Consider the following 232222-nt stretch of genomic DNA (forward strand, 5'->3'; position numbering starts at 1 on the left):
CAGCGGCACGAACACCAGCATTGCTCCGCAGCTAAAGCTCCAGCAGCCCTTTAGGGCCGCAAGCATCGGGCTGGCAACAGGAGAAGTGACATAAATTAAGAGAGAAATCGTACCTTGACCACCTACTCTACAAGCGCTTTAACAAAGCTGGCCTCCAGCTCACGCTATCAGGTTAAAACAAAAAAACCCAGCCACCCCAGCCCCAAATTACTTCAGCACCCGAGGAAAAGCAACCGTATCTGTCAGGGATTTAACCCGCTTCCAAAGAAAATAAATCTGTGGCATATTTTCAGGCGCTTAACGTCCTGCTAAAGTTGGGTAAGTGCTGAATGGATAAAGCAGTATCACATTTTATGTTGCTGCTGAGCAGCGCTGTAGGAGGGAAAGTAATTTATAACGACGTCTGAACGCCTTCTAGCACCATGCGGCCACGGGGCAAGCGCCGGGCCAAATCCTGCCCTCATTCCTTGGGCAAAATGCTCTGAGGAGGCTCGGGGAGAGTGGTGGGGGAGGAATACAGTCCCGAAAAGGGTTTGCAAAAAAATGCATCAGTGATTTAGAAACTTTGATTCCTGTTTAAAGAGGGATGGAGGCACTGGGCTGCAGACCTCGGGCTGCACCGGGTGCTGCTGCGGGCACACTCACCAGCCCAGCAGAAGCTGGATGGAAATGCCCCTCCGTGGGTCCTTTGCTGCTCACATCTGCAATCCCCGTGCTGCCAGGGGCGTGCAGGGCAGGCGCAGGACCTGGCTCTGGGGGGGCTGGACTCAGCCCTGTGGCCTCTCAGGGCTGGGTGCTGCCCCCATCAGAGAGGATCAGCACCTTGTCAGCCCAAGGTGAAAGGTGGCAGGTAGGGCTCTGGCAGGGAAGGCTCCCCCAGCTTGCTTGTCGATTAATTAAACGGTCACCTACCCCGGGGGGGACAAGCAAGGGTTGCACAGAGCCCATTTTCACAGTTTCTGTCCAGCCAGACGTGGCATCGCAGTCACTGCTCCATCCAGAGCAAGACTCTGCATTTCACTTTTTTTCCTCCCATAACATACTTGTCTGATTAAAGCTGCGTACCTGGAAGCATTAAACTCTCCAGCGTGCAAAGGGGGAGGAAAGCAGAGCATGCAGAGGCCCATAAGCAGAACAATTCCTGTCTAGACCTCCTTTTTACATTTGTTCCTAATTTCACGCTCCACAGGCTCCCAGATTCATATATTTAGTAATAAATATCTTGGTAAAAGGAAGTGCTTTGCAGCTCCGCTGTGGTCTTGGAGAAAGTATGCAGGAGCCCTGGTATTAGGAACGCAGGCACTGAGAGACGTGGTGCCAGCAGACAGAGCAGCTTGGCTCCTTCCTTGCCCCTCGGTAACGTTAGGAGCCCTCCAGCTCCTGAGGATGCCTGAACCCCCACAGCCCCTGGCACATCCTCCATCACTGCCAGACAGCAGGGAAGGGGCTGAGGGGGGGAAGTTAACCCCACAGAGGCTGTTTGCCCCTGGCCCAAGAGCCCTTTGCTGTAGGAAAGCGGCTCCCAGCAGCGAAGGGTGACAGCAGATGGTGCTTCTTGGGGTTACTGGGAGCTGCCATGGTGGTGCGGGCACATGGGAGCTTGGGTGCAACGTGTCCCCCCTTTGCTTTCCCGGTGTGCAAAGGACGGGTCTTGCTGCAACAAACCAAAGCCACTTCATTGCACGGTTGCTACAGGCTGCTCCTGTATGAGCTGCTTGGTTTTAGACACCACCCTGTGCCACCTGCCTGCTTTTGCCAGGACATCTATTGCTGCAGCTATAGCAGCACCTTCCCTGCAGCCCTGCAGTGGCTGGGAAGTCCCAGGGTGCAAGAAAATGGCCTTTTCCATTTCTCTGCAGCCTGGAGAAGACACAAGCAGAGCTCCCATCGCCTCCAGTCCCAGACCGGTGACTTCTTGCCTCGCTGACACCCCCCCTGCATGTCCCTGCCGTGGCTGAGGATGTGGGCTTGGAGGTCGCACTGTTCACTAGGAGCCAGGTCTGCGCCAGCCTCTGCTCCCCGCTTCGCTTGGGCACTGCCACGAGGGACTGACGGACCTTCCCGACGTGCTGCAGCCCAACCCAGGGGCTGGAGGAAGCTTCTCACCAGCCACAGAGAACAGGACGGCACAGAATTGCACTTGACAATGCAGAGAGGAGAAGCAGGGGGGGATAAGAAATCATCCCAAGTCACCCCCCACCCCCCAGCCCCAGCGTCTTGAACACGGCCCCCGGACCGCCGAGGGTGCCCGGTGTGGGGAGAGGCTGCTCACAGCTGCGCCTCGCTCCTGGGCTGGCTCTGCCAGGACCGGCTGCGCAGCCAGAGCCTCTCGGGACGCCTGCGTGGGAGGAACGCTGCAGAGCAGCTGCGGGGGGAGCTGAGCTCAGCCCATTCAAAGGCTCCAGCTAACACCCGGCTAACCACGGCTCCAAAATGCTGAGCTCCAGGTCGAGGTGCTGGAGTGCTCCAGCTCATGTGGACTGGCCTGACCCTGCCTGCTGAAGCTGTCGGAGAAGGAGACCTAGGGACTGCTAAGGAGAACGCTCCAAAGATCCTCAAGTGCCCAGTTAAGCCAGCTTCTGAGATTTGCAGGTGTTAAGAACAATCATCTTCAGGCCAGACCTTTAAATGAATGGGGCTTCCACCCATCCTATCCCATCCCATCCCATCCCATCCCATCCCATCCCATCCCATCCCATCCCATCCCATCCCATCCCATCCCATCCCCAGGCCAACACAGTCACCCCAAAGACTTTTGCACTAGCTTAAAGTGCTGTCATGGCAAGGACCAAAAAATGGGAGTGCTGGTCCCACTGAAACTGTGCCTGCCCAAGGAGACTGTGTCTTACCTGCGAAGAGCTGCAGCCCACAGCTTGTCCTACTGTAGTGCTACCTGCATCCCCCAGCAGCCCTGGGACCGGCTTCCTCTGCAGCCAGAAGCAGCACAGCCCTCTATTTAACATGGATGTTGGGAATCGCTCTTATTCACCTGACTCCAGAAGCTGGAGATTTAAGCAAAGTATCCAAAAGAGGTAAGAAACAACAACTGGCAGCACAGACACGAGTGCTGGCAGGATTGCTCATGCCTGGTAATCCATCAGGCAGGAGCTTAGACCCCACCAGAATAAACACACAGCCAGAAACACCCCATGCTCGAGGGACACTTGGCTCAAACCCTCTCCATGAGACCTCTGGCCCTCCTCCTAGTCGTCCTGCTGATCACAACGGTGGTCTCATTTGCGGAGCGGAGCAGGGATCAGCTCTGCCCTGCACTTCCAAATGGTCAAGATGGAAAAAGGAGACAAAAAAAGAGAAAAAAAAAAAACCACCCCACCCTTCCCAGGGAGCGGGGGAGGCCAGCACCGTGTCCTGAAGTAACACCATCTTGCCTCGTCTTGGCTCTGCTCTGCACTAGCACATCCCTGGCCGTGCTGCGTGCTTGGCCGAGTCCTGCTGCCGTGCGTGGGTGTCCTCCCGCACCCGGGAAGGGCCTCTGAGGGGGGAGCGATCCTGCACGCCAGCACAGGCCCCCCCCCCAGGCTGACCCTGACAATGATGGCTGGTGGTGGGTCAGCTTGTTGGGTCGCTCTGGGGAGAAAACTCAAGGGAGAGACCTCAAGGCGGGGGACATCTGGGTTGGGAATATTGTCCTACGTAGAAACTGGGCGTTGAGCAGCTGTGTACATGGGTATGCATGAGTCTGACCCTCCATGGTGGAGGGTCATAAGCTCTGTGGGTCTTCTCCTGGGTGGGCAATGCGGCCGTTTCCCGGCTTGTCTGTGCACAACGAACCCTGATGCTGATGCTTCTGACCAAGCTCCACTTCAAAAGAAAGGAAAAGAGGTCAGCAAGAGGCTGGGGAATGGAGAGAGCGCCTGAGTGATGCTGGCTGTTTGAGATGCTGCTTCCCCAAGCCAGGGTCTCGCTGCTGCTGCTGCTTTCTGCTCTGGAGCTGGGTGTAGGCAGCATTCGGGACGCAGGAACTTGGCCCAGAGTCACAAGAAATCAAACTATAACAAACTGGCCAGGGCAGAGTAGACCAGACCCGAGCCCTTGATGCTGCAAAGTTTCAGGGTGAGCCTGTTTTACACTGCCCTGTTGCCCCCCTGGTGCCATAGAAGTGCCACGGCTCTGCTCGAGGGTAAACCCCGGAGAGCATCGGTGTGAAGGGAAGGCACTGCCCGACCAGCCGCCACCATCCTGGGCGGTGGGAAAGCAGCAAATAACTTAGAAGACCAAACCAGTTTGGTGGCAAATACAGCCTTATTTCTGCATTTCCCCCAGTTCCTGTAATCCTACCCAGTCAATGAACAAGAGCTGGGCTGCTAGGAAGAGCCGGGCAGCATGCCAGCAGAAGACTTTGCAGTTACGGAGCCAGCGGACAGGGCAGCTGCCAGAAACGCAGGCGGAGAACGTGGCTTTCCATACGAAAAACACTTTCAGCAGAAGGCCTGCATCACTTTTGTTTGCTTTCTCTCTCTGCCTCCTGACGGCAGCACTCCTGGCCTTGGGGGCTGGTGCTCTGTGTAAAGAGCAGGGATTTAAATAGCCAGGCTCGACCGCGGGCGGGCTGGCACGTGGGGGCTCGGTGCCTGCGGACCCATCGCTTCGACGAGACCATCTGAGCTCCCCCCTACAACACAAGGACAAGATGGGACACGTCCCAGCAGTCAATGCTTCCCCATCTCAGCACAAGCGCTTCCCGTGTGGGACTCCCTGTATCTCCAGGCACCCTGTACTCCAAGTTGCTTTCGAACACGTCACGAGCAAGGGACACTTCACTGTTTGGATAACGCTACTCACCGTTTCTCAGGCTCATCCATAGCAGATGGGTCCTCCTGGGTGCTGGGGAGATGGCTCAGAGGTCCCAGCAGCCCCATCCTCCCACCTGCACCCGCTGGGACTGCACCAGCCCCGGTCTCTGCTCGGATACTGGCCCTTCGCAGAGTGGCTCCTGCACTCGGGAGGTGCCTTCCCTACCCTGAAAATGGGGGTTTGCACCCCTATTGGTAGTCCCTGGAATAAGAAGGATTTCTGGAAGTCAGTCTATGGCACAGCAGAGACTACCTGGGAGATGCAGCCAGGTCTGGGCTGGCACTTGCAGGCTGTAACGCTGCTGTGGGCTTTTACACAACAAATCAGAACTGGGAGCAAAATATTTCACACCCACCTGAAACCACGTTGCCCTTTCTGGTGGCCTTAGAGCCGTTACCTGGTTTGAAGCCAATTACAGAGGTCACCAATACTCTTACAGAGGTAGCTCACAGCTAATCCTGCAGTGACCCCTGCGGCTTCCCCCTGCCCGTTAACGCACCCCCAACCTCCAGGACAGACCCCGATACTTCAGCTCCCACTGATGTCCAGACCAGAAACAACATATTTCAAAGGCAATCTATACACAGTGCCTGGTAAATTATTCAGCAGATGATAGGACATTGCTGGAATAGTGCTGAGCTCTGCAGAACAGGATCCCAGCCACCTCCAGGCTCCCGCGCTGCACAGCACGGCTTGGGCAGGGCTGGGACGGCTGCTCGGGGCAGGCTGTGCTGGGGACCAGGGCTCACAGGGCACCTGGGAACGGTCAAGGGCAGGAGGACAACACCGTGGCCAGAGGAAGGTGACGCAAACTGGGGTGCGAGAGAGCCCTCTCCACCCACAGGTACCAGCTCCGTGTTCTCTTGTGCTGGTTTTAGCATCCTGGCAGTGAGAGTTAAGCCTGGAGGTACATCAGGCTAAAGCAAGGTGAGCATCGGGCTGATACGGGGATGTATCCCCTGTATTTGCATCAATCATAACCCACAATAAACTCCTCCAGGGGACTCGAGAGGCTGGGGACTGTTCCTCTCCTCTCCGTCCACTCTCAGCTCAGCACTTTACAGCCAGAAAGGCTCCCCCAGTGCTCCCAGATCAGGGCCAATGGTCAGGCTGAGATGGGGAACAGGGATGGTCAAATGTCTCAGTGACCGGCTCCTTCTGTCTGCTCTTATCATTGTCTGATATAACAATATATAATAATGATATTATATATCATTAAAACCGAGAATTTTATAACCCAAAGTGTTTTGCTAAACATTGTACGGCAGCTCAAAAACTCCTAGAAAAGCCACTGCTTTTCTGATCAGTTGTACAAGCTTTTTCCAAATGCTGAGGACACACCGTATAGGTACCCCTGCGGGTGCCCCTGCTCACGGCGGCACCGCCGGAGCAGCCAGGCTGCACTCCTGTGCGAGAGCAGCTCATCGGCAATGAAACCCAGCAAAGGAGGCCCGGGCTATGGGGGAGATACACCACACAGCAACAACCACTCTGAATTTGGGGTTTTCCTGAAGCTTAAAAAAAGCAGAAGTTCATGGGACAATTAGGGACCCCCTCCCACCAATTACCACTCTTATTTTTTTTAAAGAGAGACGAGCTCTTAGTGAGCCACCTGAATTTTCAGCACACTTGAGCAGGCTGCCTTGAAAGCACATCGATCTCGGGGACGCCTGCCCCAGCAGCACGCGAGAGGGAATATGTGCTCTGCAATAATGAGGCAATAATGTCATTTAATACAACCAAATCACGCCTAATGAAAAATAATATTTGCACAGCTCATCAAAGCGGCATTGAGGCTTACTAAGCACAACTCCAGGCATGAATTTAAATGACTGCAGATGCTAAACGGAGTGGGGAAGGACGGGGGGGAAAACGCTGAATCACCTGGACGGTGCATGTGCTGCCCTCGGGAACGTCCCCTTCCAGTCCCAGCCCGAAGGTGCTGCCATCTCCGTCCCAAAGTGACAAGGGAAGGAGTCTGCAGCCACTTCAGCATCACCCGGAATAAAGCAGGGCATATTCACCCTGCTCTGCCCTTCTGACCCTCTGTAAAACTGTGCAGCCACATCCTAAAAAGCATCGACAGGGATGCTAGTGACATCGACAGGGATGCTAGCAAACATTGACAGGGATGGTAGCAATATTGACAGGGATGCTATCAGTATTGACAGGGATGCTAGCGGCATCGATAGGGATGCTATCAGTATTGACAGGGATGCTAGTGACACAGCGCTGCCCAGCAGTGCATGCCTCCACACCAGCCCTACACTGGCAACAGTTCAGGAGAGGTAAACCCAAAAACCAGGCCCAAGGAAGGAACTGGTACAGACATGAGGGACTTGCCTTTGGGTCCGACCTGGTGACCACGTCCAGCCGGTCTCTGTCAGGATTTGAAAGCTGCTGTCACAACACACCAGAGGGTTTTAGCCTCCCCAATCCCACCTTTCACTGCCCAAACAATCACACTCTGCTTAAGTACCAGGAATTATTTCCATACATCAGCTGGAAAGCAGGCTGTAATCCCAAACACACATAAGCAGCCTAAACTCCTTAAAAAAAAAAAAAAAAAAGAAAAGAAAAAAGAAAGAAAGACAGCCTGTCTTTCCACCCTGCATCATTTAATCGCCTCTTGAATTATGGTTTAGTCAGCCTGAGATATTAGCATCAGAGAGAGCAGGTTTTGGTATTAGCAGCTGGAGATAAGCTACCGCAATCACTGCTGAGTGGGAAATAAGTCAGAGGGTGGGGAGCACCCCCCCACCCCCGAGACTTCTCCTAGCAGGGCAGTTTTGCAGGCTGGCAACGTCCCCTGGGCAACCTGACAAGCTTCGGTTAGCTTACTGAGAACTAACAATAAATCTTGCTTCTGATCAGTAGTTTTTTCTGCCCCATTCACTGAGCAGGCATTGCTCCCTCTCCATCAGCAGCCCACGGGAGAGCTCACCGCAGCCCCCCCAGCCTGCTTGAGTGCTGGTAGAAAGATGAAAAAGCCCTAATGGTCAGAAAACGACGCTGAAATGAAACACCAAAGGTGGAAAAAAAAGCATTCTGTCCTTCTGAAAGAGCGACTCTTTCCAGAATTGCTTCATTCACCCGAATTTTGAAAGCTCCTCAGGCTGAAAACCAGCTGCTGCTGCCCCGAGAGCCCAACGCAGCCAGGGGAGCCCCACGGGACCTGGTGCCTCAGACCAAGAGCTCACATCAGCTCTCCCACTGTCCCATCTCCCGGCGAACGCCTCGAGAGCAGGGTTTCGTGGCTCAGACAGGGCTGCTGGGGCATGCAGATGGGAAGAGACTCGTACAGAGTCTCCAGCTGAGCTCACAGCAGATTACAACCCTGGCTGGGAGCTGGAGCTGCCTCCTGGCCCCAGGGGCACCGGCATCGCAGCTGGGGTGGGTCTGGCACTCCCATCCACCATGGTCCTGGGGGCGAGGCTCTTACGGGCCAGGGACACCACGCAGGGGGACCCTCTGATGGCCACACAAAGCCACAGAAGCAGCAGCTCTCATGGTGGCCCTCCCAGCAGCGGCAGCTTTAGCTCCGGGCGTTCGCTGGCTCTGGCCGTGCAGCGGCGTCTGCACGGAGTCTCGTTCTTATGGGAAGACATTGCAGCAACCGGCCTGGGGGAGATGGACTGAGTCAGCCCTGCTGGGATTCAGCCCTGTGCTGTGAGAAACACTACGTGCTTCAAAGCTTGTGTTTGCACCTTCTGGTTTTTGCCGCAGGCAGCCCCGCAGCCCCGCAGCCCCCTGCGTGGCACCGAGAAGGGCAGCAGCCCACGCAGCCAGCGGCCAGCCCCAGCTGCACATTCAGCCTTTGTGCAACATCTGAGCTCGAGCCCTCGTTCAGCCCAGGGCTTCTGGCCCTGGCTCCTCTCTGGCTCTGGCAAACGAAGCAGTACAGCGCCAATGCCCATTTTACAGGCAGGGAAACTGAGTCCTGGGCGGGTGAAGGCTTTGCTTTTGAAGTTAGGTTGTTTGAAATCTAACAAATATCAGCCCATTTCCAGACTAAAGTGGCTTCCCCCAGGTGAGGCGCTGGGTAAGCAGGGAGCTGGCATCAGCTCCACTCTCCTTCCACCCCCTAGGCCGGTGGTGGGGATGGATGAGTCCCCACAGCTGACCCGGTGGCTCCTGCAGATGTCCTGAGAGGCAGATGAGCCATCGATCCGGGGCTGGGGAAGGGAGGACACGTACAGTGCATGTTTACAGTGAGCAGTAAATCCAACAGCTTTGCATTTCCAAGAGGTACGAACACAGCTCCATGGGATGGGAAGATCCTTGGAGATTAAAGTCTTTGTGAGCTGCACAACTCACTCTCATTTGCTCAGGATTCCTGGACTCGGACTGGGGTGGAGGCAGCAGGGAGAACCATTTCCTTCGTGCTCATTAAATGCAGCAACCTGAGAGCTCCATAGACCACCCCCCAACCAGCCACAGCAATGGGCAGGAGGGGGACCAGCACCCCTCTGTCCTCGTACCCCCGGCTGTGAGTGGGTAGCTGACGGCTGGTGACACCTCCAGCAGCCCCACACTGTCCCTCCAGCACCCTGCTGTCACACGCCATTCCCTGAGCTGCCCTGGGCTCTGCTCCTCCAAGCAACACGCTCATTCCTCATCAGTCCCTGCTCCTCGGCCCTTGCAACACAGACTCTCTGCAGTAGGACCTGGGTCTGTGCTTCCAGCTCCTGTGTGACACCGGGTGACTCCTGGGGTGCTGGCTGTGACCGACCACCCAGCGTCTCTCAAAAGAAGCCCTTGAGGCTTCCTCAAACAGCCCCACCTGGAATCTCTGAAGAGATATACGTTGCTGCCTTAAAAAAAAAAAAAAAAATCATAAAAAAGGGAGTTTCCATAGCTACAGCTTTACATTGCTCTGGCAAAGGCTCAGGTTCAGCGCGTGTAATGAGACGCAAGCAGAGTGTTTTTCCCACTCCAGCCCAGCACGGTAGCGTGGTGCATGAATCAAGAAGCGAAGAGGAGAGAGCGAGCTCAGTGATTTTGAAAATAACACAGAAATGTTAAGGACTGGCTCGGGGGGCTGCCTCTAGCACTGTGCTGCCTGCCCTGCCTGACCCATGGCTCGTATGGGGCACGAGTCGCATTTGCAAGTGGGGAGGGAAGGAGCCCTCACAGCCCCCCTCTTCCCAGCACAGCGAGCGAGACACACATCTTCGTGCCACTTGATGGGCTCAGAGGCCAAAAACTGCTTCATTTGAATGACTGCGTGGTGCTCCCGGGGATGGGCTTCCAGAGAGATGGGGATGGGCTTCCAGAGAGATGGGGAGCCGGTGCAAGCAGCGGATCTGCAGAGATTCAGTGCTGCTGCCAATGCAGTCACTGTCCACTGGACCTGGGGACGTGGGGCTGGCCTCGCCTCCTGTTCATGCCTTGTACAACCCAACGCCACACACGTAGGGCTGGTTGTCAGCGCTGCGGCTCGTGGGGAAGGACACACGCCTTTGCAAACTGTTGTGGTCATGAGCAAGAGGGTGATGGGCTTCCTCATTGCTTGTGACCAGGAGTTTTCCTACAGGCAGTAAAATCTCCTTATGTTATCCTTTTTAATAAGGATTTATCATTGCTGCATCAGGGGAATTAATACAGACCGTCTGAGAGGGTAATTTTCAGATTCTTGGCAACTTACACTGAATCGGTTCCAGTAAATTTTCCTTTTTTCCTAACCTTAATTCTGTCACAGCTTTTCCTGGGAGATGAGAGAGGGAAAGATCTAACTCAGAGGAAAAAGAAACCCTACGACAACAAAATCGTAAGTAAAAAAGCGGAAAGGATAAAGTAATTCATACAGCTCAGCTGAAAACCACCATCAGGCAAATAAAGAAACAGAGAAAAACCTTCACACAAGTTGCTCTACTCAAAACCATGTGGGCTTAACAGAGCTGCTGGGATCAAATGTTTGAAATATCGACTGTTCCCAGGGACAGCATCTCTCAGAAATCAAAACACATGTGATGGATCTTTTTGCCTAGCGTCAGCACTAGGACGACACCACCCCTGTCTTTGAAATGACTCCTTGGTGCTAGAGCGGCCCTCCAGAGCGACGCGCTGGCTCGTGCTCCCGCACGCTCCCTCTGCCACCTTCTTGCCACCCCCAGAAGCCAAAGCAACGCTACCGCCGGCATGGGAAACTGAGGCAGGCGAGGCTGCTGGGGCAGCTGCTGCGGGCAGTTGATGCCTGCACGCGACAGGCTCTGCTCTCCCCAGCGCCTCGTGTTTGCAGCAGATCGGTGCCGGCATCTTCCCGAGCAGGCTGCAGCTTCCACTTTCCTTGCTTAAATGACGCCTGACTTGCAGCACCTCAAAGGACTAGAAAACGCCAGTGTTTTCTCTTTGAAAGCCAAGCCTTGGATCAGCACCCTGAATCACCCCTGAGCGTGCCAGCCCTCCCTTGGCCTTGCTGAAGGGTGGATGGGTCAGGGTACCAAAAGCAGCTACACGTGCTGTGGGATGGGTTGTAGTTCCCGCAGCCCTGGGAAGGGGACAGATCACATCCCCCGCTAGGGACGTGCAGGCAGAAAGGCCTCCATCCACCCTGCAAAGCAGGAGGGGACTCACACACCAGCACTGCCCCACTCCACCCTCTGAATCCCAGCTGAATTTCACCTTTCTTCACTTGCATGGGGAGCCCACGTCGCTTGAACGCGTTTGCTTGAACTCCTCGGGAAGTAGGTCTGTTACACTGCTAAATAACACTTTCTGCCCCAGAGTCAACCTCGCAGTTGTGACGAACTGGGAACCCGTAACCAAGGTGGCAAAACCTTTCACTGAACCTGCACTGATTTTTCTGAGCTCTCTAGACATCACCCTGGCCACGAGCACTTCATTAACAGCCCGCCTCAGCGGTAAACCATACAGAAACCCGCTTAACAGATAGGTTTAAGCCTTACAAAACCCAAACCTGCAAATGTGAGCATCCTCACTGCGCCTGGTTAGCAGACCAGAGCCCATCGCAACGCAGGCGCCTGACTTGCGATGGAGCTCTGCCTGCAGGAGATACCTCTCACAAGGTAAACCAGACCACAGGTTTCCTCTGGGAACTGGGAACACATTCACTTCTGCCTCAAGCCACGGGGCTGTTTAATAAAATACCCTGCAACCTGGCTGTCACTGCTCCTGGGCTTGACAGCAGAGAGACCGGGAAGCACGTGGGAGCCCAGGAATTTCTGCTGTGATCACAGGATGCTTCAGTTCTGCTTCTGGTTGGTTGAACTGGGATGATCGTGAAATTGCACAAGACTGTGATATTCAGGTTACATGGTAATGTTCGCATTTGTATCAAACAAAGCACTTTTTCTTTTCAGGTTTCTGCAAATGTTTTCATCTGTATTCATTTTTGGAAATCTTCTCTTTTCGAGCACAACCCAACAGCCCGTGTTACGCATGTCTGAGGCTGGGCAACTCTAATCCTCTGCAGTCAACAGTACTGCCATAGCCCAGCAATATTCACGCTCTATATTTACTACCAATCAAGCCAGACAGTATTTTAAAGACCAATCCTTTGTCTGCCAGTCCTAACATTCAACAGTATAACAAAATATTTACAAAGGTATCCAGAAAGCAAGTAAGATCGGTGCTTGGTTTCTCAGAAACTGGTATCACAGTCTTGTGTTATCTATAACCTATGTTGGTTTATTTTAAAATACAACAAAAACAAAGCTGTGATGCCAGAAACACAAGGGAAAATATGTGCAACCAAGAAAACCCCACTTTCTGTGGGCTGAATCTGCTCCCACGAGCTACTGTTAGAACCACGAATAACTCTTGAGAAGACAGTAACGCTAAACTGTTGCGAATCAGAAAAAAAAGCAAGCTGGAACTGTCTAATATTAATTGCATACAGATTATGCTCGTCTTTATCTCAGGGGGCTACGCCAGCCCACGGGATGTCACACCCGGCGCTGGCCGGAGCAGATACCAGCAGACCTCCCCTGCGAAGAGCGGCCGGCGCCGTCCCGCTCACAAACCCCGGCTGAGGCAGCCGTGAAGACGTGGCACCCCCGGGGTGAAATCCCGGCTGCAGCTCAGCCTGCCCCGCTCCTCTGCTCTGGGATGCCCTGCAGGGTGGGCACCTCTGGCACGTCTTACATTAGGCACAGGGGTTTCACGCCGCCGAGGTGCAGAATGCGCTGGGAGCCTCTGCCCGAGGTGGAGCGAGCTCAGCGGTGCCAGCACCCGCTGCTGCAGAGCTGCCCTTCTCCCGGTACATCTTCAGCTCAATCAGTAAGAAAATGGCTTTGGTGGGTCAGAGAGGTCACTTGGAGGGGTTTGAGAAACACTTGAATGCATTTGGGTGGGGAAGAGGGGGGGCTGGCCCCGCTCTCTGCCAGCGACACGCTCTCGAGAAAGCTGCAGCAACGGGCAGCAGCAGAACCACGCAGCTTTTTGCCCGTCCCTGTTTGCACAGGTGAAGGCACCTCAGAGGAAACCCACGGGACAGACACAAGTTTGAATTATTCCCCCAGCCCTTCCTTTGTGTCATAGAGTATAAAACCACAAAATTCGCCGAACAGCAAACCCAAACCAACGTTTATTATCCTTCCCCTCCCAACTCCACTCCCACTCTCGCAGCACGGCTATTTTTCCCCAGATCCCACCACTAATCTTTCCAGGGCTTAGCTACCCAGCAGGCGACACCAATCAAACCAAGACAACTCCTTTTCCTTCCACTGGCGAGTCTTATAAATTGCATCCCTGTAAATCCCCGCTTGCAGAGGAGACGGGGAGAGATCCCCAACAGCGAGGCCGTGCATTTCCTAGGCCGCCCTCCCGCAGCCGGGGCATCGCGGCACGTGCTCAAAACGGAGCCCCTGGCAGCCACCATACTGTATTTTCTCCCCAGGGGGGAGTTTAGGTTGGATTACCTCAAAAGGCATCATGTCTTGCTATGTAACTCACATATATTGTGTTAACTAAAGAGTGACAAGGTCCACGCCGTTGTTCTGCGGCTGCAAGGGTGGGAAACCAGGAGGAAGAAGGAGCATCACTGCCGGCAGGGGCAATGCAGGCAGACACCGGTTCAGGAGAGCCTCCCTGCGCTGCGCAAGCTGTAATCGAGCTATAAAGGCAGGTAACAGATAAAGAGAGATAATGGTTTGCCAAAGCTCAGGCAAGAAGACCCACGACAGGTCTTAGATCCACACTGAGATCAAAGGGAAGCCAGATGCAATCTGCATGGCAAAGCCCAAGCAACACCCTCGGCTTACAACAGGGAAGTAAACGCGGGCTTCAGAACAGGAGCTCTCTACTGGGATTGCACTGTCCCTGCCGGCCACCTCTGAAAATACTGCCTTAATTCCTAGGGAAAAAAACAAACAACCCAGAGGAGCGAAGGTGGAATGTTGGGGATAAAAATGAGCAAAGCTACTTGTAGGTAAGTCATTTTTCTCATGGGCAACGGCGCCTGTAAGTGGATGCTTTAGCAGCGCTGCGATTTGTAACGCAGCCGCTCTGGGGACTCGTCTGGCATTGCCGGTGAAGTCCCTCTGTCTCCCGGCACGCTCCCGCATCATCACAGCAAATACCCGCTTCAAGGGAGCCCGGGTATCACCTTTTACAACAAAGTCCCAGACACCTCTCTGCTGTGATCAGTGCCAGTTTGTAAGTCTTTGAATCTCGAGACACTTTGACCCTCTTCAGTCGGAGCGACCCGAGCTGGGGAGAGGTCGAGGGAGACGACGACTTCTGAATCCGTCACAAGGCTGCGGTGGTCCCCAGGGGGTTTCAAAGCAGCCGCATCACCCAGCAGTCTGTGTAGTTCTCTTCCCCCAGGCAGCCACGTTCCTTTCATTAATGCTGATGTGTTTTCCCCTTTAACCTCAAAGAGGCCGAAACCCTGAGAGAGTGAGGGGACAACCTGGCTTTGACTGGCGCTAGCTCTGCAGGTCCGAGCGGAACAAGCGGTGCTACAAGAGGCCACTTTTGCCCATTATGGTCCAACCTAGATTGTCAGGCAGCTGAGGAACAGGGGACCGCTCTGCACATGAAAAAAATGAAACCCCAAAGGACTTTTCCTCCCGGTTTGCTAAAAGCCCCCTCCAGCAGAAGGGAAGGAAATCCCAGATGTGTGGTACGCCCACCACTTGCAATTCCCCCAACATAATGAGCTTATCAGCTTCTGCGGCTCAAACCCTGTGATGAACTTGTACCTTGAGAAAAGCTATAGCATGGCCTCAAAGCCGTACCTAAAGCTGGCAGTGCAGGGGGCTCCGTCCCCAGCCCAGCAAGAAGATCATCTCCTTTATCCCCTGACCAAGAGGCCACGCAGTGCAGCCCTGGAAGAGCCTAAGCTGGAGTTTAGTGTCAATTTAAAGGAAAAAAAAACCAAACAATAAGCTTTTTCACCAAAGCCTATCAGGCTGGCAGCTTCTGATGGTTATCTCACCACCAAAGTTTTTGTAACTGATATCTCAGTGACTGACCTGCCGGAGGGCAGGGCTGGAGCACCCGCAGATGAACAGAAGGGAGAAGGCAGGGAGGGAGCGCCAGGCTGGGGTGTGTGGGCTCTGAACGGCTCGGAATGGCTCTCGCCGGCACCCACTGCCAGGGCTCCTCTGCAGCGCTGACACAGCCTCAGGGCCGCACCAGACGAGGCAGAGGAGGGCTGGAGCTGGCACTCCATGATCCTGCTGCGGGCAGAGCACCCTCCAGTCTTGCTCCTCTGCCACCTCCCTCTCCGAGAAAATCGGTGGCAAAACCGACAGAAAGATGTGGGAGACCCCAACGTGATTTCCTCCCCATCATGGCTCTCCGAGGGGCATGAAACTAACGGTAGAGAATTAATTCTGTTTGCCCTGGGGCCAAGGTAAGAAGCCAAGACTGATTTCTGCCAGGAGTGGGTGCAGATGCAAGGCTGGTGTGAGGGTAAAGCCACAGCTCTTCCCTTCTGCCACATGTGAGCAGCATCCCTGCCACCTGGGCGAGGGAAGGGGATGATGGCTGGCCCTTTGCTTCTGCCAAAAATTCGCTCGTCCTTCTTTTTCTTTTTTTTTTTCTATAAGGAGGCTATTAACTGAACAGGGATGTGATGAATAAAGATGTGGGCTGCCGAGTGTCTCCTACCGTGGCCTCACTGAGTCCTCCGAGCGCTGGCAGCCCTTGCCAGCCCTCCTCTCCCCTGCAGAGCCTCCCACCCTCGTCTCAGGTGCTCAGAGGCAGTTGCTTTATCCACTGCTAATGACATTTATTTTCTTTTCAGAGCCTTGGGGAGGACTCTTTCTCTTGCCCTCCCTGCTGATGTGAATCCTGCTGCCCTATTATGCTGATCTAAGACTTTTTTTTTACTGTTGAACTGCTGGTGGTCTCCTCTACATCCCCCATCTGTGCCCTCCAGCCTGCTCTTCCCACAGCCAGGTGCACATTTCCCAGGCTTGATCCAACCAGCATTGAAGTAAAGAGAAAAACTCCTCACGTTTTCAGGTTGGATCAGGTCCCTGGCCTGGTGAGAACGGGCTGTGACTTGCTTTCGGGTTTCTGGTAACTTGCCTCTAAAATGTCCTTCAGAAAAAGGCAATTATCACAATTCCATTAAGGCTTTCCCCATTGCACGGCCAGATAACTCGCTAGAAGTCTTTTGAAACAACCTTTAAACAATAGATCCTGTCTTGTTTACTGAGTGTTTCTGAACTCAACAGTAATGCATCCAGATGTCACCCGTGTCTACTGTAGGCCTAACTATTTCTGGAAACACACCAAGGGCAAATTGCCTGGATAATGTCAGATATTGTTGCAGAGAGAACGTGACACGTTTCCATCTCTTCGATAAAAGCTGTGGAGCAGAGAGATGTTTCCCAGGGCGGCAGAGCTGCGTGCACCTTCAGCTCAGCCCCGCGCAGGAGCTGCATCCCTCCCTGCGGCTCACGGGCAGGCACAAGCGGCAGGCGCTTCCCAGCTGGGGAGAAAGTTAGGCTTGCTGTCAAGCAAAGCTCGGCATGCTCATGACCTGCCATGCTGGGTGCTGTGTCCGCTGCGGGTGGCTTTTGTCCTGGAGATAAGAGATGGGGAGATAAAGATTGGAGGCAGCGAGGAGGGGCTGAGCTGCCCTCGTGGCCAGGCGAACTCGGGGCAGATGTCTCGTCTTGTGCTGTTATTCTGAACGAAGCTGAACACCAGCTCTGACCCCTCACAGCTGCTTGTTTCAATGAGCAAGACAAAACTGTGTCTGAAGCGAGAGGGTGAAAAAACCACCCTCAGCCCCTGACTCATCTCTTGTCTCCACTCCACGGCCTGCCAAGGGGAGCACCAGCACACACCAGGGGAGGTGCCAGCACCCAACAGTGTCCCAGGCTTCAGCTTACACCGCTGCTCCCCCAGCTCCAGTGAAAAATCTGTGCTCCCGGCCATGTAGGATGGGGCAAAATCATTGGTATTTAGATTTTGGCCTAAATCAGCTCCCTGCACTGCCTCTGGCACCAGCACCTTTGGAACCGCACAGTCCACGGGAGCCAGGTCCTCCCTCTGATGCCCTGAACTGCTATTAACAGGCCACGGATGTTATTAAGCTTTCCAGGGAGAAACGGGTCCAAGGATGTTTCAAAATGTTATTATGACTTTTAATTTTGTTCCCCAGCCTTTCCAGCTGACCTCTCCCACAGGGATCGCAGGGCTCACAGGTTCCTGAGGTCCCAGCCTTGTCTGGCTTGGCCTCAGCTGTGATCTGAATGTGGCTGAAAGGTCTGAGGAGGGTCAGAGTCTGTCACCCAGCCTATTTGTCATCCCTCTGCCAATCTGCGGTGCTGGGATATACGCTTTTTTCTCAGGCACAGGGTGAACCAGCCCTGCCTACTGTAATAAATTAGATCATGAGGACAGAAGGAGATAACAGACAACATGGGAAGAAGTGTAAATTAGAATGGGAACGAGTTGCAAGTTCAACCCCAACACCTGCCACCTCTCCTCCATCCCTTCCCTGCTCTTCTTCAATGTTAGAAGTTGCATCACAAGCCGTGGCCGCAGGAGCCCTGCCAGCGACAAGCACCTCTTCACTGGCCATGTCCTTATCCATATCCATGACAACACGGCAGCCAGGTACCGGAGCACACCGAGCGAGAAGGCACGGAGTTGTCCCCATTTCTTACACCGGCACTAACACAGCTAGGCACTGCACAGCCAAATTAAAAGCTCCCAGTCATGTAAATACAGCTTGGTCTGCTGCAAAGCCCCTCACTGACCCACGTGCTGGCCACCGAGGACACCTCCTGACATGCCCAAAGATCAGTGGCACAGACTTCTTCAGCCAGCGAGGATGCAGCTCAGGTCTGTGAGCTGCACATAAATGCCCGAGGGAATTAAGCACCTTCAACTCCTTGAATCTGACGCCCAGCAAAACTTTTAAAGGATCCTAAGGGGGTTGCTCAGGTACAGCTGCAGGGTCAGCAGGTGTTCTTCAGCCTTAGCCATGGGAATATCTTTAGAAAGACTTGGGTCAATAGGCCACCGGCAGCGAGAGGGTCCTCTGTCACTTAGCCACTTCTGAACATGTTCTCCTTAGATTGCAAAGCCTGCGAGACCAAACCTTCACGCTTGACTCTCGTGTCACCTCCATGAGGATTTGGGGACTGCTGCAGTTGCAATGGAAAAGGCTCAGGAGGAGACATGACAGCTAGCCCGATCTACCAGGCTTTGCTGGAAAACAAAGGAACACAGCGGAGACACAGCCGGTAACCACAGCGCTGGTAACGTTCTGCAACTCTTTTGTGCTCAGGTAGGCACAGGCATTTAACAACTGCCTCTACTTGTAACCTGTGTTCACTGACGAGAAAGCAGAAAGGAGCGAATGCTGTTGCCTTCCTTTCCCCGCACATGCCCACATCTTTCCTAAGTGAGAACCAACGTGCTGAGGGGTGAAAAATCAACATCAGTCACTTTCTGGGGGGATTGTGTTGAAGTTCTTTGTATCTACTGAGTACCAGCACCGTTCCCTAAGAGGTCCTGTCACATCGTTCTGCACAGAAATCCTGACACACAGGGGAAGGAGGTTACACTTCTAATTACAGCTGCATGGTCTTTAAGGTGTTTGAAATCTCTTTTCACCCACTGACAGCCGTAATGCATCTTTCTGCTCATTTCAGACTGGATGAAAACCAACCATAAAAGGCTGCAAACAACCCTCCCGTTATTCACACGCCATTGCAACGGGGCAAGTGCCTAAATACAGGTGCGCAGTTAGTTCAGGCGCTTAGTTCATGCACAATTTATGTAAACTATTTTCCCTGAACAGCATTATAATTTAGATGCTTACTCAGTGAAGACAAGATAGAATGACTAAAAAACCCCATCATTCTGGGTACTCTGCTCGAATGAGGTCACCCAGGAGCACTGTCTGCACTCTAAACATCGGGATATCTGCCAGGTTTCCCAAAATGACAGCCATCCATCATGAAAGACTGAAGCACATGATTTTACCCTCTAGGTTTTATGCTGATTTCACTGCTCATTTTAGGCTAGAAGACAATCTGTTGAACCTCAAAGTGCAGTCTGCTCTTACCTTTAATTTATTCTGTCAGAAAACTGTCTACCTTAATGAGTATGAGCACACCCCCACTACCTTCCAAGTTTGGTGATCTGTTATGTCAAATATAAATAATCCTGTCTGAAACGAGTCGATATGGGGAAATGAAAAGCCATCTTCCCTTGAGGGGTTTCTCTCTCCCTCCCACAGCCCCCTCGAGCCTGCAGACTACCTTTAACCAACAACATCCATGCACTTCTGAGAGCGCAGACCTAGACGGCTGCTCTCTTAACCAAACAGTGACAAAAGCAACCCAGGGATAACTGTGCTATCGCCTTCCTTGCGTTCCCCTCTGGATTCCTCTCCATCACCATTGCTTCGTTGCGTGAGAGCTAGCAGGCTGGTTTGCTGCCTAACCTGGGGTTGGGGTGGTCTCTACAAACTCATCCGGATGGAGTGGGGGGGTTCCTAAGTCCTTTGGGGCCAGAAGATGAGATTTGAACAAACCTTTGTCCTAGATGCATGGCTCCAGGTGAGATGCCCAGACAGGCCACGGAGAGAGGCCAGTTTCAGCCCTGTGCTGAGTGGGCAAAGGAGGACGAGCTGTCCCTGGGGCAGAGAAGGACACGACCCGCACACCCAGGCAGGGCACAGGATGGGGGGGGCAGCATTCCCACCCCATCCCTGAGAGATGCTTTCATGACCTCCTTCATCGGCATGGCTTTGAAACTAAAGATGCTGTAGGACCAAGAAAAACCAAGCCTGGAGCATCCCGGTATTTTTCATCCTGGTCTAAGGCGATGAGTCTTGACCAGTCCCCCTGAGACAGGCTATGGGGGAGCAGATGCTGTGCAGTTCTCCACATCCCTATTCGCTCTGCCTCTCCCCCCCCTCCAAATCCCTTCCCAGCCCCAACTCTCGCAGCCGGGGCTATCCTCTGCCTCCTTGCCTCCTCGCAGGCATCCCCCCCCCCCCCCCCCCGGGACGCGGGGGTTAGCTGCCCGTTCCCCCGGAGCAGCAACCCCACCGCTGCCGAAAGGCAGTTTAGGATGCACCGGGAGGACGGCGGGGAGGGGGAGGGAAAGAAGTAAACAGGGGGAAAACGTGGCAAAAAGACCCCAGCGTTGCGCAGGACGGGGAGAAGGAGCCCAGGCAAAGCCGGGGGGGGGGGGGAAGGGGGGGGGTGTCTACGAGCGGCGATGCCCTCTCCCCGCTCCGCCGCCCTGCCCTCCCCGCTTACCTTCAAACGGGGGAATTGTGCTGGATCTCTCAGGTGAAGACCGCGTCTCCCGAAGTCTCCAGCTCGGAGAGCATCAATGCAAAAAAGAAATTAAAAATAATATTTTTTTTTTTTTTTTTTTTTTTTTTTTAAAAAAAGAAAAGAAAACCCGCAAAGAATAAAAAGAGGGACGCCAGCTCAGGGTGCCGAGCAGGCGAACCGGCGGCAGCAGACACCCTCTCGGCACATGGCTGGGCCCGGCAGCAGCGGCTCTGCGGGGGAGCGCTCCCTCCCCGCCCCGCGCCCCAGCGCCGCCGGTGCCGCCAATGACGGCGGCGCGGAGCGGAGCGGCGCCCCCCCGAGCCCCGCACCGGGGCCGCACGGGCAGCGGCGCGTGCTGCCGGTCCCCCGCCCGCACACCCCCCCACCCCACCCCACACCCCCCCACCCCGGCCCGGAGGCAGCCGCCGGGTGTCCCGTGTCCCCCCCCCGCCCCGTGTCGTCCGTCCCCCCGCTCCGCGGTGCGGACCTGTCTTGGCGATCGGGGCCGGGCCTCGGCGGCCGCGTCGCGGGGGGGAAAGGTGGGGGCAGAGCGGGGCCAACCCCACCGAACCGGGTGACCCCCCTCGCAGAGCCGGGGGACACCGCATTTCGGCCGAGGAAGCTTTCATCCCCGGTGCTGGGGAAGGGAAAGCATCCCCCCCCCCCCCCCTCCATCCCACCCCCCGCAGGGGGAAAGGGGAGAAAACCAAAGGCGAACCTCGAAGCGTCCCCCCCTTTAGCCCCCACAAGGGTTTCATTTTGTACATGAAGCGCGTAGATATGGCACTTCGGGACGTGGTTTAGTGGGTATGGTGGTATCAGGTCAACGGTTGGACTCGATGATCTCAGACGTCTATTCCAACCTTGTGATTCTGTGATTCTGTGATGCGACTTTGTCCCATGCTGCGCTGAGGTGTTTTTTTTTGCTGTCTGGTTTTGGTGACAGACACCCCTGGGGAGGGGAGTGTGTCTCCGCTTCCCAAATCCATGCCCGTTTCAGCACAACCTCACCTACTTTAGAAGTCCTCGCCCACAGCTTTCTCCGAAGACGCTGACGCTGTACGGGGCACATTTGGCACTAGCAGCGGCGATCCACAAGAATTCCTTAGTGTCGGGGTGCTATCACATCCCAGAGCTGAAAAAAGCAGCATTTGGTAATAGCAGAACTTGGGACAAAACCTGGTGATTCGAGTCGTTGTTACCCCCTCCAGCAGGTGGGCAACCTGCAAAAGCACCGGCACGGGAAGGACTGTCACAGCCACGCATGGACATTGTGTCCCCTCTCCCCAAGCTGATGAGACAGGGAAGCAAAAGCTGCCCCAGCTCTCTCACTGCATCCCCTGGGCTCTGCAGCCACTCGTCCCTGGGCTCTCTGCAGGGTGGAGCAGCACCTTTGCTCCCCCCCTCCGGGCACCGAGGATGCTCTCAGCCTGTCTCAGGAGCTCCCTGCCAGCCCTGCCTCATTGCACCCCCTGCCATCAGCCGCTGTCACCCCGCAAGCTGCCAAACTCCTCAGGTAGCAGGGACCCTTCTGCCTCTTCCAGCCTCCCCACAATGACGCTGGGAAGACGAGCGTGTTCAGCCTGGAGTGCCTTCATCAGTCGGGACGCGCTACTTCTGTCCCACAGCGTTCATCTCCCTCGCCTGCCCTGTGTTTGCAGTCCCAAAGTTGTTCCTAAGAGCTAACTTAATTTTTCTCTTTGGCAGTTTTAGCCCATCGATACTCGTTTGGTCCTTGTTGACTGATGAGAATAATTAGTCTTTGGTCCTTTGGTAGCACATCTGCTCTTTTTAAGATGGTATCGCTTATAGCACTCTTTTAATCTATAGAGAGGGAAACAGTTGCATTTAATTAATTGCTCCCTGAATAAACTAATTACTGCCAGTGATTTCGGCACACTTTGCACGCAGTTCAAACGCCCGTGCAGAGATCTGAAAGGCAAGCCACCCAGCCTAATGACAAGAAATGAAAGCAAGGGGAGAAAATGTAGTTTATCTTTAGAGAGTCTACTTAAGACTATTATTGTTTAATTATTATAGACTGTATCAGTTAGTACTGAACTGTCTATACCACAGCTCCTGTTCAGTTTTGCTTCAAGGTTGCTTGGACTATGCGCAAAAGATAGTGAATATCTATGCCAGGAAATAAAAAAACAATTTTAGCTTTTTTATTACTTTTAGGGGTCAAATGCCATTGTCTAGCAATTTATCACTGTGCCTTTGCTCAGAAATATGAACGATGGAGGTTCTTTGCTTGAGCCATTCATTTCGGTTTCTATGCCTGGACTCCTGTACTGCGACAAACAGCCTCTTTGCTTCCCAGCGAATATGTCAAAGCAATTCTCCACTAACCTGAGCCCAGGATAGAAGCAAGGAAAAAACAATGTTATAACAAGGACTTAGCAAACACTTGGGCTGCCTGGAGCAAGTTTAGAGCTTGTTTTCTGGCCTCTGACACCAGGTTCACTTACTCCAAGAGCAATTCCGTGAAGACTGGCTGCCCTATGAAAGAGACAAAGGTTTTTATAATGTATTTTCTATATTGCAGTGATTAGCAAGACCTCCATTGTGAGCATGGTCTTACCGTGCTAGGGGCTGTACAAACACAGAGTGCAAAGAGACCCCCTAGACATACATTTTTTACAGAAGGAAAGTGCTAATTATTATTCACAGTTCAGGAGCCAGTGGATAGCCTGGAGAACTGGCAAGTGGCCAGCCACAACTTTTATCAACCCTTCTTGCCATTTGGGAAGCGTCCTGTACCTGCCAAGTTTGTGGGATAAACAGACCTGCAAGAGCCAGGAGCCAAAACATTTGTAGGTTTTACGTACAGTGTATTCAGGTTGTAATCACCTACTTTCCTCCACCACCACCACTGGGTTATTGATGGTGTAAATCCTTCAGTGAGTTCACGCATTCACACTCCTGCACCTACAAATTCTTGCTTTCCTCACACTTGGGATCAAGCTGCCTGGAGATAATCGTATGATGTTCCCTTCACTCAGCATCCAAGGCCACTCTCTAGGCTTTTTTCCCCCACCTCCAGCTTGCTCTATCCCCAGGGAGCAACTTGTAATGCTCTGTCATCTGGGAAGGGCAGGTTCCCATCTGGTTGTCATGACCCTGGAGACATTTTCCATCTGAGACTCCCCTTCACTGAGGGGCTACACGACCACAAACCACAATCAAACCTGGGTATTGCTGGGAGCAAAGGGCTGCTGAAACACTGCCCAGCTTTCTGTATGTATTCCCAGTGCTCCACCAGCCCGGGGGATAGTGGTGCCACTTCCAGACTTGAAGACTCTTTCGGCATCTGCAGTTTGGTGGACATGACACACACCAAGCGCGTGGCCTCTCAGGGGTGCAATAAAATACACATAGACCTGGAATAGGGTAGCAGAGAGCGCTCAATATTGCTAAAGCATCCTGCTGCTTCTGCCAGTGTTTTGCTCCAACGTGGAAACACAGCGTTAGGGCTCTAATAAACCACCCCCATGCGTTTCACAGGGACACGCCACACAACTTCTGCCTGTCGCAGTAGAAACCACAGCTGCAGGCTGGATTTAAATGCAACCTTTCTGTTTAGGTGAGAGCAGCAGCCTGATCCCCAGGTTTGTGCTCTTCCATCGCAGCCTTCCTCCTCCCTGCTTTGATCACCCACGATGTAGGAACCACCTGGCTTATAAACACAGCCCTAACAACTGCCCATAAGCAGGACCTTGCTTGGTGTCCCTCTCGCACTCCTGCTCCCCGCTGCCATGGCTTACAGCGCTGATTCAGGCAGGTATGGGGCTGAAGATGCCCTGGGGCCAGGCCTGCCACGTGTTACTCTGAGAGGTTTCTGCCCTTGAAGGCAACACAAAGGATGCATCTGCTTAAAAGAGTTAACAAAGCAACGACAGAGAGAAACTGCTTCTTAAATAAGTGTTTTTAACCCGAACAGATGAATTACCCGGTGCCACAAGCCAGTGTGCTCCACGCTCGCCGTGTGAAACCTCCCCAGCCCGTGCCCGACACCGTACGCCAAGGCTCATCAGCCTTGCATCACCGTACATCAGCCTCAGCCAGAGCAACGTGGGGTCAGAGGTGCTCTGAGGCAGCGTGTGCTCGGAGGCTGCTCCGAGGTAGGGCTTGCCTGGCCCGTCACGTCTCATCGCACTCGTCAGCTGGTGCCTCCGCGCCCGACGTGACGTGCCAGACTTGCTGGAACATGATCCTGTGCAGCCGCTGCTTCGGGTGGAGGTGCCAACCAAGGGAAGGTCTCAGAGAGGCGGGGGGGTGGGTGAGTTTAAGGATGCTCGTCGCAGATCCCCTTATGCCTCTCTACACAGGGCAGTCCTCACCCCAGAGGCATGAATATTGGGGGGGCTGCTGGCCTGAAGGGGCATGGGAGGAGCTGGGGGAATAATCCTTCCATGGGCATCTGGGCCGTGGTGAGAATAGCGCAGAGCCTTCTGTTACAGCCTTGGAAAGCCAAAGAGACTGCATCTCCTGCAAACACCTTCTCCTTCAAGCTTATTGACCCTTTTAAGGTTGTCAAGAGTTTTGTAGGGCAAGCGCTCCCTGTACAGAAGCCATGTCGAGTTTTCTGAAGTAAATCACGTTTATCCACTATGTCTACCCTTTATCTACCCTTCGACCCCTCTGCTAACTTGTCTGTTACAAACCTCAAGCGGGCACGGCCTGCAACCTTTGTCATTCAATGCACCAACCCTTTTGCTAAGCTGATAAAGCTCCATCTCCAAACTCCTCAGGCTCTTTTGGCCCCATGTCCTCTCCTGGATCAGCTCCTCTTGATGCTGATCCTGGCTTGCTGTGTAATCTTCAGGAAGCGGCTTAGTGCCAGAAAGCAATGGCTAGAGGAAAAGCAACAAGAAAGGCTGGCATCAAAGAGAAGAGCCCCATGCAGAAGGTCTCAGCACCAACCCGCCCCCCTTGAAAACTCACATGGCAGACAGCCCTTCCTCTGGACTCATGCCCACAGCAGATTCCAGCTCCTTTTGCTGTCGTTTCCTACCAAATCAGAGAAGAATTCTTCCCCGTTGCTCCAGAGACACAAGAGGTCACTTCACGAAAATTAAGATGGGTCCTGCAAAATCAGGGATGGCAGGTCATGCTGGAGGGCAATGCGGGGTGTCCTACGTCTGCAGAGCAAAACCTGGACTTGGCGTGTTTTTAAACGATAAAGAGGATCTTTCCTTCCTGAGTTTGGTATTCTCCACCACTGCCAGACAGTGAAGCGTGGAAAGATGTCTGCTTGGGCTCGCAGGGAGAGCGATAGGAGAGAAAATAAGCGGTGGGTGGTCGTCCCATGGTGAAGGGCATCTGGAAGGGCAGGAGAGAGCTGAAACAGCTGTGGGCTGGGAACGTCACCCACAGGTGAGCGTGGAGGGTGGGAGGAGGAAGCCACTGATGGAGACTGGGAGCTTGGGGGTAGCAACCACGGGGAAGAGAAGAGCCATCGCCATGATAGGACTGGAGCAAGCTTGTCATGCCCCTCTTGCAGACCAAGGCTAAAGCAGAGTTTATCCTGCTTGGAGCATCTTTTGCAGGGACACGTGAATCTGTGTTACAATGCGTGGAGATGGTTATTGCAAAGCCACTTTATTTATGGTGTTTTTATTGGCAGGGGAGTGGGAGTGCAATACAATTTTAGCCACTGTGATGTCTCCATCTCCCTTACATCCCACCTCCATTTCTAGAGCAGCTTTTTTCTTCAAATTACATGATTCCTCAAACTGTACAAGGGACTTTCTGTACCTGAGATGGTGCAAGATTAGCTGGACGGTCTTGCTGAGCAGAGTTAGGTGTGGGCAGTTCTGGGAGAGCTGATGACTGTATGTCTCTACCACCATCACCTGTCCTGGCTCCCACCAGCTGCAGGCAGCAGGATCTCTCTGCATATGGCAGGAGTAGGGTACGGCCGAGATCCGCGTGAAGCTCAGCTAGGACAAACTTGAGCATGAAGAACGATGCGCTTCACACCACGATCTGCAGGGAGCCCAGCTCTCAGGCACCAGCAGGGTCAGTAAGCAGCCCAGCCAGCAGCACTTCTGTGATCATTTTAGAAAGATCCTGTTGAAGATTGGAGGGACCCTCCAGAGCGACTGGCTCCGAGACCACCACCCGGTTATGCTCCACTTCTCAAAACTAACACGAATCTCTCCCACCTCCCACTGGCACTATCCACTGGGTAACACAACCCTTTATAAACAAACCCAGAGAACGCTTTTGTCTCTTCCTGTCCTTTTCAGATATTTTGGGTATTTGTGGCAATCTCTCCTGTTTATATAACAAAGCCACAGCCCAGTGTTTGTGGCACCATATCCATGGTAACCCTAATATAGCTTGCACAGGCGACTAGATCTCATTAGGTGGCTCCGCTGCGGCAGCACCGGGGAGGGAATTTCTTTGGGATGCTGAGCTGCACAAGCAGCCTGGTGGGAAGGGGCCTGGTTGCCCACCCAGCCTCGAGCGCCTGGTGAGGCAGCAGCTCCCAAAGAGCAAACGATGCTCTCCTTTCGCTAACTTTGGCCCTTCTCCCGCTCTCCCATCACCAGCTCACCATGGCATGGTGCTAGGCACAGCCCATCCACCTGCCTTTCACTCTGCAAAAGAGCCACAGTGCATGGCTGGACCAGAAGAAGAGGCAGAAGAGACGGGAGCTGCTCAGCCTCCTCCATGCATGGCAGTCCTTGCCTCTGCTGCTGGAGCAGGAGCAGTGGGATGAAGCTGTAAAAAGCAGCTGAAGTCGAGTTCTGTCTCTGATTTGGGGAGACTCTGCCAGTGGCAGCGGGGAGGTCTGATCGTGCAGTTGGGGCTGGGTCCCCTTTGGATGCCGTCCTCGGGGGGACAATACTCATTGTAAGAGAAAGAAAATTTGGTCCTGAGGAAGGCAAAATGGAGAAAGAGGTTAGGAGAAAGCAAGGAGGCGGAACAAGCAGAGACTTAGCAAGGCGGACGTTGCAGCCTTTGCTGCTCTCGTGCTGTAAGGCGCAAACTCACGTGCAAGGAGGAGGGAACGGCTCTTCCCACCCACGGCTGCTGGGTCACAGGCTCCTCCAAGCATCGTGCCTCCGTTGGCACCCAGAACATTTGGGTTAAATAGCAACTGCTGCAGTCCCGTGTGGAGCTTCCCATGCAGCCCTGTGCAAAACAATGCAGCTCAGAGACAACCACCCCGAATCATTCACGGTGTGACCCAGCAAGGCCCAGGAGACATAAAGACGTTAAATACTCACATGTGCCTCTGTCGGGCAAATGCAAACTCGGATTTGCAGCCCCAGCACCCTCTTGGTGCATGACGAAGCCAACAAGCAGCCTGCAGATCCCTTCTGATTTGTTATGGGAACAGGACTGAGCACGGTGATGCTTTTAAAAGGATAAACAATTCTCCTGACCCCAGGACGTATATTGAATAGTTCCTGCAAGACACAGGGCTGGTCCAGACTCTATGGCTCTGGTATGAAGGGCGAGAGGTGGACCTGGCCAAAGAAATTGCTCACAGAGTCAACCAGGGCAGGGGTCCCTGGGACCCTGCACAACTGCTCATCCACGTGAGCATCTTGCCTACGTGCCAGCCCTCTCTTCTCCCTTCTCATACCTCGTCGGGTCCAGCCGGAGTCAGACACTGCCTAACCTCATCAGCACCGAGGCAAATTCGATCCTGGCGCTGGCTGGCTGCGGATGGGGGCTGCGAATGGCAGAGCCCCTGGGGCATGGAGAGCTGCACCGGCCACGCCGGAGCAAACAGCGAGCTTTCCTTCCCTCCCCGCCCTCACCCAAATTGAATTTCCATTTATGTTAGCAAGGCAATGGATTATAGCTCGGAGGGGTTGCTGCCTGCTTCAATCCCTAATTTGGTGCATCAATTGTGTTTAAACCTACTTACCTGTAAGTCAGGCTTTGTTCCGGGCATGCAGACCTCAACCTCCTGCTGACGGAGGCAGCTGCTTCCCCAAGATCCCCGCCACAAATGTCAGGCACTGCTGCTTTCAGGGCTCTGGAACCCATAGCTTACCTGCCTTTAGGACTGGTTTTGCATCTGGGGTCGCCAATGGCGCTGAAAGGCCACGGAAGGTTTAGCACGTCACCAGGAGGGTTTGGACATGCGGCTCTGCAGAGGACGGGGCCAGCAATGCCCAGTGGGGGCTTAATGTTGCTGCCGGGGTTTGTACGGCATCAGCACAGCTGAGCTGGGGCCTGGGGGACACATCTGAGCACTGTCCATTAAAAATAGCCCTTCTCTGGGGCTCACAGCGTGCTCCAGGTACTCCCTGTGCCTTACTGCACCCTTAGCTCTTTTCTGCCAGGGCTATTTGGCAAGCTCTGCCTGGAGCAGGGCAGGGGGGGGGTGCGGGGACACCTGAGTCTCCTCTCCAGCACAGGATGCTCCCGTGCTAGTGCCAGCACAATCGTGCCGGCATGAGCTCCAGCAAGAACTCACAGGTCAGCAGCAAGCCACTGCTCTGCCTTCGAGGAAAGGGGCTGAACCCACGACTCCCGTCCCACAGCCCTCCCGGTGCTCCTCCCGGCAGCCGGCCTGTGGGAAACCACTCTGTGTCAGCCCCAAGTGCTCAGAGTTTCAGAGTCAGGAAACTGGCGTTTTTACATCTCACTGAAGTCTTAAAATAAACACCTGGAGCAACGAGTGGAAAGCTGGATCCTTGCTCCTCGCCTGGCTTTATGAGCAACGACTACAGAGAAACAGAAGGGGGGAGAGAGAGAGATATATACATAATATTTTTTCTCTTTAAATAAAGTCTCACTGCTTATCTGCAAAGTTCAGCTGTTTTCAAGCTGACCTGCCCGTGTTATGCTGTTCCACTGCAAATTCCTTCTGTACAGGGAAGCTCAGGAGCTCCACTTGCACACGCCAGCAACCTGGGGTTTCATCTCTAATAGACGGAGGCAGAACTCGTTAGCTAAGGACCCCCTCTCACCCCCCGGTGAGGATCATTTGCCTTCCTGCCGTGCTGGCAGCTCAGCTTCGTTCCCTTTACAATGAGGAAACGAAGCCAAGAGAGAAGCGGGTGAATCTATGCTTGGAGGAGGTCAGAAATGGGGCAAGGCAAAAAAAATCTGTTCTCAGGGGCTTTTGTAACGCAGCCAGGCGTCTGTCCGAGCAGCCAGGGCTGGAGGACGAGGGACATCCATCTGACGCTTTCAGACAAGGATCTGTTTGTCCAGGGATGAGCCCAGGAGCCTCAGCAAAGCAGGGGATGTTGCCTCCTCCTCCACGAAGATGAGCGGAGCCACGGATCACTTGAGGTGCTGACCCAGCTCCTCAGGCAGGGAGCCCAGGGCACCACAGGGGTTCAGCCCACATCTCCAGCGAGTACGGCCCCAAGAGCTGTCGTGGTGGAAGCCTTCCAGGCAGCTCTAATGACCTCCTGCCTGTTACGCTGTCCTGCCATGTGCTTTTAAAGCTGACACCGGCAGCAGCAGGAGGGCTGGTGTGGGATCGGGCTGTGCGCTGGAGTCACTGCACCCGCAGGGTGTGGGATGGGGCCAAGGGCAGTGCTCATCTGGGAGAGCTCAGCTCTCTGGCTTTCTCTCTGCTTTGGCCTTTTGCCTGATAAAGCTGAATGAGAGACCAAAACCTCTAACCAGCAGGTCACCCGACAAGGAGAGACGCGCCGGATCAATTGCCACGTTCCTGAGTAATGGTTGTGTCTCAGGACAGTAAAACCTCATTGAATTTAGCGTGGAGATGCACACATTGATGATTCATTAAAACACCCGGGCACTGAGCGGAATCTATTTCCTCTCATTACACAGGGCTGGGAAACGTGGATCTGCCCTCGTGACATTGCTGCAAGGACCATGACTGAAACTCAAGACCCAGAGGGGACCGGAGGGGACTCCGCACAGAAGGCATCGGAGAGCATCACTTGTCACGTGAGCTGGCATTAATAAACCAAGACCACAAACTCCAAGACTAAAGCAAGGCAATGTGTGTGTATCAAAGAGCTTGAGGCAGTTCATTATAATTCCAATTAACGTAGAAAAGTTAATAACCAAAAGAGAATACATCAGACTTTAAACAAACGAGAAGGGGGAGGGGGAGAGACAAAAGGTATTTTTAAACTGGAGCCAAAGTCCCAGCTGCTACAAAAGCAAAGAAATAACAAATATTTAACATCTCCAAAGGTCCAGACAGGTAGGGCCTTTGACGGGAGCCAAACCAGGGTGGGAGAGGAGCTAGGCTTCGCATGGGGATCCTTATTTTTATGTAAATACATTGCTGGGTTTGGAAGGGCCAGAAATAATTCACACAAAGGAGAGAGGAGAGGAGAGGAGAGGAGAGGAGAGGAGAGGAGAGGAGAGGAGAGGAGAGGAGAGGAGAGGAGAGGAGAGGAGAGGAGAGGAGAGGAGAGGAGAGGAGAGGAGAGGAGAGGAGAGGAGAGGAGAGGAGAGGAGAGGAGAGGAGAGGAGAGGAGAGGAGAGGAGAGGAGAGGAGAGGAGAGGAGAGGAGAGGAGAGGAGAGGAGAGGAGAGGAGAGGAGAGGAGAGGAGAGGAGAGGAGAGGAGAGGAGAGGAGAGGAGAGGAGAGGAGAGAAGAGAAGAGAAGAGAAGAGAAGAGAAGAGAAGAGAAGAGAAGAGAAGAGAAGAGAAGAGAAGAGAAGAGAAGAGAAGAGAAGAGAAGAGAAGAGAAGAGAAGAGAAGAGAAGAGAAGAGAAGAGAAGAGAAGAGAAGAGAAGAGAAGAGAAGAGAAGAGAAGAGAAGAGAAGAGAAGAGAAGAGAAGAGAAGAGAAGAGAAGAGAAGAGAAGAGAATTGAGTTAAGTTTCATTTCTGGCTGTTTGGGAGAAATCACTGTTTTCTCTGGCATTTAGCTTTGCAGGCAAAATACTCCAAATGCTGTCAATATTACTTAATGCCTGGGAGCTCAGACAAGACCCTGCCTGCGATCAGGGCTCCTTCGTACTAGCTGCATTGTTACAAAGCAGAAGAGCAGATCTCAAAGCCTGCAGCATCTCCCGTTTGCCTTCCTTTTCCTGAGATACTCAACATCATGGGATAATTACCTAAATAATCAGTGCAGGGCAGACATTCTCTCCTTGTCCCATCCCAGAGTAATCCCATCTGAAAGGAGAAGAACATTCCAGGTGCTGGCCACCTAGTGCTAAACTCTGTACCGCACCGATGAGAAACTCCCAGGAGGAAAACGCGAGCAGACAGGGACGTTCACCCGCACTTGGGTCACCACACCCTCAGCAGCCACAGGACCGGAGACCCGGGGCACCTCTGCTGGACTCTCGTTTCTCCCAGGTGCTCTCAGGGGTGAAATCCAGGCAATGCCAGCACTGCAAAGCCCCCAGGGCCGCTGGGGTGAGGGGGGCACTCCCTGGCACTGCTGGACGGGGGAGAAGAGCAGCTTGGAACTGCTGGGGCAGGAGGCTGAGAAGGGCTGAATTCAGTTCCCACGACAGTTATTAATCAAAAACGTCATTTTCCACCTGGAAAAGTAAATTGAGTCCCCAAGGCACCTTCCACAGGCAATACAACGCCACGGGGTACTTGGGAGGAGGGTAAGAGAAGGGGTTCACACTCCCCAGCCCCAAGCACGCTGCCTCGCTGCAGTCCCCGTCGGCTGCCTCCTCCAGCCATTGCGGCTGAGTCCATTCACGCTCCCCACGTCCTCTGAGGTTCTCCAATGACTGATACAGCACGCTGCTCATAATGTGCTGCTCATTCTAATTTTCTTTCCTGATTTCTCTGAGCATTAACAAGCTGGGGTGACTCTGCTCTGGTTTGTACCCTTTCCATCCCCGGCTGCTGGGAGCCTGTGGGGCTGTTTCCAATACTGGGGTGTGCAGGAAAGACCCCGTGATATGCCAGGACAGCAGCTCAGCACTGCCAGGCCAGCTCTACCCTGCTAAAATAAACTCTTGCAGCATTTTCCTGGAGGTGTGATCACGATTACATGTGAAACTATTATTAACAGGTTAAAAAAATGGATGGAGACCGAGATGGGAGGAGAACAGCCATCTCCCACACTGTCTCCAGCTGAGCTATCAGGCTGGCTCACTGGAGCAGAAAGCACCATCGCCACCACCCAAAACACAGGAAGGACATACTGTCTCCTGGGGCCCTCCCTCTGGAGCTGCTCTGACACCTACAAGAGCTCCAGCAAACAATACCGCAGTCAGCTCGGGGAGGTTCATTCTAACCCCGCAGCGACTAAAGGACCACGGGGCTCCAGGTCGCTTGACTCGGCTCAGCTTTTGGCAGCACCTCATGCACACGTGTCCGCAGGGAGGCCAGCCTCCAAAAATAAATAAACACAGAAACTGCTCTGCAGGCTTCGTTCCATTAGCGGGGTCCCTGGGAGGGAACGTGCAGCCGGACAGGTCCCGGTGGTGCAGCCTGGACCTCGGCACAGCACACCGCAACAGGGTTGAGGGGAGCCAAGGGGTCTCCTGGGTGTGCTTGGGCCCGCTTATCTGCAAGCCATCAACTTGTGTGGCTACTCAGAGGAGCAAAAAAGAAAATGGAGATGCACACAGCAATGCCCTGACCTGCACCCAACGGAGGGTGGGCAGGGAGCGGGACTGGGACTCTGGGTCTATCTGGCAGCTGACCCTGGGCTTTGATCCCCCACTGGACTGGCCACCTTTTGGGTGACAAGTGACCCCAGGCTGGGGGACACGGGGATCTGTGGCTGGGATTGCTCTTGGCGCTATCCTGGAGCTTTTGCCCCGCAGAGCGCAGGCAGCACCGGCTGCAGAGCTGGGCAAGAGGCACCGCAAGCAGGGCAGAGCGCGTCCACGCTGGGCTCAGCAAGAGCAGCTTGCGAGTAAACAGCCCTTTCCAGCCACTAAGGAAGATTTAAGACCGAATAACATCAGCCCAGTCGAATCCAATTGCTATTGATAATGTCCATGTGCAATTAGAGCCAATTAAGGGGAGGCAGCGAATGACGAGTGTTTGGCCAGGAGGTGGGGGGGGGGGTGGGGGTGTCAATACAACAAACCAATTTCCCAACAACTAAATGCAATTAAAGAGTATCGCTTACCCGGCTTGCCCAGGAGGGCCAGCGCATAAATGGGCAAAGCCAGGCGCGCGGGGTGCTGCCCTGCCCAGCATGCAGACCTCCGGGAGCAAACCCTGCCCCTGCCCCAGCTTCAAGCTGCGGGAAGTGGCATCCATGTACTTCACCATGATCGCGGTGTTCCTGGTCATCTTGGTGGTGGCCCTGCAGGGCTCGGCACCTCGCGGGAGCGATTTTCCCTACAAGGTGCCCCTCGATCCCCAGGGGCTGCTGGAGCTCTCCTGGAACGTCAGCTATCCCGAACAAGCCGTGCATTTCCAGATCCTCATCAGGGACCTGCAGTTCGGGCTCCTCTTCGGGATGTCGGACAGGGGCGAGTTTGAGAACGCGGACCTGGCCGTGCTGTGGAGCGACGGGCACAATTCCTACTTTGGGGTGAGTCGCTCGTGCGTTTGCATGGCTGCTTTTGGGGTTGAATCTGGCTCGTGGTTTGAAAGAGGGGGGCTGGTCCAGGGCACGGCGCACGCTGGACCGCTCCTACTGCTCAGGTGGAAGTGGGGGTCCAAAAGGGATTGGGGGTTTCTGTCCCAGAGGGAGCCAGAGGTCAGGTCTACCCTACGGGTTTGGCATCGGATCTTAAACCCAAAGAGGAAAAAAATAAATGCAGCAGCACATCAGCAAGGCTGAGTGGAACCAGAACTTGGATGTCCCTGCTGTGCTGAGCTGCAAAGAGCGGTTGCACAGACCAGCTCACACTCGCACGCACACACACACACACAGAGGATGCATCAACACCTCGGTTCACCCGTGCGCCGCTGCCAGTCACGTCAAAACCGAACCACAGCTCCCGCTAACGACTTTGAGACGGCGCAAAAGTCATCAGCCAGGAAGGCTGCTCCTGCCGGCACCAACAACCCAGCGCTACACCGCGCTCGACGCTGTCGCAGGGATCAACGGGACACAGGACAACACCACCTGACGGCTGCCCGCCAGCGACGCGGTGTTACCAGAAATTAAACAGGCAAATGCCTTTGGGTGGCGTGTAAACGCCTGGCGGTGGCAGATCGGCAGGGGGGACTCATTTCTCATTTTGCTGTTTGATATTGGTGCTGCAAATCGCTGTCCTTTCTGACACAGCCCGTTTGTCCAGCTTCTTGTTTGGTTTGTCTTTCTGGGGCTGCAGTTACAGTCACCACCCCTGTGCTCTCCAGCAGCCACCTATCCCCAGACCACTGAGTTGGGCTTGTTGCAATTGCACTTGGCTGCAGAAAGCAATTCACATTTTTTTTCCTGTGTGAGGCTTTCCAGTAAGTTAAATTTTACCTCTCTGCTTACTTCAAATTAGCCATAAAACACATTCTTTCACAACTAACCGCAATGTGATCTGCAGTGTAATGAAAGGATGAAAAGAAGGGCTTATTATCTGTACCGTTTTCCTGCTAATTACCAGCCATTCAGGATGTGTTGTGGCCCGAATGCTACAGTATCATGCATTTCACAGCATCACGTTAAAAAAGCATAAAGGATCATTTCTAATCTGCCTTCGTGTGCTCACTGAAAGACAAACAGCGCTGTATTGAACACCGGGCAGCATTTGGGCTTTCTCTTTCACTTGGTACTGAACAGCATCCTGCAAGGAAATTTCTATAAATCTCTCCAGTCCTGGTTTTCTCTCTCCCAGCAGCCTTTCTTCTGGATAAGTATGTCAGCGGTTAAAAAGATCCAAATTTGCTTAACCCCCGTGTACTACAAGATTAATTTGCACACCACATTCCTGTGAAAACAAATGTCATGCTAGCTTCATGTATCTGATTTTACTCTCCCCCTCTAAGGACAATATGTTCTTGAAATATCACTCTATACTTCTGGCTGAAATGATGCCAAGATGCTTTATTCTTTTTCTACTGTTTCTTCCCCCAAGATAAGAGAACCGATGCTACTTGTGTATGTACAGCGAGGCACTTCTTAGGCGCCTTTTCTCAGTAAACAAAAGATATCAACAGGAGATGCAAACGATCAAGACAACAACAATGTACAAATCCAAATTATTGCAGGATTTTATACTCCAAACCTTCAAATCCTTAAGCACAGGAGCAACCTACTGCTTTGCTCCTTGGTGTGGCTTTGTCACCGCCGTCAACCACGAGCAGTTTTTGGGAGGTCTTGCAGGGCTGCTAAAACAATCTGGTCACCACGAATTAAGGATTTTGAAGAGTGGCAGCAATTTCTAGGGCTGTCACTACAGCCCAGCAAGGGTCTGGTCTTAAATTGAGAGCAGCTGGTTTGTGGCAAGGGCCTTGGAGAGAGAGCATCACTCCCTCGTCCCCATGAAGGTGTGTCCCCCCCGCCAAATACACCCAAAACAAAGCACAGGCTGATGCAACACCTTCATGTGTCCCTCCGGGCTTTCCTCCCCCCACGTCCGTTCCCCCAGTCGCATCTCAACTCGTAAAGGTGTTTCTGTGGGCTGTTAATGCTGGGTCACGTATTTCACAGGTCTGCCTGTGCCGAGCACCAAGGGTCTCGTGGCAGGGGCCGTGCCGGTACGGCTCTGCCCCTTGGGCTGCTGGAGTAGGGGCATGGGGCAACCAAAACACATGCTCCCGGCACCACCTCTGGGTTGTGGAGGGTGATCCAACTGGAGGGGGGATCTCACAACCCATGGTACCACTGGAGGTCACCGCCGTGGGCTCCTCAGGCTGAGCGGGGCCAGCGGAGCCTCCCGGTTTAGCAGGGTGCTCTTCCTCCCACAGGATGCCTGGAGTGATACCAAGGGGCAGCTCCACATGGACTCGCAGCAGGACTACCAGCTCCTTGGGGCTCAGAGGGCTCCTGAGGGGCTCTATCTCCTCTTCAGAAGAGCCTTCAGCACCTGTGACCCCAAGGACTACCTTATAGAGGTACGGCATCACCCTCACCCCTCTATAACACCCCCAAGCCCCGTCCCAGCCTTGGAGCAGAGCTCCAAACCCCAACCTGCGTGGTTCTACCCGACCAGCGTTTTGTTTCGGGGACAGCAGCAGGTGTTTGTGCTGTCTAAGGCAGAAAGGAAGCATGCTACAGATGTCAGTCCTGCAACATGAGTAATGTTTGGCACCATCTATTTACAACCCCTTATAAACCTCTATAAAGTGTAGATTTTAGCTCTTTTACATCATCCACTCCTGTTAAGCATGTGTTAGGTCTATATAAATACCCTCCTGCATCACTCCGGTTTGCAGTCTGGAGCCAACTGCTTGGAGTGTTACAAAGAGGTGTCGGTGTTTTCAATGGGAGGCAAAGAGGAGGGTTGTGGCAGGAGCCGGAGCAAAGGGAAGGCAAACAGAGCTGCTACCGTGTGCTTGTGTGTGGTTCGGTGAAGTCTCTCTGGGTCTGCATTCACTGCTCCCCCATGAGATGGGATTTGGGGAGAACCTTCCCAGTGCAGGATGTCAAAGAGCTTCGGAGTCTCAGCCATGGACGCCGGGTGTGGGCAGGAATCGGTACAAGGCTCATTTCAGATGAAAGCCTTTGTTGGGCAGGATATTTTAAAGCCAACGTGGGCACCGAGCATCCTTGAGGTTTTGTTGCTGGTTTTCAAAAGCTTCTCTTGTGGTGAGAAACATCTACTGTCTGCCAAAACACAGAGAGCCCTGGAGGAAAAAAAATCTGTGTGTGAACTGGGAAAAGACTTGCAGGCCTTTATTCTCCGATCCCTTAAGAAAAAAAAAAAAAAATCTCTTTTTCCTTCCTTCCTTATCTCCTGTCCAGAGCTCATTGGGTTCAGCAGCACCTTCCTTGCTTGCAGCAGACTTTCAGCAGAGCTTCTCGCAGTACAACCCCAGCTGAAGCTGGGAGAAAGGGATAATTTCAGGGACATGTTTTGCTTCTGCTGTTCCTCCCCAGGCTGCTGCCCGTGGCCATTGCTAGGGCCAGGCTGCAGGGTGGGATGAGCCCTGAACCAACACAGTTGTCCCAGCCTGGAGCCCAGGAGCGACAAGGGGCTCTGAAAGAGCAGAGAGGAGCATGTTACCCTTACGGAACTGATGCCATCTAGGGAAAACTTTTCCGACTCTCCCAACTGGTAGGGAACCCTCTGTGATCACAACAGCCAAAGAAATGCCCCAAAATCTACAATCTTCCTGGGACAGCACAGCAAAGGGAACTACTGGTGAAGTCAGGGTGGCTTCCCATCTGCGGATGGGTCGAAAGGCCCATTCCTGAATTCATGCCACCAATATTTGTGCTAATAGTCCATGCAGTTCACGTTCCTGCATGAAAAACAACTGATACACTTTGCTTTCGCTTCAGGATGGCACCGTGCACCTTATCTATGGGATCCTGGAGAAACCGGTCCATTCCCTCCGAGCCATCAACATCTCTGCCATCCACAGGGGACTGCAGAGGGTGCAGCTGCTAAAGCCCAACATCACCATCCCCAAACTGCCCAGCAACAGGAAGACCATGGAGATAACAGCCCCTGACATTGTCATTCCCAGCAACGAGACAACCTACTGGTGTTACATGGCAGAGCTCCCAGATGGCTTCCCCAAACATCACATTATCATGGTAAGAGGCAGAAGAGGAAGGTTGCTTTCCCTGGTGCAGGTTCACATTCAGCCATTTTGCAAAGTCCACCTCTTCCCTGTGAAAACAGAGAGGTTTTCAGACCCTCACATCTTCCCCAACGGGGCACCAAAACACCTCCCAGAGCCATCCCACCAACCAGTAGCATCCTCATGCCTCCTAGAGAACCCCAAACCAGAAGTTTCTCAGCAGAAGGTGGCAGGTTGGTGACTTTCCACTCAGCACACTGAGCAGGTACCAGGGCAGGCTCAGAGCAGCTCCCTTGCAGAGCTGACCCCTTGCAGAAGGCAGAGCTGTAGCCATCAAGGACAGACAGGATTAGGGACCACAGTGAGCCACGAGGAATATATAAACATTGGAAACAAAGGAACAGGGCTGGCAAGAGCAGGGCAGAGCGACCTAGGATATGAACAGGCTTCTAAAAGATGAGGTATACTCCGAAAAAAAGGGTTACAGACATAAAGGCAACTTGTGTGCCTTGCCCAGACGTGTTGCACACGCCTGGGTCACCTCCCTCGAAGGAGAAGCAGAAACCTGCAGGCAGCCTAGTGCCAGGGAAAGGCAGGCGTAACACCAGTCTGACCGCCCGTCACGAGCTGCTGGGAGAGCATCGCCCCGGCAGGCGCGGAGGTGGCTCGGCAGATGACCTGGCACACCCAGAGTCAAAACCGCACGACGGGGAGGGGGGAAAACCTGACACATGAGCTGAAGCGAGTGCTTAGTGATTTATAGGAGAGAGACGACGTTGCAAAGGAAAACTCAGAAGGAGGATTTTCTCTCCAACAGATGGTGTGAAATGAATCATCTGTGTGTAAGTAAAAAGTGCGTAACTCCTGATACCTTCCCGCTGCTGCAGATCTTTTCTACAGCTGGCGCTTTTTGCCAGAGCTGTTCCTCAGGCTTATTTGGAGTCACTCTTCCTACCCCAAATCCCACTCCCCATGCCCCAAGCAGCGGATGACTAGAAACAAAACCCAACAGCGCCAGGCAGAGCTACCATAACATGGCCAGGACCCTCTTTAGGAAAAAACAATGTCACCAGGGTCACCTCAGCCCTGCAAAGCTGGCAAAGGACTCAGTCATAACAAAGCAGCCCAAGATCTTCCTCTGTTCAGGTGCATCTGTTGCTGGAGAAGGGATGAGGTGTTTCTTTGTGGGTTCTGTTGGACTCTGTGTTGGCCCCAAAGCCATCCAAGAGCTCTTGGCCCTTGGTGCCTCATGCCCAGAGCCACCTTCCCTCCCCATCATGCGGCAGAAACTGTCTCCCATTCAGTAACGGATAGCAGACATACCTGCCTTGGGCTCCTTGTGGAGCCTGCAGACAGCAGCCCCCCCCGGGGATGGGCTCTCAGCAGAGGTTCTTAACATATCCTCCTTCTTGGATGCTGCTTTGCAGTACGAGCCAGTGATCACGACAGGCAATGAGGCCCTGGTCCACCACATGGAAGTGTTCCAGTGCGCTGATGCGTTCAACAGCTTCCCCCATTACAACGGGCCCTGCAACTCCAAGATGAAGCCAGAGAGGCTCAACTACTGCAGGCACGTGCTTGCGGCCTGGGCCATGGGAGCACAGGTGGGTGCGAGACGGGACCTGCTGCCCCTGGGTGAAAACTTTGCTCCCGGGCACTTTCCTGCTCCCTCCAAATCCTTCCTGATCCCACCTTGGGATCGCCCCATGCAGGCTGCCCCAACCCTGTTCTCTGCTGGGATTCGGGTTCAGCCCTGTCTGACCTCCCCATCCTCCCCTTGGATGTGTCTGAGCTCCCACCTCACCCCAGCCCACCTCCCCATTGCCATAAATCGGTGGTGGTTATGCCATTGCATGTGCATGCCAACATGCGAGAAGCCTTTGGAAGCAAGACCAGCTCACCAAGCACAACCAAGAGCACACGGTTGGGGTCAGGATTACGCCCAGGTTTTTCAGCCTTGTCCCCAGGAAAGCCACCCCACCACTCCCCTAACACCCTCCCTCTGCTTCCAGGCTTTCTACTACCCTGAAGAAGCAGGTCTTGCCTTCGGTGGCCAGGGCTCCTCCAGATATTTGCGCCTCGAGATTCATTACCACAATCCCCTGCTGTTCAATGGTGAGTGGGTGCACGGCGATGGCCAGTGCCTTCCCAGCGAGGCAGTGGCACGAGAGCTGGGTAAACATCAGGGACTGCCACCCTGATAGAGGGTTCCATGTTTCATACAGAAAAAAACTTGGCCAAAATCACAGCCCTATTTGCAACCTATTTGCAAGGTTCCTGTAGAGCCATGATCCAAGGCACCACTGGTATTTAGTTGGGCTGTCACAGGGCATCCCTCCAATTTCTGTGCAAGGTGGTGGTGGGTCTGAGCTCAGAGCCAAGAGCAACAGTGGTGCCAAAGTCACCAGAGAGACAGCACCAGCCTGGCTGGGGATGGGGAAATTTAGGTGTTGTTTTACTGGTACTCCTGCTTCGATAACATTGTCAGGAGACACATTTAAAAAAAAAAAAAGGACCCAGTTTCTTCATTAACATAAAAACAAGTAGCTTCTTGACTAACCAAGTATATTTTTAGGAGACCAGAGCATATGTACTGTAGATCAATCATAGCACATACGGCAACTTGAGAAGAAACACATCTATAAATATGGAGTTCACGTCTTTCATAATTTATCTGTTTTTGCATGTTAACCAATAGTGTCTCCCCTGTTATTCTTATCCCTGGGTGGGCTCCAGCCCAGAAACAGGGAGTTCAAAGCCAGCCTGAACCCCTCCTGACCTACTGAACCTGCCCTTTCCCTTTGCTCACAAAGCTGGGTGGCAAACGAAAGCCAGAGTCTGGCTTTGCACCTCAGCATGGATCGCTGCTGCCTCTGCCTCCCCCACAGCCAGCATCTGCCAGGGCACGTCACGGGCACAGGGTCTTCTCCAGCTCCCACCAGCTCCTGAAGGGAGGTTCAATGGACTAATCTCCAATGAGAGAGAGACCAGAAACTTCCCAAACGCAAGGAGTACTTGCTCCACAGGCATGTTGTCTCCTGCCAGGCGCCCAGTAGCCGCATGGCCTTAGCTCTTTAGACGTATCAGTTAAAGAAGATGCGATGAGCCATACTTCTGAGGGACTTGTCCAAAGCACCCCATCATCTGTCCTTCTGCTTTGGGCTCTCCAAAGGCACTTGCTGTCTTGGGAGCAATTCAACTTCAGGTCAGTGACTTCTCTAGGGGACCAGGCATGTGTTTGGGGCCACTCGCACGAGAATATCTAGGATTTAAAACCAGTAAGAATCACACGCATGAAGAAAGCTGGGAGTGAGAGGCTGGTGCTCCTCTCCTACACTGCAGCACAGCGTCATTTTTCATGCCTGACCTTGTCCTGGCAGCCATCACTTCTCCCGTGGTGACTTGCAGCCTCGTCCTCTAGGTCGCCGTGACTCCTCGGGGATCCGCCTCTACTACACGGACACCCTGCGACGCTACGATGCCGGCATCATGGAGCTGGGCTTGGTCTACACGCCAGTGATGGCCATTCCCCCGGGAGAAGATACCTTCGTCCTCACGGGCTATTGCACCGATAAATGCACCCAGCTGGTGAGTGCCCGTCCTCTCTGCCCTGACTTCACCTTGGAGAAGAGAGGTGGCTTTTCCCACGTCCCGGGCAGCAGCGATACGGCACCAAGTTCCCAATTCCCAGTTTCAAACTCCCCGAACCCCTTACCATGAGATTGTGCTGGAAAGAAAAATCTGCCGTGTGCAACAAACAGCGAGCAGCTGGTTGGGATGCGCTGAATCCCCCTCGAAGCAGCTCTCCTGGGGAGCCATCTGCTCCAGCTCCCCAAGCTGCCGTTCCCATAAAACTTACTGGCAGTGCCGCAGCGGTGCTTTCCCCCATGGAGATGGGAAAATTGGCCTCTCCTTCCAAGGAGCTCAACAAGAGCTCTCTCAAAGATGCTTTCAAAATGCCCACCTTGCTCTCAGGGAGGTTTTAGCGGATGCTTTTGTAGGGCTTACCCCAAAGGAGTCATTTATGCCACCACTAACAAACGCAAAGAAGCAAGCAGTGTCTGGCTCAGCTGCTCCTGCTGACTTAGGGCACAGCAGTGCACACGCTGGATTTAGCAGTGGACTGAGCATCTGTCCCTCTGCAGGGAGGTCACTTCTACACTGCTCCAAGAGTACAGCAATCCCTTAAACCCCTGTGTGAGAGCCAGCGCAGGGACAGCCATTCCTGAGCCTGCAGCAAGGGGATGTGCGGGAGGGGAGAGGGACAGGGCCCTGCTCGGGGGCTTAAGCCATCCTTCCCCCAGGCTCTGCCCGCTGCCGGCATCCGCATCTTCGCCTCCCAGCTCCACACTCACCTGGCGGGAAGAAAAGTGGTGACAGTGCTGTCCCGGGACGGGAGAGAGCAGCAGGTTGTGAACGCTGATGGTCACTACAGCCCTCACTTCCAGGTACAGGGGTCTGCAGGGGCAGTGGGGGGTCCTGGCTGGATGTCGCCCCACGGCGTTGCTCTGATGCAGCCCCTTTCCTTCCCTCCCAGGAGATCCGCATGCTGAAGGAGATGGTTGCAGTTTTTCCAGTGAGTGGCTCCGAAAACCGTGGCGGCTTCCAAACAGCACAAGAGCTTCCCCTGACCCCGCAGCCCTGAGACCCCTGCCTCCTGTACATCACCTCATCCCCTCCGCTCTTGCCGGCAGCCCCTGCCCGTGCACAGGCACCCACCGCCACCTGGGACCTCCCGGGGGGCTGCAGGAGGATGCGCTCCCTCTGGTCTCCAAGTCTTATCTCCCCCCCTCCACAGATGCCTTGGGCATGCTGGGGCCCATCTCCTATGGCACAAAACTGGTCTGTGGGCAACCAAACCTTGCCAGGAGCTCAATTAAGCACCTAATTTAGCTGGGCTTCCTCTAGCAGGAGGCTCCTCAGGGGGGCGAGGGCAAACCATACATACGCTGGAGGTGCCCCCTCCCTCCTCACTTGGTGGAAGGAGAGGAAGTGATTTGGCAGCAAACATGGTGGGAGTGGGTGGTAAAACAGAAGCTGAGTGTGCCCTGGGGCTGTACAGGTGAGGAAGGACCCGGCTGCAAAGCAGGGGGCACCTACAGGAGCCCTCCGTGCCCCAGGAGGCTGCTCAAAAACCTCAGCCCCCACTGAAACCATACCCAGGGCTGTGCTCTGGGGTGTCCCTGGGACCAACGGTGGCGGGGGGCCAGTTGTGACATCAAGTTGGGTACAGGTTTGTTGTACAGACAAGAAAATGTTGCCCAAGTGCATTTTTTTTTAGGTGCTTCAGCCCTGCAGAAAGTCTTAGAAAGTGAGGAAAGCAAGAACCATCCCTGGGATACAGCCCTGGGGAATCTCCCCAGGGGATGCACATTTAGCAAGTGCTCCTGTGGCACCAAAGCGGGTGCTGGTGGCGAAACAGGGTGCCAATGGGCCGGCACTGATACAGGGAGCAGAGTTCTGCTACGCTACAAACTCCCCGAACCCCAAATTTGCTGATCAGAGAGGGGAAACTCTGCGCTCTCACACCTACGTGTATCTGTGTTTGAATCCCCCAGGGCGACGAACTCATCACCACCTGCACATACAACACAGAGGACCGGAGCAGAGCCACGGTGGTGAGTGCAGGGGCTGGTTTGTGTTTGCACCCCAGGTTTGGGGGCACCCACAAAGTGGGCACCTGCGTGAACCTGGGCTGAATCACAGCCAGAAACCAGAGGGAGGGTGGTAAAGAAGCAGACCCACAAGGCTCTGCTGCCTGCAGCGGGGATGTTAAGGTGCTAATTGAGAAGTAGTATGTGTCACTCCAATTCCCATCACAAACTGTTCCACCGGGGATTAATTGTAATTAAAGAGAAGTGGCATTTTTTGACAGTGCATGTTATTTTCTTACATTGGCAGCAACAAAAGAGCCTGTCAGAGGTACTATCAACAGGGACAAAGCTAAATATAGCAGAGGGATTATAGGAAATCTGCATTTTAACGTAAACCACACGATCTAGCCTGAAAGTCTGCCCTCGCACAAAGGGTGGATGGGCAGATGAGCAGAGCGCGGCCAAACCCGTGCACCTGAAGGGGTGCACCCATTTACCTATAGGTGTGCACACACAGACGGGAGCTTTGTGCCTTCGCAGCCCCTCTGCCCTCCCCGCGGCCCGCGCAGCCCCGGGAGGGCAGAGCTGGACCCCGCTGCCAGCGCGTTTGTGTCTGTGCCGCAGGGCGGGTTTGGCATCCGGGAAGAGATGTGCGTGAACTACGTGCACTACTACCCCCAGACGCAGCTGGAGCTGTGCAAGAGCGCTGTGGACCCGGGCTACCTGCACCGGTACTTCAACCTCGTGAACAGGTACAGAGCCCCCCGCACGGCGGTGCTGAGGGGAGAGGGACCATCGCAGAGCCCTTTGCTGGTAACACTAGGGAAAAAGGGTTTAAAAAGTGGGGATGGAGGCGCTGACCGTGCAGTAGGTGTGTGGGGGCACTTGGGCAGCGAGGGTTTCAGCAGCACGATCCTGCCTTCCCCTGCCCCCAGAGCGGGCAGCCAAACCCAGGGTTTTGGGCATGGCTCTGCAGCAAGAACCGCTGGGAAGAGAGAGCATTCCCGGGGAGGGACCTCCCAGCAAGAGTCAGTGCACGGCCAAGCGCTTATGGGCAAAACACTTCTCATAGCCCAAGGCAGATGATGCCAAGCGTCCCTGCCAGAGAAGCAGGCTGCAGCTCATTCACCCATGATGAGAGGGGCGAGATGCTGACCTTGCACAGCGTGTCCTACTCGTGGGCAGTCCGGCTGGCCCCAAATCTGCCGCCGCAGGTGCCGGCTGTGCTAGGCTTTCCCTGCTCCCAGCGCTGCCTTTGGAGCCGTTCCAGGCAGAGCTTTAGGCGGGGAGGAATTAGCACTGGAAGGGGACAGCACTGCTGCGTTTCAGTGTGGTGTTTCTCCTGCCGCAGGTTTAACGACGAGGAGGTCTGCATGTGTCCGCAGGTCTCCGTCCCGCAGCAGTTTTCCTCCATCCCCTGGAACACGTTCAACAGAGACGTGCTGAAATCCCTCTACGGCTTTGCTCCGATCTCGATGCACTGCAATAGATCCTCAGCCGTCCGGTTCCCGGTACGTATAGCTTCACAACCAAAGCTTCACAGGAAAACTCACAGCCATAGGTAAAAAAAAAGCAGCTTGGCAGAGCTGTGCCACAGGGTGACCCTGATGAGATGGGTCAGGGTGTGCTCGGGATGTGGCTGAACCCAGCAGGCTCAGGGCAGGGAGCTGGAGCTGCCTGGGGAACATCAGCAGGACGCTGAGCCCAGCCCAGACCTGGTGCTTAAAACAACATGGCACGAGCCCGCTGTGGATGTCCTCGGCCAGATTCAATTAGGAGACATATTTGCATAAAGTGATTTTTGAGGCTGCTTTCGCTGAGCATTAAAACAGGGCTAGCTCCAGAACCGAGGAGAAACGTGAGGTGATTTTTAGGGTTTTGACAAATCACATCAGGTCCCAGCAGAGTGAGCTCATTACGCGCAGCATCTGTGCAGTCGTGGTGAGCCAGCAAGACGTGAAGGATAAAGGGCCATGAGATCTTTAAAGGAAAAACAGGCCCAGCCATGATGGTCATGACGATGATGCTGATGAAGATTTAAAACCACTGACAGTCCTTATCGCCATCAGTTCCTGACACCGTTTATCAGTGTAATAAACTTACACAATATGTTATCCACCGCAGCACTGGAGAATGTCAAGCTGACTGCAGTGAAGACCGTTGGCTTTCTCTCCTGGTAAATCCCCTTTAGCAAAGTCTGCTCTGGAGGGGCAGAAACCTTTCCAGTTCCCTGGGACTGGAGACCCGGCACGTCTAGGCCACGCTGAGCCCCACTGCAGGGATGGAAGTGGCGCAGAAGATTTGTGCAGCAGCAGAATTACGAATTAAGCTTCTTAATTATGGCCCGGGCAACTCTCTTGATTTCAGAGAGGTCTGGGAGTGGCCAAGAAGAAACTCGAGCGGAGCAGATCCGACACGGGCACAAAGTGGGTAACAAGCATCGCATCGAGGCCAAAGGAGCCGAGCTGCCTGTCCTGCTCTGCTGGTGTTTTCAGAGCAAGCTCGACTTTAAGACATCTCATTTATTCCACAATGTTTCTGCCAAGAGAAAAGCACCAGCTTCTAATTAAGCTCATGTTTTTGCAGTTCAGCGATCCTAAACCTGACAAGATTTCTGGAAGGACTGAGTGCTGTTAATTATTGAGCAAAATCTCAAGGTAACGCTTGTGAGCGGCCGCGGGGACATTGCTGTCCCTAAGTCCCCTGCACCTGCAAGGTCTTGCAGTGAACTCTCTACACTCTATATTCAGTTTTCCACTTGAAAGCACTGAAGACAACACTCCAAACGCCTCCGATCCACCGCAAAAGCAGGGTGCTGGCAAGGTGCAAGCACAGGGTTTGGGATGTATCGGCAGGGCAGAATGCCACAGCAGATGGGCTTGGGGCTGGGGCTGAGCCCTGGAGCAGGCGCACCCTAAACATGCTTAACTGCTCTCTCAAGCCATAAGGGTACAGGAAAGCAGTCGTTTCTCCAGCTGGTGCTCACCTGCAATGCTCTCCCCTCTCCGGTCTCTCCCTGTGTGCTTTGGGAGGGTCTCTCCACCCCCCTCCAACTTTCCCCAGGGTTTTCCTGGTGCTGGTGCAGGCTCTGGCCCATTTCACTTGACATTCTACAAGGAATTTAATGTGAAAACATAAATTCAACATCTTGCCGATGACTCACGGCTCTCCTTCTCCTCTCCAGACCTCCCTCCTCCTGCTCACGCTGCGGCTCAGCCTCTTGCTGACGTTTCCGCATGAGCGCGCAGCCGGCAGCCAAACGACAGCATCACCGCACCAGAGCTCAGCCCGGGCTGAGCCTCGCTTTGCCCCCACAGCCCCTGCCTGCGTCTCACCCGGCCACCAGCCGTGACCAACACGTCACATCTGATCTAAATCCTGCCCGGCGGGCTCAGCCCTTGGCACTGTTTGACTCCGGCAGATCGCTCCTTGCAGGGATCATCCCCAAGACGAGGTGCTCCCGTGCACGCATGGGAGCTGGGTGTTTTGTCCCTGCTGTGGTCACCTTGAGCCCTGATGGCTGTGACAACCCTTCCCCAGCTCTGCCCCGCGGCACTTCATCCAGGCTGCTGCGTCCCTCCTGTTTCACAGCAGCTGCACATGAACATCCGTGCTGGCAAATGTCGCCTCCAACCAACCTTCCTGCCAGCACCTGGTAAAGAGCATCTTTCAGGGCAGGGCTGAGAGCGTGGTGGGTTGGTGGGACTCCCTGGTTTGAGCTGTCTCCATCTGATTTGGCGGGTAACGCTTTTTGGGGTGGAAACTCCCTAATTGTGGTGGGTTTGTGCAACATGGTGCACCTCAGATGTCCGCGCTGCTGAGGGGATGCGTAGGTGCTTCTGCAATACAAATAATTAGTAACGTCTCATAAGAAAACATCCTGGTTGGGGCTAAAAACACTTCAAGTATTAAAGAGCATTTCATTTTTACAAGCAAGGAGAAATACAGCATCTCCGAAACCCTGACTTGGTCTCATGGTGCCAATCTCTCTTGCAGGGCGAGTGGGAGAAGCAGCCGCTTCCCACCATCACCAAGAGGCTGTGGGAGCCCGTCCCTCGCTGCCCGCCTGGCCCAGGCCCTCAGCCTGCTGCCCCCATTCCCCTCAACCTGGGCAAGCTCATGAGGGACTGACCCGGTGCCAGCTCCTTCCATCACGAGAGAAAGCACCTCCAGGCAGGAACATCCATGGGGAACGTCGCCTCGCTGCTCTCCCGGCATCCCTGCCCGCACAGCGATGCCGCCCAGCGCCTTGGCCCCTGTCTCCGGAGGGGGTTATGGCTCATGAGAGTTCAGAAAGTACTCTGGAGATGGAAAGCACTATATTTAGTGCATTATTAGCAATCCTGGCTCTGAGTAATGCTGCTTTCCGCCCCCAGAATAATAATGTGGAGGTTTGCTATTGTGTCAAACCCAGCACGGCACCAGGGAAGCGGGGGGGGAGAAGCCTGTTTTCCCACAGGGAAACTGAGGCACAGAGCAAAGACCTGCGTGGGAGCAGCATACAAGCCTCCCCAGAGCCCCATGGTCCCATTTAGCTCAGGGCGGCTCCGTGGGCGCTCTCCCACGCTGGCACTTGCAGTGGGGATGGGGTGGGGGGATGCCACGATGCTCACCCGGCACTTCCCTCCCCGCTGCAGGGACTGCAGCTCCCCGCCGCGCTCCTCCTCCCACGCCCCTGCGCTGGGGATCATTTATCTGGAGGCCACTGGATGCCAATGGCCGGGGATAAATGATGCCTCTGTGATGGGGTGGGATGGGGGGGGGTGACAGGAGGGGAAAGACAAACCTTTTGGCAGGAAAAATGACTCCATTAAACACCTAAATGTTAAAAAAAAAAAAAAAAAAAAGGGAGAAAAATCGCTTCTTGCTGTTGGGCTCTGAGGGAAAATACTTGGGAGGAGCAGAGGAAAGGCCGGTGGTGCTGCAGGAGAGCCCGTCCATCCCAGCCGGCCGCCTGCCCCTCGCTGCCCTGGGATGGGTGGGATCCAGGGCAGGGTGGCAGCCGAAACCTGCCCTCCCGGCCACCTTGGGTTTAAGGGAAAATCTCAGGTCACAGCATTGCGGATCAGAAAAGCCTTTTTGACGCAAAACACAATCTTCGCAGGCACGCAGTGGATCCCTGGCTCGGTGGGGAGGCAGCGTGCTCGGTCCCTCGTTTACCCCCAGGACAAACAGGACCGCAGCAGCCACCCCATCCCCTGCCCTCCGCCTGGGCAGAATCAGGGAGTGCAATCACCACCCATTCAGAGAAAAAAATTCATCCTAATCTTGTTTTTTAACGTTTCCAGTAAAACCAAAGCATTTGAGAGTTCAAACTCGCCCATGGCGCTTGTTGCAAAAGGCTAAGGGATTGAAAACAGCTCTAAAGAGGGTAGGAACCAAGCAAACCTAGTCAAGGGAAATAAAGCGAAAAGCATGCAGTGTGATTATTTCTTCAGGCGGGTGAAAGCTTCAGCAGAGATCAGGCCCTTGCTGTGCTGCAGAAGATGGAGCCCGGTAAAGGGACCAGAGCAAGGGATGGTTACAGGGACGGGCTGGGAGCAGCTGCCCCTTGCCCTTAGCAGCGGGGAGGTCACGGGCTACGTGCAGGTGATGAAAAACCTTCCCCGATGCCTCTGAGAGAGGCTCTGGGGCTGGCAGCATGGAGCTCAGCCTCTGTGTGCGCCCCCCTCTCCGTCGGGAGCTGTAAGGAGCCACCTCCAAGGTGACCTTCGGGAAGATGCCAGCAAAGCCGACGGGACCGTGGAGCTGCCGGCGGCCAAGGGCAGCCCTGGTGTCAGTGCCCCAGTCAGTGAGCTCACCCCACAGCGCTGAGCTGGTCCTGCCCGTACCGGGAGCAGCCCAGAGGACACACAACCAGTACCAGCAAAGTAGCCATGGGCCAAAACACGTTGGTCAAACTCTTTTTTCCTTCTCCTACAAATTCGGAGGCCGCACATACACGCGCGCAGCAAGGACCCACATGCCAACGGCACTTGCCTTTGGAAGTTCCTTTTATTCTCCGGGGCGCAACACAAGAATCTCCCCCCAGTTAAGCATCAAGGGGCTGTGTGGCACCACCGTGTTCTCCTCATTTCAAACCCAGGGGCTGGCGCGGGCTGGCAGCGCTCCCTGGGCACCAACGTGCTCCCGTCGCCACGGCCAAAAACTGGGACTTGCCTTTACTCTCGCCCTCCCACAAACGGACAAGGTCATCGTTCGGGTCTGGGGAGGATCGGCCCTCCCCACCTTCCACACAGCCCTCGCACACCGAGACAGCACCACAAACGAAATCGAAGCAGGCACTGACCTTTCTGCGCCCCAGGGTGGATTATTTTAAAGGGCCTCAGGTGGCAATTACCACTGAAGGCAACAGAAGTTGGTGCTTAAACTCCTGCTGAACTTTGGAGGCCACAGTGAAGCATTTTGCTAAAGCAGGACCTGAAGCTCCAGCTGTGACCGGGGCAAGATGGGATGGAGGGATGAATCTGTGCTTGCAGGAATGGGAAGAACATGCCTGGAAACTCCCTGGGTAAAGCCAATGACTTCACGGTGCAGAAGAACCCTGCAGTGGGCAGAGCACCCATGGTGTGAGGCCAGGCAATGGCCCTGGCCCCCCTGTTCCTTCCCTCCGTGGCTCCCATGAGTGCTCCCGCCCCAGCACCAGGTCCCCAGGGCACAGACAGGATGAGGTGACACCCATCAGAGCAGGGACAGATGCAGCGAGGGACTGGAAAGACGGCAGCTTTGGAGGCTACAGCTGTATTAACAGCAGAGTTAGTTTAAAAAATTCATTTCCAGGCAGCGTGAAACTACATTTTGGGGGAAAGAGTTTCCAGCAAAGTCAAAAATTGAAACTACTTCATTTGCAGTCAAGCAAAACACTGTTTTCAGGCCAATTAACCCATGGAAAAGAATTATTGCTGTAGTGGTACTGCTTCATTTAGAAAACAGAGCAACAAAATCTTTGGACTTTTTGGAATCTCTCCCTCCTCTTCCCCTCTAATTTGACCCAAATTTTCTTGATGAATTTCCTACAGACATTGGCCTGGCTCTCCCAGCAGACCCCGGAGCCAGCTGGGGCACCCGGGGGCCAGGAATTCAGCCGGCAGCTCCTAATGGCATCTTCCCTCTCCCCCTCCCCGCATCAGCAGCACCCGCTCGCCGGCCCCGCGCTGCCGCACTCTCAGTAAAAGCCCTTCACTCGCTTGTTGTCCGGGTCGAACGGGGACTTGGTGTGTGCTCGGGCAGGGTAGGTCACTCCCATCCGCTCCAGCTGGTAGCTGCCGCTCTTCACGAAATCCAGCGAGACCTGTAAGGCAGAGCCATGGTGAAACCCCCCTGCATTGGGTGCTGCGAGGGACCGGTGGGGCACCAGCGCCCCGCCAGCATCCCGGCTCCATCCCTGGGCACGCTCCCACACCACCCCGCAGATCTGCTTTCCACAGAAAACCCGGCTCTGCCCTCCCAGGAGGATGCACGGAGAGGAGGAAAAAAAAGATTTTCAAAAGCGCTCAGCTAAAAAAAAAATAAAAAGAATGCAGTATTTCATCTTTTTGGAGGTTGTTTGGGGTTTTATTGCTCTGGATTTTTTTTCAATGGCACCCAGTGCAAAGTGCACTTACAGCCAGACTGTGGGAGCTCATTGCCAGAGGGGCCAGAACAACCAGGCGGGGGGGGGGATGGCACACCCAAAATGGGGTCAGCCCTGGCTGCAGGAGGGCACCACGGTGGCAGCCAGGATGTCACCGCTTGGCGCGCGCTGTCCCCTCTGCCCACGGGGCTCACCCAGTGCCAGGCACTGCTGGCAGCTGAGAGACCCCGGCACAAGGAGGGGCTGGGGGGGTCTCGATGCTTGTGTGTTATTATCACCTGGGAATTGTCAGTGATTCAGCAACAATCAGAATTTTTGTTTCTCTGCCTCACCCCCTGTACCTCTTCTCCTCTGACTCTCTAGCCCTGATGTGGTAGAGACATCCCCATCCTGGACGCCCCTTCCTAGAGCTGGGGGGCATCACACCTGGCTGCTGACAGACCATACCCATGGGAACGAAGCTAAAGGGCCACATGCAACACAACAAGGCCCTGAGCAGCCATGCTGGGCATCCCACTGCCAAGAGGGGGGGCTCTGTGTGCCCTCCTCCAAGGGCTCGGGGTTGGTGTGGGGTCTGGCTCCAGCACCAAGCCCCTAATGGGGATGGCACGGGGCAGGGTCCCGGTGCAAGTCCCCCAAGCCACCTCCCTGCCCTGCACAGAAAAGCTTCCCCTTCCTTCTGCGACGGATATAATAATTCCAAGTGGGAATTATCCCAGGGAGCGAAGAGATGAGGGCGACACGTTAACATCTGCTCAACGAGCGCTGCTTCCCAGCTGCAGCCAGCCAGAGCGGCCCCGCAAGGGAGCTTGGCAGGGCTGGGGTCCCCACGGCACGAACCCCCCCTTGCCATTTCGGCCCTCCCCGAAGCCCAGCAGGCAGCTGCCTGCTGCCAGCCCCACAGCACGCTGCCGGCCCCACAGCACGCTGCCTGCAGCAGAGCTTTTCCCTGCAGCGGGTGTGCGAGCGGGGAGAGCGGCGCGACGGATGCACCCGGCCGGGATGCGCTCAGCGCCGCTCTGCCGCATCGGTGCCTCGCTGGAGGCAGGAGGGGACTGTGTCCCCCCCCACCCGCCACCTCCATCCTGCTGCCTCCATTGCGCTGCCTGGGGCAGGTGGGAGAGCGCCACATAACAGGGAGGAGAGACAGGATGGGACAGGGGGGAAGAAAGGAAAGCCTAGGGGAGAACGTGCACTGTGGGGAGAAAAGGTGGTCCCCAAGGCTGAGGGAGCAACTGGAACACAAAACCACTCGACTCGTGAGTCTTGCACTGGTGCAGGATTCAAAGTCAAGGCAAGCAAGAGGGTGAAAGCACGAGCATATGCACTGCTCTTGGTTTGCAACAGGGAGGGTCCCGGGGGACGTCATCCCCAGCCCTCTGTCCCCACATGGGTTCCCTGGCCTCTGCCTCCAGCACGCTGCTTAATGAGGGCATCTGATTTACTATCCAGGAGTCTCCCAGGGTTAATTAAGAGCCTGCTGTGCTCCTATTGGCCGTTGCTCCCTATAACATAAGTTAATTCACTGCTGCAATTAAATACTCGGTTGCAATTAACATCCGAGGCAGCGCTTGAGCCAGAGACCATCGCCGGGGCCCCGCAGAGCAACAGCCGGTGAGACCCAACCTTGCCACCGAGCCGTGGCAACCCTCACCCTCCAGCCTCCACCGGGGGGGGGGGGGGTCTGCCCCATCGTGCTCCCCAGATGACAGCGGGTTTGCAGTGAGCTTCGCCTTGGAAAGCAAACAAGCGCTATGCTCCCCCCCAAGAAGCCCCCGGTGCGGGGAAGGAGGTGCAGCCATCCCCGGGGGCTGGCAGTGACAGGGGCTCTGTACTCACCGGGCCCCCCGCGGGGTCACGGATGTAGCCGTAGGCGATGGTTTTATCGATGGCAAATCCGAAGTCTGCCCGACGGATGTGGCCCACCACCTCGCCGTCCCGCCAGACCGCCTCCAGGCCAAACATCGGCACCTTCCTGCAGGGCGAAGGCAGAGCTGCCATCAGCAAAGCCCCACGTTGGGATCCCATGGGGCAGAGAGGTTTGGGGGGACCAGACCCTGTCTCTGCCCTGGGCCGTCCCACTGCCCACAGGTTCATTAACCTCCCTGTGCTGGTCCCAGGCACCGGCAAAGCCCCTCCAGCCCGATTTGCAAAACCTCCCACTGTTCTGGTTGAAGCAAGATGAACCCACTCCCTGTCACACCATTTCCAGCTCCCATTAAACACCCAGCAGGGAATTTGCAGTGGGATTTAAATTAGAGATGGAATTAGAGCATGGAAAACAGCTGAGCCAGCTTGCAACGGAGCTCCACGTGCATGCCTGGGCACAGGGGTGGATGGGGATGGCTGAAGGTGCCGATCCCAGGGTGTTGGGTGCTGCGTGGTGCTGAGCAGAGGCTGGCAGTGGTACTCACTCCTCGGTGGTGAAGCAGACGAGGCGGCGGAAGATGCCCTTGGCTTTCTGAGCTTCCACAGCCTCCCGGCCCAGGAAGGGGATGCCGGACTTGAGCTTGCAGGTGAAGGCCAAGCCTGCTTCTAGTGGGGTATCGTCGGGGCGCAGGTCTGCGTGCCAGTGCCTGTACCCTGCAGAGAGCAAGCATGGGTCGCCCAGCGCCTCCCTGCCATGGCAGAAAGCCCTGGATGAGCAGCAGCAGGAGACTAAGACATCACCCCTGCCTCTTGGACACCCGTGCCACCCTCGAATCACTTAACCCTGGGCAAAGCACCCTCGAGAGGAGCCTGTATTGGGGAAGTCTCAGCAAGGAGTACTGGGGCTGGCAGCATCTCTGCCGGTAGCTTCCAGACCTCCAGTTCTACAACCCGCCCTTGAAGCTGGGAAAAACTCATTCGTCCTGGTGCCCTGGCTGGAGGCAATGTGCTGCTGTAAGGAAAGCAAGAAACCTTTCTCGATGCTGAGGCTGTCGATGGCTCTGTAGCCGGCGTTGGTAATGCCGTGCCGGGCACCCGCCTGCATCACCGCCTGGTAAACCTTCACGCAGTCTGCCTTGGGCACGTGCAGCTCCCAGCCCATCTCGCCGACGAACGACAACCTCATGGCACGGACCTGGGAAATGCAAGAGACCAAACACCCCTGCGGGCAGAGCCGAGCCGTGCAGCATGGGAGAGGCACGTGCACGGCTGCGCACCATGGTGGGGAGAAAGCCACCTTGCCCGGGAACCTTGTGCAACCCCTGCTTTGGTGGAAGGCATTTCTTTGCTCTCCATACTGCACGAAGCCAGGGTCAGACTGAATTTCTCATCTCTGGACAGCCTAAGCTGGGCACCTTAAACCCAGCTGTCACCAGCGCCCAGGAGCGAAGGACAGTGGGCAGAGGTGGCTGCGTCCAGCATCCTCCAGCCATCGATCCCAGGGCTGTCACACCAGCCAGGCTGGGGTTAGCCGTGATGCTCTGGCTCCAGCTGGGATTTTGTCTCCCTCTGCTGATCCATAGACACCAGAAGAAAGCCCACGGGCATCCTCAGCCCTGCGTCTTCCCAAATCAGCCTGTCAGATGGAGAAGCTGGTCCCCAGCGGGACCGTCCTGCTTTGGGGCACTTTGGGGCTGCTGTCCCCTAGGGATGTCCCTCACTTGGGGTGGTGCTCCCATAGCAGAGGCACCCAGAGGCCCTACACTCCCAGGCAGGGGCTGAGCCCAGCATCCCATCCCACACCCCACTCACCCCAGGGGGATGCTCAGGTTTCCCCCAGCGCAGGTTGTGCCCCGAAGCTTTACTCTCTGCTGCCAAATTAGCTCCAAACCGAATGTATAAAGCTCCAAAGAGGAACGAGCAGATCTGCACAGAGGACTCAGTGCTTCTCAGGGGAAGCCTCATCCTTGGAGTTCTCCCTCTCTGCCTGCCTGCACTCCCAGGGGCACAGATCTCCCAGCCGTGCTGGGACTGCCCTGCCTGTGGTCCCCACGCTTCTCACCCAGGCAGGCTTGCCTGCATCCTCCTGTTATCCCTACTGAAACAGCCTGCATTCCCAAAGCTTTCCAGGCCGGCTGGGGCCACCCCAGCTTGATCACCTTCCCTGGAGATGCCTCTTGAGTCTGAGCTGCATTTCCCTCTGCTCCATCCCTTTGGATTTCTCTGCTTCCTCCCGCACAAAACCCCCTCTGGTTCATCCCTTCGGATGCACATCAACTGCAAATGCATACCTCGCTTTGGGAGAGGGATTAACTCAAGAGTTTCACACCAGAATGTGATCTGCAGTCTTAATAAAGTAGTTTTCAGCTAGGAAGGGACTTCCAGGCTGGTTCTGTTGGTCAGGCACACGCCGCAGCTTTGGGGCTGTCTTGCCCACGCTGGCTCTGGATATCACTGAGGCAGAAGCTGCCTCTTGCCATTTGCTGAGCTCTTACTACAACCAGGAGCTGGTCTCAGCTATGCTCTCTAATGAACAACAACAGACAACAGCAGCCGCTGCCCAAAACCGGCACCAACAGGCACAAGAAGTACCGAAGGGGTGCCCGGGCTCTCCGCTGCGAGGACAAACAGTGGGCAACGGCTGAGAACCCAAATCCATCCTTGCTTCCCCCAGCACCCACCGACACTGCAAAAATAACACACTCAAGCAGAACTTAAGGCAGATTTTAAGACGCCTTAACCTTTACAATACGAGTGAAGAGGAGGGAGGAAGGCCATAGGTATGGGAATTTATTTTGAGCCTCCTCACAAGAAGCCGTGCCGGGGAGCCATCCTTCCTTCGGTCCCTGCCACAGCCCTGCAGCGAAGCCCAAAGGCTGGCAACCGCTTTTCGGGGTGCACAGACGTAAGGGGTGCGGAGAAGCTTATTGCTCCACCCAAAGGTGTCATCTAATGTGTCATCTAATTAGGGAACAGCCAGAGATTGAGCCGCTGCAGGCAGCTACCACCTTCATCGCAGCAGATGCTCTGGGGATTGACAGGCAACTTCCCAGCTCAGTAACCCTGCCTGCGGCTCAGAAGTCAGCGCCGCAGCTAAAGCACACTTTACTTTCAGGAGCAAATTACTCCTGGGAGAAACTTCTCCTCAAACCACCCCTGCTCCGGGGCAGCGAGCATCCCGGCAGGAGCGGTGAGGCAGAGCAGTGCACCATAGAAAACGGGTATCTTCAAGAAATTTGGGGTGCCAGTCGTCAGCTTTGCACAGGCGGGGGTTCAGGCTGCAAGCACGCGTGCATACGCCAGGCAGGGGTGCGCATCCCACCATGGAGGCCAAGGGGGATGTCAAGGGCTGGGCTCAGCTGCTCCCGCAGGCTTTCTGCTAAATTCCCCTAGGAACGGGTTTTTCTGTTAGATTTCTACCAAAGCTATGAAATAGCACCAATTCCTGGGTCTTTGAGCAGCAATTCAAAAGCATTCTAGAAAATGAAGACCTGAACTTTACCCTGTATCCAGCAGTGCAATTCTAAGGTGCACCTTTCTCTGCTTTTCAATACAATGAGAGACGCTATATATAAACTCACAAACCAATCGGTAATTTCCAGAGTAGTTAACTCTGCTGGAACTCTCCTTTCACTCCATCTGATTTTGTTCAACTACTGAGTTAATGCATGAAAATCTCAGCGACAACTTTTTAAAGATGTTGGGTTCAGTTTAATCCCCCTGGAAGGCGATAATATCAGTGAAGCCTTCATCCTGCTGTCCTGAAAACCCTTCCTACTCTAGTTTTGCTGTGGGATGGAGTCCCCCATGCTCATCGTGCAGCGGGGGCCTGGAGGAGACCTCCCAAAAGGTGGCCCCAGCAGCAGGCAAGGAGTTCCCCCCCCACCCCAACCCAGAGCCCTCGCACACCCCTTGGGCAGGAAAGCTTTTTTCTGACAGTCAGGGCATTTATACCCAAAAGAAGACACACGATTTCTACCAGCTATTTCTTCCACACAGGACAGGATTATTTTTTGTAAACTTGAAGCGAAATGCAAATAAACTAATCACGCTCTTGAAGACAGGAACATTTATACACCTTTCCCAGGGGATAAGTAGATTATTACGAGATGTTATCAGCTTGCCACAAGCATGACAAGGGAGGATGTGGGGATGGTTATAACTCATCAGTGGAGACTAAAATGCAACATGTTAGGCAATGTGCACAGCAGATTAGCCTTCGGGTCCCTCGTGCCACTGTCCCCCTCCAAGGGACACTGGACACGCTGTGGCTTTTTGGCACCCGGAGCAGAGGGCGCACTGCTGCTGATGGTTTGGAGGATTAACCCAAGTTGGGCAAAATCTGTGGCTTAGTTAAACTTCCCTAAACCCTGGCTAGGTTCTTGCTCACAAATCAAGTAGCCTTAATTTGATTTAGCAGCGATCCCTTCAGCAGTCAGCTGCCTTCGAATCAAAGCCACTTTAATTCTGAATGAAAAGTGGCCACGCGTGGCTTAACCCAATTTCACTCATATCCAGCCTGCCTCCAGCTCCCTGTTTTCTGGCTGCCTTTTACAAGACTCCCCGCTGCACCTTCACGCCCTTTGTCTCCCATCAGACACCGTCCCAAGAGCCACAGGGAACGCTTGGCACGGTCCCTCCTGTCAGCCGACGACTCCGAGTGGGAGAGGGACGCCCCGGGACCGCTGCCTGCCCAGATTTCCCACGGAAGGATGGGGTACAAACTCCACTCTCTCTTCCAGAGGGGCGTCTTTGCAACAGAAGAAATATTTCGTATGGGGTAAACATCAATGAGAAACCAAGGCAGAGCTGCTCGGGCCAACCTTGCAAAAGCTCTTCCCTGATAGCAAAACTTGCCAGCAGCAGGTTTTCCCAGAACGTTTCCTTTTTGACGAGGCGACACTTCATGGTCACCAACCCTTCTATTTAGGGTGTTTCAAGCAGGCTAAATCAACAGCTTCACACATGACAAAACTCCCCAAAGAACTGCCATCACCCCCTTTCCCCACGGATATCTTCAGACCACGTTGATCTCCGCTGGGCGAGGCGGGGGAGAGATTTAAGGCACTTTTCTCACGGCCCTGCACCAGGCGAGACGGAGGAGCCCAACCAAGCAGACAGAGCCGTGAAACCTCACAGCAAACCCCAGGGACCGATCCAAATCTCTGCCACACACCAAACCGCTTTAGGCCGAGCCTTCCTCCCTCGACACCTCCGAGCGATGCCACACCACGCGTTAAACCCATTGCAGCGGGCCCTGGCAGAGGCGCTGGGCTGCCAGCCTGGGCGAGGTGCACGTCCAACAGCTCGCCGAGGGCTGTCGCGCTCAGGGTGGCACAGGCAGGCAGCGCAGGCAAAGCGAGCTCACCTCTGTCTGCAAAACACTGCACCGGCACTGCCTCCTCGGGCGATGCACCGGGGCGCAGGAGCCAGCCAGCACCCCCCAGAAATGACTCCCCACCAGGCATCCAAGCTGGGTGCTGGTTTCTACCGTGACCCCAAAGGGCTCCTCATCCCCTCGCTCCGACGCCGAGGGGCTTAGTTCGAGGCGTTAGCATGGAGTATTACCATTTCTGAGCTTTTCTTGCATAACCGCTGATGCGAGCCCTGAAGTCGGGGCAAATGCAGGATGATCTGTGCTCGTACAGAAAGCTTAAAGTTGTCAGACTTCTGCTGTGATCAAATACAGCGGCTCCGCAGGCTGCCCAGCCCTCGCCGCCACTACTTGACATGTTTTACATTAAATTGCCCCTATGAGTAGGTGAGAAAAGAGGGGATCTAGAGTGTCAGATAAATCTCTTTATCACCAGTGCTTTCCTCTAATCTGTGGGAGGTGCCTCCTGCTCCTCCGACAGCGCTGCAAAGCCATAAGTAACCACGTCCCTTCCCCAAGCTCGGTCCAGGCTACGACGCTGCCAAGCTGGCTGGGAGAGCAAGTTGCCACCTGGCAAGCAAACGGGGAGGAAAAAAACCCAGGTTTTGGCCTTTCCCCATAAAAAAAAACCCAACGAAACCTCCCAGCAATGTGTAGTCAGACGGGTTCCCTAGCAGAGGATGCTCGGCTGCGCAGGCTGGTGGCTGGCCGCATCCTACCGTGCATCCTGCGGCTGTGGCGAGCTGGTGGGTGGAGAAGGGGAAGGCCTCGTTGCTGAGGTCGGTGTCGAGCACTTCTTGGAGGACGACGCGGCTGTGGGGAAACGGCAGAACGGCCACGGTGAAAGGACACAGCTTGCCAGCATCCTCTGAAGGTTATCGCTAAAACTTGCTTTCTCATCTTGTTGGCAAGACAGATCTCTCCCTCTGAAGGGGAGCTGATGGGGGTGATAAACCCGGCTGTAAGAGCCGTGAAAGAAATGCCAATTCCCCAGCAAACGGAGCATCGCTCCAGCCAGACCATCAGTGGGTGCCGTGGGGCTCACACCTACCCCTGACCGACACGGGGACCTGGCCTGTGCCTGAGGCATCCCCCCATCCCTCCCTCCACGGCTGGGGTGCAAAGAGGGGGCCACGACACTCTCCCCACACTCACCTCAGGGGGCCCTGGATGCTCATCATGCCCAGCTCTTCTGAGCAGTCGAGGAGTTTGCACCGCAGCTTCATGTCCTGCAGCACGGCGGTGATGTGCGACCAGTTGTGCTGAGCCACGGCCCCGCCGATAGCCAGGTAGTAGCCGTCCCCTGGAAGACACACACCCCCCCCGCCGCAGCAGCCTTTCAGGCTCGAGACCATCAGGCTGGGGGCAATGCCCATCTTAGCTAAGTCCAGCTCAGCCCAGGGCTGGTTTTGCTCTCCAGAGGCTGGGCTGCAGTCCTGAGCCTCTCCAGCTTGCACAGCCCAGGGGAGACCACCAAGAAAGGGGGGTGGAGGGGTGGGTTAAAACAGTGCTGGGGCAAGGGAGGGCTTTGGGGCTCTGCTAACATCCACGCTGCCTTTCGTGGGGCTCGCCACAGTGAAAAGGAAATGACCATTAAAATGTGGAAGAAGAAAAGGTGGAAAAAGCTCTTCAAACTCTGGAGGTACCTGCGTGTGTGTGAGCATCAGGGGAAGAGAAAAAACCTCTTTGTCCCTTGAGACCAACAGCAAAAGCATCTGTGCTTTTGTCCCAGTACCGAGCAGGTGCCAAAGTGCAGAGGGAGCTGGAAACTACAGGTGGGAGCAGGGAAGGCTGCAGCGACTGGGCCATCACCAGTGCAGGGGCTGCAATGTGTAAGAGGAGGAATTTCATCTCGTCAGTAATCCTGGGTGGAAAAACCTCCAGGGATGGGGTTTGAGAGCTGATTAATATGTAATCAATCTTCCCTCTGTCTTTCCTGCCACTACAAAATTGCTCTCTGATAATCTGTCATAACGATAATAAGTGCAGCCACCTACTGTAATTGGAAAAATAGACTTGGCTGCGATTAAAAACTCCTCCATCACCCGGCAAACCCTGCAGCTCCGCCATCCGCTTCCCATCACCCTTCTGCCCCCCGGACGAGAGGGATGCAGGATTCTCCCGCGGGGAGGGAAGAGCTCACCAGCACCCGACCACACCAGGACAAAGGCGAGATTGCACCTGCAACGCCCACCACCCCCACGCACCCACCGCAGGGCTGGTCCCTTCCAGGCACAGCAGCTCTGAGGGTGACGCTGCATGGGGACGGGGCTCTGCGGGCACTGGGCAGCCCAGTGCAAACCTCCTTTCTGGTGGCAGCCCTGGTGGGACCGGGCATGGTGCTTGGCAGCGCTGCTGGAGACCAGCTCAGTGTCCTCCTCCTCCTCCTCTGCTGCTGCCTAATGCCATTTCTGCCCTGCGGGCTGACTGCTCTGCTCCCTTTCAATTCCTCTTTATTGCAGCTGATAAGGACTTGGGGAGAGGCCAGAGCCGCCAGCCGGGGCTGGACAAACCCAATAACACCGATGAGCAGTGCAGGCCCCTGGGGACAAGGGGGATAATCGAATTATAGGGACGGAGGGGTGGAGGTGGAAAAAGCCAGGTGGCTGCCATTAGGGAAATGCAATCCCCCCCCACACACACACTCCTGCGTCCCCTTCGAGCATGGCAGGGATGGAGGAAATTGCTGGCGAGCCTCTGAGCAAACTGGCCACCATGGCTTCCCAGGACTGGAAAGGTCTTTGCGTGCATTGGTACGGATGAAAAAGGCAGCAGGAGAGGCTGGGAGCTGAACTGCGTGAGGGTGAACCCCGTCAGCCATCCCCCCTAGCCCCCACGGCAGCTGCAGAAACGTGCCCGACCCCAGCATCGGGGTTTTTACCGTCGAAGTCGGGGGCCAGAGGGGAGGCCGGGTCGCCGGGGCTGATCCGGCTGACGGTCAGGTCGCTCTCCACGCCGCCCCGCTTGTTCAGCATGCAGGTGTACACGGTCGAGCCTGGGGGAAGGAGACGGGCACCGCTGCCCATCAGCCGGCCCCGGCACAGAGCCACAGCCCTGGCAGAGGGAGGGGGGTAGCAGGAAAATCTGTCCTCATCAGCTGCCACTGCCTGGACATGCCCTGACCAACCCTGGATGTCCCAGCACCAGGACGGGGAGAGGAGCGATGCTTTTTCCCCTTGAGATCTGTGTGAGGAGCTGAAGCTGCATCCTTGGGAATGCCGTAAGCTGTCTACCAGCCTTGGAGAAGGGGGCAGCTTCTCCCCGTGCAAACCTCAGCATCGTCCCCTTAATAGTATCTTTAATAAGAAAAGATGGTAAAAAATTGAAACTAATTCCCTAGCTTCGGAAAAGTCTCTTCTGACTTTACACATGGAGGGAGCTGCTTCTTCACCTCTGCTTCGTGACAGGGCTAAACTGTCAGTTGTTCACTGAAAAAATCATATCTGGGGGCAAATCAAATTTTCAGGAAGGTTTGACTCCATCTCCCAGAACAGGGAATTTCATGCTTCCAGGTGACGATGGAAAACTCTGGCTGTGCTTGCTCTCCGTATCAGGATAGGTATTTTTTCTTTTGTTTATCTATGGCTTTGTCCAAATTCAGATGAAAGCCTTAAGCCTAACATAAAGCTGAATCCTTTGAGATCCCCAGGGCAGCTTCTCCCCATGCAAACCTCAGCATCATCCTCACCCATCACATCTCCAGCTGTGAGCCACGGCTGGAGCCAGAGGGCCAGACCCCTCCTCCCTCACCCCAAAACCCAGGGCACGTTTGTCCCAGCACAAACGAGAGCAGAATCCAGCCTCTGGCGAGGACAGGGGAAGCCGTCGCTCTCACACGCTTCTCATACCCTCTGCAAAAGCAGCAGTTAAAAGAAAAGCCAGTCTGGGTGTCCCCCCACCCCCGTTTGTTCTGGTGTAAGATGGGATTTCCCAGGGCAGTGCCCAGCAGAGGCAGTAGGCAGTGAAATCAGGGGGCTGAGCCAGTACCTGGTGCTTTGTTCACATCGGCCGTAAACAGCCAGTTCGCTGCTTTTGTTGCTTCAGGCCCAACCAGGTAGAATTTCCCAAAATAAGACATGTCGAAGAGAGCCAGGGCATTTCTGCACGTTAAGCATTCATTCTTGATCTACAATTAAAGCAAACACACCGCTGAAGTTGAGCCATATTCTCACTCCACAAAGAGAAGCACATGTTAGAGTCATTTATGTAATGAGAAACAATACCAGGACCCTTGCCTGGTGCCTTTAAAGGCTGCAAGGCTTCAAAACACTCCTGAAAAAGCAGGTATTAAACAGAGCAAGCCTGACAGGCCATCCTGTACGCTCAGTCCCATCCTTTACCTCACTAACAGAGTGATGTTTATCAATAATAATAGTTAAATTTTATCAGATTGGGTATTTCCCCCAAGCTGGTCTCAACTCTTTCATTTGGGAAGGCAGCAGTAAAACCCCTGTGGCCCCTCTGACGAGGTTTCCGAGCACGGGCCCTGCATTTCTCCTGATCTTTCTGGAACATCTTCCCAGTTTTGGGCAAAGCTGCTTTCCCTCCCTCTGACCCTCACCAACTCCACCCAAGGTGGTGGTGTGGCGCAGGCTCTGCTGCCTCTAACCCCCCCCTGAGCTCCAGATGTGCCCAGCGGTTTCAGCTGGGGAGGGGGGCTGCCCCCCTGCACTCACAATGTCATGGTGGGGGGGGAAGTCGAAGGTGTACTCGTCCCCCAGCAGCCGGTTGTAGGTGTAGTCCCTGTTACGCTCCCGGCCGTACGCACCGTAGTAGTCGTAATCCAGGACCTGGGTGGGGAAGCAGGAGGATGGGGGCAGTGAGGAAGATGATGCGAGGCTGAAGCCAAGGGGCTGCTCCCAGGTGCATTCACCCCATGCCAGGAAGGAGTGGGTCTGTGCAGAACCTGCCTGCAGGGATGGGTCCCCACCCTGGCATCCCTGCCCACAGGGATGTCTCCCCACCCTGGCATCCCTGCCCACAGGGATGTCTCCCCACCCTGGCATCCCTGCCCACGGTGATGCACCCCACCCTGGCATCCCTGCCCACAGTGATGCTCCCCACCCTGGCATCCCTGCCCACGGTGATGCTCCCCACCCTGGCATCCCTGCCCCGCTGCTCTCTTCAATACACAGAAGCAAGATCAGTGCCTGTGTCACCTGAGGGCGTTGCAGGCAGATGCCACCTATTGCGGAGGGACAGGCAGACAGATACACGGATCTCCCTCTTACCGCTGTTACAGTGAACTACAGCCCAAGAGCTTTTATGGACCCGTTTTGGGGACACGCACCTGCTTGCAGCACACCCTGCACACATGGGACACATCCTACACATGCTGGACGTGGCCCCTCTGGGCTGAACGCCCCCCAAAACGCCTGCCATGCTTACCGGGGCTGCTCCCCCAGGGCTGAACCAGCCAGGCCTCTCCCAGCCATGCCGCTCCTGGAAAACGCAGCCCTGTTGCAGCAGCTCCTATGCAAGTGAAGCCAGAGAAATGGGAACAAATGGTTTAAAAAAAAGCTTTTCACTGCTTTTTGAGCAGCACCCAGGCTGTCCTCCTCGAGTGCATACTCAAGACCTGACTTGTGACCCCTTGGCTTTGGCTATCAGCAGCCAACGTCAGCTCTGCAGTTTGTCTTTCAAAACAGTGGCAAGCCCCAGCTGCCTGCAAACTGCCTGATTATTTTTGTTCCCCCCCGAAAGGTATTTGCCTCAACGGCGGCTGACAGGCAGGAGTTTGGCAGCCCAGCTGTGCACCCCACCAAAGCTTGCGCTACAGTGCATGAATTACTGACCGAGAGATGCTAAATCCAGTGAGCAAGATTCCCCCCGACGTTTACAAGAGTAATTATATAATCACATTTAAGATTTATATGGCAATCTCCTCATTCCTCCTCTGTGCTCTCAGGAAAATCTCTCTGCACTCAATTAATTAGGGATCCATTAAGATATTTTTGTTTGGTGCCTCTGTTCGGAAAAGAATAGATTTTGTTGAACATTTCAGAAATGATTCAGTGCCTATTTATAAAACACAGCACATGTTCTGGAGCCGCATGTATAAATACCAGGCTGTCAGTCAAATGGGCATCGCTTATTAGACATGCTATTAAAAAATAAATTGCATCCTCGGTGACAGAAAACAACTGAGCCGTCAACTAAACACCGGGGGACGGCGAGGAGGGATGTCTATTTTACTGCTCGAGCCTCTGCTCCCCATCAGAACAGGAACGGTGAGATATGAATTAGCGACAGGCAGAAATGGGCTCAAGGAATGTGGCTGCTCCTTGCTGGGGCTGAGACTGGGGCTGGCAGCGATGGGATGGGATGAGGCACTGGCCCCAGGTCACCCCGAGCATCTCGGGAGCACTGGGTGAATTTGGGGGCTCTGAGCAGCAGTTGCTGCAATGCTGCTGGTGCAGCAAACCACTGGAAACTGGGTGGGATTTTTTTTTTTCTTTTCAAGTGCTGCATCTTGAAAGCATTCACCTACGGACACGTGTGCAAGGGCGCAGGAGATCCCCGTGAGCGTCCAGCATCCCACAGCCCTCACCACTGCCACCGAGCTGGACTGGCAGTGAGCGAAAGAAGCCCCTGAGCCCTTCTCTCCACTTTTCCCTTGCCCAGCGACCATCGCCAGGCTCTTACGCCGTATCTGCGAGGTTAAATATTATGGGAACGCTTGGCATCTCTACCATTAAACTGCCCCTGGCCCCAGCACCCTCAGAGCATGCACCTGGCGAGCTCTGGAATTCGGCAGGGATCTTCGGTGGGTGGATGGCAGCACGGATGCACCACGCTGCTTCGGGGAGCGATGGGGCCGCGGCCAACCCTTGCCACCGCTGTGTTGCTGCAAGGACGCCGCGAGGGTCTCCCCTCGCCCCTCGCCCAGCAGCCCAGGTCGGGGCGTGCACTCTCACCTCGTGCAGGGGGTCCTTCCTCACGTTGCGCCCCGCCAGTGGCTCGTCGTGGGGGAAGACGACCGAGTAGTTCTTGGCGTAGGACTCGTGGCTCCGCTCCCGGATCCAGCGGTTGTTGTCGGTGAGGGAGTGGTGGAACCTCCTGGAAGGCAGGGAGAGGGCAGCGTCCAGATGAGCCCACCAGCTCACGGGGTGCCGCCTCGCCCTGGGCATGGCCCTCTTGGCCAGACCCAGGTGTGGATGCAGCTGCTGGGGTGTAAAATTGCTATTCCTGCACCCGTTTTACGGGTAGGAGAGCAGAGGAACCAAGCGGGGCTCGGTGCTGGCCACGCCACAGCCCTGCCCATTGGAGCCGGGTGCTCGTGGCAGCACCCACCGAGCTCCCCAGCTCTGCTCCAAGCACATCTGTCCCAGAGCAAGGGGGAGCAAAATGCAGCCCTGCTGGGGGCAGGGGGGAAATAGAAAAAGAGGAAACTTGAGGTTAATTCTGCTCCACTTTGGCTTGGGGCCAGCCTCAGAGCACGCCTCGTGCACAGCCGGGGTTTAAACACAGCCCTGACGAAGGAAAGAGCCTTGGACATTCCTTACATTTTTCATCCAATTCTCTCTAGGCTGAAATATAAATAAAACCCAAAGCATTTTAAATGTGTTTGACATATTTTCATCTTTCAAACAGAAAAGCTCCTTGAAGGAATGTGCCAGTTCAGCACACGCTCAGGTTATTATTACCAGAGACCTATAACTCATGGAGAGAAGCCCCGGGTGCCGGTGGCACCTTTCCCATCCTCCAGCTTCAGCGGGCAGGGGAGCGTGGCTCTCCGAATCGCCACTGGCTCCTCTCCAGCCCAAAGCTCCCAGGTCTGAAGAAAGGGAGGCAGGCAGCAGGCAAAAGGCAAGACAAAATGTCATTTACAGGGCCTTTTAAAACGGTATTTTCTCTCCCCGCTGCCTGGGTGCAAAGGAGAGGCAGGACACCGGGGCCGAGCCCTGCAGCAGTGCAAGCAACGCTCCCCAAAGCAGCCCTGGGCTCGCTGTGAGGGCAGCTGCCTCTTCTGATGGCACGGGACAGGCAGCAGGTGACACACGGCGTGGCACCGGCACAGCACCGGCACCCCGGCTGCCCCGTCAGCCGCAGCCCCTTCACCGACGCGCTGGATTTTTGACAGCGGCAAGAGGAGCAACAGCTGCCAGATGAAATATTTACAAGCGAGTGGTTTGAGAGGATAAATATTTAAACGTACAGAAAAGGGAGTTATTTAAAGGGGAGCTTAGTAATCACCACCAAAAGAAAAAAAAAGAACCCCAGGACTGACAGCAGCTTGATGACGGGGCAGATGGGATACGGGGGATGCTCGGGTTATCCAGCTGCAAGGGCTGGAAAGCCCACGGCCGCTCTCTGAGCAGGGCTGGGGTCCCACGGCGCAGGTCAGCCCCACGATAGCCGCGGTTGTGCCAACCTGCCCGTCTCATGGTGCAGTGGTACCCGCCCAGCCTGGGGATTTCTCCTTCCTGGGTTTGGCCCATCTCTGGCCGGGCTGGCGGAGGAAGGCTGCTGGATGCCTCTCCCATTCACCTTTGCAGACACCAGCACCAACTCCCTCCTCCTCCCAGCCCGAGTCGATGGGGTGTTTACCAGCTTCGCCGCTGAAGCAACATGATTTTAAAAGCTTTGTCCCTGACAAGGTGGCTGCTGTCGCTAGCAGGCCTATAAGAAAGCCCAAACCCAATCAAATATAATCAAGCAAGTCAAAAGCAATTACGGAACCAACATCTGCACAGTCAAAACTCCCAGCCCACGTCGTGCTGCAGAGGGGGGGAGAGCTAATCTTTCTCCTGTTGAAATCATCACCCTCGATTATTAACTTAGAGGATTAGGCACGGCGCTAATTGAACAACAACAAAACCCAAACGTAATTACCCTGTCCTTTCCCATTGCTGCAATCTCCTCGTGTCTGATGGAAGCTATTTGCGTAGAAGCGGGATGAGGCAAATGGGATAAACCCCACGTGTAAATTCATTAAAGCCATTGAGTGTAATTGATTCCAGCTCCTCGGAGGGACACAGGCTGCGGCACAGACGCTGCCCGACCCCTGCTCCCAATGCCAGCATCCAGCCCTGCCTCCAACCCATCCCCAAGGACCACCCAAGGGTGAGGGGTATCAGCGAAGGCACCCGCAGCCCGTGGGGAGCTGGGGCAGCCGGGGTGACTTGCCTGATGTCGTAGCCGTACATGTCCTTCTCCGGCCGCCCGTGGATGATCCAGTGAGCCAACTCCCTCCCACAGCCGCCTCCCAGCATCATCCCTGGGGGAAGAGGCGAGGGCCCAGATGAGGCCAGGAGGCCAAGTGTGGCCGTGGGTACCGGGCTCTGCTGGGGAAACGATGCCCGCTTTGGGATGCCCGAGGCATGATCCCTTCAGGACTCTTACCAGCGCTGTTGAAACCACAGCCGAGGAAGAAGCCTCGGACTTCTGGGGCTTCCCCCATGAGCGGCTTGTGGTCGGCTGTGAACGACTCTGCAAGACAGAGAGGGGAATGTGTCAGCAAGGCCAGGACAGGCATTTTGGGGACACATCACACGCTTTAGGAGCAGTGTTTCTACCGCTTCCCATGCTGACCTCAGCCTGCTCCTGCTCCCAGAGAGGTTGATGGGGCCACAACTGGACCAACACCGAGCACTTCCCAGCATCTCAGCCTGGGCAGCCCCCACCTGCACCTCTCCAACAGCACAGAGGCAGCAGAGACCAAAGGGAAAGGATGTCCTCGTACTGGGATGCCCAGCATCACTCAGGTGTCCTGTGCAGGCTCCCAAAGCAAATATACATGTATATATATACATATATCTGCTTCAGAAGCTTGCATGAGTATATGTATATATGCACATCGTGCTGGCAGCGGCAGAGGCAGGCGCTGGTGGCACAAGGCAGCTCCTTTGCGGCCCTGCGTGTTACACAGTCTGTCCCTGCACTGTCAAGACCCCCTGGGCTCGGGGTAACTGTGCCCCCTGCACCCCTGGGGAGCGCAGCAGCACTCGCTGCACACCAGCACTGTGCGGGGGAGGACCTCGGCGTTAGGGTTTAGAGTGAAAATTTGTGAAGCAGAATAAATCCCCACCCAGAAGGTGCATGAGGTGCTGCAGTGGCTCTTTCATTTCCCGCTCCCCCATTCAAGGGAGCTGCACAGACCCATCCATTGCCTTTTCAACATCTGCACCCTATTTCATTTTTATGACTATTTTTCACCTTCATCGATTTCTGCTGGGAAATTTCATTAATTTAAGCTACTTTATCCAGCTGAGGGATTGCTGCTGATGTCGCCCAAGGCTCCTGTGCTAATGACGTCTCGTGCTGCCAGCTCCTGTCCCCCGTAGGGCTATCAACCACGGCCCCTGTGCAAAGCACCCTGACAGAGATGCGCAGTCCTCCTCCCTCTTTTACGGTGGTTCATCCGTCCGCGTGAAAGGAGAGAGGGAAGACAGAGTTCCACCTGGTCCTTCCCCAACCCAACAATGCCCAGCTTGTTTCCCAAGATCTCTGCACTCGGGACAAAGCAAGAGGAGAGTCAGAAGACCATTTCATGCCAATATCCCCGTACTGATACATCTGGCTACCAATTTGCTGAGTTAACAGAGCAACACCCAAAGCACCTCCCCTTCACCCGTGGTGCACACCAGCCCTGCTGACTTTGCACAGGGATGGGTGCTGAGTGCTCACACGGGACCTTGGCCCGCTCGGCTGCAGGGCTGGATCAGCAGCCAAGCAGAAACAGCTTAAACCACCCCAATTCGGTCTGCTTTTGTCCCCTGTGCCTGGGGCATGGCACGGTAGCTGTGCTGGTGGTGAAATATTTACCAGACAGCAGAAAGGAGAAGTGTTTGCTATCTGCTTCAGCCCAGCGTGACTCAGCTGTCGCAAGCAAAGCAGCTGCTGGTTTAAATCAAGGAGGAGAAAAGGAGGAGCACTGACCCTTCAGAAATTACATTACTGTACTACAAACACTAGACACATATCTATAAGAAGTCAGGTCCTCACCGGAGGCCACCAGCTCTGCTTACACTGCAGTTTAATCAAACCCTCCGTACCCAGGGCCAAGGCCTCCACCTTGTACATGTCATGTTTTATCTGCTTTGGGGCAGGAGATGTGCCCTACTTTCCCCTTGTACAGCAGCACCGCTACCTCCCCGAGGGCCTTGAGGGTTTCCCTTGAAGTGCTTCAGCAAAAAAAAAAAGGGATTTTTTAAAATTTTTTTTTTAGCACATAATGGATTTCAAAGTCAACCCGAGTGTGCAGGGCTCGGGTTCGACGGCTGGCATCACCTCCAGCTGCTGCTGCAGCGATGCTACGGCCTTTAACGCCACACCAGACAGCCTAGAATGTAAATCTGGGTAAATCTAACGTCATCAGCCCAGAAGCAAGTAGTAAAAATAATAATACAACACTTGGTAAAACAATGGCCACTGCTTGAAAAAAATCTGCCCCTTAATTCCCCAGTCCAGTGGCTGTAAATCTGCGCTAGCCACCAGCTTGGACCAAGGCAACAAACTCCCTGGGTAATTCTGCACCTAGGCTAAGCCTGGGATGCCACCCCTTGGAAGATGCCACCATTGCAGCCAGACCACAGCCACTTTCTTTTTCTTCTCCCCAGGTTATGAACTTTTTCCCCTTGCCTCCAGCAAGATCCTTGGAGGAGCGTGGCCATCACGGTGCCACCGCAGCCACGTTACCTGGCCCGCAGACGGTGGATTTAATGCCCGTTTTTTCCAGCACTGGTACTCTGTTGATGGCACCTTCAATGTGTTGCATGAAAACATCCCAGTCCAGATCAAAGAGGCCAAAAGCAAATTTTTCAGAGACCTGAAAGCGGGAAACAGGAATCGGGACACAAAATAGAGTACAGCTGATGGCGTAAGAACCTCTCAGCTCTGGCAGCCTTGGAGACCGCAGAAAATAGAGGCTGCTTTACAGACCCTGGTTTCTTGGGGTTTCCATGAACAGCTTAGCCAAGCCAAAGGCCTGGGGCACAGCCTGAATTAAGACAACTGCACCTGGACAAAGGGGTGATGCAGCAGGGCAGGGACCACACGGTGGCCTCTAAATCCCCCCAGCCCAGCCTCCTCATCTCACTCCTGTCGCGTCTGCATCTCTTATCTATGCCACAGCCAGCCCCAAAGGGAAGATACTGTCCTGTGCTTCCCCCACCAGCCGTGTGGAGGTTGGAACCCGCAGGAGCTGGGTTCCCTGGAAACCTGCCTCTTTCTCCCGGAAAACCTCCCAGCGCTGCTCACCTCCTCCCAGAAGATGGGGTTTGACTCATATCCACCCACGGAAAGGGCATCGCCTTGGAGACGGAGATACACCGAGGCATCATGATCTCGAACGTTCGGCATATTCTGGAAAAGCGGGAGGGGTGAGAGGGGGCCAAGAGCCGCAGGGAGACCCCGACATCACCCCGACTGCTCCGTTGCAAGGCTGAGCAGGATGAGCTGGGGGCCTGGGGCACAGGGTCGGCACCTGCAGCAGTGACCAACCAAGGATGGGAGCAGCGGTGGCTCCGTGGATGTTCCCACAGCCCTGAAATCTGGGTGCCTGCACTGCCCGAAGAGGAAGGCACCCGGGTCAGCTCCAGCAAACCTGGCCAGAGCCCAGGCACACAAGCTGGAAGCCAAGTCTCGCACAAATCCTGCCTAAGGAGCTGCTGGCACACTCCAGCTGGGCAAATGCACGGAGAACCTCGGCTCAGGCAGCACCGGGGATGCTCGGGGGAGCAGGAGCAGCCGCTGTGGTTGATCCCAGCTTGGAAAGCATCACTCCTCTGCCACCCACCCCCGCAGGAGGATGCAACAGCGCAAGACGCGGGCAGCAGTGCGCAAAGAATGAAGGATTTGTTCTCGTGAATAATGGATAGAGAAACATTTAGACAGCACGGAAATATTGGTGTCGGGCCTGCTGCGCTTCACGTTGACAAGTGGGATTAAGCGGATTGAACAGGAGGCACTGGGGTCTGCAAGCTGCAGCGTCTTCTCTGAAAAGTCTCTTTCTCACCGTGTTTGTGCAGCACAGCGCAGCTACTGGGACATAAAAGTAATCATGGACACCAGCATTTTTTAAAATGAGGTACCTCGGACTGAAAAGTCAGACACAGACTGTGCCAGTGGGATGGAAACTAAACGTGTCACCCTCAAAGCCCTGGCGCCTGAGCGAATGAAGGTTTCTTCAACTCCTGAACAATTCTCCACAGCCCGATGGCAGGAATAGATTTCTTGGGAGAGTTTAGAAATGCTCGGAGAGCGACACCTCTGCGTGCCAGGGATTTGGGTTTGTTCAGAAAGTGTTTGGCGTCTTTATTAACGCTGCTATCAGGCACCAAACACATCAGAGACCTTATAGTAATTCTACTGAGATGAAAAAAAAAGAAAAAAAGAAGAAAATTATCCTGCTAGTCATAACATTGTTAAATATTAAATACGACTCTATTAAAGGCAGTCTGATAGTCCTGCTAGGGGAAGAAGCTGCTGGGTGTGCACTTCCCCGGGTGCAGAGCCTGACCTGGCAGCACAGGCTTTTGCACTGAAGGCAGGAAGGTGGGGGCTGGGGTCCCACTGGCCCAGGGGTGCCGAGTGGGGAGGGGGTCCTGTCCCATCTCACCCTGCCACATGCAGGGGGGCAGGAGCCAGCGCTGCCCTCCAGAGCAGAGGAGCCGATCCACAGCCGTGCGGGACTGACCTGGATGCCTTCGATGCGCTCGGTCACCACGTAGGCGTGATGCATCCCCACCAGCGGCACGTGCACGCCGGCCAGCCGGCCCAGGGCTCGGGCCCACACGCCTGCGGAGAGAGCAGCCCTGCGCTGAGCACCCCCCCGGGCCTCCGGAGACCCGTGGGGGTCCGGGGGGGGACGGACAGTCAGATGGAGGCAGGGGGGACAAGGACTGATGCAGACCCTCCGGTGCACGGGATGCCCTGCGGCCGCAGCCCCGGTCCCCCCACCTTCCCCGCCGTGCTCTGCACCCCGTACCCGCACAGTTCACCACGCAGGGAGTCTGGATGGTGCCGTGGGCCGTCTCTACCGCGTACACTCTCTTCATCCCGAAATCGTCAGCTCTGACCTGGATGCCGGTGACCGGGCAGTTCTCTATGATCTGGTGGCAGGGGGAAGGGCAGCAGAGTCACGGCAGGGTCACAAGGGCGGTGGGAAGACCTGGCTCGCCCGATGGCTACCCCCCAAATCTGGGGAAGGTGAATCTAAGCAGCTCTCTGGCACTGGCCAGCTCCCTTTCCCAACAGGTATTGCTGCTGCTGCTGGTAACAACACACCCCTCTCCTCGGCTGCAGACTTCAACTGCTGCTCTGTGCGCCCGCAGCTGCAGAGGGTGTTTATTATTTACACACACGTGAGCAAAACAACACACCGAGGATGGGCTGGTAGTCCCTGCCTCGAGAAAGGGGTTGTGTTACCTTCCTCTAACACCTCCCCTCTCCTGAGGAACCTGCCTTGGGTGCTGCCTTGTCTTGCGCCTAAAGGTCTTATTTTCATCCTATATTTTCCCTGGATCTCATGGTTCCTGCCAGTTTTGTTGCTGTGACTCAAACAGCCGTCAAAGCCAAACAGGACAACAACCTTCTTGGGCAAAGACCTGACGCTGCAGGAGCAGCTCTGCTCCAGTGGGAAAGGAGGAGGTGGGGAAGGCAAAGGATGAAATCTCCTTCCAGGGTCAACAGGCATTAATTAGTGATTACTAATTAGGAACTACCGTAGCGCCTCTGGTAGTTGCTGCTCTGGCAAGAGTTGAGCAGGTACCAGCTGGATCCATGGTGCCGTCCTTGGGGACGTACAGCGTGCCGTACAGGTCGTCGATGTTCATCAGCGGGTACAGCTCCTTGGTCTGCGACGGGGTCAGGACGTAGGACTCCACGCCGTACACCTTCCCCAGCTGCCAACCCAACAAGAAAACCGGGAGCTCAAGCAGGCAACAAAAGCTTTGTTCATCACTTGCTCCTGAAGGAGGAGGAGACCCTCAGGACCTGTTTATATCCCAGATGAGGCAACCGCTGCCCCAAGGCAAGCCTGAAACCCGGCGCAGGGTGGGATAGTCTGCACAGATTTCAGGGAATATGGCCCTGTATTCCCATACAAGCTGCCTGTGCAGATGGAAAAATGGTGCTACTGCTCCTGTGCAACTCAAAAAAATGATGCTATCAGTATCTGAAAGGGTAAAAATCCACAGTCAGATTTAATTTTGCCTACTTTGCCAGCATTTTGCCTGATTTCAGCAGCCTTACAGAAGCCAGAAGCCCGCCCTGGAAGCCTACCCAAGGTGACTTGCAGCTCTCGGGGTAAGAAGGTGGGGAGGGACAGGCCATTCGCCCACCCAGAGGGCTCCACAGCCCTGGGGGACCCCCAGCCCTGCTCCGGTGGGCAGGAGGTAAACGCCACCTCCTGCAGCCCACCCGGCCGGGTGGGACGATGACACCGAGGGGCTTCTCCCTACCGACATGAGCCTCTTGTACTCGTCGAGGCGCTGCTTGTTGGAGGCGATGAAGAGCCCCCCGTTCTCCACCCAGCCCGTGTGCAGCCCCGTCTCCGCCGGCAGCTCCCGGCTGACCACGTCCCGCGTGTGCGCCAGCAGCTCCACTTCCACGTCGCTGGGACGCAGCTGCCACAGCAAACCTGGGGACACACACACATACACCGCACCGCCCACCGGTGGGGGGGGACAGGGGGGTCCGCCACCGACACCCCCCTACACACATTGCGGGGTGTAGAGGGGGTCCTGCTGTCCCACGCGTGGCGTGGGTCACCCTCCGCGGCTCTTGCTCCATCTCGTGGCGACGTGGGGGCGCTACAAATCAGCGATTTCTGGTTTCTCAAGGCATTAAATGAATGGGAGAAAAGGGGTTTGTGGAGTGAAAGACCCCGAAAGAGACAAAAGCCAAGGAAGTTTACTGAATTAACCTTTTCCAGCTCCCCGCTCCCTGCCAAAGAAAATTGGCTTAAAGAAAAAAAAAAAAAAAAAGCGTGGAAATAAACTGTTTCCTTTTCCTGGGGCCGCACAAAACTTCTAAAACCAACAAAATTCGAGGGATGTTTTCTTAACGAAAAAGTTACGCCAAAAGGCAAAACGGAAACCCCCAAACTTTCCACATTTAAAGCCAAAACTCTCCACATTTAAAGCCAAAACTCTCCAACACATCCAGAGTCAGCCTGCGCGATGGATCCCCTCCATGGACAGCCGCACCGCCCAAACCGTGGGCATCCCCGCGCCCCCACCCCTGGGAGCACCCGCGCTGTGCCCACCGCCTCACCGGCCGTGTGCCAGGTAGTGCCCGAGGTCAGGCGGTCCCTCTCCAGCAGCACGACGCTGGTGACACCCTGCTTGGCCAGGTGGTAGGTGGTCTGGCAGCCCAGGCTGCCCCCTCCAACCACCACCACCTCGGCCGAGGGTGGCAGGGGCTGGCTGGGCTCCCTGCTCCCGGAGCCTTCCTCCTTCAGCGTCTTCTGGTACGGGACGCTCTTCTTCGCCGTGGGGCCCGTCGCGCTGCTGAAGGGCCGGGGGCTTCTCCAGGGGGCTGGCAGGTGGCGGGGGGCGGCCGCCCGCAAGGCGCAGCTCACGTAAGACATCTCGACCTGTGAACCCCCCAAAACACCTCGCTGGCACGCGTAGGGGACCCCCTAGGCTAGCCTGGCTGCTCGGCACCGCGTTGGTGGTAGCAGCATCTTTGGGTGCTGTGCAAGGCGCTGAGCAGCTCACGGTGGCTGGAGCGAGCCCTGAGGCATGTCCCTGGGTGGGCTGCTGGGACCCCCTTCCAGCAGGGAAGTGGGATCCCAGTTGCACACGTGTGCAGCTTCCAAACACCCTTCAGAGGGGCCCTGCTTAAAAAAGGGGCTTGGAAATGCACAACGCCTGCACTCGCTTATGCCTGCAGAAACCACTTTTTTTTCTTTCTTTTTTTTTTTTTTCCTGCATTCAGGAGCTGTTTGGCCACAACAAAGGCACAAGGTTTGCTCCCGACCAAGAGGGCGGTGCAATGGCTGCTGGTGGGGGACGGGCACAGATCCTGCCTGCAGACACCCCAGCCCCTGCCCGCAACTGCTCCTGGCTGGGGACACGGCTGGGCGTTTGCCCTGAGCACACGGTTTTGGGCGCCCAAGCTGGGGTGCAGCAGGGTCTCGCTGGACAGCACGAGCCCCCCCCCCACAAGCCATGAGCAGCGTCCGGGGGCTGCCCCACCGGGACTCCCCCCGCTCGCTGCCACGCGGCCTCCAAAACACCCTCTGTCCCCCCGCAGCCCAGCCAAGCCGCAAAATCCCGCTCGGGAAATCCCACGACACCCTCAGGAGTTTCTCCGACAGCCCATGGTGGGTTCCCACCACCCGCAGCTGCCACTCGCCGGGCTCCACTCACCGGCGAGGCTCGCTCCGGGCTGGCTTTCCTTGCCGCGATGGCTGTGGGGCCGCTGCCTTCCTCCGATGCTCTCCTCCTCCTCCTCCTCTTCCGTGCACAACCGTCCCTTCGGCCCCTGCTGCAAAAAACATTAACCAGCACCGGAGGCACGTGGAGCCAGCCCAGGCGGCTGGGAAACAGGGGCTTACCTCCCCCTTACCCCTTCTTGTGGCTCTGCTGCTTCCCAACGAAGAAGAAAAGTCAGGCAGAGCGGAGAAATTCAAAACGGGGAGGAAAATGCTGCTTTTCTCTCCGGCTCGGTGCCCAGTGGAGAACAAACAGCCCAGCTGGGGCCAGTGGGGGACTCGCAGCCTCCTGGGCTCGCTCGGCGCTGGCTGGAGCTGTCAGCTGGATGCCAGAAAGCAAACACGGCGAGGAAGGGCACCATCTGACCCTCCTGCCGGAGTTCCCAGCAGTTGCATTTTAAGAGCAGAATTAAAATAAATTGACACGTTTCCTAAGCCAGACCCGAGAGCTCAAAGCAAAGGTGGGAACACCAAAAAAATTTAATTTAGAGAAGGCAGGAGAATAAACATTTGATTTAGATCTCCCAACCCAAAGGTTTATTGCTCCTCCTGCCCAGAACTCACCCCTGAAATTAGGGCCTGTTTGGGCAGGGTTTGCAGGCGACGCAAGTTCTTTAAAGGCAGCTCTGAAGGGCCCGATTCGGATATCTTGGAGAAGCAGAGGTCGGGGTGGAGCCAGGGCTTGGCCAGCGGTTGGTGGGGTTGGGGTTCAAGCAGCATCGTGGTCCCTGCAGTGTCCCCTGGGCAGTATTGCCCACCCATGGCCTGCCCCAATCAGCCCACGGGTGGTGTTTTCGGGGGGCTTTTAGCATTTGACAGCACTGTGACCCTGGGAAGTGCCCCCTGCTGCTCCCCACGCCTCTGCTCTCGCACGCTGAACACACCACGGTACCCAGTCTGCGTCCAAATTCCCCCCCAGTCTGGGATAGGTTTGGATAGAAGCGGAGGGGTTCACTTGTTCCTGTCTCAGGCAGCATTTCTCCCAAAGATAAAATCAGTTTCTAGGTTTCCAAGAGAACGCCCCAATCCCTCCAGCCTTCTCTGTGGACTAATTGCTCAAAATAACCACAGAGATGCAAACAAGTCTAAACTCCTGTTTGCAGTGGGATGTTTCTGTTTGACAGGCCAGAACCATTTCATCAGCATGTCCTAACTATAAATACGACCTTTGGGTTAGACCTGACCTAAAACAATACAAGCCCAAGTAAGCTTTCAGCAGCCTGAGCCATTCACCAAGCTCAGGATAGACACTGGAGAAAGCAGAGGTGACTTCAGTCCTTCTCCAAGCCCCAGGCTCCAGAGCAAGAATGAGGGTGGTTATTTTTTTTGGTGGTCAGTGCAATGTAGAGGGAGCCTAAGCCAGTTCACTCTTTTCCCTAGAACTCTTAGATTTATTATAAAATAAAGGAGCAAAGCAGTTTGCATGCGCCAGCTGGAGTTTTCTAGGTCACAGGAGACATTATGGCTAATGCAGGACTGAGCTAGCCAGGCGTGCTGCAAAACTGCAGCTGATCACTGCGTGCACCGGGCTGCAAGCGTGTGCCGTCACCGTCCCCATCGCTGCAGCCCGCCCAAGCACCCGTGCAGAGCTGGCTTCGCTCTCCCCTGCACCGCAGTCCGAATTCGACCTTCGGAAAGCACTACCAGTGCATGACCCCAAATCAAAAAGCAGGCTCGATCCATCACAGCCCTGCCGGGCAGAGCTTTTCTGAGCTCTGCTCTCGGCAACCCCCTGCCTCAGTTTCCCCATCCCGATTGCACAGCGGTTTAGACCTTCGGTTTGGGGTCCATGGAGCTGGACAGCTCGCACCGCCTGCTTGCAGTGAGGGGCAGCCAAGGTGGCAGAAGGAGGTGGCCAAGGGAGGTGGCCACAGGCCACCGAGGCCGCAGGGCATGCTCAAGGCCCAGCCACACGGGACGTTTGCAGGGTGGCTGTCACACTCTGCGGCACAGAGCGGGACCTGCTGTTCGCAGAGGGCAGCCAGCAAATGCAACCACCCCCCGCGCAGCGTTTGCTCAGAGCAGAGGCAGCGCCCTGGAGAGCTCAGTTAATGTGAGAGATTATGTCAGCAGCTGCTATTGCTGGGGGGAAAAAAAAAAATCATAATAAATAAATAAAAAGAAAACAGTGTCTGGTGCATCCCCCCCTCCTGGGGCAGGCTGGGGTCCACGCAGGGCTGGAGCCAGCTGTGTTGGCCATGGCTGGAGATTTATTCTCCTGTTAGTGCCCCTGGGAATGCTGCTCCTGGTCTGGTTACGGCACCTGGCTGCGGTGAATAAATGCCCCCTTTATCCCCGAGGCAGCAGCCCTCATCAGTGCAAACCCCAGTGGGGGGTTTGGATGTGGAGCTGAGCAAAGCCGGCTGTCGAGGCACCCACCCAGCCAAGGCTGCGACGCTGCTGGCTCCAGCCACCCCCCGAGGGTCAGATGTCACTGGCTGTCATGGAGAAGCCAGCCCCTGGCGTGGCAGGGATGTCACCAGAGGCAGAACCTTGCATGGAAGCAGATTTTTGCATTTACCTGCTCTTGCAGCCATCAGCCACCTCCAGGCTCCAGCACAGCACCTCCCCAGCCGCACCGCGGGCACCCAAGGGTGATGCCTGACCCGCTCGGTGCCCTGCTCATGGCTGGCCGGAGAGCATCCAGGCACCAAAACCGGGTATCTCATACTTGGTGCACGTCAGAGAGCTTGTCCTGGACTGAACTGCCATGATAGGGAAAAGGTTGATCCCAGGCAGGCGTCGTCACCTCGGCCAAGGCTAAATACCTGGCTGGGCAGCATCTTTCCAAACCAGCATCCAAAAGGTAGAGCCCAGCTCACATCCTGCTTCTCCGAGTAAAACGCCTCTGCTCATTGCTACAGCCCCTTTCAGCTGACCCTGTGAAAGCTGAAGTGAGAAGGAGAAAGCACCGGGGACTCCACGAGCAGCGAAAAATTAGTATTATTAATTAAACGACAGGGCAGCTCACAGTGACACCTCTGCTCTGGGGTGAAACCTCCAGCAATGCCTCAGGTTATTTTACAAGCAACTGTGCGGATTCTTTTATCGCTCTGGAAAACGCTGCTTGCATGCAGGGCCGAGTGGGATTCTGGAATATGGTACTCAGGAGTGACTAAAAGCTGTGGAAAATCCTCCTCCTCCTCTCATCTCCCAGCGGTTCGGCTGCGACAGGGAGAGGAGCCCCAGGAAAGCTGCCCAGCAGGAGCGTGGGACAACTGGACCAGAGGCAACCGCTCCAGAAACAAGGAGGAGGAACTCGAGAGGCGAGTGCTCAGCTTCAGCAGCGCCTCACCGCAAAGAGCCGTGTCTGGCACCGCGGGAAGGATCTGCCCTGGGTTTTGGAAGGGTACGAACACAGTTCACGGCAGAACTGGAAAGGGTCCGTCCCCGTGAGCACGTGTCTCCCCTGGACTGGCCAAGCCACCCTCTGGCACCAGCACAGCCAAGGGGGCTTTAGTGACAAGAAGCCCGACACAAGCCTGATGCCAAGTAAAAACTATGGCTGGGAAAAAAAAACCTATCAGCAAAATTACACTTTATTTTTTCGTTGTGGAATTTACTTTGACGTATTGTAACTTAAAAAGGTCTGGAAAAACCACATGCAAAAGGGTTTCTAAGTAGCAGCTAAAGTTTCTATTCCAGCATTACAAGCTATCCCAAATGATTTCCAAATTCCCAGCTATAAACTATTCCATAAACAAACAGTTTCATCTTTAAACCCCCTCCACCCTTCCCCAGTTAGTGCAGTGCAAAGGAAAAACCCAAGGAATTTACATATTATTTTCCAACGTATCCCATTGCAATTTTGAATGATCTGCGATGAACTAAAATATATATACAATTTTCTCATCATCATAAAAAAACATTTCCCTTTCTTATTCACAGATATATATTGTGGCAAATGGCTGAATAATTACTTACAAACAAAACAATCCTTTTAACAAGTTTCTTACAACAGTAAACACAAGGGGGAGAGCTCTCCGGAGGGACAGGGGGGATTTGGCAGGGCTGGGAGGGGAGCGCAGGCAGCGGCGGAGATTGGGGACCCCTTTGGGGCGTAAGGGAGAGACGGTGCCACGGTCCCCGTGACCGAGGACGTGCTGTCCGGAGGGGACACCCTTGCCACCTTACAACCGGTTGTGTTACACAGGAGGGTCGCGTAAGGCTTTAGGATCGGAGGCAGAACACGAGCCATCGTGAGTTTGTCTCGGGGGTGTGCGTGCACGCGTGTGTCTCACCCCCCCTAAATATACCCTCAGCTCCAGCACAGCGCCGGGAATCGGAGCGGGTCCCTTTGCCTTGTCCAGGAGGAGCAGGGCATTGCCAGCTCCCCACGGGCTGCTCCCCCTTGAGCGCACCGAGGGGCTGGCTGGGAGAGGTTAGCACCAAACAGTACCTTGGGAAAGCCCCGAGCCCCCTCCGTGTCCCCGTCACCTCGCAGGGCAAGACCCCCCCGGTGGGCATCTGCCCCAGCCAGACACCGGCTGCACCCACCCTGCTCCCCCGGGGGCACCGGGAGCGGGGGCACCCACGGGGCTCCAGCAGGAACGGGCAGCGAAGTCGGGCGGCTCTGGGCTTGTCACTGAGCATCGGCATTTAATTTCCAAGTTAATATCGATCCCTTTTCCGTGAGAGCCTCAAACTCTTCCATTTATTATCCCAAGCAGCACACTTGCTCTGTTTGCAGCCAAGCTGCTGCGGTACCCCCGTGCCAGGGACCGAGGGCATCAGCACCACTCACCCCTCCCCAACGCCGGCATCTCCTAGACCTGTGCCAGCACCATGCCAAGAGCCCGCAGCAGGAACACAGTGCCCCCCGGCAGGACCACCGCAAATCCCAGGGAACAACGTCGGAGCATGGAAGCACCAGTTCAAAATGCCACTTATTCAGAAGGGCTGGAGGGCATCTCCTGGGGCTCAGATAACGGATAGGGGGAAGTTGTTCCCTGCCACACACGTATTCATTCATATTTGCACTTTGGAAGGAAATTCTGGCGCTGGAGAGCAAAGCCAGCGCCCAGCAGAAGCCAATGGCTGGGATTTCCAGCCGGCAGCTCTGCCTGCCAACCACGGGGACTGCACTTGGGAAAGAACAGACTCAGACGGACGGTGCTCAGAACACAGCGGCAACGCCAAGACAGACGGACCTTTACTTGACAACAGCAGCAGTAACAGACTGTGGGAGGAAGAGGGGGCAATGCTCACAGCCCCCAAAAGTGCACACAGCTGGGGAAGAAGAGATGCTTTCACAACTCGGCGAGATAAATCAGGAGTTGATATCATAGCCCTTACTCAGGTGGGTTTGCCCCCCCCGAGCTCAGCGAGGTGGGACGTGTCATGGCTGCAAGAAAAGTCAGCCTGGCTTGGGGGGGGGGGGTGTCCTGCCTGCGGCAGGACCAAGCTGGGAGCAAGGGCAGCACAGACCCACGCTCCCGTCCACTCCTCTGCGTGTACCTGGTGCCTCGGTGGCCTCCGAAACCCTTGCGTGGCAAAGCGCACCTCCAGTCCTGCAACGCGCCGAGACCTCCTGCTCACCAGTGGCACCAGTGTGCGCCCTGGGCTGCCCCCTCCGCCTGCAGCAAGGCTGGTAGGGCTGAAGGTGGTTGTAAAGAAAACGGGCTTGGGATGCCAAAACGGCTCTTTCCCCTCTGACCTAGAGGTCCACTTCCAGCCTCTGTCTGATGGTCCAAACGCGCTCCCGGGTCCGCAGCTGGCATCCTTCGGAGATGAGCAACAGCCCCTTCCTCCTCCCGGGGTCGGGTCTCCCCGCTCTGCCCCCTCGCCCCGGCCACAGCACGGTGCTGCTGGGCGCTGCCGCACGGCTGCCAGGGCGGCTGCCCAAATCCCGACCCGGAGAGCCCACCCGAGGGGATCCACATCGTCTCCTCGGGGCTGAGTCGCTCCCTCCCTTGAGAAACCCCCAAATTCTCCCCTTGCCACACCCGGCCACCAGCCCAGGCGCAAACCTTCAGCCTCACCCTCCCACCACCATCACCACGGTGGCTTTTAAAACACCTCGAGTCAAAGAGGTTCGGAGGACCCCATCCTCCGGCGGGCACCGCGCAGAGTCTCTCAGCTCTGTCCATGCAGGGGAGCGCAGCTTTCCCGGGACTCTTCTGCAGCTGCTACACGAACGTTATCCGACAGACCATCAATCTTCTATACACGTAACGGGAGCGAGGCCGGCGGCGGCCCCGACGCACGCGCGCACACACACACTGTACAGAGGAACGGATTGCGGAGGAGTCCGCCAAGGAGCAGTCCTGGGAGGCGCCCGGCCGCGTCTCGCGGGGAGCCGCGGGCGTCGGGACAAGTGTGCACGGTCTGCAGCGGCTCGCTCTGGGCGCTCGGCGACTTTCCATCGGGTATCCCCGCAGTCACTGCACCCCTTCCTCTTCCACGTACGTCGAGGGAAACCAGCCGACCTGCCGGGGAAGCGGAGAGGTGAGCTGGAGACTGGGGAGCTCAAGGGACCTCCTGGCCCGTCACTGGGACTATTCCCCGCCCCCACCACGCACTGTTCCCGGCAAGTCACATCATGCTGGATGTGCCCACATCCCAACGCACCGTGGTGAGGGCAGTGCAGCCGTCACACCCTGATTTGGGATGGAGCTAGCAACTATACATTGCCTGGGACACACGGGCTGCCTCCCAGGTACACAAGGGATCAGGGCAAGGAGAATCTATCCCCAGTGCTACAGACTCTGCAGGACACCAGGTCAAGCCATCAGCCTGCTGCTTGTCACCAGGATGCTGAGCCTTTCACCTGCAGAGCCACTCCTGCATAAATCCACCCAGGGGCAGGTTTAAGGAAGGGCAGAGCCGAACACGGCCCGAGCTGGCGTGCCCGCCTGCCCGCTCCCATCTGCCTGCACGCGCTGGGCATCGCCTGCCACGCTCACAAAGCACCGACTGGCGACACAACGCTGGCTCTCGTGAGACGACAGCCCACCCTCAAGCCAGAAAAGAGCAAGAGGGAGCGGGACATGTGTCCCTGCCCTGGGCTGTCCTGACAGCACGTTGTGCTCTGGCCGGGAAGGCTGAGAGTAGGGAGGACTGTGCGCTGCAGAAACGGGGCAGGACATTATCCGGATGCACTCACTCTTCCGTTGGTTTCCCCCTTCCACCATCCCTGGTCCCCGCCAATCCTGCTGTAGATCTTCACCACGTCGCCCTCTCGCAGCGAGAGCTCCCGCATGTCCCGCGCTGCGAAGTTGTATCGTGCCACCGCCGTCCCTATGACCCGTGGGGTGAACACTGCGAGGGGACAAAGCAGAGGGAGTCGGGAGCTGCTCCGCCGCACGGGACCGGCCGAAGCCTGGGGAAAGCTTGGTGAGGTTCAACCTGGGTTTTCCACCGCGGTGCTGGCTCCCATTGCAATGGCACGACCCGGACCAGCTCGGATGGTGGGGCTGGCCTCGTTTGAACTGCTCAGCCCCACACGGTCTGGGGCAGCCGGGGTTAAACTGGATTCCTGCTGGGCTTTAAACAGCTCCATGGGCTTGGGAAGCCCCTCTTCTCCTGACCAGGAGAGGCTGTGACCCCTTGGTGGGGATCGCTGAGGTGAGGGGGAAGGAGGTGGCGAAAGAAAAGATTTCACAGGAATACGTGATCATTAACAATGAAATCATGGAAAAATCCTGTTCCACCCATTATGTCAGGTCTGGCTGGCACGCAGCTCCCAGCACCTGATGGGACCACCTTGTGAAAAGGAGATTTAGCAAACTGCTTGTATTTTAACTACTTCAAAAAACTGAGGTATTTGGATTGGCTTCCCCGAGAGACGCTGGGCAAAACCCGTGTGCTTTGCCACGAGGAGGAACAAGCTGCTAACCCGGTATCCTCCCTCCTCCTGTCCCTGCCAGCCAGGGGCCTTGGAAATTTGGTCCTGTAACAGACCAAACGGTGCAAAAGCCCCCTGCAAACCCTAACGCTGACCAACAAGCTCGAGATAAGAAGCATGGCCCTGTGGGGCATCCCAGGATCTGGCCTCCGCCACCACTGGCATGGCCCCAGCATCACGGATCTCCATCACTTCAGGCAGGGGATGCTTGTGGAGGCACAAGAAGGAGCAGCAGTGAGGGGGGGAAAGGCAGGGACGGTGCTCAGCATCCCTGCCCCAACGTCTAAGTAGGGGGAAGGAGGGCTGGAGAGCAACAGAGGGAGGGATGGGATGGTCAGAGGAAGAGAAAAACACACCTCTCCTCTGAAGATTGAAAAAAACCCCTACCCTGAAGGGACACCATGTTTCGGTGAAGCTGCCCTTTTTTGTCCCAGGATTTTCGAGGTTTAATTTCAATTTTAAAAGTTTGCAAACCGAGGTTGAACTAAGTTTAAGGAAAAGCTTTGCCCAGGTTTTCAGCTTTCGGGGTGGAAGGAGATGAGGATGGCGATGGAGACGGTCCAGACATACAATGTGCAATCACTGGAGGGCTCGTCCGTCCTCGCCAGGCAGCCAGGCTGGAGAACGGAGCGAGAATCTTGGCCGCTTTGAACTCTTTCATCAGGAGCTTGCTCGGAGCCCACTGCTGCACAAATTACTTTCTGCAATACTTCCTATGCAGTTAAAGGATCCCAAATGCCCAGAATTATGTTCTAATACCTCGAAAAGTTACGTGTTCTTCCCAAACACAGCACCAAGGAAAGCACGTGTGGCTTTGCCAATGATTTTCCCTGTCCAGCCTAAAGAAAATACTGAAAGGCACAAGCTTAAATGGGAAAAAAACGAACTGGCACGATGTCGCTCTGATCCCCGCCAAACAGGGCAGAAGACACCGGTCTGTAACGCATCTAATCAATGGGGTTCAAAGCCTGGAGCACCACTGCACTCTCTGCAGGGAGTCTGAGCCCCAAAGCACATTTGACAGCGCGGGTTCCCCCCCCGCCTCCTCAGCAAGGGGCTCCTGAGCAGCCTCAGACACCAGAGCTCAAAAGCTGCCGGACATTGAGATGTTCTCCTTGGACAGCAAGGAGAAACAGTCTGGAAGACGGTGTGATGCCAATGCTCGTTCAGTGAAACACACGGGATAAACAGGTCAAGCTTGAAGTACATCATGAGATCCCAATGCGCTGGATTCATTTTTTCATTTATTTTAGCCCCCCTTTCTCAAATAGTGACAACTCCACCTCCTCTCTGGCCTTGATTTTGGGGAGATGGCATTTTGCTTCCAGCCAAGCCTTGGTTAATTAACTTATTGCCAGGCTGTGCCCCAGGGCAGCACTGGGGACCCCCTGAACTGCCTGCGGGGGGATGGAGGGACAGCGGGGACCCCACAGGTCCCGCTGGCGATGGCTTTCAAGCTGGGGATGCTGCAGCCTGGGGAAGGCGGCAGGTCTCTCCGGCGGGGAGAGGCACTGGTACCTGACCAGAAGGGACTGGAGGAGCTCTGAGAAGAAAAGTTGAGGCCCTGAGGACTGAGAAAAGAAAAGTTGTAGGAAGCGCAGGAGGCTGCAAAGAGGTTAGAGAGAAACAGAAAGAGGCAGAACACGCATTAAAAAGGAAATTGGAAAAAAAAAATATAAAAATTATAATGCAAAATGCTTTAAAAGCCGACGGAGAAATACAGGGCAAAGCATGCAGAAGGCCTTGTGCACAGGCTTGGAGCTGGGACAGCCGGCAGCAGGTCCAGCCGCAGCCCCACAGCGAGTGTGGGGGCTCAGAAGTCATCCTAGGGTTGTATTTTATGTCGAAGGATATTTAACCAACTATTAAAAACTATCTTCCTTTGGTATTCTTTTCAAAACATACCATGGAAAAAGTTTTTTAAAAATGCACTTTTCCCCACAAAGAGTTATTTCTGCACCCAGGCTTTTAGACAAAATGGAACATTTTGCACTAATGCACATTTTGCTTTCCATTTGGTTTTCTTTTTTTCTTTTTTTTTTTTTTTTTTAAATTTTACACACGGACTTACCATTTCTCCCATCATCTCCATTAAAGGAGTCCCACTGGGATTCAAACCATCCCAAGTCACACTGGAACTGGATCCATTAAAACACACGCACAAAAACTCACGTGGGCAGGTAAGACACGGTACACCCCGCTACCAGAGCATCACATCTCTGCATCACACCATCACAGGCAGACGGGCTGCCCCTGCAGCCGCAGCCCCTCTCCCGGCAGGACTAGGGGGTGGGAAACCTCAGGAAAGAAACCAGCCTCCCCCAGCAAGAGCTCTCCCTGGGAGGCTGCACCCGCCCCGCAGAGCTGCATGAGCTTGGAGGGGCAGTGCCGGGCAGCCCTGGGGACCCCCTCGACCCCCGCCACCTCCTGTGAGACCCGTCCTCAAAATGCCACCAGCTGAGCAGGAGACTTGTTTGCAAACTGGGGGGCTCCAGCCCTACAGCAAAGCCATAAATCCCTTCATCCAGACGGCGCTCCTACACCTTGCCGAAAGGCTGAGATTTCCCATCGGGGGTTTAACGGCGCCTGCTCGCGCGTCTGAGCTGGGTTTTACCTGGAGAGCGGGTGAAGGTCCTGGAGGTAGAGCGCTCCCGAGATTTGTAGGGGTATTTCAGCGTTGTGTCCAGCTGCTTGAAGCTCTCCTTCAGTGAATGGCTCTGGTAGTACTCAACCAGCTCCTGGGAAGGAGGGAGAGGCACCCAGCTCTCTCCACCGTCCTCTGCGCAACTTGCAGGGACGGTGTGCGCGCTCGAAGGGGCTACAAAAACCTACCAGCAAGCTTTCAAACTTCTTGGCTTCCGTGATGTGAATCCAGTTGTCCTTCTCCACCACCTTGATGTGCTTCACCTCCTCATTGAACCTGCGAACGGTAGCGAAGGCACTCAAGAAAACGCAGCCGTGTGCTCCAGCCCCGTCTTGCCCTTGTGAGCCAGTATTGCTAAATTACTCAGTGTTACCCACTTAATACTGATGGCAAAGCGCTCGGCCTCGGCCGGCCGCTCCCGGATCAGGTAGGTGCCGCTGACGTGAGACTTGAGCAGGTTGTCCGTCTGCTGCCGCTCCATGTTCCCGGCGAACCTGAGCCCAGAGGTTAATTAATTAATTAACTAACTAAAAATTAATGCCTATCTTCAAAACAGGCATGTTTTAGACAAAAAGATACATCTCTTTTTTTAAAGGCATGAAGGTTTGACAAGGCAAGTAGAGAAACAGGTCTCACCCAAAACTTCATGAGCAGAAAGCAAAGCGCCTCAAGATACACAAGAAGCTGCTCAGATGCAGAGTGCAACCTCTTCACTTTGAAGTATCTTACATCTAGAAAACCCCACTAACTGGGAATCAGCCCTCAGGTAAACGAGGCCTCAGCAAGACCTTGTGAGTGGGGATAATTTAGACTCATCCATTTGCAAACCTGGCTGGAGCTGGAGGGAAGGAGCAGGAGGCAAGCCAAGCACAGCCTCTACCGCCAAGGCAGGAATTGCTTTTTGTTCTTCCCGAAACAGTTTTCTGGGTACAGAAAACACAGCAAATGGGAAAAGAAACCAGCATCTCTCCTTTTGCCTCTGACCCTCTCCATCCCCACTGATGCTGCGAGGGTTGCACCAGGTTTCCACACCCAAACGCCACCGCAGCGGCAGCCCCGTGGACACAGGGCAGGCGGGATGCAAAGCATTGCTAGCCTGCATTTGGAATGCATTATTAGAGCGGATTCCTGACAAAGCAGCAATTAAAAGGCAAGGTTAATATATCTTTAGGGCCAGAGGAAGGCTGTGTCCAGCACACTGCCCGGCGGTAGGCAGGGCGACTCACCACGGGTACGCCGTGTAGTCTATCTCCCGTGAGGGCGGCCGGCTGTTGGGAGGCTGCAAAGAGAGCATTGCTTATTACCGATGAGCCAGCGTCTCATCAGGCCAGACATCACGAGTGAGATGCTTTTCTCCACGGGAAGGTTTCCGTCTGCCAAGCCGTTTCTGAATTACGGGCTTCAGCGGCGGAGGGCAGCGCTGTAGCTGAGCAGTTCTGTCTCAGCCTCCCAGCTGTGATGAGCACGCTGCAGGTTTTCATCTACCCGAGCCGTTTTTTAATTGGGAAGCAGCTGACAACATCACAAAAGACCATTAAAAAAAAAAAAAAAAAGTGCAGTTTTCCCATACTGCGACCGATCTCGAGTACTCTGCTCCCGAGTCAGCCCTGCAGAGGAGTCCGGACCTGATCACACCAACCCCAACCTCGAAAACAGGGCTGAGACCAATCCGACCGGACATTTGCAACCATGGGATGATGGATCCACTTCCTCACTCTTTCAGCCACAGTAAACGGCCTCATTCAAGGTCCAGGGGTTTCCTGGAGGGACCAAGGTCTCAAGCAAAAGGCTGAGAAGAGCGACAGGCACTGCCAAAGCAGCACCTCCCGTGACAGCCCCCAGTGCCCACCCTGGTGCTCCCGGCTCCATCTCCTCTTCAGCACTTACCCTCGCGTCAACGGGGCAGGGCTTTACCGACGAGCTGGGAAAATAACCCGACTTCTTCGTCTGCAGCAGCCGCCCCTGCAAAGCCAAGCCAGGCATCAGACTGGGACGTGCACGAGGAGCAATGTTTTTGCCGTGCAGGGATAGGCACAGGCTCCAAACTGCCTCGCAGCCCCCCCACCCCCGACTCTGAACCCCCAGCGCACCCCTGTGCTCTGGGAAAGCCCACAAATAAAAGGGATGATGCAGAAGTCACGGGTTTAAAACTTCCCGGGAATTTCCCAAGGAGAATCGCTCTCACCTCCCACCACGGCGAGTCAGGGTCCCCCCTCAGCAGCTCGATCACATCCCCGATTTGAAACGTCAGCACTGGCTTCCCGGGGGGGGCTGGGTTTCCGTGGTAATTCTGAACCGCTACCATTTTAGGACCTGGGAGAGAAGCAAAACAGTCTCATCACCTAGTCCCTGCTAAGAGAAAACAAAACAAAAATACCCCTCCTGACGCCTGTTGTTCCTCATCCTGTGAACCACGAATCTAACGGCACCAGCAGGCAGGATTTGGGGGCAGAAAGCATGAAAGCAGAACAGAACAGCGCCCACAGTGAACGGTCTTGGCTCCCGCAGTTACATGGATGATTGAGTTCCCCATGCAAAAATAAAACCATGAAGGACCGAGCCGAGCCGAGCCGAGCCAAAGCTCCGACTCCCAGCCCTGCACCTGGGCTTGAACCTCGCCGTGGCAGACCGGCTCTCGTTAGGCGACGCCGCCTAACCCCGCCGGGTTCAGCGGTGGCACCGGCGGTTGCAAAAGGGACCAGCGAACCCTTGGCTTCCACTGAACTTCAGCCAGACCTGGGACCCGAACGCCCCTGAAGGTCACAGTCAAAGTCCAGTTGTCTTGCCAACAACTGCGCATTAAATAAGCTTCCCCAGCTGCACTAAAACCACAGCGTTTCTCTCCAAAATCCTTCCCCACCTCTGCCTCTCCCTGCCCAGTGAGAGCACTCTGTGCTTTGCTCTTTTTTTTTTTTTTTTTTTAACCGCCAATTTGATTCAGGTTTCTTTTTGCCAGGCTTGGCTTTCCTTCCACCAGAAAAAGCACAAAAACAAATTGTTCCTTCTCCTTCAAGCCAGAGCATGGGGGCAGGGCAGGCCCAGCACTCTGTCTAGGCTAGTTTTAAGCAAAGGAAAAGAAAAAATACTGCAGCAACCATCACAGCTAATGGCCCCATGAGAGGGCAGTGCCTGGAGCTGCACATCCCCGGACACACGCCGGCAGGAATGCTCCCATCGGCAACAAGCAGGATGCGTTTGGTCTGCTTTGAAGGACGACCTGGCACAAAGAAATTCGCCAGGCTCTCCTCGGTGACTGGTGTGACGTGCAGAAGCTTTACTCGCACGGCAGAGCAGGCCAGGGGCATGAATGCACCCAAAGAAAGGACGTGGTGCTGGGCGGCTGCGGTGGGCGAGGGCTGAGCCTCGGCGGGGAGCTGGGTCTTTCCGCAAGAGACCCGAGCTGCTGCTTTGGGGAGCAGGGACAGGAGAGACCTCAGTGCCCCATTGCTGGCCACGAGGGTGGCACGGGACCCTTCTGCAGCTACTAATGCTCCTTTCTGGTTTTGGAAGGAGCTTCCCCCTCCCACATGCTCAGTGGTAGGGACATCTGCAGCCACAATCAAGATGCTGTCTCTACTTGCCCTCCTGAAATACAGTAATGCCCTTACCAGGTCCAGCACTCAGTGAATCCTGCAAAGAGAGAGAAAAAAGTCTCCATGAGGACATGTTGGTCTCAGCTCTCTCCATGAGTCCCCGCCTGAAGCGACCGGGATGAGAAACCCTCTCCTGGTACCTCCCAGCCCATGGTGCTCACCCCAGTTGGGTGCTGGCACCTCCTGAGGGCTGTGGAGCTGCACAAACTGGGCCAGTTTTAGGCTGGAGAAGAAGCCATCAGTCTCCAGTCCTGCCCCCCTGGGTTGCTGGGAACCCCCCGAGGCCAGTGCTGGCTCTTCCCATGAGCTGTCCACACCTGGACCAGGCAAGGACACAGGCTCTGCCCGAGGCAGAGGGGGATGCAGGAAAACGGCCATCACCCAACATACCTGGTCTGCTGAAGAACCTGCAAGACAAATGGTGAAGTAAGTGGTTAATTCAACAGGCAACAAACCCCATTTTCTTTCTTTTGATGCTGTGACTATCCATAAACCAGCATCAGCTGCTGAACTCGATGGAGGAAGCCCTAAGCAGAGGCTGGGGTCACTCAAGTCATCGCTTTGCACCAGATAGGCAAGACCTGGGGAGGGGCTGGAGCTGGACAAGGACATTTTCTCACTGGCACAAAGTTCTGCGATTTTGTTTCTCCCTCCACTCCCCACCCAAAACCTCTCCCAAGCCACCTCGCGACAGTCCCCCACACCAAGCAGCGGCAGGGCTCCGACCTGGGCGAGCAGAAGGGAGTCACAGGTTTGCCCAATTTAGACCAAGGACACAAATGTTTGCCGTACTATGGGGTATTTGGGATCCAGAGACAAGGTATCTCCTCATTGGAAATGCGATCCCTGGTGCAGTCCCTTCCGCTTTCTCTACCCAACATCTTCTGATGAAGAAATCACCATCTCTCTTAAATGCCCTCCCAGCACGAGGGCTGGATGCAGCCCTCTGACATACATGGAGTTCGGGTCTTTGTTTTGGGGGGGTTTTGGTTGGTTTGTCTGTTTTTTAAACCACCAACCGATGTGAATTACAGCCCTGGGGGGTGGGTGCAAGTGTACTTAGATTTTGTTACGCATCAACAACCATTAGTGCTTTATAGAGCAAATCTTTCAGATCATTCACCTCCTTGGCACAAGCTGCTCACGATGCGAAATAACTCACCAATCTTGCAGGGAGGAATGATCTCCAAGCACTCCTTATGGGCACCTGCTCCACATTTGGGGCAAAGATAGCCCTGGTAGAAGGTTCCTCTGTGCAAAACAAGAAGTCAGAAAGTCCTAATTCAGCCTCAGCTTTGAGATTTTCTTTCCGTGTTTTAATGCAGATGCAGAGAAGCTGGAAGGATGTTGCTCACCTCAGGAACATCCTGCAGGCTTTGCAGTTGGTAGTCTTTTCAAATGTGTACATCTGAAAGTTATGGTGGTTTGCATTGGCTTTCTCTGGCTTTATGTTGGACCTAAGGGAAAGGACCAGGGGGTTACCAACCTGTCCCTACAAGCCATGCCACCCTGCTTGCACTTCAGTCGAAGTTTGGAAACCACACGGACCGATATGAAAGCAAGTGTGAAAGCAGACTCAGGGCTTGAGCGTGCAGAGAGAGGATTTTGCCCATCAACCTTCCCCTGGGACAATATTCATTGATTTGGCCCTTGCCCGAGTCACTCAACAGCCCAGACCTGCCAGTGCGGGGCCAACCCCTGCTCTGCTCAGGACCAGCTCCCCACAGCAGCAGCTGCCCTCCTCTTGCAACGCCTTCCTCCAGCCCCAGCTCGGTGCTTCACGCATGGCCTGACACCACGGCAAGGCGTCCTTTCAGAGGTGCGCCACCCACGCTTTGGGGCAGATGCTCGGGGTAGACGATTGCATGCTGGACCCAAGCTCCCTTTGCACAGGGACCCATCCAGCAAGCCCACGCGAGCTTCCCCATCACAGGCTTTGCTATTGGAGCTGGTCTCCAGTGACCTGCTGGTCCAAGACACTGTTCCCCCGGGCTTGGCAACGGCATGCCGTGGCTACAGCAGCCGCCGATGCTCACATTGCCATTTCAAACTGCTCCATCCATTTCCTCTTCATTTCCTCCGTCTTGCAGAAGAACTGGAAGCCCTGCTTCCCCTGAAGGTGAATTAGGTAAAAGCCGTATGACCACTGCAAGAGAAAATGAGAGAGCTGGTCGCACCGCATCGCGCTCCCAACACCTGAGCGGCGAAACGCACCGCGCTTTTATTCAGGCACTTTAATAACTGCTCTCAGCGCCTGCCCCTGTCCCTTCTTCTGAAGGACTGCCGAACCTTTGCAAAGGTAACAGCAGGGAAGGAGGAAGAAGAGCTCCGTGTTTCTCTAACGCATCCCAACTAACGATGGCTGAATCGGCTTGGCGCTGCGCACTAGGGCCAAATGGGATTTTATGGTGGCAGATGAGAGAACCCAGATTCTTCTGCTCCAGTGGGTCCTCCTCAGCCATTATATCTTTCCCTGACAGCAAGTGACAGCCCAGGAGGAACATCTGACCTGCCCACTGCACATATGCTCTGCCTGTCTCATTACAACACTGCACGAAAAGAAAAAAAAAAAAAAAAAAAAAAGAGAAAATTGTGTGCTTTGCTTACCATTTTTCCATGAGACTAGAAAGCATAGGAGAGCAAAGTGGAAATATATTTCATTAAAACACAAAGCTAGCAGCATTTCTTTCAGCATCCAAGTGGCCAAATTGGCTATTCTGACCCAAATGTCACTGTACAATACCTCTGCCCACCGCTCGTAAGTGGATTAAGCTAATGGGTCTCTGCTAAACAATAGCTGGGAGGTTTTCATGGCTGTAGACTTTAGCAAAACGACGTTCCTTCAGTGGCAACCGCAATCCGAGTGCCGATGTTGGCAGGCTGGTCGGCAACGCTCACGCTGCCTTTCCAGGCTCCTCCACCCCACGACTCATGGGAGCGAGAGCATCCGGACGGACCTTCCCTCCCTGCCCTCCTCCCCGCCTGACGTTTGCTCCCTGCCGCTCCCTTGCTGCTGGCGGGCCAGAAAGCAGGGAGCTGCTTCCTCTCTCCTAACTCCAATCATCCCAGCCTCGTCAGGGCTGTTTTGCAAGGATGGAGGTCAAGGATCAAGCCCAGCCCCACGTGAATAAACATTTCCCAACTCCCTGTAAGGCCGCCCTGGAAGCTGAGCGTTTTGCAAGCTCTGTTTCTGTTTTAAAAGGCTAACGGGAATGTACTACCCAAGGACTGGCCCAAAAAGCTCCAAAATGCTCTCCAGCAGAGCTAATCCCCAGTCCACCTACCTTCTTAATGTCCTTGTTGTTCATAGGGTCATCAGTCATCTTGTGGAAGAGCAGCTCAATAATTTCTTTCAGCTCATAATTGTATCCTTTCCTTTTGCAGACGATCACCACTTTATCAAATAGGAATAAATACCTGCCCAAAGCAAGCAGATAAACAAGCAACCCAGTCAAACACCTCGTTAAAGTCCCCATTCAAGGGGGAGTATTTGGAAAGCTCCTCAGAGCCTCCCAGCCAGCGCAGCTCGATGCTCTAACCGTGCTGCAATTTCACACTGATGGTGGCTTCTGTCAGCGCAACTCTAGGCAATAAGTGAATAAATGAGCAGAAGGGGAATCGCCAAATGAAGGCACGTCAAGTTTGGGAAAACTTCTGAGCACCGCTGGTCACTCACCTGTCCTGCTTGGTGTGGTTGACTATGGAGCGGACCTTCAGCTCGCCATCGATCTTCGGCCTCCCGAACTCCTCCAGCTTCACTTGCTGCAGAAAGCAAAGCGGGGCTGAGATCCGCAGCCAGGGCCAGGACGATGCCGGCACGTTGTGCCGGAGGCATCACCCCCAGCCCTGCCTCGAGCTGCTGAAGCTCCTGGGAACAGCATCGCCCTCCCCAAGGGCAGCCGGCGCACAGGAACAGGACCACAGGAGATCCCTGGAGCTCCAGCACCAGCACCCCAGGACAAGGCTCAGGAGTCAAAGCATTTTCGCTAGGTTTGGGATCCGGAAAGCAAAACCTGCATAAAATAACCTATTTTCCAGGAGTTCCTACAAAACCAGAAGCAGGGCTCTTGTAGTTTCGATTCCCATCCCAAACCGTGACTGGAGATTTTGGGGAGGCTGGAACCCAACCCAAGGGTTTGATCAGTTTGTCTTTCAGCTCAGAAGCCCCCACAAACGTTGCTCAGTGCAGCACAGCCGCCGAGCTATAAGAATCAGTCCCCTTGCACAGTTCTTACAGGAAAAAAAATATTGTGCAGCATCACTGCTGGTCAGGAGAATAAATACTTCACCCAGCTGTGGGTATAGTCCGTAACTATTTCGCTGCCACGTGGGCTCTGTACACCTAACACCAATCTCTCCACAACGTCCCGCCCGGTGCAGTGGAAGGAAACCCCCAGCAGAACGTGCCTGGGATTGATGGGCAGACAGGAGTGACTGCTTTGCTAACATCCCATCTCCCGCACGTCAAACCTGCTCTCTGGCTGCTGCAAGAGGGAGAAGTGGCTGCTTCATGCCCCCATTTACATTCCCAATTTTACGGAGCATGATGCCTGATTGTTCGCACAGATGAGGATTATCATGACTGCTTCAATCAAAACACGTGAACCGCAATGGCCCTCATCCCACCAGAGAATTTTTGGTAGGTTTCTCTTGAAATTTAAGGATATTGTCTCCGTCTGTTAAATAGCCATCAATTAAAAGTTCATTGTTTTCAAATGAAGTCAAGGCTTAAAGCCCCCCAAACCCAGGACCCCTCCTGGAAGCCCTCGGGGTGGGCAGTCCCCAGCATCTCCCTCCATCAGCCTTTTTTGAAGCATCTCAGGTGTCAGTCCCCAAATTGCATTACCCCAGCGTAAAGCGTGACGGCGGAGCAGCTGCACCCGCAGCTGACCAGCCCCCCCACCTCCCACCCCCCGGCAAATGTGGGGAAAAAGCTCGTCAGCTTGAAGCTCTGCCACTGAATATTAAATTAACGGACTTGTTCAGGGCTAAAGTGAGCGATGGGTTGCACAGGGTCAGCTGATGTGCAGTAATGGGACCAAGTGTTTGATACCTCTGCAGTTTGGAGGGTGACATACTCCTTAAAATACCTGGCCGAGATTTTGGGGATTAGGTGCATATTACGTGTGCCCTTCTCCAAACGGGCCCTGGTACACTTTCGGTTAATCTCTGTCCTCATAACAGCTGAAGAAAACCCACTTTAAATAGCAGACAGATAGCTGATTTGGGGAATTCTTGCATCCCCCCTCCACAAATAACGCAAGAAAAAGTTGGAGAAACATCTTCAGTGTAACACCACCGAGAGAAGTCACCCTCTGTCATGGCCAAATGAGTTTTGTAGCGTAGCAACCACTTCTGGACCGTCAGCAAAAACACTGTCAATGATGAGCAAGTGTCTGAACACACAGGGATCCTTCTCAGGTAGCAGATCAGATTCAGCAGTCATTGCACAGAACAAGCAAACATGTTAATAATAATCAAATTAGACTTGGGAGCGAGAGGATTTTCCAACTTACCAGATTTTCTATAGAGCTCTGAAATTCGCTTATTTTCTTTAAAGTCTCTTTGTCCCGCTTCACTTCATTTATGTACATGGCCAAGTCCTTAAAAGACAAGTGAACATGTTTATTTTCCAGATGAAACTAGTACCTTACCAAAGGAGAAAACACGACGCCTGCTCCCCAAAGCCACACTCAGGAGTCGGAGCAGGATTCAAGCTGCAGCCCAGGACACACTGAGCTGGGGCTCTTTGTGCCGAACCAGGCAGCTGCTGCAATTTTTATCATTTCCCAGAAGAGGGCAATGCATGAATCCAGTGCAGCACAGCACACCCGACCCACGGCTTCCACCTGGCAAAAGCCCGGGTGAGCAGCCAGGTATTCCTTGCCTTTACACCCCTGCCCCAGCAGCATCCTTCCCTCCCAGCTTTCACCCGCATAATTCCCTTCACCCTCCCCCAGATACAAAAGCTGCGAGTCAGTCTCTGCTGTCAAAACATCCCCGGTCTTTAAAATAGCTGCTTTGGACACCCGGCTGCACATTAGCCATCGACAGCACTTGATACTGGCTCTGCCCCAGTTGCTTCCAGCTGACCTCCCTGCGTGCTCCAGATTGCACCCGAGCTGGTGAGAGCGCTGGGATGCTCATGCTCTGTCCCTCCTAGGGACACCCCACGAGAGTATCCCCAGCTCCGACACCTCTGGGCCTCCAACATCTCCCACCACTCAAAGGGTATGTTGTAAAATAAAGAAGACAGTTGATGGCGCTTGTTCTGCCCTGAAAAATTCCCTGCTTACACAAATTTTGATCCACCAAAGAGAAGGAACACTATCCTTTGTACTGAAACAACTTCTTACACCCTTCGGAGCGTATTTTCTGTGCCTGTTTGCTTCTTATCTGCTCCCTGCCTCACTGTCCTCAAAAATAACTCTTGTCAACTTGGATTAAATCTGAATACGGGATTTTTTTAAGACATCCCCTCCGGGTCAGACCTTCCTCAGCTTCCCAACATAAGAAGGGTTAATCACAGATGATAATCACAAATCTACGTGACAATACTTATAACATCACAAAATACCCCACCGGGCCAGCGGCAGGGATGATTATGAAGAATGACAAAACCAAAAGCCTTATGAAGCGGCATCCTCCATCATGCTTGAGATTTTGCTCCCTCCTGGTGCACAGGCCATCTCCTAGGCAAACGGGAAACGCAACCCCAGGATCGACCGTGACTTGAAACAGCAACAGCAATGTGCAAACTGGGGCTGCGGGATTTAACTGGGAACTCGTTTCGCCCTCACCATCATCCGGGGGCTCAGTTCTGCGCACTCAGGTGGAGGGTTGGTACCTGCACCAAATATCCCCCAAAGTGCAATTTTTTCGGTGCAAATCCTGCCCCTGCTTGGTGCGAAAAGCTGTGGGGGACAGTGGTTCAGGCTGGCTCACTTAGCAAAGCTTTAGGCCTCAGGCTAAGCCTGAACCACTGTCCCCGCAAAAAACCACCTACACAAAACAAAAGGGAGGTGAATCCTTTTGGGAAACGTCACTCTGGCTGTAGATATTCACCCCACTGCACAGCTCAGAGGGCAGCAACGCCCACTGCCCACCAGCACAGCAGGCAGAAAGCCTGGATCCATGATGGAAAACATTACTTGTAAGTTAAGCCTTGGTTTACAGATCCTTAAAACCAAACTGCGTGGCTTCCTCTGCCGAGACCGGCGCGGTCTGAACGATGCGCTCTCCTGGCGATGGGGCGATGGAACAGCGAAGCCTCGCCGACGGCTGTGGGCAGCCTCCTGCAAAACCTGCTGAGTCTGCAGTGCAGCCAGAGCGTCTATAGGTTTATTTATTAGCAGTGGTATCAGTGGTTGCCGTATTATGGAGGCCTAAGCGGGGTTTAACAACTTCACCAGGTTTGGTGTTCGTTTGAGGCCACGGTCATGGGCTGAGCAGCAGCAAACTGCGAATGCAACGTCCTTCAAACAACCTTAACTTTAGAGTGACCTACATATCGGCTCTGGATCCCTGGGCTTGCAGGGATAATGGCTGAAAAGGTCACCCAACTTATGTAAGTGCTGGGAAATGCAGCGTTGTTACAAAAGCTGCGGCTCAGAGGTAGAAAACAAAGTGACCTGAGAACACGGGAGCAGGCCCAGGGGTGAACCCCGCAATGCTCTCCAGAGAGAAACCCTGGAGTTAATGATCATCCTCAGGTCAGATTCTGCTGACGACGGTCCCGCCGTGCGAGTGTGTATGTGGGGACGTATCCAAATCAGAAAGCATTCAGATGATCTTATTTTTTGTTGTGGATGGTTTTCCTGAGACCTTGGGGGTTTTGGCTGAAAGCTCAAAAAAACTTTAAACAAAGCAAAATTTTGACACCAGAAGTCTTCATTTGTGGAAAGAGCATTTTCTCCTTAATCACAAAAAAAAAAATACTTAGATAAAAGGATTCCCAACCAGTGCCTGGGTAACAGCACGTGGGCAGCATTCCGCACAGACATGGGCACGGGCTCCCATTTCTGCAATCCTCCCTGACTTGCTGATACGCCTGGAGTTCCTCCAGATCCCTCCTAGCAAAAACAAGAGCTGAATCTGGCACGGCCTCTCTACACACAATAGCAATTAGTGAAAAGTCGTAACTTGTCAACAAATACCAGCTTCCCCAGCTGCTTAAGGAGGAAGATAACAGCGATGACTACAGATCTGCTGCGAAGCAATCGCATCAAATGGCAATCAATATACACACGCATGTCCAAAAGGAGGAGCTGCTGCCTTCCCTCGGGTTGTTGGATGTTTTTTCCACCCCAGTTTTTGCTGTACAGAAGCAGAGGGGTCCCACACTCTGTCGCACCCCGAGCCCAGCACAGCCCTGCCACCGCTCTCATCCTCCCGTACCTGCATCGCCTCCAGAGCCTCCTTCAGCTGTTGCTTCTCTGGTCGGTCTGATGAATGGCTGAGCAGCTCCTGAAATAAAAAAGGGAAGAGTTTGGGTGTGTTAGGAAAGCTGCCCACACCCTGCCTGCAGCGGGCAGGCTATGACCCGTAGGCAACGGCTGCCTGCTGCCAGGGCGGTGGCAGGGATGCCAGGGCGGGCTGCGGCTGTAGCCGTAGGACAGGGAACAAGCCAAGCGGCTGGTGCTTGAGAGATCTGTTACGTGGAGTTGACAGGAGGAATTTCACACATAATCAGATTATATGCAAGCTTATTTTATATTCATTAGCTGCCTCTCGTGGCTAACAAGTGCAGAATTACCCTAGGTCACCGTACTTTAAAAGACAGCACAAATATTATGTCGTGTTAAGTAGCTCTAGTAATTATTTCATTTGAAGGGGGAAAAAAAAAAAACCCTCACTCTGCATTTGGCAATGATTCACTCTCCACAGTAAAAGCCAAAAGATGCTACAGCAAGGATGGCAGCTGGAGAGAAGTGCCAATGCTGAAACACTCACTTTTAACAGGAGATGATATTTCAAAACTCTTTGCATTGGGACCACCAGCAGATCTTGCAATTTGAACTTCCCGTCCTGAACCTTTAGTGTGCATTCCTATTAAAGAAATCAACACGTCAGCGGTGAAGCAGCTGGGGGAAAACAACAGCTCCCCCCCCCAGGAAAAGCCTCCAACGTCCCGTGGCTGTTGCGTTTCGCTTCCGTAAACTCAGTTCTGATGACAAACGGCTCATGGTCCCTGCAGGCACCCAGCCAGGGCGCCCACGGCAGAGGTTATCGAGGAATAAAGCACAGGGTCTGGACCTAAAATACAGACATTCTCATGCAACTGAGCTACTCCAGCTTAATGAGATGCTGTTCATTAGGGGAGCACAGGAATGCTCTCCGACCTCGGGAAATGTCAAATGAAACGCATTAGCTTAACTCACCTCCCCGACGCTTTGAACTAATGCATTTTATTTGCGAGGGGCTGGGAGCGAGCACGCAGGCAGCCGCTGCGGCTTTGCTGATAAGCATTAAGTCATTAAGATGAGCTAATGCGATCGCAGGAAGTTTTGTTCCCTTCACCCAGACCCATTACGTGACTCCTGCGCCGGCTGAGACACCCCCCCCCCCCCCCCCCCCCAGGAGATAAGCGGAGGGAGGGAGAGGAAGGAAAAGCACGGGAGCGACTGGATGCTACAGCCACTGGCTTGATGCAAGATCCAGAGAATGCGTTTTAAAAAATGATTAAGTGCCGCTTTATCCCTGAATTGGGTTGCTACTTTTGCAAGGGAAATCAAAGAGCGTTTGCGGAAAACGAGGTAACGTGTACAGACAGCCCAGCAAATTCAGATTAGCATCAAGACCAAAGCAGGAATTAAAGCTGGGTAAAAACAGGAGCTCAAACAATGCATCCCTTCTGGGGCTCCTTTGATTTACTGAATATCTGGATCAGCCCCTATTTACACTAAGCCTTTACGCTGGGGAAGGAGGACAGGGGAGTAATCCAGGCGTTTGCCAGGGGAACTTGGGTTTGCCTCCGACTGGCCCCGATGCTGCGTGTGACCTTGGAAAGCCACGCGGCTCCTGGCTCGGGGATGCTCGGTGCCTTTGGGTCTCCCTGCACGACTCAGAGAGGAATTTGTCCACAGCCAGTCCCACTCAGATAAAGTCACCCGGCTTGTTCTAACTCAGGTAAACTCAGGGGAGGACAGAGAGTGTGTTTGGGGGGCACATGAAGGGGCAAGCAGGGGAACAGGACAAGATAACCCCCAACTCTGCTCCCTCTCTGGGCAGCACAGACTCACCCCTACATCCCTCCCCTCTCTTGCTAACTCAAACATTCCCAACACGCCATTCTCAGCTCCAGCAAGTCCTTCCAAAACCCGTGACAAGGGGTCACGGCCCCCATGTCCCCGGCCCGCTCACCTCCACCTTCTGCCTGACGTCCTCCCTGTTGGCGAGGAGGTGGTTGAGCGTGTTCTGGGCGTACTCCATGTGGCTGCAGTACTTGCCGTAAATCAGCAGCCTGTAGAGGGGGAAATCACAGATTTAATCAGAAACACTTGCTGGCAGTTATAACCTGTTATAAAAGATATATATACTTATATACAGCGAAAGGACAAGGCAAACAGCTATTCCCCTGTATAACTGCTTAGTAAAGTATTAACACTCTTTTATAGCATGGCTTTTTAACATTTAAATCTCTTGAAGCTTCCAGAGCTGGAGCCTGTGAGGATGATTCAGCTCACGACGAGCAGAAGGGGGTGAGTGGCCAGAGAAGCCCGTTTTCAGATGGCTCATCCCTCCACTCCCAAGTGTGATGTATTTAACCACCGCTCCCCAAGAGGCGCTCACAGCCCAAATAACAATTGCCACCAGCATGGCTGATGTGTGCCCCGCTCTCTGTGGGTTTTGGGATATTTCACCAAGTAAGGAAGAAGGCAAGAAACAATTTGATTGTTGATAAGTGCCCAGAATGGACATGAGTGATGATAATTGCACCTCATCAGAGAATGAGAGGCTTCAAGTGTTGTTAAAACCCAAGGACACATTTCAGAAAGCTCATGGGTTCTTGCAGGATGGGCCACAGGGACCTAGAGATCAAGAGACCAGGTAATTTGGGAAAAAAAGGTTGTCACAGCCTTTGGAAGCACAGTGAAGCACTGTACATACACGTCAGGCTATAAATTTAAACACCTGACACAAACGGAGCAGTTTTGCCGTGGATTTGCCTTTTTTCCTCCGCTTCACTCATTAATCCTGCACGACAGGTTGGGGTTTCACCCCCTTCCTTGCCGTTAACTGTATTGCTGCTGATAAGACACATATTCAATCATACACTGCAACTCATCCATTATTTTGGGGCCTCGTCTTTCAGCAGAGCCGATCTGGGAGCACCTGACCCGGTGTCGCTCCGTAAACATGGGACACTCAGACCCCGGCAGGGAACCAAAGAGAGAGATTTATGGGAGCCACAGTCCTTGGCGCAGCAGCAGCCAATGCAGATTATTCTTCTGCCTTTTCCCCTTGACAACTTCCGAACACACACAATAATATCTACCTTGCCAGCACTTGGAGAGTTTCAAAGAGGCTTCAGGAGCATAAATTCAAACCTCCGGCTTTCAGAGAAAGAGATTTACAAACTATTCCCTTCCAAAAAAAAAAACTCAAACCCAACAAACCTACAAAGCGGAGGGGCAATGCATCATTTTGCCAGGATGTCTCTGAGGATGTGTAGGGAAGCGAGAGCTATTTGCCACGGATGTATTTGATGGAGGAAGGTCTTATATACAGGAACCAAGCGGGGACTCCGGACGTCCATGTTCCCTTCTTGGTGGGGCAACGCTGTCTCCCCAGGTGAGCTCGCTTTCTCCCCCTGCACCCCCACTTCCTTGCTGTAAAATGTGGTACCATCATCTTTCCTGACGTAGGAAAGGACCCTGCCTATTCAGATCAGGTGGCTCCAGGCTCTTCATCCCCAAAAGCCCAGTTTTGGGGTCCTTTCCCAAGCCAAAGCTCCTCACAAGCAACAGTTTCCCACGGTGCTGAGGTCCCTGAGACCCCCACGAGCTGAATGCAGCTTCAGAGTCACCATCACCACCTCGTAGCCGCCCGTCTGGCTCCTTCATTTGCCGCTCAGGAAGGCTTCTAGGTCCCTTAAAAAGTTGCTTGCAAACTCCATTAGGAACTGGGCCTCTTTGTTCACCCACCTGCACAAAATCCATCAGCCACAAGGGCTCCGCTGAGCTCCCGCCAGCAAATTAACAGAAGCAAACATTTATTTAAAGGCTGGCAGCCCCAAAATGAGCCTCGTGCTCCCGCACAGCCACACAGATCTCCCCCGGGGAGCAGTGCCACCCCCACGACTCCTCCCGTGTCCCTTCCCTGCTCCTCACGTACATAGCTCTGTCCCGAGCACAGGCAGCCCCGGCTCAGGGACGGATAGCTGCCTAGGGACAGCACTGGCGTGCACGGAGCCAAGCCAGGAATTAGGAGATCAAAATCACCTAAGTGAGTTTTATGAGTATTTTTATATTATTTGCATTCTTCTTTGGAAACTTTTATTTTAATTTAATCCAGAAAACATTACCTTTCTAAAAAGAGGGTCTGTGAATGACGGAATATCTGACCTTACGGTGTCTTATTAATGCGGATGGTATTTCTAGAGTTATTGACTTCTGAATGGCATTTCTGTGTCTAGACACTGGTTTAATCACAGTGAAATAACACCCTGGCACGATTCCACAATGAATCAGGCCTTTGATTAGTATTAAGGATATTAAAGGCTTTTATTAACCTTATCTTTGTGTTCTGGGGTACTCCTGCTTGCAGCTGCCAAAACACAGAATCTATTATGTTTGCAAAAGCAACTTTCACATTTATTCATCATGCAATAGGTGTGGGACAAGAGCAGTGCCAAATAGGCATTTTTCTTACAGTGAGCAATCACTTTGATCTAACCAGAGCAAAGTCTTCCCTGTAAAGAAGTCATCCTACCACATCACAGGCCCTCAAAGCCCCCGCTGCTGCTTGCAGGAGAAGATTACACTAAACCCTTCAAGGCGAGAGAGTTTTTACTCCATTCCGGCTCACCATAACCGTAGCGTTCCCATCTTTATCCCCTCCGATACATCCCTGCAAACGTACGGTACGTCCAGCCTGCAAAACCGCCGGCCCCATACGGGATGCTGTGAGCCCAGCAAAATTCAGGGGCAGACACAGGCTTGCAGGAACCAGCATCCACAGGAGCCACAGCGATTTAGCCAGGCCGGTCAGAGAGGAGATGTCCCAGCCTCTGCCCCTGGGTGACCTGAGGTGGCTGTGGCTGGATTTGGCTGCTGGCACTGAGTGATGTTTCGGCTGTCTGAGAGCATTTAGCTGTGGAGGATGCAAAGCTGGACTGCTGTGATCGGCATTTCTGTTCCAAATTTTAAGATGGACCCTGCAAATATTAACTCGGAGCTGCCCAAAGACTGGGTTTCCTTTACCTCTCTTTGAATTCCAGAAACACTTTTGCCAGGCTGCTTCCTCCAGACATCATAGAGACATCGATGGCTCTCAGGAAATTGAAGTGCACTTTAATTAGGTCCTAAAATGAAGAAACAATCGATACTTTAAACACATCCAAAGCGAGTGGGCAAACAGAGCCTAAAGAATTGCACATTCACTACTTAATCAGGCAGTCATTTTCTCTCCTTTTTTTTTTCTCCTCTTTTTAGCTGTTTTTAAAATAAGTCATTCTAGTGAGATGCAGCCCTAAAGGGCCAGGAGTGCAAGGGTGTAATCCTGTCTATACAGTGATAAATACCCAAGGATTTTCCTGTGTATTGAAGTCCCTTTTGCAGGGCTGGAGGGAGCGGAGGAGACGGGCAGGCTCCGACCCACACCTCGTGCGAGCCAGCGTAGAAATAAACCCTTTCATCACGGTGAGCCCAAACCATCTCTCAGTACAGCTAAAATACGCAGCCCCAGCCCTGGAACATCGTCTGTACAAAATTGTTTTCTTACCTAGAGTTCCTATAATCCCCAGCTCTAAAATGGAGCGTTAAGGACTATCTCCTAAACCCGTTCAAGCTCCACAGCACATGAAGGACTGAACCGCTACAGGTGAATGCACAAATCTAACGTGAAATCTGAAAGCCTTCTCTTAAGCAGGAAGAGGGCTGAGCTGCCGTGAAAAGAACAAAGATTTAAGCCACAACGTCTACGCCGTTACCTCCAAATTGATAAAAATAGCTTCCATGTCCTGGGGAGTCAGCACCAGCCTCAGTGGGTTCATATAGTTCTGCAAGAGATAAACGGAAAACGGATTAAAATACCCGAGAGGAGCGAGCAAGTCCTCTTCTGCGCCAGGGAGGCATTTCCCCTTGCTTCCCCAGTTGCATTTACCTGGGCAGGGAGAAGCCAAATTTTAATGAATTTAAGCACTTACAAAGGCAGATGAACGACAAAGCGTTGGCCAGACCAGGCTGCCCCGGGGACCCAAGCAGGACCCAGGAACCCCCATGGGTGCATCTTCCCCCCAGCTCCCCTGGGCCCCTGCGGCCCTTCCAGGCGTGGGAAGGTGCAAGACCCCCTCTCCTGCTAAATCTGCGGGGAGAGGGATTTAAATGCACGCAGCTCCTTCACCTCGCTGCAGCGGGGAAGAGCTCTGAAGCATCTTTTCAGCTCTTTGATTATCTCACTAGAATTTTGCCCTTGAAAGAGCGCCGATGATGTGATTACACTGGAAATGCCTTTCTGAACAAATACATATTAATAGAAATGTCTACATGACTTGTAACTACAAAAACCCCCCCCCGATGCAATGCACCTAAGACAGGACCCTCTACCCATAACACACCGTCAGAACCTACTAAGCCTTCGCAAGCCTTTTTAATAGGTATCAAAGCAATAATTTCCCTCTTCCTTCAGAGACTGAACCAGAAGGGCTGTGGCTGTTTCCAAGGGACAAAGGCTATTTAGATAAACGACATGTATGTTAGGACATTTCCATGGAAAACAGGAAATGTTATCCCATCCTGCCAGTTTTGCTCACAGCTTTTCTTTGTGGGAACTTTCAGCAGACAGAGGCGAATAATTGCGAAAGGGGAGGAAACAAAAGCGTTAGGGTGATCAGAAATGGCAGCTTGATTTTCACTATTGTTCTCCATTCCTGCTGCTTTCCTCAGAGCAGAAACCACCTCCAGGCTCCAGCCGTATCCACGACTCCGCTGTCTTGCTGAGGTGTTCTTTTTTTTTATTTATTTAAAAGAAAGGCATGATCATTTATCAAACTCGATTAAAACCCATGAATTTAAGCAGCAAAATGTTACTTTTAATCCAATTAGTTTCAATGACAAGTCAGCACAGCTTCAGCGCTTTTGAAAAACACCCAGAATAAAGAAATTATTCCGTAGCAATCAAAGCGATAAGACATCTGCAAACACAGCTCTTATCGGCGAGAGCGGCCCGGCTGAGCGAGGAGCGGGAGTCTCTTACCCCAGGGTAGGGGGGACACAGCAGGATGGTTTTCAGCCTATTTCCAATAGGCAGCGATCAGAAAAAAATATGCTGTTTGGCTCCTACAGTTACAGGCTGCACATTTGTGCTTGTCAGGATGGGTTTTCTGGATCCCCCTTCTCTCCAATTTTACATGTGAACGCATCGATCCTGCCTCATCACATCTGCCAGCTCTCGCAGCGAGAACTAATACAACGAGATTAATGCAAGATCAAGTGACGATGTGGAAGGCGATGGTATAGAAAAGACGGCTCAGTTCTTACCTTTTCTATATCTTCAAGTGTTTTGTAGTATTTGGCCTCAGTTTCTTGGATTTCTAGCAAACAGCAATTCCTTTTGTCATCTTCTGTCATTCCCATTTTCTAGAGAAAAGAAAAATAACGCATGGTCAGATACTTTTAAGAGTGGTCCAGTGACCTGCTCATGTGGAGCAGAGCTCCAGTTCAGCCTTCGGTGACAACAAACCCAGAACAAGCACAAGTTTGGAAAGCCAGGGGACTACTGCTACCAGTTTATGAAACTACTTTTTTCCAAAAAAATTAGGAAGGAACCCTGGCTATACTATTCAACATGGCAAGCATTACATTTTTTGCATTTATTATAGCCACATCACCAAATACTATCAGCTAAAGACGAATGAATAAGAGACAAATGCTGCTTTTCCCCATTATTTTTTTTGCTTAAGATGAAACTCACAACAGAGTCTAAGCGAGTCATAAATAATACGTTAGACTTACACAAATCCCCTGCCAGGGTTGCCAATTCTCATTATTTTAGGTCATATCTGATAGTACATGCTTTTCTCAAAGCCCCAACTCCTGAAGTCACTTCTCTTGCTCTTGCACCCATAAAGCGGAGCTGAAAACACGTGTCGGGAGGTGCTGAGCTTGTCAGTGCAGTCTCTGAACTTGGGAGGTGATTCAGTGATGGGGTTTTAATGATCATGCACAGGAACGGACACCCTCTATACCCCCTTATAACCTACCAGCTGGATGGAAACCAATATTTTAACCAATGTGTCTTACCTGCATATATCTAATCTGAAGCATGCAGAAATACAAGAAACCAATTAGCATTACACACTTGCTATTGCAACAGATCTCAAAAAAAAAACCAGTATTTAGACAGATATGTGGGTGCTTGTATTAAAAATAGACTCTTTTGCTCAAGGAAGGGGAGGAAAGGGAGTCAGAGCCATCGACTCCAACACTGCCCAGAGGTGTCCAAAAAACCATAAAACACTATGGAGGGGACAGTGAAAAATTGCCAATTCCACTGACTCTAATCCTGCACTACCCGGCTGCAGGGCACCCAGAGGGTGGGAGCTTTCCCCCATTTTTGCCATTTATGCAAGAAATTCCTACCAAAACCTTCCCAAGGGGCAGTTCTTGGGCCAAATGGCTTCTGCGGCTGATGGCAAGACAGTAAAACCACTGGTGGCCAACGAGCTGTGCTGACTTTGGCACTGCCACCGGCGTCCGTGAACAGCTCCAAGTGCTTTGGCAGGACCAGTGGGAATATTTTGTGCCCAACTCCTTGATCCAGATGGGTTTTCGGCATGTAGGGAGCTCCTCAGGCTGCAGACAAGGTGTGAAGGGATGAAATGCCTCAACCACCATCGTCATGGTCTTCTTGACCACTTGCAGCCAAGCCCAGGAGAGGTGAGAAATCAGAGCCCAAGCATCGCTGCTGCACAGCCTGGCTCATTTTCTGGGCTCCGTGGGGTGAAGCCCTATCTTTCCAGCACCTCATCCAGCACAGCCACGCACCCTACTCCTGGGATTTAATTGATCAGCGAACCTGTCCATTGATCCTGATTTATTATGGGGAGGTATGTGCCATTGTCAGTGCTGTTTGCAGCCAGGAGACAGCAATTAGAGTCTGCACAAAGCCTAGGGGTGGCAAGTATCAGAGGGTGGGAGAAAATTTGGAAGGTCATGCTCTGGTGGAAAGGTCCAGCTCTGCACCAGCAGAAAGCAGGGCAGGCTGTCTCCTCGGTGCTGGGGACAGAGGTAGCGAGGGTGGCTGTGAGCACCTCTGGGGAGATGCAAACCACCAGCGCCTTCCTGGCTCATCCACGGGGCACGATATTTGCACCAGAGCCCTTAGAGTTGACGTAAGTCCTTCCATGAGGCTGTGCACGCTGCACACCCGGGCTTCCCCATCATCAAAAGGCTTTTAGAGACAATGAAGGGGGTCGGCTGCTTGTCCCTAAAGCCACACAGGTCCCTGCTGCCCCAGAAAGCTCCGCTGTAATCATCGACCTGCTCCGAGACACCCAGGCAGGAGCGGCAGGAGGCACAAACGAGCGCTGGATCCCCCACGCACAGATCTGTCAGCGATCTGAAAAACCCCGTGGCAGACACGGCACATCTGGCTGACGGGGCAGGCAGAGCTGCCGCGCTCCCCTCTCCCCAGAAAGGGCTGAAGTGACACACGCCGCCTCGGCTCAGCAGCAAATTGCTATTTTTAGCTTGTCTTTTAGGGCTTATTAGCTCTCCCTTTCCCTTCCTCCTCCCCAAACTCCTTCAGATGACACAATGGGCTGGGAAACTTCTTGGAGAAAGCCCTCCAGGCCAGCGCCATCCCAGATCGGCTTATTTTCACCTCTCACGAGGCAGCCCGGTTTCAAGGAGCGATGCAAAGCAATTTGCTTCCCTGCAGCACCACCTGCCATTGGTGGATACTTATTTATTTAATTGAATCCTCCCCCATCAAGGTGTAGCTTTAAAAATACATATGAATCGTTACCATGGGCTGCTGAACTTCCACTCTGATGATATCTTCATAGATATCATCGCCTTCATCTTCACAGGGGACGCAGTCATAAATATCCTCCCCCAGATCATGTTCGCTGCAATGAGAAGGAGAGCGATTTAGCAATAATAGAGAGAGTTCTCTGTCACTTGATCAGGGAAACCAACAACGGCTCTCGCACCAAGGAGGAAGGACAACCACGACAGTAAGAAAACCCTCCTGGCCCACACCAATGACATGTTCAGTCCACGTTCTCTGTTTGCGTGAGGAGTCTCATTTTTTCCCAGCTCGGTACCCGCTGCACATCTCTTTCTGCTCTCCGGAGGCTGGAAAAGGCAAAACGCTGCTTGACACGAGCGGGGAACGCAGCCAAGAAGTGGCTCCGAGCCCTGTGCCAAGCGCGCCTGTGATGCCCAGTCCACCACGGTCGGCCAGCTCTGCCCCTGCAGAGTTTTTGCTCGGTGTTAATCGTCCCGGCCGAGACAGACCCACTGGCCAAGCGCCCCAGCAGGACCATCTGAGCCACCACGTGAGACCAGGTCCAGCTCCACCTGCCTCCGCAGATGCCCACAGCCGCCTGCTCATCTCCTGACTCTCCTCTTTAGGACAGGGACCAGCCACGGGCAGAGCTCAGCCCAGCCCAGGCAGCCACCTCCAGCCATGGCCCCGCTCTCCCTCTGGCCACAGGCATCACATCCAAGTTTAAAAGTTCTGGATCCAGTTTCTCCAGGTGATGCACCAGCCCCCGTTAAAGCACAATTCCTGCCTTGATGGGCAACCGGGTGATGTTTAACCCAACATTTCCCAGCGGAGGGGCAGACTCTCCTGATCACCAGAAGGCAACCTCGCCAGACACTCGGCTCGGTGATGCTCAGCCCCAACACTGAGCAGAGCCCAGTAACAGTATTTACATCAGAGATAAATTAGGCAGCAAAAAAGTCACATTTTCAAAACAGGCCACATCGCTTCGCAGATGCCCCTGCGAGCACAGGCTTCAAAGGCATCACCGAGACACAGGGCCCAGCTTGTGTTTAAAGGTGATGGTGTTCGGTACTTAATTGCCATCTGAGTCTTTACAAACACACCCCCCCCCCCCCCCCCCCCAGTGGCTCCTAAGTCTTAGAACTCTTCTGAAAATTCAACCCATAATAATTAGCAATTAACAACAACAATTTTAGCTCTTAGATCTACAGGTGCTGATTGCTAACGGCTCCCACTGAAGTCAACCCCACGAGATCAGGACAGTGTGAAACGCTGGAATATCAAACAGCGTTCATGTATTTTACGAGCTCTCTTTCAACAGGGGTATTAATTACATACCAATATATTTAGGTGTAAAACTGTGCTCAAACTGTAACGCTCGATGTCTCTATGTTATACAGCATGAAGCACCAGAGCACATCTGTTTGCAAAACTGGGCTTTATTTCTTTTTCTAAATACAGTTCTTTCTATTTTTAAAAACAGATTTATTTAATAAAAGTTTGGGGATTTTAAATAAATATACTGGCATGATGTATCCGTCCCATTCTTCTAGAGTGATGCATTACAGCTGCTGTAATAATGCCCACTAATAGCTGGTGATCCATCTTCCCCTTCCCAAGCGTCGCCGTCACCGTTATTATCTGTACTAATATTTATATTCTCAGCTCTGCTTCTTATCCAGAGCAAGTAACTCCCGGTTCCTGATTAATCTTCCCTTCCCGCCCGTACCTTGGATTGCCGGCTGTCTCTCCATACATCATCTCCCTGGCTCAAGGGTCGTTAGGAAACGTATGGTTGGGTTAATGTCCCAAGCACAAGCCCGGCTGGGCATGACAGGACCACGGCAAGTGCTGCGGTGATGCTGAGCGGAGCAGCGGCCGCTTCGCCCAACAGCTGCTCATGGCCAGCCGTGAGAGCGCTCAGCAACCGTTTTGGGCTACATGCAGAAGGAGGAGACAGCATCTCGAGGCGTCCTGTGGAAGCCCTGCACCCTGAGCATCATCCAGACCCGCTCTCCTTCACACAAGCACAACCAGGCGCCACATCCAAGCCTCAGACCCCGGCCTGCTGCTGCTTGGAGGTTCCAGCCTGGACAAGACCCCTCCTCTTCTCTCCCACCAAGAAGCCACAAGCTCTGGACCGTGGCTGGCCATGCACCAGGACACCACTGTGCGAAATCCAGGTGGCACCGTGGGATGCTGAAGGGGTTTTGCCAAATCACAGGCTGCCTGGCCCGAGCCTGGAGAAGGATGGGTGCCCCAACAGACCTGGCCCAGTCTGGCCCTACCTGGAGCTCCTCTGGGCCACCAGAAAAGGGGCAGCAACACCCACCAAGGGATAATACAGCAAATTTGCCCACAGAGCTGCCAAGAGCCGTCTGACACGAACACTGCACCCATCACGGCGGGGCCAGACCCTGCCCCTTGACGCTCTCATTGCTCTAACCAAGGGGCCGAGCCCCTGCTGCTCCGCTCGTTCCTGCTCATCATCACCAGCACGAGCCCTTCCCATCTCTGATTTCTGGCCTGAGACAAAAAACAGGGACAACTCCCTTGTCCTGAGGCCATCCACAAAGACACCTTCATTTCAGAGGAGAGGCACTAGAGATGTTCAAACCCGACAGCCGTGGTGGTATTAAAACAACAATACCTTTGTCCCACGGACTCTTATTTATTAAAACACATCCCCAGTACATCTCAGAGAAAGACCAGAGGCTGCCAGTTTTATGGAGAGCAGTAAAACGAGCAGATTAGCCTCTCCCAGAGCAGCCAAGCTTTGCCGGTGCACGCACACGGCTGTCGACGCCGCTGCTTTGCACATATTGATTTTGATCGGTCTCTGCATTTTGTCTGTCAGAGTTGAAAATATCACCCTCCCCGACATTAAAAAAAGAGAACAGGCATCAGGATGATTTCAGCCAGTGGCAACCTAAGAACACAGTAAATTTTAAACACCATAAGGGGAGGGAAAGCGGGGCAGGTATTTTCCATGTTTAGCACAGGCCCCTGCTGTGGGAGGCGATAAATTCAGCATCCCAAGCATGTCATGCGTAGACTGAACAACTCAAGCAAGGAAGGCCAGATCCTCACCTCGTTCATCACTAAGAAAAGCAATTTACTCCTTCAATAAAAGCAGCAGAGCCTGTGAGTTACCCGTGGGTATCAGAGCCTACGATCTACTGCCTGGATTAGGAGATTCATTGACAGCTCTCGGTTTAGGAAAGGGATTTTATCCACCCTTCGGAGCTAATGCCAGCATTTGCAATTACTGTTATTAGGATGGATGTAACCAGCTTTGGGCTGGCAGTATCTTGCCTAGCCAGGAAAGCTCATTCAAAGCAAAAAGAATAAAGCTTTCAATATCTAAGACAATTTCAGGCAAAAATTATGCTTTTGGCTGAGCTCTTCCTCCCTGGCAATGCCCGCTCGGTGCAAATGCCCTCCCAAGCAGGCAGCAGCCAGTCCAAGGAGAAGTTCCCTTAACAGAGGGACCGACGCCAGGCTGCTGCCCTGGAGTAAGGGACAAACAGGGACATGGAAGGAGCAAGACAGGGAAGGGCACGGTCCCTCTGTGACCCCTGGCACCTCCAGGTGCCATCTCCCCAGATAGGATGCCAAAGTTGAGTTAGTTTGAGGAAGACCCTCACTGCCCTGGGTAAAGGCACTGGTTCCACTGGTCCCACTGCTGGGAACCAGCCCTCCAAAGCTCAGCACTGGGCCAAAACAGAAGGCACAATCTGCACTTGGGCTTTGGGAGAAGATGGGCTCCAGACTGGGCTGCCCACACCAGGGCATGGGTGCAGACAGCCCGTGATGCCCCCATAAATAACCTGCAGCAGGTCCACTATGCTAAAGGAATGCTGCACATCACATTTGCCAGTAACACCGTGGATGAGGAGAGTAAGGGGGGAGGCTTTGAGGGTCTCGAGGGCCACTGAAAGACCTCTTCATCCATAAAAGCTGCTCTGGGAAGTTGATGAGTTTGTACCAGCCCCAAGAATTCAAGAATGAGACCAAGCACGGCCCTCGGGGCAAACCCACCACACCAAAACCTCGTCCAAACCACGGTGCTGCTTTTGCTACGCCGATGGAAGAGCAAAAGAAAGAGGAGGAGGAGAGAGGAGGAGCTAAAATAAGACAACTAAAGGCAAACCCAGATTTCCAGCCCTGTGGCCGAGGTTAAGAGCCAGAAGACCTCAGAGCTACTGCCGGGTCCAGGCTGGAAGTGCATTTGCAGGGTCCCTGAGGCAGCTGCCCAGCAGCTGTGAGGCTCCAGTTCACCCCAGTAATCCTCCACTTTCTCATTCTTACTCTGCACTTACAGCTATAAATAGATGGTTCATCCGACCAACCCCCTCATTCACGGCCTCCGTCAGACGAGGACAAGTACAGTCCTATATTTGCCGCACATCTGGCAGGCTTAGGTTTCAGGGTGAAGGCGTGCAAGATGTGCAGTTGTTGAACTCGAGATCTCGCAGGGTTTTAATTAGCCAGATTGTACTTGGACAGAGACACGCGTCTGGAAATAGCAAGAGGAGCCTTTTGCCATCTATTCTGCCCAGGTCTTAGGTTCCCCAAGCAAAGCGGAACATTATAATCTCAAGAATGAGCCTCACACAGTTACAGCAACTAACATGATCCTAGAAATGGCACAAGCAGGACGTATAAAAATCTGGTGACAAAGAAGAAAAGACGCATTTACAAGTGCTGGGGCCCGAGTGCCTTGTACCACAGAGCCATTTGTTTAACTGGCTGGCAGGCGTGGTTTTTCCAACACAGCAAAAATAATGAGAAAAGTGGCAGCTAACTTATCATCTCACCTTGGCTCCTCTATTCATTACTTTTTTTAACGCACTTGAGAAATTCTGCTGAGCACATCACTAATTTGGAAGACACAAGGAGACAACGCTGGTGACAGCAGCGAAAGAAGTAGGAGAAACTTCAGCAAGAAGCTCTTGGCAGGAGACAGGCTGTTGGCAGAGTTTGGGCCCAAACAAGTTGCATCGCTTGAGAAATTGAGACCAGGCAGATCTTCTGCAACTCCCCTTCTCTACAATGAAAGTTTTGGAAACACACCACTATCCCTCATGCTTTTGCTGGGGATAAAACCCCAGTGAGCTGCAGCTTGAAACAAGAGTGGGGGACACTGACCTTTGAGAAGAAGCCCCCCCCCGGGGGGCAGACACTGGCTCCAGCCGAGGGCTTGGCGAGGAGCCACTTTGCTTAAAATTTTCTTTGCCCTTTTTGCAACACTGCAACTTCTCCCCCCCTCAAAGCAATTCACTTTTAAACCAAAAAAAAAAAAGGAGGTAAAAGATATGCAAATTAAATGTTTCATGTCAAACTATTCACAGCACTTCTGCCTGACTCCAAATTCTTCAAATAGCTACCAAACAACCCAAAACGCCCTAAATATAATCCACCCCAGCCTGCTGGGCTTCGTGCCAGCGCAGGGGGACAGTGCCATGAAGTGGAGAAGATTCACGATAAAGAACCGGTGCTGTAAAGAAGACCAGGATTAATTGCTCTCATAAAGTTAATGAGAGAAAATAACTGGAGAGAGCTTAAGTGGCAGCAGAGAAAATTTAGGTTAAATGTTAAATAGAACTTCAGAAGTACCAGAATGGTTTGAGGCAACTGAAACAGCCATCAAGAGAGGTGGAAAAGCAGTTGGTGGGGATGATGCTCAGCAGTAAGGTGGGTAACTGCCTGCTGCCATCAGTGCCCAGCAGCCCTAGCCAGGCGGGAGGCGGCAGCTCACACCCCCGCAGACCCGCGGGAGCTTCTTCAGGACGAGGGTCGCTTTGATTTTTGGGGGCAGGCTCCAGCGAACGCGCCCGCATGTTGCCACTGCAAAACCCTGCTCATTTCCTGGGCAAACTCCCCCAAAATCCAGCTGCTGCTCGAGGGTCTGGCGTTAGGGCGCGCAGGAATAAATCAGGCAGCAGAGGACAAGCGTCCCTTTACTGCTCCTCCCAGTATCGATCAGGCAAACTGGCCAGCCCTCGCCATCTGCCCGGGCTCTCTGCAAGCTGCCATCTGGTTGATGGCAAAGCAAATTGAGGGGCCAGCGGGCTGAGAACAGGGAATTTGAGAACTTTCTAGCTCCCCTGATACCCTTTTAGTTCCCCCTCCCCTTTCCATCACCAATTGTTCTTTTGTTTTTCAGGTTTCGCCTGGTTTGGGGGTTTTTTGGGGGGTTTTTTTGGGTTTTCTTTTTAATAAATAACTGTTTCCAGACAATTACCTGCCTTGATCTGCTGGATGGCGGGCGCAGCGCTGGGGAGCTGCCTGCAGCCCGGCGTAATCTCCGCAAAAACCCCAAAGGTGGAAGCACAACGGGTTCATCAAGGCATGAACATCCGTTACACACACCAGCACCCCGCGGCCATCCCGCGCTGCCACGCAGGCAGCTTGTTTCTGCAGCGCACGTCAACGGCCCTCGTGGCACTGCCATCGATCCGCTCCCAGCCCCGGCGCCGGCTGTTGTCCCCGGCTGCCACAGCTCCTCCCTACTGGGAAGGACCTCGCCGCCTGCCGGGATGAAGGTCCTCACTCTTTAGAGCCTCGTGGGGACAGCGGGGACAAAGCCTGGCTCCTTCTGCTTCCCAAATCTGCACTGCCGTCACAAATATGTTTGTATTTCGAATGCTTTGCAGGAATTCACCCAAAATCTCAAAGAGGGGACACCAAACCACTCTGTTTAAGTACGTAAGGTCGAAACGAAGCATTTTGACATTCTCCAAAAAACCCCACTTTTACCAGCCCCCAAAATGTCTTGTTAGAACCAGCTCAATATTTACCCTGAGCTTTTTATCCCAGCAGCACAATGCCCTAAGAGAGCTCCCTTTGGGAGACTCCTCTCTCCTGGGGGGTGACTTGGCAGCGTCCAGCCCATGGGGGGTGTCCCTCCTCACCTGCACCCCGGCCCTTCGAGGCCAGCGGGGGCAGCAGGCTGGGCCCTTGCAGCGGTACGTTTCCTAGTGGTTTTACAGAGAGGACCCTGCATCCCTCCAAAATGATCCAAAAGGCAAAAATAACCACTCAGCTGCACAGAAGTAGCAAGTTAACATGGAAAAAACACCCAGAGATGGAGGGGTGTCTCTTGCAAAAGGGAAGGTTGCTGTGCCCGGTTGTGCTGTTTGGTAGTGGTTCCTTCCACGCGTTGGGTCACTTCACTGCTTGCTGTGAAAGTCACTTCCTCGCCTCCAACGAAGCGTTTCGGATGCACTCAGATCTTCCCAAAGCTGCTGGATCATCAGCAATATTAAATGCAAAGATGCTGGATGGACTGAATCATTCCCAGCTCGTGAATGACGCCCTTGTTCAGCTGTTCAGAGATCAGCAGCGGCTAAGAAAGAGCTTTCTCATGCGGTCCCGCCACTTGCCAGCGCCCAGCATCAGTGCCCAGTATGCACCATTGTGACCGGCAAATTTCCAATGAAAGTTTCCTTGTCAAGCACGGAGAGACACTCCTTGTCAAAGGGAGAAAGGGGGCCTATTGCTGATGTGTCCTCAGGCAGCAAGAGCAGCAACACTTGTGGCTAAGGGGCTCCCCGGGGCATTTCTGGGGGTTTTACAGTTACAGGTGAATTCTGTCTGAGTTTCGTAGGTTGTGTTTCCACGCACAGCCTGCCTGCACTGCGAGCACAGATCTGGATGAAGGAATTTGTGCAACACCCCCATGCTGATTTACACGTGCCTTTCCCCAGTGGTCCTAACTAAAGAAGTAAAGAAGAGGATTTTGCAAAGAACGGGAAAAAAGGGAAAGTTAAAAGTTGGAGACAATCTGAGACAGAAGAGGACTATCGATAAGAAATTAACCTCTAAGTCATCTGAGCACAGGACTTGGGCACCTTGAGCCGGTCTCACAGAGGGACCAACTCGCAGCCACGAGCAAAGGTCCGAGGAACGGTTTGGGAAGTTCCCACCCGGACACCCTGCGGGAGCTGCACCGCCGGCAGCAGAGCAGTTAAAGCTGGGAACCCATCTCCACACCGAATAACCCGCTCCGAGTGCACCACGCCAAAACCCCGGGTTCTAGGAGGGGGTTGCCATGCCCACCAGCACTCGCGTACGATTCACACACAAACCCTTCTCCAATTAAAAGCACGCCTATGTGTGAGAATCAGGAATTTTAAAACCCAATAGTAAAGGGATTTTGAGAACTTTGGAGGGGGGAATTTTATTCTTGAAAGGATCCCTTTATAAGTTAAAATTTTATTAAACTGTAGCTGCTGGGAGCAAACCACGAGTGGGGGATTCCAGGATACTCTGTTCCCTCGACTAGTAATTTATGATTTACTTTTGTAATAACTGAAGCCATAAGGAACTCATTGGATTAAGGAGCCTTATTATTTATGTTGTGGAACAATAATATTTAACTGTATAAAGCCACATATCCACCCTTACAGACTTTCCCTCCATATGAAATGGGCTGCACTTCATAAGTAAAACCCTGGCTGACGGGAATGCTGCCATCGAATTCCGATAGCACCCACGTTTCACCGTGTACGTTGTAGTTCAAGGTTGCTTTTAAAAGCCCGTTACATCATCACCACGGGCACCAAAACACAGACACCAGAGATCCAAATAAATACAGACACAGAAACCCCAGCAGCATCACCATGCACCCCACCGCATCACCTGCGACAGGCAGGATGCCTCCCCTGCGAGGGACTGCCCCGGGGCTGGGTGTCATGGTCCAAAAATCACTCACGGGGGACGCAGACCCACGTGCCAGCACCCATGCGGCCACCAAAGCGCCATTGAGGGGTGGTCCAGTGCAGAGTGAGCAATGGGTATCCCAGTCCCAGTGAGTGGCTCGGCTTCGGCTCGGAGGAGGAATTCCATCCTGGGTTTTCACAGCTAACGGTGGGATTTAGCGGGCGGAGGGGCTCCCCAGGGGCTTGGCCCCCCTCGCCCCCACTGAGCCACTCAGAGGCTCAACCCGATTAAAAGCGATGTCTCCCAGGGCTCTACGTGGGAAAACACAGACTATTGTAAGAGCAGAATAATCTCCTGGCAAGACAAAGCAGCCAGCCTGGCTCTCTGAGCCCCGCTGTCAAATTTTATCTGACTACGCTGGAACTACACAGCCACGTCTCCCTTTTCGTGTCCCCTCCCCACGGGACGGCAAGGCCACTTACTCCGCCAGCTCCTCCAAGCTCCGATATACGTCGTCGTCATTTTCCGTGGTCTCCTCCGACGGGAAGGGCCTGGGGAAGGAGAGGAACGACAGCGTTACTGGTGTCTCACCCCTCGCAGCGGATCCCCTGCAGCCCCAGCCGAACTCAGCCCAGCCCCACGCATCCCCTTGAGCAGGGGGTGCTTCAGAACAAAACATTCATTGCAAATACATTTTTTTTTCTTTCCTATTGAGGCATTAGCTCCCAGGCCGACATCATCTCCGCTGCTTCCCGCGGGCGACACTGGCAGGGCAGGACGAGAAACCAGGTGGCGAGGCTGGTTCACCGCGGGGCACCATCTGAGCACTGAAGTGAGGAGCCGCATCGTCTAAACAGCATCTCCGAGACCCTGGGTCTGAGCCGCCGCTCCCCGCTGTGCTGGTGCTTGCACAACCGACTCAGTAGAAAACGAATTCAAGTCTGGTGTTGGACTTGTTGAGACAGAGAGAAACACCCTCTCCTCCACCCGTGACGGAGCCTTTCTACCTGCGAGCTCCTGCCCTGCTCGGCTGGGGCACACCGAGCTGCTTCCCACCAGCGTCTCCCACCGCTGCAAGCAGCCTGTCCCACCAGAATGAATGAGTCCCTACGAACTCTGGGCTTCCTCATCTTAACAACTTTGTGACGGCTGAAAAAAGTTAAACCCCTGGGGATGAGGGAAAGGACACCAAAAGGGCAAAAGGAAGGGGGGGGAGAAAGCAGATTAAAAGAGAAAGGGAAGGAGTGGGGGGAATACAAGAATTCCTTGGCTCGTTCTGAAGTAATAACGAAATAATGTATGAAGGAGACAAAAAATACTGCTTTAATTAAACCAAATGTATTATTGCTGGCACAGGGCCACGGCAGGCTATGGCTTTGCCGGGGCTGGATGCACCTTGCGACTACAGTGCGTGGGGTTGCAGCAGAGCCCGGTTCCAGCGGGGAACACAGGCTGCAGTGGGGCAGCTCGGTCCGTCCCCCGTGGGCACCGCAGCGAAGGCAGCCGGGGGTCCCCCGGCACGGGAGGGATGCTGATGCTGGGGAGCAAAACTGGATACACGTGAACTTTTAACTGCTCCCAAGAGCAATTTCCTCCTCTTCCCTCCCACCCTCCTTGTTTCACGATAGATTGCCTCTCCTGAAAGATTTCATGCATGGCCTGGCTAGCCCCCAAATTTGCTATTTTTGGATTCCCGTCTCTAGCATTAATTTGCCTCCCCTCCTCTGCTATACTTCACCGTTCCTTTGGTGAGCAGCTTCAGATCAAGCGTTCTGAAACAGTGCTCAAACCTGCAGTGAGTTCCATTAAACCCACGACCAGGTGGTGAGCCCAGGAGGGAAAAGAGCCGCGGTGACCCCAGCCACAGAGCAGGGCAATTTCACACTCCACCAGCCATCGTGGCTGCCGTGCCTCTGCATGAGATGCAAACCCACGGGAACCAAGGAGCACCCAGGGCTGGCAGGTCCACCCATGCCCATGTGCAAAGGGGCAACACGGGAGGGAGGAGAGCGAGGGGTGGGAAGAGCAGACGGGGGCTGTGCCTGCTCTCGTAGTCTCACTGCAAGGCAGGTGCCATTGGGTGATCGTCCCAACGCCCCAACATCTGGCACAAACAGCTGCCCGTGCGTTTGCGAGGTGCTGGGGGATGCCCATTTTGGAGAGAAGCTTCAGAGCATAAAGGTGCAGCGAGAGAGACCAGGAGGGAACCCAGGATCTTTACAAAATGTGCATGGCTGGGTGTGCTTCCTCTCCCCTGCTGTCCCCTGGGGATTAGTGATGAATACAAAAGCCATGTGAAGCGCAGACAAAAAAGCCGCCAGCTCCTCCTGCACGTGGCTGAGCCGATCACGGGAACCAGCCTCAGACTTCAGCCCTGATGGGTGAGGGGGTACGGCTGCCACAGGGCTGCTCCACCCCGCACAGCTCCGGCAAGAAAGGAGAAATCGGAGGTGACCTCTGTTTAAACACCACTTGTTAAAATACTGACAAAAAAAAAAATCACCACAAGGCACGACCTCCTATCTTTTATAGGCATCTTCTGCTCTTAATCTCTGACTATTCCCTTCTCTGGTGCTCACCGTGCCCGAAAGAAAGAAGTAAAAGAGCCATAAAGAATATTAAAATCACAAGCACACATTTCCAACCATAAATCTGGGCTTGAGGTGTAATCAGTTCCTGTGATAAACCCCCCCATAGAAGACAAGGAGAGAGCAAAGAGAGAAAAATATTTTCTAATGAGAGTTTCACGGAGATGGCCACCCCGTCAGCCCTCTCAGCTTCACCTTGACCGTCAGTAAAGCACCAGAGTGAGTCAGGGCAGGGGAGGAATTAATAACCTGTATCTCCTCAACAGCAGCTAATGGCTAAATAAGGATGCACAGAATGCAATTAGAAGGAAAGTCACACCGAGGAGAGGATTATTAAATGAACCATCTGAAATCTGGAGCTGAATGATGGCTTTTCGGAGAAAGCCTTGGGTTTGCCCTTTGTTCGTGCCTCTCTCCCCAGCTGCCCCTGCCACCAGCAGCTCCAGAGAGGCTCCCCGTGCCCCCCACATCACCGCTGCGGGAGCAGAGCTGCCACCTCCCTGCAGCTCCTCTCCTCCAAAGCAGGGTGCCAGCCCCCAGCCTGCAGGACAAGTCACCCAGGGCTGGGACCGTGCCATGGGCTTTGGGCAGCTCTGGCCAAACAGTCCTTGCCCTTCACCAACAGCCCTATGTGCAACAACATAATCTAATTTGGCCCTACTAATTACAGTCGTTATTTAAAATCTCCCTACTTTTGGCTTAAGTTCCCTTATATATCCATTTATATTATTTTTCTTTGCTGAACACAGGAAAAATTAATCCTCCAGCAATGAGGATGAGCCTCCAGCAGCCAGCTATAGAAAAACTTACATTAAACATCTTTCTACCTAGACTGGCACCAGCACTGGGGGTCAGGACGGTGCTGGCAGGAGGCATGGGGTGAACTGCCCACCCCAGCCCTGTCCCATCAATTATTCCCCCTGTGGCTGGTTTTGCTGGTTCCCATCAGATCACCTTCGTGGCTCCACACCGAGGGCTGGGCTCGTCTCGTGGTGACGTTTTCCACTTGAGCTGGCTGCAGAAACAGATTTGATGTGGTGGGGAAGGGCCGGGGGAGAAGAGCCCTGCTCTCGCTCCTGCCCCACCAGATCCACATCAACGCTAAGAAAACCCAACTGGGTGAACTTTTAACCCGGTGTTTCTCACTGGGGTTTCCCTTGTGCACACCCAGGTCCAGCACAGCACTTGCATTTAGACATCTCCATGCAGACTATCAATTTGGCCACGCAGGGAGAAGCATCTCCATCTGCTTTGGTGATGGTGCTGCACGTTCTCCAGCCGTGAGCTCCCCAAGAGCACCCGTGTTGTTTGGGACCAGTTTGTATGTCATTATTTTTTTAAAAAAGAGCAGCAACAGTCAAAGTCAAGGGGTCTGAAAGCTACTGATTCCCTGGGAAATTCTTACAGCTCTCCAGGCACATTGCAGCTTCATACAGAGTATTAAATGCTATAGCTGGGAATGCCTGACAGTAACGAGTAAAGTATTTCGAGTCCACTGAAACCCAACAGGTTTGCAGAGATCCCAGTTCATTTAAATTCATTTGAAAATGTCTCCTGTTTAATATCACTAGTTAAGCACCAGACTTTGTTTTTCACTCCACCATCATGAAAAAGCACCTGCTGAGCCATTTATCCTCCCAGCCTGCGCCTGGGCTGCAGCAAGCCCAATCTCACTCAGATGAAGAGCAAAAGCCCCAGCAACATCAAACACCGCTGGAACAGGCTCTTAAGAGATAATAAACCTCCCAGAGTAGACTTCTTCACAGACAAACCCCACAGCATTCAACAGCATCACTTCCAGAGATCAAAGAAAAGAAGGAAAGTAGGATTGATCTGATGTGTTTGTTTCAGAGCCTAAAAGAGAAGGAAAGACCAAGTAATTTGTTACAGAGTTTAGAGCGAGCTTCTCCTCTTGAGGACAAGACTTACAGCAGATGATTGTTCTCAACACACGACGCAAAGCACCCCCTTGATCTTACAAAACATCCAGGCTACTTTCTGGGTTGGAGAGCTTGCACACGCACAGCCCACAGCGCCTCGCGAGGAAAGGCAGGAGCAGCCCACAGCCAGAGTCCATCACTCAGGGGGATAATCAATTAATATTTCACAAGGCACCTAATGCAAACCCCCTCCCTTGCTCTCAAGAGGTCACTCGGGTTGCCCCATGATCCATCCCACGCCGTATCCTCACCAGCGCTCCCCTGCAGTAACCCTCTCCGCGGGGAGAAGGCGCAGCTCGATGCGCTGCCTGCCTGCTCTCTCCTCTGAATTATTTAACGGGAAGAGCCAGGTAGGCTGCAACTCTAACAGCAATAAGCAGAAAGATTTATTTATTTATGAACATAGCTCAGCATCTGGGTGCCTTGTCCTAGCAACTGAAGCCAGCTGTTCAGCTCTGCAGACCCACCACAGAGAATGCAGAGGGTGAGGGATGGGTCAGTTTTAGTCCGATAATTATGTGCAGGAGCACCTGAGCCTCAAATCCACGTGTGACAGAGCACGGAGGATCCAGTATCATTTATTTTCTATTTTCCCTGTCTCCACTCTGATTTCTTGCCGTCAAACACCAGCCCTGGGAACAGAGAGCCTGGTGAGAAGCAGGCAGGCTGGAAATGTCCCACTCGCTGCCCTCTGTCCCAAGGAGCTGTTCCCATCTGAGGCTGCTCTCAGTGCAGATCGTCTGTCGGGCAGATCTGCAAGGAGGTTTTTATGACTTGCACAGACACCCACAGGAGACTAAAGGAGGCAGCTCACCCCCTACCGGGAGCGGGAGTCCAGCTTCCCAACACCAGCATGACAATCTCCCCTCGTTTTCCTAAGTCCAGCGATCACACTTCAGTGTTTTAAAAAGCAGGTGGAGTATGTGACACCCACGAAACCTGAGCTGCTCCCATCTGCTGCCCCTTCTGTGCGGGATTCCTTCATCAATGGAAAGGATCAGAGCCTCAAGCTGGTGCAAAGGAGCTTCTACAGCTCTGCTGGGATGGACGGGGCTGTGCCGAGTCTTCCTGGCTCTGAATCTGGCAGAAAAACATTTCCATAGCGTGGAAACCATCATTACACCTTGCAGTAACTCACAAAACCCCCGGGTGGGTGTACAGATCCTCCAACAGCCCCGCTTTGAAGAAAGCATTGTGGCAATACAAAGAAAACCCACGGGAGTCTGCGATTTCACCAAGATTTTGGACTTCACGCTGTGCTTTCCACGTGAGTTTGGGTGGGGGGTTTGCAGCCAGCTCCAGCTCCCGTGCCTCCAGACGAGTCCGTCTGTCCCACCGCTGAGGTTTAACGCTGCTTCAATCCCAAACTGTATTTCTCCAGGGGAAGCGCTCAGCCCTCGGCTGTTCGTCGCACGTCGTTTTGATAGCTCCAACTTTCCCTCTTCCTTTTTTCCTCCTCTTTTTCGCCAGGATGGCAAGTCACTCTCTGAGCATGGGTTCGTCCCATCCCCGTGACCACGGGTCCCCCGTCAGCCATCGGTTCTGGCACCCCGGAGCTGTAGAGGTCCCCTGGGCGCGCTGTCACGCCTTCACGTGCACAGACCTCCTGGCGCCGTCCAAAGAAAACCACGTGGTTTTGCAAGACGTTTACACGCGACTGAAAACGCATTCGTCATCGGCTTCCGTGGGATCAGGCAGGCTAAAGCAGCCGCTCATTTACTGAGGTACCAAGAGGTGGTTGTGATCTGGCCAGGGACGAGCAAAGAGGTGACCTGGAGCTGCTTCTCCAGCTCCGCTCTCGACCTGGGCAGCACCTCCAAGTTTTGGTTCCCATCTGTGAAATGGGAACAGCGTCAGGGAATGGTTTTGGTAAAGTGCTGCGAGATGGATGAAAATCACCCTGTGAATGCCCAAGAGCCATTTTTATAAAGCAGAATGGAGTCAGCTCTCTCCCTGCAGAACAAGACACATCGGAGCATACCAAAAGCTGCTGAACTTAATTAAAATCATACTATTGAGTTACATTACTCATCTCTGGAAAGATGCACCTCACGCTGTGCCAAATTTTAGACACGTCCTCTGAAAAATTATGATTTGCTTTTATTTGTGGTCTGGAACTTGCAAAAATTCTCACAAGATTAATTCTGATAGAAAGTCAGTGGGGAAACAGCAAACTACATCATCAGATAACACAAAGATGATGATTTTGCAGGAGAGTACTTACAGCGTTTAGCACAGTGCACTGCACAGTGCCCAAGGGTTAGCTGCATGCCCTGCTTTATCTTTAGCTCAAATCTGAACCGAGTATTTCTAGAGACTATGAGACAAGAAAATAACAGCTCGTATAATTTTATGTTTCAACACATTATCGCATTTTTAAAAAATTCTCATGCACCAATGCTTCGCTCAAGCAAGCGGTACGATTTCCTCCTCACTTCAGCTCCACGTTGAGAGTAACAGATGGATAAAATCAAAAGGGGAATCCAGAGATGTCTTTCTCAAAAAGAAAGGGAAAAAAAAAATCCCAAACCCTCTGGGGTAACAACACAACCAACCATTAGGAAACGATTTGGCCCAGGTCTTTGACTCATAAAAAAACTAGATTTGAAAACGCCGAGGCCGAAAATCAACAGCAAGTGTAGTGAGCAGGGACACTGGCAGCCCTCCCTCCCGGTGGGACATCCCCACAGCCCTGGTTCCACCAGGAACGCACGAACAGCAGTTTGGGGAGGAGGGAGGATGCTCTGGCAGCTCACGTGCTGGCTTGAAACTGCAGCAGTGCCCTGCCGAGCCCAGCACCGGGGCAGGGGGTTTGCACCCCTCATAGAGGGAGACGGCCAAAACTCCTGCCCTGGCACGCCAGAGCAACCAACCCAAGCCCAGGGCACCTTCGCTCTGGGCAGATGGCACTGCTCACCCGGGGAGCACAAAGATAAATCACGGCCAGGACGTGAAGACCTGGGACGCGCCGACGGTATTTAACAGCATCCCCACAAGGCTCTGCAATTACCTCACTTTAGGAAACACTCTGTTAAAACAAAACCCTTGAAATGCCCGTTTTTAACTTGTAGCAAAGCAGCACAAGGAAATCTTTTAGGAGTCTGAGCAGCAGCTTCTCTGCTGTACCTGAGCAGCTGCAATCCTACGAAACACACGCCAATCAAAACAAATAACTACTTAAAAATGTATTTCTGCCTGCTTCCAGACCAGCACCAGCACTGCTGGCTGGCTGCACCACAGCACCACCAGCATGCCCCAGCCAAGCGGGGTCCTACTGCGCAACGTCAACCAGATCTGAACAGACCACCTGGGCTGAGCAGCGCTTTCTGTGGTCCAGAAGGAAGGAAAAGGTGTCCTTCCCCCTCCCCGGTGGGGTGCAGAGATGCGGTTTGTCCCAGAGCACCTGAATACACCTCTCTCCAGGCACAGCCCGTGGTGATGCCTCCAGCCCTGAGCTCCCCTGTCCCCCACCACTGGGAGCCCCCCGGTTTGGACCAGCTGAGCCTGAAGCCTTTCTCCATCCCTGGGGCAAATACTGCATTTCAGAGAGACCTTTCCAGCACCTTTATCGTCAACCTACGCACTGACCCTGCACAGGAGAAAGCTGTTTACGCCTTGCTGTTGCACCCAAAGGTGAGATGGTGCGAGGGTGGCCAGTGAGGGAGCCCCGAGGGAAGCACTACACAGGCAAAGTCCATGAGCAACAACAAGGCAGGTGCACCCCCAAAACCAGCAAGCCCCACACGTGACTATGAAGCAGAGCTACGCACACCAGAACTGTATCTTCATTATGCAAAGCTGCTGGTGGGGAGGGGGCGAGAGAAACTGCTTTTGCTTTTATTAGCAGATGCTTACAGGGTGACCTCAGCATCTCCCAAGCCTACAAAGCAGCCGCACAGGAAAACATGTCAATGATATTTTTCAGACTCTCTTAGGAGCCAGTCTGTGAGGATACGTACTTGCCAAAATAAACGTGTTAAATACGTTTTTAGCTGGAAAGGAACTGCTTTTAGCCAAGGATCCTGCTTATTAACAAAAGAAGAAGCTTTATGGTCACTCCTAAAGAAGGTCTGTCCATATCACAGGAAACCATCTCCACTCGCCCCCCCCCCCCCGCTTGCAAGGTCTGCGGCTGAACCTCTGTGGCTTTGTGCTGGTCAGTCCCAGGAGTGGTCCCAGTTCCAGACTCCCTGGAGCACAGGAGAGCACTGCACAGCAACTGTATGTATTGCCAGACACAGATTCCTTCCACGGCCACCCGTATCCATTTTACAGCAACGCTTATCGAGAGTGTACAATGGATACACAACGGCAGTAAAATAAATAATGGGCAGAGTGCAATTACGGAGAGCAGATTGGCAATGAATAAAATAGTCCTTGTAAAACCAACCTTACAGGAGAAGAGGTCCCGTAACTACCTCCTCACCAGAAGACACTCTGTGACTTGATCGTTAGCGACTTTAATTGCTTGCCATTTTCACACATGGCTGGATCCACCTCCTGTGTTGAGCTACCATCCCCAGGGGCAGGGGGACCAGAGACCAACTATGATCAGCTTGAAGCCTCCATCATGCTGGAGAATCTTTGCAAGTCCCCTAAAAGATTTTCCCTTATCTTCCGTCTCTCCTCCAGGACAGCACGGGGAACGCCTCCTTGGTCAGCTAAGCTAGGGCTTGTGCCAACCCATCTTTTGCAAGAAGTGGTTTTGCTGGCAGGATGACGAAGTCTCCTCCACAAGGTCACCTCCGCTGCAAACGCAAGTGGGGTGCCGCACATCGTAGCGGGGCTCAGTCAGATGGGGAAACGGATTAAAGTCATGAAACCCGGACAAAACTCTTACGTTGAATTCTGAACTGGGGGATGAAACGCTGAGGAGCTTCCAGACCAAACGCAGCTGACCAGGGAATGACACACGCTGGGAGCGGAGACATGCACGCTTTGCAGGGCAGGGGCTCGAGGCTGCCCAGGCAGGGCCAGCTTCGTTTGCCCCCCCTGCCCCTCTCCTGCAGGCAGGGCACTGAGGAATGCTGCTTGCTCAGCACCATAACATTACAACCCCGTGAATAGTGCAGGCAGGACGCTTGCGACTCTCCCTTCCCATCCCTCCTCCCTTTCACCCACACACACATCCTGATATTATTGGCAAGCCGCTAAGTACAGAAACCCCAGGGTTGATAACGCTGCAAACCTCATTTTGAGCACGTCAGCCTGTTTTAATAGTTTACCTGGGTAAAGCTGAGCAACACTGAACCTTGTCAGCCAGGCACAGGGTTTGCAGGCAAGGCAGAGTGGTAGGAAAATCTCCTCTGGGTTAAATCCCCACTGACGGGAGGATGCTGGTACAGCTCATTTAGCTGCCTTAGGCTTGATCAGAGGCAGCTCCAGCCGGGGCTAATCTCAGTGTTGAGCTTCTCTTCTCTGAACTCATCATCTGCGTTGTAGAGATGGGCAGAATGGAGGCACAACGACCTGGATGGTGGTCTGCACTCAGCGGGGTGCCCGTGGGCACCCCAGCCCCGACACCCACTTGGCACTGGATCTGCAGGGGGGTGGAGGGCACCCAGGGGCTTGGGCAAGCACCAGGACCAGCACCAGACCCTCCCTTGGAGAGCCAGGAGGGTTCCTCTCCTCTACTGACGTGTCCAGCCTCCTGTAAGCAAAACAGTAAACCCTGGCTCCTCACGTACGGGACTTCCAGGGGACTCGCAGGATCCGAACTCCCACCACCCCTCGCTGAGCTCAAACCTGCCCTGCAGCCACAGGCAGGCAACAGGCAGCTCCCAGCCAAGGGCTCGCCCTCCACTGCCAGCAAATCTGCCCTGTCACCTCAGGGCATCGATGTGCAGAGGTATTATTAAGTGCCAAGAGAATCAGCAATTTTGTCTTGTATTTATTTGTTTGTTTAAATGCAAGGTAAACCTCAGCCCAGGGTGATGGGCTGGCCTCACTGTGTTTGCCTGGAGGTAAAGCCAATGTTACTTAATCTCCCAACAAGCTGCCCCAGGTAGCTGTGGCTGCCACTGACTCGAGGGGGTCCTGCCTTGGCCCCCAGGATGGGGAAAACACAACCATCCCCTTCTCCTTCCCTCCACTGCCCGGCCAAAGCACCTCCTCTGCTCCCGCAGGAGAAAACCTCCTCTTGACAAACAGGATTCACCCCTCCTCCCCATTTGCAAATGTTTTTAAATCTGTTTTATTAACTGCAGTGCCTTCTGAAGAAAGTCACTTCGAGGTTCAGTTCATATATAAAGGATTTACTTAGATTAAGGGCCTCAGTAAAAGGCCTTTGAACATGCTAACTCCTTCCCATTTTCAGCTGGTTTCACTGTGCACACATTAAAAATGCATGCAGGCAGCGTGAGCCAATATTCCTTAACCTCCTGCTTTGCCTGCAAAACTCTGCTTCCAGGAAAAATACGTATCTCGGGGAGATGAAAAAACACTTGCCCACTCCGCTCACAGCTCACGCTCAGCCGGCGGAGCTCGCTCACACGAGGTGGACGACAGCCGGAGCCCAGAGGACACGGGGCTGTACCATGGGCAACGGAGAACAGCCAGGGCTGCAGCAGGAAAGTCTTAAGGAAAAAAAAAATTAAATCCTGGTTTATTTGGACCTGCAACAAAAAGTCCTGTTGTCCTCCAGAGAGCTGAGTTTGCTCGAGAAAACTCAGAAAGGGAATGAAAACTCATGCTCCAGAGAACAGCAGCAGAACATTTGCACAGCACCCCTGTACGACCACGCTGCTTCTGTCTCCTTCAAGATCCTCCCACCTAACCTGGAAGGCTCTAGTGCCAGCCACCGTGAGAAACGGGATAATGGACCTAACGGGCTGCGAGCGAGGTCTGCAGTGGAAAATCCTGCCGTCCTGGCTGTAAAATAACGGCTCCTTGTTCAGAAACAGCCACGGATGGGCGAGGAGCACAGTGGTAACTTCTCACCGGGCCTGCTGACAGTCCTCCAGACAGATGGAGGAAAAGATGAGAAACAATAACCATTTTTTTAAAAATCCCCTCTCCTTCGCTGTTGGGCAATACCACACAAGGAGGATCTTGTCTTTGTCCCAACCTCCAGCCCTACAAAGGGACACATGGATGAAAACCCCAGGAAAAGGGTATTATCACATGACTGCAGAGCCCGTGCTCCCCAATGGGATCGAAAGGCAGCGCTGCCAAAGGCTGCCTGCGCCCACCGAGCAGCCAGGTCTTGTCTCCAACGAGCCAGGTGAACAAAGGCGTTTCTTCCCTCCCCGTTGTTTCCAAGAGGGGAAAACCAGACGTACAAAACCAAGGGATTTGCCCAGGGCCATGTACAGCACCTGGGGCACAGCCAAGATTCGAACGTAGTTTCGTGCATCCGCTGTCCCTTCAATACATTCTTTATCCACAAAAGCGTCTTTCCTCCTTAAATTAAAGAGAGAAAACGTGCTTTTTTCTAGAAGGTACCAATAAGCCTCTTATCATCGAGGGGCTTTTTATGCACAGGGAACCACCCAAAAAATAACCCAGTGCGGTGGTGGTGGTCCCTGCAGCTACACACTTCTTTAACCAGTGGGGAAACATCGTCTGGGCTGTTGGCAAAAGAGAAATCTATTTTTGCAATCCGAGACCATCACCTGCTAGGAGGTCAGTCAGCGATGCACTGCGCTGGAGGGTGACCCCGTTTTCTGCAGGACTTCGGAAACCTGCCACTGGGACTAGAGCGAGCAGGAGGAGGAAAGATGCCACCACCGGCTGCAGCTACAGCTGCCATAGAGTAAGCCCGGCCTTAGCTGTGTGCTGCAAACAGAACATTGCATCCAAGATCGTTTTTTGCCATGTTTTGCTGCTTGTATCTTGTTTCTTGGAAGAAACACTCTGTCATCTCCACATAGCTATCCCGATAGCTATCTGATTTACTCTGTGAAACAGGGTTTCTCTGACAACGTTCATGTATCCAGAAATTATTAGACAGAAAGACTATTTTTATTTTTACTGAATAGCATACAAGATTGATTTTTATTTTTCTACCCTACATGCCATGAAACTTATTTAAGAACAAATAACAGGCTTAGGGATTAATTTAATTCTTAATTTGCATGAACCCGATTCTTAGACCCCAAAATAGGGGATGCAGCAGATCCACATTCATGCTATGGGGCTGAGGACCACACAATCCACACACCATCCCAATTGCACTGCATTTACCACGTTTTTGAGCGCCGTGCCTAAGCCAACAAGTCTTTTCCCATTTATTTCAGTGGCAGCATCGTCACTGGGGTAGGAAAGGGCAGGTAGGGACCCCAGCCATCGATGGGGACCCCAGTGAACTGAGGCAGCAGTGGCCGACGTGAGCAGTCCCTTCGGGGAGCCAGAGCTGCTGCTGGTTCCCACAGATTAAATTAATTCATCTGAGATTAGTTTCTGTCATTGAGGCTTTTGTGATGGTGTAGCAAGAAATTACCTAATTAAAGGGAAAAAACAGTGCAGCAATGGACAAAGTGAGGGCTCTCTGACTGCAGGGGACAGCGGTGATGGGAAGGGACACCCCCAGAGGGGTATTTTCCACCTAACTAAAGGACAGCACTTTCTGTTCTTGCAGAGCTGGCAACGGGGAGGAGAAGCAGGGTTAATAGGAGGAAAAGAGAGTTAGAAGTAAAGACCCACTAAGCTCTGTGCTATTCTTGTGTGATAATGGTGCCAAAAGCTTCCAAGATAAGGGTTTTTAGTGGGAACCCTAAATGCTGGTTGTAAAATGAATGAGGAAAAGCCACATATCCACAAGAATAGCAAAGCCTCCCTGCTCCGTGGCTCCCAGCTATCGCCCAACCCATCCCTGGCAATAGAAGACCTCAACAGAAACACCAGCGATTCAGCCAAAGCCTTCCCAGAGGACGGCCAGCTCATCCATCCTCTGAACTGACACCAGGACCTCCCTACCCAGGGAAGGGCTTTGCCAGGGGTGACACACTGCAACCTCCTCCAGCGATGCCCCAAGACTTAAAGCCAGCCCTTACAAAGGCACTGCAGCCTGTGCACGTGGGTTCCCCCACCAGTCCCTGCCTCCGAACGCTTTGGATGCTCTATTCCCTCAAAATAATAATCACTGCAGGCTTCTCCAGGACTCAGGGCTGTCCTTAATAATAAATAGTCCTTAACTTGCAGCACATCTTTATTCCTCCGACCTTCACCCCCTGAATCTCCCCCCAGTCCTGGTGGGATCTGTCAATTTGTGTTTAACGGATGGGAAGGCTCCAGGTTTGTTTTACACGTGAAAAGCTGTTCCCCTCCAGCAGTATCAGCGCAGTTAAGGCAGGGGAAATAAGTTCAAACAGTGGAAATTGTGGCATGGGGTGGTGGGCATGGGTGGCAGGGTTAGAAGTAAAGCAGGAGCCCCATCCAGCCCCTATCCCCACAGCCAGGCTCTGGCTGGTCCCGGGATGCAGCTGCAGACCAATGCCCTGCTACACCCTGACCAGAACAGCAGCGAGGCACGTTCTGAGGAGAAAAGCGACTGTGTTTTATAGCTGGGAGAAAAAAAAACAACAAACCACAACTCAAAAAATCCCTCAAGAAATGGAGGAAAGGTACCTTAGGCTGAGAACTCTTCCCAGTTATATCTGCGGTCCTAATGAGATGCTGCTGCCAGATTAATAAAAAAAATGCACACTAACAAGAAAACCAATTGCAAACCAATTTTGCAGGGAATTGAACAAAGACCAGGATAACAGCTCTGCTTAATAGGGTTGTCTGCTGGTTTTAATTCCTTTTCCATTGCTCCTCCAATTAGTAGAGGAGGAGCAGCCCCAGAGCAGGGCAGCCCACCCTGGGTGCCAGGGCCAGGTTACTTACCAACCCCCATTACCCACTCAGCAGCGATGTGCCTTTGTCAAAGCCAGGAAGAAATTTCCCAGGCCTCAGTGGCTGAAAGGCCACCTGGGCACTTCGGCATCGACTGGGGAGTGCAGTGCTGGGTGGGGACAGTGGGGTGACACCACAGGTCTGCAGGCATGGATATACTAGGAATATGGGTAGAAAAACATTATTTAAAGCATCATATTGAAAGAATCTTACCTAATTCCTTTGGTTTGAGCAATGCTGTGGAAGGAGAGTCTGGATACTGCAGAGATCACCTGGAAATGAAAGAAAAAGATGCTGGTGTGCTTACTGAAGACAGAGGAAGGTTTGGTGGGAACTCGAGGACCCACAGCTTGGTATTGGGACCTGAACATGCACTGAGATGGATGTGTTCCTGTCCCCCCCCATCAGTGTCACAGCAGGTCACCATCGGGGCTTGGAGGACACTATTGGTGCAAACACTGAGCATAAAAGACATTTAACCCTCAGCTACACAGACACCCGGTTCAACAGCGTCATCCGAGGAAACTCCATCCCACCGCTCGTATCATACATCCAGACCTGCTCCGATAGGTTTTATGCAACGCTGAGAGCCACTGAAAAAACGCTCCTACTTTGTATTTTATTACAAAAGGTTTATAACTCCTTTCGTCTCTCCCCACGCAAAATGATCTTATCGAGGCAAACTTGCCAAGACCGAATGGTTTTGACTTCTTGCATTTCAATAAAGATGCATCATCAGTTTGTCAGAGGTGAGTGCAGACCATCGCCCCTTTCTGGCGGAAAACAGCCAGAAGTGATTCAACAACAAAATATTTTCATCAGCATCACAACTGGGAGCAGTAAAGCCACCAGCTTTTTCTGAAAACTCCCATTTTTGATATGTTTTAATTGCTATGCAGAATTGTCAATGAAGACAAACAAAGAACGGGTTTAGTCCCGTATAGATATAAAACATGTCTTACTCTTGCCCATATTCAGCATTTCAAAGCTAGATTGAAAAAACAAACCTATTATTTTTGGACTGGTTTCCCATCCACTGGAATGAATAGAGATGCCTGTGCCCAGGACACAGATAAAGGACTTTTTGAGCAGTCCCTGCTGTCCAGGGCCCCCCAGCCCCCGGCTCTCCTCCAGGTACACAACCCAAACACCACAGGGGGGGCTGTGACTGCCTGGAGCTGCCCAGCACCCAAACGCAGCCGTGAGGCACCCGTTAGCGATGCTTTCTGCAGGGACGGCGTGCCCCCCGCTGGGGGATGCTCCCCTAGCCCGCTAAGACCCCTTCTGATGCATCACCCAGCGCCCCCAGTGAGTGCCTGACTTCTCTCCTGGGACTGCTGTGGTACTGGAAGCCTCTCTCCCTCCCATGTTATTATCCCAAAACATCAGAGTCACATCACGGATCCTCACGCAAATCCTTCCCGCTGCAAGAGGCACACGCAAGCACCAGGCTTGTTTTGGGGCGATGCACACACATGGCTCCTCAGCACTGCCCTGGAGCCTGAGCTGCTCCTGCTGCAGCAGATCCTGCTCCAAACCCTGTCTTCTCCTCCACGCTTTTGCAACCTTCATCCCTCTCTTTTTTTATTTTTTTTTCTTTCACCGTTGCCATGAATTCCAGCCATGGGTGCCCCGCACAGGGACAGTAACAAAGGAGCTGCCGCAGTTTGGCATTTAGCAGTTGACTCTCACATGCAGAACAGAGATGCTGAATTATTCAACGAGGCCATCGAGACTCTATGAATGTCAAAACTTGGCCAAGTTGCTCCCTGGTATAAAATGTCACTAGCAGGAGTTCAAAGCAGAAAGGAGCTCCAGAGCAAGAGGGAATTTTCCTCACACCGCGGATGCCCTACTGCCCCTGTGCAATGCTTCTAGCAAAAGAGGGCTTTACCAAAGCATCCTTCCACACCTTTTGTTTTGTTTTGTTTTTAAGATGTTGCCCCTGACAGTTCCCTCTAAGCAGATGAGGTGCATAAGGGATTTTTTTTAATTAGACAAAGCATTACTTTTGCTACTGCTGTCATGAGCATATATTGGCCTATTTCTCGCTCTCAAGAGCCCATCTGGATAGCTACCAGACCACCACCCTTGGCACGCCTGGTTTTACAGGGATGCCCTGGAGCCACTGATCACAGACCATAATTACTGTGCAACTAGAAGAGAAACTGTAAACCTTCTCAAGCAGCAATTCAGTGCCACGAATGTAAATGGAGTAAAGTTCCTTATTTTACTGTAATCTAACAAAAAAGCAGCACAGAGGAAGGTTGGTCGCTTCTGGAAAAGGCGCTTCAGCCACATGCTCTCCTGCCAGCAAGCTCCCAGGGCCAGCCGGCGAGATTCCCACCTCCTTTTCGGGGAGGTGTTAAGCAAGCCTGGCTCTCGGAGTCCCTCTCACACCCCTACCTCTGGCCAGTCTCTCGTTTGCTCTGGCTTTGAAGAGCATCAAGTGAAGACGTGGCTTCTGGTAATGTCAGGCTTCAACGAGCAGACCTGCTCCGGAGAAAGCGACAGGGGCTGAGGCCCCGTGGAAGGAGAAGGCAGCCCTGACTGTGAGCTCCATGAGAGCCACGTCCCTCCCAGCGCTCTGAGGTGCACACTGCCATTTCAATCCGCACTTTTAAATAAGGTTGGCTTTGCCTTTCGAAATGACACGAGCACCAACAGAAAAAAAAGCAGGTTAAAACATAACTGGGAGTCAAAGAAAGCAGGTCTTACTCCCCAAATTGTCAGCAACTTAAATCTCTCCGTGCTGCAGTCTCCCACCTCTCAAATTCTCCCCAGTTTGGGAAAGGAGGTGGGGCTGGGTTCATTAGCACCCATGAAAGGCTCCAGGGCTCGTCAAGGCATAGCCACGGCACACAGCATCGCTGCCGGCGAGTGGTACCTGCAGATGCCGAGCCCAAACACGGCGCGGAGGCTGGGGAGGCAGCTGGCACCCTGGGTCCCGCTCCACGGGGCTTAAAATAGTCCAAGGGAAGTCCTAGACTGACTGAATGAGTCTCTTCTGTGGTCTATTATTAGACTTCTGAAGTACAAAAATCAGTTTATGAATCAGACGGTTATACCACAGGGTTTGACTTCCAGGGAAATTTAAGAGAAAAGCAGACTGTTCTCTACGCCAACAATTTTTGCTTTGTTCTTTTATGAAAAGCCCCAAGCACTGAACATCCTGGCACATCAAAGCCCAGGACCTGGTTCCAGCGACAAGCCAGCGTGCACAGACATGCTTGCCTACACTTCGGCTCCCAAACTGATGCTCAGGTACGTAAGCAAAGCGACCCACTTTGAGGGATCAGGTACAAAGGGCCTCCATGAAGCTTGGCATCTCTGAAAACGAGCCTAACCGTAACTGTCCCAATATCAGGGAGTATTTTTTTCCAACAACAACTCCCACTAAGGCCGTAGCCAGGAGCAAGAAAAGCCAAGAGCAACCCCAGCTCCTCTTACAGCTCCTGTGCTCCAGCCTGCCAGCCCCCAGCCAGGGAAGTGCTTAAGCGTGCATTTAAGGATAAGTAATCCTCTCAATTTCAACAGGATTAAAAACCATTCTTAAAAGTAAGTCAGTCCTTAAGTGTTTGCTAAACTGTGTCTCATTTTACCTGCAAAGCATGCTTCTTATTTGCAGAGAAACCCAGCAAGATTTCCTGCCACTCCCAGCTATCATTTTCTGTTAGCCCAGGCAGGACCCGCCTTGCTGTGCACCCACACAGGAGTTGGCACAAGGGGTCCCTGATCTCATCTGAGGCTTTTCATTGCTTCTGCAATACAAGGACATATTAATATGACTAATACAGACAGGACACTAAGTGTAATTATAGTTCACTCGTTATTTATACCTTCCCTTTCTTTTATGGCCGCCTGGAAACGCAGACACTTTGTTTCCCAAGGCAGATGGTATAACCGAAAAAAGATTTCTTGCCGTGGGGTATCAGTTCCCTTCAGGCTTACACTGATTATTTCATAAGCTCAGATCTTTGGGTTTCCCCTCTTAAAACTAACCCGCTGCTCAAAACTGGGAAGCTGGTAGAACCGGGGCTGCTGCGTCCTGGAAGGGCTCCTGGGAATCAGGAGCAAGAGCTTCCCAATGTGCCGGTCCCTTCAACCACACTTGAAAAGGCTACAACGACCAAAACACCATCACACCGGAGTGCCGCTGCCCCAGGTCAGTCAGTGAGGTAACGCTGGGGGATCTCCCAGCCCCATCCTGGGACAACAAGGTCCCAGGGGAAAGCTCTGCTCAGCACTGGCAAACGAGAGGGTCGGCAAAGTCATTTGAACATGTTGCTTGGGAAAACTGCACTTTTATCTGTGTGTTTGTCTTCCAGAAGGAGGAGGGCTGTGGGCTTAAACAACAGGGGCTTACGCAGATTATTATTATTATTATTATTACTTCTTCACCCATTTCTCAATGTAATTTCCTCCAAGAAAACAGCATTCAGCACGCAAATGTTACCATAAAAGCTATATATAACATCCCACCGACAATAAGGTGCCAGAAATGGAGCTACAAAGGTAGGCAGTGCAGGTGATGCACGGATACGCTCTCTCTACAGTTGACTTGCAAAGGGTTAGTGCGAAATTTCTGGAGGTTTCACCGTCAAAGGTGAGGGATGCCATTCACATTCCTGACGTTCCAGTTTGCCTTGTAATTATAGACATGAGCTAAATCCAACCCCCCAGCTGATCATTCACCGACCAGCACGGGATGAGATCATTGCTGTAAATCAACAGAACCAGAAATGGAGCATGAGGGCCACGCACGTGCTTCCAGACGCTGAGCGTCAGAGGTCTTGTGGAGACCCTGATTTAAAAAGGCACCAAGTTCTGCACCTCATGGGAAAAAGAAAGGGCTGGCGGGGGGAATAATCAGGTCTCAGACTGGGTTCCTCACACGCACTGGTCACTTTGCAAGAAACCTGGCTGAGTAAAGCAATGGGATTTTCTGAAAGAAGAAAAAAACAAAACAAAACAAAACAAAAAAATCCACAAAACCCCCACAGCACCACCGCAAGAAATCCACCGGCTTTTCTTCTTCCTTACTACCAACATTTCCTTTTAGGAATTACGGATTTAAAAATAAACTAAAGCATAACAAAAAATGTATTATTAGTTTACTGCTCTTCTATTTCCTCCAGCACTGTTTATTGCTGATGGTATCTCCATGCATCTAGAAAGCTCCCAAATAAACTCTTCTCCTTAATTGAAAAAACAAACTGGCCCAGCTGGGCTGGAGAACACTTTGCATACCAGGAACATCCCATCCCTCTGGCTCCATGAACGTGCCTGCAGAGCCCCAGCGAGCTGCGGGGGTTAGAGCCAGACTCGCAGCCTGTGCCGAGCCCCAGCAAGATCCTGCGTTCCCAGAACCAACGAATATTTGCTTCTAAGCAAATCAGCTCTGCACAGCAGAGGTAAGTCTGGGCAAAGACCTCGATGTTGCCACCTTTGCACGTACCCTTCCGAGGGGGGAGCCGGTTTCAGAGCCTGAAATTACATGGAGTAGTTTTCTGCTTTGCCCCTAAACTCATGAAGGGCAAAAGAAATCCTCAGGCCAAATATCCCCAGCCTCTGTGTGGCCAGAAACCTGACCCCAAATTCAGAGACACGCCAGCTAAATTATTTCTGATTCGGATAATGGCATCCAATAGTAAAAACACTGATGTGAAGGGTCCCAGGGACACGGCTGCTGAACTCCAAGCAGCCATGAAAGCGAGCAGGATCTGACCCAGTTGCCTCCAGTTTGCGGCGCTGGAGAACGCTGTATTTTCGCCCACTGGTGCACGTGGCAGCCGGTGGTGAGGTGGCTGGTCAGCTCGTGTTTGCTCTTCTCCACCTGCTGGAAGCATCCCTGCCCACCTGGGGCATTTCCCAGTGCTTTCCACCCAGCTGCACACACACCCCCCCCCAGGGCTCTGCACAACCAGGATCTGATATTTGCAAACCAAAGTGTCAGCAGAAGTTTCCAGCCTCCCATTTCCTCCGTTTGCATATGCCTCTCCCGTGGTTCGCACCTCAGCTAGACCAGCCGGTGAAAAGTCAGCACAGCCAAGCCCTCGGTGGGAGAGCCAACACAGAACACAACCTGCTTGCTCTGGATCGATTATTTGTGCTCCGTGGGTGCTACTGCCCAGTGTGTAAACCCGCAGGACCTTACAGCATGTGTGCAGCGAGCACAGCAAACATTAAACCCACAGCTGCCTTCCAGCCCTCTCCCTGGGCACTGCGCAGCCAGGGCTGCTGCCACCGGCATCCAGCAGACGTTGCTGGGAATTCCTTAAATCAACATCTGTCCATGGCCAGGGCGGCAGCCCCCGGCGGGGCAGGAGGAAATCAGGCTGCGGTGATTGATTGCCTTAGGATGCCAAGGGCAGGCAGAGCCCTGTTACAGCATCAAATTGGTCTGACTTTCCTATAGCCAGGGCTCTCCTCTCAGCTGGGCCTCATCCACCCAGCTGGCTGCCGAGAACGAGGGCTATTAAATAATAATAATCTGTTTGGACAACTGGTTTGAGCCTTTCCAGTGCCTGCCTGGACGGTTTCCCCCGCAGCTCCTCTCCACCCGCCCAGGGATGCCACGGCTTCGCCTCCCATTCCCACTCACGCCAGGAGGAAAGGCAATGTGTCGGGAAAACGTGGCGTTTGCTGGTACGCAGCGTTTGGAGAGGCACCAGCTGAGCGGATTTCGACTGATACATATTTGATAAGGATTCTATATCAAAGCTAGGGAAGTTTTCCCTTGACGGTGTGTCCAGGCATCTCTCCCCGTATTTCACCACAAGGACCACGCAACAGATGGGGAATTCCTGATGGAGGCATGGTAAAGCCTCTTCCTTCCTCCAACAAATACCCATTCCAGGGATCTTTGACCGCCACTTGCCTTTGATTTATTGAAATACTGGCAGCTTGTGACATTGCTATGGAGCTGCAGAAGAGCTTTAGAGCACCCACCAAATCACAGGAGAGGGAAGAACCACAGATGTAAACCAAAACCCATTTGCCAGAGCAGGTGGGGAACAACAGAACTGCTCAGCTTCCAGCACCCCTCTGGGTTTGCTGCTCCCTTGGCCTCAAAGATGTGCGTGCAGCACTAAGGGCTGTTCTCAGGGAAGCAGCAAGTATCACCCTAAAGCCCAAATAGTGGTTTGGTGGAGAGCTGGCCAGGGATGCTAGGACTGCATGCCTCACCAGGGCTGGACCCCTGGGCTGGACTGCAAACTGGACGCAGGAAAACTAGGTACAAGCTGGATTTTGCTTCTGAAATTCAGCAAGGAAGGCTGGACATACAGACTCCTTCCTTTTCTAAAGGGAATGGAAGGAGCAAAGGGTTAAAATAACCTCAAGTGAACATCTGACACAGATTGTCCCCGAGACCTCTTAGCCATAGTTCAGAGCGCGGGTGTCAGGCTGCGTTACGGTCACTGCTGCGTTATGGGGACGAGCATTACACCTCTCAAGATAATGAGGTTAAGCCCTCTAACGAGGGCCCACCGTCAGAGAGACACTTTCCAGGCGAAAGCATCTTTACCAAAACCAAAAACACCTCTGAGTAAGCATGAGGAACGCGGACCGCCGTTTCATGCTATTTCCCTACAAGGCAGCTGGGGAGGGAGTGCCTCCCCAGCAAGGCTGCCTTCACAGAAGCATGTACCAGAGAAAAGCTGGAGTATGTACAGTATTTTTTACAGACCTGACTGGAAAGGTCTAAAATATGTTCCCAGCCAGCCCAGCGGTCCAAGCGGTGTTTAGGCACCAGAAGAGTTTCCCGTGCCCGGGGCTTTGCCCTCCAGGGGCTCAGCACCGAGCCCCACCGGGGGCACAGAGCAGGGGTGAGCCTCACCACGCTGGGGACACAGCACGGAGGCAGCCTGGAGTATCCATGTCCCAAACCAGAAATCCTTTGCAGTCACAATCCGTGGCTGCCATGTCCTCAGGGGACCCTCACAAATCCATATTTGATAGGCACTGGATTACACTTCTGTATCATGAGGGTGCAAGTGAGCTCGATGCCTTTAACCCCCTCACCGTCTCCGAGGCTTCAAGAGGGGGAAAGGGGCTGGGGGAGCACCCGTGCTGCCCGCAAGTGCCACCCCGCTAGCGCTGGGAAGCATCACCGGCCGTAACTGCCAACGCAACGAGAGCCCCAAGCTCCCTGGGGAGCTGGGCAAAAACTGGGCTGATGCAGAACGGTCACCCCCAAACAAGAGGGAGAAAATCCCCAAGGAAGCAGAGAGGGAGCAAAGCAGATTTTCCTCCTGGCTCCTGTGCTCCCCATGGTGCCGCCGGCACTGCCAGCAGCTCTCCAGGGAGCAAGCTCCATCTACAGATCAATCCTGGATGATAAATTGTATTAGGAAACAGGAGAGGAACAGGACCCTGGGAAGAGAAAGGAAAGGGAGATTCTGGACCTGATCTGCTGTAAAATCATCCCCCCATGCTCCCACCCGCTGCTCCGATGTACAGCCCGGGCTCTGCCTGCATCAGGGCTCTGATCACTCGGGCTGGTCCCGGGGCTCCGGGCAGCTCCTCCACTTCCAGAGCATCGCTGTGCCGTGAAGCCCATTAGCTATAATGTGCTGCTCTGAGCACTGCTGCCATTACACTGCACCCGTTTGGCTGGTCTTTTAAAAACAGAGTTATTAAACCCAGCATTATTTAGCATTAAACCCATGATTTGGCCACGTTACATGTTGGGGATGCAAATATTAAGTCACCGCCAAAGCCTCTGCTGATTTCCAGTGGGAACAGGACTTGTATCATTTTAACACATTTATTTTGAGCTCTTTGGGGCCGGCAAAACGTCTGCCATCATGTAGCCTTACAACAGCGGGCAGTCATTGCAAAACCAGCAACGTCCCCTGACAAGGAGAAAAGAGTAACTCAGATGGATTTATAGCTACTGGTAGAAAAGCTCTGCGCTGTATCACACCACCATAAGCTTCCCAGATGCACACAACCCCTCTCCCATATTTAAGACACCGATCTGTCTTTTCCTATTACAGAGCAGATGAATATCGGAGGGAACACTGTCACACACCTCTTAAGGGACCCTAAGCCCCGATGTCTGCTCATAAGGAGGTATCTGTGCTCCTCCATCCCCTTTGTGACACGGATGTCCCCATCCCACAGCAAACACGTCGAGCCAGGACCAAGGCAGAGCAGGGTCCCTCGCCTCCCCGGGACATGGAGACGATGCAAAGGCAAGGGAAGGTAGAAGCCAAGCAAGCCCCCAGCACGCAGAAGCACCGAGAGCAGCAAACAAACCCGACCGTGGTCTCGCTGTGCTGCTCCCTACACCACCCATGGCTCCCAAGCACCGAAATTAATGCCCTGAAACTATAGTGCTTTCTTTATGCCTCCAAGTTCCTTTAACACAACAGCAATAAATACTTATTCTGCTACTTAATAGCCTCTCTCCTCCGACACGGATGCTGAGCTGCTGTCTCATTCGGTTACTTTTCCTACCACCATCTGATAGCCTGGCAATGACTCGAGTGAGGAGCTGGCTTTGATGGGACTATAAAAGCCTTGGCAGGGGGAACCCAAGCAGTTTCTCAAGTGGGCTAACACCAAAGCCAACAGACAGGAACCGAGAAAGTGCCTGCTGCTGTGTCTCCAGCTGAACATGGGAACAGGTATTTCCTTTGATGGCCCTGAAACACCGCGGGGTTGGAGAGATGCTGCCTCTGCAAACATCTCTGCCAGACAGGAGAAGAAAACAGAAGAGACAGTGAAATCGCATCGTTACGCATCCAGCACTGGGACTGAGCAAGCGAGACCCGCTGCTGTTGCAAAAGGCCCTGGCTAAGGACAGGTCGAACGACAAGCTTGCCCATGGCAGCAGACTACAAGAGGGTTCCCAGGACCTCTGGAAAGTGCCGTGCACATCTAGACCTCCAACACCCAGCACTGCCTCTAAATAGAAAAAAATCAAGGGCTCAGCAGAAGGTGCAGGGCTGAGTGCCCATGCAATTGCACATCCTCCTCCCACTACATGCCCCCCTGCATCTCCACTGCTTTCCCTGGCTCAGCTTGGCCCCATCAGTCTGCACACAACTTGCAAATAACGGGAAGTAAGACAACTGTTAAACACTAGCATAAGAAAGGAAGGAAAATGAAAAGCCTTGATATCCGAAAACTATTTATGGGAAAAGCCTGTTAGCACCTCTGAACGCTGATTTGGAAATGAGTCATTAGCCTGTGCCACAACTGTGGGGTTTAAGGTAACACCAGACAATCTCACATTTCTGCATGATATGGAACTGCATTAATTAAATATTAAGCTAAACTATTTTAGCACCGGCGTGCAGCAGTGCGTGAAACCAAAACCAAGGATCAGAGGGACGTGAGATTAAACACCGGGCTGGCTGGATGCTCTGTCCCTCCGTGGCACTCCTTGTATGAAAGGCAGAAAGCACGTTCTTTGGTTGTCAAAGATGGCAAACACACACCCCTGTGGGACAGATCACAGGAGATCCAGCCCAGACTGATTTTAACAGAGGAACTGTCCTGTCTTAGGTTTCAGAAGGTGGAGGAGAAGGATGCAATGTTTTCCACATGTTGATCTTGAGATTTCAGTTTTACTCCCATACTTACGCATCTCTGTGTCTCACAGGGCCTCCTGGAAAGCCGCCCTTGTATTTCCCTCGGGAAGTATCTCCCCATGTCCTCCTGGGGCTCCAAGGTGCCACCACTGCCCGGGGGTGCTGCGTCACCTCCCCAGCTTTGCCCAGCATCTTGACCCCTCGTTATCCACGCAATGCCAGTGCGTCCCAGCATACACTGGTTTTGCTGACCTGTGAAGCACGAGCCAGTCAAATTTTGCCTTTGCTCAGAGCAATAATGGAATATATTTGGGCAGTGGAGAAAAGAAACTAAGAGCTTCATTTTTATGGCAGCTGGGATTTCAGCATCCTCCTGACGGACGCCCAGAGACAAGGAGGATTCCCAGAAATGCCTGAGCACAGGGAGTCCGAGCTGAGGGCTGGCTGCTTTCCTCCAGATCAAGGATATTACAAAATTGTCTCTTCAGAAAAAATACAGCGTGTAACTGGAGAGGGTTCATTTTCATAGCTTTGTAATAGTTACAAAAGCTGCCTATAAAAATGTGTCCTTTGAGAAACAAAGGTAATGAAGCCAGGGAACTGTGCTTTCCTGGAATTGGGGGGTGGGGGGGGAACCACAAACAAACTGGCTAAAGCAGGAGTTTGGTTCAGACACTCAGGTAAGTGCACAGCCACCGAGCAAACCTCCCCAGCCAGCTCCGACGGCTCCACCGGCACAGCACTGGCACAGCACCGGCACGGCACTGGAGTTCCTCGCCTCCATGCCCCAACGCAGCTCTCCACTCTGTCCAGCCAAGCTGGCTCCTTCCCTCTGGCCCTAATTAACATCGTCCCAGATCCCTAACGAGCCTGGACAGACGCGGAGAGCTGAACAGCAAACGACGGAGCCGAGAGCGGCGCCGTGGGGCGGCAGGGTGCTGGGCACGGCTGTACCTCTCCGTGTCTCCAGCTGGGCACGACAGCGAAGACACATCGAGTGGGGAGCTCTGCCGCTAGCCTACCCCAAACATACACAAGAAGAATCAATCCGCCTTTAAAAAAGAAAGGAAAAAAGACTTGCTGGCTGGGTGTACCGGGGGCACATAAGGGCAGGACATCCCTCTTCTCCCTAAATCCCGAATGGTGGAGAGCAGGTTTGCCCCCCACGTGCCTCCGTGCTGCACAGCCCTCGGCCAGGTTCGGGTGAGCCACACGCATCTTCACTACGGGGGTTGCTGTCACACAGAGAAACATCTGCCCTCCGGGTTTTGTAAGCGAGCAGGCGTGCAACATCACTGATATTCCCAACACACACACACAACTTCCCGCTGATGCATCTCAGGCTCTGGGACAGCCCTGTGGGTATCAGCAGGGCGGGCTGAGCTCGGGACACCAGATTATGCTCCTGTGGCATCCCTCGCACACCACGGCCATACTGTTAGCGCTGCGCAACAACGAGGTGCCCAAACAAAACGCAGCAGCTCTGCCCCGTTTTGGTACACGGAAAACGACAGTCAGAAAGCCCGGCTGTACCATCCTGCATCGTATTTGAAGCCCCCCCCAAAAGCAGCAGGGAGAAACGCAAAATACTTCCAAATAAAATTGTGCCTAAAAGCAAGACCAGGGAACAAAACCAAGTCCCAAGTCAGGCCTCAAGTGCCAGTTTGAGCAGACACTGTTTTGAAAGTAGTTTCCCAGTTTACTCACTCCTCCCTTCTGAAATCTTCCTGCTTTCTCCAGAAAAGGGATAAACCTCGCTGCTGAGAGGCCACGAAACGCCCTTCTGCTCTGCAAAGCAGCCAGCCACCGTCCAGCTCGTACCGCAGGCTTACAGCACTTCGCAAGGAATCTGCTGCCAAATGGACGCCTCTCCTCCCCGCTGCCCCGCCGCCTTCTTTGGGGAGACGTGACAATCAGGTAGGAAAATTATGAAGGAATTAGCTCAAGCGTGGGAAGACGTGAAACACGTAGGAGGACGTGGGTGCTAACGGCTCCGACCTCAGCTTGGGCAAACTGGTAGAGTCTCTGCTGAAAGCCACCAAGCTGTGCTGCCTTACACCTGCTGGGCACTTGGCCCTTCGTGCTTAAAGAGGAGCAGGAACAGAGGAAGAAGGCAAAAAAAAACCCTTAAACGCTAATTAGCTTAAAACGCCAGTAAATAGATTTACACAGGCGGTCTGCAAAGCCCTGACTGCAGCTAATTGGGGCACGCAGGGTTGCCAGCAGAGTTCAGCATGCATCGCCTCGTGCCGTCACGTGGGACTGAGCCGCCACAAAGAGACATTGTGCCAAGGTATTTGAGCACGGGGTTGAAAACACCAGCAGAACCGTTTCCATGCGAGGGAAGGAGAAATGTCACCGGCTCATAGCAGCTCTCATCATGCACTCGGGTTTCCACGTGGTCCAAACCCTGGCCCTGCTGCTCTGCATCTCTACAGGCTTTGGAGATCCTAGAAAAGCATCTCTGTCTCGTCCCCAGGGTTTGGAGCCTAGCTTGAGCTAAGCAGGGTCGTTATAATTATCATATCTGTGCTATGCATGGATATAATTATTGGGAAAATTGAGAGGAAAGGGTCCCGCAGCCAACTCCTGACTCCAGAGCACTGATGCAAGTATCAGAAACGACGGGATGGCCAAGCCATCATGCTACAAAAAGTAGCTCCAGGCAGAGAGGTGTTTGTCTTACAGCGTAGGGAAAATCCAAGACAAGCTGAACTTTGGCCAGAAATTAGCCACTCCTTTAAATATTAGAATTCAAGCAAGTTCTAGTTAAGTTTCCTCCCCAACTTGCAGGGCACCTGCTCCACAACCTCATCCCCTCCTCGCGTTTAAGGACCTTCTCTGACCCCAGTCCATAACTCACGATGCCCAAAGTCATGCATCCAAGCAAAATCCCTCATCTTGTGACTCAAAAAGAGCCACCCAAGCCTTCCCAGGGGGGTAAAGCCCCCCTCAGAGGTGGCAAAGCCCCCCTCAGAGGTGGCAGTTGCTACAGGGACTATTTGCACCCTGACTGCAAGTACTGCTCAGCGCAGGCAGAGCGTGGAAAACGAGCAGCACACAGTAATTCACAGTGGCAGGAGATGAGACAGGCACGTGGCTCTGCTCACACCATGCCAACCGAAGTGTCTTCACGAGGTGTTCCCAGACCTGAAGTTTTGCTTTGGACTGGGTTTAAATTCAAAAGTTACAAGCTAGGCAAACCCACAGGCGTGTAGCAGAGCACCGTTACCTCAGACCCTTAATCAGCTCTGCCTTGACGTGCCCGAGTGACTTCCAGCCAAGGGGATGGCGAAGGGCTCCTGCAGCCCCAGGGAGGGAGGGCGGCTCTGCACAGCACCAAGGAGAGGCTCCCCCCGCAAAAGCGTCCCCCCACCCCCCCGTATTGATTGGATTTGTCAAAACAGATGGAAAAAACAGCTAGTCAGATGCAAAACACGGATAGCCAAACCTGCTTCCGAGAAACTGGCTTAAGTCTGTATTAAGTTTAATCCCTTTTGATCAAGGCCTTGGATGTAAGCAGAAAATATTACAGATTTTCACATACTTTTAAGTCCCCCTTTCCGCTCTGCTCTGAAATGGAGTTGGGCGGTCAGAGAAAAACATATGGAGCAGAAAAAGAGAGGAATAGGAACATTTTTTTGCATGTGCAGGAGAAATTGGAAGCATCCATACGAAACCAATCCACTCGCAAAATGGTAATTTACCTACTGAACAGAGAGGGCTTGAAATTCTCCTTGGCTTATTTCCTTCATCTTTATTCCAGCCGCTAAATAAAAAAAATGCAGCAGTATAAAACAACACTACAGAAAGTGTTAAAAAGCCAGTTCTTCGCATTTTGCAGAGCCCCCTGACTTCTGGCACGGCCACGGCATCGACATGTGTTTCTCCAATGAAGTTTAAATCCCTTCCAGCCCCAGAGCAGTAGCGCAGACAGGAGATGCCCACGCCAGGAGCTGGATAGGTAGGAGCAGTTACAAAGCCCGTCTGCAGACCAGCAGACCACAGGCAGGTTTGTCCCTCCCTGCCACATCGAGGGATTTTGGCTCGGAGGGCCAGAGCACAGCCTTGCCGTCCCACTGAATAAAAATCCAAGCTCGAGGCACCTGCAGGTTTACACTTCACTTGGTGTGGTCCAAGCCCACGAAGGCAGACGAAGCTTTTCCACTGATTTCTCAGGTCCTTGGGCCCTGGCTGCATCTTGCAGCTGCACTGTAATCGCAACCGGGGGGGGCTGCGCTCGGGCAGGGTCCCTGTGCTACCTGCAAAGCGTCAGTCTCTGCCCCAGGGAGCTTCGTGGAAGCAAAGCCCCTCGTAAAGCCCCTCCTCACCAGCATGAGCAGCAGCTTAACCACCACAGGCTGAGACTAGCTGCGTTTTACAAATGGGTAGAAAACCCTAAGCTCAAAGAAATTCCTGTAATACCAAAGTACACAAAAGAGGTAGGAAGCAATAGGAGTTTTTCAAGTGTACTGTAAAAGGCAGCTTTCTGTATTTGCTTGGGAATTGCTGCTTTGATTTGTTCCAGGTTGCACGTTTGCAGGGATGGGACACCTTTCCCACCAAAGCTGCTTTCCCTGCAGCTACACAGAGTCAGGGCTTGTGGCAGGAATCAATCCCATTTGGGCTGACACCTGTGGGCTGCTCCGAGCTTTCCATGCAGGCACACATCCACCCGGATGAAACATTTTCACTTGCCCACCTTTAAGGTTAAAAAAAGCCCAGAAGAGAAAGAAGTTGTAGAACAACTTGACATGCTGGAAAGAAACAGCCAACGTCCTCCAGAGGCACGGGAACACACAACCTGCCGGGTTCAGCCCTGGGTGCTGATGTGGGAGAGGGCTGGGGCTCTGCGCTGCCCACAGCCCTGCCTGAGCACCTCGAAACACCAACTAACATCAAGCAGAAACACTCGGGAGAAAGGGAGAATGGTAGGAAGCAAAACACAGGAAAGCCAGCATAAACTTTATTTCGTTAACCCTCATCTCCTCCCAGACTCCAAAGACGAGACAAGCGCCTTGTAAACTTTGGGGCTTTATTATTATTACAAGCTGGCTTGCCAAGCTAAATTCCCCAAAGCCACCCAGGTCTCAGCCGCCTCCTCGCCTGGGATCGGCACTAACGCGCCTGTTAAACATCTCCAATTCTCCAGCCACTGGTGACATTTGGACTCACGACCAAAGCCCATCACGTTACCAGGGGTCGCTCCGTGACCCTGAAAACTGCTCTTCAAGCTGAGATACCTCTCAGCGCTACTGAGCTCCTGGCTTCACCTTGGATCACGTGTAAATACAAAGCCCTGGTTTCACATGTAACTAACGGCCTTTGGAAAGATCACCTCAAGCACGCTACAGCAGTTCAAGTGCGGGACACAAGGAAGCAAACTTCTTGCTTTCTAGACTCACGAAACATTAACTCAGGTTATGGCTTGTTTTAAAGCAAAAGCACTCACCCCTTCCCCCCAAAAGCGTTGCCTTCACTGAGCTTGGAGAGGCTGACAAAGCCAGGTTTAGGCACATAAGCACAGGGAATCGTTTGCCCAGCGCCTACACTGCTCTGTGAATCTCTGCAAGCACCCAGCACGTCTGGAAAATAACACACATGAACTTCAGCCCTCCAGTATTGCAAATTTGACCGCTATTATCCCCCCTTTCTGAAGTTTCTCTATGGAAAGGAAGGAGCAAGGCTGGATGCCACTCACGGAGGCAGGCAGGGGAACATGCCCATTGCTCCCTCCTCCTGTCCAGAGGGCACGGAAAATTTCACATCAGAAACAAATGCCTCATTTTTCCAGGCTATTGAGAATCAATTAAAGGCACCGTAAGCACCCGCGTTTCCAATAGAGAGCTGTCCAGTTCCATGCTAAAGCCATCACAAGGAATTTATTACTCTGGAAATAGAAGAAAAAAAACCTGCAAAGCTGCAGGATGCTGTGCTCCGGTTGAACCTTTAGATGCCCCACACCCAGTGATAAGAAGAAATCCCTCGCACACGTGTGCCTGCCTGTTTCTATCCACTCATTACCCCCGTCTTGCACACCGAAACTGGAGAGATGTGCCAACAGCACGCTGCTGGCCTGACCCTTCAGTCGGCATTAGCTGGTCGGACATCTCAGTCACTTCTTATACGTCTCAAAAGTGTCACCTCTGGGTTTCCCTGCAGAACACGGAAAACAACTCTGCTAAATTCCCAATTCCTAGAAGAACAGGCAGCTACCAGCAACTAAACCGAGCTGTTCAGAGGAGCGGGGAGGATGCGAGGGGGCTGCTCTGTGCACCACGTCCCTGCTGCCCTGCGACACGGGGGGAGAGCAGAAGTAGTATCTCACCGAAAAAAGCAACGTGGCTGACGTTTCCAGCACCAGCAGCCGGGCAAGCAGAAATGCACCGCGCTCTTCCACCTTCTTGACACAAAACATGATTTATTTTTTTTTTTCCCCTTAAATCATTTTGCATTCATGGTGCTGAAACCAAACCAGGATGACTCCAAGCAACTCAGAGCAGCGAGCAGAAATTCCTAGCTCCCGATGAAGGTCAGTGATGACATCTTCTTCTGTGGGTTTGCATCATTCCAGGGGAAAAACTACAAATGTTTAAATTCTTATTCTGTAAGCCTGAGAGCTACAAGCAGAGGCCAGTGTCGAGTATCAGAGCGAGGGACGCGCTCATGATTTTGATGGTTTTCTCTTCCTCATTGCACAATTCCTGCCCAACTTCCCGGGAACTGCAAGAACTGTTCCAAAAGAAAGTGGCTAACCTGGGAAAGGACGGCTCTACCAGGCTTAAAAATACTACCAAGAGCTTCTCTCTTTGCAATTATTAGATGGTTCACACAAATGAAGACCCTTAAGATTGTGCCATGCAGCAGAAGAGCCAAGACAGCCATGCACAGTAAGGATGCTCCTCCTCCTCTCCCCTGCCCTCCCCAGAATGAGATAAAAGGATTGGTTTTTTATTTTTGTATATATTCTGCTCCGCTCCTGAAAAGCTGCTGGTGAAACGCCTTCCAGAAATAAATGCTATTTTAGAAATAAAAAAGGGTTTTCCATAAATGATATTCTGACTGCAGAAATAATCAGCAGCCCCCTCTGATTTGTTACCCAAAGGACGGTTCTCAAAAGAGCAAACGCTGACTTCCCCAAACCCATGATTAACCACAAGCATCAGCAGAGGTTTTCAAACACGAGGGTGCTATTCAGAGCACCCTCCCAGCCCCTGTTGGGAGATCAGTTCCTGTGCCGGGTTCTCCAGAAGAGCCCAGCGCAGCCCTGGAGGGGATGGCACTGCTCACTCCGGCTGTGCCATCGGATAAAGACCTCTGACACATTTTTTCCATGGCTTTAATTCCATTATGTCAATTAATCCATTTACACCTGCAGAAAGGCAGGAGCCTAGGGCTGATGGGGAAGCAGTCCACAAGGTAGCTTTCCAGAGACACCGACACACAGAAACTACCTCCTTTCGTCACATATTATAATGGGGGATAAATATACCCGTAAAGTGCTTTGATTTGACTGAGCACGTTAAATTTAGTCTTTGCTCTGCCTCTGCAGACAGCACATTTACTGCTATGTGGGTGACTGAAACATGCATCACTCACAGCATACTGCAAACTGGCGTATAAAAGAACTGCAGTAAAAGATATCCAAAATATTGGCTCCCTTAGCGGGGTGTGCACACTCAGAGCTCACAAATTACAGGGCGGAAAGGAAGCTGGATGGATTTCCACGGTCACTACTGTACAGAGGGCGAGACAAGATGATCTAAGGGTCCCTTCAGACCTAAGAGATCCATACAGCTGTTAAAAAAAATAATAAAAAAATTCATAGATTAGATCTTGGCTGCTGCCAAGGAAAAAAGGAAAGAATGATGTTTTCAGTCAATGATTTCAGGAATGTAAATAGCTTCGTCAAAGATGCTCAGGGAGATTCTCCTGCTGGATCCTCCACCATGAGCTCAGCTTCACTCTTAAGACCTGCAGCATATCAGGATGGTTTGGAACAGCAGGAAAAGCAAACTGGTGGCTGGCGAGCCCCGGCTCCACCAGAGATGGGTGGGAAGCATCGCCCAGAGAGTATCTGCACCCAAAGGGAACGAGATCCCGATGGCCCCAGCGCAGCCCCCACTCTCCCTGGCTCAGCGTGCTGGGAGAGTTCTATCAGCTCCTCTGATAATATAGTGCAACTCCAAAAGTGTCACCAGCTGTTTATCTACTGCTAAAATGTGAGTGTTTAAAAATTAATAGGAACAGATTGAGCAAGCGTGGAACACGCAGAAACCAGAAGCTTCGAGGAATTTCAACATGCAACGTTAGAATCGTACGGGCTGTAAAGAGTGAGCTCCAGCCCCGGTACAGGAAAGAAATGCCAAAAATACACACCTATAATCACACACTCATCCAGAGGAAGGGAAAGGGACCTCTAACCACCACATGCTCTTTCTTCCAGCCCTTTAATCAGACATTAGAGACAAAGAGCAGCCGGACGGCACTGTGGTCAGCCTTGGGTTGGAGGAGGAGTCAAAAAAAAAAGGGCTCTACTTCTGGGTTAATGCAGGCTTGCTTCAACACAGACCACAGCGGGTATTAAGGGCTCAGGTTTTGAATGCATGTCGTTGACAAAGGTCATCAATTTTGCAGCAAGATGGACGCGTGTCCTCGACGACGCCCTGCGCAAGAGGGAACGGCGGGTCCCGAGCAGCCGTGTCGGGTGTTTACTGACAGGCTGAGATGGGGGGAAAAACAGCAAAAAAAAAAAAAAAAAAAGAGGAGTTACTGGTCCCAGAAGGGCAGGTCTGCAGAGCTCTGGACAGTGTTCTAAATAAAAGCCAACACCTAAAACTGCATCCCAAAGGGCACTCATGTGAATCTGAAGATGAGATCAGAGCAGCCACCAGAGAAGTTACTTCTGTCACGTTAGGCCGGTAAAGGAGGTTCACAGAAAACTTCTCCCTAGAGCTCCTGTCCAGAATAGACGTATTTTGCAATAAAACAGGTGAAGCTGGTTTCTGCCCAGTGCAGTTCCTGGAAATGTCTGACAAGTATTTACTCGTAGTAAGGGACGGGAACAGGAAACTAATTATTTGGTTTTAGTTGGCTCTTTTGACATCTTCTTACTGGCAGTAAGGCCAGCGAGAGCACATGTAACCCAAAGGTTGAAGTCCGGCTGACTTCACCGCAGCAAAGTGACCGAGGTTACGTTGCACAGGGCGTTTGACATAGCAAGAAACCCATAAACAACCCCAGGTCAGGGCGAGACCCTGCTCAGGTGCCTCATCACGTGGGGCTGAGGCAGTGGTCAGAAGCCATGCACTCTGAAAACCCGTGCTGCAAACCACCGTACGTGCTTAACGGCAGCAACCACTGAAATTCTTAGAGGAAAAGCTCAGCCTGGCATAAATCTAAAAATTCAGGAGTGGGACAGCAAACAGAAGAAATGGCTTTCTGCTGGGATAGATACTGATAAGCATTTCAGCTTTGTCCAACAAAAAAAAAAAAAAAAAGAAAAAAAGATGTTTCCTTTGAATCCACAAACTGCCAAACAAAGTATTTTCCATTTTTGGACAAAAATGCCAAAAAACGTCTCTGAAAATTGAGTTTTAATGACTTTTCCCCCATCTGCTATAAAGGATGGGTTTTGTTCAAAACCTCTTTTTTCCCTGACATATTTTGGCCAGATGTAGATGATGTGCCTGGACTGCAGAAAAGAACATTTGATAGCACTACCAAAAGATAACCAGCTCAGACTAACCCTTGCAAAAGAAAACCTTTCATTTAATGTCAGGTCCTCTGCATTGAGCTGCACCGGTATCATTTCATCAGCCTGCGGAGCAAACCGGTCCACAGGGATGGATCTGAAAGGTTTGAATAATTCCACATCAAAATGAACTGTACTTGGATGAGACTTCCACCAAAGCATCAAGACAGTACAAGACAGGCTGTGAGAGGAAAGAGGGGAAATATATTCTTGTCAAAATGACATTCCCCTCAGGAGTACAATCTCCACAAAAGCGTTTATCCGCGCGCATTGTGTTGGATTTCAGATTCTGCGCTTCTGAAACACATTATGCTGGGTACTTGAATAATTATGTTCGACTTATTTAACAATTTAACATTCGCACGCTTGGCTTTACAGCTGGAGGAATAAAATCACATGTTTGAGTGACTAAAAGGAAAGAAAACCGGTTTGACAATATATGTATATTTATGCAAGCATTCCCTGCTCTGACATTACATTCGCAAAGAAAACGTTCAACTGAGCAAACTCTCTCTCTCACTGGCTGTAAACGAGATTTTAAGTGGCACGACTGGTCAGCAAACAGCTGCAGTCGCGGATGCGGGAAAGCCAGGGCAGCAGCTGGTCACAGGCAGGACCACGGTGCAGGTTGGCTGAGCAGCAACCCGCTCATCCAACCCCACCTTGAAGGAAAAACCACCCCACAGGGTGATGTGTGTCAGCCTACAAACTGAACGGGGACCTGGGCTCTCCTCGCGGTGTTCACGGGCACCTTGAAGGTCAAACAACAGCCCAGTTCCTTCTCCTATCAACAGGGTCCAGACTCGGTGGTGCCTCTCGAACACCATGGAGGGACCTCACGTGTGGCACCTTGTGTCCCTCAGTCAACGAGATACTTGTTTTCCAGCCAGTGTGTACCATGAAACACAGCTCTTCTGAGCAAGCAAGGCGTGCCAGGAGCTATAAACAGGGTTCTCCATCATTTAACTGACACAGGATCGAGGCTTTCTTCTCTACACCACTCACTGGACCTCAAGAGGGACAACTGGTTTAATATTCACCCCGAGGAAGCTCCCGGCAATAGCCTGGGCTGTCCCTCTCTGCCTATCAAGACACCCACACCGACACACAGCCCCGCGCCAGCTCCTCTGCAATATTTATCACAGGATCTTCGTTACGTGCCTGGTACCTGACACCAAGTGGGACGATGAATAAGTATCTCCATGGAGAAGAGGGCAGAGAAAAGGGAACAAATGGGCTCAAATGGAAAAAAAAAAAGGCCTTCCAAAATGTCAAATCAGGACAACGACAGTAAACTTGCCACCCAAGCCACATACCCCACAGCTTGCTAGGATCTCCTACGAGTGTTTTCCTCCTCGCCCACAAACTAGAGCCCTTCCCTGGCCAATATTGTCCAGTCCCGTCCCCCCAGACCCCACGTGGCTCCACGCCTGACTGCAAGAGCAGCCCTGCCAGGGAAACACAAGCTACGAGAGGAGAGGGCTGACAGGCCAACGGGTTAAGAGAAGGAAAGAAATACAGAATTGTGATCACTGCACTGCCGAGGGAAAACCCAGTGAAATGCCCCCGCTGGTTATCGCAGCGGGGAATACAGAGGCAACGCTCTGCTAACAAAGGCCCCGCTAATGTATATTTCATAAAGTGCTTTATTCTGCTAAAGACATGGAGCGCTACCAGTAATAAATGTTCCCAAGCACGATAGTAGGTGGTGGCGGTGATATCTGCAAAGCCATGGATGAAAGCTGATGGGCCGTATACCAAAACAATCCAGCATTTATTAAGACTTCTATTAACCATCTATCCAAACTATTTATATTGGAACTTCTCCATTGAAAAGCGTGATCCCAGTTTGCTGCATCTCACCCTCTTTCCTCACATCTAAAGGCACATTGTGAGTGGGTTTGTGCCAGGATTATCCCAGTTTACCCCCAGTGAAGCCCCAGCATGGGCAGCATGTCATCCTGGCCTAGCACCAGCACGTGCCGTGCATTGCACATCTCCTGCCCATATAAAACACAGGATCTCCGAATCTCTTCATCCCAGCCCCGGACAGGGGTCACAGCACACCAGCCCCAACCAGCAAATGCTTCCATGGTGCACGAGCAAAGGATGGGACACGTCTAAAGCAATTAGACTCACAGACCTGGAGATGTTTCAATGACTCTGTTGAGCACAGTCATTGATGTCTTCACTCCCTTATAGCTCCGCAGCTGCTTTCCCACAGATCCCTGGGGATATCCTGATGGGAATTTCCCACAGGGACCACGTACCACCCCGCATGGGTGATGGAGTCAGGACCGCCAGGCTGCCACCCTACCAGCCTCCCCCCAGTGACCCCAGCAGAGCTACCAGGGCCAACCTCCCCACCCCTACCTACGCCAAGCCGACAACTTCACGATACAAATGATCTCAATTAATTAAACATCCATCTGGCAGAGGGAATATCCCCTCCCATTTCCTTACCTACTCCCGGAGGGGGGCGTTGGGAGCGATGCTGGCAGAGGAGACTGCTGCAGCTATCGGACATGGCCGGGATTTCCAGGAAAAGTCTGGAAAGCCACCTTGGGGTTGAGGAAGAGGAGACATCTAGCAGCCGTGGGTGCCGCCGCCGCCAGACGCTCTCAGTGTGCTGCAGGAGTCACTTGATGCAACACGAGAAGAGCCACAGGGAAGGGGAATGTACGGGGGAAACGAGGCACAGAGAAACGAACTAACCCGGCTACGTGTGTTAGGGCCAGCTCCAGCTTAACCAGTGGAGTCGCTCTGGTTTCCAGCAGCACAACCCAACCCAACCAGTGTCAGGGGAAGTAGCAAACCCAGCATCGTTTCCATGCGTGGCTGCGTGGCTGCGTCCGTCTGTACCAGCACTGCTGGCTACGGAGAGGACAGTGCTCAGATCCATCCCTCTCTTGCCCCTGCCAGCCCTCCCAGCAGATTTTGCACAACCGCTGCCAAACGCTCCCAGGGGAGCTCCAGGGGATGAGCGGGTCCCAACTCTCCTCCAGACCCTCCTTGGACCACCCTTGCAAAAAGAGCCATCGGGTGCCTTTACCCCCTTCCCTGACCAGACCTGCTCGCAGAGCCACCAGCAGCACACTGGTTTGCTCCAGCCCACACAAGGACCCTTCCTAAGAAACCACAACACCTTTTCTGTACGAGAAATGAAGCTGCTGAAACGTGAACCCACCGGCTCTCGCATCACCCCACAGCCACCCCCCGCCACGGCAAGGGGTCTCGGCTGGCGTCACCTGGAGCAGCACGGACTCGGCTGGGTTTCATCCTGAATGCAAATGCACATCCCAGAGCTTACAAGAGAATTTTAAACGAAATACTAGAAGAGGAAGCTTGGCCAGGCCCATTCGTGAATCTCATAAAGCAAGCAGACATCCTATTGTGTCCTTCCAAAAGCATCTCCCAGACCATCCCGGAGAGCCCCGTGCTGTTCACCAGCCACCTCCGTCTCCAGCATCGGCTCTCGACCAGGATCCAGGAGACCCGTGAAAACACACATGTCTCCGTACCTCCTCCTCTGGCTGCTGTCTCTAACAGCACATCTGTGTTTCTGCCTCTGTCTGCGCTGCTGCTTGCTGAGGGACACATCTGTCTGACAGCAGCGGTGTGAGCTTCTCCCGGACAGCCCTGTGCTGTGCAATTAGCCTGCAACTGGTACCTCACTCCAGGACAAAGTTAAAATAAATCAAACTACAAACTTAACTTGCTGTTAAGCAAGCAGCTGTGGTGTTACAAGCCTGTTTGTCACCAGAATTTTAACTTCAGAGCCTCTGGGCACCCGGACGGAGTTGAGTCACTCGTGAATTTGCATTTGGGATATAAATAGGGAGCTCTCGGCTGCTCCATGTGCCATTCTCCTTCCCCTCCCCAAGCCCACTGTAAAGCTGCGTGATGGTAAGACAAGAGAGTGGAAACGATAAGCTTTGATGGGGAAAAACTATGCAGAAAAAGGACCAGAACTATATTAAACTATATTAAAAAGCCGGCACGGAAACAAGTTCAAACAGCTCCCTGTAAAGCAGCTCAGCTCTCTGGGGCTCCATTTAACAGACATCCTTTTATTAGAAAGTCACTGAAGATGACTGTTTAGCAGTTCCAATAAAGAATAGGTGGATGGGGAGGGAGGATTTTTTTTTTCATTAAGATTACAGAAGGGCCCAGGGGCAGAAAGAAGGGAAAACCTCCAAATCCAGGATGTGGTTTCTGCCCCGTTCATTAATCCACCCAGTGAGCACCAAGATCTGAACTGGTCACAGGCGCGGGGGCTCTTTCACTTGGAGGGTCGCTGGAGTGGGTATACCAGCTGGTTTTAGCTGAGACGAGGAATGGGCGCATGGGTGACGCAAACGAAAAAGCCAAATGCCAAAAACCAAAGGGGATGAAAAGCGAGACTCCACGGCCAGCATGGCATCTTCTCTGCTCCACGTGCACCTCCAACAGAGCCGGCTGGCCCATCGGATGCAGGGCACGATGCCTTTTATCGCAGAAACCCCCAAACAGGAATGCAAGAGCCTGCAAAAAGTTGCCGGCTACACCATTTCGCAGAAGAATCTTTTACATCTTTTTACCAACTCCCCTCCCAGCTGAGGGCAGGAATTGTCCCTGCCTCACCAAGCAGCAAGGAAGCAGCATCTTCCCTGCGAGAGCCGGGGGCAGAGCAGGGTGGGGGTTCCTGTGCTGTCAGCAAGCAGCAGCTGATGCTCTTCATCACCAAAGACCTGCCAGTAATGATTCTTCCCGGGGCCACAGTCCTTCCCGCTAAACCTTGGGTCTGCTCCAAACTTATCATTGTGGCATATTATTAGTCCCCATTATCATCAAGATCTCGGTGTGCAAGCGCAGCTCAAGGTGCCGTAGGTCGACACAGTGCTTATCTACCCACCGGGCTCGCTCTGCACTGCCACAGCCCCTTGCCGCAGCAGATATCTCTGATTTCTCAAACGCGGTGTGGGCAGAGGAGAAGCTGGCTTAAGTCTGCTCCAATCATCACACCAATCCTGGCACAGTGAAGAAGAGAGAGGACAAATGCCTGGAAAGCAGCAAAAATTATCATCTAAAGGATTACAGAAACAATCCAATGGGTTTCAAAAGCCCATAACCATCGCCAGCGCCATGGGACATCCAGCCACCGAGCAAGCTAACATCAGCCTCCACTCCAGTTTTTCATGATGCAACATGGCCTTTGATATCAGAGAAAGATGACCAGAGATACTCCTGTTTTCAACCATCTGATAGTTTCTACCCACATCCCCGTCTCCAGGGCAGACCCTTAGACGTGCTGCACTATCTAATCCCAAATATGGCAAAAATAGGCTGGAGATTTTAATAGCAATGATCATAGTGCTTGGCTTCTTCCACTTTGAATACAAAAAGAACTGGAGCTGTGACATGTAAAAAATGGCACTGTTAAAAGTAACATTAAAAATGCATCTATTTTGGCCCTAAGACCCACAGAGAAAGATGTTTCATTATCCAGGTCTAAGAACATGATTATGCTTTACTATTTTTTTCAATACAAAAGGGAAGTCTTTTTCGCTCGCTTTGCTCTTCCAAAGCTGTACTCAAATGGGAACCCCGAGACAAGCACCTCTCCAGCCTCTTCATCTCCTCCAGGATCCAACCCGGTGCTCGTTGCAGCATCACGGAGCATCCCCTGGTGCTGTGGGGGCCCTCGGCGCAGCCTCCCCCAGCTCCTCACCCCTCCGTGTCCCACGAACATCTCTGAACGCAGCAGCAGGATTCCCTGCGTGCAGACGACAGCCCAAAGCATCTCCTCTTCCCCTCCAGGAAGAGGGAAGATCCTCGTTTCAGCAAAAAAATAACCCAATTATCAGCCTTTAGGAGATCTGACAGATTCAGCGTCACGCCAACAAGCTGTACCCCCATTAGTCTGGCTTCTCCAGGCAGCAGGGCGAGCCTGCTGCGAGCCCCCCGACCTCAGGGTGGGTTTTACTGCTGCTCTTGCTCAGGCCGGTGTGAGGCCAGAGCCGAGCGGTGCCGAATCCAAGCAGCTCACTTGGCACTAAAATGTGGTTTCCATAGAAACAGGTAGGTAGCGCACAGGAGCTAAATCTTATTTACTCCGTTAAAGAAAAGGGCTTTCCAAGCTGTAATTTAGACCTAGGGGTAAGTGCAACATTACTGGGAATACGAAGATTTCATGATGGCAAAGAACGTGGCTTTTAAATAAACAATGCCTGCTGTTTTCTTCAATATCAATTATAAGACTGACATAAATTGGCACATGCTCCCTTTAAAAAGTCCCACAGCCCACCGGCTTTCCTAACAGATACTTAAATTTAAAATTTTTTTATTAAATGCTGGTGGGTTTTGCAAGATTCCTTTCTCTCTTCTTCCTCTGCTCCTCCAATAAGAAATAATCCCACTAGCAAATGAGGAAATCTGCAGCTTTAGTAACTGGTTAGTTATTCCTTTAAAGCCATCATTTAAAGCAAGTATCTCAACCCCACGTCCAACCAGATACCCTCAAACTGTAAGCTCTCAGCGGTTTTCAGCAGATATATTTAGACCAGACCAGAACTGGTGTAACATGCGCAAATCACTTATTTCTCCTGGTAAAAGTAGAGAGAGATACTGAACACCTGAGCAGCTTCGTTGCAGCGAAATGCTGCACCGCTTGTTTGCAAAACATTTAATTTTGGATGCATCCCTTGCTCTCTGCTAAGAGGAACAGTTACTTGTGTATCCCCAAAGACACACGCACGCAAAATCTGTTAATGCTTTGAACGTTATGATTTGTAGGTTGGAGATATCCTTAAAATTACTCTGCCTTGCCCTGCACAATCGCAGAGTCAGAATATGTATTATTTCGGATGAATAAAACATGATGGTACTGTAAATCTAGTCCCAGCTGAGAACGTGCTCTCCAGCAAGGAGTCGGGAAGGTTTCTGGGACTGCACTATGCTGTCTGGAGGTAGCGTTTATCTCTTTGCTAATGAAAAGAGTTGCTGCTCCAGCATGGAAAAGGGGCTGCAAAACTCTAATTAATTAATGGTATTCAAAACCCATGCACATCACTCTCCATGACAGCCCAAATCTCTTCCCACCAGAGACCCTGGGGCTAACTCCAGCCCTTGCTACTGGGAACTGGGATCAATTTAAAATAAATGAAGCACTTCCAAACATTTCCTTACTGGGGGGAACGGAGGAGGGAGCGCATCACTTAAGAAAAGGTCACTGAATAAAGATGACCTGCAAAACTTGAGGAAGGATTACCTTTAATCCCGTTTAACGGGGCTCAGCCATCTTCCTGCAAAAGGCACAGATTTTGCTGAGTCCAGAGGACAGTGGGGGCTGCCCCCACTCCAGCTCCGTCCCCAGGCCAAGGGGGACCGTCCCCAGAATGTGCTACCCCGTTTCCCGCGCCACATCAGCCATCTCACTTGCACAACCAAGCCACGAAACCGGCTCCTTCTCGGGCCAGCGTTCCTCTGTGCCGGACCGGCTGCCCCTGGAAAGCTTCACAGCTCCGGACAGACATTTCAAATAGTTATTTTTAAAATGACCATGGAAGTGAATTTTCTAGCCAGGCTGACAGCATCTGATGCTCGCTCATTAGCCGAGCCTGGGATGACATTGCTCATGGCTCTGCCAGGGTAATAACGGAACCAGCTAGCAAACAAAGCAAAAATCAATATGGATGAGTGCAATATTTTTCATAATGTCTTTATTGTGTACAGCCTTCCTCACGCAGCTATTCTTAGACACACTTTCTCTTCCTTTTGCAGGGAATGAAGAGATGGGAAGTGTTCTTATTCACAACTGCCACAGCAGAAAATCCTACACTGATTTCATCATCTCCGCAGAGTTTATAAATTAAACCCAAATAACAGACTAAATCAAATATCCATCCTAACTGGTGGAGCTGGTTTCCCAGACACATCCTGAAGTCCCAGGTCCCCCCTGCTGATGCTGGCAGCGACTGGGCAGCTAGGGACATCCACATGGCGCCGGGTCCCCCCCGAGCCGGGAGCAGGAAACGGGCTGAGCCCCCTGGATGCTCATGGTACAAGGAGAGGAAGAAAAACTACATTCAACAGGAAACTTCCCTAGCAAACGCAGCAGAATCACATCCTTTCCAAAGGCATCCTCTTCGTGAAAGCAGTGACCCCAATCGACCGATGCTGAAGGGAGGTGGGGCTTTGCTGAGCGCCGGGCGTGAAGCCTCGAGGGCAGAAGCGAACACGTGCTGTGCCGCAGGGAACCACGCTAGGAACTGGGCAAACAGTGAGGATTGGTGACTTGCAATAAGACCCATTCTGCCCCAAAAAGAGCCGACGTACAGGGAGGAGCACGGCCGGTTTGGGGAAACACTTCCAGGCTTCCACTGCTGGCTGCCAACCTCAACCGGAGGCTGATGCATCAGACACCACCTCCCTGCAGCCTGGCTTCCCGCAGCGAGGAGCTGGAGCCCTGGTTTTGGGGGGCTGTGCACCCCAGGGTCTGCTGTGCACCAGCCTTCTCTGTAGATTTGTATTGATTTGGGCGCAGAGGTCTGCTCTGCCCTGGCTCGCCCCGGTCTGGCCCTACCAGTGGGGCCACCCCAGTTTGCCTTTATTTATTGCAAAGCGGGTGCTGCAGCAGGAGCGTGGAAATGTCGTCATTCCCATGCAGGAGCACTGGACAGCGGAGCCGTGCGGCAGCCACGTCCCCATCCCTGAGCTGGATCAATGTTTCCCAATATTGATTACGTACAGCAAAAATTACCTTAATTACCCACACTGAGCCAATGCCCTGCCAAGGTGAGAGTCAGCTGTGCTTTCAGGCTTGGTGCTTGGAAAAGCTCTTGGACACAAAGGTGAAACTGCTGACGGCAAAAGCTTGGATGCAAAGCAACAGTAGCTACTTGTCAGACCCCAAAAGTCACTGCCACCCTCTTTTGTCCCCTGTGCCATCCCCTGACAACCCCACTCCAGTTGCTTCGGCTATTTTCTGTCACGTTGCATTAAATAAGAGCAAAGCTTTCGCGAGGTCCTTCAAGCTATGAGCCTAACCCCACCATCAAAAGAAATCTGGACACTTAGTGGCACCCAGCCAGATGCAGAAAGGGCTCTTGTATCTTAAGATAATCTTGCCCTTTTGCTGCTGGGACAGCACTGGGCTGAGGCCTCCTGCAAAGCGAAACAGAGGAGAAAGGTGTGGCTGCAACATCCCAGCCCTGCTTGCAGCTGGGTGTCAGCCAGCACCAGAAACCTCCCCAGAAACACACTTTGCTGCTGCCATTTGATTCTACTTTGTCCAGATAATGGTGCAGCTGGTCGCCTCCAAAGGCAGCCAGGCACGGAAATTGTTGCTTTTTCTGTGCAATTGGTTGGTTTTCAGTACCTGCACCAGGGCTGCTGAATTTAATAAGGGACAAAAGGAAAAGAAATTATTCCTCCGTGACTTTGCTCTTGGTGAGTAAGCAGATTAAAAATGAGGAATGAGAAGAGGAAGTGCCTCTCTGTTTCACAAACAGCTCGGGACACAATGGTTTATACTGTACATAAATTTAAACAGAGGAATAAATAGCCTCTTCTTGGATACTGGCCTAAGCAAAATCATGGCAGGATGGAAGCAGCAGGAACAGACCATCTGCACTAAACAGGGACGATAAGATCTAAATGAGAAGAACATATGAGGAGATTTTACCTATCTCAGAATCAGGCTCAGCTCGAGGTCCCCAGCCAGGCTACCAGAGCAGCTGCCTTTGCCGAGCCCTCTGCTCGGGCACCAGCCGTGGCAGCCGCAGCCAGCCAGGCTGGCATCTGTCGGACGTTGGCAGCCTGGAAGACGAGGAGCAAACATCACACACCAACCAGAGCATTGCAATGGGAAATCTGCAAAAAATCCATCAACCAGGGCTGCTATGCCAGCAAGCTGAGGGTCTTCCAGCCCTGCTTTCAGACACGCTGACGGGCTTTCACCTGCAGAAAAGCCCCAGCACAGAAGTTAGGGGGAAGGGGCATGTTCCTCCATAAAAGCCAACCCGCTTTTGTAAAGATCCCTCAAAGCTGGTGCACAGAAGTAAAAAGCAACCTGCTTCCAGCCAGGACAGCAGCGAGCTGCTCTGCTTTCAGCATAGAAAGAAACTGAAACGCTTTGGGAGCATTCTGCACAGTAAGAGGTCCCACACGTACCCTGCTCAGCCCTGCGCACCGTTAGCACTGCTGTTCCTAGCAATTCGCAGCACCAAACATTTGACAGCCGTTAATTAACCCCTGCCAAAACCCCTGCAAACCATCAATGCCATTTTTCAAATGGAAAACCCAAGGTCCAGAGATGCTCAAGCCATTTGGCCAGGAGAAAAACAGGAGGATCACGCCCGGGCTGTGTTTTCGCACGCGCCATGCTGGAAGCCCCAAGGCAGGGAGGAAGCCAAGCCATTCCTGGAGCGGCCAAGAAAAACCGAGCTGTATTTATATGCATGAGCATTGAACAGCAGGTATAAAAGCATGAAGCTACGATCCAATAGAGCTCTGTGCAAAGGGGAAATAGGGGTTATATATGGCTGTGTTTTTAAGTAATATTTATTATACTCGGCGCTCGCGGGATGCTGTGAAGCACTGTGGGCTTTGCAGCGAGCCATCCCCTGGCCCTGCTAAATTGGAGTGGGCAGTTCAGAGCACCCACGCCAGGCACAGGGGAAATAAAAGCTCAAGGATGAGACACAGCCTGCCAAAGATATTTTCCCCTGCACCCTCGTCCAGATTCCCACTGGGAAAACACGAGTGTGTTAATTCATGGCACCATCAGGTCCGTGGGGGAAGCGAGTCGCAGAGGTTGGAGAGCACTTGCTTTTGGCAATTCAACCTTCACTGTTGTGCCAACCACTTGAGCCGAGCACCACGGCTGGGATCCTGGCGGTATTGTTGTTGGAGAAGGCAGAATAAATCTCCAAGGGCATTGCTAGAGAAAGGGGGGGAATAAAACAGTTTTAACTCTTTGGGGAGGAAAAGAAAAAAGGCTTAAAAAGAAACTTGAGGATCCGGAGCATAACTCAGCTCCCTCCCTCCTCTGCGCCCGCCCCTCCCGTCGCTTTCCCCAGCAAAATGTGCACAAACACATCCTGTGGCCAGGGCTTTTCATCTGCTGCCAGGGAGATAAAGCGAATTCCTGCCGGCTCGGCCGGGAGCAGCGCCCGGTGCGAGGCAGCGCCGGCCCCGGCCAGGACCAAAGCGGGCTGGAAAACGGCGGTGGCCGCATGCCCCATGCTGCGAGGGGACAAGGGGTCCTGCCACCAGCCCCCAGCAGCACTGGGCTGCAAGGGGGGGACAGTGGCTGGCCCAGAGGTTTGGGCACAATCTCAGACCATTGCTCCTTGAGATGGGCCACGGGAAAAAGCCACGCACACCTGAACCCTGCCTGGCACGCTTGTGTGAGTGAGTGATGGGAGGAAAATATAGTGGCAAGCCAGGGCTAAAGGCAAGGGATCAGCCAAGGGACAAAGCAGGGACCGACAAGGACAGCACGTCGCCCTGGGACCAAGCTGGAGTTGTAGGCTCTTTGGTGTGGATGCTCCAACTTGTGGCACGAATCCACGAACTAGCCCCCGTTGCAAGAGCCACCCAGGGATGCTGGGGGAGAGGTAGGAGCACTGTGGGGATGGAAAAGCCCAGGCAAAGTGTGCTGCAGGGTCTGGTACACAGGGGGAGAGCAGCAGCTGCCAGAAGGTACCAACAGAAAACACAAAACTCAACGTGGATTTGAGGCATGGGGTCAGGGCCAAGCAGCGCTCAGCTCCGGAGCTGCTGGCTCTGGTCCTGCACCAGCACCAAACCCTGAAGGCTGTTTCCAAGGGGACCGTCATGCCACACACCTCCCTGCAAGCCCGAGATGGTCCAGCTGCTCACCTCCAGCACAAGAAACAGCTGTAAGCTTTATGGGATCTTGTCTGGAAGCAGCACGTGATGGAGGCCAACACCGCGCCTGGGGGGAGTGAAGGAGGTGTAATGAGAGGACAAAGCAGACGAACAGGAAAGAGAAGGGATGGGAAAAGGCTGGAAACCCGGGTGTTTAAGCCTAAAAGGTCCTCTTCAGGATTCACCCCAAAGTAGCTAATCTGCACTAACAGGAGTAAAACAAAGGGTGATGTCACCAACTCCATCTGCTTCAAATTTGCTCTAAGTTTGCATCTCCCTAATTAAGAAAAAAAAACCCAAAACATCACCAACATTTGGCAAATGAACCCAAAGCAAAGCAAACACTCCCCATGCATCCATAAAATGCCTTTCTTCCTAATCAGCTAAAAATATTGGCACTAATAACCCCTCACAGACCTCCTGGCTGGTTATAAATACTAGCAGAGTGGGAGATGTGGCAGGATGGCAGAGGCAGGGGCAACCTGCTGTCGCGGGAGATAACCGCCCCTCCGGGATGCTGCACCAGGGATCACCGTACAGGAAAGAAAATGGGCTCCATTAATGGTTGGGGCTGATGCTCTCCACTGCTGTTGGCCTTTTAACGACTGTGCAAATGGAAAAACCAATGAAGTTGAAATCACTTTGTCACCTTCTATGAGGTATTGCATCGAGTCAAAAATATTTTTTCCAGTGAACTCTGAGAGCAGAAACGAGACTGGCTCACATTAAGGTCATTAGCTATCACAGCACTGCAGCCCACAGCCATTAGCCCATCCAGTCCCAGCTTTGGGGGCCATGAAGTCCCCCAGGAACACGGATGGAAGGAGAATCACCGCAGCAGGGCCCGGCAGAGGGGCAGATTTGCTGAGGTTTTGCTCCATGACAATCCCAGCCTTCACCAGCCATGCTCAAGCCCAGCTTTGCTGGCCCACAGGCAAGACCAAAGCTAACACGGTAAGAGCAATAAAAGCTGGCTCTGGCCATCGAGAAGGCAGCAAGGATGGGCCAGGCAGCACTAATGAGCCATAATGGGCAGGAATCCCTGGTTCTCGTCAGCCCTAACCCGCAGCAGCTCTGGATGCTGAGCTGCCCGCAATGCGCCCAGCATCCCCACAGCACCCAGCAGCAGCACCCGTGCTTTGCTGGGGGAGCACTTACTCTTCACCACATCTAAAAGATTTCCCACAGGCTCCCCACAACATCGTGGAAGCTTTAATGAAGGCCCAAACGACCGACTTCAAAGCCCAGGGAAGGATACGAGCACCAGGGTACACTTGGGCTGCCAGACTCGCCAGCGATCTGGCTCGAGGGTACAATTTCTGCCCATTACAAGTAAAGCTGAAAAACTTCCCCAGCACAACAAGCATCGCTTCAAGTTAACAACCAGCTCGAACCCGCTGAACTAAACTGAAAATTCAACATAAATAGAAGCAGCGTTGAAAAAGCCCAGCGGGCTGCGCTGGGGCGCTCCCGCAGCGCAGGGGCGTTTGGTGAGGTGGGAGCAGGTTCCCTGGGGGTGTCAGGGTTTGTCCCCAGCACCAAGCATGGCGGCTGCTGCCCCCCCAGCCCCGTAAGGAGATGAGAATTGGGGCTAAGTGCTCCCTCTATCACTGCCCCCACGGAACTCATTTGGCTTTTCACGTACACGCCATTTGTTCTCCCTTCTCTGCTCCAGGGCGCTGCAGGTCAGTAAGGACCAAACCCAGAGCCACGGCTGAACACCACGGCAGCGTGTGCCAGGCTTGGCAGGGTTCACCCTCAGCAAAGCCTGGGAGGTGTCGGCAGCCCCACACGCTCCCAGAGCGGTGCTGGAGCCTGGGCAGGCAACCAGGCCAGGTCTTGCAAACAAACATTCATCCTGAGTCTGACTACAGGGAAAAAACCACTTGTTTCTGCCTCGGTCTAAGGATTTCTATTGTGTTGCAGTTCCTGAGAGCTCTTTTCCTGAGTTTTTCTTACTTTAAAACCAAGCACTTGCCTCCAAACTTGTCTGGGCAGAGAAGCATCCATGTGCGTCCGCGCTGTGAAAGGCAGCAGGTAGAAATGGGAAGCTGGTGCAGCTGGAAACCTTGAAATTGTGGCAGATGCACAGCCCAGCATGTGGATCCTTCCCCAAACTATGTCCCTGGCTCCCCAAGAAAACCTGAGCTCTGTATTGCATCCCTGCTCTGCGTCGCTTATTAAAGAGAAAGGAAAATTGTTTTTTCCCCCCTCTTTGCAAGGTGTTCTGGCATGTACAGATTCATTACAGTAAACCAGCACAGCGTGAATGCCAGGGATTTCCACCGTAACTCCATAAACACAACGCTAATGTCTCTCATCTTGAATGAGGTTTTCTCAGCCAAGCAGAAGGAAACACTGAGTCCAGAAGATGAAGGAGACTGAGGACATCGGAGGTTTCTATGAAAGGATTCTGGGGTCCAGAGAAAGCTCCAGGGTGATACAGCAGTTCCTTTGTACATTAGCTCCTTTAATGTTTCAGTCAAGGCACAAAAATGGAAGAAAAAGCAGAAAGCCACACAAGCGTGCGACAAATCACTGGTGTGTGCGAGGGAAGCTGTCAAGGCACCTCAGCTGGGGGAGACAGACGGCGGAGCAGCAAAAGTTAAAGACAGGAACGGCAATTCAAAACGACGAGATGTAAAAACAGTATTAAAGTTGACGGAGCTTGAACTAAGTTTATTCCAGTAGCAATCTGGCCCAGCATGCAAAACAGCCAGCCCGGTAGGTAAGGGCTCCTGGGTGCCCACAGAAAATGCATCCGTTTGTCTACGTTGCCTTAAGCTGAAACCCAACATCTGGGCAGGGGACCGGGGTGCTGCTGTGTCCCCAGCCCAAAGGACCGCACCACAATCCCAGGATCGCTCCTGCTTGTGCCCCCAGCCTCACCAACCCGCTGCTGGGCACCTCAGGGGTCACCAAAACTGTACAACTTGGCTGCTTAGCACAGCAGAGGGTGACGAGGGGCAAGTTTTTCTTACAATTGACAGTGTTTCTGCACACGCTGTCAGCCACCTCTCCATTTACGATCAACAGCACCCAGCAAGCACGTGGCGAGGAGCCACTACAACGTCTGCCCACAGAAGTTTCTGCATCCGACTCCACATCACGTCAAATCAAACTATTTGAAACACCAGCCGAAAGGTGGATTTCCTCACTTCAATCCTCCCTCCAGCACTTCTGCCCATCAGCCGTCCCACAGAGTGCCCGGGGAGAGCTCGCATGCATTAGCTGCTCCCAGTGCTGAGACTGCAAGTCCAACCAACCCAAAATTTCCAAAACCATCAGTGGTTTCACAGCCTGAGGCAAGTCCTCGTAGAGCTCTGCTAGCTTGGAAGTGCTGAGACATCAATATTCTCCAAAAAACTCAGCGCGGGCCTTGTTTCCTTAAATCACAAGCCATTTCAGACTTTTATCATCCTAAAAGCTTAGATCTATTTAACTTTTTAATAGATGTACTAAGGATACGACTGTATTTTAGCAGCTGGTTCTTCTCCCCAGCCGAAAGCCCCTTCCCCAAGCGCATCCCAGACAAACCGCCTGGCAGCAGCATTTGCCCAGCCCTGCATCCATACGTGGGAGAGCAGCACCATAATAAAGCTGCATCAGCAACGCCACGATCCAGGGCTGCTGCTCGACTACTTTAACTTCCCACACTCGCACAGCTCCTCGGGAACTGATTTATAAGTATAGTATAAAACCTCATTGGGATCAAAACTAATTTATAGACTCGAGAGGAAAAAAACTGACATTTTCTAGATCACACACCGTCGCTGTAAATCAATTTCCATTTTGCGCCCCTGCTGCAAGCTGCTTCCAGCCCTGGTAAATAAATGCCAAGGGTAATGAGTTTCGAAACAACGGGCCTGAAAGTAACAAAGAAAATAACAGTCACTGAAAAAAATCCTTATGCTGCCAGAAAACCCCAACTGCAGATTAAAATGATTACCAAAACCCAAAAGACGAGGCAGAGGAGACCAAGAATTTGAGCAAGGAGCTGATTTTCTGTCTTTTGTTTATTTTATCTTCCTCCTTCAAACAAAGTCATGGAAGATGCCCAGTCCTCTCCTCGTTAGCAACTGCTCCGCAGGAGGAAATCACTTGTTGGAGGAGGACGAGCTGCGCAGCCTGCACAGCGATCTCTAATGTGGGTAATGAACCTCCAAGTGATTTCAGGAAGCGAGGCTCTTGGAAAGCAGGAGGAGGAGGTGAGGGCCAGCCCTGCGCTCAGAAGGGCTTTTACATGGCAGCTGCAAAGAGCCACACGAACCCAGAACGCAGCCGTCACTCACAAGCACATCATGGGCTCAATTATCCAATTGCAATCTGTAATTTCCTGGAGGATAACTGTTTCCTCCAGTTTTGCTTCTGCCCTGAAAGGCCTGTATTGCTCCAGTTGCGCGAGCCCGAGTTTGAAGATCCCCTTCATCAAGGCTGCAAGACCCTACCTCGAGATTTGGGATTTGCGGGTGGCAAATGCCATCTCGCAACCAAATTGTACCCACCCACCCAGCTGGAGAAAACCCAAACTCGGTGGTACCACAGCGGGACGTGAAATGCACAACACTAACCTCCTTGCACGCAAGCAGCACTGGAAATGTCACAAGGGATATCCTTTTTCAACACATTAACCCCCCCAAAAAAGCACTGGGTCAAGTGCAGCAGAATGGATGGGCTGAGGAGCCGTTTCGTTGCGCTGCACCCTCCGTATCAACGGGAACACAATCACACACAATCACAAGAAATACAATTTGCAAACCTCCCTTCCCTGGGAGCGTTAAGCTGCTTTTCCACGGGGTCCCTGCCCACCGGTTGACTCCGGGAGCCCTAAGCAGGAAGGTGAGAAGCTGTCGGCAGGAGATGCGTGGGAGGAACAGCGACATTTCACTAAACGCTTGAGAAACAGCTCAAAGCAGAGCTGATGCCCTCTGCCAGCTCGCATTAAACAAGAAAGAAGAGAGAAACGCCGCCATAGGGAACAAAAACCTCCAAGAGATACCACGCAAAGCCCACAGCACCCTGGCTGGATTCGCCCCACACGAACACCGAGACCACATCACCTCCAGCATGGGACACGGCAGGAGGTGGGTGCAACCAAGGTCCCAGTTTTGGCACGGAGAAAGAAAGGAGGTCTTTGAAAAACCTGAAAATCATCAGGACGACCACGCACCCATCAAGTGTGACCTCCTGTGTTTTATCAGCTCTGCAGCAAACTTGGCTGTCAACAAGGGAGATGCTTTAAATGCCATCTGCTCCTCTTGTTTTGAAGCCTCAGCTCCACGGGGAGAGGCAAGACTCTTTGTTCATCAAACCTGAGGGAGGTTCACGTGTTTCTCAAAGCATCTCCTGGTGCTCGGGAGCATCGGTGGCACAGAGCAGGAGCAGCCTCTGCCTCTTGGGTCATAGGCAGCGTGCTCCCGTCACGGAGATCAACTGCTCCTAAGAAGCTTTAGGATACTTGAGGATGAAAGGTGGGGGATGTAAAGTCATTCATTTTTATTATTACAAAAGAGTAAGAGCCAACAGCAAAGGCTCACACTGACAGTAATCAATCACTCAGTAACCACCAGACCTTGTTACGCTCAAAGAAAACAGTGAAATAACATTTGAATAAACTAACAAGAAGGTGCAATTACCGATGAAAGCGATGCCCAGGTGAGACTTCGCATGCAGCCTCTCAACCGGCAGCTTCGGCGGCACACGGCGCGGGGATCAAACACTTCCCGCTGCAGACCAGGTGCCTCTGGGGGCTGAGGATGCAGCCGCTTCCAGAGGCGCACAAGACACTGAGAATTTGGGGGGTTTCCCTTTTGTTTGCAAAGGGGCCGGCAGCTGCAGCCCAGCCAGGGTCAGCGCATCTCCCCAGGCCCTGCTGCCGAGCATCCAAACACCCCCCGATTAGGAAGCGAACCCCTGACCAGTGAAAGCACTTGATGTAGGAAAGTAATTTGAATTTATGTAGCAGAAATGCAAATTCAGCCCTGAGGCCATTCTCCGGTATGCAGCCCGGGAGCCTCCCAGCACACACACGCTTCGGAGGTGAGTTACTCGGAAAATAAAGAGTGAAGCTAATTACCAGTCCCAGGGCACTAAAGCTTTTGTTACAGTTCAGAAGGAAAAGAAACAAAAAGAACGATACAGGAGAAAAAGAAAACAAATAAAGCGACTCATATTTGTCTTCTATTAACAGAAGCCTGGATAAGACAGATCTTCTGCATTCAGAGAGACGAAAGGAAAAGCCAGGTCCCATCTGTCCTTGTCTGGCAGCAGACACGCCGGTGGAGGGGACGATGCTGGGTGGCACGAGGTGGGTGCCGGAGCAGAATCCAGAGGGACTCCCTAAACTACCCACTGGGTCCTCACACCGCAGTTCTCCCCACCCTAACTCACCTTCCTGGGGATGGTGACGAGTGCCCAGGGGTTTATAAAATACCAACGTGTAAAGAATTAGGAGAATTTCTGGAAATGAGCCAGGCTTCTTAACACAGAGCTGTGCAGCAAAGGTGGTGGGTTATCACCAGCGCTGGTCCCTGCTCTCTGCTCCAGAGACACTGCACATCCAGGAGCCAGCCCAGACCACCCCGTGCTCTGAAAATAATTTTTTGTAGCAACAGAAGAAGGGTAAAACACACAGAGCTGATGTAAAACCCTAGAGAGCCAAGGCTCCCGGTGGAGCGGCCATCGGGCAGAGAAAGTAAACGGAGCAGAGCGAGAGCATCATCTCAGGATGCAGCACAACACCGGTTCGCTGCGCCTTCCCAGAGGGCAAACTGCACCCCTGGGCTGTGCGACCCAGGAGCCCCATCATCTCCTACCGCAGGTGACGGGGCCGGAGCACCCTGTGCTCACCCTCCCCACTGTGTGCTCCTGGAAATGCACCGACAGCGACTGCAGCATCCAAGGTCGGAAACCCAGCTGGGCTGCAGAAGAAGAAAAAAAGTTTGCAACTAAAAGCTGAAGAGGGATGACTCACGCCTCCCTGCTACAAAGAGATGTCCCTGTTTGCCAACTATTTCACCTTGGCTTGGCAAAGGACCACTGGCCAAAGGCACCTAAGTCATGTAACATCACCGTAAAAGCCCTGGCACAGAGCGAGCGCAGTATTTGGGTGTCTTGCTCAAAGAGGGGCCAAGAGTGAAATGGAAACTCCATCTGGCTGTTTTATATATCCAGCAGCTTTATATATTTAGCTGGCTGCAAAGGGAAACGTGTGGCTCTGGAGAACAATGATACCAGTTCCTGACACCGCGCCGTGCCCCAGGAGAGAGCTGTTTACAGGAAAAAGCCTTTGCCCAGCGAGCCTGGCCAGCCTGCGAGGAAGCGAGCAGATGGCCAACAGCCCACGGCAGGCACCAACACGCACCCCGGCCACGCGGCAGCTGGAAAACAACACCCCCAGCTTCGGCGAGACCGCCGGAGCACGGCCTCATTCAGCAAGTTGAAAGCAGCCAGCCCCGAGGACTGCAGAGCTGCTCTTGGCACGAGCAGAGAGGACCTTCGCTGCAACCCCAGGGCCAGGCGGGGTGGGGAATCGGGGACCCCGCATCACTCCAGAGCTGCTGGAATAGCACCGAGGGGTCGGTAGCTCCAGCAGCGTCGCTGACATGAGATGACCCAAACTACTGGGGCTTAACTGGACCTCCAGCCCGAGCAGGAGAACAAGTTCCCCTGGCAGGAGGAATGCCAGCAGCGTGCCAGCGTTTCCACAAAGCCCAAACGTGTGCACGAGAGGCGGCTGGTGCCCGGCTCACGCACGCAGACACGCGCTGACCGATGGACGGACAGACTTGTGGCAGTACGCTTGCTCACACAGGGACCCGTCCCAAAGCCCATCTGCGGAGCAGCACAGGGAGGAAAACCGCAGCGCGAAAGGGAAAGGAAGCGGAAAAGGGAAAGGAAAGTGTCTTTCACTCTCGTGAACAAAACAAAAGCCACAAGTGATTCAAAACGCACCACAACATCCAGCCTACAAAGAGGGTTACGGCAGATCTTGCTCAAGACCCTGCTGTGAAGCGACAAAAGCCGCTTCATCCGGGCGCTGCAAACACCCCAGCGCGAGCAGCGTTATTGTGGTTTCCTCCCGGGATAAAACCACAGCCTCTTCCCTCCTTCCCGAGCCCACCACGGGCTGGAGAAGCAGCCCCGAGGCCCACCCGTGCCAGCGCTGCTGGCGAGGAGCCTCGCAGCATCCTCCCATCGCCGGGGCGGAGGAGCAGCGAGGGCAGGGGAGCAGAGCCCTCCAAGGAATGGCCCGAGGGTCACCTCGCAGCACGAACGGCTCCCGTCAGGCTCATTGTCCGTGGGCTGCAGAAATAGAGCCGTGCCCGGGACCCGCAATGAATTAATTCATTAACGAGGAGCGGGCGCTCCAGGCTCTGGAAGTATCTAAGAAGGACGGAGCAACCTGCAAGCGGCGGGACTCGAGGCTCACTGCTCTCACTGCCTCTTCCAAGATTTGGCAAAGGGATCGACAGGTGCAGTCCCTGCACCCCGGCCTCACCGGGGTTTTACGGGCGCAGAGCTGCGCTGGGGACCCGCCGGCGGGGGCGGGGGGAGCTCGGACATCACTGGAGACTTTGCGTCTCCTCCCTCTGCAGCCGCCGCCAACGAAGCCGGGTCACTTCACGTGCACGAACCTCATCACGTCTAATCTAGCCGAGCACAACACACCTAAACACACAGTGACCTTCTATGGGACGTACACAACGAGCTAGCCCAAGGACAAGGAATTCTATATAACACACCCCCGTGTGGGCAGAGAGGAGGAGAAAGTGAGGACACTTCTCTCTGAGGCACTCTGATAGTTTGATATGCTGCCTAGGTTCAGCTGTGGGACAGAAGGACACACACTAACTTGCATTACTACTTTCTTTCCAGTCTAAATACTGATAAAACAACAGAATTTATTTTTTAAATTATTTTTTATAATATTTTCTATCAAAAAGCTACTGCCCCCAACCTTTGTTTGTTTGAATGAAGGAGAAACCAGGTCTATGCAAAGCCTGGCAGAAGTGAAAAGGAGACATTTTCCTTGTGATTGACAAGATAAAGCCTCCAAATGATTGACAGGACAAAAGACTTTTGTTTTCAGTTGATAGGCAATGCAGTAATTTTCTTTAAACGGCATCTTTTCTCCCCAAGTCCTTCTGGAAAAAGCACAAACCACAAGACAAACCCCCATATTGAGCTGTATTGATCCCCTGCCCGGGTGAGGTGGCTGAAAGCCGATTACTGCTGTGTTTTCTATGGGCCAGAGCCTGAAGAACCCAAGTAAATCAAATACACGCTTGAGAGCTAACCCTGCTCCCATAACAGCCACAACCACTGTGCAAACGGGTGGCAGCAGCGTTGCACAGCACCAGGGAACATCATTACACCCTGGGTAATTCTATTCTAGTCTAGGGCGTGCCTTCCCTGAACACAAATCCCATCACATCCCTGCCCGTTTTCCTCTTTTCCCAAGCTCAGACCCTCACTAGCTCCCCTTCCCCAGCGAAAACAAAACCAATGCACAAGATGTGTATTACGGCGACAAATTTATGTTGGACGTGCGATACTAATAGGCATCTTGCAGGGAATCAGGTTTAGCCCTTCCAGAGGAGCCGGGATGCTCCACGAGACAGGCAGAATAGCTCAGCGAATCCCCACAGACATCACAGCACAACTGCCCCCGGTCACCTCTGCCACCAGCATCGCTCCTTCAGCATCCCTCGTGGTGACCAAGCCACGGGCTCGCCTTCAGCCCCCAGAAACACCTGAGTAGCAGGGGTTACTTCCAGCACCAGGGGTTGTTACATCCAGTGCATTCCCAATGTGCATCCAGACCACCAGAAGACCTAATCCTGCCAACACGTGCACGGAGACAGCCCTGCGGAGCAAGAAACTCATCCCCCCGCGGCAGAACTCTTCCCTTCATGAGTAATCTTTGCTGGCGCAGGGCGCGACGGCAAACTGTGAAATCAAAGGGCTGTTGAAAAGCGGGTGTCACCCCGTTTATGCGACCTTCCCGGCAGATACTGGAGCGGTACGTGCTGGCTGCGCTGGGAGCGCCGCCTGAATAATTCATTTTTGGGGGGTTTGATGGCTGCACAGCGGGAGGGAAGGAGAGGGTGACCCGAGCGCGGTTGGCTCTTGCTATTCCTCTCTGTACAGTTCCCAGCGTGGATCAGCTCTCAGAAAAAAACTAACCGTAGATTGAATATAATTTTGGTTTTTACATGAAGAATAAGCACACTGTGTGAAAGTAATGAAATCAGTCTTCTCAAAATCTTCTTGGGGGTTTGGAACTAGATGATCTTTGAGGTCCCTTCCAACCCAAACCATTCTGTGATTCTATGAAAAACTCACTTTTCAGACAAAATGATTAGCCGCATTTCAGCCAAAACTATTTGTGGAAATAAATAAATGAATGAATGAATGAATGAATAAATAAAGATGAGGAAGCCCAAGCTGCCAGCGTGGGTTCGCCCTGCTGTAACCCACTGGCTGCCAGCACTGTCATGACAGCGAGAAAGATGCTTTGCTCTCTTGTGAGTGCATGAGGTGGTCCATGCAGGGGACAGATCCTGGCACAGCTAATCCACGCATTGGCTGTTTATGCCAGGATTTGGGAGTAACACCAAGTCATTTCCCAGCGAAGTGACGTACAGATGGAAGCAACTCGGAGCATCTGCCCTGCGCCTCGGCAAAAGCCCCACCGCATTCAGCTGCAGGGACAAAGGTGACGGAGGAGACGGGAGAGACTTGCTCGACTCTCAGAAGCCGAACCTGACCATCACATCAATATGTATGGGCAGAAAACACACATGTGCAGGTTTGTCACAAAAATCACCGTGTCCCACAGAGCCCATTTGACTGAGTCACCATCCAGATGGATGCCGACAAGAGGCAGAAAACGTCTTTGCTTGCCGGCAGCAAAAACCCAGCAAGCCAGAGGTAGGAACTGCACGATCAGCTTTCTGTGATGGAATCACAGCTGCGTCCCAGATACAGTCTTCTTTTTAAAAATAATAATAAAATAATAATAATCTTTACATGAAAAGAACAGAAACACTATGCCTTGCCTATGAATAATGACTTAAGACACCAGGAATAAAAAAAAAAAAAGAAAAAAAAAGAACAACCCACGCATGTCAAATAACATGGCTGTGAGACCATCTCACATCTGTTATCTGTCTTCGTCGCTCCTCATTTCTCTGGCTTTCCCCGAGAAGTTCATACATATTTAAAAAGGCCAATAGCTCCATTACTCCTCACTTCTTCGAATATCGGAAGACAAGAGTCCGTAAGGGAGAGAAAAGAAAAGAAAGCATCACGGGGAAAAATGTCACCATAGTCCCAGAACACTTTTTACCCCTGCGTCTAAAGTAGTTTTTATCTGGAGAAGGGCTGCCAGCGCGGGAGGCACAGCTCTGGTGGATAAATGAAGGTGACTCGGAGCAGACACGAGGCTCAGACTTCCCCAGCAGCAGCAGCCGGCACGGACCCGCTCTCAATGTCCTCGTTGTTCTCCCAGCAGAATCAGGCTGGAAAACTATTAATTATGAACCAGAGCTGGCACGCTCCCTTCACAGCGTCGGCGATGCAGGGAAAGATATCCCAGCCCGCCCCGCTGCTTTGGGTTTGCTCTGGCAGTACAGACGCAACCAGAGCGGTGGGCAGCACTGGTGACTTTGCAAGCACGTTGGGGTTTTGGGTGGGGTTTGCCTTTTTTTGGTTGTTTTTGCTGACAACTGATTTCTTTGAGAAGTTGTTTGGGTTTTTTTTTTTCTTCTTCTTTTTTTGAATGAGGAAAGAAAAAGGTAATTGAGGCTTTAGTTTGCTTGTTTATGACTCAGAAAAGAGCAGGCACTGAGTTTCGGCAACTTCCCCCGTGAAGTCAGAGCAGGGGGAAAAATGAAATTACTGAAACCCCTCACACATCACCATTCAACATAAAATCCCCAGCAACGACTCCAGCCAAGGTGAGCATCGCTTTCATGGTGTAAGGAAGCCCAAAGCCTGCCCGATGACCTGCACCTAACGAGAAGTTTGTAAGGGAAGAGCCAGCAGACGGTAAGCGCAGCTCTAACCCCGCAGCCAGCCCCTGACCCGCAAGGGCAGCCAGCACAGCCCCAGCGCTTCCCCGGCTCCAACCTCCGCACGACAAAGCGCCCGGCTCCTTGCCGAGCTTTCAGCCCCTCATCCTTCCCCAGCTGTCAGCCCAGAGCTCCATATCCTTGATTACCAACTCCTCCACCTCATATTTCTACGCAGGAATCGCAAAACTTCACAGCACAGCAACTAAACCCGTAAAGCAATAAATACTTGTGTATTTATATAAATCATCACATAAATATTTTGGTCACAACCTGCACTGATTTTTTTTTTCCCCCCTCTCTTCTTCCTTCACTTAGACAATATTGATGTGGTGATATTTTCATGCATTACAAGAACATTTTTTCCCCTCAGAAGGAAATGGATGACGAAAGTCAGCCCCAGCCGCGAGCGTGCCGGCGGCCACACCGTGAGCACAGATTTCTTCCAAAGACAGAAGAAGGACAATACCATGTGACCTCATCTTCATGTTAATCTTATTTCCTTGATTTTGGGATTGATTTGGAGCAACCAGTCAAGCTCACTGGAAGGTAAAGATGCTCCCCATGAGGTTACCTATGTGTATACGGCAGTGTCTGATGGGGATTTATCTGAACATTTCCACAACGCCATTACTAAAAAGCTTTATTCTTCACCCTGACTGGGGCTGACGACTACGACAAACCACAGCTCCTCTCGCAGCCCCTCGAAGCACACTAGCTAGCACCCGGCTGTTGCAAAGGAGGACCTGCAGATGACAGGCACCCAAGTCATTAACCCCAGTTTGGGTTGGAAATCTCACCTACAAAACCTTGCTTTTGGGGCTTCTGCTAGACGGGTGCAGGTTGTACACTGCAGGCTTGAGGACACCCACAAGGCTTGTGATGCTGAAAATCATGGAAAAAAAGAAAATGGCACTACCCACCCGCTCACCACCACCGTCCTGCTGAGCTTCGTCCTCACGTGCAGGCACGAGGTGACCAAGGCGTGCATCATCGTGGCAAAGGCAGCTTTGCAGAGGAGCTCTCATCAGATCCCTCTTCAGACCAAAAAGTAGGAATGGAAGCAAAGCACGACCACTGCTACAAGGGGGCGAACCCAGCCACAGCGTTTCTAGCACCTAATGAGGCACACAAACTTAATTTATCAGGGTCCAGCCTGTTTTGACCAGGGAAAAGCCAGCTGGAGCAGGAGGGGACAAACCCACCGATTTTGCCTTAATTTTAAAGCTGTTCAAAAAAAGTTACTACACTCTTGCGCATCCATAGGCGGCACGTGCAGCTCTCTGCTGGCTGCTACGCTTCAGTGGCTCTTCTGTCTTTAGCGGCTGGGGTCCTAACACTGCTAACCGGGATTTAATTTGCTCTTGCTAATATTTTATCCATGGTATTAGGTCATGTTTCCCTTTCCACTTGAAAGGCATCTTTAGCTCACTGGCAGCAGTGAAATTAATAGAGAAATCATTAGAAAGCATAAGGCTAGGGCCGTGCAAATCGCACACCGCAGAAGATTATTTCCAAACAATAAAATTAATTGGTGTCATCAGCCACGAGCAGAAACGCAGAGAGAGTTCGCATTAAAAAACATACAGGATTATTGACAGCCCGTGCCTCCTCATACATAAAACATTTGATGGCATAATTTTATTTTACTATTTTCTACGCATGAAGGCTTTCCCGTGCATGGAGCTGAGGAGGAGAGTTGACTCAGACAGCCAGATGCATCTGGGACAGCGATACCCCAGCTCTCGCCTGCTAGAAAACATCCAAAAACCTGGTGGAATCGGGTGCACGGCTTGAGGTATTATTAGCCACGTTGCTTTTCAGAGGACAAGCACTCCACACCTCTTCCAAGTCAAGCCCTATGAGGATGGGCTGTCTGGACCTAAATTTACTGGTTTCTTTTGGACACCTGGGACGCAAGGACTTGCCTGTTGCAGGTCCTTCCAGGGAGGAAACCCCACAGCAAACTACTCGGTCCTGGCAAAATCCACGTTCGGCTCCCGGACCCCGAAGCAAACACCCTCCTGATCCTCCAAGGTTCAGGTTTGGGTTTCGCAGCATCTTCCTGGGCTCTCCCATCACACCAGGGTCTGGCCCCTTGATAACCCACGGAAGCCACGTAAGCAAGAGCAGAGGATTTTGGCCCCGGCTACAGCATTTTCTCCCCAATATTCAAAAATGACTGCAAAACAGTAAACCCCATACACCTGAGGGAGGCAGATAAGGCCATCATCTGAGCAAAGCAGAGTAAATACTACAGTGCTGCCATTGCCATGGTGGGAAAAAAAAATTTAAAAAAAAAGAGAGAGAAAAGAAAACGATTAATTCCAAGTCTCGAGAAGGCTTGTATGAATTTGTTTTGTTTCGGAAGAAAAAGAATAAATAGTAGCCTCAAGTCAGGATAATATTTATTCACATGCTTCACTTTGAAGTTCAGCCCCTGTCGACTTCACGTGGTGTGTGCACACGCTAAATCTCCTCGAGAAGAGAGTTTTCCAAAACCACAGCCCTGAGCAAGGAAAGGAAGAAAGGAAGAAAGGAAACTGTTCAAACACAGGTATTAATGAAGCAAAATAAGCCTCGGCACCAGGGGAATTATCACTGCCCCTCCAACACACAAAGGAGAATTTAAATGGTTTTATTATTGCACCTCCCCCAGATGGTGCAGACCTGTAGAGCAACCTCTTAGGTTCAGGGAACTGAATTTCGCGGCAGGAAAAGCAAAACAAGAAGAGCCCAGTTAATCTCCAAAATAAATCCCCATTCACTCGGTTCCTGCCATAAAGACAGATTTCTCTATGCTGCCATTTCTTCCCGACATCATCTGGATGCATTTCCACACTTGCGTGAATACCTGGAGAGCTTTAGGCAGGGGAAACGTGCAGGAGCAAAGACACTGACAGGCAGAAACAAGCTGGGGCTGGTGGCAACGCAACTGCAGGCGCAACGAAGCCTTGAAAAGCACCATTACATCCAACATCCCCACGGGAAACGCCTTCCCAACCCCACGGAGCCTTACTGAGACATGAGCTTGTCTCCAAGACATTCCTGTTTTCTTAAGTAACTCTGGATATTTTCCTTCCTCACGCGTGTCCCTCGAGCAGAAACCACCAGCCCTGGGCTGGGCGATGGGGTGGCAGCTGCCTGCACCCAGCCTCAGCACCCGAACTCCCAGTGTCAGGTCAGGCTCCACATTGCACGGGGTGAAAAACCTTTATGCCCTTTGCCAACATTTCGGTGCAGGTTTGCTCAACGCAGGCTAAAGAGCAGAAAAGCAAACAGCCCTGCCTTCTCCAAACAGAAGCACCACGAGGGTCATGCTGCAAACAGCTGTCGTTCAGCTCCTTCCTTTCCCCTCCAAAACACAGAACTTTTTTTTTTTTTCCTCTCTAAAATTCCAAGCACACCACAGATAATCATCGTTACAAAAATCCCTCTTCCACTTCACCTGCTGTATTGCCCAGAACGCAAACACACGGGAAAGGAAAGTTCCCCTCTACATATCTTGCATCTCATCTCTCTCCGTGGGTCCTCTGACCCCAGCTTTACTGAACACATGGGTAAACCAGGACGCTAAATTACACCCTGATACCTTTAATGAACACTACTGGGTAATGTGTCTTATCTGACCTTTCTTTTAGTTAGGTCACTCATTTATAGTCACGCTTCATTTTTCCTTAAGTGTGCTCTTGTTATGCCATTTACTCATTTATGTTTCAGAAGAGAATAAGGTAAAAAATGGATTTAATGGAGCTAGAAATAGAATGGAGCAAAACCACAAAAATCTAAAGATCTGCTTGTCCTTCAGACAGCTTACACGAACAGGAACTTGCTGTGACTAATTTTAATCGATTGCTACCTCTTTACAAGCCTTTCTGTGGCCAGACAGAGCTGGAGAAGCATCTGGGAAGAGCAAAGTGCCTGAAGTTAAATGGTTTTTGGCTGTTTCACACTCCCACAACACAAGGTGCAAACAGAAGTGCCTGTCGCAGCTCGTGGCGCGACTTCACAGAACCCAACAGCTCCCCGGACCCGCACAGCAAAACTCTGCTTTCAAAAAAAATCAAAATCTTTCTCCAGCAACACTACCTGCCAGCCCAAATGGCTGCATCTCTCTTTATCTGCTCCCAGGGCTTTCAGCACTGCTCCTTCCCTGCATTTTGAAGGTCCCTGCCACCGTGAAAACAAGAAGCCCAAAGCTGAGCATCCCTGGCCACAGACCATCCACCCCCAGTATGTCCCCAGCCAGTTTCTCCTTAGCCTACTCCAGGGCAGGTTTTCTTACCCTTCCCTTGCTTTTCCAATTCTCTCCCTATCAAGATTAAAAGTGATTAGTTTCTAAAATAGCGTGGTAAGGCGGTGAAGGTTCAGGCTGTATTGCTCCTCTGAAGGATAACTGCTCTTCTGTGAGCCATTGACCAAGAAGAGGCACATTAGAAGAAGCCAGCAGGTGCGCCAAGCGCTCCTGCAAGGGGCCATTAAACCCCTTTATGTGCCAGAAAAGGGCTGTGCAGGTGGGAGAGGCTGCCCACAGCCCCGGGGAGCATCTGCAGAGGGGAGCTGAGCAGCACAGAGCGAGGCTCGGGCACCCTTCTGCCAGGTCCCCCAGTGAGGAACAGAGAGGACTGGGCTGTCCTCACACCACAGCTCTGTCCTCTCCCCTGGCCACCAGTCCCAGTCCCACAGAGGGGCTGCCAGCAGTTCAGAGTCATCGGGATGAATTTTGGTTCCCCGCTGGTTCAGTTCCTCTGACAAAGTCAACTGGGATCCAGCCAAATGTCTCTGCAGCCCGTAGTCTATCCTGCAGGGATAGATATCCTGCAAGGATTCCTGCGAGGTTTTACGATAAAGGAGGAGACTTCACAGGAGCCAAAACCACTCATGCTTCAGGCCAGCCCACTCCCCAGGTCCTTTGCTGCAGGGAGCACAACCCACATGCAGCCCTGGGGAAAACCACCTCTCCAACCCATCCCTGCTCCCCTCTCCAGGACCTGCTGGTCCAGCTCCCAGGCTCAAACAGAGGGGCGAGGGAAACCCAGACAGAAGCAACCTGTAATCTCACAGCACAAGTCTGCTGTGATTCCAAGCGCTCTGGAATCAGGAGATGGTCCAAAGCTGCCCAGTCTCTAATGTTATGAAGAAAACCTCCTCTCTGGCATTTTTCTTCAAGCCTCAGTCCTGGGAACCTTGCAATTAGTTGCTAACTGAGCTTTCAGTTTTATTTTTCATTTTTAGCTCCCTCACAACTGCAGAAAAAGCCCGAAGCATTATCCAAGTGCTCCCTACTCACTTAAAAAAAAAGGCCTCTAGAAACAACCCCATACTGTTGTTGTTTTTCAAAGAAATAACCCACTGAGAGCACACAAGCCATACACCCTGAACTCCCTGCAACATCAACAGATGACTGCACAGGCACGACAGCCTGCTGCAAGCCCGTGCACCAGCCAGGGAGCAGAAGGTCCAAGGCAGAGCCAGCGAGCCCCTTCCTCAAGGGACAGCTGTGTGAGACAGCGAAGGACACCACCCCATGCAGGCAAAGCAGTACCACAAACACCCCTGTGCCAAGAGGCGTTCAGAGCTCGACCTTCCCAAAATCCTCAGCCCCACCACCCTCCTGCAAGCCCTTCCCTGAGCTGGCTGCTGAGCTTCTGCTCCCAGAGCCTCGCACCCGCAGCCATCCCTGGCTGTCCCAGTTTACCCCCAAAAAAATCACACCTGGCAGCTCACCAGGAGAAACAGCACTGTGAAAACACAGATCAGCAGGACCCCAGCAGACAAGTGTTAACCCTTCATCCTCCCGCAAATCCCTCCTTTTCTTCCCTTTTTTCTCTCCCATTGGCATTTGCGATCTCCAACCAACGTGATAACCAGTGTGTCCCAGTTTGCCCAGGAAGAGTGGAGAAGTTTTGATCCAAGGACGGGCTGAACGCAGCCGGCACTAATGGCGAGACTGCAGCGAGGGGAAATTTCATCAATGCACAAATGGAATTTGCCAAGAGGCATTTTAAGAGTCAATTCTTCACACTCCAGTAATTAGAACAATATTATGAAAAAAGGCGAGGGGGAGGGCGGGGGGGAGGGCGGGGGGCAGAGCACGCACTGGGACTTGGCTGATGGAGGAAACGGGCTGAGCAAACAGAGTCAAGTGAGGCCTCAAGGCAAGAGTCCTTCACGTGGTTCCCTGCAGGTTGGATTTAAACCAAAAGTTTAGCCACTTCAACTGTAGATTTTTCTATGCATGCATGTTTTTAAATAAAATTTCATATTTAATCAAATATGGGCTAATGACCCTGACTCGACTTCCTTCTTTACCTCAAAAACACCATCAAGGTCAACAGGGTTTTTTCCCTTCCAGGCCAACAGATTCAATTCAAGGTCCTGCTGCAGATAATGACTAATAAATCTCTGTGCATGATCCAAGACATCATAAAAGTCTAATCCCCTTGAGCACTTGCTCCCAAAAATTAGATTCCCATAGAGGAGCTGTGATCTAGGTCTACAAAAATCAGAACACCCCAAATTGCTGCATTAGCTGAAAATGCTTAAAATGAACTTCCCATCCAGCATCTACTATAACGGGATGAAACAGCCCAGCTGAAAAACAAAACCAAACCAAACCAACCTACATGATGGTGGATCCATCTCTAGCATCTCCCTGGCCGCTGGAGCAGCCTCTCCAGGGAACTGGTGGACTCTGTTTGCTGCTGCTCTCCAGTGTCCCACACTGCTGTGCCCATACGCAGAGCCCTCACAGCCAGCTTCGCCATGTTCTTTCCAGGAGTCGGAAAATTCATTTTTAAAGAAAAATCCATTTGCTGTGCAAATCTAGCTTCTGCAAAGACAGCCTGGAAGCAGAACTGACGTGTGAGGTTCAAGACAGACCGAGGCCGTACAATGGTTATTCATATCTGCTGAAAGTGGGACTCAGCCAGTTCAATTCACATCTGCAACGAACTGTGATCTCAGCTCCGCTTCTGGAGCACAGAGGTCCCTTTGATAAATCTCTACGTACAGGGACTAAAGCACTATTTCCGCATGAAAGAAATATATTCCATTTTTTTCAATAATCTTTACAGCCCACTGGCTTGGAAGACCGAGTTTCTCTTTCCCACCGGAGAGCCGTTGCACCCCATCAGGCTCAGGTACATTGCTGGGGCAGCTGAGAGCAACGCTCCAGAGCCTGCTGTCTCGCACCCCGGCTCTCCAAACACTTCTTTTAAATCAGTCCTCCAGCACAACCTCCAGTTGCTTTGTCTTTTGCACGTGCCCAGAGGAGACTAGGATGCCACAGCAACACCCTCGATATCACACCCAGTGCTTGCACCCAAAATCCTCCCAGGAGCCTCAGCTCTGATTTAATTTTCAGTGCACACTCATAGCACAGACACTTAAAGATCCTTCCGCATTTTTTTCCCTTGAGAAAACTCTCCAAAGCTTTTCTTTGTCAAAGCTCCACTTGAGCATCAGTTCCCTCCAGATATATGTAGATTTTAAACTAGATGCATAAAACCAAGAGTGAGGAGGGGACGCCTGCATGAGAGCCGTTACTCTGTGTGTAAGCAACACCCATCGCATCTCCAAGGACTACACAATGCAAATAGCTGTAGAACCGTCTCTGTACTCGTATGAGTAATTAACTGCCTGCAACGAGATGACTCTTGAAGGCTGCGGGATAGCACCAGGTCAGGGCACTGCCACTGCTTCACTGCCACCATTCTGCACAACCTGGACAAACTGCTGCTTCTTGGGCCACAAGCGACTCTTCAGACAACACAGAATCCACACCTTGTGCAAGTTATCCTCGCTGCTCCATCGTTCTCAGGCTTCAGCCTGTGGCAGAGCAACTGAGCATCACGCTGCAGCTTTGAGACCCTTCATGCGCTTCCAGTCAGATAGATGCTCCAGAGCAGCCCAAAGTCTGGGTGACCTTGGCGGTGGCAAATGGAAGAGGTAGAGGGCTGGAAATAAGCTCTCCCACATGGTAGGGGTGGTGGAGAAGGTGCTTTTCATCAGTAGCTGGTATCAACATTAAGGCAAAAAGATGAAGCTTTGCCCTAGGATTAGGACGGGAACCACCACCACCACCCCATATCCCAGAAAAACAACCAAACTGCTGGCTCCGATTTATGTGTTACTTCCAACCCATTTGCACATCGCTCCTTCCCCTGAAGTATCAACCACCTTTTTCAAAACTTAAGTAACAGGCTGTGAAATCCCCACCATCTGTTAGCCAGGGAGAAATCTCCACCACAGCTAAGTCAGTCTCTCCCACACAAGCCTTACTCATTAGTAGGAATGAGTGCAAACATTTACCACATCCACGCGGGCTCAAAAATTCCTAAAATTACTCACAACAGGCCTGGAATAGGAAACCTTGACAAATGCAAGTAAGTGCAGTGTGTCCACATCATTAGCTTTGCCCAGGGTGCATTAAGGCTGTTTTCTTGCTACCATGATCATGCTTTAATACATAATTAGTAAGAAGAGAACGATGTCGAAGAGGAGAATGTCTCACTTACATGCACACCATTAAGACTGAGAGCGTAAATGAACCAGCAGCAGCATCACCATCTGAGGCTCATTAACTGGAGCAACAAAGCACCAAGGGCGAGCGAGCACGGCTGCCCCACCGCAGGTACGGCCACGGGCATCTCCCCATCTCCCCTCCTCTGCCAGGTTTGGAGCCAGGCAAGGAATAGTCTGCAAGAGCTGGAAAATACAAAGGTATCTTTCCCCATGAGAAACACTCACACTTTTCCAGAGGGAAGTCAATACTTAAGATAATTACACAACCCTTGCAGATGGTTTTCAGATGGCTTTGTCATCCCGGCCTCACCTGTGATGTTTAGAGAGAAGCTTTTTCCAAACTTACTCCGAGTAAATTGCTCCCTACCAGCACTGCAGCTGCAGTCTGGCCCTTTGATCCCATGTTACTGCCTGGCTCCTCGTCTGCTGCACCCAGCACAGCCCCTGCACAGGGACAGACAGTTTTCCAGCCCTCTCTGTCCCTCACATGTGTGCACGCCAATGCCTGCAGCAGGCAGGTGGGAGGAATCCCAAATGTACAGGGAGTTTTTGAAGAAATATTTCTGAAGGAAAAGGGAAAGAAAAAAATACCCTGTCTGGAAGCCCTCCAGGAACAAACAAGAAGCCCATTCTGACAGCCAGCGGAACAAAATAGTCTGAGACGCTTTTTTTATTATTATTATTTTTTAACTCCCCTTTAACTTTGCCCCATGAAGAAGTGTGGGAGGGAGATGAGAAGCCTCCCCATCGTCCCCAGACAAGGGTAGCCCTGGTTTCTAAAGCTGTACCTGCAGGTGGACAGGACCCACTGGTGACAGTCTCAGCGACCTGAAGTCCCTCCAAACACAGGAGGATTCAGAGACCAAAACTGGGCGAGAGACGAGGGTGGGAACAGCAAACCTCGCCGAAACCACGCTCTGCTGAGACGTGGAGGTTTCAACACTTATTTTTTGGCATCAGGATGTTCGAGTTCAGGTGCGGTATTTCAACGTGCTAACTTGTACCAAGTCTCCTCTGCCCCAAGAGGAATCACAATTTCCTACAGAAGTGCCCCCCCCCCCCCCCACTTTTCTTGACCGTTTCACAGAGAAGACACTGTGCAGAATTACCCCGAGTACTGGGGTTTGTGGAGTTTGGCTGCGCCAGTATTTTCAGGCTGATAGTTTCACTCTTTGCCCATTCTGCTAAAACACGGTCACATGTTAATCTATTTCAAGAAATGTTAATTATTATTTGTAACCAAAGTGTCTGGCCTTGGGACAGTCTCATTACCAGACGCTGCTGTTCCAAGAGGCTGAGAGATCTGCAGATGATTTTAATGAAGAAATAGAAGAGCTCATTAGAAAATAAAATATTCCTTTTACTCCAAGACTCCCTTAAGTGATATTACCTGGGATGTATTTCCTTCCTTTCCCAACTGAACAGTAAAGCTGAAGTGATGGCAGCCGCACTGAGTGCCAAGACGTACAAAGGCTGACTTTGCCTGTTGACATCTTTCAGTCAGGATGATGCCCACTGTATCATGAAGTCTCAAATGCCCAATGACATAACAAAGGAAAAAACATCTCAAGGGGTTCCAATGAAACCAGGCATTTTTCAAACAATACGTAAAAACCATTGGGTCACCTAAAAAAGCCTGGCTTCCTTCCCCTCCCCTTTTTGGAGACATGGACTGGAAAACGTTTTACCACTCACAGGTTTTTCAAGAAAAAAAATAAATCAACCATCCTTTTCCCCCCAGTCTTGTCTAAAATCACGGCAGGGAGAGCTCAGACAAATCAAGGAGGTAAAGGAAAATCAATTTCATACACATTAAGGATATGCGTTTATCCATGTCCTGATCAATACTTCAGGTTCCTCGCACATTAAAACACTTTCATCACTATTTAAGGCCCAACAGCAGAATTCTCCCATCCAGACTATGGGAGTTACGAAAGATCCTGCCCAAACTTGTTTGATCTGAAACATAACACCCCTTAATGTGACCCCTTGGAAAAATACTGGGGAAAGCAGCCAAGAAGGGGGGTGAAGAAAAAGCAAAGCTTCCCAGAATGAACATTTCTGGCTCTTGCAGTTCCACCGAGAAGCTGCACATCTATAAACAGTCCAGATTTATAAGTAGGGGAGAGAGGAAGGGGAAAAAGCAGAGAGAATTTGCTACAGCACAGCCAAAAGCTTGTGCTGCAGCCAAAGGGCCACCAGCACTGGGGTAGCCCAGGAGCGGGACACTGGGACATCGTGTTTTCATCTGCTCTGTTCAGACAGGGGGCTACCGAGTCCACGGACAGTGCAAGCCTCACAGTCCCATATGCAAGTGCCAAAGACCTCACCATACCTCTCCTCCATGCTCCCAAAAAATCAGAGCAGCTTTGGAAATGGTGGCAGCTCCCACCACAGCGTTTACTTGTGCTGGTCCTCACCTGCTCGGTGATGCACAATGTCCTCGGCAAGGACCTGAGCTTCTCCCCGGCAAAGGCTCCCTGCCACGACAACTTGGCAAAAGCCCCAAGGGCTGCCCAGCCAACACAGAGCTGAACATCGCTGGGCTGGGGAGCCACAGGAGCGGGTCTGATGCCGCAATGCATTTCTTGGCAGAGAACCCAGCCCCGATAACCAGAGACCTTGGGAAATGGGGATGTCTGCTTTCGGCCGTGCAAAGTCTCACCAGCCCTAAAGCCAAGCAGAAAAAGCTGGCTGTAAACAGAGACTCTCCTCCCGCACTGCTGGGGGGAGCCCAGCGTGCCCCCCCTCTCATTTCGGCCAGTGGGACAGGAGGTGACAGCAGGGTTGGTGGTTCAGCTTCCAGCCACCCTGCCTGGGCTGGTAAAGCTCAGGTGTACCAGAGAGAGGCGTGCTTTAGGGTGCAGTGAAAGACTAACTGCATTTTCACAGAATCACAGAATGGTAGGGGTCGGAAGGGACCTCTGGAGATCATCTGGTCCAACTCCCACACCGCAGCAGGTTAGCCTAGAGCACGTCACACAGGAACGTGTCCAGACGGGTTCTGAATATCCCCAGAGAAGGAGACTCCACAACCTCCCTGGGCAGCCTGTTCCAGTGCTCTGTCACCCTCAGAGCAGAGAAATTCCTCACGTTCAAGCAGAACTTCTGTGCTTCAGCTTGTGCCCTTTGCCCCTTGTCCTGTCGCTGGGCACCACTGAAAAGCAACTTGATTTAAGGCTGTGGTGCTGTTACCGGCCCCCTGAAGACCACAAAATACACCAGTGTGGCCCTTTCGACATTAACTGCAACAGGCAGCTGGGAAGATTCACAGTCTACCAGGTATCTCAGGGCAATATTCGTAGTCCTGAGCACGGCTCGGCGCTACGCAGCAGAAAGCACTGTCTGGTACACGCCTGACTAGCTGCAGAAATCGAATTCATTTGCCCTGCGTTTTAGGGAAGTTCAGCGTCAGGGTTTCCTGTACATACGCTGAGCGTTCCGGCTGGAAACACCTGCTGGACACACCACACCTGCTAACGCAGCCCCTCACCAACCGCAGCCGATGTCCTCACGGTGCCCGGGAGCAGGAGGATGGGAGGAGGGTCCCTGCATCACCCCACATCCGACAGCATCACCGGAGACCAACCTGCACCACCGGAGGGTCACGGGCAGCGCAGAGCTCCAGTACACACTGAGCGTGAGACGAGCAGCCCCCAAGCCCAAATGAACCCTCAAGCTAGCAAAGGGCGGAGGGGGGGGTAGAAATAAACCCAACCCATGATATCCAGCCTGCTTTTGCCATTGGTAGCATTCATCCCAATATCCAAGCCTCCAGTACAATTCCAGCAAGGCCATTTAAAACACGGGTGGCCGAACACCAGCCGACCTAACACCAGCTGAGCAACATGTCAGCCAGCACGGAAGGGACCAAACATCACCCACAGCTCCTGCAAGCAACGAGGGAGTTAATCATCAACTGGCAGGCGGTGATGTCCCTGCACAGGCACGCCACGAGCTGCACCTCCCGGTGCTCTCCTACACTTCCCAGAGCTGGGGCTTCTCCCTTGAGCGAGGGCTGCAGCACCCAAGGGCTCTGGGCAAAACCCTGCGGGCAGCAAAGCTGCACGTGAATTTTCAGCTTGTTGGTAAAGAGCTTTGGTTGCTCCTGAGAAGAGCAGTCGTGGTCCATAAAGCCCAATACTGCCCGGGAGGAGCTGGGCTCCTCTGCAGAGGTACATGGAGAGCAGCACAAGGGACAGCGTGGGCTGAGGGTGCACCCGTGGGGACAAGGTCACGACAAGCACCGGGCAGGCAAGGGGTTAAGTGGGTTCCTGGGCTCTTGCATGCAATCACACACACAATGCTCTTTGCAGGCCAGTTACCCTACTGCTCTCTCGGGAATAAAAATTAAAAAATAATAATAATAATTAAAAAAAAAAAGATACACCCGCCCTTCTTTTGGGGAAGTCTTCTCACTTCCCGCCCCACCCCCTGCACACGCACCGTGCAAGTTACACAGCAATTAGGAAGGTTTTCATCTGCGCCAGGATCCCTTTCTTGACACCCATCCAACCCCCGCGGAAGCAGCCCTCCGAGGAACTGCCATGGAGGAACACAGCCCGGGAAGGGCTGTCTGGCTGCGGGCTCCTCTGGGGGGATCCGTAACGAACGAGGAGGCAAGGCACAGCCGCCGGGCCCCGGCGCTGCAGAGCTGGGGATGGGGTTGCCTGGAGCACCGCCAGACGCTCCTCTCCACTCCCGGCCGCGATCGCTCGGTGCACGCAGAAAAACGCAGCGCTTTTCATTTGGTCTTGGTTCCAAGAGGTCAGAAAGCGGGAGAAGGAGAGCTGCTCCCACCACCAGCGGGACAGCTGCGGGAGGGCAGGCGTTGGGCTGGCTTGGTCACAGCACCCAAAATGCAGCCGTTTATCTGAAAGCCTTGCAACTCTCAACTCCCCATATTATTTCCTATCAATCTCCCCCCTTTTATATGCCTAAATTATGTTAAAAAGGCTCCCTTTAAAATACTGCTGCAGGAATATTGACTTGTACGTGAAGTCAGAGATGATGGAGGGAGGGGAATTCTCAGCAGAGAAACACAAACCACCGACTCTCAGTTATTAATCCCTTAAAGTAATTCTGACAATGCTCCCCACCCTTCTATCTGAAACCAAGCAGAAAACTCAAGTTTTCTGACTCTCTGGCAAGAGCATGGGGTGTGTATGTCAGAAAGGGACGGGGTGGACGATGGCAGTTGAGCCCCTCCACAGCTCCCCCAACCACCCCGTCCCGATGGCCAGCAAGGTGGGACCTCTCGTTTTGCAGATTCTCCAACCACAGGGTGTTGGTGATGAAGCTGGGGACAAACCTGCAACAGCATCCACTGAGGAGAGATCCCTCCCGGGCTTTCCAAGGGTGCTCCACGCTGGCTCATCAGCAGGAGGAAGGGGACACTTTCACACCAAAAGCTATTCTGAAGACATATGTGCTTTATAGAGGGCACCCATCACTTTAACTCAGACAGGACCAGCACATCCCCTCTTTGGCAGCTCCCCCGTCCTCTCCCACCACCACGGCGGCTCTTGCTGTGGCCGCTGGAGCGTGCCAGGCTCAGGGTCTGAGGCTCACCCTCCCCAGCACGCACGTCTCCTCCCCGGCACTTCAGACACGCAAGACAAGCCATGTACAAGTCCTCCGTCAGCCACCCACGGGTCACACGTGCCAGCGAACCTCGGTGGATTGAATTAATTGAGAGGGAGGATTGACCTAGACCCCCTCTCCTCTGAGCCCTGCTCGAGCTGCGAGGTTGGTGCAGTTCTCGCCAGCCTCTGGACCAGAACCAACAGAGTGAAAAACACTACTTGAATCTCAGTATCAGCGTCTCCTCATTTTTCAGCTGACCTGTGAGCCGCTTCCCTTTTTCGTTTTTAGAACAACATCGTTTTCTATGCGTGGGTCAGGGCAGGAAAGACCTCTGTCTCACAAAAAGGCTTTTTTTTTTTTTTTTGAGCAGCGCAGGAACTTCAAAAGAAAGTCAGGACGATTAAGTACACGTTAGGAGAGCAAATAGGAGTAGGAGGCTAATAAATGGCACGCTCCACAGGTTTATGAATATTTGAACTATATTTCTAAAAATAAAATAAAATAGTACATTACTGCAAGTTATTGAAAATGAGTAACTCCCTTTAATGAACCTTGCTACCATCATGCTGACTAATAGAGTGATAAAGAGTTTAATCCATATTTATGTACATTTTATCTCATTATAGTTGGTGCCAATAAATTAGCAAGTCCAATAAGAGTTGCATTTTATACCATCAGTGCTATTAAATGTGCATGAAGTACTGTACGACAGCACACTGTACATGAGCACTCGCTTTTTATTCTATTTCTTTTTTTAGGAGCCAGGCTGTACCAGCAAAGACCACACAGCACCCCTGCGGAGGACCCCAGTGCTCACCCCTACAAGATCAGACCCTAATTAGGGACAAGGCAATATTAACAGGGGTTTCCTTCCTTGGGGCGCTGCTTCTGCACCCTGCAGGGGAGACATCACCACAGAAACACTTCTGCAAAATGCACTGGTGATTACAGACAGCTTTTGAACCGTTTTAAAGGGGTAAGGTTTAAACCAAAAGGAAATAAAATTGAGAGCCAGCTTGCAGAAAACAATATATTCTTTTAAGGTGTCTTAAAAGGGCACAGCCAGAAATACAGGTCACCATCTCAGGTCACTTTTGGTAACCTCTGCCATGAAACGCAGCAGGTCCCTCGGCACTGCTGGATGGCTTAACAACTGGACATTGGGAAAAAACTGGCTGTGAGCAATTTAAACTGGCCTTTTGACTCCCTTGGGTAACTGGGAAACACTGCAACGGAGATTACAAGAAACATGACGCATCCCTTTGACAAAAGCCTGCACTTGCCAATTACCCAACATCCCACGAAGGCAGAGATGGAGCTTTTCAAGTCCACAGGGATTTCGGCCGGAGAAGCCCACATGGTTCATGATCCCATTTCACCAGCTGTTATTCTGGTGACAGTAAGGAAGAAGTAACTTCCCAAGCTTAAAACTCAAGGAAGCAACAAAACCAGAGCTAAATACTCATGTTCCTGGACTCGAGCAGCCCCCAATCACACCTGATCCTTTGAAGGAGGCTCCATTGATCCTACAGCAGCTCCTCCTTGCTGAAGCCCTGGCTCAGAAACCAAAGGGAGCTATGGACACCTCTCTCAGAGTAACAACAGCTGGTCAAGACGAGACTGAGGGATCTGATTTTTCTTCCTCTTCTAAAGCACTAGTGTTTTTCTTACACTAAGAAACCCTAAAGAACCCTGCAGATTCCAAAGGACAAGCCCTTTACGTATAGGTTGGCACCACAAACCCAAGCCCCTGCCTTTCTACTCGGTAATTACACTGCAGCAAACCCAAATGCTACTACTAATCACTGTCTCACTGGTCTGGAGAAGAGAAATAACTACTGCAGTGGCATCCAGAAAGGAAACACCCAACACCACTCCACCAAGGTTTCTACGTAATTAAATGGTCAACTCTTACTGTGCTCTGGAAAAGTCTCCTACATGGCCTAAGTGTCTTGTAACCGAAAAAAACTGATTGGTCTAAGGAATGAATAGCTCCAGGAAGAATTTTTTGTGTGTGAAGTCTGTGTTTGGCCAGTGGGAACGTGGATTAGAGGCTCCTTTTGCTCTCGCTGAGACTCAAAACGGAAAGGCACTTTGGTCAACAGCAGATTTTTCCCTGTTTATTTGCTTTGCCACTGTTGAATGCAGATCTGAGGATAATGTGGGAATGAAAGGTGGCAAAGACAATGGGGATGTTTTGACAGGCTTCCAGAGGGATTTAGGGTGGTGCAGACCTGAACAGCTGATACCTCCACCAAAGTGATAAAAAAACTGCGTTGGGAAAAGATCAGCGAGGTTTTTGTATGCAGAATCTGTGCCTGCCACGTCTTAGAAGGTCATTTGAGCATGATGATACCCATGAAAATAAGTGAGATACAGCCAATGGAGTACATTTGGATTTCTTGGAAGTTTATGACAAGGTTTTTTTCCAAAGTCCCCTAAAAAAACTCAGTTGTCATAAAGAGGGAATGGCAAATCATCTCCCTTCCCGAGACACAAACATGAATGTCCCCCCTCCAAAAAAGTGAACGGGAGGAGGAGGGAATAGCTGTTCCCTAACGGGACCAAAAAGGAAACCAAAATCTGTTCAGCTGACATGTTCCAGCAGTGTTTAACGCCAGGCTCTATTAACAGGCATCTTAGGCAATTTGAAACAGCACAAAGCAAGAGACAATGTGACGATAAAGCAGCGTTTTAATTAGCAGCGGCTCTTTCCCCAGCCCAAAAGGTTCCTTCTGTGCATTCATATTCCCAGAACAACAAAAGCCTTCTTGTATTTCATAAATCAAAAAAATTCATAAAACAAGCCCCTGCAATTGCACATTCCAGATAATGGTCCAGAAATAAATTAGGCAATAAATATCAAATAATATTTCCCCATCAGCAGTGAAAATCTACTCTTTGGATAATCAGAAGAGAAGATGCCTTCCAGCAGCTTATGCCTGGTAGCTCAAAATAGGTAAAACAATAGAGAGCTTTAATAAATCTTTTAACACCTTTTCCACTGAAGAATATAGCAATTGTCCTGCATAATAGCTTCCCTGAGTCCGGTATCCATCACAGTAACAGCACAGCCCTGATGCTGTGCACGTCAAAAGCCAGGGTATCAGAACAACAGCCACTTGTCAAAATCACGTAGGATTTTCCTCCCTCGCAGCTGGGTCTCGTTCAGCATTTGGTGCCACCCATCAATTCCAGCAAAACACGAAAACCACACACTCTCCTCTCCCATCTAGGTGACACACAGCACAAACAACAGCCAGCACCTAGGAGGAAAAAAAAACCTCCAGACACATTTTTGAGAAACTCAGGGGACTCATTGCACCCTGGCATGAAGCTTCCTGAGCCCCATGGATGCTCACTGGCCATATTACAAAACTGATGGCCACTGCAGTAAAGCTATTTATCCTGCGGCCGTGCACAGAGGTGGCAGTGGCTGGGGAGGGACTGCGCAAGGTCCGCACCCACATCGGGGCACAACCAGAAGTGGTTGTGGATGAAAGGTCCTCGCCACGTGGTTGGTACCAACCTGGGTCCAGGCTTGTAAGGATCTGTTACACTGCTACAGGGACACGTGCTGCTGGGGTCGCACCGTTCAACCCCTCAGGCTGGTCTGTGCAGGGCAGTGATGATGCTTAAGACCAGTTTGAACATGGTGGCCCTACGGGGAGCTCACAGGCGAGGAGACGGTGTGGCTTCAACCCAGCCACCCAGCGAGGCAGCCGGAGCTGGGAAGAGGACCCAGTCCCCAGGGCTACAGCCCCTTCCAACAGCTCTTATGAACACATAAATACATAGATATTTTGAATCTCCCCCCCAAAAAGACATTTTTCAGCTACTTGAGCGACCGATCGCGGAGGCTTGGCAATCTAAAGCCCAAAGCTTGAACGCCTGATCTCCCTTCGCTAAGGACACAGCAGAACCAGCCCCTAGATAGGCAGGCACAGGGGAACAGGTGCCCAATGCATGGGTTAAGGATGCAGAAGCTGCTCAGAAAACCACAAAACCTTCATATTTTCACCCAAAACCTGCAGCGCAAGTCCGGAGAACCACCCCGGCGCCAGAACTGTCGCTTCCCAGGAGCTCAGGGGTCACTCTTACCTTTCCAAAATCCCGCACATCGAAGAGGTCAAAGGGATCAAAGAGATCGCTGTTTCTTAACCCAAATTTGTCGTGACACACTTTTAGGAAGGTTCGTATGTTCTTCAAACAGAGAAACTAGGGGAAACAAAAAAAGAAAGGGAGGGAATAAGTGAGCGAGACAGGCACAAATTTTAACTGAGATTTACTGAGTTAAATTCACACGTGAGACAAGTTACCAGGGACTTAGAAACTTGCACTGAAAAGCCAGGCATGAGTTTATTTGTTGTTACTGAAGATGTCAGGCTCCTGGTGCCCTGTGAGGACTCCTGTGTTCTCAGCTGTGCACCAGAAACAAACGCCCTTTTGAAAAACAAGGTAACACTGCAGAAGGGCTGGAAAACTCAAGCCAGGCCGTTTCCCTTTCAAGGCTGAAGCCAAATATAAATTACAGCTGATGTTCTACAGAAGCCCAGTGTTGAACTTTTAACCATTTCCAGCATGATCCCATCTGGTTCCCTACAGAAGGGGCACGTTACACCACTTGCTGTACGTGTTGCTGTACACATGCACGCGTACACACATCCCAAACAAGAGATTGGGACAGTGAAAATTAGGGGTTTTTTTTGCTTTGGGGTCTGAAACAATTGACAACTTGTTCAGATAACATTTGGTCTCTTACTGTCGCATCCCCAGATGCTGCAGGCACCACGAACGCTAACAGACCCGTGAAGCATCTCACCCAGCCGTGTACAGCCCGTTCCCAGCAGGCAGCGGTCAGTCCAGAGGCTCAGCCACTGGAGCTGCTCCTGACCCAGCTCAGATCCCATTCCCAAGACCAGCACAATCCCTGGGACTGGTTCCACAAAGCTTTACTTATCTTTAATCTCAGCCCATTTGACGAGGCAGAAATCTCACCCCTCTAGGGACCACTCTCAGTTATTCAGATAGCTCAACCTGCAGAGCAACATTATGTTTCTCGTTCAAGAAAATCCTGCCTTTCACTACAGCAATAATTGGTCGCTTGTTTGCGAGTGTCAGGGATTTAAGTCTGGGGATGGTCTCGCTCCAATGGTGACGCCTGGCAGCACGGGGGCTACGATGAGAAGAATAAAAACCTGCTCCATTTTTGCAGCTGCATCACCTCCATCCTTCATTGGGAGGGACTGAGCAAGCCAATTGATTTCATTTCTTTCTGCACCCTCATGCTAGTCCACAAAATACCATAAATTTATTGCTGTATTTTTAAACAACTCTTCTTTTTTTCAGAAAATTCCTCACAAATACGTAACAGACACGTTAAAATTCTAAGTAAATTTAAAGGGGTGAATCATCCCCATGTGACAAACAGGCGCAAAGACACAAGCTGCCTTTGGGTGGGCTTGGTCAGCGCAGCTTTGTCACATAGCCCTGTCTCTGCTCCCCAAGTTCTCATCAAACCAACACCACGCAAAAACACTGCTGGCAAACTTCACCGAGAGTTCAAAGCAAAATAAAATAGCTTAATTTTCTTTCAGTGACAAGAATCAGAGCAGAATCTTTGGGGCCATCGTATCTCCACAGACATGGCTGCGATGCCGTTTGTTGTTATCATTGCATTTGGGATTACACGCGAGGTTCGGGGCGACGGATCAGCAAGACTACCTCATTAACAACGGGCTGATTGACCTACACAAAGAACGAAATAACCTTTTACCCTTCTCCCCCATTCCAGCCACCGAGCAACAGCAGAGCTCCCCCAGCACAGGACATTCCCATCACATCAGAGCCTTCTCATTAGACAGGCAAGTGCCGGAGGCAGAAATTGAAAACAATTCTGTTTTTCTAGGGCATTCCTCTATCTCACATGAACACTGCAGTAAATATAATCCGTCTAGACTGGGAGGTTTTTTCGGAACTGCTTTACAGCCTCTCTCACCGGTACGGGTTATTTCATAACTTTATCTTCTGGGTCTCTGCAAGAATTTACACCCTCGGCAAAGCGGCTGCTTGCAGCAGGGGTGTATTTGCTGTTGTACTGCAGTCTCATTGATTTCAAATTTCTAGCACGTGTTTATTTTAAATCCTTTTAAGCCTCCAGTTTGGAGAGTTAATGACACAAGTTATAGCCATAATTACACACAGCAAGATACAAGCTTCCTCCGCAGAACTGCCCTGCCTTTCTGCGGCATTCGCTCCCCACCTCCCGCTCGTCCCAAGGCTGGGGCAGCAACAAAGGCTGAGGCAGCAACAAAGGCTGAAGTGCCCAGGAAAGACGGACTTTCACAGCGCCGCTGCTCAGCCAAGTGAAAGACACCCGACGGGTGTGAAAACCTGAACCCTCTGCGCGATGCCTCTGTGGCTCAGATTCCTGAAAAGCTCGAAGTTCACACTACCTCGTTTCTGAGACTGCAGAGAGATCACACATCCAAGCAAACAAACGCCTCGGCCTGACAGCCCTTCTAACAGGGAGCGACCCCCAGCTCCACCGTGGGTCTAGATCGGGCTGAGCTACCCCCATCTCAGCTCGGCCCCGGTGAGAAAGGACAGGACCAACCACGCTGTTCAACACCAGCTGCATCCAACTGCCTTTGCTCACCCAATTCCATTCTGAAAGCCATCCCGCCACCAGCTACTAAACAAGCAGCAGGCACCCGCAGCAGTGCCGCTGCCCTTCCCACAGCTCCAGGTGACGCCTGCAAAAAGCCAGGCAGTCCCTGAGAGCAGGCAGATGACAAGCATCAAGGAAGACGCCAATAATCTATTTACAGAGCCGCTGAAAAGGCCTGATGTAAAACACAACAAACAAAGGCAGCAGCACCACAGTCCCGCTCTGCCATCGAGGAGCTGGCAGCAGAGCAAGGCCACCACGTTGCCCACAAGAAAAGCCACCACTTGGGATGACAGCTGCAGGTAGGTTTTAGCCCCACTCTTCGTGCACAAGAAGCTAGGGTGGGTACAACCCACACGTGGGTGGTAGGGGCACACTTTGGTCCTGCGCTATTTCTCTCTCACCGATGTGCCAAACACCTCCTTGTGCTTTCGCCCACAGGCGTTTCGAGGTCGGTTTGCTGTTGATGGAAGATCTTGTTGGCTTAATAGCGCTACTCAATGGCCACGTGTTAAAATTAGCTACAATTGAATATGAGCTGTGCAGAGGACATTTTATTTACCAGTCAATCACACCTTTGGACAAGTAAACACTCCACAGGAGAAAGATAGAGAGAGAAATCAATGTTCTCCATGGGGCTCATTCACCCCCTGCCAGGCCAAAATCGATGCTGTCATTTATACGCTCCAAGCAAGGCCAGCGCTGAATCAGGGTCCTTGCGATCTCCTTTGGTGCAAGGGCCAGTGGAAGCCCAAGCACTGCACACCCCGAGTCCTGTCATCGCCCTCCTCCGCACCCAAAACAACTTTGGTACCCGCCAGCCATCGCTTCTGGGGACAGACACCCCCAGCAACCAGGATGCTCAGTTCTGGAAACAGACCCCAGAGACCACGGCATCTTCCTTGGATACCAGTATCTCCCAGTGTACCGCCAGCCGTGCTCCGAAAGCAGCCACAGCACAAGTCCTTGGCATGGGGAGAGCTGCCCGGGCACTGCAAAGCACATGCAAGGCACTTTGGAGAGGGAAGCCTCTGAAGCCAGAGCAAAGATGCAATGGGGGCAGGGATGGGACTGTATCACAGTTTCGGAAGAGCTTTACTTATTTTTAAACACTCTGCAATGCCCTAAGATGAATAAATAGCTCTCAGCCACCACCTGGCCTGCCACAGCCGGGCAGAAACCTGCTTTGCAAAGCCGGGTGGCTGCAATTTCGGTAGCTCCACCTGGGCCCTGGCCAAGGCAGGACCACAGCCACCGTGGTGCAGGCAGGGCAGCGAGCAGCCCCCAGCACATGCTGGAAACTCCTCAGTGGCTTCTGGGATGTTCTTTGTTTAAAGAAGGTTTTCATGATATTATTGGTTTTATTGCATGCAGTAAGCTCAGAGACTGCTTGGGTGATCACTGCGCATAGAAAGGGTATTGCTGCCAAGTTTTCAGTGCAACTCAGAAACTTGACCTGCAAACTTATAAATGCATTGGAGAAGCCTTCAGTGGAGATTGAGAGGGGGACGATTTGGTACTTGGGATAACCCCAGATACTTGGGCACTTGGGATAACTCTGCACCGGGACATTCCCAACCACCCCGAAGTTCTGCTCCCACATCCCCGGGCGGGAAGGGCAGGTTGGATGCTGCTGCAGTTGGAAACTACAGCTCCAGGGGCAGGAGGCTGTGCGGCAGTTCAGCACCTCGCTCCTCCTCACACCCCAGTTCTAGTTATCACCACCCCTCCCTGTGGTCCCCGTATGACTGGGCGCCCGTGGCACCTGCGCTGACTAGACAGCAGCCATTTCCGATGCAAATTCGTCAGAAAAGATCCAACTACTCGAGCACGTTGGGGTTAGGTTGGAAACTGTCCCCCCCCCAAGCTCAGGGGAGGTGATCACAGGCTGGAAAGCCACGTTGAGTTCCTGCCTCCCGCCAGAGCTGCTTTGCTAAAGGGAGATGGCAGAGAGGCAGACAAAAAGCCAGAGAATGCAGCAGCGTTTGCTCCAAAACCAGCCTGCCCAAGGTGGGATGGGGAGGACGTTCATGTGAGCGTTGGAGCAGTCCCTGGTCCCTGCATTTGGGATGGCACAAGGGAGGGAAGGGCAAGGCTTGGGAGCCTCCGAGAGACATGTCATAATGCGACAAAACGTAGGAAAAGGAAAGAAACCGGGCAGTTGATTTTGTCTGGCAGGGCAGGATCATGCAACAGCTCACAGCTTTTCGTAAAGGGCCTTTTGGAGAGGCAGCGGCTGCCGGCGGCCGGGGTTAGTGCTCTGGGGAGGAGCGGGGCTGCGCACAATAGCACCGGGCAGGCAGCCACGCGCTGAACCGCGGCCAAAGCCGTGGGCTTGAAATGGGTCCTGCAGCACGCAAGGAATGCTGCAGCTTTGCCGTTTGAGATAACTCACTGACGAATGACGAAAGGAACTTTCTTTAGTGCTTCCTGACCGTGATGTCAGATTTCCTCTTATCTCGCTGCCGGCACGGCTCGAAAGCACCAGGTGAAAGAAAAGTAAGTCCCCGACAGGGAGCTGTGAGCATCTGCTTCTCACAGCTTTTGCAAACAGGGAAGGGAGGGTCCCTCATTGAGAAAACACATCATTTGCAACGATCAATGGGGAAACAGGTACCCTGTGGTGGAAACCTCTCAAGAAAGCCAAAGGAGGCATCTCCAAGTCACGTCAAGTTCCCCTGCGCTAGCCTGACGTTGCGAACGGACATCGAAACTCCCTTTGCTTGCTCCAAAGGCAAGAGCAGAGAGAAAGTCCAAGAGCATCCAAGCACCCAGCAGACACCACAGGGCTGCAGCCGACACAACTCTGCCTTTAAAACTGCGCAAATCACGACCTTTATCTGATCCCTCCCAACGGCTCGGCCCCATCTAGCTCGCCTCCACCTCAAGGTGTTACCAGCAGAGTTTCGGGAGCAGTAATGAGGCAAAAGTACAACTGGAGCTTGCATCACCCTCCAAGAGCAGCACCAAACCTTCCGTGGCTTTGTTCCTTCTCATGCTTTGCCCCATTCTCTCCGGTAGAAAGGAGCAGCCGCAGAAACGGTACAAAGCATCTCTGCAGAAAATTTCCCTTCCCATTCACATTTGGATTCAAGTCGCAGCTCATCAATTACTTTGGATGGACAGATTAAATTTCGAGTTGTTGGACAGCAGATTTATCTATTGAGAACTGGAGAATGAAATTATTTCTCAAACAATTTAGTGCTATTATTTCCCCCCATTTCAAAGACATTCCTATCGTAGAGTGCCTACGGGCCGGGCAAATTCCACTTAGCCAGACTGATTAATGAGCCCGAAACGCTGATGAGCGCTGACCTCCCCACAGCTTCTCCCTCTCCTCACATCCACCCACAAGCAAGGATTAGCCCTAGGAGAGCACCTGAGGGACAGCAACCATTTATTTTAGCCAATACCCATAGCTCATCAACTGGGAGGACCAGCGGAAAGCAAACCTGCAGCAAGCCAAGGACCAGCCAGAGCTCTGAGGGGCTGCGAACCTCCCACACCAGCTCACCAGGAGCTTCTACTTTGCCCAACAGAAGCACAACACGGAGCCAGGCAGCACTGCTGGCAGGCTGTCCAGCAGCAAGCCCAGCACCGCAGCACGCCGGGACAGGCTGCCGAGCCCTGCTCTCATCCTGCTCATCCTCGCACCTTTGTTGATCATCACACTCACCCGGGTCAAGCAGGCAAAGAGCTCCCAGTTACCTTACAGGAACTTCCCATCACGATGTACGGGCTCTCAAAGGGAAAAGGTCTCCTGAATAACGACATTAAGCTTATAAACTGGAAGCTGGAATATGCATAAAATTGTAAAAACAATAAACAAACAAAACCAAGGGGAGGCTCTGGAGTAACTGAAGGCACAAGCCTCAGCCCCAGAGGCAAGAGGAACGGCTCTCAGCAGCGCTCAAGTCAGAGTGGGCACAAACATTAACCAGAGCTCCTGGACTTCGTACAACACATGAACTACTGAAACAAGGCGAGGACCGGAGGCAAACACCTCTGAGGTGGCAGACGTCAAGAGGACATGGGAAGAGCGAGAGACAGAGCAGAGGGTCAAACGATTAAATCCAATTAGCCAGCGAGGCAGAAGAAATGCTCAGTGATACACTGAAGTATGCACTGAAGATGTATAGGATACAACTGCATCTGTGCTTTCTCTGCTGGCAGGAGAAGCCTGTGTGAGGGCAGCAGCACCGTGTCCCCCCATCCAGGCCTGCTGTCACGCCGCCAAGCAGCCCAGCACCGCGACAGCTCTTCCTATTTTAATCCCAGGAAAGTTTTGCTGACCCCCTCCAAGGACTGCCAGGCTTGTTTCCTCCATTACATACGCTACCCCAGAGAAAGAAATGGGAAAGAAAAAAAGAAAGTCCAGAAGTGTGGATAAAACCCCCATCAGACAGCTGCTGAGCCCAAGATGATAACAGAAAGCTGGAGGAGGGGATAAGGATTGAGTAACATCCCCCAGTTTGGAGGAGGAAAATGAAATCACAGGAAAGCACAGATGCTCACATCCTCCGAGACAAACTCCCAATACCAGCGATGACCTCCCCAAAGCTTAAAACCAGGGGCTGAGCCCTCCCCAGCAGCACGGCAGGAGAGGTTTGTTAAAGCCCGTGCAACGAGCCAGCAGACCCCACGTCGCGTGGCGGGCAGCCCTGCCGGGAGCTCAGCAGAGCGCAGCCGCTCAGCCTCCATCCGTCCGTCCATCCCAGTGTCCGTCCCGCCGACAGAGGGTCACCCAGCGGTGCTCAGGGGCTTTAAATGAGCGGAAGGAAGCTGCAACTTCCCAAAGAAAACGGTGGAGCTGCAGCTGATGACAATACTTCCCTCCTTTGTGGAGCCCTCCGAGGGCTGCCAACGGAGGGCTCTGCGGAGAAAGCAGGAATCGTTCAGGTAAGGGCTTTAATTGCAATGGTTGGGAGAGTTTTATCAGAGGGGCTTACGGGGTCTGAAATTCTCTGCTCACACACCTAAGGTCTGGACAGCCCAGAGCTTTTGCCCAACCACCCAAAATCCGGCAGGTCCAACAGGTTCAGCACCAAACCCCAGCCACAGGTCTGAGGTTTGCGTATCCAGAAACCTTGCACTGAGGTTTTAGAAAATCCTGATCAAATTCCCTGCATCGCATCAGGCTGCTGATTGTACTTCAGAGACTTATCTTTTATCTAAATCTCTAAGAAAGAGATCTGCTGAGCCATTCCCAGGAATAACAAGCGCTTCTTGCAAAATCAGGTGGGCACAACCCTCTCTGAAGGCTCCGGTCTTCACCAACTCCTCCTCTAAGGGAGGGAATTTCAGGTCTCCCTGCTTTGAGCCCTGTGTCTTCTTGCTGTTACAAAATGCATGCATGAGAAGCAACACTCCCTTTTCCTTTGCTATCCCCCAACAGTGATGCATTTCAGGAGCTGAATGGAGAACAGAGACTCATCGACCACGTGAAGGAAGGGCAAGCGGGTAGCAGGTCACTAACACATCCCTAATGACCCTGGACAACCCTGATGCCCTTGCATTACCCCAAATCAGCATCTGCTGCTGTGAAAATCCCTCCTCAGATGCTGTCCTGCTCCAATGATCTGTCCTGATCACGTTGTGGCAATGCCCAGGAGAAACCCGAGTTGAAAAACTTCTTTACTTTGAGGGTGACTGAGCACTGGAAGACCCTGCCCAGAGAGGTTGTGGCATCTCCTTCTCTGGAAATATTCAAAACCTGCCTGGACGTGGTTCTGCGCAACCTGCTTTAGCAGGGGGGTTGGACTAGATCATCTCCAGAGGTCCCTTCCAACCCCTACCATTCTGTGAGTTACATCCCCACATCCCTTGGATGAGAACAAACCGTAACGGCCCAGCCGACAGAGCCAGACCACGCACCTGCTCTTCCAGACACCCTCTCCATAACCGTATCCATCAAGATTAAAAAATAAACCAAAACAAAACAAATGCAGAGCTGCAGCTTTCTCTGCAGGTCCTGGCCTGTCCCAGAGCCACGTGGGGTTGGCTGCCAGGGCAGGGGACGACGGAGCAGGGAGCAGAGGCTGTCTGAAGCCCGAGCTACAGCTAAGTGTGGGAAGACCACCAGGTATCACCACCATGCTTCACAGGAGAACCCAGCTGGACCTCTGGAGGCTCATCAGTATCCCAGGCAAACGCAAAGGGGTTTCTTTTCAATTTTCCCACACAATCCAGGGTTCGAGACTCTGGCTCCGGCATCCCAGCTCTGGGCTGTCTCCGCGGTACAGTTACCAGCAGACTGCCAAATCCAGGCTTGGCTTCGGTGAGCAACAAGATCTGAGACTACACAAAGCTTGGGAGCTGGAGAGCTTGGAAGGATTGCTCAATCTGCCCACGTGTGGTACCCTTAACAGAGAGTCCCCTTCCACACTCATTAAATACAGCCTTTTTCTCCTCTCGCTGGAAGACACGCAGCTCTGTGAGGGGAGCTCAGTTAAAAAAGGAGGGGGGGCACACAGAAAAAAAAAAAAAAGAAAAACAAACAAAAAGAGATGTCTTGGCTTTTACTATTGACATGAAGTCCTAAGCTCATGTTTGCCTCCCCAGAGCTCACACTTCATCACTCATAAAACATGACCATAGATAAAAGATGGGATATGCAAAAAAGAAATTACGATTATAGCTGATCAAGAAACGAGATACCTTCCCACGCGCTGAGTTTTCAGCAAAGCAAATTCAAAACATTTTGGCCAACCCACAGCTTTAAGACAGGCCTTGACCTGAACCATGACAATCAAATTGTAACACAGAATTCAGCTGCTGTTAAAGAAAATGAGTAATCGCGTAACCACATATAGTGTTACACTGCAATGACACGCTTACAAAGAACTTTCCAAGCAGTCATTGTTCTCCTGCTCTTCAGGCTGGTGCAGGGAATCGCACCGTGATGAGCTTTTGACAGGACAGCGATGAGAACAGCTACGGTCCATCTCCGAGATGAGTCAATAGCCAAGTCAGGAAATTAAGCCTTGCCACGTCAAGCCTTGCCTCAGCCAGACCCCAGAGAGCAAGCTCCAGGCAGCAGCCTGCAAGCCTGGGCTAGTTCAAGAAATCCACAGAACTTCATTTTTGTCTCCCTAAAACCGAGCTGCCCTATTTAAATGCTGAAGAGACAAGCTCGGAGACTGCGGAGGCAGAAGCGAACCATGGGGTGGGATCTGAGGTAGGTGCCTGCAATAGCCAACTCCAGCATCACTTATGCAAAACTGTCAAAACAGACTATTATTAAATAATAACCAGACACATATGTTGAATTAAAGACCTTAATATCAATTTTCTAGCAATCCCGTACAAGCCCAGTTTTAAATACCCATCAATATCTCCAGACCACCCCTGAGCTGACCGTACCACCGGCTGCCACCGTTAGAGAGAAGCACATCCTCATTTCAGGGCACACACCAGTCTCACTGCAGACATCATAAACTTTGGGGGTTTTAAAACATCCCAAGAAATCTTATTTCAAAATGACATGCAGTCTTCCAACATCCAAAACACTTCTCTGGCAAGAGAATGTGGGGATGCCATCGCATTATTCATCCATTACGGGTATATGCAATTTTGCTACATACAGTCATGATTTTGGGTGACCCGCTTCCAATTAGGCTCACTTCACTTTCAGAAAAGCCTCAGAAGTAACAACTAAATTCTCCTCACTGCCAGAAGTGCCAGGTTACCTGCCAGGAAGCAGAACAAACTAACCTCCCGACGCAGTCATCCCACCGAGCCAGAGCAGCGCAGCACGCAGAGGGAAAGCGCCACTGAAAAGCAACAACTCAGCCGTGAACAATATTTATAACGCTGCATTTGTTGCAGCTTTTACCTTTTAAATCAGCGGTGGAGGAAATAATGGCCTAGAACAATCGCAAACTTCTGTCATTTTGAGATTTGTATCGTTTTGCGCTCCAGACAAGGTCTAGGGATGATGGTTCAGCTTCCAGATCGGTACTGAAGGACCTGGCGCTGTAGCTGGGGCTGGCAGAGGAGTTATGCATCCCAGAAGATGAACAGAGCCTGCTCACATGCCCCCTGACACCATCACACCCGGGCTGGGTCACACCTTCCAGGACTGCTGCCCAAGCTCCTACCTACTCACAAAGCCTTGTTATGACCCAGGCCGGTGGCTGACAGCGGGTTCAGTGAAAAACGGTTCCTAAATGTCCCACCAGGGACTGGGATGGCATTATTAGAAGCAGACAACAAACACTCAGAACACTCTGCTTAATGGCACCAGGTAATGATGCAGAAAGATATCCCCCAGCTTCTTCCTAAAGAAGTGATTAAAACCAGAGCACAACTTCTCACATTATGGATAACTGACGCAGACCTGCATATGAAATCAAGCCCCATTTCACGAGATTAAGCCCACAATGTGCTTTTAACAGGTCTCTCGGTGCTCCTCTGCCTCGTGGCAGCACGCTGGGGCTCTGCACTGACGTCAGCTCCTCGCTGCGGAGATGGGGCAGCCTCAGAGCAGCTCAGCACCTTCTTCACCCCCGAAAGGAACAGAAATGGGGTCGTGAGAGGTGCTCCTGGGTGCACCGCTCCTCCAGACACGAGCTCCCAGCATGGGGAGGCGAAAAGAACAGGCAGTTGCAAAGAGGTAGGAAAGGCAGACCTGCACCAAAAATCCTCTTGTGCAAGAGGGAATTTCAAAGGAAAGCTCTCACTTATTACAGCACCTACAAGCCAGACCTTGCTTACAAGCCAGAGGGAGCAACCCACAGCAAACCAGTGCTCTTTTGAGCCTCCTGGGTAATCAGGAAGAGACATGCACTGTATCTACCGTTATGGGCAGCAGCAGGAGCTGAACCAGAGGCTGCCAGAGCCGAGAGAAGGGGCCTGGGGTGCCTCTGCCAGCCAGCACATGGAGGCTACTCCTCCTTGGGGATGGAGAATAGACAGGCAGCCCTGAGGCCCCGGGAGTTGCTCAGAGCTTCTTCCTCTCCTCAGTTTTAAATAATCAATGTTTTGTTGCATTTCAGTGTTGGAATGAACCAAGGATGTGAACAGACAGTGTGAGCGGGAGAACAGGAAAGGCTTTTGGTTTTACCCACGGTTTAATCAAGGCTCATCAAGTTTTCTAGCTCCAAATTTCTTCTGCAGGAAACAAGGGCGGCAAAAGCAGGAGCAGGGAGTACCACTGTCTGCAAGGTGACAGCCTACCAAGAATGATTCTAACACGTGTGCAATGCACAGAAAATTGCCCTGGGTAAACAGGCTATTAAAAAACTCCTCATGGAAGGAAAAATAAAAGGTTTTATAGCTTAACTGCTTTAGCGCTTGTGACCAAGGCTAGACAGACACACGTGCAGACACACACCAGCCCCTGGAGCTCTCTGCTGAGCATCTGCGCCTGCACGACAGCCAAACCAGACCCAGGGCTCCGTGCACGTGTTCCCTGTGAAGATTAATTCCCATAACGCCCACGAGGCAGGACATCCCCCAACAAGGAGCAGGAATTTTGGTAGCGTTGGCACACATCAGACTGATCCCAGCCCGCGTGGCTGCATTATACCAAGTCTCTGTCATTGCCAAAATAAGATGAGATCAAAAAGAGACCTCCATCTTCACGCACCCTGCAAGTACCTGCACGCTTTCGACTAAGATAATAGTAGAACAGCTTACCACATACTCAGCCCAGCTTTAAGAACAAGAAGGGAGACCCAGGGAACTATAGGCTGACGAGCCTCACCTCCATTCTGGAGCATGTCCCTCTTGGGATCCCTTTTCCAAGGGCAAGATGGTAAATCAGGAACAGCCAACAGTGATTTAGTGACAGCAAGCCTTGCTTGTCCAACCTGATTGCTTTCTACAGAGGAACAAGAGGCAGACAGGCGAGGCTGGAGCTGTGGATGTGACACACCACCTCCCTTCCGCACCGAGGGACTGCGCTGGCTGGCAGAGCCCCTGCTATCCCATATTGCCTATTGGCCATGCCCAGGAGAAAACAGCAAACAAATCATCTCTTTTATAACGTAAAGGGGAAGTCGGGGTGGAGAGAGATTAGGTGGGATGAAACCCCCTGCGTTATAACTTCCTGCCCCCCACAGTAACAGAAAACGTCAAAGTTTCAAATGATAAAACCACAACTGGGTACTCAGAACTTCCCAAGCATCAGCAGCCCCACATGAGTCTTCAACAGACTTCAATAGGCTTCAGAGTAGGTCCCCAAATCCTACTTGGCGTTCTCATATTGGCTCTGAATCCATTTGTGTATCAGGAAAGGAAAACCCACCCAAGAACACAGACATTACACACAGTCTTCTTACTACCTAAAGTGTTCGTACTGCCTTTGGTGATTTGCATTCAGGGTATCGGTTCCTCTCCCTTTCAACATCGCAAGGAAATTAATTAACTGAATAGTAACTGTAAGTATCACAAAGCTTGGGAGGCTGAGACAGGAAATCTGAAGGTTAACCATCATATTTAATGTATGCGCAAGATAAACATCAGAATTAACTTCGATCAGGGGAAGCATGGGGAGGCCGCCAGCATTACTGTGATGTTGGTTGCTTTGTTTGGTTTTGGGTTTTTTTTAAGACTAGATCCTATATTTTATCTTTATGATTTCAATGAAGCATTTTGCTCCCTTCTCTTCAGAAGAGAGGGGTGTAATTCCTTACTACAGAATATCAAGCATCATTCCAAATCACTCTAGCGTTGTAATGAAAGCCAGGTGAAAAGCAAAAGCGAAGCCATTGGTCCTCGATCCTGGCACTGTAACTAAAGGAAATCCCAGTTCTGGGAAGGATGCTCTGCTCTGAGCCACAGCAGATGCAAGACCTGCCCTACCCAGCCCCACGTGTAGCTCTGCACACCGCGCCTCGCCGTGCGGCGCGCAGGCACAAGGCAGCAACCGTGCTCCAACAGCAACGCAGGAGCGTGGTATCGCTGGGGAACGGCACGTGGCGGCTGTTCTATCCCCCCTGCTTCAACCCTGCCTGGCAGGTACTCAAATACTTCATGAGCCACTGTCCAAACAGTCTTGGACACTCAACTGCATCTATATTATTTTCCCCTTTTCATTGAAAGAGTGGAAGGTTTAAAACCAAACTGCTCTGATCTACCCTAAAGCGAGACGAGATTCCAGACAACGGATAAAACTGAGATTTTCACCTTCTTTGGAAGAAAACCCAAAACCCCTCAACACATTCAGCGGACACAGCACAGAAGGACAAGCTGCAGAGTATCTGTGCACCCAACTCAAACTCCCTGCAGCAGCAGCAGCTGCGGCCCTTAAATGCACATGGAACCCACAGCCCTTCTAATCCGTATTTTGACCCGTGCAACGAGCAGGATTTATTCGTTACGAGATCCTGGGACATGTGGATAAAAACTGGCGTGGGAGATGCCAGCCACCGTCTCAAGCCCCGGCTCTCCTGCGACAGGTTACATGGAGCAGATTCTTTCCTAATTTCAGTGTCTATTTGAGCACCAGGGCAGGCTCCGTTTGGGATTTCCAGGTGGAGGCGCAGCAAAACGAGCGACAGTGCATGCGTGCGTCGGGAAAGCAGAATTTGGACTTTTTCCTGGGAGAAAGGAAGGAGGGAGAAAGCAAGTGCCATGAAAGCCATTCTTTCATTTTGTTTTAGTTTTACAGCTTGTCCATTATCCCAATTCACACCACGGGAAGAAGACATGCTACAAAAAAAAAAAAACAACCTCACTTTCCATTTCAAGTTATTTTTGCAAAGTGGAATTTAATGAGAGACTCCAGCCAAAATTAACGCTGTACTGTAAAATTTCCCAAGTGTAAAAAGATTTATTGCCCCAATGAATCCAAGACATCTTTCTGCAGTGAGCTGCGCCTAAAGTTTCAAGCCTCATACTTTGGCAGTCACGGCACTGGCTCCAAACCTTTCTGGATTTGGGTGCATCCCCATCCGTGACCTTCACTTCAGGGAGAGATTAAGCTGAATTAAATGAAGAGAAGCTTCGTTTCTGACCCAGTTTATTTTAAGACTCTCCCCGAGGATGTGACTATTTTACCTTATCTGGAATATTTGCCCTTCCTTCCCAAGCTCAAGGGGCAAAATTTACCACCACAGCGCAGTTCCTACAGCAATTCATTACGGTCCCGCTTCTGCACGATGAAAACAGGCTACAGAAAATTAATCTACTGGCTACTTAATTTGTAAAGCTGCTTAAAAAGGTCAGATCCCCAGCTCGTAAGAACCACCACCGAGAACAGATCCCAGAGATTACAGGAAATAAGGTTCTGGATATTTATATAAATTAATACTTGGGGACTATAACAAGATCAACAGGACCCTCTAACACCTACATCACACCCTTCGCAGCTCCTAACACTTGCTTCTCTATTACAGGAACACAACGGGTGCGCTCAAAGCTGGCATCTGAGGCTAGAAAGGGTTTTAGAAATCTTCCCAAAATCTCCTGTATGTTTTGACTGAATAATTTCCAGCTTTGGCTTAGTAGCTTAGTATCTTTTAAGGCAAGTCCTCCTTTCTGAGCCAGACTAACAGGAGCTAAACATGCACTAGAAGGGCAATATTTCAGTCTACAAGAAAAATGGAAGAACACCCATTTTGTTGTTGTTTTGGGGGTTTTGACTTTTTTTTTTTTTAATAATGCTTTGTTAAATTATTTAATAGAAAGTTTAGTGAGTATATGTAATCACAAACGCCAACACTCCTGCAGTTATCCCCAAAATTACATTCACTTAAGCAAGGAAACCGAACAGACAACAAGAAAAGCCGGTTATCTCTGGGAACGACTTTTGCTCTCTTCATCCCTGCGTCGACTTGGGTCTAGTCAAACGCAGGTATTTTCCTAGGACAAGCATTTCCCCTGGAAACAGAACTTAATGATGTTATTTACCAGCCAGACACGAACAGTTACACCAGACAGCGTATACGAGCAAAGCTCACTCTCCTAATTGGAATATCTAAAATAAACTCTGTATAACAGCGTAATTGCATTTGCAGAGCAGGGAGTGTTAGGGAAGGCTGCGCTGCTTTTGCTGTGCTGGTCTAATTAATTTGGTACAACTTGAGCAGGGAGATAAGGCCCCAGGGACGAGTTGGGCTGGACCATTAATGCTGTATTTCAGCAGGAGGGGTTAGGAGGGGAACGGGAAGCAGCATCCCATTCCTTCCTCGGCTTAGCTGTTCAACGCCACGTCCTTCCACAGCCACCCACTCCGCTTTAGTGGGTTCAAAATTATCTGGACATGAAAGGACGATACTCAGAGCTTCTAACTGGAGAGAATCAATACACCTAAATAGGTAGTGGCCCTAAAAGAGCTCATCGACCTGTAAATTAATGTTACTTTATTGACACGGTTAAGACAGTGTCAACATGCAGTTAAATGCAGACTCTTCACTTCCCCTTTTTTTTTTTTTTTGCAGCCACTCTGTCCTATTTTCCTAAGTGCCACCCAATGTCAGTTAATTTTTACTACTTCAGCTGCATACATGACTGAAGAAAAGCAATCTTTCTTCTGCTTCAAATTACTCCTTCTCTTAGCAACTGCCTCCAACAACACATACACAGTGTGAAACATATGGATCATTTTTAAGCATAGAATTAAGGTGCAAGAACAAGCACACAGGCTTTTGTCAGACCTACTTATATTCAGGTCTGTGCGGCCCACAGTAGAAGTTATTAAAAACAATTGTTTAGAAGCCAGCATGGTACTTTTTAAAAGTCATACAGCAAACATTTAACACAGGTCTGGCTCCTGTGAAAATGGCTATGGCACATATTAAGCTGAGCTGTTAGGAATAAATTGCTCCTCTGCATAATGCAATCGAGACTCTACAAAGAAAAAAAATGAAGGCTACGTAGTATTTTACAGGGCCATAAACACCCAGGGAAATAAAACATCTTTCTCTAAGGTGTAGCTTCCAATGCAAAAAGCTCTTATTCAAAACAGTGCTTCCTCAAGCTCCACAGAGGAAAGGCTTTCCAGCTGCTGAGTGCCTCTTAAGGGAGGGCAGCATAAATAATGTTTCATGTAAAGTCATCGTGATCCATCACTTCTGGTTGTATTCAAGAAGCAGACCGAGACCTTTTCTGGACCACACTCCACCACGAACAGCGTTCCCTCGCCAGGAGTCAAGGAGTGACCAACATCTGTCTGACGAACCTCTGGCAAGGGACTCACACCCCGCAAGAGGATAAGAAAGCCAAGGCGTTGCACAGCCTCCCTTGCTGTCAGATGAATCACGGAGCCTTCCAGGGAACAAAGCCTTTCCACCTTCAGTAACTTGACTCAAACACACCAGTAGACCACCCCAAGTCAGCCCATGGTGTCTCTCCCCAGACATTCACACGCTCAGACCCCAAACCACCAAGTCAAACAATTTGTGCGTTACCAGCTAAGGAGCACAGACCGAGACCCTACGTACGGCCGACCCGCTCTGGGTCCCTGGCCTTGCGCTCCCAGGGGTTTACACGCTCTTCTGATGCTTTATTCCCCAGCTAGGCAGAAGGGATCAGAGATATTTAATTGAGGTTTTAGTCCTCCTCCACTCCCAAATACAAACTCCTTCAACCCTAAGAAACTTACTCCACATTGCCTTGAATAAACGAAGGAACATCAAACAAAAGTGATGCAAATCTACCCACAATCCGAAAAGAAATTGCAGCTCCAGTTTTGGTTTCCAGCCATCTCAACTATTCCTTGGTATCGAGCTTCTGGTCTAACTCAGACGCTCAACTTTTGAACTTTTGTCTCTCCTCCTCACCACAACGAACAAGCTCTCAGCTGCTTTGTACGCAGCCACAGAGTCTGGTCAACCACACATCCGTACCCGTAGAGAAGGACCTCATGGTTACACAATCGCCGGGATTGCATCCTCCTTCCCCATCACCCACAGCCCGCGTGATGCAGATACAGCGAGCTGAGAGCTGAGAACGGCGCTGCTCATGTTTAGCCACGGACAACACAAGCTCCCAAGATAACAGTGGTGCTTTCTTTGGTTCACATGCCCAGAAACCAAGCAGGACAGACAGCCACACAGTGTCTGTAAATTACTGGTTTCACCTCGCACCGCTTCATTCTCTAGCGAGACCGTTTCCTCCATGAGAAACTCTAAGGTCCCACTCCAGGTCAGCGTGCTCCACAGACCAAACCAGACCCAAATCTGCTGATAAACCCTTTGGAGGGCTGAGAAAACCATCTCAACTCTCTTCTAGCAGCCAAAACCTCCTCTCCAGCTGCCACTTACGTTGGGCTATGAGGTTAGGGAGCAACCCTTCAACCAGCCCAGCTGGCAAGCCTGAAGAAGGGGCAGCATCCAGCCCAGGGATGCTGCAGAGCAGACGTGGCAGTGGGGGTGCTGCCCAGCTCTCCCAGGCTTTCTGTAGCTGGAAGAGGATGCGTGTCCTAAGCCTGGGGCTTCTGCTCACACAAAAGCGTCACAACCTCCCCCCAGTCAACCTCACACCACCAGCAAGACTTCCTAGGGCACACCAGACGCAAGTCAGACACGTATCCTGCCTTGTCCTTGTGCAATGGTCTACGGCAGTGGGAAGCAAAGCCTTGCATCACGCTGGAGTGGAAAGGGCTCCAGCACCACCCAAGCCCATCACTCCCTGGAGCTCAGCAGAGCCAGAAGGAGGAGGAGACGGCGGCGGCAAGGAGAAGCACACGCTGCTGTCCCCTTCCCTTCACGCAGCCACACACAAACAGCACAGGTTTGGCTGGAGAACTAACTATAAACCAAGGAATATGGTCCTTTTTGAAGAAAACAGATACGGGATTATAAAAAACACAGCCCATCACACCCCAAACACCAGCAAGGCAGCGGGGCAGTGAGCCACCGCCCCACGGTTCTTCTCAGCTATAATGAGATTTCAGTGCTCTGTATTCCCAAATTATCCGGATAACCTGTTGCCCAGGATTAAGGTCTCTGCAAAGGGCCCCATACCAACTGGAGCTTGAACCTGGGCGTCCTTGAGTTAATAAAAGTAATGCAAATAATAGCATTTAACTGTCTGGAGGGGTGTTTGAACACCCATTTCCACTGCTAAAGGAGATTCCTGAAGAACCAGGGTCTAGGAGCAGCCCACAGCAGTAACTGAGCACTGTCCTTTTTTTTTATTTTTAAAATGGTTGCCTTAAACCCACAGAATTGTATTAGTGACACCTCATTTTTGCATATTAATTTTTTTTTTTTGTAAGCCACCCACAGAAAAGTTCTGCAAAACTTTTACCCAAAGAACAGCAGGAATAACGATGCCGAAACACCGAAGGAGAGAGCTTGGAGCTGCAGCAGCGACACAACCCTGGGCTGCACATCAGCTCCAGCTCCTTCAGTCCCACCAGCTCCAGCTCCTTCAGTCCCCGTCACCCTGTGATCTCCCGGAGCGCAGCCGCAAGGATGTCCGAGAGCCAAGGAGAACGGGGTGGGAAGTTCAAAAACTGAAGTGTATCTCCAACCTAACGGACACTGAAAATGTTAAATCCCAAAGAAAGAAATGAGCCAGAAAGCCTTTCACCTCTCCTGTCCCCGGCTGCCGGGTGGGACGCGCAACCATCACCAAAATATGGTTTTTTCCATTTTTTGAGTAAAACACAAAGCGGGCGGAGGGAGGAGAATTCTGCATTTATTCTTCAGCACTCAAATACATGACAAAGCCTGGCTGCTAACATGACAAAGACAAAACCAAGCAGTTATTAAGTTACCTTGAGCTCAGAGACAAGTTAAATACCCCTTTTTTGTCTCGTTTCCTCCTGTGCTCTGTCAGAGGGAGCTCCTCCTGCTCCTGTGCTACTGGAATCAGACTAATAACAGCCCTGCTCGGGTGAATAATGGGTTTCTGTGGAGCAATAACACTGCCTGATGCCTCGTCTTTATTATACAGGATCTTTACACCATGACACTCTTACTAGGAGAGCCGTCTCTCAAAAAACTCCAAATCATAGGGAAAAAAAAAAAAAAGAAAGGGGATTCAAGCAGTTCCTCCTTCCACGTCTGCACGAGAGCAGTGCTCAGCAAAACACGGCTTTTCTTCTCATCCCCAGGATGAGAACATGGAAAACCTGGTGGCTGGGGGGGGGGAAGAGGTCCTTCCCTCTGCTCTGGAGGTTTAACACCCACGCAAATACATGGCCTTGTCGTTGGAGAGTTCTTCTCTGCCCCCACGGAATTATGAGGCTGCTTTACACCTCGTGAAGTTTTACTCTCGCTCCTTTTGTTTACACCCAGTTAAACCAGATGTTTAACCGTGCTTAAGATCACTTTTCTCCACACATGTAGAAGACAATACTATTCACTTAGTCAGCTTTGGCTGGCGAAGCCCAAAGCTGAACATGGGTTGGTTTTAGGTTTTTTTATTTTATTATTTTACAAGGAGGGGAATTTGGAATATCACCTACTCGTTCGTCAGTAATCACTCTGCTTTATAAATTTTAAACCTCGTGTATTTTAAATTGGCTTTCAAGTCTAGGAGGCTTCAGAGAGCACTTCAGCCGTGTTTTTACGCATTTCCCCAAAGTAATGAAAGCAACAGCTTCCACGCCTGTTTGCCTGTCTTCCCTTAAGGAAAAATTAAATTCTCACATCACAGGACTCCAGGAGCTGGGTCATCTGGAAAAACACCAGAGAAGAAAAGTCATAGAAATACTTCACACCACTGCCAGTTACCTGCTGGTAACTCAAAGCTGCAGGTCAGACACCTGCCCAGGATCCTGATCCCTGGGACTGAGGAGGGATGGAGAGGAACCAGCGCAGGCGAACGCGCCCCAGCAGTGCTGACGCAGACCTGAATCTCCTGATGACCCCGGCGAGCGCCACGTTACAACAAAAAGTCCTTTATTAACAACCCCCAGACACTTGGCAGGATGGGCTGAGGCATCACAGCCAGTTTGGGTACCATGTACCCCCTGGTCTCACCAGGGACCCCCTCCCCACTTCACCCCGAGCACCCACCGCCGCTCCTCTTTGTCCCCGCATCTGCTCCAGCCACGACGGAGCTGCTGTCTCCCGAAATACCCAAGTATTTCAAGTTGCTGCGACCAGCCCAGAGGCAGGGGGAGAAAGGAAGAGCAGGGGTGTGCTCAGCCACCAGCCAGGTGAGCTCCTCTCCCGCTTTGTGTGTCCACCCAGGCTCACATCTCTCCTTTCCCTGTTTTTTTTGGTGCTTGTTGAGCCGGTCCTCCCCAACAAGCTCGGCAGGCAGAGAGGTGCAAGCCAAACCACAGCCCTGCACAGAGGTGACAGCATAAAAAGCCAGGGCCAAGCCACCCCACACCACAAGATCCCTCTGCGAGACGCTCGTGTGGGCAGAGCATCCCCATGAGATGCTTTGGCTCTGGATCCCGCATGCAGAGCATCTCCCATCCAGGAAAGCAGAGCTATTTCCAGCAGATATTAAATATTCACCCCCACACAGCGAGCCCAGCTCCACCCAGGCAATAGGGCTCATCTGGCAGATTTAACCACGCCAGAGAAACGTTCAAAAAGAACCCAAACCAGGCAGAAGTACCCTTGGCTTTGGGTGAACGATCAAACAAAGGACACTCGAGTCTTAATGCACATCACAGCCCCGTCCTTTCCCATTGCAAAGGAACATATTTTGCTCACGCTGCCAAAAATCACCAGGAACTATGAAAATGCAATGAGGCTTCATCTTCTATCAAGAAATTCTTTTTTTCTTTCTATAGAGACTTTCACCCACCCCAGCAGCTGTATGCTAATTCCCCCTCAGCACTGCTTTATTATCACTTGGAACAGATGTTACAGCCGCTCCAAAATCTGGAGGTTACAAAAACTATTAACCTAATCTGGGCGCCAGGCTGAGGGTTTGTTGTGGGGTGTTTAGCACTGAGGGGAACGGCTCAGCCCCCTCCTCCTGCCATGGTGGTCGGCGGTCCCTGGCAGCAGCACGGTCAGCAATGGGGCCCAGGCTTTGCTTCTCCACTGCAGCACCCCAAAAAACAACCAATAGCAATGACGGGATCGGAAACCAATTGATAAAAATACCCCCAAATGCTGTAAAACAACGACAGAGAGATCAAGGGAGATGATGTGATTTACCGGCTTGTTCCAAAAACTCAGGGAAATCAGCTAGAAGATCCTCGTGGGTTTAAAAACCCTGGCATAAATGTGGATGCAGTAACTTTTTTTTTTTTTTTTAAGGGGTGTCTGTCTTTGTGGGGCTGGGTGTGTGCAAATAGAGTCGTTTCAACCACAGATAAATCCAACTGCGAAAGGTTTAGCATTCCCCATGGAGTTGATTTCTCCAGTGCAGCCCAGTGTGGCTCCTGGAGTAATTAATGCCAGAATCTATTTATGACCTTTGAATAAATTGTTCTTTTCTGAAGGGAAAGCTGTTAAACACGTTAGCAAATATAATTAAGAGGGAAGGGGGGGGGATGACAAAAATCTGGAATTAAATCTCTCTCTAATTAGAAATGCTTCTTGCAACAACGTGGCTAAAAGAAGCCCACACTCGTGCAGATACTGTAGTTTCATTAAACCTTCCTCATTATCATTCCTGTGATAACTGAGCTGTCAATATAAGGGAAATTTACTTCTAACCTTTGTCACCCCTAAGCAAAAAAAAAAAAAAAAAGTTTAAATGTTTCTCCATGTGGGTAAAGCTTGGCAACGTGTACCTGAGCACGCCAAGGCTGTAAAGTCTTCGAGCAAGGGATCAGCTAAACCGTACGGCCCCGCTCGCTTTTCCCAGCCAAGGCTGCTTTATCATGGCCACATCGCTTCTCCTTCACCAGCCTCCCAGCCAGAGCCACCGACCGTGGCGCAAGGAACGGGTTCTGCTGCCAATAGCTCAGGACATTTGACCAAGTTTGCTCTATCTCCAGGTTCTCATCAGGGAGACGGTGATTGCATCATGCAGAAAACCACCAGGCAAAGCAGGTGGGAAGCAGCAGCGATTAGAGCCAGGAAGGCTTTAAACCCCTTTTCAAGGGGAAAAATGTCCTCACTCCATCAGCATGAACATCCCCAGCCACTGCAGAAGCCAGAAGTCAACTGATGTGCAAGAAAGGGTTACAGTTAAATAACCAACCTGCAAGGCTATCCAACACCCAGCCCTCATCACTGTAACGTGAAAATGCAGCGGGCAGGACGATTCACATCTGGCAAGACCACAAATTTTTTTAATTTAGAAGGCCCATCAAAAACTCCAGTTTTATACAAAAATATTTGCACTCAAGCAATGCATTCTCCGACATTCCCAGCTGGCCTCACAAACAGAAGATGACCTACGTAGTGAGATGCTTGATGAATCACAGTCACGGGGAGAGATAAGCAGGGGCAGGCGGAGCAGGGATACCTCCCTGGGAATATCAGCTCCCAGCACAGACAAGGCAAGTCGGCAAACCTCAGTGCAACGCTCACATTTCACGTCCTGCAACTTCACACAGAAAAATCCACCCTTTTTGGAGGGAGCCCAGAGCTGGGCAGGCGGACCACACGGCCAGCCTTCCTCCCGGCTGCTCACCGCCGTGCTGGCTGCCTCCACGCGCCTGGTCCCTTGGCAATAAGAAGTTCTTCGGTCCATCTTGTTGCTTGAAAACCGACAATTTTGCCAAAAGACACCCACATTCCTCTGCAAGGTTGCACATCTCCCCAGGAGCAGACACCCCAGCCGGTCCTGCAAGCATCACCCAAGAGCTGGAAGCCACAGGCTGCCACCAGCCCCATGGTAACACTGAATCCCCCGAAAACCAGAGCTCTGCGATCACCGTGGCCATCCCGCTCGAGACCTTGTGGGCTCTGCCCAACACCGCTCCGTTTGGTGCCAGATCACCAGGTCCCAAGCCACTTTTCACCAGGCAGAGTGAGCATCCACTTACAGAAGAAGGAAAGCCCTGCGTCCAGTTCGCCCGCCTCGAGGGCAGTGGGCTGAGCCCAGAGCCACGCTGGGCTGAGCAGCTGCTGCTCCAGCAGCAATTCCCAGGAAACCCCAAAACCCTGCAGACCATTAGAAAAGAGACATAGAAATGAATCTATAAATGGGGGGGGGGGGGGGGGGGGAAGGCAAGCATAAAACTCTTCAAAGTAACATACTGTTTACCAGAAATGTTTTTGTTTTATTTTCTGTTTAGAGTCCCAACTCTCCCACAGCTAACATGAAACTTGTCTCTCTTTTTTTTTTTTTGTCTCCTCCCCTGTCTGACGCTCACCAGTGACTTTCTTGGAAGATCACTCATGTGAGAAAGTGCTTCCCATAAATGCAAAGAAGCCCCGACACGCACACAAGGCTGTCCCCGACGCTGTGCACATTTCCTGTCCCGGGGACGTGCCATTCAGCCCGGGATTTCCAATGCTTAACACACTCCAGCTTTGAAAAAAAAATTATTTTTTTTTTTAATAATCTCCCCCATTCTTGTTGCTTCTGCCACAGAGATGAGCCCAACCTCTCAGGACCAGGGCTCTGCTTTAAAGAAAACCCGTATCCTGGCGCAGGCTCAGAAGCTCCCAGCCCAGCTGTGAGCACCCCGAGTACCTGATAAACCCAAAGGAGCCAAACAGCCTGTCCTAGGAAGCAAAACCAATTTATACAGCCCGTCTCCCTTCAGAGCAGTCTGGGGGACACGTGCTCAGCAAGGACACGCCGACGGGTCCCGCACAAGTGGGGCTTTCCCGCGGGGATGGAGGAGCTTGTCCCCCCCCCCCGCGGGTCTCGTGCTGCACCAGCTTTGTCGCAGAGCACGGGGGACTCCCGGCTGCTCCCAGCTCGGGTGTACGTTTGTTTTCCAGAGCTGTACGTTTGTTTTCCACGCGGCCGAATATTTTCGTCATGCACATGAGTTCAACGGGTTTCACAGATAATTCTGTGTTTGCAGCAGTAAACACAAATCACTTCTCCCGCTCCTCCCCTTCTTGATCTACAAGCCTCCTCTGTTCCCTCCTCAACCCCTTTCAAATACCAGATGTTCCATTTAGCTGTAAACCACTCTAAAACATAACAAAAGATATGAATGCTATAAAAGGGCCAATTTACTCCCCCCCTCCATCGCTAATAAAGCGTATGCTTGAAGAGAAAGAGTAAATTTCCTCTATGGGAACCTTTTAACCTTCCCCCTCTCCCCGTACATCCAACCACCCTCGTTTGCGGGCAGCGCTAAGGCCCCGACGCAGGCAAGAGCAGGCAGCTGCCCAACGCCACGGTCCCCGACGGAGCCAGGGCTCGGCGCGAAGCTCGCTGCCAAACGGAGGACTGCACGCCCCGGAGAGGCGCGAAGCCCTCCCGACCTCGCCACCGCCACTCTCGTCACATCCCGAGGCAGCCGCCGGCGTCCCCCTTCGCCAAACCAGGTTCACCACCCGGTCGGCTGCCGGCACGGAGCCGATGCTGCTCCTGACGAGGGTGCGCTGGGCGTCGTGCAAGGTGGGAGATGCTGCCCAGGTCCAGCGAGCCTGGCAAATTCAATCCTGACAAGTTCAAGCGGCACCACAGCAAATCAAAGCTCTACTAGGGGCATGGCTACAGAGTCTACTGACGGGGGAGTTCGCTAGATGACACCACCGAGGAGCCAAACGAGCGGAGCGACTCAGGATATGACTCAGGCTGGTGGCTTTCCAAGGAGGCGAAGGAGGACCTTCCAGCTGAATCCTTGCTGCCCAGACAGGGCAGGCCCACGGGTTACGAAACACCAAGGATAGATTTCACATTACCCCTCGCTAGCCAAGCAGCGGCGCGCTGGGCAGGAGAGAGACAACGGGCAGGCGGCATCTTTTGTCCTCAGTTCTGTGACAGGCAGGGCTTGCAGCCCTCACGTCGGGTCGAGACCACTGTTTCGGGGACTGTAGAAGAAAAGGGCTCTCAAAACTAGAGATGTTCTAAAATTTGTTCTGCAGGACTTGTCAGGCAGGCTGGGAAACTCGATGGCCAACAAACTACTACTCTTCTTCAGTGACTTCTCCTGGGGATAACCGATTTCTTTTTTTCCAAGCAACAGGGCTTTGAGCCTACACACAGATTAGCAACCTGACCCATCTGCATCCGTATTTTTTCCAGTTCTTTCCATGGAGGAGTCCTTCTGGCTTCTGCTAGAGCAAGAGCACAGCCTGACACAAGAGGAGAGGACTCAGATCTTCCAGTTACCTGTTATAGATGTGCCCCTGTGAAAACCTTTCAGGTTAGGGCACCTTGGCTAAACCTTACCATTAACGTGGACTGGACTCAACAGGCTGAGCTAGTCCAGAATGGGATCCCAGTCAAGCGCTCCCAGAAGCGGCAGCAGCACAAAACACCCATGTACTGAGAATAAGCAGATCACAACCACAGGGCTCAGCAGTTGCAAGGTCACTGATAAACCCAAGAGACCTGGACCAGCAGGCGCTTAAGCAGCATCGTTTTTGTTACACACGAAATTACAGGCTCTGCTTGCTGGTTTGGCCAACCTCCACCTGCACCCAACTGCAGCCAGGCAGGAGAGCCCCAGCCCTGCCCGCCCCTCCGCTGCGAACACGGGAGGCTCCGAGCCATCACAGAGGGTGGAGGGCAAGGAGTGGCTGCAGTCGAGTTGTCTCATCGGATGAAGCACAGCCCTGAGCTGCAACCAAAGAAAACATAAGGGGGGGGAAGTCAGTTTTATTAGAAACAGACCTTTTTCCAGGCTTTTTCTCGAAGGGGAGATACAACACTGGGAAAAGTCATTTCATTAACGCCATCTGAAGTCGTCAAATGCAGGCTGTAATTAATAGTTGCTCTGAAAAAGAAGGTACTTCCCCTCCTTACAAAAGGAGCATCGGCGAGCACACAGCTCCGAGTGAGCAGGACACATCACGGGGGTGGCAGGTGAACCGGGGAGGCTGCCGTATGCTAACACAAGTCACCCCAAGGTCGTGCCCAAATTAGAGCCCTCGGGCTAATACCGACAGGAGAGCTGGGGGTGACTCACTGCAGGCTGGCAGCAGGGACCACGACCAGGTTTGCCTGGGGCCACTGGTGAGCCCCTGGGGTCCCGGGATGCTGCACAGACAGCTGGGCAGGCAGATGGACTCGGCATTAAGGCGAGAGCGGGTCGCCCTGACAGGACACCGAGCGAGTCTTTGGGTGGGATCAGAGATGCAGCAAGCTGTGCTGACTGCCGGGAGAGCAGCCACGGGGACCAGTTTAAGATCACTGAGAGTCCAAGGAATCCAACTGATGTCAAGGGTAGTGTGAGGAAGGGGAGCGGGGGGGAAGACAAAGCTGCTGGGCAGCTCAAAGAAGGTAGATCCATGCTATACAAATCAAAGCAGAGGCAGCCTTCACCTCCCAGAAGCGTTGCCAAGCTCACTGTACTTGCCCACCTCCACCATCCCACCACACTACTCCTCTCCACCCCAACACGCTCACCTTGCACGTGCAGCAAGCCCTCCACCCCCGCATTCACGCTGCACCCTAAATCAACGGGATCCTGTGCTCCCACCCCAGCTCTGCCCAGAGCACCCCGGCAGCTCCAGCCTGGGCTGCTGGGACACGCGAGATGAGCATATTTGTGTGATCACCAAACACAGGCTTGCGGGGGGGGGGGTCAAGTGGAAAAGGGGAAAAAAACCTCAAACGCTGGAAAAAAAGGTTTGTCTCTTTAAGAAGGGACAAAGCAGCAGATCAAAAATTTGCCCTCAGGTCAGTCTGAAGCAACATTTCCTTCAGCGCCAAAAATCAGGTCCCTTCTGGCTCCAGATAAGCTGAAAAAAGGCGAAGTGACTGCGGCACCGGCCAGGGGCTCCCACACCCCCAAGCCACGACACAGGGCAATGGGTCAGCACCATCTCGCTGGGCATGAGTGAGGTGGTGACGCTCAACCCTTCAACATAACCACATCCTTGGCACACTTCTGCCTTGAACCAGCCTCAGTTCCTGCAGCCCTCATTCCTCACCCAACTGCCTCACTCCAACACAGCCACAGGAGTTAAGCATCACGAGTGCCATTGCCGAAAAACTGCCTGTTTCTCCCTGGAAGCACCAAGCGACAAGGTACCCCGCTTTCTTGGCGGTACACCCAGCACGAAGGATCGCCACCAAGAAGCATGGACAAGCCAAGCATTTTTTACAGCTCATCAACATGCTGTTGAGATAGAAGGCAGCTTCCAAGACCGGTCCCAACTTGAAAAGCGACCAAATCGACTGTTTTTTTGGCATTGTGTTTTTAAAGGCATCTATTCATTCAAGAGTCTGTTCCTGCTAGGTGTTTAACGCAGGTATTTAACTCTCATCAATCATTCAAGGGGAGGGGGGGGGAAGGTTTTCCCTGCTTTTCATGCTTCTTGGCACAGCCAGCAGGATCCATCTAACACTTTCCGCCTTCTCCTGCCCCAACAGAATACATATGAGCTTTCAGCTACAGGTTCGGTTGTATCTTGCAACCTCGCCAAACAGCTAAAAAGAGGGTACTACCTCTGGCTAACAGGCTTTAGGGTGCTCTTTGACATGCAGAAGGTGTGAAGGGGGGGCTGGGAAAGAGAGACTGCAGTCGGTTCCTACTTGCAAGGAGCTCGCAAGTTCGGCCGTACGAGACAGAGCACCTTTTTTCCCCCTCTTTGTAAAGCTCAGCACATCCGAACGGGAAGTCACTGAGACACAGTAAACAGGGATATGTAATGAGGCCATTTTTTATAGCCTTCTTTGGAACAGAACTCAATTTCAAGAAGCAGAGAGTAAATAAAAAGCCAGAGGACCTGAGCAGGGTAAGTCAGAGAGTAGCTACACAGTCCTCGCTCAAACAACGCACCTACCCAGCCACCTCTGATAGTACTGAATTATATTTAACTACTATCATGACATATAGAAGTAATTACAAGCATTGTAGCTATAAAGCCTTCAAGTGGCACGTTTAAAAAGTCCCACAGCCTTGTGAATAATTACTGGTATCAAATACACCAACGTGTCTTCATCTCCCGTATACCTGGGGGAAGCAGTCGCTACAAACCAGCTGCTCCCAGCTGTCATGGCAAATGAGCGCCTACATCATCCATAAACAGGACTTTGATACCAAATTATTGCCATCCACCAGAAAAAAACAAGAGCCACGAAGCCATCTGACAGTTCAGTCAGGTGCAGGGTGTTACACCCATCCATCGTGGGAAGCCAGTCGTCTGCGTGGCTCCTTAATGAGAGCAAAACAGAGCAGTGGGCAGCCAAGTCATCTCACCAATTACATTTGCTGTGTCTCATCAGTCTCAAGAGCCCTAATAAAACCTCCAGGCGCTGCAGACAGAGATGGATAATCTCTAGAGAGATGTCAATATGCTTCAAAATAAGAATCCTTAATGAGCTGACCATTACTGCTAGCTTAAAGTCTGTGCACACACAAATACACACATTAAATATATGGCTGCTTCGTTTCAAGCATCCAGGAGATTTTGGAGCAGGAAAAAACAAAACAAAACAAAAAAAAAAACAAACAAAAAAAGATATTTAGCAGTGTCCAGGCCAACCTTAAAGAAATGATGAATGCAACACGACAGAAATGGGAGCCTTCACCTTAAAACACATTGCACGATCAAGCCCTAGAAGTGTACAACTGCTTTGGTGTAGGTACCGATTTCCATCTGCCTTAATAGATGGAGGAATATAACACTGCAACAGCGTGCTCAGACAGCCAGGACAGGGCCAGGAGGAAGATGGGGCAGGAGTTTGGGGGTTATTGCTTTTTTCTTTTCTTTTCTCCCTTGAAGGAACCCACATCTCCTTCAGCTGCAGCGATCTAGGAGCAGAAACTCTCCTGGAGCAGGGCTGGAGGGCAGTAGGCAGGCTGAGAGCCCTCGGACATGCTGGGCGCTGGTGGGAGCCCCCACAGCACCTTGCTCGCTCGCTTTCACTCACTGCTGCTCAGGCACCTGCGATACAAACGCCCTGCCAAGAGGTGAGCGTCCCCGCATCGCCCCCCACGGCATCGCCACAAGTGCCAAGATGTTGAACCAGGTCTGCTAGACACCAGGGGCATTAAACTGGGCCGCTGGCAAGCCACCAGCAAAAGGACAGTGATGGCACACTGGGAGCAGCTTCCAGATCTTCCAGTCTTCCATCTTCAGGGATCATTCCTGATCAACCCCCTCACCCAAAGGCATCCAGCACAGCGGATCCAGCCCCCGTGAGGTGTCTGCCCGGAGACCCGCCTGCACAAAGCGCCTCGCCTGAGCGGGGAGCAGCCCGCAGCAGGGCTCGCCCGAGCTTCCCTGCCAACTTCAGTACACATCCACGTCCCTGCCAGGAAGGATTAATTTTATCTCAGGCAAATGCAAAAAAAAAAAAAAAAAATTAAAAAATTAAAACCCCCCACACCATCAACCTCACCCAAATGTGCCACTTTTTAATCGCACGTTTTTTATGCCTCACCACGCTGAAACGCAAGCGAAGAGTCATTTAATTTGTATCTGACCAGAGACTTAACAAAATTATGATTCAAACCTAATTATCGACGAAAACGCAAAGCTCAGAGATCTTCATCTTCTTCACAAAAGCAGCCGGGGATGCAAGAGCAGCTGTTCCTCACAGTGCCAGAGGACTGGAAATTGGTGCCAGCTACGGGGGAACGGGGAGAGAAGCGGGGTTCTGGGGACGGCTCTGCGCAGGGATGGGGGAAGAAACGCTGTGCTGAGAGGCGTGCACAGGGGACAGGGATTGCAAGCCTGAGGGGTGCTACATCTGCTCCCATTTGCAAATAAAGATGTCCTTTGCCTCACAGTCTCGCAGCTGGCTGGCAAACCAGCTTGAATTACACCCCCCCCAAAATCCAATCACGGTAATAGACATAATGATCAATAAGCACTGAGGGCAAGTGCCCTCATCCCACTTCCTACCTCTCCAGAAACGGCCTCTACAGCAAAAGCAATTAGCAGAAATGAAGTTTTACTCCAGGCTCATCAAACCTGGCCTCACATCCAGTGACTCTCAGAAGAGAGCTGGGCTTTGAGACTTTTTTTTTTTCCCCTGTTTATTTTGTTAGTCTCTGTGGAGGTTCAGTAGCTTTGGGTCATCCCATCCTGCCAGGCACCACCAAGCACTGGGCTCGGGTCTCTGGAATTGAGCCCGAAAAGAAAACAAATTCAAGATTGCAACCTAATGAGGTGATTTTACTCATTTATTTACTATTTAAACATCAAGTAGTAAACTACTGCTGTGTGGCCAACCTGGCCATTTCACCAGCCCGGTCTCCCTGCTGAACTGGCCAACCTGACCATTTCACCAGCCTGGTCTCCCTGCTGAACAAGGACGGGAAGGTTTTAGGAGGATGGGGACACCAGTTCACCTCTGCACAGCAGGGAGCACAAGTCCCTGCAGCCTCACCCACCGCCGGCCTCGCTGTGCTGCGAGCAGGACCCGATGCTCTAACCTCAGCAGCACCTTCAACGGCTGCAAGCAAAACCAAATCAGCATGGAAAGGGATAAAAAAAAAACAAACCACCAAACACACACACAACAGTGTCTGGATCTTAAAGCGTTTCTTCGCAGAGGGATGTGATTCCACCTCTGGCCTTTGAAACGCTGCTCACCTCGGGCAAAAATCTGTTTCTCGTTACACACCTGCACAACCCCATTTAATTCACTGAGAAAGGTGGATGACAGAACATTACTGGGTGTTTCAAGTCTAGCACAAGTGTTTTGTCCCCTGGCATTTTGTCTGATTAATAAAAAAAAATAATAATAATGTCTGTAGTAAGGCAGACAGCTGGTTAGCCAGCCCAGCCCATCGGGCAAAATGTGCATTTAGCATCAAAAACAACCTCTGAAGTTTCTAGGCACTCTCTGTCTTGCACACACGTCCGAACACATCGGAGCTGTGTGACAACGATGGGTTCCTACACTCTTCTTCCGAAATTTGGCCCAGAGAGACTAAACTGCTCACCAACGACTGCACCGAGGCTGAGGCTCTGCAGGGACGCTGGTCCCCACGCCAGCCGGGCTCAGACCCCCTTCCTCTCTCCACCCCAGCGGATGCACAGAAGGTAAAGAGCAGCAAGATGCCTCCTGTCTTTAGCCACCCTGCGGGAGAAGCCAGATTCCCAAACTCAGGAATTGCCAGAGAAACACCAAATACATTACATCAAGTATAAAGACTCAAATCTAGACTGATCCGGGTCTCATCCTGGCCGACGAGCAGCAGCTGAGCCTCACCATAGCACCCGCTCCCACGCCAGGCGGTGGCTCTGCGCATCCCCACGGGCTCAGCTACGTCCAGGCTGTGCCGGGCCGCTCCGACGACCAGGTCCTCGCAGAGGTGGCCACCAAAGCCATCCGATCGAGCCCTCAGGCTCCTCCTCAAGCCAGGAAAGCAGCCAGGTGGGGCAGGCAGAAAGCCATTTCATTATGGCCAGCTGGGCTGCAAACTCTCACCTCCAACAAGCCACACCTGCCTCGGCAAGAGCCTCCTTTCCAACCGACCACTGGGATCACCCCTAGACCGCAGCTACCATTTTTAAACCCATTCTGAATTCCCCACAGGGTAAATATTGAGCTAAAATCAGGTTTGTAGGGCTGTAATATTTCCTTAAAAGAAAGAAACCACATAGTATGCCGTTCTCGGCGCGCTCTAAGACAGCACTAGTCCCCGCACATCTACAGCTCCGGCGTGACAGTTTATATTTGGAAACATCAGTTCTGTACGGAAGACAGTTTGATCAGTTTATAGCCTGGCAAGCCAAGAGGAAATCTCGTCGCATTGTTCCACCCTGGGAAGAGGCATCGGTACGTGTTGTGATTTACTCCGCGCCAGCAGGTCTCGCGCGCCAGCGCGGGGGCTGACACAGGCTGGTTTGCACCCTACGGTCGGGGCTTCCCGCCCCGGGGCTTCTGCAGGATCGAGGTCTCTGACCCCGCAAATGAGCAGCAAAGTCCTCGCGGCAAACCACGCTTCGCTCCCTGAGTTTTGGGCCCGAACGCCTCGCAGGGAAGCTCACGGCTACCGGCTGTCCTCAGCCACAGGGTTACGTCTTGCTGGGTGAGGAGGCCAAACAGGAGAAAACCACCATTGCCCTGGAACAAAACTCTGGCAGAAGAAGGGAAAAGCACCCGCCGGGTAAGCAGCGTGCTGGCACAGCACCTATCCAGAGCTCACGTTAACATTATACGGTATTTATCGCTGAATGCTTCAATAAAGTCAAACAGAGCCTCACATGCCCTTGCCACCAGGAATTTTCCCTTCCCTTTTACCAATAAAACCTATTGTTGGTCAAAAATAAAAGACAACAGCTCACTGTCCGCTTGTCAACACAGGGGCTGCCGGGTAAAGGAGGACAAAGTACCCCGTTTTATTTGCTTCTAATTGATTTCACTTCCCGATTCCCATGCAAATACCACGCAGCTCAGCTTGCAAAAACATAAGTAGAGCGTTTAAACCCAAAACAACCAGAAATCATTTTTTTGTTGTTGTTTCGTTTAAGCCCGCTTCCACCAAAACAACCAGAAGATGGAAACACTTCCAAGGAGGGAGCCCTAAAGCTTTAAAGTTTCCCAGACTCGAAAGCGGCGATGAGAGCGGTACAGGCGGGGGAGCCGGGGCGCAGCTGGGCTCGTTGAACCGCGGCCCCAATTCCCCACCGCCCCCCAGCAGCTGCGGCTCAGCCGGGGCTGCGGCTCCGGGAGCCCCGGGGCGACGGGAGGGGGAACGGGGACACACGACGACGGGCACCCGCATGGCCGCGCTCCCTGTCCCAGCTTGGGACAGCCCTGCCGAGCACCAGGGGCTGGGGTTTTATTATTTTATTTGCTTATTTTGCTTTTCATTTTCAAAGTTTTGTCCCCAAGGCCAGCGCCCTCCCAGGACCGCCTGCTCCCCCCCCCCCAACCCCCATCAAAGCCGAACTAGTGCCTGGCTAAAAAACCCCGAAGTAATCCCACCTCCTCCTCCTCCTCGCAGCTCTATTATTTGCTTTTGTTTCGCGATGACTGTAAACAGAAGGGGGGATGTTTCCCTCTTTCCCGGAGAGCTTTTTCTCCGCCCCGCAGCCCTTTCCCCTGCGGCCGCGGGTCCCCCCGGGGCACGATCGGCGAGAAACCCCGGAGCTAAAGACCGGGGAGGGGGCTGAAAGGCAGTTGAGGGGCTAGGGGGGGGCTGAAGCAGCCGGTCTCCCACGCACCCCTTCCCCAAACCCGCTCGCATTCCCGCCTCCCACCAAGTTTTGCGAACGCAACACCCGCATCCAAGGAAAGGAGCGCTCGTAGGGGATATCCCCCCCCCCCCCATCCCAAGAAGTACTCGTAGGGGATCCCCCCCACCCCCTACCCATCCATCCCTTCCTACCTGGGACATCTGGGGCCTGAAGTTGATGTCCTTGAGGTCGATGGAGCCGGGGGAGAGGTTGTGGAGCAGCTGGCAGAGCAGCACCCCATCCCGCAGCGCCTGGGCCAGGTCGAAGACCACCGCCGAGGGCCAGACCACCCGGTGGTTGGGGGGCAAAACTTTGCAGTCGATCAGCCAGCGCCCGCACTGCCGCCACTCCTCCATGGCCGCCGCCCCGCACACGCACCCGGCCGGCCGGCCTTCCTCCTCCTCCTCCTCCTCCTCGCCGCCGCTCAGGGGCAGCGGGCGGCCGCCCGGGGGGCTGCTCTGCACCGCGGCACCGCGCTACCGCCCCGCTCCATCGCCGCCCGCCGCCCGGGGAAGCATCGCTCCGCGCCGGGGCTCTGCGGGGGAGGAGGAGGAGGAGGAGGAGGAGGAGGAGGAAGGAGGAGGAGGAGGAGGAAGAGGGGCGGCGCGGAGTTTTCCGGCGGAGGGCTGCCCCTGCCCCCGCTGCGGCCCCACCGCCTCGGCCGGGGTTAGGCGCGCCGCATCCTCCCGGGAACAAAGCGCTGGGGGGACGGACGGACGGACGGACACGACGACGACGACGACGGACGCCCGGGCACGGCGGAGCTGCCCCCCGCGCAACTTCGTCCCCCTGCCCGGGGGAAAGTTGCCGCCGAAGGGCCCCCACCTGCGCGGCCGCGGAGCTGCCGCTGGGGATGCTGCTGCTGCTGCTGCTGTGGCGGCGGGGGGGTGGGTTTCTCTCTCCCCCCGCCCCAGCCCCAGCCCCGGGCAGGCGGGAGGAGCTCCCGGTCCGCCCCCGCCGCCCCTTTGTCTGCGGGAGCCCGGGCTCGGCGCGGCCCCGGGCCGCGGCTGGGAGCAGGGGGCGGGGTGCGCTCCACGCTGCCTTGGCTTTTTTTCCCCGATTTTATTTTATTTTATTTTTTTCCCCCCCTTTTCGTATCCCCCTCGCTCCCTCCTGCCGCTGCTTCTTCTCTCCTCGTTCCGGGGAAACCGCACCGAGCCGCGCTGCTCCTTCTTCAGCCTCCCCGCCGGCTCGGGGAGCTGCCGTCCCCCGGGTCACCCCCCGCCCCAAGGGGACCCCCATGCTCCCCCCCCCCCCCCCCCCCGCCCCAGCTCGCCGCGGAGGGACCCCCGAGGGCTGGCGGAGCCGGGGGGCAGAGGCAGGACCCGCTCACCCTCCCGCTGCCCTCCCGCACAGACCGGGCTTTGTCCGCCCCTGCGCTCCCGTGTTTGGGTTGCAAATACAGCGGGGGAGATGTTTAACCCAAACAAGCTATCGTATTCCGTGACTTTCAAACACGAAGACAACTCCTATAATTAATTACCAGTGTTTATTAAAAACCTCAACTTTCAGCCATTAACTCCTTGGCAGCAAACTCTTGAAAAATCTCTCATTTTCACTGGTGGCTTCCATCCAAATCGGCCCAGTTCAGAACAGCCTCTTTTCAAATCTGTTCTGAGTTTTCTTCCGAGATCCTCTCCCCAGAGTTTGTCAATTAATTTCCAGCCTGGCTTTCCAGATAGCCAAAACCGGAAGCCGAGACTGGGACGAAGGGAAGCTATTAACCTGGATGTCAAACAAATGCAATGCTAATCTCTTCCAAATGTAGCCAAGCAGAGATAAAGAAGAAAGAGTGACTCTACTGGCATGATCCTTCATTTACAATGAAGTGGGATCCCTCCAAAGAACGACAACCAATTGTCTAATATTCCAAGCAAAGTTTGGTAGGCTTTCTGTTCTTAATGTAGCACAGAGGGCACTTCTTTTAGCCTGATGGGCTGGCATTCAATCCGTTTCGGGTCTGGCTGTATGCAACGCCTGCTGCACCCCTGGCAGGGCAGGGTAAGTGTAGTCTGATCCAAGAGGGAGCAGCCTCCGTGTGTCCCATCCCACAGAGCTACACCCTGCGCTGGGTGTGTGCGGGAGCGAGCCCGCCATTCCCCGTACCCTGCGGAGATGGTTTCTCAGAATAACTTTCTCATTCTTTTAGGTCCTCATGAAGCTTTTCTTTCTGGTCTCCCACTAGGTCTCCAGCAGCGCCCACTGGGCAGGAATCATAAGGCTACTGAAAGAAGTGGAGTTCTGCCAGGGATAATTTTGGTTGACTCTGTGCTAGTCTGCCTTGGGAGGTCAGGTCTGTAGGTAGAGGACAACAGAGGAGTTTATTATATGTGTATAATTAAAGCTGCTAGCTACAGCCTGGCTTTTTTACTGAGTAATAAAAAGCGTACTTGGCCCCTGGACACTTAGGAACAATCACTGCAGCTGCAAAGCCAGCATCTGTGTGGGAGGTGTTGAGGCAAGTACGCTTCTCACCTACCTCTGCAACAATTAAAAATGGCTGATGGCAGAGGTATTTTTGATAGCAGAAAAAAAAAAAAAAAACGAAACAAAAAACAAATAAAACCAAACCTGTAAGGCTTGGCTCAGTGAAGAGTGTGTATCCAGCACACACACTAGTGGGCTGCGAGTTGCAGATTGTTCTATAAATGCCCTGAGACAGGACGGGGTACACGGGGACGACCTAGGCACGGCTTTCAGGGTGTACCTAAAGCTAAAAGGGAGCTTGTATAAATTAAAGAGTTTGTGCTAGAGCTGGTGTTCCCCTCTCCTGCCCCTTGGCACTGCTGGGAATGACAGCCAGGGAAGGACAGGACAGGACAGGACAGGACAGGACAGGACAGCCAGGGAAGGACAGGACAGGACAGGAGGAGAGGACAGGACAGGACAGGACAGGACAGGACAGCCAGCCAGGGCTGAGGCTGCTGACCCCCACGCAGAGGCTGACACTACCCTCTGCTGGGGACCCAGCGTGGAGCTTCTCCGCTCACTGGCTCCACTGCATGTGCTTTTATTACTTTCTTGCATGAGAGAAGCCTGAGAGGTGACGGACTGCACTGGAAAGGTAGTCACAGAAGGAACACTGTGCTTTTTCATCCCCGAATGTCTCAGTAACTAAATACAAGGAGGCTGGCTGGCAGCTATTGCCAGAGGGCAGCAGGCAGCCCCGGCAGCCTGGGTCCCCACTGCAGAGGGGGTGTGAGGGGGTACATGGCTGGTTGGGAACATCACAGTCCAGCATGGAATAGGCAAAACTAGTCCAGGAAGGAAGGAAGGAAACAAACTTAAATGCACAAACACACTCAAGGAGATCATACCTCACAAACCAACCAAAACATACCTGGGGAACGACCACATTTCCCAGCAAAGTGTATTTTCCCTAATGTTTGGTATAGCCCCTGGGAGAAGAGCTGACTCCCCGGTCAGCACACGCAGAGAAGCAGCCACCACGCTGCCTCTTTGAAGCAGCCACCTGAAAACATCCCTCCAATACAAGGGCTATACCAGCAAGAAATCCCCCTTTCCAAGCCAGCCAGTGTCTATGGATTGCCATTGCCACCTTCTGGATTAGCCCAAGTGTGCACCGGCCTGTCCCAAACCTGCTGCTGGCTGCCAGCAGCCCAGAGGACAGACATCTGTCTGGAGCTGGAGCCAGGGTCCCCAGAGCAGGAGCCGTCAGGGCTGCTGTCACAGCAGCTGCCAGCACTGACCCGTGCAGCCTACGTGCCGTTTACATCATGCCCTGAGATTTTCTGATCTCCTTTCACCAACTATTTTAGGAAACCCGTGCAAGTCACGACTTGGCAAACACGCTGCTCAGCAGCAGCTCTCGCTCGATCACCAGCGAGGGACAAAATCGCCCAGCGACTGAAATGCTGCCTTATTCTACTGACAACAGCCACTGGGTACAGACAATAATTCTCTGTCTGGCTCATCTGCTGCTGTAAACACCTGATCTACCTGCCCAGACAACTCTGGAACAGTCATTGCAATTATCCTCCCGCTAACGGCCCTGCACCCCTGCCAGGAGAGCTCACGTCTTCTCCCCCTCGCCCCGCTGCCTCCCAGAGCAGGCGATGTAGGTTGCTGCTTGCGCCGTGTAAGGCAGAGCAGGAAAATGAACCGGGCGCAGCTTGGTGCTGGCAGCAGGGATGAACTGGGTTCTCTTCTTGTACTGGTGCAACAGGAGCAGTCAGGCACAGATACTCTTTGTTGAGCCTGGAAAAAGGTAGTGCCTGAGAGTGCAGCTCCACTGGAAAAGGGCTCTCAACCCAGGTACCAAGGAGGCAAAGCTGGCGCTTTGGGCATTTCTCAGTGGACGAGTCTCATTGATGGGGCCTGTGATGCCCTAGCTGTGCTGAATACAACTAACACCCTCTTCCCAACGCCGCCATCGCACAGCTGGGGCAGCCTCACCACCCAGCCTTCCTCCACCGAGGTCCACCCCCAAGAGCTTTCCCATCAAAGCGTATCACAGTCCTAAGGAGCTGAGGTGGGGGGAAAATCTCCCCTCCTGTACTGCAGCCGTGTCTTACAGCAGAGGTAAGGCCCAAGGCAGCTCGTGGGGAAAGTAAAGCAGACGCAGAGATTTCCTTGGAGGAAGGAGGAGAGGAACCAACCATTGGCTGGGCAGCACCGGGGTTTCACCTCACCTTTTCCACTGCTGCTGCTTCCAAGGTTTATTTGGGAAGGGTCCTGTCGGGGGCTCACAGCAAAGGGTCAAGTGGACAGTCAGGGACAGTCATCGGCTTTCCAAGGTCTGCAGTTTCCAGTCCTTCTTCTTGCCTTGTCTTGGCGACGAAGCTGCTCCACACTGGCTGCTTCTGTTACGCTCTGAGTTTGATGATAACAGCATCGGTGATTTTTCAGAGAGGAACAAGTCACCTTACCCCTGCCAAAAACCTAAATCGGGTTCCACTAAACGATTTTGCATTTGGTTCTGCAGCTTCCACAAGGTGGGGCCTGGGCTGGCTCCCCCATGCTAGTGGGAGGGGGAT

At 52.5% G+C, this 232222-nt stretch overlaps 3 protein-coding genes across 6 annotated transcripts; 1 reads left to right on the top strand and 2 right to left on the bottom strand.

The window, feature by feature from the left end:
* The first annotated feature begins 33537 nt into the window (after positions 1 to 33537).
* On the top strand, positions 33538 to 47797 carry DBH (dopamine beta-hydroxylase). Its single transcript, XM_086475751.1, has 12 exons — positions 33538 to 33972; positions 36291 to 36437; positions 37828 to 38085; positions 39500 to 39676; positions 40085 to 40187; positions 41494 to 41660; positions 42377 to 42520; positions 42610 to 42648; positions 43631 to 43690; positions 44291 to 44418; positions 45018 to 45177; positions 47663 to 47797. The coding sequence occupies exons 1-12, from the start codon at positions 33538 to 33540 to the stop codon at positions 47795 to 47797; spliced, it is 1953 nt and encodes a 650-aa protein (XP_086331877.1).
* Positions 47798 to 50831: 3034 nt separating this feature from the next.
* SARDH (sarcosine dehydrogenase) lies at positions 50832 to 75016 on the bottom strand. Its single transcript, XM_086475685.1, has 20 exons — positions 74701 to 75016; positions 73887 to 74065; positions 73149 to 73328; positions 72413 to 72536; positions 72122 to 72222; positions 70684 to 70788; positions 70123 to 70252; positions 67828 to 67914; positions 67612 to 67702; positions 65400 to 65541; positions 63871 to 63954; positions 63159 to 63272; positions 62470 to 62608; positions 61364 to 61477; positions 59638 to 59785; positions 59202 to 59295; positions 54141 to 54303; positions 53654 to 53822; positions 53079 to 53214; positions 50832 to 50957 (listed from the first exon to the last, which is right to left on the bottom strand). Exons 1-20 carry the CDS (start codon positions 75014 to 75016, stop codon positions 50832 to 50834), a joined length of 2742 nt encoding a protein of 913 aa, XP_086331811.1.
* A 7229-nt stretch (positions 75017 to 82245) lies between these two features.
* On the bottom strand, positions 82246 to 227581 carry VAV2 (vav guanine nucleotide exchange factor 2). Of its 4 annotated transcripts, XM_086475499.1 has the most exons (30): positions 227378 to 227581; positions 193620 to 193736; positions 131371 to 131429; positions 117275 to 117343; positions 108138 to 108240; positions 106412 to 106426; positions 105650 to 105748; positions 104101 to 104169; positions 103373 to 103473; positions 100311 to 100410; positions 98901 to 98996; positions 98346 to 98414; positions 95465 to 95551; positions 93625 to 93710; positions 93233 to 93365; positions 92556 to 92570; positions 91985 to 92094; positions 91304 to 91405; positions 91111 to 91199; positions 90339 to 90355; positions 89964 to 89985; positions 88541 to 88668; positions 88243 to 88317; positions 87582 to 87634; positions 86733 to 86849; positions 86544 to 86631; positions 86326 to 86449; positions 85230 to 85316; positions 82971 to 83125; positions 82246 to 82293 (listed from the first exon to the last, which is right to left on the bottom strand). In XM_086475499.1, the coding sequence occupies exons 1-30, from the start codon at positions 227579 to 227581 to the stop codon at positions 82246 to 82248; spliced, it is 2637 nt and encodes an 878-aa protein (XP_086331625.1). The 4 variants fall into 4 exon arrangements, with proteins under 4 accessions (XP_086331625.1, XP_086331627.1, XP_086331626.1 ...); XM_086475501.1 differs by lacking the exons at positions 85230 to 85316; positions 92556 to 92570; positions 106412 to 106426; XM_086475500.1 differs by lacking the exons at positions 90339 to 90355; positions 92556 to 92570; positions 106412 to 106426 and having other exon boundaries at positions 91094 to 91199.
* Between the last annotated feature and the right edge of the window lie 4641 nt (positions 227582 to 232222).

Source organism: Leptosomus discolor, chromosome 19 (assembly GCF_034619465.1).
Source record: "Leptosomus discolor isolate bLepDis1 chromosome 19, bLepDis1.hap2, whole genome shotgun sequence".
Classification (NCBI taxonomy): Eukaryota; Metazoa; Chordata; class Aves; order Leptosomiformes; family Leptosomidae; genus Leptosomus; species Leptosomus discolor.

Coding starts and splice junctions, on each gene's coding strand:
- DBH (XM_086475751.1), top strand. CDS start 33,538: ATGCAATTAAAGAGTATCGCTTACCCGGCTTGCCCAGGAGGGCCAGCG. Junction 41,661..42,376: donor CCGATAAATGCACCCAGCTG/GTGAGTGCCCGT, acceptor TCCTTCCCCCAG/GCTCTGCCCGCTGCCGGCAT. Junction 43,691..44,290: donor ACCGGAGCAGAGCCACGGTG/GTGAGTGCAGGG, acceptor TCTGTGCCGCAG/GGCGGGTTTGGCATCCGGGA.
- SARDH (XM_086475685.1), bottom strand. CDS start 75,016: ATGTCTTACGTGAGCTGCGCCTTGCGGGCGGCCGCCCCCCGCCACCTG. Junction 73,329..73,886: donor AGTACAAGAGGCTCATGTCG/GTAGGGAGAAGC, acceptor TTGGGTTGGCAG/CTGGGGAAGGTGTACGGCGT. Junction 59,786..61,363: donor TCTGGCCCCCGACTTCGACG/GTAAAAACCCCG, acceptor TGTGTCTTCCAG/GGGACGGCTACTACCTGGCT.
- VAV2 (XM_086475499.1), bottom strand. CDS start 227,581: ATGGAGGAGTGGCGGCAGTGCGGGCGCTGGCTGATCGACTGCAAAGTT. Junction 104,170..105,649: donor CACTTGAAGATATAGAAAAG/GTAAGAACTGAG, acceptor TATCTCTTGCAG/AACTATATGAACCCACTGAG. Junction 88,318..88,540: donor CTGACTCGCCGTGGTGGGAG/GTGAGAGCGATT, acceptor TTGGCTTTGCAG/GGGCGGCTGCTGCAGACGAA.